The 288,358-nt window shown below is 46.4% G+C and overlaps 1 protein-coding gene and 1 non-coding gene across 5 annotated transcripts; both read left to right on the top strand.

The window, feature by feature from the left end:
• Positions 1–91,001: 91,001 nt before the first annotated feature.
• Positions 91,002–277,338, top strand: LOC146771112 (coiled-coil alpha-helical rod protein 1-like). 4 transcript variants are annotated; one of them, XM_085640341.1, is made up of 18 exons: positions 91,002–91,133; positions 129,889–129,956; positions 130,738–131,008; positions 147,343–147,892; positions 153,824–153,999; positions 187,282–187,417; positions 192,781–192,891; positions 205,985–206,128; positions 206,845–206,955; positions 208,182–208,288; positions 222,732–222,844; positions 223,316–223,394; positions 234,513–234,643; positions 234,756–234,998; positions 247,143–247,244; positions 248,766–248,917; positions 254,891–255,032; positions 276,972–277,338. In XM_085640341.1, exons 2-18 carry the CDS (start codon positions 129,905–129,907, stop codon positions 277,064–277,066), a joined length of 2,715 nt encoding a protein of 904 aa, XP_085496467.1. In that variant the 5' UTR covers positions 91,002–91,133; positions 129,889–129,904; the 3' UTR covers positions 277,067–277,338. The 4 variants fall into 4 exon arrangements, with proteins under 4 accessions (XP_085496467.1, XP_085496466.1, XP_085496468.1 ...); XM_085640340.1 differs by having other exon boundaries at positions 254,891–255,026; positions 276,966–277,213; XM_085640342.1 differs by lacking the exon at positions 206,845–206,955 and having other exon boundaries at positions 254,891–255,026; positions 276,966–277,213.
• Positions 140,164–140,270, top strand: LOC146771113 (U6 spliceosomal RNA). Its single transcript, XR_014975223.1, has one exon. It is a non-coding gene; the product is annotated as a U6 spliceosomal RNA (small nuclear RNA).
• Positions 277,339–288,358: the final 11,020 nt, after the last annotated feature.

Below are 288,358 nucleotides of genomic sequence, written 5' to 3'. Positions count from 1 at the left end.
TTCTGGATTCCTGCGTCCTGGAGTCCAGGGGGTCGGAGTTGAAGCTATCCACGGCAGCTTCAACTCCGACCCCCCCGCACCCACCACTGAGTGCACCACCCCTGCGACTACCACTCGCACCAGTCGCCTGACCGTCTGGTCCAGCGTCAGCGACGAAGACACCATCAAAACCATGAACTCCATCCACTCCGGATCCCCATTGGACCCCTGCCCTCACCACGTCTTCAACAAAGCCAGCGCAACCATCGCGCCCCACCTCCGGAAAACAATCATCTGTTCCTTCGAGACAGCAACCTTCCCAGAAAGCTGGAAGCACGCCGAGATCAACGCCCTTCTGAAGAAGCCCAAGGCGGACCCCAAGGACCTCAAGAACTTCCGGCCCATCTCCCTGCTCCCTTTCCCGGCAAAAGTGACCGAGAAGTTTGTCAAAAAACAGCTGACCTGCTACCTCGAAGTTAACAACATCCTGGACCCTTCCCAATCCGGTTTTCGCAGCAACCACAGCACCGAGACCGCCCTCATCGCCGCCACTGACGACATCCGGACACTGATGGACAAAGGAGAAACAGCCGCCCTCATCCTCCTGGACCTATCAGCAGCCTTTGACACGGTCTGCCACCGCACCCTATCAGCACGCCTCCATGACGCCAGTATCCAAGAGAAGGCCCTGGCCTGGACCACATCCTTCCTCTCCGGCAGAACCCAGAGCGTCCGCCTCCCACCCTTCCGCTCCAAAACCACCGAGATCATCTGCGGCGTCCCACAGGGATCATCCCCTTTCCCGACGCTGTTCAATATCTACATGGCCCCCCTCGCCCACGTCGCACGACAACACAACCTCAACATCATCTCCTACGCCGACGACACCCAGCTGATCATATCCCTCACCGAAGATCCCCACACCACCAAAGCTAACCTCCACAGAGGAATGAAGGCCATAGCCGACTGGATGAAGGACAGCAGACTGAAGCTGAACAAGATGGAGGTCCTCATTCTCGGACCCACCCCATCAGCCTGGGACGACTCTTGGTGGCCCACGTCACTAGGCACAGCCCCGGAACCCACGGACCACGCACGCAACCTGGGGGTCATCCTCGACTCCACTCTCTCCATGACCAGGCAAGTCAACGCCGTCTCCGCGTCCTGCTTCAACACCCTCCGTATGCTCCGCAGGATCTTCAAATGAATCCCCCTCAACACGAGAAAAAACGTTACCCAGGCCCTCCTCACCAACAAACTCGACTACGGGAACGCCCTCTACTCAGGAACTACAAACAAGCTCCTAAGACGACTCCAACGCATCCAGAACGCCTCGGCCCGACTCGTCCTCGACGTCCCCCGCCGCAGCCACATCACACTCCTCCTGAGAGGCCTGCACTGGCTCCCCGTCAACAAAAGGATCGCCTTTAAGCTCCTGATCCACGCACACAAAGCACTGCACAACACCGGACCCACCTACCTCAACAACCGACTCAGCTTCCACACCCCCACCCGAAGCCTCCGCTCAGCCAACCGTGCCCTCGCCACAGTCCCCCGCATCCGAAAAACCACCGGCGGCGGCAGATCCTTCTCCTACCTCGCCGCCAAGACCTGGAACACTCTCCCCACCATCCTACGACAGACCCAGGACCTGCTGGCCTTTAGAAGACTCCTCAAGACCTGGCTCTTCGACCAGTAGCACCACCCTCCCCAGCGCCTTGAGACCCTCTCGGGTATGTAGCGTGCTTTACAAATGCAGTGATTGATTGATTGGAGTCTGCGGACTAGGGTGCGGTGTGAGACTGTGTCAAAGGCAGTGGAGAGGTCCAGGAGGATGAGGGCCACGATCTCTCCTCTGTCGAGGACGGAGAGGATGTCGTCTGTCGTGGCGAGGAGGGCAGTTTCGGTGCTGTGATTTCTCCCGAAGCCTGATTGGGAGGAGTCGAGGATGTTGTTTTTTTCTATGAAGGAGGCAAGTTGACTGTTGACTGCTATTTCAATGACTTTCGCCGGAGATCGGTCTGAAGTTCTTGAGGTGGGTGGGGTCCACCGAGCGTTTTTTCAGGAGGGGGTTGATTTTGGTGTGTTTCCAGTCATCTGGGAAGGAGCGGTTAATGATTCGTCAAAGCTCGGGGGTGATGATGTCTGTGTCTCTGTGGTATATGTGGTGGGGGCGGGGGTCCATGGGGGCCCCGGAGTGGGTTGACTTCATAGTCTTCATGGTGTCTTCAATGCTGAGGGCGGTCTAGCTGTCAAGTGTGGGCTGCGTGGTGTGGGGAAAGGTGGGTGAGGGTTCCCCGTGTAGGTTGTTGTCGTAGATGGTTTTGATTTTCCTTGATGCTTGCTCAGCAACAAAGCCCTCGAGGGCATCAATCATTTGTAGGTCGAGCCTGGGCAGTGCATGCACTGCTCTGCAAGGCATGCTGTATTCGAGTATGAACTTGAAGCCCCGCCCACACTCTGCCCATTTTTGTCATTGGCTTATGTCATTGTCATTCATTATGTTTCGGGCTGTAGGCACCCAGTATCTGATTATGAGTGGGTATTGTAACACCCTGCTATCACACTTGGAATCATGTACGAGCAATATGATTGACAGTATTCAAATCCTGACGTCATGGTAGGGATGAATGTGCAAAATCAATGAGTTTTAAATCATTGTCCACCTATAGGGTCCTGCTGTGGTTTGGACTTGAAATACTTATTATAAACAAGACATTTTCTCATTCTGACCATCAGGATAATAAGGATATGTATTACCTAGAGCTTTTCATGTATGGGCATTGTCAATTTATATAAACATTCCCGATATACCAATTGCGTATTGCGACTACTCTAAGATGGCACCCATGACTAGCCATCCTTATTCTAGTAGTCACTTCAAGATGGCCCCCCCAGACTAAACCGGCCTCGTTGATGCAGTGTACGTGCTGTCGAAAAACTCTTTGTGGATTGAAGGGCGTGCCCGCAGCCTCCTTCCGGGTCGGGAGACGCTGGGATGTGTCTTAATGAACCCGATTCCTGTGCGATCATTGACTGCGTTCTAAATGCGAGTGCCTGCCAGGGAGTTGATCCTACAACAGAAAATGTTAGCAGACCAGAGATAGGGTCTTAAAACTTGTTTTTTAATGATTAGATTATGACAAATGAGGCTTATTGATTTCACCCTTAACGATAGTACCGAGCCAGGCGGTGAATTGACTTTACAATTACAGATGTATGAAGATTGAAAGCTTGATCACATTGATTTTGGGGGATTATAACGGGCATGGGTCTTTTCTTTCTACAGTACCCTGGGATTTGGAAAAAGGGAAAATTTATCCTTTTGATGGTAACGTGCACATATTTACTTTCAGGTGTGCTTTTTTGGTTGCGTTGGTATGTGGGGGGCCATCACCCTCCAGGTCCACTTCCGGTGAGTTGCTGATAGGAGTCCACCTGGCAACCACCTTGTAGCCCGTGCCCTGATAAAATTGCCACAAATTTTTCAGGCAATGAAGCATGTCGGCCGTTCAGGTTAAAATGGTCCAACCATGCCATTATTTTTTAACTGAGTGCGAACACCACTTAAAATGAAAGGATATGGGTGATAGGTGTCTGCAACTCAATTTCAACTCAAGGGGAGTGTAGTTTACCTCCTTTACACTACGGGGCTTAGATGGGAGATAGATATCACTTGCATTGATAGTCCTCGCTCTTTTATTGTTCTTCACATATTAATTGGAGTTAGCTCACATTCTTGTGAGGAAAGTGCAGATGACAAATTGAGCCAACTGGTGGGTACCAACCAGTAGCTACATGGATCTTGCTTATGTGAGGCACTTTCCGAGCCACCTCACTTTTTTTATAAAACATTTCTTTATATCTTGTAATCCCGTCCTGGGACTATAGGCTGGTGGCCTCTCGACTTGACGCGGGGGGTTAATGATTTTTTATTAATCTGAGTAACACACATTGGTGGGCATGACTAGTTTGTCAGCGTCGCCTTGCCAAAGCAGTACGCTGTGATGCTGATTCAAACATTCTTTCAAATGTATATGTTTGAGTGGAGGGCGTCCTGCTTGTATTTCCCTCTTTTGCTCCGAATTTGAGTGTTCATGTGTTGTTACACGATATGTCTTATTTAGTCTGTAAGCACTATTGTCTTTGAGTTTCTCCTACTGCAGGCATGACATGCTTTCCTGCACCATTCAGCGATCCACGCCTGCTTTCACTTTCCAAGCTGCCTGTGACGATGGCAGCTGCTTCTTTGTAGTGAAACAGGTCTTGCATTCACAAGAGTTTGAGCTATTGGCATTGTAAATGACAACGCCTTTTATTTATGTGTTTATTATCAAAAGAGATAATGCATTTTATTTGTCATTTACAGTGCCAATAGCTTAAACTCCCACAAATGTGAGACCTATTGCATTGCAAATGCTTGTTTGGGATTTGCAAGAATCATGAAAGGGTCTCCTCTTTCTGTAAGCGATGAACATCTTAGAAGAACAAATACATGAAGACCTGACTAAGTACATAGAATTGTTTATCATAACCAGCTTAGAGAAAAGACTTACATACATGAATAGGATGCCACTTGATGGAGGAAAAGATGGACACTGGTGGTTTGAGATACGACTAGGCAATCTTGGTAAAGAAACCATTGGTCGAAAAAACAATATAAAAAGCCGAGCCTGGAATAAGGTGGAGGAAGCTTCTCTTAATAAGATGCTATCCTCCTCAGCAGCCTGTATGTCAGATGAAGTGGAGAGCGCTTGTCAAAATTATACGGGCTGGCTGCAGCAGGCCTGTGACAGACTGGCTCCGATTAAAGTACTAAGGCCAAAGAGAGCACAGCCCTCCGCCCCATGGTACTCGCAGGAGCTCAGGATCCAGAAGCTCAACTGTAAGCAGCTTGAACGCGCTTGGAGGAGCAATTATAAAGAAGCCGAGAAAAAAGCGTATAAAATTGGCCTGCAGACCTATAAACAAGAAATTGCGTCAGCCAAACAAAAATACTTTGCCGCTCAAATTTTAGAGTCTAAAAACGCAGCAAAGAACTGTTCAAGACGGTGGCGATGTTGGCATCGCCAAAGCATAGGCCGGTTCAACCGAGCCAACAACTATGTGAAGACCTGGCCGAATTTTTTCTGGCCAAGGTGGAAGTTATTTTCGGGGTTTTTAGTGAGGGAAGTACTGGCTCTATGGACGTGAGCAGGGAAGGCCCGAGGTCAGAGCATGTTTCCGGCCCAACCTTTGACAAATTCCGGACAATCTCTACACTAGATATACAAAAAGGCCTGATGGAAATTAACTCAGGCTCCCCTTTTGACCCCTGCCCCAGCAGGGTGGCTAAACTGGCTTCGGGTCTGATTGCAAAGAGGCTTACAAGCATATTTAATCTTATGTTTGAAACTGGTCTCTTTCCAAGGCTGTGGAAACTAGCATCGATTTTACCATTACTAAAAAAATCCAACCTTCCAACCAATGATCCAAATAGCTTTCGCCCGATCGCCAGACTTCCTCTACCGGCCAAGCTGGTCGAAAAATTCTTGAACAGACAACTCAGTCTCTTCTTGGTAGATACACAGGCGCTTGACCCTACTCAATATGGCTTCAGGCCAGGTCACAGTACGGAGTCCGCCTTGGTTAAAGCCACAGAAGAGATTAGGGAGGCAGTGGATCGGGGAGGTAAGGCGGCACTGATCCTGCTCGATCTGTCCGCAGCGTTTGATACGGTCCACCACTCTATACTTCTTAATCGCTTAAAAACGTGTGGTATCGGTGGTAAAGCTTGGGACCTTATCAGATCCTTTCTAACAGATAGAAAACAAGTGGTAACTCTGGGGGAGTTCCAGTCTAAACCTTTTTCCACACCTTGTGATGTCCCTCAGGGGTCATCACTTAGCCCCACCCTTTTCAACATTTATGTGAGCGCACTGGCACCTGTTATTGGCGCATATGGATTTGGTATCACCTCCTACACAGATGATACTCAAATTGTGGTATCTCTGACTCCAGGGGGGAAGGTTGATACGGAAGGACGTCTGCGGGAGTGCATGCTGGCAGTAGGGAGCTGGATGGCTAAGAGCTGCCTCAAATTGAATTCAGAGAAAACTGAGGTTATTCTGTTCGGAAACACCTCCAATTTCTGGACCCCGGCCTGCTGGCCCGATTCTATGGGTACGCTCCCAGTTCCAGTTGCAAAAGCCAAAAACCTCGGCATAATACTCAATGATAGACTGACGCTAGAGCATCATTTTAAGGAGGTGACATCCAAAACTATGTACACCATCAGGATGCTGAGGAAAGTGCTACCCTTGTTGCCCCAGGATAGCAGACACATGGTGGTCAGGGGGCTGGTTTTGGCAAGACTGGATTACTGCAATGGACTTTATTTAAACGCGCAACACAGAGCATTGAGTAAACTACAGATTCTGCAGAATGCTGCAGTCCGTCTACTTACGGGCTCCTCAAGATTTGCTTCGGCTTCCTTGGGAAGAAAAACCTTGCACTGGCTCCCTGTCAAAAGCCGAATTCGGTTCAAGGCACTGAGCATGACCTTCAAGGCATTGCATGGCCTAGGCCCAGAATTCCTAAAGGACCGACTACACTGGTATGTGCCGGGTAGAAGCCTGCGGTCAAAAGAAGCTAATCTGGCCCATGTTCCGCGCATTAGGAAAGCTCGCTGGGGTGGTAGGAGTTTCATCTATGGGGCCGCGAAGGCTTGGAATGACCTTCCTCTCTATCTCAGGAGCATGGCAGATCTTCTGCCATTTCGAAAGCAACTCAAAACCTGGCTGTTCCTTAATGAATAACCCCGGTCATCCATCTATTAGCTCCCCCAGTTTCAGGACTCTCAGGGTATTCTAGACAGCGCCAGGACACCTCCGGGTAATTGCAGCGCTCTACAAATTTCAAAACCATAACATAACATAACTTTACTTGTAAAATTACACAAAACATGAGAATAATTGAGTGAGTTTAAAACGGTTTTCACAACCAATTCTTTATCTGTTACACCTCTTTAAAAATGTTCTCTCTCCACCCACCTCTTTATTGTAAACACATCCCACATACAAAACCTAGCTTTCTATCATAGGCAATGACGTGCAGATGAATGACTCAGTGATTGCTGGTGAAATGCTGATGTATGCCAGATGTTCAGGATAACCACTGACATTGTAAAGGGTTTCTATTTAGATTGATTTCAGATAAATGTATCTAGTGGATATCGATAAAATCTAACATGGCCAAATGAGAGCCATCCTGTATTGTATGTAATGATGGTGTGTAAAATGTCAATGGAATCTGTACCAACTATCAGCAGTAAGTGCTTCATTTCTATGTCTATTGATATTTCCATTGTGGACTATTCCAAATATGATGGAAAGTGAAATAGCTGAGAACCATCAGTTATTTGGAGACTATTGGCTACTTTATACCGGACAGTCGCGCCTATTCTGAAGTTTCTCATACAGATAATATATTAGCCCTGAAGAAGTCCTAGCAGAGTAGGACAAAACCCGTTGGCTGAAGGATTGTTTTGAAAATAAAAGAAATTATAAATCATAGTTTGGATCAAGTGACCTCTCTTGCATTAATTTGACCAAATGGGACTGATATGGACATTTAAGAATTTTTGCATATTTGACTAGAAGGGTGGTGCGGTTCTGATCTAGCTTTGTAACAATGAAAATGTTGTAAAAATGGTTTTTAACAATTTTGCAAAGGTGAGCGTGAGGCAGTGTACATACAAGTTAGTTGCATCAAGAGCATGCTGATCCCAGGGGTGGCGATGCTATGTGCTGCAACACCATTGCAGCAGTAGTTGGCCATGAGAGGTGGCTGCTTGTGTGCCTTGAGATATGCCCTCTCCATTGACTTAGTATTTAAAAGTATCAGGATACCACTTATGGTCCGCTATTGAGGAGGAAGAATAGCAAAACCCCTGCAAGTAATTGATTGTTGTTCTTGCAGGGAACCCAGAATGTTACCATCAAAAATACTAAAAAGGAAAGAATTGACAAAGGTGATTCCCTGGTATGAAACATGGTACAGATAAATAGGGTTTGCTACAAATAGACCCCCAGAGTGTTCAGTCTCCGGCTCCTTGTTCATTTAGTGAACAGAAGGACCAAGGGCCTGTCCCAGAACTTGCTCTTCTGTAAATCCTTTTGGATACCCTCCTGACTCAAGCCCCTCAACAAGCTGCTCTGATCCAGTTGAAGCAGAAGGAGTTATTGGCATCAACAAGGAAGACCTGGAAAGAGAATCATTAATATTGAGATCCTGGATCACAACAAAGTTGATCCGTAAAGTCGAATACACTGGCGAGACCGACCACAACCAATTTGATCCGTAAAGTCGAATACACTGGAGAGATCGATCACAACCAAGTAGAGTAGCGGATTGTTTTTTTTTTTTTTAAATCCATTTTTGTTTGGTTATTCTGCATTGGAGTGCGCGTAGGCCCTACAAGGATCTGTGTGAAAAGAAGGATAATATTTGCATCCGTGACCATTTTTATACTGACGAACAATACCTGCCAAACATGCAGGTGAAACAATAATACAACCATTATGCAGACAGTTGTTAATCTCAATAATGCAGCACAAGATTCGTCCAATTCTAATAATACAACATGACAGTGCAATAATACGACCAAATGACATAATATTGTGTGATACATGTCCGGGATATGAGGAAGACACTCATGGATCCTCTTCAGGCAGGGGGGGCAGGTCAATACCTCGATAGGTCACCCATCGTGTCCAGATCTTGCGATGTTTCGTAGGGCAGCCCCAGGCCTCAAACACAGCAATCTCGGCCCACATGCAAATATCCAATTCAGTTTTCCATTAGCCTATGGTCGGGGGAGACTACGCCTTCCACCCCTGTGCAATATCCCTTTTGGCAATAGTTAAGGCAAGGAATAGTAGATGCTGTTTATAGCGGTTCCCCCCCCTATGTCATCGGTGGAATGCAATAAAAACAGTTGGGGTTGAGTGGGAGCACCCACGCCAACACCTCACCAAGGCATGATCTAACCCTGTTCCAGAAGGGCTGCAGAGCTGTGCAGCTCCATACCGTGTGTATGAAGGACCCATCCTCTATGCCACTCCGTAGGCACGTTGGGGACTGAATAACCCCCATTCGCCACAGTCGTACACTAGTGTAATATATCCTATGTAAATATTTGAACTGGATGAGCTGGTATCGTGTGGAGACCTCCACGCCCCTCGGGCTGGCAATCGCCTCAGCCCAGTCGTCATCTGTGAGTTCCGGAATATCTGCCTGGCAGGCCAGTCTGGTGTTGTTGAGGGTAGTGGGTGTGTGCATCGTCAGCGTTTGGTATATTTGCCTAATTTTGTGTAAACCAAGGTCCCCCATCAGCAGGCGACCCTCCAAGGGCTGGAACTCGGGGAGAGCCTCTAAATTTATAAAACTGTGACTTATGGAGCCCGAAATCCATCTGTTCTGTAATTGTTGAAATGATTTAAGGGTAGTACCCCGTATTATATCCCCTAGGGTCGAGATCCCCACTAGGTCCCATCCCTGGAACCCGCCCAAGGAGGTCGCCGATTGAAGGTGTGTGCCATGCCACAAGGGGATTTTGTTGAGTGAGTTTTGCCCTCCACCCCATTTGTCTAGTCTTGGCCCTCTATAGCTGTATGACTACTCTGCCAGCCGGCGGCAGTGGTCTAAGCGTGTGTGGCTGTACAGTAAGTGGAGAAGAGGGACTTGTTCCATTGCGGCATGTTCGATAGTGTATGCCGGGTCTGTAGGGGAATTGTACCACCATTCGTTGATTACGAGGAAGTGAGACGCAACGTAATAGGAATAAATATCTGCTGCCGCTATCCCCCCTGTGGACTGTATACACGTACGGAGTGCCACGCGAACTGTCCCACCACCCCAGAGGAAATTATTTTGTAAAGCATTTACCTGCGCAAACCAAGTGCGGGGAAGAGGATAAGGAAAATTTTGGAGGCGGTACAGGATCTGAGGTAAGGAAACCATCTCAAAGATGGCTGTGTGCCCATAGAGGGAGAGGGGGAGAGCGGAGCATATTGTTGTTTCATTCCTAAGGCTAATTAACAATGGGGTAATATTATGCACCCAGGAGATCTTGGGGCAAGGGGAGACATAAATCCCTAAATATTTGAATCCATCTGTTGCCCGAGCGAACTGTGCCGCCCATGACTCGCGACCCTGGTGTCCGCATACTGGAAACAAGACGGACTTGGCATGATTGGCGTGAAGGCCCGAAGTGCTCCCAAATACCCTCAGAATTTCCAATATGCGGGGTCCAGAATACCAAGCGCCCGTCATGAAAAAGAGGACGTCATCCGCATATAAAGCTATACGGTCTGACCGCGATCGGGACCAGTCAAAGCCCCTGAGCACTGGGTCACTGCTGACCCAGGTCGCCAGAGGCTCGACTGCAAGGGCGAACAACAATGGAGAGAGTGGACAGCCTTGACGGGTGCCCCTCTGGATTGGGAAAGAACGTGAACGGTGTCCCGCAATCCGGATTTATGCCGTTAAGTCCGTGTATAACAGGCGTATATACGTCGGGAAGCGGGGTGCGAAATTGATCGCCTCGAGCTGTTGAAAGATAGATCCAGCTCAGCGAATCAAAGGCTTTATCAATATCTGCTAATTACAGAGCAGCGGGCCTACCCAAAGTAGGGGCGGCAGCTATGGCGTTATGGACTCGTCTGATATTGTGCCTGGTGGCCCTCTGGGGCATAAAGCCTGACTGGTAAGGATGAATCAGATCTGTGATACACCCTCGAAGGCGATCTGCTAGGACCTTCCCTAGCAGTTTGGGTTCAAAATTAAAAAGGGAGATGGGGCGATAAGAGGCGGGATCTTCCGGAGGTCGACCCGGCTTGAGAAAGAGTACAATCTCCGCTTGTCGCTAGTCCCTCGGCATACAGGCCAGATCTGCGGCTTCAGTGATAGTCGCCAAGAGATGAGGCCCTAGAAGATGCAAATGGGAACACAGGAATTCCATGGGGAACCCATTGGGACCCGGGGCACGACCAGGGTGTAGTGCATTGAGGGCGGCAGTCAGTTTGTCCAACGTGATCGGGGCCTCCAGATGTTCCCGGGCCGAGTCGGGGAGACGACGAGGCGGAATGTCAACTACAAATTCCGCAATAAGTTCGGGAGAAATCTGTTCCTTCCGGGCGTATAGGGATGTGAAGTATCTTGCAAACTCCCTGGCAACACCTTTAGGTGTCGTGTAGACGGACCCATCCGAACCCCGGATGGTGGGCATCACAGTCAGGGCCCTCTCTGCCTGGCACAGTTTGTGAAGCATTTTACTGGATATTTCACCCCATTGATATATTCGATGCTGTGACGCCTCCCATATTTCCTTGGCCTCATTCAATAGATATTGTCTCAGCTCTTGCTGTGCGAGTAGCAGATTACGGCAGAGGATGCGGCCAGGGTTGGCATCGCGTTCGGAAGATAGGGTCACATGGCGTGCCTCTAGGGCGTCAAGGAGCTCTCGATGTGTACGTTTCTCTGTAGTGCGGTAACTAATTTCAGAGCCGCGAATTGTTGGTTTAAGGGCTTCCCACTACCAGAGGGGGCGGGTGGGCCATTATCTGCCAAATAAGTAGTGATCGCCGTATTGAGCATATCTTGGTATGCGGGATTGCGGAGGTGCCAAGGGAACATTCTCCAGCAGAAAGGGGGCCTATGTGAGCACGTATGAAATTGCATAGTGACCGGGGAATGATAGGATGGTCCGCGGGGTTGATATCGCACCTGCGAAAATCTTTGGAGAAACACCCGAGGGACAAACATTTTTTTTGTATCATTGTATGCGGTGTCAGGTACTCTCTGGGTACAGGTGTACTGGAACAGTCAAATAAAAGTTAAAATTGTGTTCAAGGTGGTCTGTCAATCTATTTTTTGCTTTATTTTTCACCTTACACATGGATTAAAACAGTGTGGCATGTTAGCCCTTTTTTTAATCTAGGCCCAAACATGTCCTATTGTTTTTTAAGTTTATGCCTATGAGGTGTCTGTGTGTATTAATGATTTTTGAGTGCCCGATCGAGTACCCTCATTGACTCTCTTATGTTTAAAAATTGCTTATGAGACCTGTATTGAAAATTCTTTGCTGCATTAGGGTGGGTTGGGGGAGATGTGGTCCTGCTTCACTGTAGAGGGAAGGTCTGGAAACATTGTGAGCCTTTTGTGTAAGTTTACAATTGTTTGGTGTTTACACAGAGATTTATAAGTAGTATCTTTACCAGTGCAGTCTCCACACATAAAAACACTCCTAACTTTTTATGTGTAGACACTCCACATCTTTAACGATACTACTTGCTAATCCCTTTGTGAAAACCAAAAAATGGTAAACTTACACAAAAGTGTAAGTTTACCTTTGTTGATTCAGGTCTTGTGTATGGAGTTCATGGACTAGTGAGGGGGAGAGATGAGGAAAGGTGAGAGCAGTAGGAGAAGCAGAAGAATATTGACATCAAAGAAACAACAATAGCATTTCATTTCATTTGTCACTATCTAGAGATGAGGAGCTACGTGGCCCAGATTTACTACGCCCTTGTATTGCCATTGAGTCACACAAGGATAGGTACGGCAACGCAAGGGCTTCAGTGATATTTACTAAGTCACGTAAAACCACCTGGATTGGCCTTGCGTGGCTCAGTAAATCCAGATTAATCAAGGCAGCGCAAATCCCTACCTTGCTTTACTCTGCATTGGGAAGGCGTTCCATGTGTGGAGTGTGGGCGTTCCATGTGTGGAGTGTGGGCGTTCCATGGGTGGAGTGTGGGCGTTCCATGGGTGGAGTGTGGGCGTTCCATGTGTAGAGTGTGGGCGTTCCATGTGTAGAGTGTTGGCGTTCCATGGGTAGAGTGTGGGAGTTCCATGGGTAGAGTGTGGGAGTTCCATGGGTAGAGTGTGGGAGTTCCATGGGTGAAGTGTGGGTGTTCCATCTGTGGAGTGTGGGCGGTCCATGGGTGAAGTGTGAGCGTCCCATGGGTAGAGTGTGGGCATTCCATGGGTGAAGTGTGGGCACTTTCACACATTCACCCACAGATTTTGGCCCATTCCCAGATTCGCTATGGTTAGTGATCCTAAGAATGCATCACAATGCCACTCCATCCCTACAGAGGCATAATAAGGAGAACTGTGTTTGTTTCCTCTTTCTACATGTGCTGCATTCTAAAGGTGTCCCTTCCTGCCCCAAAACAATCCGGCCTGTAATGCAGAGATCCTTGCACCAATGCATTTGCACCAGGCGGCACTCAGTATGCCAACGCAGAGCGAGAGCAGGAATGCACCATATGCGCTCTGCATTGGATGCAGCGCAGCAGGTTGTGTTACAGCGCTGTGTTGCATCAAATGTTAGTAAATCAGGGCCTATGTGTCTGTAGATCACTGGCACCATCGTGAAATCATCAAGGGGTGAAGGGGCAAATACTCTCACACATTTCAGTATAATAAATAAACACTAGCCAAATTGAGGCACAAGCTTCTGTGTGCCTCGACCAGCATCTAAAAACCACACAGTAAGAAAGAAATCCCTGCAGATACATGGCTGCCTGATGTATCCCATCGAATACTGTGCGGCTCGGACACCAGTATCAGTGGGAGATGGAGACAGCCTTGGAAGACTGAGCAATTCAAGGTATTGAATCTGTATTCAGGTATAAAATGCATCAAACACTTTGAATAGACAAACTGCGCATCCGTTAAATTTATAATTCAGATGTTACGCAGTACAATTTTGTAATCACTAAACACAAACCTTTGTATAGATAACACATTACACTGTTAGAAGTTAATCATTCACTGTTGAGTGAGTGCATCAGCCACATATTCTGATACCATGCTAACAATTTTTATTACTTCAGCTCGATAAAGAAAGAACATTGCACTAGACGTATCCCTAGTGGACGTGTTCATCAACACGTCTATTTAAAGATGTTCTGCATCTCCGTTGAATACCCACAGCACCTGCTTCAGTAACTTCTTGCAAGGATACCACAGCAGCTGCCCATCGAATCTCAGACAGGAAACTGGTTCATGCAAAAGGGTGTGTAAATTCTTCTTTCTTATAGGCTCAGAACCTGGGGCCAGGTTTACTAACCTTTCATGCAACGCAGTTCAGCAAGGCAAATTGCAGTGCTGCGTTGCATGACAGGAAGAGAGCGATAATGTGCCATATCTACAAAGATATGGCACACTTCCACTCTCATAGTGCTGGCAGACTTCAGGCAGCCTAGTCCCAACGCAGGCACCCATGCACCACATGCAAGAGTGCCTGCAGTACAAGCAGAATTGTTTTTGTGCAGAAAGAGAAACCTTCCTGCATAAAAACAATCCCTCAAGGAATTTCCCTCAAGGAATTTCCCTCTTTCTATGTCTGCCTAGAAAGAGGAACTAATGAGAAGAGGAAGACACTTTACTCCTCATTACACCATCCTCTAAAAGGCACTGTGATTTCACACAATCCATGTCTTACAAACCTTTGAAATCCATTGTTGAATGCACAGGAATGCCCATGCTCCAACTATGGAACGCCTCCCAGAATGAAAGGCAATGATGTGTAGCAGAAGCCACTGCGTTGTATTTCATTTCTTTATAAAGCCATGCAAGGCAGCGCAGATTGTCCCCGGAGTGGCTTTGTAAATATCTACAAGTCTTTTGTGCTGTTGCAGCATCACAAAAGTGGCACAACCATGATGCAAAATGATGGTAAATCTGTCCCCTGTTGTATACCAAACAGTATGTTCATAAATGCATTTTAAATTTCTCTGTGGTCCAGCAAACATCCTCCACTAACAAACAACTACTTCTACGTGCTAAAACTGATATCTCAGGCACTTCTTCTCACTCTAGGAGGCGGCTATCACCTGTACTAGTTATAGCTAAGATATTCATTCTCTGACATTGGTACTTGGCTATCCTGCCATGACAACTGATATCTCAGGCATTTCTTCTCAGTGTAAGAGATAGTTATCACCTGCACTAGTTATAGCTAAGATGTGCATACTCAGACATTGGTTCTTGGCTATCCTGCCAACAACAACTGATATCTCAGGCACTTCTTCTTACTCTAGGAGACGGCTATCACCTGCACTAGTTATAGCTAAGATGTGCATACTCAGACATTGGTACTTAGCCATCCTGCCAGTGACAACTGTTATCTCAGGCATTTCTTCTCAGTGTAGGAGATGGCTATCACCTGCACTAGTTAAAGTTAAGGTGTGTACACTCAGACATTGGTTCTTGGCTATCCTGCCAACAACAACTGATATCTCAGGCACTTCTTCTTACTCTAGGAGGCGGCTATCACCTGCACTAGTTATAGCTAAGATATGCATACTCGGATATTGGCAATTGGCTATCCTGCCAGTGACAACTGATATCTCAGGCATTTCTTCTCACTGTACGAAACAGCTATCACCTGCACTACTTAGAGCTAAGATGTGCATGCTCAGGCATTGTTTCTTGGCTATCCTGCCAACAACAACTGATATCTCAGGCATTTCTTCTCAATCTAGGAGACAGTTATCACCTTGTGAGAAGTTGCTCTGGTATATGCTGTTTACTAGTTAAAGTGGACACCTTGCACCAGTACAATTCAACTCTTACGGTAGATAGGTTTAAGACAACCTTTTAAAGAAAGCTATCCTAGTGGTAGCTGTGGAGAGCAGCCTTCAGGCTAAGTCTTTAGAGGAATGTAAAGCAGCTTGTTTTACCTTATAATCTCTTGAATTACTAAATGAAAGGATACCACACAGGTATATATATCAAATATATATGTATTTATTACTAACAACTCTCTGCTAATCTCTTTATAAGATTAGAAGTCAGGAACATATGCATAAATCAACGTTTCACAATAAATTAAGCACAAATATGGCTGCGGCCCTAGGGGCGTACCAGACCATATACTAAAAAAGAGACTTAGAGATAATGACTTCCAAGGGGTCAAGCTTAGGGCCTTCAGGAGCGCTGGGGCCTCACAAAACCACCCAAGGTAGTTAAGTAAAGGACCCACGGGAGACGCATGCATTGTGAGAACACAGCCGCGAATCCCTATTGACTTCAATTGAGCAAGTCCTGATTCGAAATTAAGAGTTTTAGGATACTTCGGGAGAGTCTACAAGCAAGTCACTTACAGGGTAAGTAGTTCTTGAGCCAACACCCACAGGAGCACCGTAGTGCTGGAGTTACCTCACCCAGGGAAGCCGGGTGCATAGGTGTCTTTTGGTGTCGGGTCGCGACGTCATTTTCAATGGGAGCCAATAAAGACTTGCTGCTTGAGAAGACAGGAGAAGTGTCTGGTGGAATCCAAGGCTGGATTCAGAAGAAGGAAGACCTGAAAGCAGAGGGGACAGTGTTCAAAGTCACTTGGCAGTGACCCGGGGCAAGGAAGATCGATGCCCACAGTTGTCGGGTGATTTCAGGTGATCCACAGGTGTCTTGACTCTTCAGCCACGAGGTCCAGAAGGCGTTGACGACAACCAGGAGCTGGATTCGGCGTGTCCCACGAAGTCTGCAGCTTACTGCGGTGTTGGTGACCAGATTAGAGCCAACAAGCTTTGGTAACAGCAAGTCTTGTGGAAAGGATAAAAAGTCAGCGGTGCAGACCAGCAAGGTCTGAGGGACTCACCCAGTGACAGTAAGTCAGGCCAGGCCTGGAGCAACCAGGGGAGCCCTTTGGAACTGTAGAAAAGTCTTCTGGGGACCCACAAGCAAGGGATCGCAAAGACGCCTCAGGAGGATTCACTTAACAGGGGCCCACGGTCACTCGGGATGGGGAGGCCTCTGATCTTCGGAGGGATTCCTGCTGGAGGCTTGGACCACACGTGGTCCAATGCACGGGTTCGTAGAACATAGTGAAGGGGTTGCACTTGAAAATAGTGCACGGTACCCAGGAATTGTGGTTCCTCATCACTCGTGGGGTCCACTTGCCTCCGCATCGCTCGGGACTCACGATGGCCTTGGAGAAGTCAGGAAATCCTCTTCCTGGGTTGCAGGGACTTCGGACTCCAGCGGGAGCAGGAAAGTTTGCGACCGTTGATTGCAAGATTTGGTGCCTGCCATGCAGGGGAGTCACTCCTTGACTCCAAGGGAGATTCTTCCATCTTCCAGAGGTAGTGGAATGTCGAAGGTCCAGGATTCTTCTTCAGATCGTCATCCAGGGATATCTAGTTTGCAATGGCAAGGGTTCCCTAACTTATACTGAAAGGAAGAGAGGGACTAGCTCTATGACCCCACCCACTTCCCTTTGTCCAGTTTCATGCCAGAGCAGGGGCAGGTAACCCTCTGAGCCGGTTTGAACTGGTGTATGCACAGAGGAGCCTACTGCTCCCCCAGTGCAGGACTTCAAAGCACTCTAGGAGTACACCCACCCAGCCCCAATACACTAAACCCTGTCTGGGAAGTGGTCACACCTCCCTGTGACAGGATACCTATTGTTGGGCCTCCTCCACTGCGAGTTTCGGTCATCAGCAGGAGGGAAGCTCAGTGTCTGTGACTGGTGGCATCCATTTTGTGATGCCAGGGCTCTTCAGGATTCTACCGTGTTTCCACAGTAGGTACATGTCTATCCCTCTAGAAGGGTGGGATCATACTCCCACACCAGTTACTGGTGTGGGGGTATGATTCCAAAGCGTTTGACATCAAACACAACATGTTTTGATGCAGCCATCCCAAAGTTAGCATCTACCGCAAGGTTATAATGCATTTAAGAGTATATGGTATTGCCCGCATTCACAAACAGCCCCAGAGAATGGACTTTGGGAGCTGCAGAAGGGGGCCCTGCTCAGTCAGAGGCACCCCCTCACATGGAAACCAAGCACCCTGCCCTCAGGATTGATAGGGCCTGCCTTAGGGGTGACTGATAGGTTTAAATTTGTGTGCAGGTGAGATATAGTGAACCTATATCTCAGTGAGGAGTGCTAGCACCACCTCACCCAGGCTGCAGTAGCAGGCCTGTGGTGTCAGATTTAGTCTGCTTTCCAGGGTTGGCATAATACATGCTTCAGCCCCTGGTAGGCCTGTGAAGTACCTATGCCCTTGGTACCTAAGGTATCATATACTCAGAACTCATAAGGTACCACAGTATCCAATCACTAGTGCACCTAGGGCCTCATGTAGGTAGCCAAATACCGGTCGGTAACGGCCGATTTTCAGTAATTATACCGTTACCGACCGATATTTTGGCTTTTGAGATGTAGGGGGAGAATTTCTGTATTCGGAATTTACCGAATCGGTAAAATTACCGATTCGGTAAAATTACCGATTCGGTAATTTTACCGATTCGGTAATAATTACCAACCAATTACCTACATAGCATTTACCACTTCATAAATACCGAATCGGTATGATTCGGTATTTATGAAGTGGTAAATGCCAGCCCACCTACATAAGGCCCCTAATGTGCACACCATGTCGTTTAAGGGAGTAAGCAGATAGGCTGGGGTCCTGAATAGCAGTATCCCAGCCAGACTAGTCAAAAACCATTACAACACCAGGAAAAAAGTGGGGGCAACCATGTAGTCAGATTCCACCTTCCTACATAACATAATCAAATTATACAATCCTTTAAAGTGAGTTGCTCTACTGCCAATTATCCAAGCCTCCAGAGCCTTGGTAGCACAATCTACAAAGTCCACCCAGTCCTGTGTCTGTGCCTTATGGGTATCTCTGAACTTCAACCTGTACTGCTCAGTGGTTAAGCCAAACCCATCTATTAATGCACTCTTCAGGACTTCATAGTCATCAGCATCCTCTTCTCTAACAGTGAGGAGCTTGTCTCTACCTTTATCTGAAAAGGAGAGCCACAAGATTGCTGCCCACTGCTTTTGGGGGACCTAAGGTACCATATACTAGGGACTCATAAGTCACCACAGTATCCAATCACTAGTGCACCTAATGTGCACACCATGTCGTTTAAGGGAGTAAGCAGATAGGCTGGGGTCCTGAATAGCAGGATCCCAGCCAGACTAGTCAAAAACCATCAGAACACCAGGAACAAAGTGGGGGCAAACAGATTCCACCTTCCTACACACCTGCACTAGTTATACCTAAGATGTGCATACTCAGACATTTGTATTTGGCTATCCTGCCAGTGACAACTGATATCTCAGGCATTTATTCTCACTGTAGGAGATGGCTATCACCTGCACTAGTTATAGTTAAGATATTCATACTCTGACATTGGTACTTAGCTATCCTGCCAGCGGCAACTGATTTCTCAGGCATTTCTTCTCACTGTAGGAGATGGCTATCTCCTGCACTAGTTATGGCTAAGATGTGCATACTCAGACATTTGTACTTGGCTATCCTGCCAATGACAACTGATATCTGAAGCATTTCTTCTCACTGTAGGAGATGGCTATCACCTGCACAAGTTATAGCTAAGATGAGCATACTCAGACATTGGTACTTGGCTATCCTGCCACCGACAACTGATCTCTCAGGCATTTCTTCTCAGTGTAGGAGACGACTATCACCTGCACTTGTTATAGTTAAGATATTCAGTCAGTCACAAAGTCTTTATTACGATTATTCATCTTAAAAGACACATACAATAAAACAATAAAAGGTACGGTGGCCCTAATGGAAATCACAAAATACATAATTTATACACAGCAACAATTCATTAAAATTTAAATAATCATAAAACCATAAAACTCCATCTAAAAGAATAAAATTCACCCATTTACTGTATCCCACCATTCCTTTCACGGATAGCCCAAGACCAGCTTAGGAATTTGGCAACACCTATTATAATGGTTTCATCGTCTCCAATTTTCAGGAGACGTTTGGCGATCATAGCAGAGGTTGTACAAAGGGATCTGCACAGGGGTTTGAGCCACGTACCCCTAGCTAAGTGGTAGGCTGGGCAGACATACAAAAGATGGTTTATGTCTTCAATACAGTCAGGGCAGAATGGACACCTATCTCCCATACCAGTTTTCCATTTACTGGTGAATTTCCTAAGTGGGAGCGTTTCAACCCTGAACTGATGGAACAGCCTACGATCTCGAGGTTTGGTGATCAAATCCCAATATACTTCAAGGGTTGGTTCATCCTTAAAATCCCAAAAGGCTCTAGTCAGAGGGGAGCCCACCAGGGTAGAGTATCTCCTACATTTTACCACACTCCAATATGCTACTCTTATGTCTGTCTTAGATGGGGGGGTAACAATGTCCGGTGATACCCAGAACTCCCTCATTCCCATGTCTACAAGAAGATTTTTGACGTTTTTTAGCCAAGTAATCTTATTTGAGTGGTCCAACCCCCTTACTTCAAGCAATGCCATGGCGAAGTGATGAAGTTCTGGGGTAGACCACAACCTTCTCCAGAAGAGGACCATTCTAAGCTGTACAATGTCCTCAATAGGGTTACACCCTAGATCAAACAATAAAGGGATTCGAGGGGTCGATTGTGGGAGGCCTACAATGGATCTTAAAAATTTATTTTGGGCAAGAACTAGATCTGACAAATTGCAACACCCCCAAATCTCAGCACCATATAAAATGGCAGGGACAATTTTCAAAGAATACAGCTTGATTACCGGGGCCACTGGCTTGGTTAAGGAGAGCCTATGCTCCCTTAAGAGGGCTCCTGCAAGCTGTGAGTGTTTCAGAGCTAGGAGCTTCATCTGTGGGGTCCAGCTCAGCTTTTCACCCAGGGTAATACCTAGGTAGGTAAAGACTTTGGTCTGCTCTAGAGGCTTCCCACCCATTGAGACTTTGGCCGAGACGTCTCCTCTCCCGTGGAGAACCATGAATTTTGTTTTCTCTACGTTTACCTCAAGCTCATGTTCGCTACAAAAGGCCTCAAAGCGGGATAAAGCCCACTGCAGACCCTGCCGTGTTTTAGACAAGATCAGGGTATCATCAGCGAACATGAGCAAGGGCACCCTTTGGCCATCCAGCTTTGGAGCATCGGTGGGATAATCCTCAAAGAACTGAACGACCCCATTTATAAACAATGAGAACAATGTTGGGGCGAGAACGCACCCCTGGCGCACTCCTTTTTCTACCTTGAATTGTTCTGTGACCTCTCCCGGGTTCCCCCAACGAACCTGGGCATAGTTGGAGCTATGAAGCTTGATAATGAAATCAACTAGTTCCTTGGGCATCCCTAACCTCAACAGCACGTCCCAGAGTTTGGATCTTGGGACAAGATCGAATGCGGATTTTAAGTCCACAAATGCTGCGAAGATGAGCCCTTTGCCCAGAAAGACCTCCTTCTAGTAGAGTAGAACGAACTTAAAAACCTGGTCCAATGTTCCCATGTGGGCCCGAAACCCTACTTGGAGATTAGATAGTATGTCTCCTTCAGCCATCCAGATAAGGATTCTCCCAAGAATGACACGAGCAATGATTTTTTGCAACGCGTCGATGAGACTGATTGGCCTGTAGTTGCCCGGTGCAGAACGGTCTCCCTTTTTAAAAATTGGGATTATTTCTGCACCGGAACAGGAATTGGGGAATGGAGTTCCCCCTGCCAATGAGTTCATCAGATTAGTTATATATGGGGCCCAGAGATCGTGATCCTGCCTAAACAGATATTCATACTCTGACATTGGTACCTGGCTGTCCTGCCAATGACAACTGATATCTCACACATTTCTTCTCACTGTAAGAGACGGCTATCACCTGCACTAGTTAAAGTTAAGATGTGCATACTCAGACATTTGAACTTGGCTATCCTGCCAGCGACAACTGATATTTCAGGCATTTCTCCTCAATGTAGGAGATGGCTATCACCTGCACTAGTTAAATTTAAGATGTGTACACTTAGACATTGGTTCTTGGCTATCCTGCCAACAACAACTGATATCTCCTTCATTTCTTCTCACTCTAGGAGATGGCAATCTCCTACACTAGTAATGGCTAAGATGTGCAGACTCAGACATAGGTTCTTGGCTATCCTGCCAACAACAACTGATATCTCAGGCATTTCTTCTCAGTGTAGGAGACGGCTATCACCTGCACTAGTTAAAGGTAAGATCTGCATACTCCGACATTGGTACTTGGCTATCCAGCCACCGACAACTGATGTCTCAGGCTTTTCTTCTCAGTGTAGGAGGCGGATATCCCCTGCACTAGTTAAAGTTAGGATGTGCATCCTCAGACATTGGTTCTTGGCTATCCTGCCAGCGACAACTGATATCTCAGGCATTTCTTCTAAGTGTAGGAGACAGCTATCACCTGCACTAGTTATAGTTAAGATATTCATACTCTGACATTGGTACTTGGCTATCCTACCAATGGCAACTGATATCTCACGCATTTCTTCTCACTGTAGGAGACGGCTGTCACCTGCACTAGTTATAGCTAGAATGTGCATACTCAAATATTGGCACTTGCCTATCCTGCTAGCGACAACTGATATCTCAGGCATTTCTTCTCAGTCTAGGAGATGGCTATCAGCTGCACTAGTTATAGTTAAGATGTGCATACTCAGACATTTGTACTTGGCTATCCTGTCAATGACAACAATACCGATAAAGAACGGGGGTCAAAGGGATAGTTTAAAGACCAGCACGGTCACATGTCACGGTGGCATGTCACATCACTCTGACAGTGGTTCTACATCTATTCTAAAAGGGACAGAATCGTTCTTCCAATAACAACTTTTAGCGTGAGTTGGTTGAGCTTGCACAGCTCCCAGTTTCCGCTGGACGCTTGATCTCTAAACGTAAGGCCTTAATGCCCGCCCTCGTGTGATTCGGTTCCTTACTCATTGGCTGTAGTCACATTTTTGACGCACCAGTGTGTTTGAAGCACACTAGCTAGCACTATACATATACCTTGCTGATGTACCCTTAAGCAAGTAAAAACTTGGAGTTGTCGAGTTGGCTCCTCTGTATGCCTCCGCACTCGAGTAAGAGAATGTCTGTGATAGGTCCTGTGACACACACGCGCTGTAGTTATTTTAGCGTTACAACAAACAATTGATGGACGGAATGCTGACAATGCAGACATTCTCCCCCAGTCAAGAGATCTGGGTTAAATCCATCGTTCTTTTGCCCACTACACCACCCCAGTTTAGACATGGCCATATGCAAATCAGTCTTGACCCTGTGCCTCATGGGAACAGTCCAGCCCGAACTGCCAAGCCATGTCTTCCCTGGACCGGAATCAAGCATCCTAGGACCGGTTTCTGGCTATCAGCCGTCATCAGCCAGGATAGCTTGACTCCAGTGGCGTAGTGAGCACGGGTCCCACGTCTGGGAATACCCATCCCACTTAGGGCAAAAAGCGTTACAACAAACAATTGATGGACGGAATGCTGACAATGCAGACATTCTCCCCCAGTCAAGAGATCTGGGTTAAATCCATCGTTCTTTTGCCCACTACACCACCCCAGTTTAGACATGGCCATATGCAAATCAGTCTTGACCCTGTGCCTCATGGGAACAGTCCAGCCCGAACTGCCAAGCCATGTCTTCCCTGGACCGGAATCAAGCATCCTAGGACCGGTTTCTGGCTATCAGCCGTCATCAGCCAGTTATTTTAGAGCGAGACTGGTTTCAAAGATTCTTTTACCAGCGTTGATACCTTGTTCTATACCAGGTTGTTTTTTATTTTTGTTTTTACAGAGCCCTGCTTCACGCCCTGAGTTGTCACCAGGAGCGTTGACGCACAGTCCCGATCTTTGACGGGTAAGCTGATCAGTGGTATACCTTTTGGTACCCACCGTTGTAAGTCACTTATTCTCCTAAACCCCTATCCCCGCACTACATTGACCTTTGCTTGTTGTATGCCTTTTTTGTATTTCTTACAGGTACTGCATTAACAACCCCTGCAGCCCCACTTCCCAATAACTGAGTGGTTGCATCTGCTGGAGGTATCGTTTTGATTTCATGCAGTTGCATCTTGTCCTCATTTGGCATTGCTTAATGTTGCAGGAGTAGCACATGGTCCTGATGAAAGCCCTGATCACAATTCTGTGATTTATAGTGGCTGAAACATGTTGATCACCTTCGTTTTAATTTTTGACATCCAACGATACTCAATAAACATATTTTTCGCTGGATAGTCAATTTTAACTATTTTTGCACTCACTCTGCACACTGCACGCTAGTTCACCACACTTAGGGCAGCTTGATTCTCTGTTATATTTAGCCTCATTAGGTTATTACGATCCTTAAAACATCCGTGAGCTCCTCCTTCTCTAGTTCTCTCAGGAGTTGTAGCTCGTTAACCACACCAGGTTGTGGTTAACAGGAGGCCCCAGATGATGAAGCATGCCACCACGGTGGGTGATGGGACTCCGTCCTCTTTATGAGGACTTCTGTAGTTGCTATTAGCATCTGATCTTGTGGTTTAGGACAATTAGCTTGACGTTTGTAGACCCACAGATTCTTTGTTATCCTGCCAATGACAACTTATATCTCAGGCATTTCTTTTCACTGTAGGAAATAGTTATCACCTGGGCTACTTAGAACTAAGATATGCATACTCAGACAATTGTACTCGGCTATCCGGCCAACACCAATAGACACCTCAGTCATTCCTTTCACTGAAGGAGGCGGCTATCACCTGCGCTAGTTATAACTAAGATAAGCACATTCAGACATTTGTACTTGGCTATCCTGACAATGACAACTGATATCTCAGTCATTTCTTCTCACTGTAAGAGATGGCTATCACCTGCGCTAGTTATAGCTAAGATGTGCATACTCAGACATTTGTACTTGGCCATCCTGCCAGCGACCACTGATATCTCACGCATTTCTTCTCAATGTAGGAGACGGCTATCACCTGCACTAGTTATAGGTAAGATGTGCATACTCAGATATTTGTACTAGCACTAGTTATATTTAAGATGTGCATACTCAGATATTGGCACTTGGCTATCCTGCCAGCAACAACTGATGTCTCAGGCATTTCTTCTCAGTGTAGGAGACGGGTATCACTTTCTCTAGTGAAAGTTAAGATGTGGCCAACAACAACTGATATCTCAGGCATTTCTTCTCACTCTAGGAGACGGCTCTCACCTGCACTAGTAATAGCTAAGATTTACATACTCAGACATTTGTATTTGGCTATCCTGCCAGCGACAACTGATATCTCAGGCATTTCCTCTCAGTGTAGGAGACGGCTATCACTTGCACTAGTTATGACTAAGATGCGCATACTCAGACATTTGTACCTCGCAATCCTGCAAATGACAACTGATATCTCGGGCATTTCTTCTCACTGTAGGAGGCGGCTATCACCTCTGCTAGTAATAGCTAATATGAGAATACTCAGACATTTGTACTTGGGTATCCTGCCAGCGACAAGTGATATCTCTGGCAATACTTCCCACTGTAGGAGATAACTATCACCTACACTAGTTATAGCTAAGATGTGCATACTCAGAAATTGGCACTTGGCTATCCTGCAAATGACAACTGATATCTCAGGTATTTCTTCTCACTGTAGGAGACGGCTATCACCTGCACTAGTTATGGCTAAGATGTGCATACTCAGATATTGGCACTTGGCTATCTTGCAAACAACAAATGATATCTCAGGCATTTCTTCACACTCTAGGAGACGGCTATCACCTGCACTAGTTATAGTTAAGATGTGCATACTCAGACATTTGTACCTGGCAATCCTGCAAATGACAACTGATATCTCAGGTATTTCTTCTCTCTGTAGGAGGCGGCTATCACCTGTGCTAGTTATAGCTAAGATGAGCATACTCAGACATTTGTACTTGGCTATTCTGAAAATGACTACTGATATCTCAGGCATTTTTTCTCACTATAGGAGATGGCTATCACCTGCACTAGTTATAGGTAAGATGTGCATACTCAGAAATTGGCACTTGGCTATCCTGCAAACAACAAATGATATCTCAGGCATTTCTTCACACTCTAGGAGACGGCTATCACCTGCACTAGTTATAGTTAAGATATGCATACTCAGACATTTGTACCTGGCAATCCTGCAAATGACAACTGATATCTCAGGTATTTCTTCTCTTTGTAGGAGGCGGCTATCACCTGTGCTAGTTATAGCTAAGATGAGCATACTCAGACATTTGTACTTGGCTATTCTGAAAATGACTACTGATATCTCAGGCATTTTTTCTCACTATAGGAGATGGCTATCACCTGCACTAGTTATAGGTAAGATGTGCATACTCAGATATTGGCACTTGGCTATCCTGTCAGCAACAACTGATATCTCAGGAATTTCTTCTCAGTGTAGGAGACTGCTATCACATGCACTAGTTATATTTAAGATGTGCATACTCAGCCATTTGTACTTGGCTATCCTGCCAATGACAACTTATATCTCAGGCATTTCTTCTCACTGTAGGAAATAGTTATCACCTGGGCTACTTAGAGCTAAGATATGCATACTCAGACATTTGTACGTGGCTATCCTGCTAACAACTGATATCTCAGGCAATTCTTTCAGTGAAGGAGGCGGCTATCACCTGTGCTAGTTATAGCTAAGATGAGCATACTCCGACATTTGTACTTGGCTATCCTGCCAACGACAACTGATATCTCAGGCATTTCTTCTCAGTGTAAGAGACGGCTATCATCTGCACTAGTTATATTTAAGATGTGCATACTCAGATATTTGTACTTGGCCATCCTGCCAGCGACAACTGTTATCTCAGGCATTTCTTCTCAGTGTAGGAGATGGCTATCACCTGCACTAGTTATAGCTAAGATGTGCATACTCAGACATTGGTACTTGGCTATCCTGCCACCAACAACTGATGTCTCAGGCATTTCTTCTCACTGTAGGAGATGGCTGTCACCTACATTAGTTATAGCTAAGAGGTGCATACATAGAAATTTGAACTTGGCTATCCTGCCAATGACAACTGATATCTGAAGCATTTCGTCTCACTGTAGGAGATGGCTATCACCTGCACTAGTTATAGCTAAGATGTTCATACTCAGATATTGGCACTTGGCTATCCTGCCAGCGACAACTAATATCTCAGGCATTTCTTCTCAGTGTAAGAGATAGTTATCACATGGGCTTCTTAGAGCTAAGATGTACATACTTAGACATTGGTTCTTGGCTATCCTGCCAACAACTGATATCTCAGGCATTTCTTCTCACTGTAGGAGACGGCTATCTCCTGCACTAGTTATAGTTAAGATGTGCATACTCAGACATTTGTACTTGGCTATCCTGCCAGCGACAACTGATATCTCAGGCATTTCTGCTCACTGTAGGAGACGGCTATCACCTGTATTAGTTATAGCTAAGAGTTGCATACTTAGAAATTGGTACTTAGCTATCCTGCTAATGACAAATGATATCTCACGCATTTCTTCTCACTGTAGGAGACAGCTATCACCTGCACTAGTTATAGCTAAGATGTGCATACTCAGACATTGGTGCTTGGCTATCCTGCCAACAACAACTGATATCTCAGGAATTTCTTCTCACTGTAGGAAATAGTTATCACCTGGGCTACTTAGAGCTAAGATATGCATACTCAGACAATTGTACTTGGCAATCCTGCCAACGCCAACTGACATCTCCGGCGTTTCTTTCCCTGAAGGAGGCGGCTATCACCTGCGTTAGTTATGACTAAGATGAGCACACTCAGACATTTGTATGTGGCAATCCTGCAAATGACAACTGATGTCTCTGGCATTTCTTCTCAGTGTAGGAGATGGCTATCAGCTGGGTCTGGTGGCTATGTGGACTAGTCTATATATGTAGAGAAGGATTCCCCTAATTACTTTTAGGCCCAAGAGGAGGGGAGAAGGTGAATACATAGAAAAAACCTCTTATCTGACCTATCCAATTTTTCAATAGTAATAACATATATGGACAAACCCCAAAACAGTATTACTTTGCAGAAACAACTTTCTTCTTCATTTTTTTATTGTTATATTTTTTACAAAAACATTCATATAATATTTTTTACATATGAGTTGTGCATCATTTTTTAGATATTTTTATAAAAGTATTTCCACATGGAGTTGAGTTCAAACAATCAATTAAATTGAGAAACAAGAGAGTGTGCTCAGCTCTCTAATTTAGAAAAACAAATTAAAGAAACTCACTTTTAGACAAAAACACATTTGAAATGACCCCAGTAGAAAAACACCATCACACTGTCATTCTCACCTATCATACTACTCATACATGCCATCAATCACACCACAAGGAAAAAAACTAAAAACCACATCGCGTATGAGATCCTGCTGAAAACTTTTAGTCCATAGATTTAAAAATCTGAAATCAACAATGAATGTCTTATTCAGTATGTTAGCAGATGGTTCTTCTATGGATCTCCCAGATGTGTAGTCACTGGTCTACGCACATTTCGGACACTAAATACAAGTTACGTGTCTCCTTCTTCAAGACCAATAGTTAAGGAATTTCTTTATCTTCTGTGCGGCAATGAACAGGGGTTCTCTGCAATAATGTAATAATAATTCATATAAGTCTGGGGATGTCAATTAAACATTTTTGACTACACCTTTGTATATTGGGGTTCACGATTGAAAAAAAGACCCGTACAATCAAGAGTTTGTGTGTATGGGTAACATCATCTTATCATCTCCAACGTGAATATTGTCAAAATCTGGAAACAATAAAATATAGTACCCAAGATTTTAGTAACCCGAATGTGCTCTGAAGAAGGTTTACGGTGGACTGATCCAATTTTATAGTAATGTGCTCAGTAACCAATAGAGGCTGGTTTGACAATTGCTGATAGATTCTCAAAATAGAGCAAACAGAGTTAAGGAGAAAGAAAGATAAGAGATATTTTAGAAAAGAAAATATTTTTCCTACATGGAAGGATGCTGTCTCGTTCAAAATAGACTGATCCGTGTGTCAGGCTCGTGTCATCCAATACAAATATTCTTCGAATCTGATTCTGTTTTCAAGAATAGAGATATGGTTTAGTTTTCAATACACAATCTTGTGTTTTTCTAGAAAGATAAGAATTATTATGTCTTACCCTCTATTGAGTTGGCCTATAGAGGGAACAGTGTGTCATGACCAATTGGCCATCCAGTTTGTTCTTTCTTTAAATGGGAATAGCTTCGCTTTCTATGAGAGTATCATAATTCCATCTGTAACAGACAATTTCAACAGTATTTTTATCAGAAATCAAATATGTATAAATCATTGGGTGTTAAGTATTCTAAGTTCTTACCAGGGTTCTTGCCTATATGATTTAGACATATCATTCCACAGAGAGTATCAGGACTAGTGCATCCACTGCAGGGCCCTGTATTCGACCTCATGGTCACAGGTTCAAATCCCCGGCTGGTCCACTCAGCCTTTCATCCATCTGCGGTCGATAAAATGAGTACCATTGGTTTGAGTAACATTAAACATCTGTTATTCAGCACCTTGAGACACACGGGTGATAAGTGCACTTTACAAATACATGTGTTATGTTATGTCAGAGCTGCCAATGAAACTACCTTCACAACTACAAACCATCACACGCCTATAGGTGTGACAATTCAAACTATTCAAGGCCCCAAAGCTATAAGAATTGCTTGTATGGGAGGTATTCTTTGTGGAAAACCAGGGCATGAAAACAAAGTGCTGAACACATTTTTTTCTGAGGTCGACAGTTACTGCTGAGGCACTCCCCGCATCAGAAGGTCAATGGAAGAGACCTTAGTATCGTCATTGGCACCCCTCTGTCCACCCCTAACCAATATACATTTCCCAATAATAAACACACAACACAGACTGTTTGGTTGGGTACAATTGCTGCAGATTTATTTCAGACACCGTTATGTAATAGGTGGGTTATCTTACGGGTGATCCAAGGGCAGGCAACCGACTTGGCCGCCTGCCCGCCTGATGAGCCGGGCGGCACTAGGGCGAACCCCGCCTATGCTGCCCTCCAAGTGATTCTCTTACAGGATCACGTGACCGTTGGTAACTTCTACTCACGCCCCTTTCTGGGGCAGAGCGTCGCATAGCAAACCCCCGGTTGTGCAGGCCCACAACCGCCCGAAGGACTAGCGGGGCACCGACACAGCTTCCAGGACGCTCCCATGAGGCTCCTCAGATTTGGCTCTGGCACCACCTATGGTGCCGCGCAGAGGTACCCTTGGTACCGGCCTGCTTCCAGATCACCCTGTAACTCCGCCACAGCTCTGGAGGTGGCCCCCGTCACCGCCATTGCCCCCCACCACAGCTATAGTCTGCAACCTCTCATCTCTAAGTACCTCGCTTAGGTCTAACAGGAAAAGGTCCATGCCTACTGGTGATAAGTGAACTCCATCGTCCTCGAAGTAACCCTTCACGTTCTCTTTGATCATTTCATGTCTGATGAAGCCAGGCCCCTCTGGTCAGTGAAGTTGCGCATTGCCCCATTGAGTCGCTTTCGTGAATGCTCAACCGCCTCGCCCGATTTGGCCCCTTGCCAGGTTCTGCATGGGATCATCTCTGACCAAAGAACGTCGCACTGGCCTACGTGCTTGCAAATCTCACCTAGGTCGCTTTTCATGGCCTGCAGGAGAAGCCTTCTACCCATGGCAATGAGGTCATTCCCACCCAAGTGAAACACTAAAAGTTTTGGTGGTGCCCCACGCGCCGCCAGTCTCTGTTCCAGTTTGTTCCTGAGCCAGCTCCATCTCATACCAGCGAAACCCATCCACTCAACTGTGCCTGTGGAAAGTGCCGCATCCAATTCCGGTGCGCCGCCCACTGAGCCACCCTGGAGATATATGCATGCCCGATCACCCATACCGGTCGCCCTAGTAAAACAAGAGACACGGTTTCACTCTCTAGTCATTTAATCTTGTCACAACACACAGAATAAGACAATCCACTGCAATACACTGCAAAATAAATGATAAGGTACATCACGGGCGAACGTATCGTTTGTAGCAAACAGACTCCCACCACCCCACCTTTTTCACACTTCCGGGCTCCATGCCTGCCCTGGAAGCAGCCGTGGCCGCCCCAATCCTGAATGAGTGGCTGGAGTATCTCTTATCTGGTTGGGCCAAGCCTGCTCTGGACAAACTAGCCCTAATCATTCTCTCAATCTGATAACTGGTTAGGGGCCCCTGGTCCACGTGCATCAGTAAGTAGCCGGGGGCAGGGGGGAGGCATTCCAAGTATATCCTGACCCAGTGGACTGGACAAAACCGCGGGTCCCCGAGGGGTGTGAGGACCACATCCACCCCCCGCCCAGCCTGGTCAGTCTTGGATCTTCGGAGGCAGAAGGAGAGGGAATCAGAGAGGGATACATCTGCGATGCCTAAGGCATCCCCCGAACTGTCTGTCTTAGACCTAGCCACCAGCTCACTAATGCGGAAGGCACCAAAGAAAGCCAAACAGAAAGCCGCCGCGAAGAGGGTAGCCTCATACTTAGAGTAGGTGACCCCATCCAGTACCCCCAGCATGCCCATGAGGATGTTGAAATCGATGGGGGCCCTATTATCAGGGGCCCTACGCTCGTCCCTGGCCCACCCCTTGAGAGCTGCCCTTATGGCGAAAGATTTGGTTGGGTCCATCCCCCCCGACAGCTTGGCGTCGTGGCTTACTGCCGCCAGGTGCCCGCACACCCATGAGTGGCTACTCCCCTGCTCCCTGGCCCACACCACAAATGCTCGTATACTACCCTCAATTGGTGCAGAAGCGATATCCAAGGTGTGGGACACGGATTTGAAAGTGGCCAACTGTGCACTATAGCGCTTCCTGGTACCTGGAGCCAGTGCTCTCTCCCCCATGGTTCTTAGTCGTTGGTCCACTGCAGGATCCTCCAAAGTTGAGCCGGGAAGGGGGTCATCTGTGCTCTCGCCCGCAGCCAGGCCTCCCTGAAGCGGAGCCACTGAAAGCGAGAAAGAGCATCAGCTGCCACATTCTTTATCCCCTCAATGTGTCTAGCCCTGCATTCCACATTACATCGCAGGCAAGCTCTGACCAGCTCCCTAAGCAGGCAGAGGACCAAGTGACACCTGGCTGTTTGCCCATTGATGGCCTGGACTACCGCCATGTTGTCTGACCAGAATAGGACCTTTCTGTCTGACAGGGTCTTTGGCCAAAGGTGTAACGCAATGACGATGGGGAAGAGTTCCAGTACAGTGATGTTCGCAGTGATGTTGCGCCTGCGCCAGGCATTGGGCCACCCCTGAGCGCACCAGTCCTCGCCCAGGATGGCCCCAAAGCCCTCCCTGCCCGAGGCATCTGTGAATAGGCATAGCTCCTGACTATCCACCCAAGGTTCCCGCCAGATCACCGTCCCGTTAAACTGCGAGAGGAAGTCCCCCCACATGGCGAGGTCATGCTTCAAACCTGACCCCAGGCGGACCCAGTGGTGCTTCTTCCTGACATTTGCTGTGGCCCTGGCTAGCCTACGAGCAAACACCCTCCCAACAGGGATGACCCTAGCTGCAAAATTTAGTTTGCCCAAGAGCCATTGGATGTCACCCAGAGTGGCCTTGTCTTTCCCCAGCAATGCCTGAATGTCCTGGTGCAGCGCCTGTACCTTATCCGCAGGGAGTCTGGACTCACCCTTGACCGTGTCCAACTTGATGCCTAAAAAAGTCAGTACTTGCGCTGGACCCTCAGTCTTGCCAGGGGCTAACGGCACCCCTAGGTGTTTAGCCAAGTCCTGAAAGCACTGCAGGGCTCTCATGCACTCCTGCGTGTCAGCCCCCCCATAAACAGGAAGTCATCAAGGTAGTGTGTCACTCCCTCAACCTTGAACTTGCTCACTAGCACCCATTGAAGGAACGAGCTGAACGCATCGAAGTATGCACAAGAAACTGAGCAGCTCATGTGCATGCACCTATCATAGAAGGCTTCGCCCTGCCACTTGAAGCCGAAGAGGATTTGGCTGTCGGGGTGGACCGGCAGCATTCGGAAAGCCGACTCTATGTCTGACTTAGTCAACCATGCTCCCTTCCCAGCCCTCCTGACCATGTCCACCGCCAGGTCAAGGGAGCAGTAGGAGACAGAACACCTCCCTTCCTCCAACCACGAGTTCACAGAGTCCTCCTCTGGGTATGACAAGTGCTGGATCAGCCTAAAGGACCCAGGCTCTTTCTTGGGCACGAGCCCCAGTGGTGAAATGACAAAGTGCGTGAGGGGGGGGGGGGTAGGTCGAAAGGGCCAACCACCCTCCCCAGGGCCACTTCCTTCTTTATTTTGGCCAAAACGATCTCTGGGTGGTCTCTAGCCGATTTGAGGTTATCCATGTTCCCTGGTCACTAGGGGGCCAAGGTACGGAATTCTAAAACCTTCCACAAAGCCCTCCGCGATGAGAGATCCGTCTTTGGTGTTGGGATACCCACGGATCAGTTGAAGGAGGTTGGCGATACTGATGGGGGAAGGACCCTTTGCCAGAAGGAGAAGTTCCGGTCCACCCCCGGAGAGAACAGGGCGGTCTGTATCGCTGTTAGTAGAAAATTGGGGAAGGGATAGAGGGAGGGGGACCTGGGGAGGGCAGGCATTACTTGTCATGTCTGGCAGGGGGCTGGGCAGGGCTGTCTTGTTTTGAGCAGGAGGCGGCAGGGTGGATGGCACCACACTTGCTGCAGTTGTGTGCGAACCTGCATGCTTTCCCACATGAGCAGGAGCCCCCATTGAATAGCCTACAGGTTCCATTGGACATTGATCTATTGCCCTGCTTACAACCCCCTCCACGACCCCCACGAAAGGACTTTTTAGACTGGCCCTTCCTTGGGCTTGTCACTATTGGAGGTGCTAGGCTTTGCTGTCCCCTCAACTGTGCGCTTCCCCATGTGCATGGCCCAGAGCCTCACCTCTAATTGGTCCCACTCTAGTTCTGGGCACATGGCCATTTTCTTCCTAAAATCGCAATCGTATCGATACCAGCCCATCCCCCCGCTTGTCCTGCCTCCTTAGTGATATTGCTAGCGTATTGGAAAAGGCCCGGCCCTTGGTCTGGAAATCTTTCCATGATCACCGCCGCCAAGATGGTGAAGGCTTGCCCCCAAATGCCAATGTTCTTTTCGGGCCAGGACTGACAGCGCACTTTCTTGTCGTCATCTTTCCCACCCATTTTTCTAGTGTCGACCCCCTCGGCCCCATGCATGAGGAGGGTGAAAATATCAATAAACTCCCTTCCCCATATACCTTCTTTAGCTGCCAAGGGCACTTCCCACCCCAAACAACAGCGTCCGGATAGCAACGGTGCCATGGTAACCAGGAGCTTTGGCACTAATGTGGTGGGTAATACTGCTGGTTTCATGGCCGTGGAGACCTCCGTGGATGTGGCAGGCCCGGTTGCCGCCGTGGGCGGTGTCAGGGTGGGGGAGGGGGTGCCCGACAGCAAGGGGGGCACGCCCGCTGGAAGCTGTCCTCCCAAGGACGAGGGGCTCGCCAGTGCTAGACCCCCCACCTGAGCAGACAGTACACCAGGCAGGCTGCCCGCCCCACCCCAGACTTGCGTGAAAGCCGGGACCGCTGGTGCCACAGCAGGGGGGGGGGTGGCAGCAATCCCAACCACACTGGCCGGGCTGGCCTAAGCTAGGCCCGCTCTAACCTCGGACATGAAGCTCCGCAGAGTGTCTGGGAGCTTACCAAGGTCATCCGATGTAGCGTAAGCCACCGGGGGCAGGCAGCTGGCCGGAGCGGGCACTGGTCCAGGAGCCAGCGCTGGGGGCGCAGGTAAGGGGGCGGGGCCCTGGCTGGGGGCCAAAGACCGGCTCTTCGCAGGCAGCTGTTCGGCCGGGAAGTCTCTGACTGTGGGCCTGCGGATCCTTTTAGACGTGGAGGGGCCAGCCTCCTCGTTGGGCTCGTGTTCTACGGCCGTGGCCTCGATGGCGATCCCAGAGTCCTCGGGATTGTTGGCTTTCAAAAGTTCGGTGGCCCAAGCCAATCCCTTGGTCTTGGCCAGTTCTAGAAAAGCTGCGATCCGTGCATCCTCGGAGATGCCAGTCTGGGTCTCCTCGACTTGGGACCTCACCTCATCGAGAAAAGCGGTGGGGATCCCTGACTATCCATCGGTTCACCTGCGGGTGCCTCCCAATCTGGAAGGATAAGGGAAAAGTGTTTAGCCCAAGAAGTCACACCCGCGACCACCAGTAGCACAGTCGGTGCCCAGGGGACCCACTCCAGATCCCCCGTGGCTCAGTACTTACTTACAAACAGGAGAGCAAGGATGGAGCGTCTGGCCGGGCGGACGGGCTTCGGCGGCGGTACTGTGAGGGAGATGAAGGATAAGTTAGCCGGTACCCCTTTGCCTCCCTGCCACACCCTTGAGACCCACCACGAGCCAGGGCTCAGCGATGACCTCGCTCTGACCCACCCCCCCCCAATCGACGGGGCCAGGCAGAAGAACTTCATGCTCGCAGGCACGATTGGTGTCCCTAGGTCAATCGAGGATCCTCCCCAGTACCCATACCTGCTCCCTTCGTATGTCCCTTTCCGAAACCTGTGTCGAGAGCTCTGCTCGTCTCGCGATGACCTGCTAGTGGGAGACAAAACTAAATGTGAGGTGCCAGGAGACAGGTACTCCCAAAACTATCAACGTGAACCATGCCAACTACCCTGTGGCAAGGGCGGTGGGGAGGGCCAGCCGCACCCTACGCGGCAAGCCAGGGCCCCTAAGGGCCCAATGTTATCTGGCTGCCCTAATTGTTTACCTGAACCTTGGATCCTGACAAGCACTCCGTCGCTATTCCTTTGACCTGGAGTGCCGCAGGAGCTGAAAAACAGGATATGAAAAGGCATGTTAGCTGCAAAAGTCGCCTCTGGACTCTTCCCTGGGTCCTGGGCGATTCACATGGTAAAGCACAAGCGGGTTTGCACAGGGTGGGCGTCGGTACCTCTTGACCCTAGGGCCCCGGCCGGCTGTGCACCCTAGAGGTGTGAGATTATTTACCCACCTTACCGAAGTAAATACTCTTGCCCAGTGCTTAATTTGTGCCGGTGCTTTCCGGTGTTTAGCACCGGCACTTTTTCTTCAGGGCCGGGTCTACACTATGCGTCGGCACATCAATAAGGCATTGTGTTAAAGTAAATATAAAATTACCTCCCTGACTCTCAGCAGACACTGTTGTTCCTCCACGAGTCTCCGGTAAAGAGTTTTGAGGCTGTGAGAGTCAATGATAGAAAGATTCCAGCTATATCCATGTTGTGAATATTATGCCTTTAGTTCCGTGTTGCCGGTGGGCGGGACAGTGAAATTGGGCTGGATTTGGTTCTGCTGGTAGGGGCTGTGCGCGCAGCGTGCGTGCGTAGATCATTTTCAAATTGCCATGCCCTGTCAAACATGCACCAGACAGTTACCATCGGTTCAGCTCAACGTCGATGGCGATTTACACATACAGCTACTACTTTTTTATTTTGAAAATGCGTCCCAGGACACAAGAAATCACCATCGCCTCTAAATAAAGCTCGGCGTTCCTGACGTTCGTTGGAGGACGGGCGGCAGAGAAGTAACAGGACTCTGTCTTTCCCTTCTTGCTCAGAGAAGAAAAATACAGTGTCCACTTCTGCTCTGCCACTTCAGCTGCCCCCCAACTCTTTCCTTCTTCCCTCTTTCTGTCTAGCAGTTCTTCTCTTACTGAAAACCGTGACTTCAAGCTGGGGTTCTCACTCTCTTTCCTCTCCTTTCTTTTATGTCCTCACCTGTGAAATGGATCCAAGAAAGAAAATCATTTTTGCTGGAAATGTCTTATTTTAATTCCAAAGTGCTGCATCTGGAATAAAAGGTTAAAAATATGAAAAATAACTAAATAAAGTAGGCAGAGTGGTAGCAAACTGGCCAGATTGATTTTATTCACACCCAAACACATTAGCGCCACTTTTACAGAGTTTGCTAGTGAAGCGCTATTTTTGTTTTCTTGTCTTTGTTTTCCCTGGGCTTGCAACCAGTGCACCAATCCTGGAGGTACTGCAAAGTGTGGATTGGAAAACAAAATGTGTACTGCGGCTCTGCGGCCAGGGATGTGGTCTTACCATACTGCTAACGTTTTGTAAGGATATCAGCAATGGACGTTAAAATGGGTCCATTCAGGGCCCTATAGTCATGTCCTTAACTTTTCAGGCAAAAGCATTCACGGATTTCTGAATAGTGAGTGTAAAAGCGTTAAGGTAACCATGTTGTTCCTGCTTACATTTCACATGGTTTGCTAAATTTTGCATTCCCTATAAGTGTTTGCTTTTTCCAGGATGTTGTTACATTTTTTGTAGGTCAGATATTGCTCTTGTCTATTGCGTCATTTAAATTGAGCCGCATCCAGGTGTTTATAGCCGGCAGCAATTGGGTTGTAGTTGAAGGCAGTGTGAGTTTTTCTCAGTGGGGGCAGTATGGTGTTCAGTGGGGAAGAGGATGGGGCACAATGGCCAGAGCTGCTGAATGTGGAACTGGGGAACAAGGTTCAGCCTTAATAACCAGTCCACCAGACGACTCTCCTGAGAGCACAGTCCCATGCTAGACCTTAGAAGGCTTCGCAAGACCTTAGAAGCGCTGGTGTCTTAGCACCAGCAGGTGGACCCTAGCACTGGCAAGTCTGGGTTAACCTTCAAGGTTTGTTCACCACAATCCATACTGAAGTTCACCTCCAGTCTTGCGGGCAGGCCTATGAAGCAGCCCAGCCAAGAATAACAGTGACTCGGTCACTGAGGTCACAGGACCCTTGAGAAGGGCCAGCTCTAGGGCAGTGCAACCAGTGTGACCGGACGCTGACTTTGGGTGGAGGCATTATGTTTGCAAGTATATTAAGGTTTTAAAAGTGCTTGCTGCCTCCTTCCTGGCCTCCAGCAATTTTCGGCAACAATAAAAATGTCATGATGACTCTGATGTTTAATGTTCTTCCTAGAGAGAGATCGGAGTTTTGTCTTGTGGAAGTTTTGACTCATGGATAGGTAGCACAGAGCGTTAATGTGCCTGCTGCAAAGAACATGTACCATGCAGATCACAAAGTGCACATAATGTAAATAGGTCAGTGGGCTACTGCTTTTGTCAGAGAAATCCTTTTGTTGCTTGCAGTTTATAAGTTAAAATCCTAACATAGAACAGTGCGCTATTAACTGTCATCTAAGAGCTGGATACAAACTGCAAGATATAAATTAGAGCATTGTGTTTTTCCCCAGTCTTTGGTTATCCTAATGTTGCATAAAGTGTTCTTTTGGACAGAAATCAATTCTGATTATTAAAGAGAACCCCCCCAACCACGGTATTACGTTTTAAATTCTGAGTTTGTGTTTCTCCAGACCAATCACTATTAACCTATATGGCCTACTAGTATGGTTATCATGCGACTCCTACACCATGTAGTCCTTAGTCTTATGTAACATTGTCTATACAGTGATTTACACACATATTGATTGTCTCTGAGTAATGTGTGGGATGTAAAGTGCTCTGACACCCTAAACTGGTATGAGCGGCGCTGTAAATCAAATTAAATGCATTATGGAGACTTGAGGGGCACTTTTAAAGGGTGGTAGTGAGGTTAATCCATGGCAGAGGCGGTCACAATAACAAACATTAATGCACAAGGCACCACCAGTGCTAAGGCCGCCCTGCCCTTGAGGCCAGTCTGCTTCAGCCATAGGTACCTCCATTGGCCTTGTTTCAGAAGTAGAAGCTGCAACTCACCAGGGATTGGCAATGCAGAATTTGCACGCACACCAAATTAAGTTTGCAAACTTCAGTCTCTCTGCTTCATTCACAAGCACTTTACCATGTGCTGCTTGCTGTGGGGCCACTGGAATTAATTATGCAGCAAGCAAAGGAGGACAAAAGTATGACGCAGTGTTGACTAAGTTATGCATTAAAAAAAAGGCTGCAGAGTAATGCAGTATATTTTCTGATATTTGATTATTTTGACGTGTACACATGCTAACAGTCGCTGGAAAGATTTTGCCTTATTAGTACCAGTGTAACATACAAATGCAACAGTGAGAAAGGTGATCAGTCAACCTTTGCAATAAGCCATCCACTCTGCAGCAAACCAAGTCACATTTTTTATTAACTTGTGATACGTTTGAGCTATAAACAATTTATTAGTGTAAATGGTCAGATCATGCAGCAGATCTTGCATTATGAGGCAAATATGGCAGAGCCATAATTATATAGAAAACATTTGCAAACTAGGATATTTTGCCATTCATGTTTGAACTGCTGTTGTGGAAAAAGGGAGAAGTGCTGATGACAGAAACTCCATGGCGCGGCGACAAATGGCTTGTGCTTCCACATTTTCTCGTATTTGGGACATTCTGTGATTAAAAGCATATCCCTCTTTGTGAATGTGTTTTAATGTCAATAACTCATTATAACCTTATATAATCATGGGTAACCATTGGTTGATTAAATTGGGCAGTGAAATGCCAAACAAATACTAAAAATTGGGATGTTTGCGCATTCTGGCCACACCTCTGGCACCGCCCACTGATCCAATCCTTGGGTTATTCCCGCCCTCTGATTCTCCTCCCAGAGTTCCCCTACTTTTTTCCCCCCACTTCGACCACTGGTTAAACCAAACTCCACAGTGCAGAGGCAGTGCCGCGGCTCTCCCCTGCCCTCCCCTCACCCTCCCCTAATAACACGAGCTGTGCTCAAATATCGGCCTCGGCCTCAAAGTGCGGAACAAAAATGAGTCACCTGCTTGTTCCACTTGCGGGCTAGCAGACAGGAAATCACTGCAGTTTGAAAATGATTGAGGGTTACCCTGGGCCTGATTCTTTGTGACTGCCCCTGTGCTTGCTTCTAAGGGTCGGTGTAAAGTATGGTAAACCTGTGAGCACTTCAACATTGGCGATTCGGGGCACCTGGTTTCTGGCCAATGCTGACTTGTCAGGCTAACCTACATTGTCCTTTTTGTTCAGGTGCTCTTATATCGCTGCTGTAAAACTAACACATGTCTAACACTATAGAGTGAATTTTGAGTCCACCCCCTTCAACCACTGTCTTACCTCGACTATCCTCTTTGAGCCATGGGCTTGAGACTTTATAAACCACATCTTGCCTCAATCCTGCTGAGTAAACATCTCTCACCAAATGTTATTGGCTGCCTCATTGTATCCTCCCCGCCTCTGCTCCAGTTCTTGCATTGAGTTGCATAAAGGACTACATTACAACTGTTACCCTCTCTGGCAGCTCCCACTGGAATCTTCCCAAGTATCTCTCTTTAATGTGGTAATGCCTCTTAAATTAAACCCAGATCTACTGCCTTTGCTAATGTTTGTGCTACTTACCCCTTACTGCTCACCTTTCCATCATTGCATTACCTTTGGATATGTACATAATTTACATTTTTGTTAGCCAACGTCAAGGAAGAGTAGATATAACTGAATCTAGAGGAAAATGAGTGTAGACTGACAGGGGAGAAGGTCGCAAGAACAGTGTGTGACCCCTGGTCTTAGGAAGAGTTCCAGCACTTCAGTCAAAGTGCTAGCCATAGGGCATCGAAACCCTCAGGCACTTCCATAGAGTGCACCTGGAGCGGGGTGTATCATAGGTGTTGCCTGCGTTCCATTTACATGACCTCTGGTGCTCATTACAGTAGCCTCCCAGGGCACCAATGTGGCCTTCTTAGCAAAGAGCAAAGCTACCATCTTGCCATACATGGAAAGGAGCTGATCTCTCTAGCAAGACAGTGACGGGAACAGGTGTCGCCACAGTGCAGGATGATCTTGCCACCGTGATGATCTCAATGTGATGTGGGGTAGGTAGGCATGGCTTATCAGATCAAGGAGGGGATGAGTGTCTTTAGTATTAGTAAACTATAGGGCAGGGGAAAGGCACCATTGTAATGTGGAGAGGAGTCAGTAGGTGATGAAGGGTAGTCACTTACTTGGTATGAAGTGTGAAGTGAACTGAGTCAGAGGCCTGGTCTCTCAGTGGAGAGTTTCGTTTGCCAGGTCATGAAGTCCTTCTGCTCTCGTCACAGTGCACCATTCGCCCAGTGACAATGACACCCGCTGCATAGCTGCCTAGGTTTCAGATTCCTATGAGTGCCATTTTCATCATTTCTGTCATTTAAGTGTAATTATGAGTGACATTTCAACGACTATGAATGACACTTTCTGGGGAGCAAAATCTAGCAATGAAGATGAGAGAAACATGTAAATATCAGACATTGCACCCATTTGTGCATTGAGATTGTCTGTCTCTTACGTTTTGAGCTAAATCCTCACCCTTTATTAAAGCATCCGCTACATTATGCTCCCAAACAGGGCGTTGCGCATCCATGATTGTTCAACACGTTTGAGCGACGATTGTAATTTTTAGGACAAGGTTATGCTGAAAATGTACTCTATTTTGCTCCAGAGATAAAATATTTCTCTAGTGTGGCCTGCAACAAAACCGGAGTCCAACATATCTATAATACTTTAGGCCTCCTATTCTTAATCCCTAAATTCATTACATTGAAGTTTCTTTTTCAAATGTGTAAGTTTGGAATCGCCTATCAAAACCTTGCTATGAGGCAGGCTCCCTTGCTGAAATTCAGATCTGGTATTACATCTGACTTTTACCAGTTCAGGATGTGGATGGACTCAATAGAGTAAGTGGGTGGAGCCAGTGGAGGAAGTGGGTGGAGCCGGTTAACATAGGTGTGGCTTCCGACAAACATTTGAGCACCTGCACTTCATATTTTACAAATTAAGCACTGCCCTTGCCTACCTTATACTGAGCAAACAGTGACATTGGACGGCCACCTAATCTTCCGAGTACGAGTCTACGCCTTAGCCATTAGGCCAGACTGCGCGCTTCCCCCAAGCAGTGATGGATGGATGAGCAAGGAAGACGCCCACCCCGTTGTGGCCCCTTCACTGCCGGCATCTTGAGCCCCCCCCCCCCCCTGCTCCCTAGCAATGTGCAATATGTGGCCAGACCATGCTTAATAAGGCAGAGGTTCACATCGATTTGCAGTGTAACCTTCTATGTTCTTGGTCACCCGGAGCTGGAGCTGGGATTTGACATCGGTCTTGGTTTGCATGGCCCCAACATAAAGCAAAAGGGGCTCCGCTCCCTGCCGAATTTCCTGCAAAAGTTGAATGTATTACCAAAATCTACAAGATTTACATAACGTGTATTTGAATGCGCGCTTTCAGCCCCCAAGAGACACCTAGGCGCTGAACACGCAATGGTACTCATTCTATCGATCCACGGGGTATGAAAGCTGAGAGAAACCGCCGGGAACCAAAACCGTGAGGATGGCCTCTCCCTCCGATGGAGGCATTAATACAACAAAGCCACCAAACCCAGATAAAGCGAGACCCGAACCCGCTCCACCATGGGCAAAGTCCACAGCATTGAATATTGCGGGTCGGACACTGTTAATTCTGCCCTTGACGGGCAGGGGGAGGAGCGGATGCCTGCGCGGCTGCGCGTCTCCTCCCCCACATTTAGCCCCGTATCAGATCGCCTTGCACCCCAGGCGGCCCCCGACAATCATGGAACATTCCGCCTTGCGTCAACCGCGCCTACGAGCACAGGGCAGGGGGGGGAGGGGGGCAGGGGGGTGGGAGGTGGGCAAGGGGGGAGGGGGGTATCCGAGCAAGCAAATCCCCCAGCACCCCCCTCCGCCATTGTTATCCGGTGCCTCGAGCACGCAACAACCCAAAGCCGGCGCGCGGACAACGTTTCCACTACGCAACCCGCCACTCCACAAATGCTATAAAGGTATGCGCCCCGTCCCGCGGCAAAGGGCCGCGACAAAAGTGGGGGCGGCGCGACCCCTGACCAGGGTCACCGTAAAGTGGCACCCCCAGGCCAAAAGGATCTGCCGCCCCCCAACCCGCTGGCTTTTTTCTTATCTTAGGGGAGAGTGTGATCACCATTTACTGTGGCGTTAGCGGCTAAAAACGGGCTAAACGCCACGGAGCTCGCGCCCCACCCATGGTAGTCGAAGCCACACTTCCCCGTTCGACCTGGTACTGGCCAGGGACAGGGCCGGGGTGGGGGGAGGTCGGAGCGGGACTCACCGTAGCGGTTCGCCGAGAGCGGACGGCAGGACTTGCGATGCGGCGTGCGAGGTGATCAAGAGGTCGCCTCAGTGTGTCTTGTTTTCGCCTGTCAGATTCCATCTGACAGCGGTGAGTTTTTGGATACCGAGGCGATAGCCTCATTACTCCACATTCATTTTTGAGTTTTTTAGTCGCTGTTTCAGTTGTCTTATTGATGTGACGCTTTGTCACAGTTGAGGTTGGATCACAAGGTCAGCGCTGTGAAAGGCCGCAGGTTGCGGTCAATATGGTTTGCGGAAGTGTCAGCAAGTTTTATCGCAGAGTCTTGTATTCGTCTGCCAAATGTCTTCTGGCGGTGATGAGCTTTTGATGGCTGCCGCGGCGGTTGCCTTCTGACAGTGATGAGTTTTGGGTACCTGCCGGGGCGATTTGCCCTCAGGCAGTGATGGGTTTTTTGGATGCTGTGTTGTTGTTTCAGTTTCACAAGTTTAGCGCTTCGATGGGCCTCGGGTAGCGGTCAAATGGGTTCGTAGAAATGTCTGCAAGTTTCCTGATCAGTGGGTTATCTTTTTGATCCAGTCCTTTGTAGAATGTCCTGTTGAGTTTGCGGAGATGGTCGTCCAACATCTCAACGCCTAGGTCTCTGTGGAGGTCTGCTGTTCTTGTGAAGAGTGGAGCACCTGCTGCAATCCGTAAGCCCTTGTTCTGTAGTCTCTGCAGGTGTTGCGGGCGGCAGCCACTCCAAACTGGTGCAGCGTACGTCACGGTTGGTCGAATTATTGCGGTGATTACTCGCACCTTGCTCTGCAAGGGCATCGACTTGGTCTTCAGGAGTGGGTATAATGCAGTCAGTTTTGTTGCTGCTTTCTGGCAGGTCTTCTCTATGTGGTTTCTCCATGTGAGTTTAGAGTCCAGAGTCACCCCCAGGTAGGAGCTGCTGTTTTCCCATTTGATCTCGTCCCCGTTGGGGAGGATCGCTGGGTGTTTTCTTTTCAGCTTCCTGGTGAATAGTGATGCTGTGGTTTTGCTTGTGTTCAGGGTGATCTGCCAGTCACTGTACCATTCGGAGAGTCTGCTGAGTGATGCCTCAAGGTTCTTGGCCACTTCCTGTTCGCTGAAGGATTGGGAGATGACTGCTGCATCATCGGCGTAAAGAGCCAGATCAGTCTTCTTTAGGTCCGTGGGGATGTCGTTTGTGAATATGTTGAAGAGGAATGGTCCTAGGATTGATCCCTGGGGCACTCCAGCAAGGATTGGGCGTAGCGTTGAGCATTCGTCTCGTACCGCCACGTGAAAGGTCGGTTTTGACAGGTAGCTAGACAGCAGTTTAATCAGATAGCTTGGAAACTTGAGCTTGATAAGTTTGCAAAGCAGTCCCTCATGCCATACTCGGTCGAATGCTTTGGCTACATCCAGAAAGACTATTCCAGTGGACTTGTTGATGTTGAATCCATGGCTGATGATGTCCACAACTCTGAGGAGCTGGTGATTTGTCGAGTGGTCTTTCCGGAACCCAAACTGTTCTTTGGCGAGTAGGTTTTCACTTGTCGCAAAGTCCACAAGGCGGGCAAGGATAACTTTTTCAAAGAGCTTTGATAGGCCAGATAGCAGACTTATAGGGCGGTAATTTGCAGGATCTCGTAGTGGTTTCCCAGCCTTGACTCTTGCTTCTTTCCAGGCATTAGGGAAATACTGGTGCTGCATGCAGGCGTTGAATATCTCAGCAAGGTGATCCACTGCAGCGTCTGGGAGCATCTTGATGGCTTGGTTGACTATTCTGTCCTTTCCAGGTGCCTTGCCGTTTTTTAGTGTCTTTACCAGGGCCGATAACTCGCCTGTGGAGCATTCCTCAATGTTTGCAGCTTCGGTTTCTGGTGTGTGCTCCCGGTGGTGCTTAGCGACCTCTTGCTCAACTTCTGCTGCCAGTTTGCTAGTCTGGTTAGGCCTGAAGGGCTAAATAGCCTCCCCGCAGACAAAGGAGCCCCGGAAGTGATGCCCCACGCGTCACCCCCCGGGCAGGAAGAGGAGGGGACACCGACCGGGGTCCCTGCCCCGAGAGGGTGGGGCGAGGCAGGGAGGGGTGACCGATGCCCAGACGATACTAGGGCGCAGACCGCTCTAGTGGCCCCCTGTGGGTGCCGCGGTCAGCGGAATTTCATTAAGATAAACAAGCATTTACAATGCAATGGTCTCGGCATTGGTAAAGTTAGAGCTATTGGCATTGCTCATGACATTATTTTTGTTTATGTTTTTAAAACATTTAAAGAAACGGCATTGTTATTTACAATGTCAATAGCTTAATCACTCTCCAATGCGAGACCTATTGCATTTGCACCCACACACAGATTAAGCTATTGACATTGTAAATAACAATGCCGTTTCTTTACATGTTTTAAAAACATAATCAAAAATAATGTCATGAGCAATTCCAATAGCTCTAACTTTAACAATGCCGAGACCGTTGCATTGTAAATGCTTGTTATAATGATCCCCACAATGCAGAGAAAAAAACTTGGGTTGGAACAGTTCATCATGCATGCATGGGAAGCTTGGCAGGGCAGAGGGAATTGACTCTGTTCTGTACCAGTGATTTGGGCAGTTTCTGTGTACACAATCCCTGTATTTACAAAACTGTAACATAGTTTTTATGCGTGTCATGTCCTCTGCTATGAACTGTCATTAAGGGTGCAAGGCTGTTGTCCTGGGTTTGCATTTAAAATCTTTAGAATTGCATTCTGGGAGTTGTAGTCTTAGATCAGTTCACTAGATACAAGTGACTGCACAAACTTTGAAACTGTGATTTGTAAAAGAAAAGCCCTGGACTGCAGCAGCACGCCCTTGAATATACCCAGTCGCTCGGTATCCTTAATTTCCACATCTTTCCCGCTGGCCCTATGTCCGGTGTGTGACTTTCAGCCATCCCGCGCTTTTCACTTCAGGCATTACAAAGAAGCATGCGTTGGTGCAGTTGTGTACCAGAACGGAAGTGGCTGATGGACACCATGTGAAGGGGGTGGCGGGGTGGGGACAGTGGTGCTGGAATAATCTTCAGAGCGCCTGTGCTGTCATCAATGTTATGTCAATCTGGGTAAATCATTTAATCTCCCCAAGCCCATTGACGGTGCATGGATACCCTCACGGGTGACAAGCCGCACTATATAAATCCACAAATGAATTATTTATTGAAATTACGAGAAGGCTGAGGTGGGGAGAAGTGAAGGCGTAGCAGAGAGATGGGAGGGTAATTGGGTTAATAAGGAGGAAGCAAGAGGATGGGTAGTGAGAACAAAAGGATAACTGTGATGGGGAGAGAGGAGGGCAAATTGGAAAGACAGAAAAGAGTAAGCAAGAGTGAGAGGAGGGCGAGGAACAGAGAAAAGGGTGAGGAAGAGAGAGATGGGTTAAGTGGAGAGAGAAGAGTGAGGTGGAGAGAGAAGAGTGAGGTGGAGAGAGAAGAGTGAGGTGGAGAGAGAAGAGTGAGGTGGAGAGAGAAGGGTGAAGTCTAGTCAGAGTAAATTGAGGCACAGTGAGAGGTTTGCGAGTTCAGGAAAGCGAGAAAGTAGGACAAGGTGGAAAGAGAGGAGGATGAGGTGAGAGGTAGATTAAAGGGAAGTGTAGAGAAGTGTAGAGAAGTACGGAAACAGGTGGCTAAGATGGAGAGTGAGTTGGATGATGTAAGGAGAGAAGATAGTAGGGTGAGAGGAAGAGCGTGCAGTGAGCAGGAGAGCAAAGTGAAATGAAGAGAAAGAAGGGTGAAGTCGGAAGAGAGGGAGTGACACGGAGAGAAAATAATGTGATCTGGAAACAGCATTAGGGATGAAACCAGTAGGTGTAAACTTCTAGCAATGCTCAATGAAAACTAGTAGTCAGAACCCGGTAATAGGTATGGTATGCAGTTCAAAACCGTACAAGACCACCCAACATGCACACACCAAGCTCAAAGACACCTGGGGGTCTCTGGACAACCCCGCTTATCTTTATGGCCTATCCATTCTTCTTCTTGGCCCACCCAGACCCGAAATCCTGGAGCCAGGCCTGATTTGCAGTTGATAGTGACATGCGGATGGCCCGACTTATCTAAATAGAGGACAAACATCTGCAGTCGGGGCAGTCAATTCTAACAGCAACTTATTTGGACAAGCTATGGGAACACCAAGTTATTTGCATCGACGCAAATAACATCACGAGCCAGTGTAGGAGTCAAAGTGCAAGTGCCGGGAGCGTGGGAACAAGTGCCAAAATTAGATTTCAGAACAGATATCTTTCAGGTAAACCGTAGGGAGCATGAAGGCAAGTGGGGGTACTACTATTACCCAATATCTCAGGATGCTTGTCTTGTGCAGTCAGCACACACACCAGTCTCAATGGAGGCTAATATTTGATGCGGTTTAAACTGTTAACGCCCTTGGGTTGGAGATTCTCACTTGTTACTGAGGAAATGTGGCCTCGAACACACAGGAACACAAATAACTGGGATAAGAGCTCCACGATGTGCCAGCCCTGGGCTGACACCCATCAACTGGGCGCTACTGGCATCCTTTGCAGAGGAGACACACATGCCCAGCATCCCCAGGGCTGCGTCCTTCAAGTAAAAATAAATATGTCACCTACCAGACAGCAGCAAAGTAAGGAGACACGAGGAGCGGCAGGAGGTAAAGAAAAAAGAAGAAATAAAAGCACGACCCAGGGACGGAGAGGAGGGAGCGGTCCCGTTAGAGCAGCGTACAGATGACCGCCCTTCTGAATGCAGTTCTTCCTCCTCTCAAGCAGTTGCCGGCCGCTGCTAGGAAAAGCTGCCGGCACGCCTGTCAATCGTCTCGCAGGACCCCTCCCACCATCTTTACCTTTTGTCCAATAGGAGGCGCAGTAGCGTCGCCGCGTGACTCGCGGGGTGATTTCTGGCCCACGAGTTGATTGGCTGAGGTCAGGTGGGATGTTCAGTGTGGAGGCGGTGGGGGTCGAAACTCGGGAAGGAAACGAAGGGAGGCTGAAAGCTTAACGAGGCGAGTTAGATTTCGAAGTGTAGGCTGCTCTTGTTACCTCGGTGGCCGTGACGTTCCTTAGGAGCTGTAGTACATGATGGAGCACAAAGATTGTTTAAGGGGAAACACTGGAAGAAAAACTGAGCACAAGTGCGACGTAGCCAAGACCAGTGCGAGTCCTAATAAGGGGAAACACTGGAAGAAACACTGAGCACAAGTGCGACGTAGCCAAGACCAGTGCGAGTCCTAAAAAAACACGAGGGCACCGAAAGACACCACCGCCTTTCTCCGAGGCAGAGCAGAAATGCCTCGGAGAAAGGGAGCGTCCTTTTCGGATTCGTGGCGTGTTTTGCTGTTGTCTCCTCCCTGAGACTTTTCGCAAAAAACACGCCCCCCGATCCGAAAAGGACGGGGCATGATTGGAGTGACGGGACCTCTTCTCCAATGGCTGGCCAGCATTTACTAGGCCAGCCAATGGAGAACAGGGGAGAAGAGGGGCGGGTTCAAGCCCCTCTTCTCCCAAGTCATTATCTCTCGCGAGCGAGACTGCGCAAGCGCAGCCATCGCTAGCCGAGACCTAAAAAGTGTGAGGTAGTGCCAACTCGGCCTCAGGGTAAGAAAGCGTCATTTACAGGACGGGCTCTGGAACAATGCTTTCATGAGGCATTAATGAGGGGCTCCTTGGCGGAGGGGGGGGTGCTTGTGCCCCTCAACGAAAGAAGACACGGGTTTCCAGCAATGAATGCTGATATGGCACTACGGGCACAGCATCGGAAATCCTTTTCCAGACTGGCATTATCATTTAAATAGAAACAAGAGAGAGATGCAGAGGGAGAGAACGTGAGTGTGTGTATCATGTCTGTGCCCAAGTGTGTGTTTTGTCCATACAGCTCAGGCTCTCAGGAATGTCCCTGCTCTAGGTAGATGTGGTTTCGTAGGGACCCAGGCCTTCGATGCGCATAGCTGTATACTACTGCTGTTTGTACAGAAACTTTATTAAGAGGGCTTCCAAGGACTGTTTGTGTCGCGAGTTGGGGCTGGAAATGAAATATGATTCCATCTTCGGAAAAATAGCGTGTCAGCTGGCCCCAGCGAGGTTTTTTCTGCCTCATAACACCGGTAGGACATTTTCCCGATTCTGTATAACAGGACTGTCTGGAGCTTGCGGCCTATTTCCCCTGCAAAGAACAGCATGCTGCCCAAGCTCAAGGCAGTGCATGCGGCCATATAGCAGCCACTGTACCAGGGATTTGAGCAGCTCGCTTACGTCCTCTGAGAAGATGAGCCATTGGTGCAGATTGGAGCTTCCGAATCCCCTCTACTTCCACGGACGGAGTGATTTCACAGTCACACGCACACACACACATCACACGCTGGTGGGGCCCATAACACCAACATCCATCCTACCACTCTATCCGTGCCATGTATAAGGGGAAACACTTTTAATACCTAACCAATCTGCATATACCTTGAGGTCAATGGCATCAACTAGTTGCTATAGATTTGGTGAAATAACTTAACACTCTATATAGTCAATAAACATGACAATAAAATAACCACCCGACACAGTAATTCAAACAGAATATTATTTATCTAAAATTGTAAGAAAAGTCAATTAAATGCAAGATCATTTTCTCCATATTTACCTATTCTGGCTAAAAGTCGTTTTCTAAGTCAGAACCGGTCCTCAGCAAAATAGTTAAAATTTTCTAGCCGTCATGTAGAGTCACCGTCCTCTCCGTCAGCATCGGGACCTCTGATCATTGGTTCGGGAAGAAGTGGCGCTAGACCTCTCTAGTCTACTAATATTTATACCAAAATTACATTCCAAATGTTACAAATATATCTTTCAAAACAGTCGAATGGCGGAAATTATGTCGTCTTGGTACATTGGGACACAACGATGAATTTTCTCACGTATTGATAGTCTCAAATTATGAATAGAAATTGGAAGTCCATAACTAATTAGTTACTTCTACGGATGTCTCTTTAGGATAAAATGTATCTCATCCATGGGACCATTATACGTTCATCAGGTCGGATTTTGGATTTGTAGCAATTCTTCACGTTCAGGGGCATCTGGCATTTCTCCCAGATTTGTCGTCATGTTCATGGCTTTTCAGTTCAATGGGAGGACAAGGTCGCAGTCGCTGCAAAGCCTCCTTTCAAATTTTCCATCTACTCGAATGCAGGCTGCGGGTGGTTGCCATTTTATAGCAGGCCACAATGGTCAACTTAAGCAAGGAAAACACAAAAACATAATTACTGCATGGAAATGATTGTACAGTGTTATTCCCCTGCTAATACCCTTATGTGTATGTATTTATCTAGCCATTTGCGACATCAAAAGCCATTAATGCATATTAATTATAAGCGCAAAACACAATAACATCACATAAGCAACATCTATTCTGTCAATTTGCTCACCAACTTAGTTCACTTATTATTTTAGCCATGCAATAGCATTCCCACGTGTAATTCTTCTGTTAATAAGGTTGGTTAGACAAGACTTGACAAATCTTTAGTAATTACTCATTAATCAGTAGTACTTTTAATAATGACATACGAAAATGAAACAGGTATTTGGTTTAAAAGTAAAAACCCTGCTCCATCAATCCCCCCTTTGGTGATATCTTATCACCACAAAAATTAAAACCCAAAAATCAATTTAATTTCCCCTTTTGAAGAAATTCAAAATGTCTTCTTGTTCATTTTTAAACCCTTGTTTCCATATCATCTTCTCTTTTAGTTTCTATATACATGCTTTCCCTCAATTCTTCTAATTCTATTTCTTGTGGATCTCTTTCTGGTTTCTAGAACACCCTAATCTAAGAATTAATAATGCAACAATTACACACGTTAATGGAAATAATATTTTACCAAAAATGGTACTACCTATTTTAGCTACAAAATTCTTAATAGCAATCATCTTATTAGCCATTTTAGTCCAGATACTTTCAGCTTCCAGTGGTACTAATTCTTCATGCAACTCAGTAATATTTTTGATATAGACCTTTAGATCTTTGCTTTCATCAGGAATGTAAGTGCAACAATGTTGAACTTTCAGCATTCCACAGACTCCACCCTCTTTTGCCAATAGAATGTCAAGGGCAAGTCGATTTTGCATCACCATAGCGCGTAAAGCAACCATTTCAGTATTTACCAAAAGAAAGCCTCCAGCGGTGCTTGTTGACAAGCGATCCACCACTGTTGACAGCTTCCGAATGCCATATGCATTCAATGAAATCCCCACAGCTGGTATTAAAGCTCCAAAAACATCTCCTACAATTTCTGTCCATGTTTCTCTTCTATAGCGTGTTAATGGATTAGTATGTTTAGCATTTCCTACTCTATCCATGTGAAAAATCTTTGGAAAGACCAGGCCAACATAACATGTGCCAAACCAATGGTCAGGCAAACGGTAATAAGCCTTGTTCCCACAAATATAATACACTCCCGGAAAAACTGGATCTTCTCCTCCTCTAAATCCCCATCCGGTTGCAATAAAGTATGTATCATGGCACTCACTAGTCCCTATGAAATAATAATCATACTGGGATCTCTTCCTGGTAATGCATAGTTTGCCTTTCTGTGGTGCATCTATAGCCATAGTTGGACTGGCTCCATTTTTCAACTCTTTTTCTTTCTCAATATCCCACACTGTTTCACTCATTTTATGTCCTTCTGCTTTCTTGTGCATGTTCAACCTTCTTCTCTCAACCATGTCTAGAAAAGTTTTCTCTTCTTCTTTCAAACTGCAGGTTAAATTGTTTCTAAAAACATATTCTAATGTTAATTCTCTAGTTTCTAAAAAAATCTCACCTAAAGTGTTAGCTTCTTTAGCAGGATTCAGTTCTTTATTCATAGGCAGTTGCCCAAGAATATTATCTACATTAGACATATTATAATCTAATTTCCCTAATTGATAAAATATACTAATCAACACACTACATGAAATTCCATACTGTCGTGGTCAGGTATAATCGAGTGCCACTAACCTGACAGCCGGATACAGCAGGAACGATGCTAGGTAATCTCCTCCCCTCAGAAGTGACACCTGCGCGCAGCGTATATATATGCGGCACAGATAACACTCCTACCGGGGAAGGGAAAAAAAAGGGACAAAGGAAACAAAAAATAGATTTGTCGCCTGCACTGCGGACGCACTTGGCGGGAAGGATGAGGTCTTGCTTCAGCTCCTCCCTCTAGTCTCTGAAATGAGAGCACAACATACATTCAGCAGGTTCTACAATCCAGCGTTTCCCAACCTCCTCCCACCTCTTTAGACTGTTGCTCACAATGTGTATCCGCAAGGAAGCAGTCGTAGAAACAGGCGAATTCTTAAGATCAATAATGCAGCTCTAGACTTATACAACAGTCTTGAATAAGGAAGTTGCAGGATACTTATCCAATCACGCCAAGTTCGGCAAGTCTGGCACCGACGTTGACTTTCTTCCAGCTGAAATCCAGCGCTATCATAAGCGCACCATGTGAAGAACAGTCCCTCCTGTACCAAGGTTAACAGCACTCTGGCAAGGGGGACGCTGACAACCAGGGACTCTTGCGGGGGAGGAGCGCGACTCCGTGGCAGTGTCGCGTTGGGAGAGTCTCCGGCAGGAAAGTTCAATCCTCCCAGGGCATCGTCACCGGTATGCCAGTAAAGAATAAAGTGTGGGGACACAGGTTGGAGTTCACCCAGCTTCCGTCTGAAGTTAGGGCGGTGGAGGTAGCGGAGTAATGACTGGAGCGGGGAGCATGCGCAGCGCTCTCCTACTGTTCGAAGAGCCTGCTGCGAGTCCCGCAGGGGAGAGAGTGTTTCTCTGCGTCCCGTCGGGTCAAGGGTGCGCGGAGGCCAACCGCCTTCCAGGGACAGTGTGGCGGATCGGCAGGGTTCAGGTATCGCGGTTCTCCCGCGCGGCGGGAGAGTCTCTGTGGTGCGAAGCAGGTGCGGGTGATAGCAGGCTTCCGTGCAGCGGTTCCTTCCTTGTTGGCTCGAGGTAAACAGCGTTACGTGAAGCGAAGCTTCACGGCATAGATTCGGAACTTGAGTGTCAAGCACCGCCTTGCGTGGGGGCGGGGCTTATATACTGACGGCAGTGGTTCCCAGTGCACTGTGGGAGTTGTAGTGTACCGGCCCCTCAGTCATACGCATTCACGCCCTTCCTGCTCTACGGCGCCCCCTCTGCTGGGCCATGACAGTACCCCCTCTCAATGTCCGCCGTCTCGGTGGACCTCCTGGCTTAGAGGGATGTTGGTTATGGAAACGTCTCACTAACCCGGGGCAATGTATGTTTTTCTTGGGTTCCCAGGACCTGTCTTCTTGCCCATAACCCTTCCACTCTATGAGATAGTGGATCTGACCTCGTAGGATCTTGGAATCTAGAATAGCCTGCACCTCATATTCATCCTCCCCGTCTACTTCTATAGCAGGAGGCCTATCGGGAAGTCGTGTGCTGGCACGGCAGGGTTTCAGAAGGGACACATGAATTACGGGGTGGATATGCCATGAGGAGGGCAGAGTGAGTTTCATGGCCACAGGATTGATGATTTTGCTGATAGGGTACGGACCTATGTATTTGGGAGCTAGTCTACTATTACCCTTGAGTCTCAGATGTTTTGTGCTCAACCAGACCTTATCTCCGACAGTGTATGCGGGTTCAAGTGTCCGTTTTTTATCAGCCTGCGATTTATCTCGTATCCGGGCTTCCTCGAGATGTGCCTTAGCTGTGTCCAACACGGTTTTGAGGTGTGCGTGATGTTCTTGAATGGAAGGGAGTCTGGAGATGACGGGATTGACGAAAGGTAACATGTTGGGATGGAAGCCAAAAAGACAAAAGAACGGAGAGCATCCTAAGGAGGAATGGGTGGCATTATTGTAGGCAAACTCCGCTGTCCATAGGAGTGTACTCCATTCCTCTGCGTGTATCAAGGTGAAGCATCTGAGATATTGCTCTAAGGTTTGATTGAGCCTTTCTGTTTTCCCATCCGTTTGGGGGTGATAACTAGAAGATAGTCTGGCGTCTACTTTCAGTATGGCACACAGTTCTTTCCAGAATTTGGAAGTGAATTGGGTCCCTCGGTCCGTGATGATGACAGCAGGTATTCCATGTAGTTTAATCACTTGTTGGAGGAAGACGGAGGCCACTTCTGCTGCCGTGGGTAACTTGGGGAGGGCAATGAAGTGCCCCATCTTGGTGAGATGGTCTACAATCACCAGGATGGTATTGTTGTTACAGCTGGGCGGCATTTCCACTATAAAATCCATGGATATGGTGTGCCAAGGAGCCGGGGGCGTGGGAATAGGTCTCAGAAGACCGCTGGGTCTTTGGTGAGATGCCTTTGCCTGGGTGCACACGGCACAGTCTGCCACATAGGTGGCGGTGTCTTGGTGTAATGTCTCCCACCAGAAATAGCGTGACACCGCTTGTTCTGTTTTTTGTCTTCCGACATGACCGGCTAAAATAGTGTCGTGGTCCCAGTGTAAGGCTTGTTCTCGCAACGACTTACTGGGAACATACAGTTTATCGTCTTGAAATAGTAGACCATCCATGTCTTTTCTCAGATGAGGCCCTTTCTGGACCCAGGCGGCTCTATCCATAGCCATCACCTGTCTTTTTACTTCGGTAAGGAAGAGCTGGGTAGAGAGAGCAGCCGTGGACATCGTCGGGAATGACGCCTTGTGTAAAATGATAGGAGGCTCTTCTACAGTCTCAGGTACTGAAGGACCCTCGAGCACGGGCCTCGACAAGGCATCTGCCTTTCCATTTTGTGGTCCTGGTCGGTATTTAATGAGGAAATCGAAATCCGCGAAAAACAGGGACCATCGTAGCTGTCGAGGGGTCAAAGCCCTAGCACTCTTCAAAAACAATAGGTTTCTGTGATCCGTATAGATTTCAACGGTGTGCTTAGCCCCTAGCAGATAGTGTCTCCACTCCTCACAGGCGCGTTTTATGGCCAACAGCTCCTTATCAGTGGTGCTGTAATTGATTTCACAGCTTGTCAATTTCTTCGAAAAGAAGGCAACAGGGTGAAGTTGCCCGGTGTCCGGATGTCTTTGAGACAGGATTCCTCCTAACGCGTAATAGGACGCGTCTGTTTCCAGTATGAAGGGCAGTTGGGCATCCGGATGTCTCAGAATCGGGGCCCTGGAAAAACATCTTTTTAGGTCTTGGAAGGCTTCTTCTGCTTCAGCTGTCCACTTGAAGGAAGCTCCTTTCTTCAGTAGATAGGTCATGGGTTGGATGCGGGTAGAGAAGTTCTGTATGAACCTTCTATAGAAGTTCGCAAACCCCAAGAAACTCTGTAAGGCCTTAACGCTAGAAGGGGAATTCCACTCTTGGATGGCCTGCGTTTTCTTTGTATCCATGCACACCCCATTGGGCCCAATGACATAACCCAAGAATTCCACCTCCTGAGTGTGAAAGAAGCATTTTTCTAGTTTGGCATACAGTGAGGAATTCTGGAGCCTCTCCAATACCGCTGCTACGTGGCGCTTGTGCTCCTCTAATGAAGTTGAGTAGATGAGGATATCATCAATGTAGACGATACAGGATACATCTAAGAGGCCCCTCAATACCTCATCCATGAAGTATTGGAAGGCGGCAGGGGCATTACAAAGACCAAAGGGCATGACTTGGTACTCATATAGGCCAAACTTTGTTCTGAATGCCGTCTTCCATTCATCCCCCTGCCGCACTCTGACCAGATGATACGCTCCCCTGAGGTCCAGTTTCGTAAAGAATTTGGCTCCTTTTAATTGATCCAGAAGTACCGGAATGAGGGGAAGGGGATACCTGTTCTTCTTGGTAATCCTGTTTAGGGCTCTATAGTCTATACAGGCCCGCAATCCTCCTTCACGCTTCGGAATGAAAAATAAAGGAGATGACGCAGGGGAGGAGGAATGTCTGATAAATCCGTTGGCCAGTAACGAATTCAGATATTGCTGTAGATAGGTGGTTTCCGCTTCCGTCAGAGCGTAAATGCGGCTACACGGGATACTGGCCCCTGGTTCCAAGTCAATGACGCAATCATAGGCCCTGTGCGGAGGTAGTTTGTTGGCTTCTTGCTCATCGAACACGTCTTGATACTTGTGGTATTCTGGGGGTACCTGTGACGTACAGCCTATATTGGGGGAGCTACTTCCGCTAGCCAGGAATGCTGCAGGGTTGTCTTTCTTTGCCGGTCCTTCCTTTTGACAGAGAGTGCAGTGTTCTTTGCAATACGTTGAATTCAGAGATACTGTGCGTGCGGCCCATTGAATGAGAGGGTCATGGAGGGTTAACCAGGGCATCCCTAATATCAAGGTAAACTGAGGGGCGTCGATCAAATCAAATTGAATGTCTTCACGATGGTTCCCACCTATGGTCATCGCGAGAGTTTGTGTGTGATACTCCACTGGTCCAGAGGTTAACTCTGTGCCGTCCACGGCTTTTACCATCTCGGGGATAGACTTTTTTACAGTTCGAAACCCTGTTTCTTTTGCGTATGTCTGATCCATAAAGTTACCGGTTGCACCGGAATCAAGTAAGGCGTGAACTGAGACCACTCCGACCTCCGTAGCTGCTAATTCCACGCATACATTCATGTGAGCTACTGCACTTTGTATAGTATTGGCAAGGGCAGGACAGACCTCTCTCTCTCCGGGCCTCAAACAAGGGGTCTGGTTCTTGTCTGAGCTGGCTAGTTTTCCGACGGTTCAAACAGGGTGTCTGTGGTGTTCACTTTTTGTGGGCTTTTTACGTCTTTGTAAGGGGCCCGGGTTCTGGCCTTGCATTCCTTTATGAAATGCCCGGATTTTCCACAATAAAGGCACAGACGTAGCTTCCGCCGTCTCTCCCTTTCTTCTTGATTTAGAGGGCCACGAATACCACTGATTTGCATGGGTTCTACCCCGTCCATGACCGGGGTAGGAGCGGTGCTAATAGGTCGAGGTCGCGGGGTAGTATAACGGGTTTCCATGCGGGTTTTATCCCCTCGCCGTTCTTGTAAGCGATGATCTAATTGGACTGTGGGATCGATGAGTTCATCACATGAAGTGGGGAGATGCACCACCTGCGCGAGGACATCTTTCAATTCGCATCGTAACCCCTGATAGTATAAGGATGTGCGCTTCTCCTGAGGCCAATCTGTTTCGGAAACCAGTCTATTAAACGAGGTAATGTAAGTCAATAGTTCTTGATTCCCCTGTTTCAGGGTGATTAGTTCTCGGTCTAGGGAGAGGGCATGGGCCTTCCGATCAAACAATTTGCGCATTTCCTCGCAGAAGGAGTCAAAATCTCTCAGAGCCGGGTCATTTCTTTCTATGAGCGGGAAGGACCAGCTGGCCGCGTCTCCTCCTAGATAGGACATTACAAAGGCGGTTTTGGTCTGGTCATCTGGAAATACAGCAGGTTTGCACATGAAATGGAGTTTGCACTGCCCCATGAAATTACCAAATTTCTTAGGGTCCCCAAAGAAACGTTCAGGGGGGGCTAAAGGCAAGTGGGCGGCCTGAATAACCTGGATGGTAGCCGGACCTCCTGCACCCCCGTCTGTCTGTGAGGCATGCCCTGCATGGGAACTGCTAGTGTGAGGCGGAGGTAGGGTCCATTGCCTAATGTACTGCGCTCCTCTCTGCGTGCTGGGACCTGGGCGAGATAGCCCCGCAACCTCCCTTCGCATCGTGCTCATCTCACTACGCAGTTCTAGCGCATCCCCCCGAAACGCATCTACTTCCATCCTGAGGGCGGTCATGGTCTCTAATACTGACGTGAGGACGGTGTTAGTGTCCATCGTTCGGGCTGTATGTATCCGTGGGCTTGACACTCTGTCGTGGTCAGGTATAATCGAGTGCCACTAACCTGACAGCCGGATACAGCAGGAACGATGCTAGGTAATCTCCTCCCCTCAGAAGTGACACCTGCGCGCAGCGTATATATATGCGGCACAGATAACACTCCTACCGGGGAAGGGAAAAAAAAGGGACAAAGGAAACAAAAAATAGATTTGTCGCCTGCACTGCGGACGCACTTGGCGGGAAGGATGAGGTCTTGCTTCAGCTCCTCCCTCTAGTCTCTGAAATGAGAGCACAACATACATTCAGCAGGTTCTACAATCCAGCGTTTCCCAACCTCCTCCCACCTCTTTAGACTGTTGCTCACAATGTGTATCCGCAAGGAAGCAGTCGTAGAAACAGGCGAATTCTTAAGATCAATAATGCAGCTCTAGACTTATACAACAGTCTTGAATAAGGAAGTTGCAGGATACTTATCCAATCACGCCAAGTTCGGCAAGTCTGGCACCGACGTTGACTTTCTTCCAGCTGAAATCCAGCGCTATCATAAGCGCACCATGTGAAGAACAGTCCCTCCTGTACCAAGGTTAACAGCACTCTGGCAAGGGGGACGCTGACAACCAGGGACTCTTGCGGGGGAGGAGCGCGACTCCGTGGCAGTGTCGCGTTGGGAGAGTCTCCGGCAGGAAAGTTCAATCCTCCCTGGGCATCGTCACCGGTATGCCAGTAAAGAATAAAGTGTGGGGACACAGGTTGGAGTTCACCCAGCTTCCGTCTGAAGTTAGGGCGGTGGAGGTAGCGGAGTAATGACTGGAGCGGGGAGCATGCGCAGCGCTCTCCTACTGTTCGAAGAGCCTGCTGCGAGTCCCGCAGGGGAGAGAGTGTTTCTCTGCGTCCCGTCGGGTCAAGGGTGTGCGCGGAGGCCAACCGCCTTCCAGGGACAGTGTGGCGGATCGGCAGGGTTCAGGTATCGCGGTTCTCCCGCGCGGCGGGAGAGTCTCTGTGGTGCGAAGCAGGTGCGGGTGATAGCAGGCTTCCGTGCAGCGGTTCCTTCCTTGTTGGCTCGAGGTAAACAGCGTTACGTGAAGCGAAGCTTCACGGCATAGATTCGGAACTTGAGTGTCAAGCACCGCCTTGCGTGGGGGCGGGGCTTATATACTGACGGCAGTGGTTCCCAGTGCACTGTGGGAGTTGTAGTGTACCGGCCCCTCAGTCATACGCATTCACGCCCTTCCTGCTCTACGGCGCCCCCTCTGCTGGGCCATGACACATACGTAGCCGGAAGGTGATGATAAGTCACTCCCTCCGAAACAGAAGCAGGTAATTGCATACAGACGTAGCAATCCCTTACATCCATTGTCTTTACATATTCGTACAATAATTTTGAAAACACATTGCTAGAAAAATCATTAATAGACCTATCCTTATGTATATATACATTGCTAGTTCTAGTTGGAACTATCTTCTGTGAACTCTTCCCTATGTTAGTCTTGTTCTCAGTATGTCCTTCTAAAGTGTCTATGGTTACTCTAAAAGAGATCAGTAGAGCAAGCACGCTCCAAAGCAGCATTAATAATCCTGTACAGCAGCAGCACATTTTGCACCATCTTTTCATCTTTCTACTTTGATTATTCTCAGTGTTAGCCATCTTGTTAATTTGACCGTGTCTTTTGACTTAGCCTCTTCTACTCCACTACCGAACTTTTAGGGCAGCAAGTACCCAACAGATTATTACAATCTATTAGTTTTAATTTACTTATTTTACTTTCTTCTCCAAATGATTTCTTTGGATTTATTCAATTTGGATTTTCATCACTTTTCACTGTTTCCTCATCATCATCAAACTGTATTAGGTCCTGAACATCCGTCTCTTCTCCAATGTCAGACAAGATAACTCTCAGGATTCCCACTGCTTCTTCTTCTTCAACCACTTTCAGTAAAGCCTCCTCTGGACTTCCTTGACTGTCTGCCTCTTCACCTTGTTCAGGCAGTGCCACATACGTCCATTCTGGTGACTTATACTTCTGGTTTGGTTTTCTGATTCTTTTAGTTCCTTCAGATATCTTTGTTTCCTCTTCTTTCGTTTGGTTTTGACTTGACACTTCGTTCACCTGTTCAGCTTTCGAAGAGTTAACTCGTGTCAGTCGATATCTCAGTCTCTTTATCTTGTTGGGCCAAAGATCTCCTTTAGCATTTCTCTTTTGTTTTCCCACTTTATTGTTTCTCTCTCCAATCCAAGTTCTCTTTCTCAGAACTCGTCCTCCATGTATCTCATTTTCACTTTCATCAGATTCTGTCTCAGTTGCTTCTTGTTCATCAATAGTTTTCTCTTCTTCAACAACTTCCTTTTCTCCAACAGTCTCTTTTTCCACCAATTGAGATTTCCCTACTTCTGTCCCTCCTCGGGTCTCCGACACGCAATCTTCTTGCTGTCTACTTGTCCCTTCACCTAGCTTGTTGTCGATGTTCCCTACACCTCCTCGGGGTTTTTCCGCAATCTGTCCCTCTCTTTCTTTTTCTGTCCCTTCTTCTTCAAGAATTATCTCAGGTGGAACTTGTCAAATTATCTCATTTGATTCAGGTGTCACCTCTGTTGGAATGTTCTTTTCTTTTCTTTCTTTCTTTTTGTGTTCGTCACTGTTAGTTGGAATTTCAGGCACTTCTTCAGAATCTGGACTTGTCTCTGAAGTTTGCAACGTTCTTTTCAGAATTTCTTCTGGTGGGACGAAAGTTTCTCTTGACTCACTTTCCCCCCTTTCAGGATTCTTTTTCCTTTTTACTGCCTCACTGTCTGCATCATCACTGGAATCTGATTCTTCAAAGTATTATTATCCAGTGCCGTCACTTGGGTTTGGAACTCTCAGAGTGTGACTTGCATGTATCCAATTTTTCACTCCAGCACACTTCACAGTAGTCGTTGTGGTCAGAATGACTTGTCTTGGCCTTCCCCACCTTGGAACCAGGCAATTCCTTCTTCTGTGGACTTTTATTCTTACCCAGTCCCCTGGGCTCAGATCATGGGCGGGTTTCTTTTCAAGTGTGGTAGCGTCTTCTCCAACCTGGTGAAACACAGAATGAACTGCGTCAGCCAGGCCTTTACAGTAATCCAAAATCATGTCATCAGTTATAGTCCTCAGCTTGTTGACTGGCACAAACGCATGTCTCATAGCACGTCCCATGATAATTTCATGTGGACTCAAACCTGTTGTTCTGTCTGGAGTAGACCTAATTGTCATCAAGACTAGAGGCAAGACATCAAGCCATTTCATTCCTGTGGCCAGGCACATTTTGCCAATTCTGTTTTTGATGGTACCATTCATTTGTTCAACCACACCAGAAGCCTCTGGTCGGTAAGCACAATGTAGCTTCTGCTGTACACTTAATGCTTTACAGATCAAACCCATGATTTCATTATAAAAGTGTCCTCCTCTGTCTGATTCAATGGTCACTGGGAACCCATACCTTGGGATGAATTCTCTTAACAGTAGCTTGGCCACTGTTATCCCATCATTTCTTCTTGTTGGAAATGCCTCCACCCACCTGGAGAACAAACAGACTACCACCAGGAAATATCTCAATCTGTTGACTTGGGGCATTTCGATGAAATCTATCTGCATTCTTGTGAAGGGTCCTCCCTCCCTGCCTATTGTACCTATGCTCACCACTGTTCTCTTTCCAGGATTGAATTGCTGACATATCAGGCATCTCTGACAGAGACTCTCTGCTATCAGCCTGAATTTTGCATTGTACCAGGTCTGCTTAAAGGCCCTTATCATAGCATCCCTCCCCAGGTGTCCCTGGCCATGATACATCCGTGCCATTGTTGACAACATGCTATTGGGCATGACTGGTCTTCCATCCCTATAGACCCACACGTGGTCTTTTTCCCTTGGTGCACAACCTGCTTTCACCCAATCTTTCATTTCCTCATCTCCTGCCTCATCCTGCAACTGCGTCACTTCCTCCCATGTTCCCACCACATTAGTAAACATTAAGGAACAAGAAGACATTTCTCTTTCTTTACTCCGGTTAATGGAATGATTATTCCTTGCACAATACTGTGCTATGTCATTGGCAAATTTGTTCCCAAGGGTGACGAAATCATCACCTTGACCATGAGCAGCACATTTTACAACTGCTAGTTCTTTAGGCCGCTGTATCGCCTCAAGCAATTTTCCAACCACTTCAGCATTCTTTATAGGAGTTCCACTTGAGGTCAGGAAACCTCTTTGTAGCCATAACTGGCCAAAATCATGGACAACTCCGAAGCCATACTGGCTGTCAGTCATCACAATCACTCTCACATTTCTTCCAATCTTGCAAGCCTTTGTTAGGGCCACTAATTCTGCCACCTGAGCGGATTTAACTCCTTTCAAAGGTGATGCTTCCACAACTCCTGAAACTGTACACACAGCATATGCGGCACTCAGTGTTCCTTCATCCGTTCTCAAACAAGATCCATCCACAAACAACACATGATCACTCTAAGGGAGTGGCAGATCTCTTATGTCTGGTCTTGGTTTTGTACAGTAATCAAGCACATCCAGGCAATCATGATCAACATAATCTCTCACTCCCACACTTTCAGCATCAGGCAACAATGTCGCTGGATTCACATTCACACATCTCTCCAGGCTCACATTTGTTGCACCAAGAATGACTTTCTCATATTTAGTCAGCCGACTATGAGATATGAACTGTGTCCGGCTCCTTGTTAAAAGGATTGCCACATCATGGGGTACGAATACCCGTACAGGATATCCCATTATAATTCCCTCACTTTGTTCCAGACTTCTGCATGTAGCAGCTACTGCTTTCAGGCAACCTGGTAAACCCACAGCTACTGGGTCAAGTGTTGATGAGAAGTATGCAATTGGCCTCCTCGGACGTCCATGTTTCTGGATTAACACTGAAAGTGCACATCCATTTCTCTCACTACAGTACAGCTCAAATTCTTTTTCGTAATCTGGCATTCCTAGGGCAGGAGCTTCACATAGCCTGTTCTTTAACTCTTTAAACGCTGCCATTTCTTCTGGGTTTAATTCCAATGGGTCTTTCAACTCACTTTTTGTCAATTTAATCAGTGGCTTGGCAATCAAGGAAAAGTTACTTATCCACTGACGACAATAACCAACCATTCCCAGGAACATTCTTACTTCTCTTTGTGTCATTGGGGCTCTCATCCTTCTGATGATTTTAATCCTGTCAATGGTCACTTTCCTCAGGCCTTTCTCAATATTATGTCCCAGATACTGGACTTCTCTTTTGCAGAATTGCAATTTGGCTGGAGATACTTTTAATCCTCCATCTGCCAAGTGATTCAGTAAAGCAATGGTGTCTACTTCACAGGCTTCACATGTTTTTGATGCCACAAGCAGGTCATCAATGTATTGGACCAAAACCGAATTTTCAGGCATTGTTAAACTCTCCAGAGATTTCTTCAGCAATTGATTAAATATCGAAGGGCTCTCTGTATACCCCTGTGGAATTCGGCACCATGCCAAAATTCTCTCTCCAAATCTAAATGCAAAAATCGGCTGGCTGTCGTGATGCAACGGGATTGAAAAGAAAGCATGGCACAAATCAATTACTGTGTACCATTCTGCATCATGGGGAATCTGATACAAAATCACTGATGGATTTGGCACAATGGGACAGCATGGCACAACAATCTTGTTGATTTTTCTCAAATCCTGTACTATTCTGAACTTTCCATTGGGTTTCTTCAGTCCCATTATTTTTTTTTTTTATTTTTTTTTTGAAAAACCTTTATTGACATTTCAATCAATAACAAGTATGGGCCTACAACCCCTCGGGGCCGGCCGCTAAGCAGTCAGAGCAACAGAGATCAAATGTTAACACAGGCCGCACCTTGGGGAGCAGAATCCTCATGCTAATATAGTCTGGCCAGTGAACAGCGCAGGTAGGACACCAGGATAAAAAAGGGTTTTCATTTTATAATGAAAAAAGACAGAAGGATCAGGTGCCAAACAATTTCCCAACAGCGATAAAAGGCAGGCAGAATAATAAACGTAAGCAATAAACAGCAATCTATTGGATCAATGGCGCAGACACAGGAAATTCAGGGCGGGGAAGAATATCATGCCCAGCTGCGCCTGCAGTCCCCTGCCCGAAAGCCCAGAGAACACCCCGGAAATTGTGGCACACATGAAAAGGCAACGATTCACAACAAAGGAGGCGTACCACGCTGATCCCAGAAAAGAAAAAGCAAGAAGAATCAGAGAAGAAAAAGGAGGCCATGGAAAAAAGAGATTAAAGACTAAAGAATCCCCTCCCCCAATCCCCCACCCTGCACCTCTGCAGATGAGTACGGCCCCCCCCCCCCCAGCAGTGTGCCTGTCGCCCTGGAACCAGACCCGAAATATAGAAGAAACAGGGAAAAAGGAGTAAGAAAAGAACCCCACCAGACGGGGGGGTAGAGAGAGTATTAATAAACTAGAGGAGGGCCTTCAAAACATGCCCCCGGCTTCTCCCTCCCGCACATTATGCTTCCCCCAAAGCAAACAGTAAGCAACACAAAATCGACCATGTCAAAGAAAGATGGGGAGCATTTTGCACCTACTATACCGACAGTTATACCATGAGAGCACGCAACCCCGAGCCCGCCCGCCTATTAGCCGACCACCCCTGAAAGATCATTCTTATCCTTGGCCACTCTTGGCAAATCCGCCCATGCATACCCCTCGACCCGGCGCCATGTCCAATGCTACACGGTAAAGGAGCGTCCAAAAACGACCAGGAAGCGACGCACCCAAGTGGGGTGGAAGTCTCTGAGTACCAACCCAGTCAGCATTATGGAGGAACGTCTTTCCCCGTGCTGCCCCAGGATCCGCACTGCACACAAGGTCCAAGAAGGCGGAATCAGCCAGAGGAGACAACCGTTGCCTGGGTTTTCCCCAGGTCGCCGGAGGCCGCGCACCGGACAAGGCCACCCCCCCCCCCACTCAGGTCCAATACCTCCGGGACAGATCAGACCCACAGCCAGCCGATCACACGATAGTAGACTGTCCGGAGTTTCCAGCTGGTCACTAGTCACAGGGGTGGCCACGACATTGTCGTCCTGAGTGCAGTGCAGGAAGTCTCTGTGTATCTGAGGGCAGGCAGGCCGCAACTGTCCCAACGCTGATGCCACACCATCAAGCCTACTCCCCAATACCCAAACGCAATGGAGCAAGGTGGAATGAAGGGCACCGAGAGCCTCGAGAAGGTCACAGTACCCCAGCACAGCTCCCTGCGATCGCTCCGCTACGCTCCCCAGAGTCGCACACTCCCGATCCTGCTGTGGCCTGGTGGACAGGATGGTAGACTTCATCGTGACAAGATGGCCGCCGGGTAGGTCCAACCCGTATTGGGACCGGGACACAGGGGCAAGCGCATCAAGGTCCATGTCGCTGGCAAACAGGATTCCGGAGGCAGACAAAAATGTATCCGTTATGTAGTCACAGGCAACAGTCGTCCCCACCACGGACCAGCGCCCGCGAAAATCCGGGAGCAGCCCGCAGAAATCAGGGCGAGTTACGGGCGGCGTTCGGGCAGCTCACCGTCGAAGGCAGAGGCAATCACCGGAGAGTCGTGGAACTGCCACCCCGGGCATGCACTTGTTCAGCTCCGCTTAGTGGTAGGAAGCGACCACGGCGAAATGTAGGCCGATAGTCGCACCGATCCGGCAGTCCGACTCCACCCAGTCACCAAAGGCCGCTGTTGTTAAACTGCCACCCGGCCAAGGTGTCCACTCGAGGTCCCGGCTCCCGGGCCGCACAGGCCGCAAATTGCAAATACCCGTTTCTCCGGCGGTACAGCCGCCAGAAACTTCGGAGTCACTCGATCGGTTGCCGCTCTCATTCACAAACACGGGCGCATAGCGCAGGCTGAGGATCTAATGCAGGATATCCGTGCGGGATACGGAGGTTCACGGAGCCGGGAGTCTACGCTGCCGTCCCGGTCGCCATCTTGGCTCCTCCCCTTCAGTCCCATTATTGGTGAATTACATGGGCTGCTCAATATTTCTCTTAACACCCCCTGCTGGATCATTTTCTCAATTATGGGTGTTATTCCTTCAATTATTTCAGGTGTCAATCTGTATTGTGGGATGTTTGGGTAAACCACTCCATCTTTTACAGTAATTTTTACTGGATCTTCATTTCTCATCAGGCCCACATCTTCTCCAGTAAAATCCCAAACTGCTGCCTTTACTGTCTGTTTTAATTCTGGGGGTAATGCATCCGGATTAAACACAGCATATGTTCCCATAGCCTCACTTTCCCTGTTATCCAGGGTCATTATGTATATGACATCCTCATCTGGTGTCTCAAAGGTTATTCCATCTGGGGTACAGAAAATAGTGCAATTCATCTTGCACAGCAGATCCCTGCCTAGCAAGTTCACAGGACTAGTGTCACACACCACGAATCGATGCATGTCTGAGAATTTCCCTATTCTAACCCTTACTGGTTCAGTAAGATGAGTTTTGATCTGTGTGTTGGACACACCAACTACTTGGATTGCTTCATCCGAGAGAGGAAGATTCTTTATATCAGCTGACCTGACAGTTGATCTCGTAGCTCCTGTGTCAACTAGAAAAGTAACACTTTCACCATTGATTTTTCCATCTACAAAAGGTCCTGCCTGGTCTATTTCTAGAGTTGCGCCAAGTACGCACTCTTCCTCCTCTCTTCGGCACCGTCAGAAGTCTCCCTCAGAATCACTTCCCTCATTTCTTAGCCAATATTGTGACACAGCGCTTGCGCGTTTTGGCTTGTTTACCTGTTCTTCATCGTAGAACCCCGAATCCTGGCTGTACTTCTGGGATCCTCTTCTTTGTGGCAAGGGTGGTTTTGGCACCTAATTCTGCTGCTTAACAGCCTTCTGCTGTTGCTGATGCTGACCACACCCCTCACTCTGCACCTGTGAATTCAATGATGGATTGTCATCATTAGTAGATGGTGGATTCTTACACTCGGATTTCCAGTGCCCTAATTTTCCACTGTTGTGGCAGGGAAACTTTTTCTTTGCTTCCTCAATATTGCCTTTCCCTTTTCCTGGGCCAAATCTGGGTTTATTTCCTGGGTTATTTGCTTGTTCAACCAACTGAGCTTCCTGTCTTTCTGCAACTTTCACCTGTGCCCACATTGCCTTTTCCTTCAGTTTCCTTTGCTTTGCCTCAATCTCATCACTGAAGTATTTTGCATGTCTCAGGATCTCATCAATCTTTTTGCTCTGCCAGTCTACGGTATGCTGCCTTATCATTTCACTGATTTCAGGTCGCAAGCCATACACAAATCTATATAAAAAATGGCTCAGATCCTTGTCACCCAGATGTTCCTCTCCACTGAACTGTTTGAAAGCCAGTATTAGTCTTTCATAGTAAGCATGGACTGATTCCTTCACCTCTTGATGTGTTCGATCTATTTTAACCCAGTCTGTTTCCTTGGTGGTTACCTTATTTTTCAGGAAAGCCATAACCTGCTCATACTTTTTCATGACCTCCGGGTCTGGAGCTCCTGTCTTTGGATCTCTCGGGTATTCTTTAGTGGGCCAGTCTATGACTATCTTACATTCTGACCACAAGTCTGCTAGTACAATTATATCAAACAGACTATTCAGGTCGATCCACAGCACTTTTGACAACTTCACAAATCTGTCAACCTGTCTATACCACTCAACGGGCTTCTCTCTTAGTCGAGGGAAATTATTTGTAAATGACAAAATATCTTGTCTGGTCCATGGGACATGTACGTACCCTCCTCCTGGAATCCCTCTCATGGGATAAGCTGTCACTGCTTTCTCCTTTTCTTTCATAGGGAATGTTGAGTAAGTTCTGTCTGCTGCATCCTCTCGTTTTCTATACCATCTATCTTTCCATCTCTCCACGTCTCCCCATTTTCTCAGCAAAGTAATCATCTCCTTAATCTGCCCTGTCCGGCCTGCATTATTCAGATTCTCAATGTCCTTATCTGTAAAATCCACTCGGTAAGGCTTTTGTAAAGCTTTTACCTTGTCCATGTCGATTCCCATTTCACTGGCTATTCCTTTCAACCTGTCATGTATGTTCTTTGCTCTCCATGTGATACTTTTACACAGAAATAGTATTTCCCCCTCCTGATAATTTTTCAGTGTTTCTGTAGGGATTGTTCCTACAATCAGCTCCTCCATTTCCATACGTAGTCTAGCTACATCAATTCCCTGGGATTCCTTTTCTTTCCTCTGCAAAGCTTTCAGCCAATCATTCAAATCTTCAGCAGTTATCCCCATGGATTTTTCTGTACCCACTGGTTCTGTCACTCTTTGTGGTTCTAAGATCGATCCTCCAATCATTCTGTTCCCTTCCACACAACCGGAATTCAAACCTGAGTTAGTCTGCACATTCAACTCTCCTCCACATATGGTATGTCTCCACTGATTTTCTCCTGATCTCCACTGATTTTCTCCCGTTCTCATTTCTGTCTGCTCTGGAGGAACAATCAATCTGTTGCCTACATATGGAACTGTCAAACCACCTTCACCAACCCTCTGCTAGTCAAACACAGGCATAACCGGACCTATTGTTACAGGCACCGTAACTGCTTCAAGATTCTTCGTCAGTTCTCTGATTTTCTCCGTCAACTCAAATGTGGTCCTTGCTAGTTCCCTGGTCTTTTCATCCTCAATTTCATTCTCCCTTTCTCTCTCTCTCTCTCTGCAAGAGAATTACTACTTTTCAACTCAGGGGTCATGACTTCTGTCTTTATAATCCGCAGGGTGTCTCTCATTGGGGTAACTGATGTTCCTACCTCTGGTTCTCGTCTATACGGGGGAGGTCTTTTGTAGAACATGTCATCTAAGACATCATCATCAGACTCATTCGCCCCATACCTCCTTGTTTCTACATTATGTTCTTTTTCTGTACACTTTTTCCCTTCTGTCTCCTCTGCAGTTCTTACAGGATATAATCCCTCAGTCATACTGGCATCTCGCCATCTTCTCATCCGGTCATGATGAGTTTCGCGATCATACTTTCGCCCGAACATATACCTGTAATTTCCTCCACTCCTCTGCTTTTCTCGCTCATGCACCTCATCTTCCCATTCAGTCAAAGCCTCAAACTGCGTTGGCCTAGGCTGAGGCTCTAGACTCATCATCCTCTCCCGTAAGTTTCTCAGTATGGCCAGATTAAATGAGCCATGCTCCGGGAAAGCTAAAACTCCATCCTCTTTGGTATACTTTACCCAGTTGTCTAACCAAATACAGGTATGATACCCATATTTCGCAACCATGAAGGATGCGTGGGTTCTTATCGGAGGAAGTAACTGTCCTTCCCTAGTCACAATATCCTTATCCTTGTCAAACCAGTTCTTAACCTTACTAAACAAGGATTTCTTTTTCTTTTCCTCAGCGTGGTAATACATTTTCTTATTTTTCCGCAACCCTTTTGTCTTTTCTACAACTGTACGATCTCCTGTCCAATTGCAGCGCGACTCACACTAGCGCACCAATCCTGGAGCGTCTACGTCACTGACTCAGTTCACGAATCCCAGCGCGACTCACACCAACGCACCAATCCTGGAGTGTCTACGTCACCCTGTATGTCTCCCAATCCTTGCGCGGCGTACACTAGCACACCAATCCCCGTGCTTTCACCGTTCTAACCCACTGTACAATCACAGCGCGGTCTTCCTGACGTCAGCAGTCGCTGCAGCAGCTTCTGCTCCTGTCTCTCTCGTCTACCCCTCCTTTACAAAACTACTCGGTAGACTTTGTTTCAACTTCTACGAGTCTGTTAGTTACAACATACAAACATCTCCATTGTCTGCTTCGCTAGCCACAGAACAGCAAAAGACCTTTCCCACGAGAATTCCGCCTTTCCCGAGAGCAGCGCTTACCTCTGCCCTACTACGGAATCGTTACTTCCGTTGATAAAGTAGCACATCCCTCTACTCTACCCTTCTAACAAGCACCAATTAACTGTTTTCTCCGGAATGCTCCTAAGAGTTTCACAATTAACCAGAATGCCTTCTCATTCACACACTTTCACACCAGAAAATGTAGTACATTCACACAGAATTCTGTCTTTCCCGTGAACAGCGAACAGTCTGTCCTACTACAGAATTATATCACACGTTAACAAAGCAGCGCTTTCCTCTGCTCTGCCCTTCTAACGAGCTCAGAGAATACCTATTACCTTTCTAGTGATAAGCGTTATCGGAATGCCATAAGGACCCCTGATAACTAAGACCAGAACTTCGCTATCATATACACTTCTCTCACACAGAAAATACGTTTCTAATGGCAACACACGGCGATGCTATCTCATCGAACTCAGACAATGCGACGCGCAACTTCAATTGTCACACGTTTTCCCCTGTCTTCATACAGGGCCAACAATCCCGCCTCTTCCAAGAGCAGCGCTTCCCTCTGCCCTACTACGGAACTGTCACCGACTTCCTACGTCCCAGAAGCCGTACACACTACATAAAACTCAATACGACTTCAACATACAGTGTTAGTACAAATATCGATATCAATCAATAATCAATGAGCTTATATACACACAAATTCACCAGATCAAGACAATAGTTAACCATCATTCTTCTACCAAGACACTGGTGCAGATCGGAGCTTCCGAATCCCCTCTACTTCCACGGACGGAGTGATTTCACAGTCACACGCACACACACACATCACACGCTGGTGGGGCCCATAACACCAACATCCATCCTACCACTCTATCCGTGCCATGTATAAGGGGAAACACTTTTAATACCTAACCAATCTGCATATACCTTGAGGTCAATGGCATCAACTAGTTGCTATAGATTTGGTGAAATAACTTAACACTCTGTGGAGGTGTGGGAGGAATAGCACGCAGACCAGGTCCTTTTAAGTATGGTTTTATTGTGGAAGTTACACGTCTGAATCTGCTAGGCAGTCTTTCCTCCTTCTTTGTTGGCTCCGTGGTTACAGCGGTGTGCTTGGTCTTCTTTCCACCTACGGGGCGTCTTCTGCAGATACTCCGGGGAGACTCCAGGATCCACAGGGCATATGCAAAAGAAGGAAAAAGGGGACCGTTAGGGACTCAATGTGTGAAGTTCGGAGACCCTAAAACCGGGACCGGGGGTGAGGAAACACCTTCTGTTGTGCTTTAGACTTAGTGCTCTTGTAACGGCCCTTTAGTGCGTGGTGTGAGTAGTTTAGGCGTTTGGTGAAGGGGTAGGGAAGAAGGGGAATTCGACGCTCTAAAGACCCTTTCGCCACCCCATCCAGCCCTTGACCCGCTCCCGTACCTGGGGTAGCCACACCCCTCCAGGAGTGTGGCTCGGCGCTGCGTGGGTACGTTGGCCTCCTGGCTTTACTCCTAGCTCCGTCGTGGAGTCTTCCTTCCGATACTCCGCTGGTACTTCTTCTCCGCTCGCCGTACTCTTTCTCCGCTCCTCGTCTCCTGGAATCCACTCTTTGGTGACATCTCACGCCGCCGTCTGGTCTTCCGCCCCAATATCCAATCCAGTGTGTCCACGTGATGAAGGGGGCGTGGCGACCGCGAACAGGCAGTGCGGTTTAAAGGGATCTGGCTCGTTTTCTGAAAATGCTTCTGCAGCCTCGAAAGCACCCCAATCGTCCTGCGGGGGTGTAAAAGTACAAGGTAGTGGGGGTACAGGCATCCACCAGTCTTGTCGATCCCGCACAACATCCTGAGACGCTATGTCCCTTTTACATACCTCCCCCACTAGACTCTCCCGATGGGGGAGAAGGGGAACACGGGAGAGAAAGTCAGCGTTAGTATGGTCTTTGCCCTTACGGTGTTTGATGGTGAAGGAGTATGATTGTAACGACAGAAACCATCGCAGGACTCTGGGATTCTGTGACTTGGACTTGTTCAACCACTGGAGTGGGGCATGGTCAGTGTACAGTAGGAAACGTCGGCTGTCTAGATAATAGTGCAGTTTGTCTATTGCCCATTTTATAGCCAGACATTCCCTCTCAATGGTTGAATATTTGTCTTCTCGTGGAAACAGTTTCCTACTTATGTACAAGATAAGGTGTTCTATCCCATCCTCCCCTGTTTGCGACAAAACTGCCCCTAGTCCGCTATTGGACGCGTCTGTGGACAGTATAAACTCCTTGCGAAAGTCAGGAGAGACCAATACAGGTTCGGTTACTATGGCGTTCTTCAACTTGACAAACGCATCTAGCATTCTTTTTGTGGGGTTTGCTAGGACGGTTTGTTTTACCTCTTTTCTCAGTACATCGGTCAGGGGACTGGCTGTGTCCGCAAATTGAGGGATGAACCTCCTATAATAGCCAATAAGGCCAAGGAATGCCCTGAGGTCCCGTTTGGTTGAAGGGAAAGGGACATCGTTGATAACTTTCACCTTTTCTTGTTGGGGTGCTATCACCCCATCTCCCAGGATATATCCTAGATACTTCACATGTGAATACCCTGCACATGACTTCTTCGCATTAATGTGCAATCCTGCTCTGCTTAGGGCTGTGAGGATGATATTTAGATGTTCCAAATGCTCGGCCCAAGAGCTACTGAACACCACTATATCGTCTAAATATGCAGAGCTAAAGGTGGTATAGGGTTGCAACACGGTATTCATTAATCTTTGAAAAGTGGCCGGGGCCCCGTGCAGGCCAAACGGTAACACATTAAATTCATATAGTCCCTCATCTGTGATAAAGGCAGTTTTCTTTTTGTCCTGTTCTCTCAATGGCACCTGCCAATATCCCTTGGTTAGGTCGAACGTTGTGATGTACTTTGCCTCCCCTAATTTTTCTATAAGATCATCTACTCTTGGTAATGGATAGGCATCCAGGGAGGAAATGGTGTTTAACGCTCTAATGTCCATACAGAAACGGGTCGTTCCGTCTGGTTTAGGGACTAAGACGATGGGTGATGCCCAAGCGCTCTTGGAGGGTCGAATGACGCCTAGCTGAAGCATGTCTTCTACCTCTTTTTTCACCACACCTTTTCGGGCCGCGGGTATGCGATATGGTCTCTGTTTGACAGTCATTCCCTCCTTTGTGTTGATCCTATGTTCGGCCAGGGTGGTCCTGCCCGGGAGATCGGAGAACACCTCCGAAAAGGGGCTCAGGGCTTGTAGCAGGTCAGACCGCTGGTCGTTGGAAAGTTCCGGATTTATGGGCATCTGTGGTAGAGTGGACTCTGTTCTCAAAGTAGGCCATATTCCGTGCGCATGTTTGGGAGGGGGACCTAGCCATTTTTTTAACAGGTTTATGTGATAACACTGCCTTCGTTTGGGCGTCACTTGTAGCCTGTATGTGGTGTTTCCCAGTATTTCTATCACTTTAAAGGGACCTGTCCATTCACTCTGGAACTTCTTCGTAGAAGATGGTAGAAGAACTAGGGCCCAGTCACCTAGTTTCAGGGTTCTAAGCTTTTTTCCTTTATCATATTGCACCTTTTGAGATGTTTGATGTTTTTCTAAGTTTAGGTGTGCTAGTTCTCGTATTTTACCAATTCGGGAACGCAGTTGGGTTGTGTACTCTAGGAAGGTTTTATGATCCTCAGGGGTTTCATTTTCCCATGCTTCGCTGGTAATTTCTAGCAGCGATCTAGGCTGCCTACCATACAACATTTCAAATGCTGAGCAGCCCAGGCTGCTTTGCACTTGGCCTCGGATTACGTAAAGGGCAAGTGGGAGCAAGCGATCCCAATCCGTACTTTCGAGGGATAGCATTTTCTTCAAGGTGGACTTGAGGGTACGGTTATATCTTTTGACCAAACCGTCAGTTTGTGGGTGGTACACAGATGTGTTTAGGTGATGTAGGTTGAGCGTACCGCACACTTCTTTCATCAGTTTCGACACAAAGGGCGTCCCTTGATCGGTTACAATTTCTCGAGGGAAACCCACCCTGGAGAATAGTTCGATCACTTTCTCCGATATATTTTTGGTTGTTGGAGACTTTAGGGGGAAGGCTTCGGGAAAACATTTTGCGTAGTCTACAATGACTAACGCATAAGCGTGACCTCTAGGTGTCTTAGGCAATGGACCTATAAGGTCCATACCTACCCTTTCAAAAGGTTTTCCAATCACCGGTAATGGCTGCAATGGAACGGCGGGGGGGCGCTGATAGTTCTTTAATTGACATATGTCGCAGGACTGACAGTACCTCTGGATATCTTTATATATACCGGGCCAAAAGAAATGTCTCAAGACATTCTGGGTAGTTTTTTCGGCGCCGGTGTGTCCGGCTGTAAGATGCGTATGGGAATAAAACAAGATCTGTTCTCTGAAGGGCATAGGTACCAATAGTTGGGGGTGTTCGCCCTCCCTCCCTTCTCTGTATAACAAATCGTTTTTGATGACAAAACGAGGGTAGACCTGGCGGGGGAAATCTGTATTAGCCTGTCCGTTTTCCCAGGCGTTAAATAGTGTTGGATCATTGGCATGGGCAAACTTAAAACTCCGGTCTTAGAGCCAGGGTTCCCGGATATTATAGGCGGCACAGGGTGGAGACATTATTGGTTTTTGAGGGTGCAATTGATTTTGAAATATCTCTATAAACTGGGGATTGTCTACCCCTATTATCAGATCTTCAGGCAGGGAGTCCACCACCCCAACCCTTACAGTACAGGGGCTTTAACCGTCTACTTCTAGTGTCAACAATGCGACAGGGTAAGGCCTCACGTCTCCGTGGACACACCTAATCTGTACTAGGGTGTTCGGAAGGGTGCTTTCAGAGGATACCAACCCTTTCTGAGCGACAGACTGTTTGCACCCGGAGTCTAACAGTGCTTTTACCGTTTTGCCATTGACCTTGGTTCTTACATGGAAGGAGGGTCCCATTTCGGCGGAGTAAAGGACCAAAACGGTCCTTTACGGGTAGGTATCCAACTTCCATGGGTTCTTCTGATGGTTTTTTCCGAGGGCACATTCTTGCGACATGGCCCCACTCCCCACACTCAAAACACTGGGGTCCTTTTATCGTTGGCGTTTCGATCCGTAGCGGCATCGTCTTTCTGTGGTCGAGTTGGCCTCTTGTTTTCCTTTCTACTTTTAGTATTTGTCCGGTCTTGGTATGTCTCTCTGTGTCCCACGGGAGGGTCTTTGGTTGTGCCCTCGTATAGGTGCTAGCCATTTCAGTGGCTTGTTCGGGGGTCAGGTGTGTATGCTGCCGCAACCATCTCTGGGTCCCATAGGGAAGAGCCTCCAGGAATTGTTCTAAATAAATGCGGTTCATGATCTCTTCTTTAGTACTGGTTACCGGCTTCAGCCACTTATCAGCTGCCATTTTCAGGCGAAAAAACAGTGTTTTTGGGTTTTCGCCTGCGGTGCCCTTCTCTTTACGAAATCGCACCCGGTAAGCCTCTTCGTCAAGCCCCAGGTGGTCTAGAATAATCGCCTTAACCTCATTATACGGGGTTGTCCCCGTGGCGTTGGCAACCTGGTACGCGGACTGCGCGTCCCCGGAGAGGAGGGGGGCCAAGAAGAAGGGCCATTTGTCCTCGGGCCACCCATAGGCCCTTGCTGCTCGCTCAAAATTAGAGAAAAAGGCGTCAGGATCTTCTCCTCCTACGTACTTTTGTAGCGTCACTCCGGTTGGATGCGGTACATGGGATCGTCGGTCCGGGGCTGCAGGGAACTCCGGTGCTGTTTGGGCCGTATGTAGTCCTTCCATTTGGGCGGTGATCAACTTTTGGAGCACTTCCCTGTCTTGTTGGGCCGTGGCCATTTGCTACCCTACATCCCATTCCAGCTTCTCCTGGCCTTTTATGAGGTGCTGAATGACATTTTCCATCACAGGGGTACTGATGGAAGGGTATCCCACTTCTGACACCAGTTGTGGAGGTGTGGGAGGAATAGCACGCAGACCAGGTTGTTTTACGTATGGTTTTATTGTGGAAGTTACACGTCTGAATCTGCTAGGCAGTCTTTCCTCCTTCTTTGTTGGCTCCGTGGTTACAGCGGTGTGCTTGGTCTTCTTTCCACCTACGGGGCGTCTTCTGCAGATACTCCGGGGAGACTCCAGGATCCACAGGGCATATGCAAAAGAAGGAAAAAGGGGACCGTTAGGGACTCAATGTGTGAAGTTCGGAGACCCTAAAACCGGGACCGGGGTTGAGGAAACACCTTCTGTTGTGCTTTAGACTTAGTGCTCTTGTAACGGCCCTTCAGTGCGTGGTGTGAGTAGTTTAGGCGTTTGGTGAAGGGGTAGGGAAGAAGGGGAATTCGGCGCTCTAAAGACCCTAGCCACCCCATCAAGCCCTTGACCCGCTCCCGTACCTGGGGTAGCCACACCCCTCCAGGAGTGTGGCTCGGCGCTGCGTGGGTACGTTGGCCTCCTGGCTTTACTCCTAGCTCCGTCGTGGAGTCTTCCTTCCGATACTCCGCTGGTACTTCTTCTCAGCTCGCCGTACTCTTTCTCCGCTCCTCGTCTCTTGGAATCCACTCTTTGGTGACATCACACGCCGCTGTCTGGTCTTCCGCCCCAATATCCAATCCAGTGTGTCCACGTGATGAAGGGGGTGTGGCGACCGCGAACAGGCAGTGCGGTTTAAAGGGATCCGGCTCATTTTCTGAAAATGCTTCTGCAGCCTCGAAAGCACCCCAATCGTCCTACGGGGGTGTAAAAGAACAAGGTAGTGGGGGTCCAGGCATCCACCAGTCTTGTCGATCCCGCACAACATCCTGAGATGCTATGTCCCTTTTACACACTCTATATAGTCAATAAACATGACAATAAAATAACCACCCGACACAGTAATTTAAACAGAATATTATTTATCTAAAATTGTAAGAAAAGCCAATTAAATGCAAGATCATTTTCTCCATATTTACCTATTCTGGCTAAAAGTCGTTTTCTAAGTCAGAACCGGTCCTCTCCGTCAGCATCGGGACCTCTGATCATTGGTTCAGGAAGAAGTGGCGCTAGACATCTCTAGTCTACTAATATTTATACCAAAATTACATTCCAAATGTTACAAACATATCTTTCAAAACAGTCGAATGGCGGAAATTATGTCGTCTTGGTACATTGGGATACAACAATGAATTTTCTCACGTATTGATAGTCTCAAATTATGAATAGAAATTAGAAGTCCATAACTAATTCGTTACTTCTACGGATGTCTCTTTAGGATAAAATGTATCTCATCCATGGGACCATTATACGTTCATCAGGTCGGATTTTGGATTTGTAACAATTCTTCACGTTCAGGGGCATCTGGCATTTCTCCCAGATTTGTCGTCATGTTCATGGCTTTTCAGTTCAATGGGAGGACAAGGTCGCAGTCGCTGCAAAGCCTCCTTTCAAATTTTCCATCTACTCGAATGCAGGCTGCGGGTGGTAGCCATTTTATAGCAGGCCACAATGGTCAACTTAAGCAAGGAAAACACAAAAACATAATTACTGCATGGAAATGATTATACAGTGTTATTCCCCTGCTAATACCCTTATGTGTATGTATTTATCTAGCCATTTGCGACATCAAAAGCCATTAATGCATATTAATTATATGCGCAAAACACAATTACATCACATAAGCAACATCTATTCTGTCAATTTGCTCACCAACTTAGTTCAATTATTATTTTAGCCATGCAATAGCATTCCCACGTGTAATTCTTCTGTTAATAAGGTTGGTTAGACAAGACTTGACAAATCTTTAGTAATTACTAATTAATCAGTAGTACTTTTAATAATGACATACGAAAATGAAACAGGTATTTGGTTTAAAAGTAAAAACCCTGCTCCATCGCCATCTCCTCGCGTCAGCAGGGGGATGCTGTTAATTCTCAAGTATATACATTTATTGAAGTTCGGGGGATGTATGCAGTTTATATAAAAACACAAACAAATCGGGCGAGTATAAGCACACCGGAGGAATCCGACCAGGCCCGGCTCCAGGAATTTTTATTTGGGTGGGCCAAGGGTGCATTTGGGTGGGCCACTGCGGGCCTGATTTGTCGCATATATGTTTGGGCAGGCCTGCTTCAGGGCCCTCCTTTTTCTCTTCTTAGTCTTACAAGGCCCAGTAAAACGCACTCTTTTCCAAATCTCTTTCTAAATATTATCACTCTCAAAAAGTGTTTTTTCCATGTAATGTTCCTTTGATGGGAAGAGGAGGTTTCTGAGGTGGGAGTATCAGGCAAGTGGCACTTCTCAGGCTCCCTCTGTGCGAGCCTTCAGGGAGAATCCCTCTTCATTACTACCTCCACCTGACCCCGGACTCTGCAGCGCACTCCCTTACAGGCTCCCTCTGTGCGAGCCTTCAGTGAGAATCCCTCTTCATTATACTACCTCCACCTGACCCCGGACTCTGCAGCGCGCTCCCTTACAGGCTCCCTCTGTGCGAGCCTTCAGGGAGAATCCCTCTTCATTACCACCTCCACCTGACCCCAGGCTCTGCAACACACTCCCTTACAGGCTCCCTCTGTGCGAGCCTTCAGGGAGAATCCCTCTTCATTACCACCTCCACCTGACCCCAGACTCTGCAACGCACTCCCTTACAGGCTTGATTATCCACTACTCCTCTCCAGTGCACCTTATCTGACAGCTGACCTTAGGCCCTAGCCCCATATCAGGCACCATCGGGCTCCACTTTCATTTTTCCCGGTAAAAACATTAGTAAAATCACCTTCAAACTTAAAACATCGAACATAGCAGTAAATATAATTAGCACGCACTTTAAAGTATGTTCCACAGTAGCCCTTATGACCCGACTGCTAATTAAATAAACAAAAACAGAAAGGCCATGACAGGGCTGGCTTTAGCGCTGATGCGAAAGTCTTTTTTGGCGCCACACCAATAACCTCTTTCTCCGTAAATACCTTTACTACCACCTTCCAACAGTGCCCCTCATCCCTCCATGGCCCCACCTATTGAACTCCTCCTCGGATTCCCTCACTGCCACAAGTGCCCCTCATCTCCCCATAGCCCCTCCCCCTCATGACCTCCTCCTCAGACACCCTCACTACAACCCTGGACCAGTGCCCCTCATCTCTCCCTAGCTCCCCCTCCACCCCATGACCTCTTCCTCCGATTCCCTCACTGTCACCCTCCAACAGTGCCCCTCATCGCTCCATAGCCCCTCCCACTAGACCGCCCCAATTTCTTGAGTCTTTAGATTTTTTTCTCCCTTCCCTGGCCACACTACTCAATCTCTCCTTTTCCTCGGCTGTGGTCCCAACCTGCTGGAAACAAGCATGGGTCACCCCTATTATTAAAAAGCCTACTTTAGACCCCACAAAGTTGGAAAACTTTAGACCCATCTCGCTGCTCCCCTGGGTGTCTAAGCTAGCAGAAGCCCACGTGAATAATGTCCTGTCCCACCACATGGTCCAAAACAACATCTTGGACCCATCTCAGAATGGGTTTAGGCCAGGTCATAGTACCGAGTCTGCCCTTTTGTCCACCACCGAACACCTCCGGAATATACTAGATGCCGGTCAGAGTGCTGCGCTGATTCTGCTGGATCTCAGCGCAGCCTTTGATACGGTTTCCCATAACATCTTGCTAAAACGCGTTGAGGCTATAGGGATTAGTGATCTCGCCCTTGACTGGTTCCGCTCATTCTTGAAGGACAGATCCTTTCGGGTCTCAGCTCCTCTGTTTATCTCCCGGTCCCACTCCATCGGCCAAGGAGTCCCCCAGGGCTCTGCACTCAGTCCATCCCTTTTTAACCTCTATGTGCAGCCTCTCTCTGCAGTGGCCAAAGAGTGGGACCTCACGCTGGTGTCGTACGCTGACGACACGCAGCTGGTCATCACTCTCACTGAGGGCCCCTCTATTTCGGCCACGAGATTTAGGGATGGCCTGGCTGCAGTTGCCCAGTGGATGACGGGCAACTGCCTACAGCTGAACGCTGGGAAAACGGAGGTGCTGCTCCTCGGAAAAAACTCCAGTTATTGGAGTGATCACTGGTGGCCTTCCTTGCTGGGCCCCATCCCATCACCGAAAACTCTGGTGAAAAACTTGGGTGTATGGCTGGACTCCTCGCTTAGTTTTCAGACCCACACAAAGAAAGTGGCTGCTACTTGTGTGGGCCTGCTGAGGAGCCTCAACCCAATACTCGGTTTCTTTGATTCCAAAACGCGCCAGCTAATAATCCAATCCATCATTCTCTCCCGGTTGGATTACGCCAGTGTTCTATTTTTAGGCGCCAATAAAGCAGGGATATCACGGCTGCAACGGGTACAGAACTCAGCGGCAAGGGCCGTGGTGGGCCTCCCCCGTAGGTGCTCCGTCAGAGCTACTATCCAAAGATTACACTGGCTTCCTATCGAATCTAGAATTCAATTCAAGACCCTCACTATTGCTTTTAAAATTCTTAAATCAGAATGTCCTGAACTTCTACGCCCGCTCTTAGTACCTTACATCCCTCAACGCAATTTGCGTTCTTTAGGTCAACACCTTGTGACTGTTCCTCGAACGAAACTCTGTCGTGTTGGGGGCCGCTCCTTCAGAGTTCTGGGGGCAAAACTTTGGAACTCCCTGCCACCGAACATTCGCTCCCTGAATAACTTGTCCGCCTTCCGGAAGGCAATTAAAACTCATCTGTTCCCATTGTCTTAGGCCTTCTGTCTCTCCCTCCCCATTTCCCTCAGCAGGTATTTTATGGTTTTTAGCGCCGGGACGCCTCGTTGCTGGGGCAGCTGTTCGCGCTTAATCAAATTCATAACATAACATAACACTACCTTCTCCTCGGATTCCCTCACTGACACCCTCCAACAGTGCCCCTCATCTTTACGTAGCCCCTCTCTCATATGCATTTAATTTGTTGTATAGCGCTACTCATATCAGTGTAGGGTGTCACAGAACTTTACACCACGCACACATTATACAGAGACAATGAATCATACAAGTATGTAAATCAGTCTACAGGGAATGTCGTATTAGCCAATGAGGATTACAAGGTGTAGGAATCACATGTCATCCATACTGGTGGGCAGTATATTTTAGGAGGGTTTGGTCTGGGGAAACATAACCTTAGGATTTATAGAGTATTCCATGGGGGTCAGCTTTACTGAAAAAAATGTATATCTGCCCAAACATACTCATTTTAGCAACTTTAGAATGATGAAAGACTGGAGAAGCTCTAACTAAATCACAAAACAAAAAAAGCGAAGTTCTAACTATGCCATTCATGTTTGTATGTAGCTCTTTGGTGACAGTTCATTGGTCACTGTCCTATGTTAGGATTGTAACTTCTGAACTGCAAGTAACATAAGGATCTCTGTGACAAAGGCAGTAACCCACTGAGCTTCCACATAAAACACAGTTCATCTGCATTTAAAAACTACTAACAGACAAATGATTGCTCTCCAGCAGGATCATTAAGCACCAGCATTATCTGGGCATTTTGTATTGTCTTATTGTTGTCCTGCATCAGCCATGATAATGATAAAAACTGTTTAAATGAAGCGCACACAAAGTATGGGGCATATTAGCAAGGGCTTTATCGCCGCTTTAGCTGCACTTTTTGCCGCTACAGCGGCGATTTTTTATCGCCCTATCAGCAAGCTGTTGCTAACAGGCGTGAGCGACAGCTTTCTGGCGATAGCGGGCGGTTTTCCTATTGCCTTGCATGCCAGCAATGATTATCGCTAATGACATGCAAGGTAGGCGTTCCCAACGAAAAGCGACTGAAAACAGTCGCTACCACAACTTCCCCCTAATAGCAATGCAGGAGAAGCGATAATAAAAGTCGCGCTAAGCGCGATTATCGCTAGTATTTAACACCTGCTAAAAACATGACTTACCTGTTTCTTCAATGGGAGGTGGGTTGTCATGCTAAGTCCACCATGGCGTTAATGCGTGAATATCGCTGGATTCCCAGCGATATTCAGGCATTTCGACGCTATCGCTGGATATTTTATCACAGTGGAGATAAACGTTGCTAATAGCGTGTTATCTCCGCGAAAAAATCCTAAGCTAAGCGCGTTTTGCTATAATTATCGCAAGTTGTTGCTAATGTCCCCCTATGTGTCCTGCTGGGCCTGTGCAGATTTTTAAATGAAAAACAAATAGTAACACATTCTCTTACCTTCTACTCCATTAGTCAAACTTTGTGTCACAGCCTGATGTGATAAGCAGCTGCAGGGGTCAGGAAAGGTGAATAGAAATAAACAAACTTATTTTCTCCTGCGCTGCATAGAAAAAGAAATATCCACGCAGCAGAACAGTAGGCAATGGTTACCCTTGTCAAAGAAAGGATTTGTCTCCTTTCGCCATGTGGAGATGAAGGGGTGAAAAAACAACAAAGCCTCGTTAACATGTAAATGGTCTTTTAAAGACCTGTGAAGTACTAGGGTGCGGCTGCCATAATCTCAAACTGTTGCCCGGGAAGCTGTCTGCGCCCGGGAAGCTGTCTCTCCCCGGGCGCACTCACAAACAGACAGCCCTTTGAGCCCAATACCGTTGCGCGCCTGCCTTCAAGCCCTCGCTGCGAGGCCCAAGACTCCTGTTTGGGTGGGCCAGGCTCATGTTTGGGTGGGTCTGGCCCACCTGGCGCACCCGCTAGAACCGGGCCTGAACCTGACCCAGTTTACCCCAAACCATTCTTACATGCCGAAGCTTACCTGAGATGACGAAATCAATGCAGTTTTCCTGGTTGCATGTGCGCAAAACTCTGGTAAATAAAAATCGAGCAATAGTCTAACCCCTGATGTGTGGCACTTGGCAGGGCTGCCAAAGTGCTCCTGGATACACTGGGGCTGCAACTCACAGAGGCTCAATGCTGAACCAGCGGTTCTCAACTTTTTGACTTCTGTCGACCCCCACTAAATTCTATGTCAGGACCGGAGGCTCCGATTATGCTTCTCATTTTCTTTACTGAAAATTCTCAGCAGCCAATTAGAGAAAAGTAAAAACCAAATACACACTACAATACCCATAAACCTTAGAGGGTATCACATGACAACCATAGAGTAGACCCCTATATAAGGAGTACAAGAGAATACCACATCCTCTTTCTTTGCTGCTCCGCAGCCAGTGAAGTGTTTTTCACCTTTTACTTTGTCTATGCATGCTTTCTGCTTGTATGTGCTCACTTGCTGGATGTACTTGCGTTTTGGCTGTATTTTCGTTGTGCTGCTGTCTACGCTGCTCGCACTGCCGTTTTTTCACTGGGAGCGCTTCCGGCGCTGTGTGTCTGGTCGGCTTTGCGATCACTCGCGCATTGTTTCTTTCGGCTTTCGGTGCTTGCCGCGTTGTTGTTGGCTTCTGTGCCGCTCCGTTTCTAGGGCACGCTTCAATGGGAGCGCTTCTGGCCTCCCGGTTACGGGCGCATTGTGCCCGCAATCCTTATTGTGGAGTGGGAGACAGGGAGTGAGGACGCGCGGGCTCTGCTTGCGCAGTCCTCTTTCTGGCTTGTGTTTCGGCCGTTCCGCGCATCTTTGCATACCGGGTTTTTCCTCAGCCTGTAACTGGTATTTCTGGAGCACAGGAGCAGCACTTTTCATTGCTCTACACCCACAACCTTGCCAGCCTCCCAGCGACGCCCAGGTCTTCAAGAGGGCTTGGGCTGTATAATTGGCATAGGCTCTGCCTAGGCAAGCCCTCCCTCCACATTTAAATATTTACATATTTATACACTTTGGAATTTCTATATTCCTGTGTTGCTCGGCTTGCCTGGGGTTAGCCACTCCCCCTTACTGGTCACGGTCATTACCCTTACAGTAATTTACACCTCTGACAGTGCATATTAGCTCCATTTTCCTCCTGTGGGTATATTTTGTCACTTCTTAGTGCCTACAATGTCTGAATATCATTATGATGAGGCAGACTATTTTGAGGAGGAACCCTCTGGGTCATTGGAGCAGGAGCTCGTCGAAGCTCTAGATGTGGGACTCCAGCACTCCGTTAATAAGGCTATGGTCAGGGCTATTGAACCCTTGAAGCGCCATTTATGTAATTATGCCCTGCAGCAAGGCTGGCTACCTGCCTCAACGTCCCGGTCTTCATCTGGTGTTAAGCGTTCAAAAAACCCACACGCTTCAGATTTTGCGTAGCTCGCAAAAACCTTGGCGTCTGTCCATTCTTATCGTTCTACGTCCAAAGACACTACTTCTAGCTCACCTCCCAGAGATGATGGTAATACCTCCTCTGGTACGACGTCTGAGTCGGAGGCTTCTCCTCCTCCCGCTAAGAAATCACGCAAAGAGCGGTTTGTGGACGCTCCCTCACATCCTACTTTATTGACCTTTGAGCCTTCTACAATTGTCCACCCTAATTCTTCCTAATGGCTCCCCTCTCCTGAAGTTGCGACCTATGTACACTCTCACTTACGTCAACCTTTTGATAAGGATGTTAGAGCGCGTTTGCGTTCGGAATGCCCACGTCCAGATCCAGCAGACAAAGTGGCAGATACTCCGGAAGTGGATCTTTCCATGTTCACATATCTTAAGAAATACACGAAGGATCCAAAGAAAGGTATAGATCGTGCATGGAGGTCCTTCCAGGATAAGTTGCTCGATTTGTCTGGCCCCCTAACAAAAATTTTGGATTTGGGTTACAAATCCAAAGCCTCAGGGCAGATTATCAATCCTGATGATTTAATTGGTTGGGCTCAACGTGCCATATGTTTATTAGGCAATGCAAACTGTGCCATGTCCAGTGAGCGCCGCCGCTCTATTCTTTTAAAACTCGATCCCAAACTGGCAGAGTTGTCTTCTTCTGAGTCCGGCCCTTTGGCGCAGGGTCTCCTCTTTGGCCAACCTTTTTTGAAGGAATTAACTAAGTTTGTCTCAACCTTCAGTGGCCTTGATAAAGCACAGGGTTCCTTAAAGCGGGCTTGTCGTCCGGTTTTTGGCCGGGCCGGATGACATCAGGGGCGGTCGTTCGGCCGAGGTTATCAAAGAGGCACCCAGCGAGGCTATGATTCCCAACGTGGTAAGTAGCAAGAGTCCACTTCTTCCGCCAATTTCTATCCCACATGTGGATCCCGCAACTACATCAAAAAGGGACGCTATGGAGGTAACCAAGGAGGTCAACGTGACGCCGCTTCTTCAGGTGAGCTTAATTCCCTTTTCAGAGGGTCGATTGGGGGGCCGTCTCCGCTATTTTCTCCACAAATGGCAAGAGATCTCGCAGGATGCGTGGATCCTGGATTCGGTGCAGGGTTACAAAATAGAGTTTTTTCATTCACCCTCTCAAACTCTTCCCCCACGACCGATGGTATTTTCCCATCTGGATCAGGTTTTGTTTTCCAGCGAGATCGAGTCCCTTCTTCAGAAAGGGGTATAGTGCGGACGGTTCGTCATCCCCAGGGCTTTGTCAGCAACGTCTTCCTAGTTCAGAAGAAGGGGGGTGGATCCAGGCTTGTCTTAAATCTCAAGGAGTTCAATGGCTGGGTGATATATCGTCACTTCAAGATGGAGAGAATCCATCTTCTTCGCGATCTCCTTCAAGAAGGGGACTGGATGGTCCGACTCGATCTGAAGGACGCTTATCTATCAGTGCCCATTTACGGGCCACATCGTCGCTTTCTTCAATTCCAAAGGCAGGGAATGTGATACAAGTACAAAGTCCTTCCTTTCGGCCTCTCGTCAGCACCTTGGTGCTTCACGAAACTTCTGAGGCCTGTGGTCGAGTTTCTGCGTGCCAGAGGCGTTCGCCTCATCATTTATCTGGACGACATTCTCATCATGGGTCACTGTCCTCGTCTAGTATTACCACATCTTGCCTGGACCATAGATCTATTACAGAATCTGGGATTCCTAGTCAACCCTCAAAAATCTGTATTGATTCCCTCTCAGTCTGTGGAGTTTTGGGGCTTTCTAGTCAATTCACTTACTTGTCAACTTCTCTTACCCAATCAGAAGATAATATCGATCAAGAGAGAGTTGAGGTTGATTTTGAACAAGCAGACTGCGTCCTTGAGGTCTGTAGCCCGGGTCGTCTGGTTGTTAGCTTCCTCTATACAAGCAATCTTCCCGGGTCCCCTTCATTACCGAGCACTTCAACGGCTCAAGATACGCCATCTCCAGAAAGGCCTCAAATAATCCGATCAGATTCCCCTCTCAGAGGAGGTGAGGTGGGAGATGTTGTGGTGGTTGGAACAAATGGAATCATGGAACGGTCGGCCCTATTCGGCACCACTCCGGAAGTAGTGATCGAATCCGATGCCAGTCGGTGGGGTTGGGGAGCCCGATGCGGTCAAGTGTCCACAGGCGGCCGTTGGTCTCCGGCGGAATTGAATCTCCACATCAATTGTCTGGAACTTGTGGCGGTCTGTTTTGCGATTCAATGCCTTACGCCCCATCAGACGAATTGTTGCATTCTTCTCCGCATGGACAATGTGTCGGCGGTTCGTTATGTGAACAAGTTGGGCGGCACCCGGTCCCGCCTTCTAGCGAAGATTGCAAAGGACTTTTGGCATTTTTGCCCTCAGAACAAATTGCCGCACCCCGGCAGGTACTCCGCCACCACAAACAATCAGGTTGCCGATTGGAATTTCAGACATCTCCGGGATTTCAGCGACTGGAGGCTTCACCCTCGGGTGTTCCGGTTATTGACCCAGATGTGGGGCCCTTGTCAGATCGATCTGTTTGCTTCCAGACTCAACAAACAGATTCCAGTGTTCTTCAGCTGGCGTCCGGATCCGGACGCTCTTGCCACGGATGCCTTTCTGCAGGTGTGGCCCCCAACACTTTGCTATGCGTTTCCTCCGTTTGTGATGATCCCGCGAGTCCTGGCCCGAGCCAAATGTTATTAGTCGGAGTTGATTCTGCTCACTCCTCTATGGAGGGCTCAACTGTGGTTCCCGGTTCTTCTGGAAATGTTATGTGCGGTTCCGGTCCTTCTTCCTCAACGGTGGAATCTCTTGTTAGACCCTCTCCACTCTCCGCATCCGTTGATAACCTCAGGTCAACTCAGTCTGGTCGCTTGGCGAATTTCGGGGATCGCTGGAAAGTCCCGGGCCTTTCGAGAGACGCTACCAGATTCATCGGCGAGGCTTGGTCGCCCAACACACACAAGCGTTATGCTACAGCATGGAAACGATGGTGTGATTGGTGCTCTCAACGGGAGGTGGATCCCGTTACAGCAGATGTCTCCTTGGTAGTGAATTTTCTGGCATCCTTTGCCGCTGCAGGCCTTGCTTATCGCACTATCAATAATTTCTGATCGGCCGTCTCGGCGGGACACGTGGCCATTGACGGTAAACCTCTTGGTGAACATCCATTAGTATGTAAATTACTTAGAGGCATCCGGCTGGTAAAACCTCCTTGTCCTAAATATTCTGAGCTTTGGGATGTCTCCGTTGTCTTACGTTTCCTGGACTCCTGGCCCGTTAATCATTGTTATCTCGTAAGCAACTTTCTGCCAAACTTACTATGTTGCTTTGTTTAGTAACCTGCAAACGCGTTTCGGATGTTCGCGCTCTAGATCTCGCGGGTCGCAGATTCTCTCCAGAAGGTGTTACTTTTTTGGTCACCAGGCGCACTAAATGTAACACTGCTTCTGTCACCTATCCTGCATTTCCTGATAATCCAAAATTGTGTGTGGTACAATGTATCCGAGATTATGAGGTGAGTACTGCGGGTCTTCGACATGATATGGGCGGTCAATTATTGATTGCTTTACAGAAACCTTTTCGCCAAGTGACTCCAGCTACACTAGCAAGATGGGTGCGTTGGCTCATGGGCGAAGCTGGTATTGATGTTTCCAGATTTGGTGCTCATTCTGCTCGTAGGGCTATGGCCTCCAAGGCTTTTTCTGTGGGAGCCCCTTTATTAGACATTATGAATGCTGCTGATTGGTCCTCGGACTCTACTTTTAAAATGTTTTATTATAAACCTATTGTGAATGTTGCATCTGTTGTGGTGGCTCAGCTTTGAACAAGCATAATCGGAGCCTCCGGTCCTGACATAGAATTCAAAATTTGTAAACATTCGTGACAAGAATTTTCAATTCTATTAAGGACACGGAGGCGAGGATTATCCCACCCGTATTTCAGTATTGTATTATCTTATTTGCATTGTTTATGTACTGCAATGTATGCTTATATTGTTTTTTCCCTCCCCCTTATGCTTTATCTCTTCCTGGGACTATGGTATTACGGCTTATCTTTCCGTTTCAGGGTCTGATCTCAAGTGAAGTTTGCTGTTTTTCGTCTCTGAAGAGAGTATTCGAGTTTTTCAAGAAGATGCTGTTCGTTGAAGCTGCCTTCAAATTTCTGATTGCTGTTCGTTACCCTGGGATATTTACCTTATGAAGACTGGATTTTTCTTTTCCGCTGTTGCCAGATCTCAGACTGTGTTTTTTCCTGGACTTAACTGTTATTTCACAAAGAAAGAGGATGTGGTATTCTCTTGTACTCCTTATATAGGGGTCTACTCTATGGTTGTCATGTGATACCCTCTAAGGTTTATGGGTATTGTAGTGTGTATTTGGTTTTTACTTTTTTCTAATTGGCTGCTGAGAATTTTCAGTGAAGAAAATGAGAAGCACAATCTTCGCCTCCGTGTCCTTAATAGAATGAGAAATTTCCTAGTTAGCACGAAGGAAAGTTTCAATTCTAATAAGGAGACGGAGGCGAGGATTATGCATTACTTTCCTCACTTTTAATAAACAGCAAGTTAAAAGACACAATATAAAAAACAAAAGACCACAACTCCCATGAAGCTCGGGAGTAACCGTGGCAACCAGTAGTCCAATCATAGCAACGATGCAGTCCATAAACAGTAGCAGTCTCCGTAGTCCTTCCTCTTTCTCTGCTGCAGGAAGTTAAGCCCTGTGGGTCCTATTCCGTCTTGGAGTCGGAACCTAGAATGATATGTACAAGATTTTGAAGGCTGCTACAAAACCATAACATTTAACAAAGTCAACATGCTACGCATGATATCAATACAATTGCAAAATCTTGTCAAAACAATCAGAAATAGATATATTACGAGAATGCCACAGCATGATATAACATCAAACCTTGAAAATCATATGCATACAAAGTACTGAACATCAGCAAGAATCATTGACAATAGAAGTCTCAAAAGGTTACTTCCCTGATACGAAACTCTGAAACACTCTGCTCTTAGAGCCATTACCAGAAAATACCAAGGGTGGGAAGGCATAAGAGAAAACTTGCCCGGGGGGGGATATTCCTCGCCTCCGTCTCCTTATTAGAATTGAAACTTTCCTTCGTGCTAACTAGGAAATTTCTCATTCTACAGCAGGAGCGGAGGCGAGGATTATGCATGTTCAAAGCCTCCTTACCACCAAAGCGGCCGCTTCATGGATTGGTTTAAAGTAGAACTTTTTAAAAGTTGAATCTGAAGACCAATCCGCCGCATTCATAATGTCCTCCAATCTACCCCCTACCTGAATGGCCTTAGAAGCCATTGCTCCCCTGGTAGAGTGTGCGCCAAACTCAGTAGTGTCAATACCAGCCTCAGTCATAATCCACCTGACCCATCTGGCAATGGTCGGGGAAGACACTGCCTTAAACGGTTTCTTAATGGCAATCAGAAGTTGCCGTTCACCCGGAGGCCGTACCTCCAAGGTCATATCCTCATAGGCCTTGAGGCATCTAACCACACACAATTTCGGGGTATCTGGAAAAGCAGGATAAGTTACTGACCTCGTACTCGTCTTGGTTCTCCTCGAGATGGTAAAAGTGACCCCTTCCGGGGTAAAAATCCGTGCTGTGAGATCCAAAGCTCTGACATCTGACGCCCTCTTGCACGAAATAAGGCATAACAACATAGCCAATTTCGCTGAGATCTCCTTTCTAGACAGATACTGATTGTCTTGCCAGGACATCAGTAAACGTAGAACCAGATTGACATCCCAGAGGCCTGCATAACGAGGCTCAGGGGGCCGAGAAATCCTAATGCCCTTCAAGAGTTTACACACCCAGGGATGTTCTCCCACCGGATTGTTATCAATGGGAACATGGCCCGCCAAAATGGCAGATCTGAATGAGTTAATGGTACAATAAGCGAGCCCTTCCTGAAAAAGCTCCGTTAAGAAGTTGATGACATCCGAAACGCTGTAGCCCACAGGATCCAGGTGTTTCGCCATACACCAACGTACCCATCGCCTCCAAGCTGATCTGTACCGTTTGATGGTCGCCGGGGCCCATGCTTGCTGGATGAGGAATTCAGCCAGACGGCTGAAGCCCTCAAGGTGCCCCGCGTCACGCTTATGGGCCTTGCGCGGGAGAGCCATAGGCACACTGCTAGGCCCGGCTTCCCCGTCCCCCAAAATACCTGTGCCCTTGAACACATGGGCGGACAAACGGTCAACGCTTTCCTGCAGAGGGGCAAGCACCTAGGCGATGGCCGAAGAAAGGAGCCTGTCCACCTCTGCAGGTCTGCGCACCTGGGACAGCCGGTCCTCCTCAGAGGACAAAGATGGGGTATATTCATGTTCCCTCTGGACATTCATCACAATAGGAGGTGAGGACACCAATTCAAAACGCCCCAAATAAGTTAAGGGGGGCTCTCCCTTCGCCGGTGCCCAGGAGCCGACACCCCCCTGGTGACTAACACCACACGCGGAGGAGTCAGCCCAGTAAAGTAATCAATAGGGCTACGCCCGTCAGTCTTACCGCTAAAGCGGTGTCAGGCGAGGGGCAGGGATCTAAATGAGAGCGATCGCTCTAAACACCGAGGCAGAAGCCGCTTCACCGGAGCCTCAGACGCAGCGTTGCGCTAGAAGCGCGAAATAGCGCCACCTAGTGGACCCGCTCCGAATCAAGGATAAACGCGCTCGGGCCGAAGCCTACCGCGCGACTCACAGCGAGAGAATAACCCGCTACAATATCCAGTGGGAAAAAAGCAGAAACAACCAAGCCATGAGAGAAATTACACAAAGCCCATCCAGCCAAGACCCAAAACCACAGTTAGGAGAGAAGGGACTTAACTGACGGGCCAGCAGTGAAGAAAGAGGAAGGACTACGGAGACTGCTACTGTTTATGGACTGCATCGTTGCTATAATTGGACTACTGGTTGCCACGGTTACTCCCGAGCTTCATGGGAGTTGTGGTCTTTTGTTTTTTATATTGTGTCTTTTAACTTGCTGTTTATTGAAAGTGAGGAAAGTAATGCATAATCCTCGCCTCCGCTCCTGCTGTAGAATTGACAATTCTTGTCACGAATGTTTGCAAATTTTGAATTATTACTGGAACCTGGGGACCCCCATTTAATCTTTACTGGAATCCAGGGATACGCACTGACTCATTATTGGAAGCGGGGACCCCAGCTAAGCAATTTTGATGATGTGAACCACAAAACAATACATAAAAATTACAGAAACAAACATTCATCAAACAAATCACGAAACACTTTATTTATACTTCCTTAATTATACTGAAAGAAGAAAGTTTTCTATCTTGTTGGTCACTGTACTGCATCCTTCTTACCTCTCTGGGCTGTATTTGTCCTTCCTCAATGTCCGTGGTTACAGTAATGTTAGTCCTTCCTCTGTCTCCATGGATGCATTGAGTCTAAGGTGGATCACCGCGCTCTGTCCTACTTCTATGTCTATATCCTGCTCGTGGCAGCCGTTGCTTGGAGACTGTTCGAAGAGCAGTGAGGGGCTAAACAACCCCGGAGCGCGAGGTCCTGAAGAAGTAGAACCAGGTGACTGTAGTTTGGTGCATGGAGGGCGGGGTGCTGGGGTCTGTCAGCAGATTGTACAGTGGGGTCAGCAGCACCCCAGCACTAAGTGCATCTCGCCCCTCAGAGTGGGCTGGGGGCTCTTGTTGGTGCCGCAAGCTGTCCCATCTTTGTCCCCAGCAGTGTCCATCACCTCGAGGGTCTGCAGTGTCACCTGCTGAGAGTGCCGTGTCTGTCACTGGTCTGCAATGTTTCCTCGGTGAATTACTACCAGTCTGTCACTTTTGCCCGTAGGTCTCTTAGTGGGTCTGCTCTGTCCCACATCAAGAGGTACCCCGTCCCTCACCGAGGTCTGCTCTGTCCCACAGCAGGAGGCAGCCTGTCCCTCATTGAGGTTTGCACTGTCCCACACCAGGAAGCAGCCTGTCCCTCATTGAGGTCTGCTCTGTCCCACAGCAGGAGGCAGCCTGTTCCTAACTGAGGTTTGCACGGTCTCACACCAGGAAGCAGCCTGTCCCTCATTGAGGTTTGCACTGTCCCACACCAGGAAGCAGCCTGTCCCTCATTGAGGTCTGCTCTGTCCCACAGCAGGAGACAGCCTGTTCCTCATTGAGGTTTGCACTGTCTCACACCAGGAAGCAGCCTGTCCCTCATTGAGGTTTGCACGGTCTCACACCAGGAAGCTGCCTGTCCCTCACTGAGGTCTGCTCTGTCCCACAGCAGGAGGCAGCCTGGTCCTCACTGAGGTTTGCACGGTCTCTCTCCAGGAAGCAGCCTGCCCCTCATTGAGGTTTGAACTGTCTCACACCAGGAAGCAGCCTGTCCCTCATTGAGGTTTGCACGGTCTCACACCAGGAAGCTGCCTGTCCCTCACTGAGGTCTGCTCTGTCCCACAGCAGGAGGCAGCCTGGTCCTCACTGAGGTTTGCACGATCTCTCTCCAGGAAGCAGCCTGCCCCTCATTGAGGTTTGCACTGTCTCACACCAGGAGGCTGCTCTGTCCCTCAGTGAGGCTGCTCTGTCCCTCAGTGAGTCTGCTCTGTCCCACAGCAGGAGGCAGCATGCCTCTCGCTGAGTTCTGCACTGTCCCACAGCAGAAAGCAGCCTGTCCCTCACTGAGGCCTGCACTGTCACACACCAGGAAGCAGCCCCTCACCGAGGCCTGCACTGTCCCACACCTGGAAGCAGCTTGTCCCTGAGGTCTGCACTGTTTCATAGCAGAAGGCAACATGCCTCTCACTGAGGTCTGCTCTGTCCCACACCAGGAAGCAGCATGCCCCTCACTGAGGTCTGCACTGTCCCACTTTAGGAATAAGCCTGTCCCTCACTGTGTTTTGCACTGTCGCACACCAGGAATCAACCTGTCCCTCACTGAGGTCTGCACTGTCCCACAGCAGGAGGCAGCATGCCTCTTACTAAGGTCTGCACTGTCCCACAGCAGGAAGCAGCCTGTCCCTCACTGAGGCCTGCACTTTCCCACAGCAGGAGGCAGCATGCCTCTCACTGGGGTCTGCACTGCCGCACAGCAGGAAGCAGATTGCCTCTCACTGAGGTCTGCACTGTCCCACAGCAGGAAGCAGCCTGTCCCTCATTGAGGCCCGCACTGTCCCACACCAGGAAGCAGCATGCCCCTCACTGAGGTCTCCACTGTCCCACTTTAGGAATAAGCCTGTTCCGCACTGAGGTCTGCACTGTCCCTTACCAGGAAGCAGCCCATCCTTCACTGAAGCCTTCACTGTACCACACCAGAAAGCAGCATGCCCCTCACTGAGGTCTGCACTGTCCCTCTTTAGTAATAAGCCTGTTCCTCACTTAGGTCTGCACTGCCCCACACCGGGAAGCAGCCTGTCCCTCACTGATGCCTGCACTGTCCCACACCAAGAAGCAGCCTGTCCCCCACTGAGACCTGCACTATCCCACACCAGGAAAGAGTGTGTCCCTCACTGAGGTCTGCAGTGGTTTTAACAGAGAGCATCATGTCTCTCAATGAGGTCTGCTCCGAGCCGCACCATAAAGCATCATGTCCCTCAATGAGGTTTGCTCTGTCCCACACCAGGAAGCAGCCTGTCCCTCATTGAGGTTTGCACTGTCCCACACCAGGAGGCAGCCTGTCCCTCAGTGAGGCTGCTCTGTCCCTCAGTGAGTCTGCTCTGTCCCACAGCAGGAGGCAGCATGCATCTCGCTGAGTTCTGCACTGTCCCACAGCAGAAAGCAGCCTGTCCCTCACTGAGGCCTGCACTGTCACACACCAGGAAGCAGCCCCTCACCGAGGCCTGCACTGTCCCACACCAGGAAGCAGCTTGTCCCTGAGGTCTGCACTGTCCCATAGCAGAAGGCAGCATGCCTCTCACTGAGGTCTGCACTGCCCCACACCGGGAAGCAGCCTGTCCCTCACTGATGCCTGCACTGTCCCACACCAAGAAGCAGCCTGTCCCTCACTGAGACCTGCACTGTCCCACACCAGGAAAGAGTGTGTCCCTCACTGAGGTCTGCAGTGGTTTTAACAGAGAGCATCATGTCCCTCAATGAGGTTTGCTCTGTCCCACACCAGGAAGCAGCATGTATGCCTATGAGGTTTGCTCTGTCCCACACCAGGAAGCAGCATGTATGCCAATGAGGTTTGCACTGCCATCCACAGCAAGCAGCATTTCTCTCAATGAGGTCTGCACTGTCCAACTCCAGGAATCATCATGGCCCTCATGAAGGTCTGCACTGTCCGACACTAGAAAGCAGCATGTCCTGCACTGAGATCTGCAGTGTTTTTCTACGGAAAGCATCATAACTCTCAGTGAGATCTGCATTGTCCCACACTTGGAGGCAGCTCGTCCCTCACTGCAATCTGCAGTGGTTTTTAGCAGGAGCAGAGTGTTTCTTAATGAGCTCTGCAAAATGTTTTTCACTTGGGGCATTAATGCTCCTCACTTAGAGCAGCATACTGACTTGCCTAATTCACTTCCCCCATCAACCTCAATGAGCCTGAACATCTGAAATTAACTGTGCACTTCCCGAACTTCTGAAATAGCCTTCCATCGCTACCTCTGAACTATATTGCCCATCTGTTCCAACATGGTTTGTGTATTATTACCATGTATGCCTATTGTTTTTATTATTTTTCTTGTGTATTGTTAAAGGTTGCTAAGCTATTCTGTAAAGCGTTCCAATACCCTCGGGTCAATTTCACGCTATATAAATCTAGAAAAATACAATAAATAAAAAATCTTTCGGTCAGTTTTGCACGTCTCCAGGCTCAGAAATGTCCCTCGCTTAGGACAACATGTCCATGTTCCTCGCTGATCGTAGCATGTCCACTAGGATTTATAATATCTCATTGAGAGAAGTATGTGCCTCATTGAGGTCTGCAACGATTTTACTGAGAGCAGCATGTGCTTCACCAGGAGTACGGATTCGCCTGACTCGCAGCAGCATTTATTTTATTTTTTCTAGTTTTAAATAGCGCGAACTTGATCCCAAGGTTATTGGAGCACTTTACACATTATGCATAGCAACATTTATTAACAAAACAGATGGAAAATAATGAAAACAACAGGCATACATGGCAATAATATAAAAACATTGGTGGAAAAGGTGGATGATATGTGCCTGTCCTTTGTGCCTGCCTATTCAGGCCTCGAAAAATCATTAAAATGTTACTAGACCTGCAGGTGTATTAACTTGAATAATCTACTCGACTAACCTGTAATGTACTTGACCTGTAAACCTGTCTACAATTGTGTGATCCTAGCCAAATATTTACGGAGCTGCCTTTTTCATCATTATCACATTTGAGAGCACCTTCAAATATGCGAGTTCAGCATTTCTGCTGTACAAAAAGAACTCTTTTTCGATTTAATAGATTAAACATTTGCTCAATGTATAATACAAATCTGGCCAACACATATAGGGTACACATGACCCCGGATTGTCATCATTGCGGGGTCAGGATTATTTCTCAGTTCGTGTTTAAAAAACTCCCTTTTAATAATTATATTACTAAAGATTGATGTGATAGTGCACTGTCATTTACAGACAGCGCATTTCCCATTAAAATGGCCACTAACATGCGGTTTTACTAATAAAACTATATAGTGCATAAACAATGTTGGGAAATTGGGTTTCAGCAAAAATATTATTTGCACATCACCAAGTAATGTGTTCTAGTTTGTTTTCGTCCTATAGAAATATTATTTTCCACCACACTGAATTACAAAAATGTGCTTTCATAACTACTGAAACATATTTTGAATTGTTTGTGCCGTTCACTTATTAGCTATTTAAATGTTATGTTACAAAAGAGCCTGACATCTTACAACCTTTCCTTTCACACACTTAACACAGCAGGATTGTAAAAGAGTTCACTTTACAAAATCCTCTAACTTTGCAGTCGGAGAAAGAAAAGTAAATGTAAGAAGACAAACTGACTTTTGACCCCTGTCTCTGAATGCAGAGCAGTGACAAGATAAAAACAAGATTTAAAGGCTTCTTTATTGAGCATTCACTTTGTAATTGTATTTATATATAGCGCTTACAACCCCTGACGAGGCATCAAAGCGCCTTTCGGCGAGTAGCATGCTACTCCGGAACCCAAATGGTTTAGTGATGGATTAGTATAGGGAAATACGAGAATGGAAGAATAGAAGAGGGAAGACTCTAGGAAGAGTTAGTTGGGAGATCATCGCGGTAAGATGAGGTTTGGGATGAGTTAAAGGAGAGATGGAGGGAAGAGTCTCTAGGAAGGGAATAGGGAGATCATAGTAGTATATCGAGGTTTGGGAGGGGCCGAAAGAGGGATACATGAAGGAAGAATTTTGAAAGGGTTGTTTGAATGAATGAATGAATGAATGAATATTAGATTTCAAAAGCGCAAACTTAGCCCAGAGGCGGCAAGGTGCTGCAGGAGGGACTGTCATACAGAGAGAAAACAAGAGCTCAAACTGACTTCTCTGTAAAGAGCCAGGTCTTGAGAGCCTTGCGGAAAAGAGAGTGAACGGTTGTCCAGAGAGATCATCAGGAAGGGAGTTCCATAGCTTAGCAGCGGCAATGGAAAAAGCCCTGCCTCCCCATCTAGTCTTCTTAAACCTTGGAACTACCAACCGATTTTTACTAGCTGACCTAAGCTGCTTGGCAGGGACATAGCTCCGGAAATGCCCTTCAATTGAATCCGGGCCTAGGCCATAAAAAGACTTGTGAGTAAGACATAGTGATTTAAACTGAATTCTTCGATTTAAAGGAAGCCAATGCAGCTTGCTCAGGGAGGCTGAGACTGAGTGATGTTTTGGAAGATCCATCACCAGTCTTGCTGCTGCATTCTGCACCAGCTGCAGACGACAAACCAGGCTCTTAATGCCCAAATAGAGGGCATTACAATAGTCCAGTTTGGTCATCACTAAGGCAATCACCGCCTGCTTTCGGGAGGCAAAAGAGAGGAAATGGGAGATTTTCCTGAGAATCCTAATGATCCCAAAACATGTGGAATCCATTCTATTAATCTGCCCCCTCAGAGAGAGAGTTGTCCACTATGACCCCCTAGATTTTTACCATAGGATACAGGGTGAGGACAGCAACCAAGCGTATCTGGCCACCAGTCACTAGACCAGATGTTCTGTTGGTTTCCAAAGATCAGGACCTCTGTTTTTTCCCTATTAAGTTTAAGGTAGTTCTCAGCCATCCAAGAGGAGACTGCCTGCATGCAATTTTTAAAATTCGTAGCAGATTCCCTAATGCTGTGAAATAGACACCATAATTTGCGTGTCGTCAGCATAGGACAGTACCTCCAATCCAAATGATCTTACAACCCTTGCCAGTGGGGCGACATAAATATTAAAAAGGGTCGGGCTCAGAGAGGAGCCTTGTGGGACTCCACATACCAAATGATTAGGAGCTGAGTAGAATTTACAATCGGAGCACGATCGCAGAGGAAGGAAGTAAGTGGCTTGAGGGCCATTCCCCCAGTCCCTATCTCCTTGAGCCGTTGCACCATGCTCAAAGGAGATGGGGTATCAAAGGCTGCGATCAGGTCAAGGAGAACCAACAGCGTGGCGTGTCCTGCATCAACCTGAAGACGAATGTTGTCAAATACCGAGGTTAACAATGTCTCCCCGTACTATGTTCACCTTTAAAGCCATGATGCGATGCGAGCTATCAAGCAGCTGGTACTCCCTTAAGTAGGAACTGAGGTGGGAATTAAAATATGTCTCCAAAATTTTGGCTGGAACTGGTAGCAGGGAGATGGGGCAATTTAATTCTTTAGTTCAGCTGAATCCAGAGAAGGTTTTTTAGAAAAGGTTTAACCACTGAAGTCTTCCAGGGGATGGAGTACTGCCCCTCTGGAATAGCTGTATTAAGTGCTAAGGTAAGGTGGGGGACAATAGCTTCCCTTCCTATGTTCAGGATCTTCAAAGGGCATGACTCCACCGGGAACCCAGAAGTAATCCCCCCTAACAAGAGCTCCGTAAATTCTGAAGACGGGGGGGAGGGGGAGAGATGAGAAGCTTAGGTAACTCCTCCGTCATTGCGTAGTCGTTAGAATAAAGGTGAGAGGGATTTATGAAAACTGATGGGGCCCTCTCAACATTAGCAATTTCCATAGTAGCAAATTGAGGTGTGGGGTAAGCCGAGGAGGGAAGAGTCTAGAAAGGGTTGTTTTGGAGATTATATTAGTAGTAGAATGAGGTTTGGGATGAGTCAGAGAGTGAGGGTATGTATTGAGAGAGGTATAGAGTGAGACAGGGTAGTGCATTGGAGAGAGTCAAAGTTTTTTTTGTGTGTGTGAGTGAACAGAACACCTGGTATTTGTCAGCTCGCCAGAACGGGCTAGTAGACCCTAAAAATAGCTCGCCCTGATGAAATCTGACTCGCCATAGCAAGTGTGCGAGTAGACTTCTCGAGGCCTGCTATTTCTGGGCTCAGCCACGTCCCTCGCGTTAGGGTCTGCCATTTTCATTGCTGCATCAAGAATGTTTGTTTCTATAAAAAAAAATGTTTTTTAAGTTTCTTTCTGAGCTCATTTCTGCCCATCTCAGACAACAGTATGGGCCAGATGTCCAAAGCATTTCTACCAACTCCTTAAATGTGATTGCAACTACATACTGATTCAATATTTGTAAGTGGTGCGTGTGGGCGTCTATCTAAATACTGAAATGGTGTGTCATGTATCACTGTTTTGCTACCCTAATCCCATCTCAATATGTTGAAAAGACACACGAATTGGCCTGGTAACCCATTCGCAAAAGGGACGGGTTCTATTAGGACCCTTTAACCTTTGTGAATTTATGGAAAAACATTTGTTTGATAGTACTCTTAAACAAACATTAAAAAAGTATTTTTTTTTCTTTAATGCAGCACCGTTTCCTTAACGAAAATGGGCTTTTCTTTTAATTAATGGCGATCACAGAGATGGTGGTCTGCAGACCCTAGCAGGCTACCGTCCCTGTGATGACCGCCAACCACCAATAGAAGTGAGTCACAATTTGCTATCTACCTCATAAATATTCATGAAACAGGTCGCTTTGTGATCCACTCCGAACTGGATTTGTACGAACTGACCCATTAGTACTTAGGTTGGTTCGTAAAAATTCTTCACTGAGCACAAAAATACTAGTCGCAAATTGGGACTATTTTTTGAGACTATATATATATATATATATATATATATATATATATATATATACCAATCCCGATAAGTAAATAGGGGCTGTCAAAAAGGGCGGTCCTCGCACAGGGTATCGGTACCCTGAAATATAAAACTCCACAGTTCTTCAAGTTTTCAAAAGAACGCAAGGACACCTTGGAATGCAGTGAATAATACCGACTGCACCAGCAACGCGTTTCAGCTTTCGCCTTGCTCACGCTGTGGCTAACGCAGAAACAGCATCTTTTTTTATTTTCATAACGTGTAATAAACAAAGTAAAAGGACACACTCTTTTAAGGCTCTTACTTGTACATTTCAATGGTGGCCATCTTGTAACATTAAAGATTCAATGAAAAACAATAATAATAAGATTGTTCCTAATCATGGAGGCATCCTTACTTAAATGATAATAATAAAGTAAGGTAGAGAGAACCAAGAAAATAAAGCCCCAGTGGGCTAAAATTATCCACAACCGACTATCGTCTTGAAAATAATTGAGTTGTCCCCAGGATTTGCAAATCACAAAATATCAAAGCATTATTATTACTGCAAACACCCAAGTTATGAGTACAAATGATTGCATGAGTAAAATACCAGCAAGATTCCATTGAAATCACGCCCAAGTGGGCAAAATTGTACTTGGCAACCCAATTAGAACGTTGTGTTCCCTTGTACTTGCTTCAACATGATTAGCCTGATCTGAAATACCTCATCTGAAAATGTACAAAAGAGAGAAATAATTTATATAATAACAAAACATGAGTTGTATAAAAATATTAAAAAGCAGAAAAATGCAGCTTTCATCAAAGTCCCATTATTCAAATCATACTATATACATCACAATGCTATCAGTTACAGAGGAGAAACTTGATGTTCAGTACTTAATTATTGCCGTAAATGTACCACCAGTTCCTCACTTGAGTTCAGTCCCAAAGGAGACATAGTCTCTAAGTCAATGATATATCTTGACTCCAATTGGCGTAATGTTAACTGTCTGTTGCCTCCCCTTACACCAATGGGAACTGCATCAATTACTGCCATTTTCAATAGTTCCTCCCTTTGAGAATGATATTCAAAGAAGTGCCTGGCTACCGGATACTGTCTATTGTTGTGTCTAATAGCTCTGACATGTTCCAACACTCGTTTCTTGGCACAATGAATAGTGCTCCCAATATAGATCTTGTTACAGGGACAGATAAGTGCATAAATGCAATATGTAGTATTACAGGTCAGATATTTCTTGATTTTAAATTCTCTGTCACTCTTGATAAGAGCAAGTGTCTTACAATCAGAACTATTTTTACATGCTTTGCATTTTTTACAGCACCAAAAGCCAGGACACTTAGTACATAATTTTACATCCTTACTAGTAACATAATTAGAACATATTTCATCCCGAAGTGATTTACTTTTCTGGAATGTAATTTGGGGGCAACTACTTAGATGTTTCAGAAGATTATTGTCAGTTAATAACACGTGCCAGTTCTTTTTTAATATTTGGCGAACATTCTGGGCTTGACCTGAATAGGTGGTGATAAATCTTATTGTTTCAGAAGTTGGTTCAGATTTGTTTGGATGTAGTAGCTCAGTCCGTGTAACCAATTCTACCCGTTTGCATGCCTCTGAGATGGTTTGGGTATTGTAGCCTCTCTCTTTGAAGCGGCAGATCATAGTAGCCTTTTCTTCTTCAAACAGGCTGAGTGAGCTACAATTACGTTTTGCCCATAATAATTCACCATACGGGATGCTATATATTAGCTTCCGTGGGTGGGCGCTTGCAGCATTAAGAATACTATTTCCTGCAGTTGTTTTGCGGAAAAGTTTGGTTTCAATGGAATTGTTAACGATCTCAACTTTTACATCCAAAAATTTGATCTCTGTTGTACTTATGTTTTCTGTTAAGACAATGTTGAACTGGTTGTCATTCAGCTTATCAATAAATTTTTTAGCTGACTCAATATTGCCCCTCCATATGATGAAAATATCATCAATATATCTAAGCCACAGGGCACAGCATTCAAAATTAGGGATAGATGACACAACCTGCTCCTCCCACCAGCCCATCACCAGATTGGCATAACTGGGGGCGAAGCAGGTTCCCATAGCTGTGCCCTGGGCCTGGCGGTAAACCACATCATCAAACATAAAAAAGTTGTTGTTTAGACAGAACTTAATCATGGCCACAATCATTTCTGAGTGGGACCATAAGGAGATGGAACGGGTCTTAAGATAGTGCCTGATTGCTTGTAGACCAAAGTCATGATTAATGCAAGTATATAGATTGCATACATCCAGGGTCACCAAGATGAAGTCAGGTTCCCAATGAATGCCATCTATAATGGTTAGGAAATGTGTAGTATCCCTAAGATAGGCTGGTAAACTGACCACAAAAGGTCTTAAATAGTGGTCAATAAAGCGCAAAGTATTTTCTAATAGGGAACCAATCGAGGAGACAATAGGTCTTCCTGGAGGATTTACTGGATCCTTATGTAGTTTTGGCAGTAAGTAAAGGATGGGAATACGGGGGAATTGGCATCTCAAGTAGTTATACTCTTCCCATTCTAATAAGCCACGTTCCCTCCAATCTACGAGCAGGTTACCATATTCCACATTTGAATTTGATATCGCATTTTTATCTGAAACATTGTAACAGATCTCATTGGTTAACTGTCTGTAACCTTCTTGTAAATATGCATGTTTATCCAATACCACAACATTACCTCCTTTATCGGACTGCCTTATAGTTATGGTCTTATCCTGTTTTAAATCTTCTAATGCCTTGATTTGTTGTTGACTCAAGTTTTTTTGATAATGAGGGAGCTTACTGTATCGTATTTTCTTTAAATCAGCTAACACCCCTCTTTCAAAAACATCAATGGCATCGCATTCAATCTGTGGTAAGAAAACTGACTTTGGTTTAAATCCACTTCCTGGATTATCATTTATGTCAATTTCCAATTCCTGAGCAATATTGGATATATCAACATGCATATTTTGTTCCTGTTGAGAAGTCAAAATATTTAACAGTTCAACATCAGCTACATTCAAGCTACTGAAACCAACCCTCTCGGTATCCGGTCCTCTGGACACACATTTCGTATCAAACCATTTTTTTAGTTTAAGTTTACGAGAGAAATAGAACAAATCTATTCTAGTTTGAGCAAAATTCAAATTCAAAGTAGGACAGAAAGACAAACCTAGTCCCAGAAGGCGGCTCTCTTCCATCGATAATGTCCGTGATGAAAGATTCACTACAGTCATTTTGTCACTTGTTTGCCCCTTGTTATCATTCCCACTGGGGTTGCTGCGTCTTGTCTTCCTGCGTTGTTTGGCCTTCTTGTTCCTCTTGTTCTTCCTCTGCCTCCTCGTCCTCTCCCTCTCGGTACATTTTGTTCGTGAATCTGTTCTGTCCTTCCTTGGTTCATCATTTGAAACTGTACTAAAAAATTCGGCTTCTTCTGTTGAACTTGATTCAGAACTGCCACTGGTGCATCTGATAGACTGCCGTCAGAGATGTCACTTTCTGTGAAATCCCTACTGGTACTTGGTGCATTTGGAATCTGGGATATTCCCTTCTTTGTCAAATAAATGATCATATTTCTTATGAAAGGTGAGGGTCCGACCTGCTTGATAGTCCTTATAATCCCTCAGAAATTTACGCTGTTTTTTTGCTGTAATCTCTTCTTCCAATTTATCCATTTTGATTGAAAGATTTTTCATGAAGGTATCAATTGAAATATTTTTTTATTTTCATAACGTGTAATAAACAAAGTAAAAGGACACACTCTTTTAAGGCTCTTACTTGTACATTTCAATGGTGGCCATCTTGTAACATTAAAGATTCAATGAAATCTACCTTACTTTATTATTATCATTTAAGTAAGGATGCCTCCATGATTAGGAACAATCTTATTCACGAACAAAATGTACCGAGAGGGAGAGGACGAGGAGGCAGAGGAAGAACAAGAGGAACAAGAAGGCCAAACAACGCAGGAAGACAAGACGCAGCAACCCCAGTGGGAATGATAACAAGGGGCAAACAAGTGACAAAATGACTGTAGTGAATCTTTCATCACGGACATTATCGATGGAAGAGAGCCGCCTTCTGGGACTAGGTTTGTCTTTCTGTCCTACTTTGAATTTGAATTTTGCTCAAACTAGAATAGATTTGTTCTATTTCTCTCGTAAACTTAAACTATAAAAATGGTTTGATACGAAATGTGTGTCCAGAGGACCGGATACCGAGAGGGTTGGTTTCAGTAGCTTGAATGTAGCTGATGTTGAACTGTTAAATATTTTGACTTCTCAACAGGAACAAAATATGCATGTTGATATATCCAATATTGCTCAGGAATTGGAAATTGACATAAATGATAATCCAGGAAGTGGATTTAAACCAAAGTCAGTTTTCTTACCACAGATTGAATGCGATGCCATTGATGTTTTTGAAAGAGGGGTGTTAGCTGATTTAAAGAAAATACGATACAGTAAGCTCCCTCATTATCAAAAAAACTTGAGTCAACAACAAATCAAGGCATTAGAAGATTTAAAACAGGATAAGACCATAACTATAAGGCAGTCCGATAAAGGAGGTAATGTTGTGGTATTGGATAAACATGCATATTTACAAGAAGGTTACAGACAGTTAACCAATGAGATCTGTTACAATGTTTCAGATAAAAATGCGATATCAAATTCAAATGTGGAATATGGTAACCTGCTCGTAGATTGGAGGGAACGTGGCTTATTAGAATGGGAAGAGTATAACTACTTGAGATGCCAATTCCCCCGTATTCCCATCCTTTACTTACTGCCAAAACTACATAAGGATCCAGTAAATCCTCCAGGAAGACCTATTGTCTCCTCGATTGGTTCCCTATTAGAAAATACTTTGCGCTTTATTGACCACTATTTAAGACCTTTTGTGGTCAGTTTACCAGCCTATCTTAGGGATACTACACATTTCCTAACCATTATAGATGGCATTCATTGGGAACCTGACTTCATCTTGGTGACCCTGGATGTATGCAATCTATATACTTGCATTAATCATGACTTTGGTCTACAAGCAATCAGGCACTATCTGAAGACCCGTTCCATCTCCTTATGGTCCCACTCAGAAATGATTGTGGCCATGATTAAGTTCTGTCTAAACAACAACTTTTTTATGTTTGATGATGTGGTTTACCGCCAGGCCCAGGGCACAGCTATGGGAACCTGCTTCGCCCCCACTTATGCCAATCTGGTGATGGGCTGGTGGGAGGAGCAGGTTGTGTCATCTATCCCTAATTTTGAATGCTGTGCCCTGTGGCTTAGATATATTGATGATATTTTCATCATATGGAGGGGCAATATTGAGTCAGCTAAAAAATTTATTGATAAGCTGAATGACAACCAGTTCAACATTGTCTTAACAGAAAACATAAGTACAACAGAGATCAAATTTTTGGATGTAAAAGTTGAGATCGTTAACAATTCCATTGAAACCAAACTTTTCCGCAAAACAACTGCAGGAAATAGTATTCTTAATGCTGCAAGCGCCCACCCACGGAAGCTAATATATAGCATCCCGTATGGTGAATTATTATGGGCAAAACGTAATTGTAGCTCACTCAGCCTGTTTTTAATATTTTTATACAACTCCTGTTTTGTTATTATATAAATTATTTCTCTCTTTTGTACATTTTCAGATGAGGTATTTCAGATCAGGCTAATCATGTTGAAGCAAGTACAAGGGAACACAACGTTCTAATTGGGTTGCCAAGTACAATTTTGCCCACTTGGGCGTGATTTCAATGGAATCTTGCTGGTATTTTACTCATGCAATCATTTGTACTCATAACTTGGGTGTTTGCAGTAATAATAATGCTTTGATATTTTGTGATTTGCAAATCCTGTGGACAACTCAATTATTTTCAAGACGATAGTCGGTTGTGGATAATTTTAGCCCACTGGGGCTTTATTTTCTTGGTTCTCTCTACCTTACTTTATTATTATCATTTAAGTAAGGATGCCTCCATGATTAGGAACAATCTTATTATTATTGTTTTTCATTGAATCTTTAATGTTACAAGATGGCCACCATTGAAATGTACAAGTAAGAGCCTTAAAAGAGTGTGTCCTTTTACTTTGTTTATTACACGTTATGAAAATAAAAAAAGATGCTGTTTCTGCGTTAGCCACAGCGTGAGCAAGGCGAAAGCTGAAACGCGTTGCTGGTGCAGTCGGTATTATTCACTGCATTTCAAGGTGTCCTTGCGTTCTTTTGAAAACTTGAAGAACTGTGGAGTTATATATATATATATATATATATATATATATATACTATTTTTTTTTAAGTACATCAAGCGCCATGTCCCTTACTGAGAGCTGCATGGTCCTCCCTCAAAGCAGCATGATGCACACTAATACTGGCATGTGTTTTGTTGAGTGCACAATAACCCTCACTACAGTCGGAAAATCCTAGACAGATGTTTGGATTAGCATTCCTCTTTGAGACCACTGTCGCAGTTTAAGTTAAACGGCCTTAAATAGCAAATGCTTTCACAAGAGACAAAGCACAAACAGAATCCAGCTCAGAACAGTGACTGTAGTGCATTGTTTCTTCTTTTGTAGCATGGTTTGCAGCCCCAAGTCGACAAACCCACACCAAAGACTGTAATACTAGCACAATTGATACTCTTGATTTAAAGTGTAAACTAAAGGAATTCAGAAGAATGGTACCCAAAACGATGTCAAAATCGATGCCTCGTGATATCTGTAAAATCATTCAAATGGAAGCACTTCAACTTACATCCACTCTCATGCATCTGCGAAGAGAGGTTGTTAAATTTAGTTGGGTCGTTCCTGTCTATCTTGAAAAACTACTGGTTCCTTTTCTGAACCCAGCAAGAATTTGAGATTTAAGGGCCTGATCTGCTATTATTCTATTCGCAAAAAATTGCACTCTATTTATTTGCGAAAGGAATAGAATTTTGCAAACAGACCCATCTACTAATAGGTCAGTTTGCAAAATACCAAATCGCAGGGGGCCGTATAGTGACGTGCCGAATTATCTGCAATCACAGGTATGGGGTCCTGCACAGGGCAAAAGGCTACCCTCTGTTCAATTGCATTCCAAAGCAAAAAAACGTTTTTTTTTTTTTTAATTTTATGTTTTTTAGAGGCAACCTGTGTTCTCTAAAGGATCAGCGAGGCTTTAGTAAGGGCTTTAAACTAAGAATACATGCTCGTGCATGTGCTTTTCTTTTTTAAGTCCCACTATTGGCCTTTGCATACGTCTTTCTTAGAAAGACAGCACGCAATTGGTCAAAGGCGGGTGCATGTCCCGCCTTTTTCTTGCTTGGCCTAGGGTGCTCTGGAGCGAGCAGCAGTGTGTTTGTGTGCCATCTGTTTGTAATTATCAGCGACGGCGCGCAGTGTGCCACATGGAGGGCAGGCTGCATTTTAGTCTCAGGTTACTTGTCCTTCACAGCAGGCGCCCGCTTTTATAAACGTAGTGGCAGACTTCTCCTGATTAGCAACAAGGCCGGGCGCATTTTTAATTTTTTTTTTAGCAAACTAAATAATGTGGTTACGTAAATTATAAGCTACTCTGCATGGTGCTTATTTCACTTCATTGTATCCAAACAATTTATTTGCCATAACACTTATTTTCACAATATTATCCGTTCTGGCTGGAAAGGACCTTATGGTGGTGAAGCGCTTTGTCCTGGTTACTATTTATTCCCTGTCGTTAGTGGTGCTTCTCTTTTTACCTACTGACCAGCTGTGGCTTTCAGCCAGGCCCGTTTAGGGGCTGACGTTGTTTGCAGGCTCACTGCTAACACTCGGTTGTTTACGCCCCGTTTTTTATTTACTTTAGATTTGATACTTAGGCTGCATATAGCTCTTTTAGTGCACTTAAGGGTTGTCCCTCATACTGCACACTGCTTTCCCAGAAACCCCAAAAATCAACATTAGGAAAGGATACTAAACATCTTGGCATTTAATTTGAAACAATTAAAAACCTGCACTCATTGCAACATACACTCCAAACAATAGCACTTAGTGCCACATAATTACACACTACTGAATGCACCATACACTCCACACAATACCACTCGGTGCCACATGATTATATGCTAGATAATTACACTGCACTCAATGCAACATCCACTCCAAATATTTGCACTCAGTGCCACATAATTACACACCACACAATTACTCTCTACTGAATACAACATACACTCCCCATAATACCACTCCGTGCCACATAATTACACGCCACATAATTATACTCTACTCAATGCAACATAAATACACTCCACATATTACCACTCAGTGCCATATAATTGCACACCACATACTTACACTCTACTCAATGCAACATAAAATACTCATTTAATAGCTCACAGTGCCACATAATTATATGCTACATAATTACACTGCACTCACTGCAACATACACTCCAAATACCACTCAGTGCCACATAATTACACGCCACACTATCACACTCTACTGAATACCACATACACTCCCCATAATACCACTCAGTGCCACATAATTACACTCTACTCAATGCAACATAAATACACTCCACATAATACCACTCAGTGCCATATAATTACAGGCCACATACTTACTTTCTACTCAATGCAACATAAATGCACTTCACATAATACCACCCAGTGCCACATAATTATATGCTACATAATTACACTGCACTCAATGCAACATACACTCCAAATACCACTCAGTGCCACATAATTACACACCACATAATTACACTCTGCTGAATGTAACATACACTCCACACAATAGTACTCAGTGCCACATAATTATATGCTGCATACTTACACTGCACTCAATGCAACATACACTCCAAATACCACTCAGTGCCACATAATTACACACCACATAATTGCACTCTACTGAATGCAACATACACTCCACACAATACCACTCAGTGCTACATAATTATATGCTACATAATTACACTGCACTCAATGCAACATACACTCCAAATACCACTCAGTGCCACATAATTACACACCACATAATTACACTCTGCTGAATGCAACATACACTCCACACAATTCCACTCAGTGCTACATAATTATATGCTACATAATTACACTGCACTCAATGCAACATTCACTCCAAATAATAGCACTTAGTGCCACATAATTACACGCTACATAATTGCACTCTACTGAGTGTAACATACTCTCCACACAATAGTACTCAGTGCCACATAATTATATGCTGCATACTTACACTGCACTCAATGCAACATACACTCCAAATACCACTCAGTGCCACATAATTACACACCACATAATTGCACTCTACTGAATGCAACATACACTCCACACAATACCACTCAGTGCCACATAATTATATGCTACATAATTACACTGCACTCAATGCACCATACACTCCAAATAATAGCACTTAGTGCCACATAATTACACACCACATAATTACTCTACTGAATGCAACATACACTCCCCATAATAACACTCATTGCCACATAATTACATGGTACATAATTACACTGCGCTCAGTGCAACATACAGTCCAAATAATACCACTCAGTGCCACATAATTACACACCACACAATTACACTCTACTGAATACAACATACACTCCCCATACCACTCAGTGCCACATAATTACACGCCACATAATTGCACTCTACTCAATGCAACATAAATACACTCCACATACCACTCAGTACCATATAATTACACACCACATACTTGCACTCTACTCAATGCAACATAAATGCACTCACTTAATAGCACACAGTGCCACATAATTATATGCTACATAATTACACTGCACTCACTGCCACATACACTTCAAATACCACTCAGTGCCACATAATTACACGCCACATAATTACACTACTGAATGCAACATATACTCTACACAATACCACTCAGTGCCACATAATGATATGATACATAATTATACTGCACTCAATGCAACATAAAGACACTCCACTTAATATCACTCACTGCCACATAATTATATGCTTCATAATTACACTGCACTCAATGCAACATACACTCCAAATACCACTCAGTGCCACATAAGTACACACCACATAATTACACTCTTCTGAATGCAACATACACTCCACACAATACCATTCAGTGCCATATGATTATATGCTATATAATTACACTGCACTTAACGCAACATACACTCCAAATAATACCTCTGTGCCACATAATTACACGTCACATAATTACACTCTACTCAATGCGACATAAATACACTCCGCATAATACCACTCAGTGCCATATAATCACACGCCACATACTTACACTCTACTCAATGCAACATAAATACACGCCACTTAATACCACACAGTGCCACATAATTATATGCTACATAATTACACTGCAATCTATGCAACACACTCTCCAAATAATAGCACTTAGTGGCACATAGTTACACACCACATAATTACACTCTATTGAATGCAACATACATTCCACATAATCCCACTCAGTGCCACATAATTACACACCACATAATTACTCTACTGAATGCAACGTACACTCCACATAATACCACTCAGTGCCGCATAATTATGCTACTTAATTACACTGCACTCGATGCAACATACACTCCAAATAATAGCACTTAGTGGCACATAATTACACGCCACATAATTACACTCTATTGCATGCAACATACACTCCAAATAATACCACTCAGTGCCACATAATTACTCTACTGAATACAACATACACTCCGCATAATGCCACTCTGTGCCACATAATTACACGGCACATAATTACACTCTACTCAATGCAACATAAATACACTCCACATAATACCACACAGTGCCACATAATTATATGCTACATAATTACACTGCATTCAATGCAACATACACTCCAAATAATACCACTCGGTGCCATACAATTACACACCACATAATTACACTACTGAATGCAACATACACAATAAACACAATACCACTCAGTGCCACATAAATATATGCTACATAATTACTCTGCACTCAATGCAACATACACTCCGAATACCACTCGGTGCCACATTACACACCACATAATTACACTCTACTGAATGAAACACACACTCCACACAATACCACTCAGTGCCACATAATCATATGCTACATAATTACACTGCATTCAATGCAACATACACTCCAAATAATACCACTCGGTTCCACACAATTCACGCCACATAATTACACTCTACTGAATGCAGCCTACACTCCACGCAACACCACTCACTGCCTCATAATTATATGCTTCATAATTACACTGCACTCAATGCAACATACACTCCAAATACCACTCAGTGCCACACAATTACTCTACTGAATGCAACATACACTCCGCACAATACCACTGAGTGCCACATAATTATACGCTACATAATTCTACTGCACTCAATGCAACTTCCACTCCACATAATTACACACCACACAATTACACTCTATTGAAAACAACATATACTCCCCATACCACTCAGTGCCACATAATTACACTCCACATAATTACTCTACTCAATGCAACATAAATACACTCCACATATTACCACTCAGTGCCATATAATTGCACACCACATACTTGCACTCTACTCAATGCAACATAAATACACTCAATAGCACACAGTGCCACATAATTATATGCTACATAATTACACTGCACTCACTGCAACATACACTCCAAATACCACTCAGTGCCACATAATTACATGCCACACTATCACACTCTACTGAACACAACATACACTCCCCATAATACCACTCAGTGCCACATAATTACACTCTTATTAATGCAACATAAATACACTCCACATAATACCACTCAGTGCCATATAATTACAGGCCACATACTTACTCTCTACTCAATGCAACATAAATGCACTTAACATAATACCACCTAGTGCCACATAATTATATGCTACATAATTACACTGCACTCAATGCAACATACACTCCAAATACCACTCATTGCCACATAATTACACACCACATAATTACTCTGCTGAATGCAACATACACTCCACACAATTCCACTCAGTGCTACATAATTATATGCTACATAATTACACTGCACTCAATGCAACATTCACTCCAATTAATAGCACTTAGTGCCACATAATTACACGCTACATAATTACACTCCACTGAATGCTACATAATTACACGGCACATACTTTCACTCTACTCAATGCAACATAAATACACTCCACATACCACACAGTACCACATATTTATATACTACATAATTACACTGCAGTTAACGCAACATACACTCCAAATAATACCACTCAGTGCCACATAAATACATGCCACACAATTACTCTACTAAATACAACATACACTTCCCATAATAACACTCATTGCCACATATTTACACTCTACTCAATGCAAAAAATATACCCCACATATCACTCAGTACCACATTATTACAAGTCACATAATTACACTCTACTCAATGCATCATAAATACACTCCACAAAATACCACTTACTGCGACATAGTTACACACCACATAATTACACTCTACTCTATGCAACATAAATACACTCCACATACCACTCAGTACCACATAATTACACACTACATAATTACTCTCTACTCAGTGCAACATAAATACACTCCACATAATACCACTCAGTGCCATATAATTGCACGCCACAGAATTGCACTGTACTCCATGCAGCATAAATACACTCCACATAAATGCACTGTATACCACATACCACCAATCAACATAAGTGCACTCCACAACATGACACAATTTCTCTGAGCATAATTTCACTGAACACCAGAGTTCCATGCCACACAAATCAACTCCACACATTTCCAATACACACCGCATAATTGCACACCAAACAACATATTTCAACTCCACAATCCACAACGTACCTCCAATCCACACCATATAGTGTCACCACCTGAGCACCAAACATCATTCACCACCACCATTTTGCATCAGCGCGCCACCTAAGCATCACGTCAGTCTGCCCTTGGAATCTGGCATCGGTTGATTCTCCCCTGATTCTCCCCTAGTGTCCGTCCGCTGCTCGTGTTCTAATTAAATTACTGTTTTCCAACCTCCATGTCCCTGTTATTTATGTCCCGCTTCCCCATAACAAAAAAATGTATAACAGACAAGCATGAGAACAGGCAGGAAGAAGTTGCTAGCAGTGCAAGTAGAAAAAAAGTAGAAGACATTTTTTATGTTAAAATCTTTTTTTAATCAGGTTTTTCAGTTGTATATAATTTTGTCTTCGTTTGTATAAAGGTAACAAAAATGCTTAACACTTTTTATTATAACTTTTCAACATAATGCACGGCAGCCACAATGCTCTACAACATAGCCAAAAGTTCTGGCTAAACACATAAGGTCCCAAAGGTGAGTCCTATTGGCTATGCCAATGCTTGTTTTTTAAAGTGTTGTTTTAGAACACTTCAGGTGGAGCAGGCAGTGGTGCCCTTGATCACTGCTTTCTCCTTCTGAGTCTGCCAACACCATTCCCAAATGGGAAGAGGTGTGATTGAGAACCCTCCCCTTTGAAAATCAGTTATCACCCCAACTTAGAGGTTGGTAACTCATCAGTGGTAGTGACCTCACTTGCAGTCTTAAACCATTGACCTCATCAGAAGGAGGCACACCTTCAAGTCTTGTTCTAGTTCATTCCCTCTCTTATTATATCTCCTCTTTTATCATAAATTGACAACATTCCATAGTTTTTCTCTTTATCTGAAATGTGTTTTTTATTCGGATCACAGCAACTCTGTTGGACATGATTTTCCTCAGGTTCCAGACCCAGAAATCATTTTTTTATTGAAACTAAGTCCATACGTACATCCAACATGTGTTGTGAGGAAAACACCCTCTTCCTCAGGGTGTAAACTCCCAGAGTCCCTCAAGGTCTTAACTCTGCTCATTGCAAGATAGGAACCAGAGCCTCATCCAGGCAGCACTGACTGCAGCATCCACATTGACTTGGAAAGAGGACGCTCAACAGTGGAGCCCCACCTGAGATGAAAGAGTTGATTTCTTTAAACTGCTCATGGTCTGCAAAGGGAGGGTCTGGAACATGAGGAAATTATAACTAAGAGACTTGATGTGATCGGAATAACAAAGATTTCTAATCAAGAGAAAATGAAGGAATGTTGAGAATTTATAATAAACAAGCGGAGATAATAAGGCAGGAAAGAACTAGGATATGTTTCTAAGGTGTGCCTCCTTCTGGTCAAATTGAATTAGTACTAAATCAGTAGGCACTGGTTTGGAGGGGAAGACGTTGGCCTACTGATCCGTAAACCTCAACTCTATGTTTCTATGTAAGCCATTGATATTATTACTTTCTGAATCAGAAATAGGAGGTGCTCCCTACTTTCACACCACCTTCTATAGACTAGATAGAATTGATAGGCCAGGTGGTGGTATTGCCTGCATACATCGGAACAGCTTCTCTGTGAACCACTCCAACTCCCCGGTTCTCCCTTCCTGTGAATACCTATGTTTAGACATCTCTAATAATAACACGCCAATATGCACACTACCTTCCTTTTACCATCCACCAGGAAACCACCTCGCCTTCATTGAACACGTAATGGATATCCTAGCCACAAATGTCTGACAACAGAACGTTCAGATATTCCTGGGGGACTTTAACCTCCACTGGAATGACCCTGACGACCCAGAGGTCAATAGCCTCAAAGCTTTACTATCCAACCTTAATTTGTCCCAAATCTGTGACAGCCCCGCCCATAAAAAAGGGTCAACCCTCGATCTAGTCATTTGCAAAGCGGACTCCACCCAGCTCGAGTCGATCCTCCCCTGTGATTGGTCTGACCACCACATCATCATTTTCCATATCAATGTAGCAGTTAAACTTATCCAGTATTGGGGTATTGCCGACGAGGTGGGAGTCTCGCGGTACAATAAATGTGTATATATAATAGTCATAAAAACATTATACAATAGCCTACTATGGATTGTAAAGTCACTACATTAGCCTATCTTAGTCCTTTTGTAAAAAGAATCACATTTGGAACACAGCCAATCAGGCTGCAGCACCCTCTTAGAACCCTCCACAGAGAGGCAAACCCTCAGATTTTCTACCGCACCTCTTGTGACAGGGAGTCTCCCTGAGCTCTGCTCAGTTTTTCTTCACCTTTGGCTGAACTTTGTGAGTAACTAGGTCTGATTCTTCAAAGAAAAGCTTGTTTTTGCCTTGTTCTTTATGTAGGAAGAACAGACTACATTTTGAGGATCCCCACAAGGAATGTATTTATTGTCTTTACCCAGCACACAAGGTTAAAGACTGCAGGATTTGTAGAACCTTCCCTGCCAAGACTTTGAAGGACAGAGAAGGAAAATTGCTGGTTTGGCTGGGGAATTTGAAGGCTACATCTGATGTCGTTTCAGGAGATGATGGCAGTGTTAGTCCTCAGGCGTCCACCCCTCTGGCCAAAAAGAGGGATAGATCTGATGATCCCCCTGAGCGACAGAGTAAGACCTTGAAGAAGCCTCACACTGAGACTGGTCACTCTTCTTCTAGAAAAGAGAAGCTTTCATTCTCTTCAGAGGTGAAATCTGGTGAAAAAATTACGATTTCCGTGAAAACTGCCTCAAAACAACAGAAAACTAATTCTGAGTCTGTCAGGATCCTGTTGACGTCGAGAAAAGCACCGTCGTCGATGAAATCTCCTCAGATGGTGAGTGATTCCTCGTTGTCGACGAAGAACATCCCGTTGTCGATGATCGCTTCGTCGACGACGGCACCGGCGACGATTAGATCATCGCCATCGACGATGCCAATCTCTTCGACGCCTACCTCGTCATCGAGGGGACATATGCTGTCGACGCTTTCGATGTCGATGATGGTTCAGCTCCCGGCGACGGGTCCACCGTCGGCGATGATACTACTCCTGTCGACGAGTCCACCATGGACGATGGCAGCGGCATCGACGACGACAACATCGTCGACAATGGTTTTTCAATCGACGGTTACAATGTCGACGGTAGCATCTGTTATGGCTATCTCGGCTGATACTGGCTCACCGTCTATGTACATCTCGTCGACACTAAAGCGTAAAAGGCCTAAATCTTTACAGATTACGCCAGTTTCTACATCAAAATTATCGTCGTCATTCCCATCTTCAAGAAACTTATTACCAGGACGTTTCTCATATTTCACCCTTGCCTCCTAGTCACTATCTGGAGGAGTCAGATGATGATGATGGACTTTTTAGCCCAGCACGTAACCCTTCTCAACTCTGGATCAAATATCAGGATGATGACGATGAGGAAGAGTACTATGAGCCTTGTGAGTCTCTGCGAGGTCCTCCAGAGACTTCATTTCAGCAGGAACCTATGGTGCAAATGCCTATGGCCTTGATGCAGGATCTAACTGCTATGTTGAGGGATTATCATACACGTTTTCCACCAGCAGCGCTTGTTCCAACACAACCTGCTGCTATTGCAGTTCCTTCTGCCCCTATCAATGTTCCTCAGGAGGTTGTACCTGCGCAACATTTAGTCCAAGATGATGATGGCGATACTGTGGCTGAAGATGGGAATTACCAAACTCTCCCACAACTGTGGATAAATGGGATGAATTCCTACGCCATCCTCACCAGTTCCTCAGGCAGTAGATTCCCCTCCTGAAGATATTGGAGGTTTTCACACAATTAAGGAGAGGGCAGCAAAACGGTTTCATCTTCCTGTATCTGTGAAGCAAACAGATTGTTTCCTTTACGAGTTTAAGGACCAGAGTAGGAAGTCCGTACGTTCTATCCTTATAATAGATCATATCCGGCAAGAAGGGACTAAAATAATAAACTCAATTTTCAGTGCCTGCGATTCTCCCTAGAATCGAAAAAAAAGTACAAAGCACTGGATAATGCTCCTGCTTGCCTGTCCGGACATCCTAGATCAGATTCCGTTATTTCACAGGCGGCTCAGCGTAAGTCTCGGAATCCAACCATTCCTGTGACAACAACGCCGGATAAGGATGGGAGGCGCCTTGATAACATTTTGAAGGAGAAAGGGCTGCATCAGAAATTATTTATATTTCTATGGACCTAGCCTCCTTGGGCTTTCGTCAACTTGCCGGAGCAGCAGTCCTTAGATGTCAGGGATGGTTGAAATCTACTACCTTTCGCCCTAAGGTCCAAATGAAGATTTTGGACATGCCATTTGATGGTGATATGTTATTCAGGAAACATATAGATGAGGCTTTGCAAGACATCAAAAAAGATACTGACACTGCTAGGGCCCTTGGCACCTTACAATATCGGAAGACTCCTTTTCGGGGAGCTAGAGGCAGAGGATCGTATTCCTTTTGTGGTGGCTATCAAAGATACCAAAACCAAGGCAATCAGAGAAGATATAATTATCAACAGCAGCAACAACAGCAGTCCCACAGAAACCCTCCAGCTGCCGCTTGTAGACAGCAGAATAGAAGACGTCAACCTCAAGGCAGGGATTCTGCTAGAAAGCAGTGACGACTTCTTAGCACCTTCAGCAGATCTGCCACAACTTATTTACAGGATTCCGAATGTATCCCTGCATCTCAGCATTTGGAAAAGATTAACCACAGAAAAGTGGGTCTTGTATATTCTCAAATTTGGTCATACCCTGGAATTTGTCAGTACCCCCCCTCCTCATCCATCTTTAAAGAAACATCCTCCACATCTTGCTCTTCTCAGGAAGGAAGCAAAAACCATGCTCTCGAAAGGAGCGATAGAAAGAGTGCCTCGCTCTCAGGTGGGGAAAGGGTTTTATTCCCGCTTTTTTCTAATAAAGAAAGTCAGGGGAATGGAGACCTATCCTGGATTTAAGAAACTGAACAAATCTCTTCAAAATAAATCCTTTCGCATGGTCGCGCTTCTAGAAATCCTTCAGCTTCTGGACCATACAGATTTCATGACAACTTTGGATCTCCAGGATGCATACTTCCACATCCCTATTCACCCCAAGCATCGGAATTTCTTTTGTTTCACTGTGGCAGGTCCCCATTTCCAAATCAAAGTCCTCCCCTTCGGCCTACGCTCAGCCCCGAGAGTCTTTATGAAGTTCCTAGCCCCGGTGGCAGGTCACCTCAGACTTCAAGGCATATCATTATTCCCTTATCTGGCCGATTGGCTAATAAAGGCTCCTTCCTTTCGGCAGGCTTTTCGAGCAATGTCCACATGCCTACAGCTATTTCAATCCCTGGGGCTGTCCCTGAACCTTCAAAAATCAGTTCTTTGTCCTTCTCAAAGAATTCAATTTCTAGGGGCAGTGTTGGATAATATCTAGGACAAGGCATTCTTGTCCAAAGAAATGCAATGGCGTCTCATTTCTCTGGCAACAGAACTCCTAAGAAGAAGGTTCACTTCTGTGAGAATCATCAAATCATTCCTGGGAATACTATCATCAACAATTCTGTTAGTACCTCACACCCGTCTAAGGATGAGGCCGATCCAAGAGGAACTAGACAGTCAGTGGCTGCAGATCTCGGGGTCGTTCGACGACCTAGTGAAAATAACTCCAGTTAAGCGAAAAGCGCTGTTCTAGTGGCTGCGCTCCAAGAATGTCTCATTCGGGCTCACTTTTCTTCCTTCCGTGCCGGAGTTTATCCTCGCTACAGATGCCTCCCTAGAAGGGTGGGGTGCACACCTTCAAGATCTTTGCATAAGAGGAAGGTGGTCCGCTGCTATGGCGAAAATGCATATCAATTTCTTGGAGCTTCGAGCCAAATCCCTGGCTTTGCAGTACTATCTCCCAAGGCTTCAAGGGTCAACAGTTATTATCAGAACCGACAACACCACTTGCATGCACTACTTAAGTAGCAAGGAGGTACCCGCTCACGCATTCTGTCTCAAGAAGCTCAAAGCATTTGGGAATGGCTGCTGTCTCACAATATAACGATCAAGGTGGAGCATCTGCCGGGGATTCACAACACTTTAGCGGACACTCTGAGCAGGACCTCGAAGTCCTGTCACGAATGGGAGTTGGATCTATCAGTCGTGGAACACATATTTCGGATGTGGGGCAAACCAAATCTGGATCTCTTTGCCTCCAAGAACAATCGGAAGTTCCCATTCTTTGCCAGTTGGGAACCGGAGAAGGGCTCGTGGGGGAACACTTTCATGATGAGATGGACAGGGATCTTTGCTTACGCATTTCCCTCCTTTCCGTTGATCCCAAGACGTCTACGCAAGCTGATGATGGAACCATGTAGCATGATTCTCATTGCTCCGCGGTGGCCGCATCAGCATTGGTTTACGGAGCTTCTCCTACTGTCCAAACGCAGACCATACCGCCTACCTGCAGTTCATACCCTGTTATCAATGAGCAAGGGCCAGATTCTTCATCCTCGTCCAGTCCAATTGCATCTTCATGCATGGTTTCTGGATTCACAGAATTCAAGGAGATAGATCTACCTCAGGATTGTAGAGATATTCTTGCTAGGGCAATAGCTCCTTCTACCTTGAAGATTTATGCTTTGAAATGGAAACAATTCTGTGCCTGGTGCGCTGACAGAGATATACATCCTGTACAATGTTCTCCAGATAAAGTTCTGCCTTACCTCCTTTCGTTATCTAAGTCTGGTCTTATGTTTACTTCTGTCAAGTTACATTTAGCAGCCATCTCGACCTACAGATGTTCTGCAGGAGCTGCATCTCTTTGCTCTAATCGCTTGATCAAACAATTTCTAAAAGGGCTGTTCAGACCTTTTCTACCCGTCAAAGCCCCTCCTCCAGAATGGAGGCTTAATCTGGTGTTACAACAACTCATGAAGCATCCTTTTGAGCCTGTTCACAAGGCTGACCTCAAATACCTCTCTTGGAAAACGGCACTTTTAGTGGCACTCACCTCTGCTCGGAGATTCAGCGAATCCAGGCCTTCACCAATCAAACACCCTTATTAGAAATTCACCAATGACTATGTCCTCCTCAGAACTAAGCCAACGTTTATTCCAAAGGTTCCTGCTACATTCCATCTTAATGAGCCTGTTATATTGCGTTCTTTCTTTCCCCATCCGTCTTCCTCTGCTGAAAGACTTTGCATACCTTGGATGTTAAAAGATGTCTGAAATGTTATATTTCACGTACTGTGTCCATCAGAAAGTCGGATCAATTGTTTATTTCTTATGGTGGCCAAAAGCCAGGAACAGCAGTTACGAAATCCACTATTGCAAGGTGGATTGCATCTACTATCCAATTCTGCCATAATAAAGGTGGACATACTTTATCCGCGAAACCCAAGGCTCATTCCACAAGGGCAGTGTCCTCATCTACTGCTCTTTTTGCCGGAGTGCCTATAGAGAGGATTTGCCGTGCTGCAACCTGGAAAACTGTGCATACTTGTACACGGCATTACTGTCTGTATCTGGCGACAGACTGAATCAGCTGTGGGTCAAGCAGTGTTGCGAAACCTTTTAAAATAAGGTAAGCCTCTGTAAGGAGGTGATTATGTCATTACATGTTCACATATACATGGGGTATTGTTTATTCTGTTTTCATACTATGCATCGTATATATTTATGTTTATATTTATGCATATGTTATAATGCTTCCCCTTATTTGGGTTAGAATGTTTTATTGCATTGCTGTATTGGTATTACGAGGTATCTGTTGTTTTTCTTATGATACCCACCATCCACTATACTACAACAGGATTTTTTACTGCTAACTATTCTGATTCTAAGTATGTGAATCTATGAAAGATACCCCAATACTGGATAAGAAACGAGTTACTTACCTATAACTTTAGTTATCCAGTTTTGGTATCTTTCATAGATTCACATGCGACCCACCTTCCTCCCCGGAGAGGCTTACCTTATTACCTGTACATATTATTGTCACTTGTGGTACGAAAATCTGAGGGTTTGCCTCTCTATGGAGGGTTCTAAGAGGATGCTGCAGCCTGATCGGCTGTGTTCCAAATGTGGTTATTTTTACAAAAGGTCTAAGAGAGGCTAATGTAGTTACTTTACTGTCCATAGTAGCCTATTGTATAATGTTTTTATGACTATTATGTATATATTTATTGTACCACGAGACTCCCACCTCGTCGGCGGGGATGATTCTAAGCATGTGAATCTATGAAAGATACCAATACTGGATAACTAAAGTTACAGGTAAGTAACTTGTTTTCTTCTCTCTGTCAACCCACGAGAACGAAAATGTGGAAGAGGAACCTAAAAGACATCAGTCCTGTTTCACTCGCAACCGCTAGTCCTATCTTCGTGCCCCCTCAGGAAGGATCAGACAATGTACATGATCTGACTAATCATTACTTCTACTCTATGAACATGGTATTAGATAATCTAGTTCCCCTACAATTGAAAAGTGTCACCACAAAAGACTCAAAACCCTGGTATGATGTTAGGCTAAACGAAGACAGAAGATCACTAAGAGCAATCGAACGACAATGAAGAGTGGCCCCATCCTTTAACCACCTCAAATTACTAAGAAGCACGAGAAACTCCTATTACAGAAAGATTAGACCATCAAAAGCTGACTTCTTCAGTAAACAATTAGAACAAGCCAAGAATCGTCCCAAAAGGCTATTCGAACTAATTAAATCTCAATCTAAGGGTGTCTCCCACTCCCCCCAAGCTAATCCAGAAACACTGCCCAATTGCAAGGAATTTGCTTCCTTTTTCACAATGAAGACAGAAGACATACAAACAGACCTCCTTAACGATCTATCATCCCACACCGACCCACACTTGTTCTCCTCACTGACCCCGCCTGTGACCCCACTTAGTTGTTCCGCAAAGTTCGGCCTCAAAAACAACGCCGCCTGGGCCTCCTTCAACTTCTACAGCGAAGAAACTATCCTAAAAACGCTCACGGCCCTGAACCCCTCCAATCACTTCACAGACCCTCTCCCAGCAACCCACTTACAAGACTTCGTTCCAATGTTGGTGCCTCTATGGACTAGGATTATAAATGCCTCTCTTTTGCAAGGAACCATCCAAGACATCCTCAAAGCTGGTCAGGTATCCCCCATCCTGGGAGAAGCCATTGGCGGACTCATCAGACCTGAATAACTATCGCCCAATATCCAACATTCCTACCCTGGCTAAACTATTAGAAAGATGTGTTCACATGCAGTTTAGCAACCACATAAATCACTTCAACCTGCTCGATCAATTGCAGTCAGGTTTCTGTACAGGGCACAGTACCTAATCAGCCATGACCCACATAATAGATGACGCATTAAAAATACTGGACCAAAACAAAGCCTGTTTACTAATCCTGCTTGACCTACCCTCAGCCTTCGACACCGTCAAACACGACAACCTACTAGACCTCTTGAAACATAGAATGGGACTATCTGGATAGTTTCTAAACTGGTTCACCTCCTTCCTTCAAAACAGAACACAAGGGTTCAAGATCAATTAATCTTTTTCTAAGCCCACCCCAGTCACTTTAGGAGTACCCCAGAGATCTCCCCTCTCCCCAACACTCTTCCATCCGTTTATGGAACCACTTACCAAGCTTCTCAACTCCTCAAACGTCCACTATCACATGTACGCAGATGACGCACAACTGTACATTAAGATCCACTCACCTGACTTAGTGAAAACATAATATGCTGACACAAGTACAGTCAGTGTCTTACTCAATACAAGCCTTGAGGAAGTGCAGAGCAGACCGCTCACAACAAAACCCCGTTGAAGACATTTTAATTCTTTTGGAGCGTTGAATTCAACGCTCCAAAAGACGCAGACCTGGCTGGCTAGAAACCACTTAAAACTAAACACCCTCAAAACCGAATTCCTCTTAATCGCTCTCCCCCAGCCAAACAACCATCATCGACGAGTGGATGAAGCACCTAACAGCACTCGACGGTCAACCTATCATTATCGACTCTGCGAAATTGCTGGGAATAATTCTGGATAATAAGCTAAACATGCAGAATCACATCAGCGCTGCGACTAAAGGAGCAAATTTTCAGATGAACACCCTGAGAAGACTGTAACCCTTCAAACCCGCAAATGACTTCAAACAGGCAGTTCAGGCTCTAGTAATCCCCAGAGTGTAGTATGGGAGTGTCGCTCTCTGTGGCCTTCCCGGATCGACGACGGCACCGCTAAGAGCTTCAATCAACGCAGCCGCTAGACTCCTCACAGGCTCCAAAAGAAACTGCCACATTTCCCCTGACCTTCGTGCCCTCAACTGGCTACCTTTTGAGGCGAGACTCCACTTGATTGATTGATAGGCTTTATTTCGATACATAAAATATCTTAAAAGCAGTTCAACAGTTAAAGAAAACAGCAAATAAAACACTTTCCCAGAAAAAGAAAATAAAAACAATGACTTAATAAATACAATTAATACAGTTAAAATCAGGATTAAATTGATACGGAAAGCCTTTTTGCACGAATCAACCAAGTCCACTTTAGGAATTTAGACACACCACAAACCACCAAAGTGGATGTGTCAGACAATAAAATGCGTAGGGCCACAGTGTGATAGCGAGTTCCCAACTGTCTACAAAGTGGTGTGAGCCAGCGCCTCCTGGGAGAGCAATAGTCAGGGCATTCAAAAAGAATATGTGCCACCGTCTCGACCCGCGTGGAACAGCGGGCACAAAAGGGGGAGGGCTGGGGGGACAATTTCCACCGGGATATCAGGTCACCTACAGGTAAAATCCCTACTCTAAATTTTAAATATAAAGCCCTATCAAAAGGAATGGAAATCATGTCGAGATAGGGTTCGTAAGCTACCACGTCTTTAATCCTCAAAAAGGCTACAGTTGACTTACATAGGCGTGGATCGACAGTGAGTTTAAACGAAACCCAATCCCAATACAATTTCTTTAAAATGGCTTTAGGAGGGGCAGATCGAGTAACCCAAGCTTCACCTAAGCCCAGCTCCCCCAAAAGATGTTTAACGTCCCTCAACCATTTAATACTATGCCAGCACCCCATTGACATCACCTCGGACAGTCCCTCCGCATAGGAGGCTAATTCGGGCACCCTCCACAAGCGGGCCCACAGGAGCAGGGGACGAAGTCGAGCTTGGTCCGCAATGGATCTGCAGCCCAGATCCAGCAAGACTGGAACTGTGGGTGTGCTCAAAGGGAGAGCCATCAGATCTTTCAAAAATTCGCTCTCCGATTTAGCAAGTACATCAAGATTGCCTGTACCCCACAACTCCGCTCCATACAAAGCAGCACTAACCCCTCTAGCTTTATAAATCTCCACAACTGGGGCAATAAATTGTTTTGTTGAAGAACGATGTTCCCTAAGTAACACACCACCCACCCTTTTGTGGGTAAGGAGCATCTTGTGGATGTGCGGAGTCCAACTCATAGAGTCGCTAAGGCGGATTCCCAGGTAGTCAAACTCTGATACCCTCTCCAGGTGAGCAGAGTTCAAGACCGGAAGGCGCCCCAGTTTCCCAGGTGGATTCATGATCAAATATTTGGTCTTGTCAACATTGATCACCAATCCCCTAAGGGAACAAAACTCCTGGAAGCGGTTAAGAAGTTTTGGGAGGCCCTGGGGGGTCTTTGCAATAAGGAGGGTATCATCTGCAAAGAGTAGTGTGAGGATCCGAGTGCCCACCAGGGAGGGTGCATCAGCAGGTTCTTGTAGCAGATACTCAACCACACCATTCACATAGAGAGAGAATAGGGTGGGAGCTAACACACATCCCTGGCGGACGCCCCTACTCACTGGAATTCTGTCAGTTTTCTCCCCATTCTTACCCCACCGCACCTGCGCATAATTGCCTGTGTGTAGTTTTATCAGGAGTGATAGGCTATAAGAAGGCACCCCCAGACCCTGCAAGACCCTCCACAGTTCCTCTCTAGGTACCAGGTCAAAGGCAGTTTTGAGGTCGATAAAGGCCAGATAAAGACTGCCCTTGCCCAGCACCACCACCTTCCAATACAGGAGCGCCAGTCAGAAGACTTGCTCAATGGTCCCGGTTCCAGAGCGAAAACCAGCCTGGAAATCTGACAGAATCTTATTATCATCCACCCATTGGAGGATCCTCCCCAGAATCACCTTCCCTGCCACCTTTTGGGATGAATCAATAAGGCTTATGGGCCTATAGTTAGCGGTGTTGTCCCGACATCCCTTCTTGAATATCGGGACAACCTCCGCCCCTTTCCAGGATTCTGGTACAGATGCTCCCCCCATGATAGCATTCAATAGAGTGGAAACCAACTTCCCCCATTGCTTGGGATTGGCACGTAACAAGTCACCGGGTATCCCGTCAGGCCCGGCAGCTTTTAGGGGGACCAGGGACTTGATTACAAGCTCCACTTCTCTGTCAGTAAAGGGATCAGCCTCGGTGTCCACTGCCTCGACCACCAGAGCAAAGGAGTCATTAAGGACCCCCTCGGCAGGGGTATAAAGGGACAAGAAGTGGCTAAACCAATTCTGAGCTGTGATATTACATGTCAGCAATGTGTCAACAGGCCTATCCCTGGATCTTACCAAACTCCAAAATCCCCCAGCATTCCTGTCCAACCTTGCAGCCAAGAGGTCCTCCCAGAACTTCTCCTCCCCCTCTATTTTTGCTACTTTTAAAGTCTGGGAGTAATCTTTCCTTGCGAGCCTAATTGCAACCTGGGATTTAGCTTTAACAGCCTCTACCAGCGCTTTTTTCTTGACTCTGCATTTTTTTGTAAACCAACCCTGCGTTTTGGACAGCAACTTCCTATTGTTAGCACGAGGAGCCATGCTAGGGAGAATAAATAGGTTGCTCAGCGCCCTAGTTAAGTCGCAGAAGGTCAGCGTGGTCTCCTCAGGCGAACGGGTCGGCGACTCCAATTTGCACTGTGCTGCAGCCAGGAGTGCCCCTATATCTGCCACTTTCTCTTCGGACATGATAAGCTTAGCCCACTTCAGCCGTCTACCACAATTGGATGGGAAAACTTTGTGGGGGTTTGGAACTATATAAGATGGTAATCCCCCCTTATCAGTTAACCACTGTTGAAAGAGGGCGAATGAGAGGAGATTATGATCACTCTCAGTTGTCGGTATGATCTCCATATCCTTCAGGATGCTCCATAGACTTGCGTCAAGAAGAATATAATCTATTCTAGACGTATGATTTGTCCTATTATAGGTATGAGCACCCACTAGGTCACACTTGGACCTCCCATTAACAGCCCTAAGGTCAAATTCCATGTTGAGGGAATTAACCTGTACCGCCACTTGGGTCCACCTCTTGATGGGAGGCTGCGCTAGGGCAGGAATCCCCCTCCTGGAGTCCTCCTCACCACTTCCCAATGTATCGTCCAGGCCCAAAGGCTCGAACGTACAATTCAGGTCTCCTGCCACCAAGATGCGAGATTTATTGGGGCGCTGCCTGAGCAGACCTTCTAATAGGGATATTGTGGCCGATAGTATACCACCCTTCGTGCCTCTGGCGTAGATGTTGAAGATGTCCAGGAGGAGGCCACCCCGTGCACCCTTTATAGTAATATTAAGGAGATCGGGAGAGTTGGTGGGGTGCTGAACCACCTGACAATCGAGAGCGACATCAACCCAAATGAGGAGACCGCCCGAAAGGCGTCCCTTCCCTGAAACAGGGGGGACAGCGGGAACAAAATATGTCGAATATCCTACCTTGTGGCAGGGCTCCCTGCACCATGTTTCTTGAAAAATGCAAATGGAGTAGCCCTCCACAAGCGCATTCCAGTCTGGTAGTCCCAGCTTCCTTGAGATACCCGCGACGTTCCAGCTAAACATCTTCAAGTCTGGATCCGCCACAACCGACTCCCTGCGGGGCTCGGTGTTTAGTGTCCCCTCCATCAGATCAATAATACTTGATCTACTGCCCCCACTTAGTCTTCCTGCAAGCGAGTTAATGTCCTGAGGTAGGGTAGTGGCTTTGTCTAACTGAGAGGGAAGAAAGGCATTGCTTTTACCCGACTCGTTTGGCACAGGAACATCACCTGGGCTTTGGTCCCTGAAGGCCACCCTATGGCAAGTGTCGGTTCAATATCCCGACGGCCCCCCATAAGACCCGGGCCAGACTGCCGGTTGGAATAATTGAGGGATGACAGGATTCTCAGGATAAATAGGGTTATTGCTCCAACCCCCGCCAGAATGTAAACCATTATTATTTGCTGCAGTCCTAGGGTAAAAATAGGTTAAATCTACTACACCAATGCTTGCCCCCCCAATTACATACTCTTGATTGCAAATAGTTTGAGCAACCCTTTTGTCTTTGAAGTTTACCACCACACAGTCTCCTTCTAGGTGCTTACGACCATATCCTACCCACCCTACCCTTCTCACTCCAAGGATCAACCCATCTAGACCCCTAGGAAGAGGTCTATTGGTCTTTAACCAGTGCATGGATTTACTTTTTAAAGCCTGGTGGGATTCATAATGATCATCCTTCAAAGTGGGTACGTTGGTAAGTATGGCGACATACGGGTGGCACTCGGGGGGGCAAATTCACCGGTGGAAAAGTTGGAGCCGCTATAGGGGAAGATTCTTGTGGCTGGGTTTCTCTGGGGAGGTTAATACAAGTTCTGGTCGAGTGGGCTTGATCGGGACCATTGCCTTTGGCAGTCCCATTCGAGGTTCCCTTATATTTAGGTGGTCCCTTCCTGCCCGGCAGCTCAGCCCGGATAGGCTTCTTTACCGAGACTTTAAGAGGCTTAGGTACACTCGGTTGTGCTAGGCCTGAATGACTAGTACTACCTGAGGTATCCGCAGCCTGTGCAGCAGGTGCATTAGCCACAGCCAACATATTTACAGTGTTTGCTGTATTAGAGGCAGTTGGTGTATCCTGTGTGGATGCAGGGAACAACCGGGTGCCACTATCCCCTCCCTGTCCATCCTCCCTAATTTTAGAGTGCAGTTTGATAAGGGTTTTCAGAGAGAAGAAATTATCCAAGGTTGCCTGTTCAAATCTATCCAACCTCTCTCCCAACCCTTTTACTCTCTCCATAATCTGGGACAATAATGTTGTCATCAGATCTTAAAATTGTGTAATTGTTACAGAGACATTAGATGGGACTAAATGACAGTCTGATGTTGGATCTACACATGCTTCCTCAATCATATGACCTGAATGATCTCCCCCCTTTTCCATCCCGGGCTTTTTCGTGCCCAACCCCTCACCCGTTTTAGTTCCTGTTCCCCTTGCACCATACTTCCTTGGTCTCTTATAAAGTTTTGGGAAGCTGCCTTTACGTGGGCTAGCAATCCTTTTCCTTTTAGTACAAGTTACATTCTTGGATACCGTTAGTGGTAAGACAGGTGGCTGAGGGATATGAACTTGGGTAGTAGGAATGATAGGGCGAGTTGTTAGGACAGGGAATTCACTGGAACATGGGTCAGAACTACTGCTGTCAACGGGAGGGGGAATAGATATGGCTGCCAAGCTCTCCAAACTATCTATACTGGCCCTCAGAGATGCAACCCGTAAAAGCTCCAGTGGAGGGGATGTAATTGAGAGGGGATCTGAACTACATACAGGCGAGGTAACAAGGGCCAGGGAACCCAATGAGGACCGTTTCGACAGAGGAAGTTCTTGGGAGAGACGCCGCTCTGTCATTACAATCTCCTTCTCTATGACAGCAGCTACCTGTGTGATAAACTGGTCCATAGTGCCTATAATACAGCTGGCTCCACCCTCACCTCCTCTCCTGAGGCTCTTCCCTGAGCGGGTGGACATTAACCCAGGCTATAGTGGTAACCAGATATTAATAATAATATAAAAAAAACCCTATGCGTCTAAAGATACCAGTGATGTTGTCAGGGGGGTGGCCCGACCCGGCCCTGGACAGCCCCGGACTGCCACAGACTGCCCGCCCTTTGCCCGGGCTTCGCTCCGCGTTCGCGGACGTGAGTGTGATTAAGTACGTATACGCTGGGGGCGTGGCTTGCAGGGAGAGCGGGCCAGGTGTCAGCTATTGGCCAGGCAGGGACTCCTGGGAGATGGGGTCCCTGCAGTAACGCTTGCAGCCCTGCTGTACTGCCACAAACCTCCCCAGCTGCCGTACGAACTACAGGTACTCCGCTGATTTGTCCCATGAAGCGGGACCCGCGAAGCGGGTCCGGCGAACAGTGAAGGCAGATACAACAATTAGGTCCAGGTACAATATTCCTTGGGATGAGGGTCCACTTGCCCAGGGTCCGAGTAAGAACACACAGAGTCCCACCAGCACCGGGAAAAGAAGGTGTTCTTAAATGCAGCCGGTGCGCTGGGGGCGTGGCTTGCAGGGAGAGCGGGCCAGGTGTCAGCTATTGGCCAGGCAGGGACTCCTGGGAGATGGAGTCCCTGCAGTAACGCTCGCAGCCCTGCTGTACTGCCACAAACATCCCCAGCTGCCGTACGAACTACAGGTACTCCGCTGATTTGTCCCGTGAAGCGGGACCCGCGAAGCGGGTCCGGCAAACAGTGAAGGCAGATACAACAATTAGGTCCAGGTACAAGATTCCTTGGGATGAGGGTCCACTTGCCCAGGGTCCGAGTAAGAACACACAGACTCCACTTGAAAATCGCCTGTATGACACACAAGGCATTGCATCACAAAACCCCGAGATACCTAGCGGAGAAATTGGTGCTCTCTGGTGGCAAGAGAACAACCAGGAGTGCCTATAATCTTCTACTGAAACCACAACGATTTACCTAGATGAAAACATACAACCGATCCTTCTCAGAAATGTGTCCCAGGAATTGGAATGCCTTCCCCCCTAAACGAGACAGAACCCGTCCGCTGCATCTTTAAAAAAAGAAGTGAAATTGATTCTCTTGGCCAAATTCACTTGACCTATTTATACAGCTGTGTATATATTTACTAGTCTGTAATAGTTACCACTTCTGTATTAACATAACCTATAGTACTTTTTTTTTTTTGTATACGTCTGTCCCCTATATTTGCCCCGTGAAGCGCTCTAATACCCGTAAGGGTCTTGTTCGCGCTATACAAAAGCTTCAAATAAATCAATCAAATAAATATATATGAAATGGAAAGGACCAGAAAAGTCATTTTACAAACCAGAGAATTTTAAGACTCGTTAAGAGCTTCTGTATATAAAGAAAAGTCATTTCGTGATTGCAAAGCCTGTGATTGTACCTCTTTGTTGTGGACCCATATAAAACTCTTGAGGCTGTTGTAGCAGCAGTACTCTCTGTGCCTCCTCCATTCAGGAGTCTCTCTGGCCTAGTGTCTGGAAGGGAGGCTAAATTCAAAATATTCTGCAGCTGTTAAACTGACCCTGCTCCTAATTCTAGAACATCTTGCTGTTTGGTCATGTATTCATGATCATTCAGGCAGCAGCTCTCAGTAACAGATCTCTAGGAGTTGAAGAACGATTGACGGTGACCCAAGATTAGTGCTGTAAAAATATTCAAAGGGAAGCAGAAGCCGTGCAGCTGTGCATCCTTTAGTTGATGTGGCTTTGTGGTACCCCTCTTATTTGATCGTGCCAGGTATTTTCTCATCCCCTACTATTGAAAATTACGTTTATAAACAATAAAAAATGCAAAAAGAAGGGTCTTTGGTTCAAATAATGGGCCTTTGTCGCAGTTTTGTATTTTGTGTCGCTTTTTGGTATATTGTGGTTTAAAGAATGAAAAGGGTTTCAACAGGGTTTCGTTGCGAGCGGTCTGCTCTGCGCTTCCTCGAGGTTGCATTGAGTAAGACACTGACTGAACTCATGGCGGCATATTATGTTTTCACTAAGTAAAGTCCTGTATTTCCTACAGGTCAGTAGATGCAGGTAAGCAAGGAGGCGTGGAAGATGGAGAACAGAGGCGAGAACTGCGAGGGCTGAAAGAAAACTCCACGTGTTAATGTTGTGGTCTCCTTTGGAATGCGTGGGGTTCAGATGAGATGCCAGATCCGGGGGATCTGTGCCCAGGGGTTCCAGTGCGGTGTGCAGATGATGTATGCAGCACTCACTCACTCTCAAGCTGGTCATTCCTTTAATCAGTGTAGGCTCTACCTTGCTTCAGAGATGTGATTCCATCTCTCCCAGTTCTAAGAGCAACCCATCTCAAACGTTTAATTAAAAGAAAATGGTCGTTAGTCACAAGAGCGCGGGGATGAGGTGAATAACTCGTCACAGACTGAGATGGGACACATATACTATTGGTTACAATCCGACACTCCTGCTCGCAAGTGTGGAATACAAGCATCCAAACGCTGTTGTTTTCTATGTCTTCTAAGGCCAAACCAGACCACGATGGACGAGAGCAGGAAAACTGAGGAGAAACTGGAACCTCCAAAGCCAGCAGGTAACGCTTCTCAGTTCAAAATCTGCAGCTGAAATGTTCTGTTAACAGTTATTTCTATAGCACTAATATACCGAAGTTTCATGGCCTTCAGAGGTGTGAGGTTGAACGATTAGGTCAAACCCATGGTACATAATAAGGTAAGCCGTCATTTCCACGTGTGATGCTATCCTGCAGTCTGATAGACTAGAGTGAAACCCCTTTCTGCATAGTGAGACTTCACTCAGTGAGAGAGTGCATATATATGGCAGATGAGATGAACCCCTGTTTTAATGGGTATTTAAAGTCAGCAGGTTTTTGGTGGATCTGGTATCTTTGAAGAGGGAGATTCAATGTATGATTAATTTTTCTGAGTAAAAGGGTGTCTCGGGGAGAGCCCGTGCCTCAAGGGAGGCTTAGAGGGTGTCATTTGAAGGATCTGGGCTAAGGGAGGTCTCTTGTGTGTCTAATTAATGCCTTGAGATGTTGGCTTTTTACGCTTCCAAGGGGGTGTTACTGGGAAAATGGTTGTTTTAAGGGAGCATATAGGGTTGCATTCACTGGATCGGGTTCAAGAAACGTCTCTTTTGTGGGTCCGATATGTGGCAGGGGGTGTGGCTTTTGACCTTTCTGGAAGTAGGTTTGTGGTGGGGATGTTATCTTAAGGGTGGTCAGAGGTTGACTTTAAATTATTCTGTGCAGGTGTTGAGTGGAATTCTTGCTGGATAGATAATCTGTAGACTGTAGCCTCACTCTTGCTCTTTGGTCTACCTCACTTGTGTCTGTTTCTCTTTTGCTATTCTAGGTCAGCCGAGGTTGATGACCCCATCACACTTCGAGAACAGGCTGCCCCCAGTCCCAATGTCCCTCGCGCCAGGGACAGCTGTTCGGCCCCTGGTACAGATGCCCTTCCCTGCTGCCGCCATTGGCCCCAACCCTTGGGCCTCCATGGGTACGTCCAGCAGAGACTTGCAGGAGAGTCTGAACGTGAAGGAGGTGCACAGAAGGACTGATGGGAGAGGGGGAGCACGCGGCCGTGGGTGTGCGGATCCTGAGGAGACGGATGCCAGAGCCAGGTACAGCACCTGACCTGAGAGAGGCCGGACGTCTAATCCTTTCACTACACCCCTCACACACTGCGGACTCCACGGACAAGCACAGCCTTTCCCACAGTGAGAGCTACTCACGCGTCTCATCATTCCCCTCAGTTCTGGCCCACAGCATGCCTTCTTCGCCATGCTGCAACACGCACACATCTCTATCTCTCGCCTCTCTGTCGGTCTCTCTCATCTCTCTGTCGGTCTCTCTTGCTCATTTGTTTATTTCCTGTCGTATTTCCTCCTATTCCTCCTTCTTTCATTCACTCCTGATTTCCTTCACTCCCTTCTTGGAATGTATAGGTGAGCGAGTTAACATGTAAATACAACTGAGCGCCAAGGCACCAATAGGAGGCCGACTCTCTGAAGTACTACAGACCAGCATGTCCGGAAGCAAACCATCTACTGAGTATGCAGAGTACTCGACACTGCCACAACGCACGTGCCACATGCATTGTACATGGATTCTTAGGCTCAGAGTACTCATTCTCTATAACTGAAGCCAGCAGCTTCCTCCCCTCTTCACTGGGGGCGCCACTGAGCTTTGCATCGGCAGCTCTGGTACCAGTCCTCACTGGTCACTCTTCAGCATGGCTTGTGTCTCTCGCTGGTTGTAACCTCCACCCCTCTCTCACAGATGGTCTGAAGGTCTCCGGTCTGCGAGTGACACAAGGGATAGATACCCTGACAGGTCTTCTTGAGTCCGGTTACTGAGCAGAATCAGATAACCTCGGCGACAGTTGTACTGCAGTTTGAAACCAGGGACCAGATGTACTAAACCACTGGCCACAAAGTGGAAACAAACGTTTTGTGAGCAGTCTTTAATTTTTCAATGCCACCGCTGCACCTATAGATCTCTTCTCCGAATCTGCGGACACAGGAGACTGCAGAACGCTCTGCCTAGTGAATGTTACTTTCGCTCTTTGCGACCCCTGTGATTGGCGACAAAGACGGAAGGGCAGACCATCACCCCTTTGATTGTATTCCCAAGTGAGAAGCCTTGCTTTTTAATTCAGCCCATATTCTTTAAAGGGAACTAGTGCTGCTTGAATCAGCAGAAGTTTCCGCTGTGGGAAAACAACGTGCAGGCTGTCAGCATGATTCACACAGGGGAAGGGGCTGCTATGGCAGCCAGCGGGAGGCATCTGTGCCCTGGGGCGGGACTTCACCTGAGGTGCACTGAGAAGGATGTCAAGCACCCTGGTATTCTGTGCTGCTGGTGGATAAATATACACGAACACGTGCCCTTCAACCTGTGAGTTAAATTAAAACGTCTGTGTCCTGTAGAGCATCTGCTATAATGATTGTGAACCGGTGCAGTTATGCCTGGCAGTGTCCCCCCTCCCTCTTGATAGGGGTGAACCGGTGCAGTTATGCCCGCAGTGTCCCCCCCTCGCCCTTGACAGGAGTGAACCGGTGCAGTTATGCCTGGCAGTGTCCCCCCTCGCCCTTGACAGGGGTGAACCGGTGCAGTTATGCCTGGCAGTGTCCCCCCTCCCTCTTGATAGGGGTGAACCGGTGCAGTTATGCCCGCAGTGTCCCCCCTCGCCCTTGACAGGGGTGAACCGGTGCAGTTATGCCCGCAGTGTCCCCCCTCCCTCTTGATAGGGGTGAACCGGTGCAGTTATGCCCGCAGTGTCCCCCCTCCCCTTGACAGGGGTGAACCGGTGCAGTTATGCCTGGCAGTGTCCCCCCTCCCTCTTGATAGGGGTGAACCGGTGCAGTTATGCCCGCAGTGTCCCCCTCTCGCCCTTGACAGGGGTGAACCGGTGCAGTTATGCCCGCAGTGTCCCCCCTCCCTCTTGATAGGGGTGAACCGGTGCAGTTATGCCCGCAGTGTCCCCCCTCCCCTTGACAGGGGTGAACCGGTGCAGTTATGCCTGGCAGTGTCCCCCCTCCCTCTTGATAGGGGTGAACCGGTGCAGTTATGCCCGCAGTGTCCCCCCTCGCCCTTGATAGGAGTGAACCGGTGCAGTTATGCCCGCAGTGTCCCCCCTCGCCCTTGACAGGGGTGAACCGGTGCAGTTATGCCTGGCAGTGTCCCCCCTCCCTCTTGATAGGGGTGAACCGGTGCAGTTATGCCCGCAGTGTCCCCCTCTCGCCCTTGACAGGAGTGAACCGGTGCAGTTATGCCCGCAGTGTCCCCCCTCGCCCTTGACAGGGGTGAACCGGTGCAGTTATGCCTGGCAGTGTCCCCCCTCCCTCTTGATAGGGGTGAACCGGTGCAGTTATGCCCGCAGTGTCCCCCCTCCCCTTGACAGGGGTGAACCGGTGCAGTTATGCCCGCAGTGTCCCCCCTCGCCCTTGACAGGGGTGAACCGGTGCAGTTATGCCTGGCAGTGTCCCCCCTCCCCCTTGATAGGTGTGAACCGGTGCAGTTATGCCTGGCAGTGTCCCCCCTCCCCCTTGACAGGGGTGAATTGATCCAACGGGTTACTAACCTCAGGTACTCAAATATATACTCACCTGGGCCCATAAACACACACTCCTTCACGTAGGCTAGTAGATACCGCTGGGGGTCAATTTGTTATACTAATACCTGTAAGATGAATTCATCTTAACCATTTCTTACCAAACCTTTCCGACCGAATGTACTTTCCTCTGGTCAATGGATCTTTTAATTAACTGTATAGGTAACATATACGTAGAATAAACCTTCTTTAAATAACCACAGACTCAGGAGAGTTTTTAAATGTTTATCTAGTTAATTCATGTGAGCCAAGAACCAAAATACAGTTAGAACACCGTTTTCTCCAAGGAGAGAAAGGGAATAAAATGTAAATAGAATAATCTTTAAACAAAGTTATTACGATGACATAACCTGAATAGAGAGAAAACAGAGAGAGCAGCACAATGACATACTACACAGAATTATAGTTACCTAGAATGGTGTGAAAACCAACCCCATGGCCAAGGAATTGGAAAGGGTCCCCTGGGACAGATCAGGTGACAAAGGCTCAGGACAGGATTTAGGGACAGGATAGATGACCTCTTCTAGATACGATGCCTGCGTCGCAACCCTCTCTGACACTATCTTCCTCCTCGATTCTTCCGCAATCTTCTTCTATTATGTGCCTCCTCGATTCTTCCATGATGTTCTTCTAATTAATTGGCTCAAAGTTCTAAGTCTGTAAATGGATCTTCTTTAGTATTCTTTAAATTCTCGGACAGCATCTCGGTCTCTCAGTGTTCTCCGTCTCGCTGTGTGTGTCTAACTAACTAAACTACCTCAATTATACCTTTCTAATGGCATGTACCACCCCTAAATGTTTCGAATTTATGAAATTTCTAACTCTGATTGGACAGGAAAAGGGGAGATGATCATCACACCATGCTAAGTTTAATATTTTTCTTTAAGCTCATTGTTCTGTGTTCCTGCCCCTTAATTTACTTTCCCATGCTTTATTTCCCACCCGATTTCACATTTTTATTGATCAAAATGATACAATTTAATAACTTCATTCATCAGTCAGGAAGATGATTCTGTTCCCAGGACAAATAGAGGTCGTGGCCTTGGATGAGTTTCAAATTCAATCGTCATGGTCCCTGCCGGGTTACAATTACGCATGTGCGAAGGACACGTGGGGTATGGACATCTGACATTCTTTGAGGCCCAAAATACGAACTAATAAAGAAGTCAGAAAGAGACATATTAAATTCAAATTAAAACAATTTCACTGTATACCACCTATCTCTACTCTAACCGCCTTTACTTACATAAATCTTTCGCATTAGCATTTTATCAAATTTTGCAGGGTCTAGTTTCAGCATAAGCATGCGCATTAACATATGAGTTCCGAGCGCCATTTTGAAAGCGATTGTGTAGCTGCAAAGATTTCCCTCCAAAGAATAGGTACGTCATTACTACGTAGATGTAGTTGATGCATGCGCAGTAAAGATTCCCGCGTTAGCAGGCATTTTTAGTCACTCTCGAGTTACTTGTTAGTACGACACATAGGCAAGCTTCCCCTAAGCTTAAATGTACGAATTTTTGATGGATTATTATTATTTACAAACACAATTATTACGAGTTATCTGAGAAGATTGCATTCGAGCAAGTCTCTTTTATACGAGTCCTTGCTCTATCACCCTCTCCCCCTTAACAGGGGTGAACCGGTGCAGTGCAGTTTCTCCCCTCCCCCTTGGCAGCGGTGAACTGGTGCAGTTATGCCCGCAGTGTCCTCCGCCTTGACAGGGGTGAACCGGTGCAGTTATGCCTGGCAGTGTCCTCCCCCCCCCCCCCCTCCCCTTGACAGGGGTGAACCGGTGCAGTTATGCCCGCAGTGTCCTCCGCCTTGACTGGGGTGAACCGGTGCAGTTATGCCTGCAGTGTCCTCCCTCCCCCTTGACAGGGGTGAACCGGTGCAGTTATGCCTGCAGTGTCCTCCCTCCCCCTTGACAGGGGTGAACCGGTGCAGTTATGCCTGCAGTTTTTCCCCCTCCCCTTGACAGAGGTGAACCGGTGAAGTTATGCCTCGCAGTGTCCCCCCCTCCCCCCTTGACAGGGGAGAACCGACGCAGTTATGCCTGGCAGTGTCCCCCCCTCTCCCTTGACAGCGGTGAACCGGTGCAGTTATACCCGCTGTGTCCCCCCTCCCCTTGACAGGGGTAAACCGGTGCAGTTATGCCTGGCAGTGCCCCCCCTTCCCCTTGACAGCGGTGAACCGGTGCATTTATGCCCGCAGTGTCCCCCCTCCCCCTTGACGGGTGAACCGGTGCAGTTATGCCTGCAGTGTCCCTCCCCCCCACTCCCCCACCCTTGACAGGTAGGCCCTCCTGGAGTTATCAGGGTAACAAGCTTGTGTGGATGCGCCTGCTCTCTGGGTGCTTCTTCACCTGCCAGAGTATAAGTAGCATTTGAGCCCTCTTCCCTCTCTCAAACCACTCTGTAGCTCTCTCCTGATAAAGGACAAAAACCTAGAAAGATGTGTCCAGAGATACAAGCACTGGCTGCGCCAAGAATGGCGGTCAGATTTCACCTTGCGAGTCTCTGTATTTACCCTCTGCAGCTATCCTGATGCATGTTGGCGTCTGAGCGAACTGGTGCTACAGCGCGCCAACTCCTTTTCACTTCTTACTCCATCTTCAGGGGCCTTTGATTCCACACCACAGAACAAGAGTGGATCGAACATTGTGCAGTACAATGCAGTTTGCCAAATATTGAACGCCTGGATGGAAGTTTTCATAACGCACAACAATGCCAGCAATTCTTCACTTTGCTGCTAAGACTTAATCATTTATAAGAGGAAGGGAAGGCTCCTGCACACTTTGTTCTGAGGGCCTGCTACATCACTTGTGGCTCTTTATTCTACGCCAGACTCCAGTGCTTGATTTGTAAACAAATGCAGGGGCTCGAAAATTGACCCCTCCGTCGGAGCTGCCAAAATACCAACGCTGCTTATCATTAATTCTAACACCCCTTCTTCCAGTTTCTTTATCTCAGTCTTACCTTTTTCACCGCTGCTTTCCCCGTTGTCACAGTTTTGCTGTCCTTTTCCCTTTATTTCCTTTCCGAAGCCCCACCTTAGCTTCGGATCTAGAGGTGGCCTCAGCCCTCTAGCTGGACTCGCTCCATCACATAGTCCTGCCCAGTTGTTCCTCAGCCCCGCCGGGGCTTCGGATCTGGAGTAGGACTCAGCCCTCTGTTTGGACTCTCTCCATCAGGTGATCATGCCCAGGTGTACCTCTGGACTCGCTCCATCACGTGGTCCTGCCCAGGTTTTCCTCGGCCTCGCCGGGGCTTCGGATCTGGAGTAGGCCTCATCCCTCTGGGTGGGCGCACAACATCACATGGTCCTGCCCAGGTGTTGTTCAGTCCTGCCGGGTTTTCAGATCTGGAGTAAGCCTCAGTCCACTGGCTGGGCTCGCTCCATCATGTGGTCCTGCCCAGGTGTTATTTGGTTCCACCGGGGCTTCGAATCTGGAGTAGGCCTCCGCCCTCTGGCTTGGCTCGCTCCATCACGTGGTCCCGCCCAGGTGTTCTTTGGTCCCACCAGGGCTTTGGATCTAGCGGAGGCCTCAGTCCTCTGGCTAGACTCGCTCCATCACGCTATCCAGTCCAGGTGTTCTTCAGTCCCTCCGGGGCTTCGGATCTGGAGTAGGCCTCAGCCCTCTGGCTGGGCTCGCTCCATCACATGGTCCTCCCAGGTGTTCTTCAGTCCTGCTGGGTTTTCAGATCTGGAGTAGGCCTCCGCATTCTGGCTGGGCTTGCTTCATCGTGTGATCGTGTCCAGATGTTCCTCAGTCCCGCCGGGGCTTTGGATCTGGAGTAGGCCTCCGCCCTCTGGCTGGGCTTGCTCCATAACGTATTCCTGCCCAGGTGTTCTTTGGTCCCGCGGGAGCATTGGATCTGGAGTAGGCCTCAGTCCTCTGGCTGGACTCGCTCCATCACGAGATCCTGCCTAGGTGTTCTTCGCTCCCGCTGGGGCTTCAGATCTGGAGTACGCCTCAGTCCTCTGGCTGGACTCGCTCCTTCACATGGTCCTCCCAGGTGTTCCTCGGGCCTGCCGGGGCTTCAGATCTGGATTAGCACTCAGCCCTCTGGCTGGACTCTCTCCATCACATGATCCTGCCCAAGTGTTCCTCGGCCCCGCCAGGGCTTCGGATCTGGAGTAGGCCTCAGCCCTCTGGCTGGGCTCGCTCCATCACACTGTCCTGCCCAGGTGTTCTTCGGTCCCGCCGGGGCTTCGGATCTGGAGTAGGCCTCAGTCCTCTGACTGGACTCGCTCCATCATGTGGTCCTGTCCAGGTGTTCCTCTGGACTTGCTCCCTCATGCGATCCTGCCCAGGTGTTCCTCGGGCCTGCCGGGGCTTCCAATCTGGAGTAGGCCTCAGTCCTCCGGCTGGACTCGCACCCTCATGGGCTGTTGCTAGTTTACATTCTGGTACAAAAGGGGGTGGTGATGGACGGAGCATCAGAACCAATCAAACACTCACACCCAGTCAACAGATCTGGGTTTGATCCATCACCGTTCTTTAGCCCACTCTGCCACCCCAGTTCAGACATGGCCATAGTTTACATTCCTGCGCCCTCTCTCTCATTGGGAACCTGGACCAAATATCATAAACATGGTAGTTACGGGGCTCTCGGCGCCTGTCCTCCCCAGTTAGTTAAAAACTACAGAAAGCTGCTCAGACAACCCTCCTTAAGAAGGCCAGCCCTGCCTGTCTACTTATTAAAACCCTAAAATCTCTAGTTGAATCAAGCACTGACACCTGCACTAGCAGTGCTCGAACCTTACCTTCCTGCTGCTTCCAGCGCTGCGAAGCAGACACACAACACATCAGACTGCGGTACCTTCACAGCTGTCTGCCCCGGAGCCTCGGGTTACACTGTGAGGGCAGGCACCTCATGTGCAGAGACTGCGGGGTTCACACACAGAAGATTGCTTCCTCAGTGGTTTTCCACCCCACGAAGAGGCTGGGAGCTGCTTGGTCAGACCTGACTGCAATGGTTGCTTCGTCTACAAGCAGCAGCAGAGGCCTAGCCCCGGTTCTGCATTGTGCACCAGATGCTTGTTTATTCAGACGCACATTACCTCCTCGTTAGTCTTCCTCGCCACATGACTAACACAGTGAGCTTGAGCTCCACAACAGAACCCTCCAAAGCAAAAAGTCAGCATCCCATGCCTCCCATCCCTTCCCAATATGGCCGCCCCATTACACCTATGACCCCTATAAGAGGCGGGCCGGCCCAACCCATCAGCCTGGTTTTTTTGTTCTGCACTCTCTCCAGAGCGCATCAGGTGAGTGGTGCCTGCTGTAGCAGGTGCGTGGGTCCAGGGTTGGAGGTCCTGCTCTAGCGGACCCTAGGGGCATGGACCTTGTTTTGATTCCCCTACTTGTTACCCCCGGTGTGTGTGGCGGTTGCTGTGCTTGTTCCGGTGAGGCTCTGCCTTAGCGAGCCGTGGGTTTTCAGGTAAGGGGGGGGGGGTTTGCGTGGGGGCCGGTCTTTCTGGTTCCCTTGTATGTGGCATTCCCTTCGCCGCCCGCCTTTCGTATCTGCGGGCGACAGCTGTACGGAGCTTTGACTTCCGAGAGTTGCGGGCGGGTGCTTTACATTTCTCAGACCCTGTTGACGACTCCTGCCCGAGCCGCGTATTCGCCTGCCCGCCTGCCCCTCGTGGCGTTGGGGGTGGCGGCGGCTCTGCGGGGCTCGGTCCGACTGTGGGCCTCTGTGCGGCTCTGGCGCGAGGAGTTATGCGCCGGGCGGCCTTGGGAGACGCATGCTTACCTGCGTCCAGGTACACTCTTCCGGCATGGGAGCGCTCCGGGGTCGGGGGCGTTGCTGGCTGCGCGCTGTTGATCCTCGCGGCTGTGGGCCGGCTCGTTGTCCCGGGGACGGGGCTTCGTTGGGGGCGTGTCCCGCCGGGTGTTTCTCCCGCCTTCCTTGCCTTTTTGGGCGCCGAGGGTTTTCTTTCGTATTGTCTCGCTATTCCTGGTGTGTCTTAGCTTGCTCCGTGCGGTCTGGGCGTACTGGATGGTGGGGATGTCCGTGATGGTGATGTCCTGCCCTCCCAGGCTCCTCCTGACGCGATTGCCCTGCAGTCCTTTCTGGACTTGATTCAGCCCGCTGTTTTGGCGGCTTTTGCGCGGCGCTCGTTGCCAGGTCCCTCCTCCCCACTCCGTCCTCGCTTGCATCCCTCCTTGGTCTTGGTCACGGGTCACGGGTTCAGTTCCCGGCGGGTCCGCTCGGTCCTTTCTTCTGTCTAGGGTCGATGAAATGAGTACCTTTGAGTTGGGTATCACCTAAACATCTGTTATTCAGCGCCAGCATTCCTGTAGTGGTGAACGTGCGCTTTCCGAATACGCAGGTTCTGTGAGGCCTCGGTGCCTCTGGTGTCCTACTCGGTCACTGCACATGCGTAATGTTCTGTGTTGTCGTGCGTTTGCTGCCTTTCTTGCGCTGTGCCTCTGGTTTTGGGGCTCTCGCAGGCCAGGGGTTCGATTCCCGCACTCGCTGTCTGAGTGTCATATGTTGGCTACTCTTTCTGGCTCTTCTTTTGTGGTGGTGTTTGATGTACGCTGTCCGCTCCTGCTGCTCTGAGACGCCGGTCGTCTCACTTTTTTGTGTTCCTTCTGTGGCTGGTGAAGGGGCAGGGTATGACTGAACACCCATGCCGGGGCTGTGAAAAGTGCTCGCTTCGGCAGCAGATATACTATATTTGGATCGATACAGGGAAGATTTGCATGGCCCCTGCTCTAGGATGACACGCAAGTTCGTGAAGCGTTCCATGTATGCAGTTGTTTTGTCCTGCTTCTGGGGCTTCTCGGATTCCATGAACCAGGACCTTTGGCTCTTTGGTTGGTTTTGTGCCTCTGGTTATCGAGGCTATCTCAGGACTTGGGTTCGAGTCCTGCATATCGCTGTCACAGTTTCATGGGTTGGCAGTATTTCGATTCTCTGCTTTGAGGCTTTGCTTCACTTTTCCGGTATGCGTGTTCTGTCCTGGTGGTTGGGGGTGCTGGCTGAGTGCTTGCCTCTTCCTCTTCCGGTTCTGTTTTTCCCTCTCTTGGCTACTGTGCCATGCGGGACTTGTCGCCCCGTTGGGTGCGTTGTTGTGTGCCGTTGGCCTGGTGGCTTGGTGTTCTGTTGCGTCCGCTTCGGGCGCCTCTGTTTCTCCTCTGGATCTGTCTCTGTCGCTGTGGCTATGTGGGGGTGGGATGCGCCGCCCGCCTTCCCTTCGGGTGCGGGCGGTGGAGGTTGTAGGCGATTTGTCTTTTTGCTTCGCTGTCGTCCTTCCTGCACGCTGGCGATGTGTTGCATTCCCTCTCTTCCCACTTCTACTGCTCTGCCCCGGTTGGTTCAGGGATCCCGGGTGGGGGCCCTGCTATGTCGGGTTCTTTTGCTGGTTCCTCCTCCTTCTGGCCGTTGCGGTCCTGCCCTGCTATAGCGGGCTCTGGGGTTTGGGTTTTGGCGTTTGGCTGCCCCTCTCTGTGGGGGCGGCTGTGGGCTTCTGGGTTTTTCCGGCTGTTGCGCCTAGGTGCGTGTGGGTTTCTCGGCCCCCTCTGTCTGTTTGGGGCACGGGGCTCGGTTGGCTTTCGGCTTGCCGGTGGTATCCGCTCTGTACCCTCGGTTCTTTCGTACCTTTCCGCCCTGGTTTCGCATGGCCTGGTCTGCTTTCTGCGGTTGTGCAGGGTCGGGCCTGGTTTGTTCCCGGTTGGGGGCCTGCCTGGGTCTTCCGGGTGCTGTGGGTTTTGGGGTCCTTTTTGGACTCTCCCTGTCGTGTTCGGGTCTGCGGCTGTGCCGCTCCCTCCTCTTCATGCTCCCTGTCTCGGCGGTTGGTTCTTGCCCCCCTTTTTCTGTTGGACCAGGTGCTATGGCTCAGTGGTTTGTCTTGTGCCTGTGGTTGTTTGGGTTCTCGCAGGACAGGGGTTCGTGGCACGCACATGCTGTCTATGTGTCATGAGTTGGCACACTGTCGTTCTCTTATGAGGTTGTCTGACTTGGTGCCGGGAGCTGTAGCTCCATGGTAAGTCTTGTGCCTCTGGTTATCAAGGCTCTCACGGGACATGGGTTCAAGTCCCGCAAACGCTGTCAATGTGTCATAAGTTGGCAACATTTCAAACTCTTCTTTAATGGGGCCTTCCTCGTATGGTGTTTTGGGTACTCACTTCGGCGGCTGGTGTACTCCGCCTGGTACGTTTCGGTGCCTTTCACGTGTCCCCTGCACTCGGTTTCCACGCGTTTTCGTGTGACGTTCCTTGCAGTCTTGTTGCCTGGCTGTTTTTTTCTCCTTTCGGTTGGTCTCGGTGCCTCTGGTCCTTCCTTGGTTCGGTTTGCCCGGCCTCTTCCCGCTTCTATCCTGGTACGGCTGGGAGGTTTTGGTGCTGCTATGGACTACTGCGTCTCCTGCAGGGGCCTGGGTTCGGTTTCTTAGTCGCAGAAGCTGTTCCTGTTGAGTCCCCTCTGCCGTTCATCCGTTTGTGGTTGTTGCATTGTAGGCCGTTTTGTTGGTTGACGATGCACTTATGCTGTTCTGCTCTCCGATTCCCGTATTGGTTGTCGTGAGCTTTTTTGTTCTGGGCTGGGTCTGTGGTTTTCACTCTGGGTGATTTTCCAGTCTGGCTTCTGTTTGCCGTTCCTTGGTTGCTCTGGGGTTTTCCCCTGCCTTGCTGACCCTGCCTTGTGCTCCCGGGTGTTTGCTGGGTTCGCCCCTGTTTGTGGCTGCCTGTGTGACGGTGTTCTTCTGGGTCCCTTTGGTGCTGTTTGCTCCCTTTGGGTCTCCGGTTTTGGCTCTTCGGCCTTCTCATTCCTTCTTCTGCCGGAGTTTCTGGATCGCCCTGCCCTTCTGCCCTTCTCGCCTTTGGTGGGTGCTCGTTTCGGCGGCTCGCTTGGTCCCTGTGTGGGGCGGGCTCGGTCCGTGGCGCGGCCTTTCCCTGCCTTCTGTGCGTGGGTGGTCTTGTGGGTTCTCCGCTTTCTGCGGTGGCCTGGTTGAGTTCCCTTGGTGGCCAGGTCTCTTCGGTGTCGTTTCTGTCACCTTCCTGGGTCTGTTTTGTTCCCTTGTTCCTGCCTGGGTTCTCTCCTTGGGGTCGCAGTCCCTTCCGGGGGGTCCTTTGTGTGACTGGGGTTTGTTTACCCTTCTGTTTCTCTTCGGCGCCCCTTTTCCTTTCTTGCGGCACTTGCCAGTTTGCTTGCGTCTGGTTCCGCTGCCCCGTTCCTCTTGTGGTTTCGGCTCTCTCGCGGGTGGTGTTCTCCCTTGCGGGTTTGCTGTGTTTGTCGATCGGCTTCTTCCTTTCTGCTGTGCCTTTTTTGTTGGGTCGCTGTGGTGGGGTTGCCCTCTGTTCGTTCGGTTTCCCTTTTTTTTAAGGGGTTTTTTTTTTTTGTTACCCTCTTTCGGGATGTCCATTGGCCGGCTTGATCTCTGGGCTCTGTTTTCTGTGGCCTTTGGCTCCGTGCGGTCTGGTCCGGAGCTTTTCTCTGTCCCATTTGGGCCTTTGCTTTCGGCATGGTTCCTGCCGGCGCTTCATGTCTCTGGGGTCCGGGTTTTTGTCCTTCCCGGTGTCTTTCGGTCCCGGGCTGGTTCTTCCTGCTCGTGGTTGCCTCTCCCCTGGGTGGTCCTGCCGCTCGTTCTGGCCTGTTGGGTTTGGCCCTCGTTCGTGGGCGTTCCCTTCTGGTCTGTTGGTTTCTTGTGAGTTTCCATGAAGCCGTTTGGCTTTGGTATGTGCTCACTGTGTTAGTCATGTGGCGAGGAAGACTAACGAGGAGGTAATGCCCCGATTACTTACCGGTAATCTTCATTACTCCAAGTATAGTCTTCCTCGCCACATGAGTTCCCATCCCTCCCTCCCTGTCTGGCTATCGGCTTCATGTTGTGCTTGGTAGTTTCAGGCTGATGGGTTGGGCCGGCCCGCCTCTTATAGGGGTCATTGGTGTAATGGGGCGTCCATATTGGGAAGGGATGGGAGGCATGGGATGCTGACTTTTTGCTTTCGAGGGTTCTGTTGTGGAGCTGAAGCTCACTGTGTTAGTCATGTGGCGAGGAAGACTATACTCGGAGTAATGAAGATTACCGGTAAGTAATCGGGGCATTTACGTTTCTGTGGCATAAGTTAATGCTGCCTGCCCATCTCCTGTACCAGTGAACCACGTATCCACCGCATCTCATACTGCACGCTTGCAGCCGGTTGTGGACATGAAGGCTTGGGTGGGAATTGTTAAGAAAAGGAAGCGTTTGCTATTCAAACGTGAGACAGTCCTAACTTAGGAGAACTGGCAGAAACGGAGGAAGGTGCAGCTGAATATATATCCGTGACCATAAGTCACAAAAAGAACACAGTGCACAAAGCACAGAACTTAAAATAGCCTGGAGACTGACACAGCAACCGAAGGACAGCTTGTAATATTTAATTTATTTTACCTCTTTTCTTTGGGAATGCCGTTATCTTGCTAATAAATTACAGTTTGAGTTGGCTGGGTGAAGGCGGGGCAGCTTGTAATTCTGGGTCGCCAGCATCTCCCCAAGGTATCAGAAACATTAGGAACAGTCGCGGCTGGCATGACGGGCGGGTGGGAGGGGGGTGGAAATGGGGTCGTCGCGGGGTATGGGGGGAGGCGGGAGGGGTTTAATTAAACAAAAATTAAAGAAACATATTATATAAAACTTACTGAGTACGACTCCCGCTCCCGCCGTCCACCATTTTCCAATTTTGACCTGCAGCGTCATCATGGAAGGCAGCCTCTCTCGCTCCCCTCCGCCAATCACAACGCTGAGGCGCAGGGGAGCGCGCCCCACCCAGGCCATTTTCTCTATCCTACATAGAGAAAATGGGAGAGTGTGCGGTCCTGCTCGAGAGCAGGGGGGGGGAGTGGCTTGCCCACTGTTGTGGGTATTGACAGTTTGGTCAGCCCCAGGGCTGACCAAACAGTCAGTACCCACAACGGTGAGCAAGCCACTCCCCCCGCCCTCGAGCAGGACCGCCCACCCCCAATCAGGCACTTCTGCTTTCTCGCCGTGCGAGAAGGCAGAAACATAAAATGGTAGTTATTACCATTTATGTTTCTGCCTTCTCGCACGGCGAGAAAGCAGTGGGGCGACGCCCCAACACCCCAATGGGGGAGCCGCCACTGAGGAATAATAGCGGGGGGCAGCTCCAGAAAGAGGGTCATTAATATGGTCATGTTATGGAAAGTGTGTTTGCCCAGCAGGGGCAGACTCCTTCTCCCTCCCTCCATTACATCAGCTTGCCGTGACTAAGGTGTTTACATTAAAAAGAGTAGGACAACCCCATGCATAGCTGAGCGCGATCCAAGCGTGAGATTGGGGTTAGCCAAAGGGATCTCTTTCTGGACCCCACTTTTTTGTCTTACATTACTTCATGTCCAGGGAGTGGCTTACAGATCCTCTACCTTTTCCAGCTTTCGAGGCTTCCTCCATGGTTTGAGTTGTGCGGTTGACACAGCCAGGCCTGGTGGCTGTGCCGCTGCACAGGTTTTATATCCCATACCCAGCCGATTCTGCCTCTGCCCCAGAGTGAGCAGAGAGGTGCATTCTCCAGCCCTGTAGAGGCTCTCCTTCTCCCACTGTACTAGTCATTGCCATCAAGCAGCAGCTGCTCCTCCGATCCTTGTGTTCTGCACCTTTCTTAAGCCCTCTCACGTCTCCTGTGATGTACCCTAATTTCCTGGATTTGTTGGCACCTCCTGCTTTTTTTTCTCCCTCGCTGTAACTTGTAAACTCCTGTTTGAAGCTGGACTCTAGATCTTTAATGAGGGAGGAAAGCACAATGGGAGCGTCAGTTGGTTGAGATCTGTTTGTGCCCTGGGAATCACCTCCATGCTTCTCAAAGATGGCCAGGATGGCGGAAGGAATCTCAGAGGGCCATACATTGACCACGGATAAGGGTCTGGCCAGGCTATCCCTTTCTTTGTGCTGTGTGTTATCTTCATTTCAGAACCAGAAGAACACTGGCAAGAGCGTGCCCCATTTCTCATCCTGCTTCAGGATTTCCCTTCTCAAGCTGTATACACGTTCTTGGCCATCTGTCCTATGAGACAACCTTTTTATCCCTCACCTTACAATTGATGTACCTCTTTAAGTTAATCAGGGACTGAACTCTTTCACCACCAAGTGGGAACTTGACCCATGTTCTTCAGCCAATCTCCCAGCGCCTCTCCTGAGTTGGCTTTCCTTCCCTTCACATTCTGCTTTTTCTCCTGTTTTTTGTGCCTTCTCTTTGCTTTTCCCTCCTTCACACTGCTTTCTCCTTGCTTTTTACCCTGTTTTTCTGAGCCTTCTCCTTCCTTTTCCCCGGTTTTCTGAGTGCCTTCTCGATGCTTTCCCCTCGTTTTCACTTCTTTCGCCTTTCTTTTTCCCTTATCGCTGCTCCCGCATGCCGACCGTTACTTCCTGCCTAACCCCAACGCCTCTCCCGCCTCCCAGGATCTACTCAATGGACCCCTTTGAGCAGGTTTCAGGCCCAGGTCCCTCCATGCTGCTGCATCACTCTTGCTCTTGTCTTCTCCTTGCTTCCCCCCCCCCCATTTACTGAGTGACTTCTCCTTGCTTTCCCCAGGTTCTCACTGCTTTCTCCTGCTCCCCCTCCCCCCCCTGTTTTTGTGTGTTACTTCTTGCTTTTTCCCCCATTTTTTGCGTGCCTTTTCCGCGTGCCTTCTCCTTGCTTTTTTCTTGTTTTTACTACTTTCTCCCTGCTTTTTGCCTGGATTTTGTGTGCCTTCTCCTTGCTTTTTACTCGTTTTCACTGCTTTCTCCATGCTTTCCCCCCTGTTTTTTGTGTGCCTTCTCCTCGTTTTTCCCTTGTTTTCCCTTCTTCCTTCTTGCTTTTTCCACTGTTTTTGTGTGCCTTCTCCTTGCTTTTCCCTCATTTTTGCTGCTTTCTCCTTGCTTTTTCCACAGTTTTTTGTCTTCTTGCTTTTTCCACAGTTTTTTGTCTTCTTGCTTTTTCCACAGTTTTTTTGTGTCTTCTTGCTTTTCCCCCTGTTTTTGTGCCTTCTCCTTGCTCATCCCTCATTTTCACTGCTTTCTCCTTGCTTTTCCCCTTCTTTTTTTGTGTGCCTATTCCTTGCCTTTCCCCCATTTTTTGTTTGCCTTCTCCTTGATTTTCCTCCCGTTTTTTGTGCCTTCTCCTTGATTTTCCCCCTGTTTTTTGTGTGCCTTCTTCTTGTTTTGCCCCTGTTTTTTGTGCAACCTCACCACACAACTCCAGATTACACGTCACTTCTGTAATTCCGAATGGCCCTCAATACGTGGTTGTTCAAATGAGCCTTCAGGACATGAGAGAGCCGTGATACCCTGTCGGGTGATTAGCCGTGCTTTACAAATTCATCTTGATTGATTGGTTTTTGCCCATAGGCCATCCTCATGGCTTTAGCCATACAAGAAGCAGGACTGATGACAACCTTTGGCCATGGAATGACCATTGGTTGTTGTGAGTCTTATTAGCACACATGGCCCTGATGTTCACTGGAGGTCATCAAATGGTGCAGATATGGGCAACAATTTTCTGAGGCACCACAGGACATATAGATTTCTTAAACCCATTCACAGCTCAACCAATGCACCCCAATCAACACCTGCTGCACTTACTGTTATTCCGTACTAGGGCCTAGCACAGCTCTACCAATACACCAATGCCATGACCCACTGCACTTCCTACAATTCTAGTACTGGGACCCTTACACAACCCTGCCAATATCACATTTTCGTGACCAACTACCTCCCTTGCTGTGTCATTACAGGAGGAAGGAGATTGGGTTGTGCCGGCCCAAAATAAATTGTTCAACCTGGTCAGCTGCACTCTGTTATTCTAGTGCTTCCATGCACAATACTGTTTGTTTGTGTGCTGTGCTCTAGGTCCCTGGACAGTGGCCGTGAAGAAGATCGTGCATCACACAGGCATGCCGTGGATATCTCCAAGCAGGCGGAGATCATCTCACAGCAGATCCGTGATATCCACCGCCTGGAGGCTGAATGCACTGGGCTTCAGGCTTTGTCCAGCCTGCAGGAAGCACGGCTGCAGGAGCGGGAAGAGGTCCTTGGCCGGCTGCAGGAGGAGCTGAAGGGAGTTCGGGTGCAACTGGCCAGCGTTGAAATTCAGAAGATGCTGGAGGCTGATAAGGCAGCCATGGCCCACCAGGCTGAGTTAGTGCGACTGCAGCTGCAGGCGAAAATTGAACTAGAGCAACTGGAGCGCAAGCTAAGCCAGGAGCGAGACCATGTGCGGGCAGAGAATGAAAGACTGCGTGCTGAGTTAGAGTCAGCTATGGAGCTACACCAGCGAGAAGTGTCAGCCCTGAGATTGGAGCTGCGCGAGACAGCTGAAGGAAGAGAAAGAGACCGAAGAAGGCATGACGAGAGATTACAAGAGCTGGTTCAGGATGCCGAACAGAAACTTCAGTCCCAGGTAAGGAAACCAGGAGAGATTTCTGTGCTCCTTCAGAGGCAAAACCAACTACTCGTATGCACTCTTCTGGCCTAAACATCCCAATAATGTGCTCTCACTGTTAGCCTTAGCCAGTATTGTACTTCTTTCGGCCTAAGTTCTTTCAGTATTGTGTTCTAGGACCTACGTAATCCATTAATGTGTCCTTAAAGGTCTGGGTCTGCTCAGTGATATGCTTCATGTGGCCAGGGGGCATACATTAATGTTCATCATAGCCCCTACATCAACCCTCTCAAGTGCTCCTCATGGTTTACCTTTGTCATTAATGCACTTCCCAAGTCTTTGGTCAACCCATTACTTTGCTCCCTTGGACCTTCCCAGGTTCAAAGTTTGTCATAAATGATCTATTCAGTATCTGCTTCTCCCAATAAAGTAAAGTAACAAAAAGATTAGAAAATTAGACTACAAAAATAGATTATAGACTGTTAGTGTTGGGGTTAGGGATGAGGGATGGGGGTAGGGATAGGTTTCTGTCCTAACGTAAGGGATGGTGTGAGGGATGATGTAGGGGAATGTCTACAGGTCAGGAGTTAGAATAAGCATTAGGAGAGGGCTAAGAGTACTGGGCTGTGTTAGCATTGGATTAAGGGAAGGTGTTTTAGTTCAGATTGGAGTAAGAATTTCTATTGGGGTTTGGGTCAAGTGTGCGGGTTTGTGTTATAGTTAGGATAAATAAATGAAAGGATTATATGATGACTAAAGAGATGATGCAAAAGGCAGGTGCAGTAGGAAAGTGCCACAGGAGGCGTTCAGTAGGTACCCCTTTGTAAAACGGAAAACACATTGTGTAGGTACGAAGTTAGGCTCTGGAAATAAATGTTAGAGGTAGGTTAATGGTATGTCTTTGTGTAGATTAACAATTCAGGGATGTGGTAAAATATTCTTCTTATCTCACTTGACTTTTTTGAAATCTTATTTTGTTGTATTATAGTTTTTTTTACATATAAATTCAAATAGCTTGCAGAGTCCTAGCCTATCACTGCATCCCCATGACCTAAGTCTACAAAAAATTTGCTATCCGAGACCATTTCTGTTTCCGCATTTGCAAAAGTCTATCACATCTCGCTAATTTATTCCCCTGCTCCTAACACTGCATTTTATTGTTCTCTGAGTCCTACCTCCTACCACGTATCACGTACTGACCTATCATCACCCTCTGATTCCATTCTTGCGTCCCTTGGTGCCGGTATCCTGGTGGTCATGATGCACCTTAAATGCAGTCTATGATAAAACCACCCTCCCTCATTGCCTTTATCTCCATTCCAACGCTCCGGCATCTGTAGAAGTGTGCACATCTGGAGTCTATTTAGTGGTGCTCTCATCAGGAGTCCACTGGGTATCCATGGGGTCTTCTTTGCTACCTTTTCATTGATATATCACTCTGTTTTTCCTCTGCTCCTCCCTGTGTGTCAGGGCTCTGCCAGTTACGGGCAGTATTTTCCCTTTTCTCTTATTTCAAGGCAGAGACTGAGAACGCCTAGACAGCAATGCTGGCCTTGTACGCTCTCATATACACTTGCAGTGCCATTCTTAGAATTTCACGCAAAGAGACTGAGCACTAAGAGAGTTGCAGGTCGACAAGGGTGCAATGTTTTCTACAGCATAGCAACAGCCTGCATAGTCCAGCAGCATGCTGGTGTGCTTGCAGCCTCCAAAGCAGCAGAGCATAGACATCTGTCATCTCGTCCACCAGGCACTATAGTTTTCCCTTTCACCAGAAAACAATGTGTATTGTGGTCCTTTTTTAGAGATGTTCACAGCTCAGAATGTGTGATGGGGATAATTCATGCACGACATGGGTTCCAAACAAGCAGCAGCAATTCAGACTTCAGGAGTTTTGTGTCCAAGACCTGCATGTGGCCTAGTCAACTTGTAGGCTTTAATAAAACACTTTCCTAGTATCCTGATGTGCAGTCATGCCTTTCTGGAGCGACAAAACTGGAGCACCCCATCTGCCCTCACACACAACACCCATAGATGCCTGTGCTGGTTGTACTTTGAACATAGACGTTACCAACCATGACACAACTATGGCTTGAAACAAAGCTGCAGCACTTTGGTGTGAGGAAATTGGGTGTATTATATCATATGGTGTGGTTGTGAAACCTCACCATGTAATACACTTACCAACCCCTTGAGGGCCCTTGGGTTTCGTCTGTGAAACCCTCAGCTCAACCCTGGGTAGCTGTGGCACTGAGCAGCAAGGGCTACACAGAGGAACTAGTGTAAAGCATTTAAACAGCACCAACACAATTGAAGAAGAAATCGACACAACACTCAAATCTGACACCAATTCATAACAATAGACTGTATTTTCATAAGACTTTAGACACTAGAACGAAAATGATCCATTGTAGGGTTCCAGAGTTATGGATTTTACAAGAAATATTAAATCACAGGATTTTCACTCCACTGGGAACAAGTCTTAGCAAATTCAAGGAAATGGACACGTCAAACGTTTTTAATAGAAAACCGGTAATGGTCAATGCAGTCACGTAGAAGTACTTTGGGCGGCAAGCAAGGTCCTCAAGAACAGTTATCGCCACAGAAAATGCAGCCTTCCAGCAGTTCCAGGCACTTTATCCGCATTGGAATTTATTCCTTTGCAATGGTCCTGATGCAAGGGATGAAGGATGCTGAAGTTGCTCCAAGGATGCTGTGGATGCAACGTGGTTGACGGGGGGTCTTCTTGGAGATTCACCTCGGTCCACAAAGATGGTGCAGGGATTTGCAGAATCGACATCCCACAAGGTCCTCTCCGGCCTAAGTCCAGTCATCACTGGACTGCCAGTCACCTGGTGTCGCAGTCACAGGCCAATCCTTCCTGGGTCAATGACTGCCTTCTGAGGTCCCTAGGGGCTCTCCCAACAGCACTGCCGGGCTCTGCAAACTCTGTACATCGGGTATTGGTCCTTGGTGCTGCACAGTGGCAACGGTAGTTGCAGCTTGAAGAGTTTGGGCCACCAACTTGCCCCAGCAGGGTTCTACAGCTGGCGTGTCCCTGTGCTGTGAACAGAAGGCCAGTTAGCTGGCTCTCTGAGTCTTTTGGCTTGACTGGGCCCTGAAGACAGTTTCTCCGTGAGCAGGAAACAGCTGACCCAGTCCCTCTCTTTGCTAGCCACCTGTTGCAGTCTTCGATGATTCAGTCTCTCTTTACTGGTCGCTCTTTTCAGCAGGGCAGTCTTTCTTCGATCCTTCTTCCAAGTCAGTCGAGATCTCAAATCTGGGTGCCACTCTTATGCTCAGAAAATGTCCTTGGGGCAGGATGCGGTTGGTAGCCTATGGGCTACCAGGTTCTCTCCCACCTTTTGACCACTTCCTGACTATCTGATGGCTATACGCCCCTGGGGAAACCGGTTTGGCAACTGTTTTGCCCTCTCTGCTCCCCGTGCCAACCTGTCTGCCAATGGGGCAGCATTCCTCCCTAGTGACACATATGCCCCTCAAAGGCGGCTTCTCCTTTGAAGCCTGTCTTTTGGGGCTAACACCTAAGTGGCTTCCTGCAGGATGGAGGTAACACTTCTCTGGGCTGCAATCCCTCATTGTACTCCTTCCGGAGAGTTGTTGGCACATCTCTTCAGAAGGGCAGAAGGCTGTCTTGTGGAACAGGCTCCATATGTGCCTTGGAAGGCACACGAGTTTTAAAGGCAGCAAGGTGGCAGGCTTGTAAATGTGGCACATTGCAACCACTTACATTAATTTAGACTTGAGATACAAGTTGGGCCTAATGTAACTAGTTGTTTGATAAAACTAAATCCGAAAATGTCCTCTGGGGGAAAGAAAGAATCCCGTGCTATTTCAGCTATCAGTTAGCATACATTCACCACTTGCTACTCGGTCACTCATACGCGTATCTGTATTGGCACACAAATTCCTCACGTGATGAAAATTTTTTTTTTTCCACTTCAAATTATTATATTAATCTTTACACAAAGTATTTTATCAGACATCAATAATTAAAAATTAAAAGACCTTTGTTGCTACATTCGGTCACAATAAAAACATATATGTAAAAATGCAAAATTAAAAAACACAATATGACATAATCCTATCTATCACTGTCTACCAAGGTACTCTTCAGGGAGAAATACAATAGACAAAAATATCTGTCATTGATTACCACACTCTAACCCGACAGTTAGACCAACTTGTGAGGTGTTTCAATGTGAAGCATCAAAGTCTACTGTCCATCGGTATATGGGAAAAATTGTGGTTTTTTTGGAGGGCGTCGACGCGTTTCGAAGGACTATTCAGATTAGGCCTTCTTTTCCAAGACCAAACATTATTTTTCAACTCCCGTATTGAAAAATCTATAAACATATACATATATTTAAAAGAACATTTAAACAAGGGTTATATTTCATCAAAGATGTTTCTATGTTTTATGCATCACGATTCAAATATGCCATCTCTTGTTATCCAACACTAGAATGGTCAATAATGCTAATCCAAACAATTATTCATATCTATTTGCCTGATATAGTAGACCAATTTATTCGATACTTTAGGTACTTTAATGTCATATTGAAATAGAAAAAGGGGAAAACTTTTTTTGGTATGTGCCAATACACGACCTCATTCACTCTGGTGTTATTCACACCCTGAACAATGCACATTCATATGATCAAACCTCACAATCTCACTCAAGTGCACCCGAATACTCCAACTATTGTGATAAAGTTCAAGGTTCAAAAATTATTTTTAATCTAAGAGCAGAGAGGATATATCGTCCTTCCCCTTACCTCTTCCCGTATTTATGATGTGGGGAACCGACTAATTGTTTCTGATTGTTGGCCACCTTAATTCTTTTGGAAACGTGATCCCAGGTTGCTGTGATAAATCCTATGGAGACCAGATATCCTTAGTCTACCCATAATGATTAAATCTCTAATTACGTTGTTATGTTTCATTAGTATGATATCTACCTGGTTCTTTTATTTTGAATTCCTATTCGTTCTCTCTGTAGTTGTTTGATGCCTTGGAGTGCCCTCTTTGGTCGCTCCGTTCAGGCGTTAGCAGAGCTGAGAGGTCGGCTTGTAACCCTGTACTCGCCAATTGGGCAACCAAGTCACAGTAAAAATAGGGGTTTCGTGTGTTCACTGTCAGGACATGTAAAGTATGTGTCCTGCCTGTGTCAGATGTTGCACCCTGCCTTAGGCCTGTCTGATGGGTGACTTACACAGATGTGCAGAGAAAGTAGTGGCTTTGCCATTGTTTTCAATTGTAAAATAGGGCTAGCAGTGCAGGACTGGTCTGGAGTGGCGGACTGGGGGACTAGTTTTGCTTGGGGGATGATCTCCAGGGTGGCACAACCAGTGCTGCAGTCTGGGGTACCCCTCTAACTTACATGCCCTAGGTACCAGGGTGCCATTTACTAGGGAATGACAGGTAAGTTAGCCATTTCTAATTGGGTGCAGCCAATTCAACATACACTTTAGGGTCCGGGCACAGGCACCCAGGTCTGGTTAGCAGGCCTCCATGCACTCTCAGAGGTGAAAAACCAGCAGCATTAGTTGAAAACCTTTGGGGTGGCCATACAAAAAGAGGCATTTCCTTACATTTGGGTTTACACTAGTGGTAGCAATGCACTTTCCAAATGCAAAATGCACCACAATACAATGGAGCAAGTGGTTCCAGAGGGAGGATGTAGGGAAAACAAATTTGCAAATCTCCACCACACAGTCTTGTAACAGGCTAGGGATCCCATGAGATCAGTGACAGTAACGAGGAATTCAAATAATCCTCTCTGAAAGCCATCCAAACAACCATTGTCATAAGCTGCTTGGTAAAATGCTGCTGGCATCTCACACTGCTGACTTTGGTAACTTGATAATGATTTCTCCAGGTGGATGCTTCCAAAGAATTCCCTCCATGTGCTGCTCCTTTTTACAGCTTTCCGCAACCGCTGTGGCCCAGTGCTGCGAGGCGGACTCTCTGCGGCAGACTGCGCAAGCACTGCAAGCAGACCTTCAGCAGGAGCGTGAGCAGGGCAGACAGGAGGTCATGAAACTTCAGGAGCAGCTGCTCACATCCAGGCAACAAAAGGACAACCTGGCTGAGGAACTGAGGTAGAAGTGAACATCTTGACCCTCTGGTGTTGCCCGGGCATTTAAGCATAGGTGACCGCAAGAAGTGGTTTGTAGTTCCAGTAATTCATGTTCCACCAAGCAGCCATCATTGAGAACTGAAATGTTCTCCACGATGAAACAAAAATAGTTTGCTTTTTAAACGAGTTGGAGAGTGTTGCTTTGTCTGCAAGTGTATGGGCTGCCAAAATATGTATTCATTGTGTATCATGAATGTCTGATATGTATTGGTTGAACTGAGAGAATTAAGCATGTGCTACAACAATGTCTTAGGTGCTTTGTTGACCAGTATCAAAATGACTGACTCATCCTCTTGGTTGGTAGGAGAGTGGATACCATTTCCAAACTCAGACCTCCAAATGTCTGCCATCTTGTTTTTGTTCTTATGGATCACACCCTCATGAAGTTAACCATTACATTACCTCTTTAAAGCAAGCCCAAAAACAAGGACGTACACGTATAATGTTAGTAAATGTTATGTTACGTTAAAAGTATTTGTATAGCGCACATACACCAAGTGGTTTCTTGGCGCTAATTGTAAAAGGTATCCTCCTGCTCGTTGATTCATTCATAAGCCTGGTGGAACAGCCAGGTTTTTAGCAGTCTCCTAAATTGGGGGTAAATTGTCGAGAATCTGATGTTAAAGGGGAGAGAGTTCCAAAAGTGAGGGGCGAGGACAGCAAATCTTGATCCACCTAATCTATTGTGTGTAAAGAAAGGAGTAGCCAAGAGATTAAGATGCGATGACCTAAGGTCCCAGGTAAGAACATATCTATGGACCAGGGTGGAGTCTCCGGGCATGTGTTGTGGAGAGATTTAAAGATGAGACACCCTATCTTAAATGAACAGCATTCTGCTACAAGGAGCCAGTGTAGCTTCTACATTAGGGGGGGTAACGTGATGCCATTTCTGCTGATGATAGATTAATCTAGCTGCCTAGTTTTGCTCCAGCTGCAGTCTTCTTATTAAATATGCCGGGAGGCCGAAGTAAAGTGAATTAGCATAGTAAATATGGAAGATGACCAAGGCTAGAACGACCTGGGTAAGAGCTTCAGGAGTAAGGAATCTACTAATCTTCCTGATCGTCCGGATCTGAAAAGAAACGGGTCAAGACCACCGTCCCAATCTGAGACTTCATAGTCAGGTTGCTGTAAATTGTGACACCAAGGCTTTTAGCTGATCTTGAGGGTGGGGTTCCCAACTCAGCAGGGCAAAAATTCGAATTCCAGGTATTTAGGGGGCCCCCCGACTCTTATCAGTTCTGTTTTATCCGAGTTCAATTTTAAGTGATTGCTATTCATCCAATTACATATGTGTAGCATGATTGTCTGAAAATTAGTGATGGAGGTAGCAGACTTGTCGATGGTGAGATCAGTTGCAGATCATCAGCGTAGTTGAAAGTGCACACATTTCTTTCACCTAAGGATTGAATTATTGGGAAGAGGAACAAATTGAACAGGTGCGGGGACAGGGAGGATCCCTGTGACACACCACATGTCAATTTGACTTGAGGAGCCGTGAATTGCGAAAGACGGACAGATTGAGAGCGGTCATCTAGAAAGGACGTGAGCCTTTTATGGGCCCAACCTGGATCCCTGAGTCCTTGACTCGGTCCACCAGAAGTTCATGGTCGACCGTGTCGAAAGCCGCAGCGAGATCAAGGAGCACCAGAGCCTGAGTGGTGCCCTTGTCTGCTTCTTTCCTCATTCCATCTAATACGGTCAGGATTGCTTCCTCCGTTGAGTGAGAGGGCCGAAAGCCCGCTTGATGGGAGTCAAGGAATTGAGACTGTTCAATAAAAGAGCAGAGACAGTTGGCAACATATGCTTCCAATACCTTGGCTAAAAAGGGGAGCAATGAGATAGGGCGATAGTTTGTAGGGACCAGTGGGTCTGTACCTATTTTCTTGATAATTGGAACTATTTCTGCCTCTCTGGCTCTGGGAGCCAAGCCCAGGATAAGTGAATTATTCAATAGAGAAAGAGCGGTGTCAGGACAAGTGAGAAAAGTGTAGTAACGGAGGTCCACGCAGGTAGGTTGGCAAGAGGGCGTAAGCAAATGTAATTGGGAAAGATCCCAATAAGACACACCCTGTCTGAGGGTATCCGTGTATGTGAAAGTGGGACTGAGACCCATGACCTACTCCCTGTTGTGATAGTGAGTAGCAAATGTAAATGGGACAGAAACCCATGCAATGATGCCCTGTGTATGGGTGAAAAACGTATGTAGCCCGTGTAGGCACGTGTATGAGCGAATGGGGCAAGAACCCATTACCATCCCTGTGTAGGGAAGAATAAAGTGTAAAATTGTACACATGTGAAATGAAGAATAAAACCCTGAAGGTGTGTACTCAGAGTCCATGTACGAGAAATGATGAGCGGAATAGGCCCCAAAAAGAAACACCCTGAGAGTAAATTGGAGAGACACAACGTTATGCCACCTCCCAGAAGATATAACGAAATGTAATGTGAAGCAATGGGAATGGTAAGTGACCAAACCCCACAAACCTAAGCATCCACATAAATGAGCAAAATGTTCTCATATAACAATCCCATGAGAGAAGGATAGAAATAAATGTGCAAGAGAATCGTCAAGTGTAAGCAATACGAAATGGTGTATACGTAATGGAAATAAAAATGACCGTTCACTGTTCAGCAGACAGCAGTGCACCATTCCTGGAAAGACCGGTAAAGTGAGGCACAATGTGCCTGCTTTACACCAGCCCATGTCCTGTTGAAGCCAGAAGAACCGCATAGGTAAAGCTGAGCACAACCCAGTTCCCACTGAAGTGTTAGAGCGACGTTACATATATGCGATCCATAAAGTTTCTTCCGTGATTATCCTCAATGGACCCATGAAGCTCATTGTTGTAAACATACCGCACAACTTGTGGTGGAGGAAATTCCAAATGACACTCATCAACCAGCACAGAGAAACGTCGGATATGTTCCTCCGTAGCATTTGACAACTTTACAGAGCTGGCGGCACGCATCCGGACGCTGAGCCGGGTGGATCACGGCGCGCTAGAGCGCCAAACAGTATCACTAAGAAAATTATGACGTGTAGCAGCACAGGAGGGCTCGCTTGTTGAGATGTCCCACGCGGCTCTACCAAGGAGGTAAGAAGCACGCGCAATGTAAAATGGCTCAAAAACGGAAATAACGGCCGAATTGCTGGCCGAGCGTTAAATTCTGAAGAGAGCGGCAAATGTAGGGGAACACACTGTGGAAATGTGGATTTTCCTGATCAGTTATGTCCCCTATCTTGGACCCCAACGGATCTATATGCATGTTACAAGTACATGTATGTTCCCTCCAGTTCCAGTTTCCCAGACGCAAACATATGTGTGTCTACCGTCGACATGTTCTCTGTCAGATCCGCCATCGATGGGCTGGATATTCGATTCCTAGGTATGAAAGGCCACCGACTTTATATGGCTAAGTCACTACATTTTTACAGTTTAGGCAAGTAGGCCCAATTCTGTCCTCAAAGCCTTTCCCTGCTCTCTGTCTCTGACAGCTTCAGCTTGAGCTCGCATCTGTATCCATGAACTTTGTCCTACTCCCTGTGCAGCTAACGGTGCCTGCCTCGGCCAGTTTTCGCATGCCTGCCAAGAAGCTGTATTTCACCTTCGAATTATCTATTTTGCTCTCCAGCCGATGCATTCCTGTCTAGTGATTTAGGTAAACATTTCCTTTAGCTCACAAGCAAAGGACTCAGCCTGTCCGTCCTCCTGCAAGTGATTCATAGCCCTGCTGCCATGGAAAGTTTTCTGCCCCTTGCATCTCATATAGACACTTAGACGCTTGTACACGCACACACAGTCAGTATAGAATAGATTTTGTCCGAAAGTCCTTCCTTGTGGATAACATAGTTCTTTAAACATAGGATGTTAGATATGATTTGGGATTAGGTTGACTTGACCCCCCAGACTTCTCGTCTCCACATGTAGAGCTAAATGTCAAGTCCCCTTCACCCCCTAGTTGCACGTCAATTACACGTCATGCTGCTGCGCGCGCATCTATGCCAAGTATTATCTTATAGATCCACCTATGTCTGATAATCCTAACCAATCATGTTTCTTTTATTCCTTATTACGCCTAGTTTCAATTACGTACCTATTTTGTCACTTTTCTTATCAAATGTTACGCCTTCTACATTCGTTTCATTGTAATGCACTTATTATAAAAATACATGTCTGTCAATAAAATATTGTACTTCACTTCCTGAACCCTCGTGGTGACGGAACCTGAAGGCCGCGACTCGAGTCGGCCATTTTGAATGGAATAAAGCCCATTTAGAAAACCTCTTATACCACGGATTCTGCCTCTTGTTATTTTGAGCTATTTACTTTATTTTAAGATTCCGTATGAAATTCAGTCCGGTATTTTTATTTACCACATAATGGCGCCCGAACAGGGACACTTTCTCATCTCACGCGCCGGCGGTGCGTTGCAGGCCCGGTCTCCTGCCACAGCTGGACGGACCATAAACGCGTACCAGCAGGATTTCCTGTAAGCTCCCTCCGGTCAAGCGGGGGCGACTGAGGCTGCGATCAACCCAGACGAGGCGGTGAGAAGTGCGAAGTATCCCGACCAGAGCCTAGCTGAGAGAGCAAGATCCGAGGTATACAGAGGCCCACCAGGTTTTCCGAAATCCCGATGTCCAGAGGGTCCGATGTCCGCAGTCGTCGAGTCCTGTCCATTCTCTGAGGCCTTCCGTTTCAAGGAGCTACTCGGTGAGTACCATCGCCGGGGAGGCGTGTTGACGCGCACATAGGTTGTGCCGGTCAAGACGGATTTGGGTACACAAATCCGGTCTGCACTGTTTAGCAGTGTATATGTACTGTTTAGCAGTATATCAAGTATTCCGAAGTATTCAGTTATTGTCAAGAATTCAGCGTGGTGATTAGTTAAGCAGACTGTCATCATTGTCGATCATTGTTATAATGTTTAATGTTTAATGTTTAAAGTATTCAGAAAATGTCTTGCATATTGTGGTATGAATGATTGTCCATTGTTCACCGTTCATTATTGTGTTTTTTTTGTATTAAGAAAATTCAAGAGTAAGTATCAGATCAGTTGTCAATATGCCGCTCTTCTCGAAGTTAAGACAGATTACTACCAGAAAAGGGGTGCTTGAAGAAGCAGTTCCTATTCCTCCTAGAGACACTCCAGGACATTTCATGTACCATAAGCATGGCTTAGATGCCATATTGTTTCTTGATCTATGGGTAGATTATACCAAGGGATTACCGGAAAGTCAAAGGTGGCCCGTAGCGGGAACCTGGGATGCAGAGTGCATCATGAAAGTGGAGGAAGAGTTATGGAAAAGAAAGGTCAGACAGTCACAGAAAGACGCTGTTGAGTTATGGCGTAAAGAATCTCATAGACGAACAGAAAAAGCACGTAGACAAGAAGAGAGGAGTAAAGAAAGTTCAAATAAAGTTGAAGAAAATCTATTAATTAAGGAAGGTATCCGAGTGAAATCAGAACAAGTAAATAGACAAAGAAATGCTCTTATGAATGGTATGTATCCCCTTCTAGCCGAAGGACTACCTAAGGCTGATCCAGAGATGCCAAAAGACTTGCCACCCCCATTATTTCCAATTAAGGTACATCAAAAAGGGCATCCCAGAACCGCAGAAGACGTTTTTCTTTCCTCATATCTAGATGATGCAGCTCCCGAGTATGCTAACGCCACACCACATAGACCGTCCGGCGGAGGGGTTCAACGTCAGGATCAGGTATCTGTCCCCGTGCAACAGCAAGTCCCGACGCAAACTTCGGCAAGCACATCTGTTTCCGCATCTGTCTCCGCAGTCGACTCTACAGGGGTATCGACACCCATAGTTGCTGTGTCACGTTCGACGAACCCATTCACACCCGACGCCCCAGATGGGGCCACGGGAGGTGCTAGCAGTACCTTTACACCACCTAGAATAAATAAACTTGTTTTTCAAGAGTCAGCACATTCACGTACACCTAAGTTTGTAAGTGAACGTACGCTTAAGGAACTCCTTGTAAATTGTAGATATGATCCGGTGGTTGGTAAAGAGGACGAAATGGTCCTGGCATCATTACGTATCAGGCGAGCCGCAGAGTATTTAGCGAGGTTACCAGGGATGATTACGCATCTAGATAACATATATCATTTTGTTCAAACAGGACGAGATCCAGGATGTATTAGCAGAGCTATGGAATTCCAGAAAGTAGAGATACAGGGGGAACTGTTACGTTTCCTCATAAACTGTGTAATCAGAAATCAAGATCGTCCGGGGGTAGACCCGAATGCAATGCTTACTCTTACAAGATGGAGTCAGAATATATCAGAAGGGAGACACGATAAGCAAAATTGTATAATAGCCATGTGCCGAAAAATCCGTAAAGAAATAGAACGTATTCATGAAGAGAGATTGGGAACAGACGAGTTTGAGCAAGATGAAGTGTCCGAATCAGGGAATTCCGCAAGACAGTCAGAGAACATAGCCTATGTAGGCAGAGGAAGATCCTGTGAAAATACTAGATGTTTTTCTGATCCCATACACTCTGTATGCCCAAATAATAACAGAACGTTTCCGACGCCTGTAATAAATCTGAAGTCTCCTGAACATTCATTTCAAGCCGCAGATAAAATACTACGAGAACGAAGGGGTTACCACCTCCTCGATTCCATGGATGAGCAAGAATTAGCCAGATCAGCTGTTCACTGGATCGTTAGTCCTGAAAAATACGGTGATGAGACCGTAGCACACACGTTTCTCAATCTCAGTACAGATGAACAACGTTTAGCTGGAATCTATATGATTCAGCAACTCCTCATATTATATAAGAGCCAACATGCTGACCCTGGTCCTTTACCTGATATATTAACGGAACTACTCACGAACAGATGGAGAGGTTCTAGTAACAAGCTAATTAAAGAGATATTAGTGTCACGTAAACAGTATGTCCTTTTTGTAAGTCCGGATTCTCTCTCGCTGCCCCACAGAGAAAGAACGCCGTACTATATGGATAGACAAAATCCTTTACGAGAAGTGCACCCAATAAAAGGCGAAGACAATGAGTTTCACCGTGTATTTGTTTACACACCCATATCAAAAATGGAATTATTAGAAATGAAGAAAGTAGTACCTAGTCACGACAAGGACCCAGCGGGTTTCCACCGAGAAATTAAAGACATGTTACTAATGGGAGAGTACACCTTTCCTGATATTATGACGATATTAAAGGTGCTTTTGCCTGCTGGCATTTATGAAAAACTGAAAGAAAAAGAGTGGGAAGTGGGAGATCAAAAGATAGACTGGACAGCATTGGCAGAGGAAGAAAGGGGCCGAACTGCAGGTTCAGGGCTCGGGGATAAAGTTAAACTGTTACCAGGTTTACTAGTACAGGTACTGCCACGTTTATTAACTACAAAAAAGGAAGATTGGGGTGCAATCACCGCCTGCAAACAAAAGCAAGATGAAGACACAAGCGATTATTATGCTCGATTTGAAAAATGTTTTGGTATAAATAGTGGTATAAAAGCAAGTAGTGACTCATATCCACATCTATTTGTGACGAAATTAGTGGAAAATGCATTGCCCCCAGTGAAGAATAGAATATTGAAATTCGAGAGTACCTGGCAAAGTAACACTCCGTCGCAAATGCTACAAATGTTACAGTATCATCACAATAGAATTAGGGATGAACAAGAACACGAGCATAGACGCATGAAGGATACAAAAATGAAAATGCTAGTTTCTCAGACAGTACCAGCAGATGGTCACAAAAAGGGTGTGACACATTCTGGTGATTCTGCAGTTCCTGTAAAAGGAACCTGCAATTACTGTAAACAACTAGGCCATTATGTACACGATTGTCCAGTCCTGAAACGTAATATAGCTACAGGTATTGCAAAGGAGAGACCACGATTAGTTAGACAAGATCAGAATGAGCAAGGAGCTATGCAGCATGGACAGTCCATGCCAGCCTCACAGCAACCCATACAGTTTGTGCCAGCTGCACCACCGTTGCCTGCTACTGCCACACAAACCACAACACGACAAATGTATCAGACTGCACAGTATGAATACCCTGAGTATCAGCGCTACGCATGAACCAGCCTAGAGAGGGAAGTTGACTTACCGCTTATCGAGATTCCTGTAGATCAAGAAGGACCTTATGTACATAGTGAATTATTAGGTCAAGATAGAAAATTCTTACTCGATACAGGGGCAAGTCGAACAACTATAAAACGAAGTGAAGTTCCGGGGGCACCCCTCTCAGGCTCTCAAAATGTTTCCCTTGGTTTTTCAGGAAAACCTATTGTTAATGAAGTATCACAGCCTCTACCACTTACGATAGGACCTTTGACACGAACTACAGATTTATTGCTTACTAAATCATGCCCAGAAAATCTGTTAGGAATTAAAACTCTGAAAGCATTAGGAGCCATAATATGTTGTTCTCCGGAAGGAGTAAGGTTGTTTTTACGTGATTTTAAAGGTCACTATGTGTCTAGAGACATGGATCCCCGACTACAGACGTTACCAGTACATCTATGGGCACAAGGCCCTACGGATGTTGGTTGCATGAATATTACACCATACCGAGTTACACTCAAAGCAGGAGTGGTACTACCACGAATGCGACAATACAAGTTACCGCATGATGCTGTAGTGGCTTTGCTGAAAATCATTGATGAGCTGATTGCCCAGGGAGTAGTTGTAGAAACAGACTCCAATGTATGTAATTCACCGATAATTCCGATTCTTAAACGAACTGACCCTACTGCTCCACCAGTGTACCGATTGGTTATTGATTTGCGTGAACTAAACAAGTGTATTGTACCACAATTCCCTGTGGTCCCTGATATATCATCATTGTTGACAGCAATTGATTCCGAAGCAACATTCTTTACTGTAATCGATCTCAAGAATGCTTTTTTCAGCGTCCCAATAGATCCGGAAAGCCAATACTTGTTCGGATTCAGTTTAAATGGGCGCAGTTTTAAATTCTCACGCGCTCCCCAAGGATTCACAGAAAGCCCCAGCATCTACAGCCAAGCACTGAAACGAGAACTCGACAGTATCCACATGCCAGTCAATACTGCACTGCTTCAATATGTCGATGATCTGCTGATCACCGCGAGAAGCGAGCCAGAATGTGAAAAAGCTTCTCTGACAGTTTTACATTTCCTAGCCGACAAGGGGCACAAGGTGTCCCCTTCTAAGCTGCAATTCTGTGTTCAGCGAGTTATTTATCTTGGTCACTCGCTGTCCAAGGAGGGAAGGCAGCTTACACCAGATCGCATCCAGTTAATTGCTAATATGTCAATACCCCAGACACAAAAGGAGGTGCGAGCTTTCATAGGCCTCACTTCATATTGTAGGCAGTGGATCCCTCAGTACGCATTTCTAGCAAAACCACTCATTCAGTTAACCACACAGGAGGCAGCCACATCGACTGTTCTCCCTTGGACTCAGGAACATACACAAGCTTTTGAAAGCCTAAAGGAAGCTTTATGTCAAGCACCTGTTTTAGCAACACCATGTTATAGCAAACATTTTACACTCTTTGTTACAGAACGCGAAGGTACTGCCTTGTCAGTACTCACTCAGGATCAAGCAGGATCACGCAAGCCATGTGCTTATTTTTCCAGTACATTAGATCCCGTAGCTCAGGCTTTGCCTGCATGCCTGAAATCAGTGGCAGCGACAGCCTTAGCTATCAGACAAAGCGATGCCATAGTATTAGGACACCCATTGACAGTACAAGTACCACATGCAGTAGAGGTTCTTGTGAACCGAACACAAACACAACACTTGACCATAGCAAGGCTTACCGGTTATGAACTGACATTGTTTCAACCACACATAGAGATCCGACGGTGTAATACATTGAATCCTGCTACACTATTACCTGTAATTGGAACAGACCCACTAGCTCATGATTGTGTTGAAATCATTGAAATAAAGACGAAACCTAGACAAGACTTGACAGACGTTCCATTGTTAGATCCAGACCTGACGTTGTATGTAGACGGATCGTGCATGAGAACAAGTACAGGAGATTTAGTGGCCGCGTATGCAGTCACAACAGACACTGAAGTTATTGAGACACATTGTATAGATACTCTGTCAGCCCAAGCAGCAGAACTTATTGCGCTAACGCAAGCCTGTATTCAAGCCACAAATAAGAAAGTTAATGTATACACTGACTCACGTTATGCATTCGGAGTTGTACACGACTTCGGCGTGCTGTGGCGAGAGAGAGGTTATTTAACCTCCCATGGTGCCCACATTCAGCACGGACCCCTCATTCATGCCTTGTTAGACGCAATACATCTACCCACTGCTATATCGATTATGAAATGTAAAGCACACACGAAGGTTACTGATACCATTTCTCAAGGCAATGACTTAGCTGACAGAACAGCTAAACAGACTGCTCAGAATCGCACATTAGACATGACAAAGCTAATAGTTCAGACACCAACACAGTGTATGACAATTAAGGATCCCGCACTTGACGTAATTGACATACAGACACATGCCACAGCAGAAGAAATAAAGAAGTGGACTGAACTAGGAGGGATCCAGACAGATCAAGGATGGATGACGAAGGAGAAATCTGTATGGTTTCTCCCTGATTCCATGGTTCAAGCCATTATAGCTACAGTTCACAGTCCAGCACATTTAGGAGAGAAGGCTATGCTAGACAGCATTCAGCACATTTGGTTCAATAAACATTTACGAGCAGCAGCTAAACAAAAAGTTCGTACCTGTATGATATGTTGTCAGTTTAATCCAGGAAAGAGTGTTCCCGTAGAGCAGGGTGGATTTCAGCCTCCTGACCATCCTTTTGAAGTCCTCCAGATGGATTATATTCAGATGGAACGTTGTCGAGGATTCAAATATGTCCTCGTAGTTGTCTGCGCTCTCTCCCGTTGGACAGAGGCGTATCCCGTATCAGATTACACTGCCCCGACTACTGCCAAGCAGCTAGTTCGAGAATTCTTCCCACGGTACGGTTTACCACGTGTTGTATATTCAGATAACGGTCAGCCTTTCTCATCCGAATTAATGAAACATGTCTCACTTTTGTTGGGATATCAGTGGAAATTCCACTGTGTCCGACACCCCGAGGCAGCAGGTCTCGTGGAACGACATAATCAACTTTTAAAAATCAGATTGTCTAAAATATGTCAGGAAAAAGGTGTGGACTGGATAGTAGCCTTACCAGTTGCGCTATTCTACATGAGAATGGTAGCACACTCTCGAACAGGGCTATCCCCTTATGAAGTGATCTTTGGTAGACCACCGAATATGTGGGGGACGCCTATACCCCGTAAAATAACTGATGTTGACTGTAATATGCTGACAGATTACCTGGCTTCCTTGATGTCTGCACTACAATCTTGTCGTTCACAGGTAGTCGCAGCTTTTCCCGACAACACCGAGGTGAAACCTCATGATGTAATTCCCGGTGATTATGTTCTCATCAGAAATTTTGATCGGAAAACCCAACTGGAGCCAAGGTGGAGGCTTCCTAAGTTGGTCCTGTTGACGACCAGAACAGCTGTGAAGATCGAAGGAAGAAAAGGATGGGTGCATTCCAGCCATATAAAAAAATTTTATGGACTTCCTCCTGACACAAACAGTACTTCCCGTGTGTCTTCCCCCATTGACTCAAAGCTACCTTTGGCTGAGGCCAGTAGCACCGAACTCTATAAGCAGAAACTCAGGTCCAGATCCAAGCTGTCGGACGATTTGATTGTTTAAGTCCTCTCCAAGGTGAAGCGGTTGAATCTGTCCCGACATGTGTCCCTTAGGTCTGAATCATGTAGAGTCCAGAATCATAATGAAACGACATGCTTATTGTAAATTACTGCGTAACCACTGTATTGTGACTTTATTAATTTTGTTTTCCTTGAGTTTTTTAATAGTTACTGCAAGTATATTGTTGCATATGTATTATCCTGTTTCTAAACGTGTTTTCAATATAACTGATGAACATTCTTTTAGTGACCTACCGCCACATGAGTTGTCCTATAGACTTGCGCTGCGCAATAACACATTCATTAGTATGTTACATCATTCCCATCAGACTAGTAATGCCACCAATTGTTGGGTGTGTGGCCGACTCCCTCCCTATCAGAATAACAAAGGAGTTCTGCCTTTCTTTCCACATCCATTTACACACAATGGCTCCTGTGGAGCATGGTTTAGTTTATTAAATTCCATAGACCCAGACACAGCCGTTTATCAACAACATTGGATATGGGGAAATCTGAATCTAGTTTTATTCAAAGTCTGTCATCCTAATAAGGAGGGTCGCCCCAGTAGAACAGGAACTGATTTAGAAAATGAAGTGTATAAATTAGGTAATTTTACGCCTAATCTTATGATTCTGAATGTCAAATCCGAAGTTGAACTAATTCTGCCCACTATGTCAGTCTTTCCAGTTAAGGGTGAATTATGTGTGAGAAAAGTTGGTTCCATACATATGGGCCATAGTAAATGTGTTACTACAATAGAATATAGTGATCAAGGTAAATCTTCATTTAGAGCTTCTCGCCATTCTTACTTTATATGTGGCCAGACGGCATATATGCTTCTGCCTCTGGATTGGGATGGTACCTGTTACATAGCATTCCTTTTGCCACCTGTTTTCCTAGCTCCCCCTGATTATTATCGAAATGTTCATTTAGTACGCAATAGAAAGCGAAGAGATCTCCCAGTTGTCGATTATACTGAGACGGCATGGGACAAGTATGTAGATTTCAATAAAGGTATCTTTCCCTATATAGGTACAATATCAAATAGTAAGCTGATACGCAGACTCACCAAGACTCTTGAAGCTGTAGTAAACGAGACTATAGCCGCCCTAGGCAATCTGACAGAGGAACAATCAGCGATGAGAATTGTTGTTCTCCAGAATCGTCTTGTCCTTGACGTCATCCTGGCCGATAGGGGCGGAGCTTGCAGGGTCATCGGATCCAGCTGCTGCATATTCATACCAGAAAATTCGCCATCTGTATATAAAGCTATAACACGCCTTCATAAGATTGTAAGCCAGATACACGAAAATCCAGGCACTTGGACGTGGTCCGGGTGGTTTTGGAGTGTGATATCAGCCTGGGGATGGAGAGTTCTATCCTTCCTAGGTATTGGCCTTCTTATGCTCTTCAGTTGTTGTTTATGTCTGCAATGTGGACCAGCGATTTGTGGTCTGTGTGCCACATCATGCATTCCATATCAAAATTCTCGTTCAAAATGCCGGAAGAAGAAGGAAGAAGAAATGATGCTCCATGAGCAAATCGATGGAATGATGAAGATTGATATCTTTTGAAGGGCAAGTAGGGGACAAGGAGGGAATGTGGAAATGTGGATTTTCCTGATCAGTTATGTCCCCTATCTTGGACCCCAACGGATCTATATGCATGTTACAAGTACATGTATGTTCCCTCCAGTTCCAGTTTCCCAGACGCAAACATATGTGTGTCTACCGTCGACATGTTCTCTGTCAGATCCGCCATCGATGGGCTGGATATTCGATTCCTAGGTATGAAAGGCCACCGACTTTATATGGCTAAGTCACTACATTTTTACAGTTTAGGCAAGTAGGCCCAATTCTGTCCTCAAAGCCTTTCCCTGCTCTCTGTCTCTGACAGCTTCAGCTTGAGCTCGCATCTGTATCCATGAACTTTGTCCTACTCCCTGTGCAGCTAACGGTGCCTGCCTCGGCCAGTTTTCGCATGCCTGCCAAGAAGCTGTATTTCACCTTCGAATTATCTATTTTGCTCTCCAGCCGATGCATTCCTGTCTAGTGATTTAGGTAAACATTTCCTTTAGCTCACAAGCAAAGGACTCAGCCTGTCCGTCCTCCTGCAAGTGATTCATAGCCCTGCTGCCATGGAAAGTTTTCTGCCCCTTGCATCTCATATAGACACTTAGACGCTTGTACACGCACACACAGTCAGTATAGAATAGATTTTGTCCGAAAGTCCTTCCTTGTGGATAACATAGTTCTTTAAACATAGGATGTTAGATATGATTTGGGATTAGGTTGACTTGACCCCCCAGACTTCTCGTCTCCACATGTAGAGCTAAATGTCAAGTCCCCTTCACCCCCTAGTTGCACGTCAATTACACGTCATGCTGCTGCGCGCGCATCTATGCCAAGTATTATCTTATAGATCCACCTATGTCTGATAATCCTAACCAATCATGTTTCTTTTATTCCTTATTACGCCTAGTTTCAATTACGTACCTATTTTGTCACTTTTCTTATCAAATGTTACGCCTTCTACATTCGTTTCATTGTAATGCACTTATTATAAAAATACATGTCTGTCAATAAAATATTGTACTTCACTTCCTGAACCCTCGTGGTGACGGAACCTGAAGGCCGCGACTCGAGTCGGCCATTTTGAATGGAATAAAGCCCATTTAGAAAACCTCTTATACCACGGATTCTGCCTCTTGTTATTTTGAGCTATTTACTTTATTTTAAGATTCCGTATGAAATTCAGTCCGGTATTTTTATTTACCAGAAGCCAGAAGAACCGCATAGGTAAAGCTGAGCACAACCCAGTTCCCACTGAAGTGTTAGAGCGACGTTACATATATGCGATCCATAAAGTTTCTTCCGTGATTATCCTCAATGGACCCATGAAGCTCATTGTTGTAAACATACCGCACAACTTGTGGTGGAGGAAATTTCAAATGACACTCATCAACCAGCACAGAGAAACGTCGGATATGTTCCTCCGTAGCATTTGACAACTTTACAGAGCTGGCGGCACGCATCCGGACGCTGAGCCGGGTGGATCACGGCGCGCTAGAGCGCCAAACAGTATCACTAAGAAAATTATGACGTGTAGCAGCACAGGAGGGCTCGCTTGTTGAGATGTCCCACGCGGCTCTACCAAGGAGGTAAGAAGCACGCGCAATGTAAAATGGCTCAAAAACGGAAATAACGGCCGAATTGCTGGCCGAGCGTTAAATTCTGAAGAGAGCGGCAAATGTAGGGGAACACACCACGGTGGCATTGTGAAGGCTAGTGGCAAAAGAGGAATAAGTGGAATGTAACCAAAAGACTCAAATTAACGTGCAGAGCAGGCCGAGAGTCAGCAGCGCGTTGACGCCTAGGAACTCTACTTCAGACAACGACAAGTTGAAAAAACTGTCAATTACTTCATATGTGAGATCAATAAGTATGCTACAGCTGTGCTTCTCCCAAACACCAGAACACTGTAGACAAAGGTTGTTGCCAGCATCAATGTCAATTACCTCCCACATGAGCCTTTATAAAGATTACAACAGCTGGGCGTCTCCCAAGCACCGCAACACTCTAGGCGAAAGTTTTTGCCAGCATAAAACACACCCATGAAGACTGGAAACATAAACGCTGTGTTACTTGCCGTGAAAGGTTGTGGAATAAACCATTTTTCCCTACTTTGTAGACAGGACTGTACTCCCATGCTCCTAGACATTTCCGAAAGACCATGGAGTTAAATTGATTTACAATATGTAGATAGGCCAGTATGATGACAGAAGCAGTCCTTTTTAACTTCATAGTCACAAACAAATAAGCCAAAAGAACACAGTCTTGTCTAGGGCTGTCAAATGGTGATGACACTGGTGGGGGCTGGAAGGTGTAGTTCTTCATCTTAACCTGTTTCTTGTTGTCTTCATTTCTTTTCTGTGTAGGACTTGTGTAGTAATTGACTACTCCGACGCAGGTGATTCTGAATGTGATTTATTCAGACACAGCTACACCGCAGACAGGAGCACGGTGAAAGCTTCCTCCTCCACCAACAGCTCCGTAAACGATTTAAAATGAACACAAACAATGGGTTACTAAGCAACCATAGTATTCTATGACACGGTAAATAGATAGACAGAGTAGAGAGATATAACATATCCTCTTTCCTCCCAACAAAAAACAAAAGAAAATAATCAAAACAAAAAAACTAGAATAACAAAACTACCACTTGATAAAAAAATATATATATATGTAATCACCTTTACAACACAGTAACTATAAAGAACATATGTTCACATTCTCAATTACGATACCTGTAAGGTACATTTCTCGATCTATTGCTTCTTCTTAGAGAACCCTCCAAGATTTTTGCGTCTTGAGCAAGGTGAGAGGTTGAAGGTGAACATGGTAAACCCACAACCTCCTTTACCTTTACAATTTTGCTAACATTTCACCATTTTCCTCCATCAACTTGCACAGCATTCCTTCCCACCTTAGTAACCTGTACAGGAGGACCAAACTTAGATTCACCTTTGTTTACATGAAAAGGAGTTCTAATGCGGACAAAATCACCTACAAAGATATGCACAGATTTGACACCATTTTTGTTATCAAACCATATTTTTTGTTTATGTTGGGAATTGGAAACATTTTCATGTACCAATGTCATAAGACTGTCAACACCAGGAACAGAATTAAGTAATCTATTCATCCATGCAGGTTTGAAACTTGTATTGGCTCTCCTACCTCTCAGAAGTTGAAACGGAGAGATTTTGGTTGTGGAGTGTGGGGTAGTTCTATAGAATCACAACATACTGTCAATTGAGCTAAGGACATCGGCGTTTCGAGATCTAGCCACTTAATGCAATCACCCACCACCCTGTTCATGCGCTCAACGAGACCATTAGATTGAGGGTGATAGAGCAAACTTTTTACATGCTTAATATGACATGAGCGCAAGAAACCTTCAAATTCCGAACTAATAAATTGTGTCCCATTGTCTGAAACAACTGTATCAGGAAAGCCTTCCCTCATGAAAATCTCCTTCAGGAAAGAGATCACAGAACGAGATGAAGAGTCCTGGACAATTTTAAGTTCTGGCCATTTAGAAGAATAATCAATCATGACAAAAATAAAACGACACCCCCCTGGCAGTATTTCTAGTGGTCCCATAATGTCCAGACCAACCTTAGACCACGGTTCAGATGGACATTCTATGGGGAGAAGAGGAGGAGTTGTCACCTTCAAACCCTTGTCAGCTGTACGACAAATCACACAGCAGTCGATAAGTTGATTGATGTCACTATCCATAGCTGGCCACCAGAAGGACTGACGAACCCTTCACTTAGTAAGCGTAGTACCCAGATGACCCTCATGTGCTTTAGAAATAATACTCCTTCTGAGGCTGTGAGGGGCAATAAGCTTGTCACCACACAAAAGTACTCCATCCTCCACTGAAATTTCAGACTCGACTTTCCAAAAAGGTTGTAAAGGTTGTGGGAGCACACGTTCTTTTGGCCACCCTGATTTAAATAATTCACACACACGTTGCAAAACTTGATCCTCACTGAGGGCTTTCACCCATTCATCAACTGAGTCAAAACCATGCTCATGAAGATCCATAGAGTCTACAAAACAATCTTCAGAGTCATCATCCCCAACCTCGCATTTAGAATCTTCCAACTTGCAATTGTCAAGTGGAAAACGCGACAAGTAATCAGCTCTAAGGTTTCTACTCCCAGAGATGTGCTGTACATCAAACTGATATTGAATTAAGCAAAGGTTGGTCGCACACTGCTCGTCACACCAGCAAGTTGCCCCAAAGGACTGTAGTAGATGTAGTGGCGACGGCGGGTACGCCTATGCCACGATGTATAAAGAACAGTATGTGTTGCGTTAGCCATCCCTGGACACGTGTTTCGAGGTAGTTGCCTCTCGTCAGCAGGGAGCAGGTCAGTGTAAAGGGGTGCCGCGTGGACTGCCAAAATGTAATTAAAACAGGTCAAGTACCTCTCATGGCGCGCAGGTGCAGATCCAAGGCTCGTCAGCCCGTTGGCTCAAGGGAGCCGTAATGAATTAAGCAAAGGTTGGTCGCACACTGCTCGTCACACCAGCAAGTTGCCCCAAAGGACTGTAGTAGATGTAGTGGCGACGGCGGGTACGCCTATGCCACGATGTATAAAGAACAGTATGTGTTGCGTTAGCCATCCCTGGACACGTGTTTCGAGGTAGTTGCCTCTCGTCAGCAGGGAGCAGGTCAGTGTAAAGGGGTGCCGCGTGGACTGCCAAAATGTAATTAAAACAGGTCAAGTACCTCTCATGGCGCGCAGGTGCAGATCCAAGGCTCGTCAGCCCGTTGGCTCAAGGGAGCCGTAATGAATTAAGCAAAGGTTGGTCGCACACTGCTCGTCACACCAGCAAGTTGCCCCAAAGGACTGTAGTAGATGTAGTGGCGACGGCGGGTACGCCTATGCCACGATGTATAAAGAACAGTATGTGTTGCGTTAGCCATCCCTGGACACGTGTTTCGAGGTAGTTGCCTCTCGTCAGCAGGGAGCAGGTCAGTGTAAAGGGGTGCCGCGTGGACTGCCAAAATGTAATTAAAACAGGTCAAGTACCTCTCATGGCGCGCAGGTGCAGATCCAAGGCTCGTCAGCCCGTTGGCTCAAGGGAGCCGTAATGAATTAAGCAAAGGTTGGTCGCACACTGCTCGTCACACCAGCAAGTTGCCCCAAAGGACTGTAGTAGATGTAGTGGCGACGGCGGGTACGCCTATGCCACGATGTATAAAGAACAGTATGTGTTGCGTTAGCCATCCCTGGACACGTGTTTCGAGGTAGTTGCCTCTCGTCAGCAGGGAGCAGGTCAGTGTAAAGGGGTGCCGCGTGGACTGCCAAAATGTAATTAAAACAGGTCAAGTACCTCTCATGGCGCGCAGGTGCAGATCCAAGGCTCGTCAGCCCGTTGGCTCAAGGGAGCCGTAATGAATTAAGCAAAGGTTGGTCGCACACTGCTCGTCACACCAGCAAGTTGCCCCAAAGGACTGTAGTAGATGTAGTGGCGACGGCGGGTACGCCTATGCCACGATGTATAAAGAACAGTATGTGTTGCGTTAGCCATCCCTGGACACGTGTTTCGAGGTAGTTGCCTCTCGTCAGCAGGGAGCAGGTCAGTGTAAAGGGGTGCCGCGTGGACTGCCAAAATGTAATTAAAACAGGTCAAGTACCTCTCATGGCGCGCAGGTGCAGATCCAAGGCTCGTCAGCCCGTTGGCTCAAGGGAGCCGTAATGAATTAAGCAAAGGTTGGTCGCACACTGCTCGTCACACCAGCAAGTTGCCCCAAAGGACTGTAGTAGATGTAGTGGCGACGGCGGGTACGCCTATGCCACGATGTATAAAGAACAGTATGTGTTGCGTTAGCCATCCCTGGACACGTGTTTCGAGGTAGTTGCCTCTCGTCAGCAGGGAGCAGGTCAGTGTAAAGGGGTGCCGCGTGGACTGCCAAAATGTAATTAAAACAGGTCAAGTACCTCTCATGGCGCGCAGGTGCAGATCCAAGGCTCGTCAGCCCGTTGGCTCAAGGGAGCCGTAATGAATTAAGCAAAGGTTGGTCGCACACTGCTCGTCACACCAGCAAGTTGCCCCAAAGGACTGTAGTAGATGTAGTGGCGACGGCGGGTACGCCTATGCCACGATGTATAAAGAACAGTATGTGTTGCGTTAGCCATCCCTGGACACGTGTTTCGAGGTAGTTGCCTCTCGTCAGCAGGGAGCAGGTCAGTGTAAAGGGGTGCCGCGTGGACTGCCAAAATGTAATTAAAACAGGTCAAGTACCTCTCATGGCGCGCAGGTGCAGATCCAAGGCTCGTCAGCCCGTTGGCTCAAGGGAGCCGTAATGAATTAAGCAAAGGTTGGTCGCACACTGCTCGTCACACCAGCAAGTTGCCCCAAAGGACTGTAGTAGATGTAGTGGCGACGGCGGGTACGCCTATGCCACGATGTATAAAGAACAGTATGTGTTGCGTTAGCCATCCCTGGACACGTGTTTCGAGGTAGTTGCCTCTCGTCAGCAGGGAGCAGGTCAGTGTAAAGGGGTGCCGCGTGGACTGCCAAAATGTAATTAAAACAGGTCAAGTACCTCTCATGGCGCGCAGGTGCAGATCCAAGGCTCGTCAGCCCGTTGGCTCAAGGGAGCCGTAATGAATTAAGCAAAGGTTGGTCGCACACTGCTCGTCACACCAGCAAGTTGCCCCAAAGGACTGTAGTAGATGTAGTGGCGACGGCGGGTACGCCTATGCCACGATGTATAAAGAACAGTATGTGTTGCGTTAGCCATCCCTGGACACGTGTTTCGAGGTAGTTGCCTCTCGTCAGCAGGGAGCAGGTCAGTGTAAAGGGGTGCCGCGTGGACTGCCAAAATGTAATTAAAACAGGTCAAGTACCTCTCATGGCGCGCAGGTGCAGATCCAAGGCTCGTCAGCCCGTTGGCTCAAGGGAGCCGTAATGAATTAAGCAAAGGTTGGTCGCACACTGCTCGTCACACCAGCAAGTTGCCCCAAAGGACTGTAGTAGATGTAGTGGCGACGGCGGGTACGCCTATGCCACGATGTATAAAGAACAGTATGTGTTGCGTTAGCCATCCCTGGACACGTGTTTCGAGGTAGTTGCCTCTCGTCAGCAGGGAGCAGGTCAGTGTAAAGGGGTGCCGCGTGGACTGCCAAAATGTAATTAAAACAGGTCAAGTACCTCTCATGGCGCGCAGGTGCAGATCCAAGGCTCGTCAGCCCGTTGGCTCAAGGGAGCCGTAATGAATTAAGCAAAGGTTGGTCGCACACTGCTCGTCACACCAGCAAGTTGCCCCAAAGGACTGTAGTAGATGTAGTGGCGACGGCGGGTACGCCTATGCCACGATGTATAAAGAACAGTATGTGTTGCGTTAGCCATCCCTGGACACGTGTTTCGAGGTAGTTGCCTCTCGTCAGCAGGGAGCAGGTCAGTGTAAAGGGGTGCCGCGTGGACTGCCAAAATGTAATTAAAACAGGTCAAGTACCTCTCATGGCGCGCAGGTGCAGATCCAAGGCTCGTCAGCCCGTTGGCTCAAGGGAGCCGTAATGAATTAAGCAAAGGTTGGTCGCACACTGCTCGTCACACCAGCAAGTTGCCCCAAAGGACTGTAGTAGATGTAGTGGCGACGGCGGGTACGCCTATGCCACGATGTATAAAGAACAGTATGTGTTGCGTTAGCCATCCCTGGACACGTGTTTCGAGGTAGTTGCCTCTCGTCAGCAGGGAGCAGGTCAGTGTAAAGGGGTGCCGCGTGGACTGCCAAAATGTAATTAAAACAGGTCAAGTACCTCTCATGGCGCGCAGGTGCAGATCCAAGGCTCGTCAGCCCGTTGGCTCAAGGGAGCCGTAATGAATTAAGCAAAGGTTGGTCGCACACTGCTCGTCACACCAGCAAGTTGCCCCAAAGGACTGTAGTAGATGTAGTGGCGACGGCGGGTACGCCTATGCCACGATGTATAAAGAACAGTATGTGTTGCGTTAGCCATCCCTGGACACGTGTTTCGAGGTAGTTGCCTCTCGTCAGCAGGGAGCAGGTCAGTGTAAAGGGGTGCCGCGTGGACTGCCAAAATGTAATTAAAACAGGTCAAGTACCTCTCATGGCGCGCAGGTGCAGATCCAAGGCTCGTCAGCCCGTTGGCTCAAGGGAGTCGTAATGAATTAAGCAAAGGTTGGTCGCACACTGCTCGTCACACCAGCAAGTTGCCCCAAAGGACTGTAGTAGATGTAGTGGCGACGGCGGGTACGCCTATGCCACGATGTATAAAGAACAGTATGTGTTGCGTTAGCCATCCCTGGACACGTGTTTCGAGGTAGTTGCCTCTCGTCAGCAGGGAGCAGGTCAGTGTAAAGGGGTGCCGCGTGGACTGCCAAAATGTAATTAAAACAGGTCAAGTACCTCTCATGGCGCGCAGGTGCAGATCCAAGGCTCGTCAGCCCGTTGGCTCAAGGGAGCCGTAATGAATTAAGCAAAGGTTGGTCGCACACTGCTCGTCACACCAGCAAGTTGCCCCAAAGGACTGTAGTAGATGTAGTGGCGACGGCGGGTACGCCTATGCCACGATGTATAAAGAACAGTATGTGTTGCGTTAGCCATCCCTGGACACGTGTTTCGAGGTAGTTGCCTCTCGTCAGCAGGGAGCAGGTCAGTGTAAAGGGGTGCCGCGTGGACTGCCAAAATGTAATTAAAACAGGTCAAGTACCTCTCATGGCGCGCAGGTGCAGATCCAAGGCTCGTCAGCCCGTTGGCTCAAGGGAGCCGTAATGAATTAAGCAAAGGTTGGTCGCACACTGCTCGTCACACCAGCAAGTTGCCCCAAAGGACTGTAGTAGATGTAGTGGCGACGGCGGGTACGCCTATGCCACGATGTATAAAGAACAGTATGTGTTGCGTTAGCCATCCCTGGACACGTGTTTCGAGGTAGTTGCCTCTCGTCAGCAGGGAGCAGGTCAGTGTAAAGGGGTGCCGCGTGGACTGCCAAAATGTAATTAAAACAGGTCAAGTACCTCTCATGGCGCGCAGGTGCAGATCCAAGGCTCGTCAGCCCGTTGGCTCAAGGGAGCCGTAATGAATTAAGCAAAGGTTGGTCGCACACTGCTCGTCACACCAGCAAGTTGCCCCAAAGGACTGTAGTAGATGTAGTGGCGACGGCGGGTACGCCTATGCCACGATGTATAAAGAACAGTATGTGTTGCGTTAGCCATCCCTGGACACGTGTTTCGAGGTAGTTGCCTCTCGTCAGCAGGGAGCAGGTCAGTGTAAAGGGGTGCCGCGTGGACTGCCAAAATGTAATTAAAACAGGTCAAGTACCTCTCATGGCGCGCAGGTGCAGATCCAAGGCTCGTCAGCCCGTTGGCACCTGCGCGCTACGAGAGGTACTAGACCTGATAACGATTTTAGCAGCTTACACAGCAACCCCACACATTTTCCTACTCCCTGCTGACGAGAGGCAACTACCTCGAAACACGTGTCCAGGGATGGCACACGCCACGCATACTTGCATTCACACTCGAGCATAGGTGTATCCGCCGACGCTGACCTTCAGGGACCATTTTCATTGGGGGAACACGCCTGGTAGGTGTAGCAGTGTGCGACCAATCTGGTTTAACATCAAACTGATATTGCATAAGGCGAGAAACCCTGCGAAGTATTCATGGAGAACATGATTTCCCAGTACACAAACTTAATATACTGACCAGGGGTTTGTGATCAGTTTTTAAAGTAAAACGTTTTCCCCAAACATATGGTCGGAACTTTTCAACAGCCCACAAACATGAAAGTAGTTCCTTCTCAATTACAGAGTATTGTAACTCTGCATCTCTCAAAACTCTGGACGCAAACTCAACAGTATTTTCCCCCAAAAGAGAATCTTGGGTTAAAACAGCTCCCAACCCAACTTGACTTGCATCAACTATGATACATGAAGCGAAGGTAGGATCATAAGGTTTAAGTGCCCCACTCTTAACAAGTGACGATTTCACGTATTGTAAAGCTGATTCACACTCATCCGTCCATGCAAAAATCACTCCCTTGCATAATAATGAACTAATGGGACGAACTATTGTAGCATAGTTCGGGACAAACTTGGAATAATATTCCAGCAAACCCAGAAGTGATTTTACTCCTGCCTTGTCAGAAGGTGTTGGGGCACAAGTGATTGCATCAAGTAAACCTTGCCTAGGCCTGATTCCATCACTGGAAATCAAATGACCTAGATATTCAATTTCATCACAAAGAAATTTGCATTTCTCTGATTTTACTACCACACCCTGATTCTTTAACACATCAAAAACTTCTTTGAGTAGTGAATTGTGTGAAGGAATATCTTTTGAGTGAATTAAAATATCATCCTGAAAGACCAGGACTCCGCTGATCCCACTTAACATGTTTTGCATCACCCTCTGAAACACTGATGCCGCAGAGGCAAGCCCAAACGGCATTCTTTTAAACTGAAATGTGCCAAGAGGTGAAATGAATGCTGTAAGATGACGAGAGGAAGGGTCTAATTCGATCTGATGATAGGCACTTGCCAGATCTAATTTTGAAAAATATCTAGACCCCTTGACACTTGATAGGAGATCAGAGATTTTGGGCAACGGGTGGGAATCGACCCAGATCTCCTTATTGAGAGACCTCAAATCCACACAGACGCGAAGTTTTCCACACCTTTTCCGGGCAACTACCAAAGGAGAAAGCCAAAGCGAGGACTCCGTTGTCTCAATGATCCCCTGCTCGCATAACATTTTAAGTTCTTTGTCCAAATAATCCCTCAAACTGAAAGGAACACCTCTCAATTTGTGTTTGACTGGAAGAGCACCTTCTTTTACTATGATTTTATGTCGAAAGCCCTTAATTGTACCTAAACTTTCCCCAAAGACAAAAGGGTATCGTTCCTTCCAACTGCCCAATTGTTGATCTTCTGTAATTACCAAGACTTGTTCACTAGTACCTGGTCAGAGTACCATTCCGAACAATCCTTGATGGTACCAACCAAGAATGTTAAGGCCCTTAACAGCAACATAAATCTTACCAGAAATGTTCCTGTCTTTGAAAACAAGCTCGTCTTAAAAAAACCCCAAAAGGTCAATTTTTCGTCCCTCATATGAGACTGGGGAGCGATCAGGAGGTTGTAGTTGTTTGTCACCCCATGTATCATAAAACAACTTTTGAGTAATCACTGTAATTCTAGTCCCAGAATCAACTAAGAGATTGAGAGCTTTACCACCCACTATAATCTCTACAATAGGATCCACACATTCAGATTAATCATTAACGTAAGACACCATATCATGAAGGTCAGTAACCACTGAAATGATTTCAGGATCAGAATCCTGATCAGATTCAACAATACAGGCAACAGATTTGAGTGGTTTTTTCCTTTTCATGCAAACTTTAGCAAAATGTCCTATTTTTTTGCAATAATTGCACGTAACATTTGCTCCTGGACACTTTGCACCTTTTTGATGAGGAGGGTTTCCACAATGGTAACACATATTCCTTGTAAACTGAGCTTGATAAACACTGTTGCCTCCACTAATGTCTTTGCGTGAGCTGATCTTTGTCAATGAAGATTTTGACGCATTTTGTTTGTCTTTACCCTGGCTAGTAATAACATTAACGGATTCTGTAAAATTGTCCTCCAGTTCTTTTAAAGAGGTAACCGAAGTCTCAATGCTTTTAGCAATTTTTATAGTTTCATCAAGAGTGGGATTTGCTAGAGATAGCAGTTTCTGACGAATCTGTTTATCTTTACAGTGGCATACAAACTGATCACGGATCAATGGTCAGTGAAATTTTCGAACTGACATAAAGAAGCAAAATTACGTAACACTGAAATGTACGAATCCACGTTTTCACTTTCACTCTGTTTGCGTTTGAAGAATTTGTGTCGTAACACCATTAGACTGGGTTTTTTATCAAATCTTAACTTAAGTTTTGCAACAGTATCTTGAAACGCAACTACAATTTCTTCAGGAGGATAAATAATTTCCGGAAGGTGTTTGAAAATAGAACGTCCTTCAAAACCAAGGGCATGCAGAAGGAGATATTTTTTCCTTTCACTTGAAAACCTGGATGCACCAATGGCACCCAGGTAGGTTTGAAACGCATCAAACCACACCTCCCACCTGACAGGAGGTTCTCCGGAGATTCTAAAAACGAAAGAGGTGGAGCTACGGATTGCATAATGTTGACCAAAAGAGGTTATGTCTTTACCTAGACTTTAACATGTAAATTGAAAAAAAACTTAGAGTACACAATTTAACACTAATGCATGAATATACATGAAAATGATAAGAACATAACCATGTGTAGACACAAGAAAACTTATTTTCATAAGGTGTGAACATCAACTTCCAAACATAAAAAAATATTTGTTGAAATCTCTCCTTATTAACTAAGTGTACACATAAATTGAAGCAAATAAATGTGAAATTAACATAAATACATGTTTTGCAATGTGTGAACAGGCTCCTTTAACACACTAATGTATGCAACATCAAGACGTGCTGATCGTCGATCAGCAGAACAAGTAAGTTCCTCTTTTTATTTATTTCTGCCTTTGCTTTTCAAGTGAGGACGAAAGACGTGCTGATCGTGTGATGACAGCACTTTTAATGCATTCACATCGTTGATCGGCTGAGATCGTTATATTTTTGAAGGGTTAAGACGTGCCAATTGTCGTGATTGGCTGGATTGTTGTATTTGGCCTGACGGGATGAATAAACGTTGATCACGTTGATGATGACGCGATGTCCTGCAAACGAACGTTGTGGATTCGCGGCCTAGGTCAGGCAAATCAGGCAGATCTGGGCCTGTAACCGTCCGTGCGCAACTGCGGTGATCGGCCAGTGCTAGGTTAACTGCGCAAGTCCGGGGAAGAGACGTTGCAGTCTTTGAACAAGCGAGAGTTTCCTTCGTGCACTGGTAGGAATGTTAATTTCTAAACATCCTTTACATCTTTAACACTTCTTGTTACTTAAAACTTGATTATATCAGCCTCTTTGCGCGATTCAGTATGTGAAGACTTTGCGGTGAAAGTCTAACGTGGTAATCCTTTCTAAATAAATAAATAGTCTTACTGCAATCCTTCTTAACAAAGAGCTTGTCACTCAGCTTTGCGCGCGTAGTCCGAAATGTGACTGTGTAGCACTCGATCTTCGCCACAATAATTGTAGTAATTGACTACTCCGCAGGTGATTCTGAATGTGATTTATTCAGACACTGCTACACAGCAGACAGGAGCACGGTGAAAGCTTCCTCCTCCACCAACAGCTCCGCAAACGATTTAAAATGAACACAAACAATGGGTTACTAAGCAACCATAGTATTCTATGACACGGTAAATAGATAGACAGAGTAGAGAGATATAACAACTTGTTTCTTCGTTGTTGTCGTCTTTCTTGTTATATGTAAAACACCCTTGTATCTTGATATCTTTTCTTCTTGTCTGAGAGGAACGTCTTTCGCTCATGTAGACGTCTTTGTTGTTCTGTGTAGAACAACCTTGTATCTTCTTCGCAGATTTTCCTTTCTTGTGGATACCTCCTCTTTTGAAAATTGTGGTTATTGCCACTAGTTTCTCTAGGTTGCGCCATCTCCAGGTCCTTTTTGGTTCGCCAGTTTCCTGAGATCTGCTTGTAACACCTAGGTCCGTCACCAGCTCGCCACCAAATAAATGTAGTATCGGAGGTCCACGCAGGTAGGTTGTAATTAAAGATGATTTATTCAAGCAGGTAACATGTTGAATTGTTCCAGTACAACAGGTAGTTGAGTTGTGAAGGGGAGCCCCACCAGGAGCAGCATGCCTGCTTCTCAGCCCATGCTCAACTGTCCCTTCACCTCTCAGGCACCCAACATTCCGAGGCACATCATGACTCCAACATTCTGTTGAGCACACAGCACAAAGACTGGCTGAGCAGGAGGTGTAAATCACATAAGAATAAAAAGGGCAGAATACTACAAAAAGCTTCCCTCAAAATGTGCGGGGGCAGCTATCGGCAGGAGTTCCAGATCTAACTTTGGTCAACAGATCCAGAAAGACTTCTCTGCTAATGATGGGAAACTGATGCAGAGAGTGAGAGTTTCTGAGGGCAGCTGGCTGGGCACCAGGAGTGGAATTACCGGGTATACTGGATTTAATGGTGATGATTGTATCAATAAAAAAGGTGTTCAGGGAGTTACACAGTGACTGGGTAAGAGCTAATTTGACCATGACTCTGTCCAGATTGGATAGATCAGCAACAATTGCGAATATGTTTCTGGATTTGTTTGTTGATTTCAAGATTTTATTAGGGAAATAGGTGGCCTTGGTTTGAAGGATAGAGTTTTTCTATTGTTTGAGTTGAGTTTGGTAAATATCTTTTTTTATCTGAAGAGTAATTCCATCTCCAGATACTTTCAGTACGGCGTATCTCTGAGCATTGTGTTGTCTGGCCGTTTTGACTTTCCCGAGAGGGGCATGGATATCACTGGTGGCCGCTATCCATGATTTAATATTTTCTTCATGTTGGTTGACCAGAGACTGTGTAGTAGGCACCGTGGTTGCCAGGAGTTTACAGAAGGCGTTAATATTGGTACGATTTCAATTCAATCCATTAAGTATGCCAGTTCTGATGAACTTGGGACACCCATCTGTAATGCCAAACTTAGATCTCCCCTGGACCAACGTATGTACCGTCACTTTCCCAGGGAGAGAATATCAGTTCCAAACTTATGGAATATAACATATACACAGCACTTCCTAAGGTGGGCAAACTTTCAACACTCCCCCCAAAGGCAAGGCAAGAAAACAATATACCAAGGTACTTTGCGCATCACTTGCCAGGAGTAGAACAACTTCCTATAACACAATTACCAGCTAGAATGGAATACACCCATCCTTCGACAACAGAATACTTGGCCAAGAAGAGTCCACACCTCCTGCTACAAGGAAAAGACGAATTCAAACATATGGAATATATAAATTTATTAACACAATACTTCAATCACGGGCAGGCCGAATTTATAATGATCATGGCAGACTCTCACATATCAAATAACCGATTGAAATACACAATCAAAGCAAATATATATGTAGAAATATATATATGTATGGATATAAGAATCAGAAAATAAGAAGGAAAGGAGAGAATCAGTAAAGAATCAAGAGACAGTTAGTAGCAGAGACACCTCACCTAATGCTCCATCATTTCACCCCACTTCGCTCAAGGGGAGTCCATTGCTTGAACCGGGCGAAAGCTCAGAGGTGACACCAGCCTCTACTCTTCTGTGACAGCACGTCTGCTCCACGGCGTGAACTTCCACCAGGCCAGTGTAGGCTCCCATTTTTAATACAAATTCAAACACAGCGAAGCTTCTAGCAAGCCTCACCCCCCCTCGTTCTCATGAGCCCGTACCAGCCTGCTCCAAGGCAACAGCAACGGTTGATCAGACCCTTGCTATGGCTACGAGTCAGACCATGTACATTCCTCTGATAAGAACCATTTCTCTCTAGTCAGTAAAGTGTGAAAACAGGAAAAAGAGCAGAACATGCCCTCTTCACAGCAAATGGCTTCAGCATGAAAATGGAGTTAGTTAAGTCATGCACACAGAAAGGCCCAAAGCAAGATGGAATCAGAAAAGCAAGGATGACATGAAACCATGTCAAAGGCAATAGTCAGCACTGCCATAAAGAAAGGTAAAGTCAGAAATCAGAATGACATTAGACCACGTCAAAGCCAATAGGTCAAAGTCATAATTCACCTAACCCAAATAACATTATACGCTTAATCCCTCAGTATACAACATTGAGCACATGTGTGCACGATCACCCACAACACTGCACCTCAACATCCCATACCTTCTATTCTTGGAAAGACTATTCCACTAAAAGACAGAAGAAAAGCAGGCATATGCAAACCCATCCTACATTAAGGCTAAGGTAACATAACACACTTAAGTCAGTACAAAATGGTGGTGGTTGAGGGTCATCATAGGGTGTCAGACCACAAAAGTGGATCATTCACTACACCATCTCATCATTAGCCCAGTAGTTGAAATAACTGATTAGAAGAATTTTAGCTTGATTGATTACTAAGTGGGTGTTGGAAAACGAGGCAGCATCTGTGAGGCCTGCACAAATAACATGACTACATTTGTCCTTCACTGGGAACCAAACACCCAATTGTAGCGCCTGACTCTCAGAGAGTAGCGTTGCAGAGCAGTCTGAGGCTTACTCAAGGGAGGTGGTGTGGGCTAATTATCGCCATTTGCAGGTGCACAAAAATAACACTCAATAATTGATTGTCCAGTCTGTACTTTGCTTTATAAAAGTAAGAGTACATTTATTAAACACACACACTACTCAATACTATGCACCAATTTACAAATATACATAAGCTGTTGGAATTACTTTGTGACATTGCATAACATCTCCACCCCTCCCGCAAAGGGGGAGTGGGGTCTAGTACCACCACTCCCATGTATGCACATCAACTTGCCCCCAATGCAGATAGTTGAACATAACCTGGAGCAAGGGCCCTGCGCACTGGCACCATCCCAGTGGCGACCCACCCCATTACCTCAACAAGCATTAAAAAGGGGTAAACCTGCCTTGGTGACACATGACCCTGACTGAGCATCTCCTGCTGACCATAAAGTATGCACCTCTATATCTTAAGGGCTAACAGTCTGGGGTCTTCACCTAAGCGCAGCAGCAAGAATCCATGTTTACGCACACTTTAGAATGACAGTACTCATCACCTTGGTTGATCATTTGAATGCATTGCAATTACAGCCCCTAAAGGCATCACAGATGAAATCACAGGATTGCGCATATACAGCCAGACACCCTAGCAGGACTGTCTGGCAACATAGCCCCACTTGGCTTATGACATCTCCTTACACATGTGACTTACAGTCCCTTCAAAAGAAGTACTCCTGGCAACTTTACTTCTCCAGCAGTGCGCCTCTTCACTTTAAAAGGAATCTCAGGTAAAAGCATGGGATTACGTAAATACAGCCAGACCCCCTAGCAGGAAGGTCCAGCAACATAGCTCCATTTAGCTTAACATCACCTTACACAGGTACTTCACTTTACACATGTGACTTTCAGTCCACCTAAAAAGAAATAACCAATAGTAAATGCATTTCGGTGCAATTACACCACTTCACCTCCAGGGGATGCCCTTCTCCAGACATCCCAACTTAGCCCTTCACTCCATGATGCACTTCATAATACTCCCTCAGCTGTAGAACATACGTTCCAGCCTAGAAGGTGTTAAAGGCTGGCTGAGCCCTTGAGGGGTTATTCTTTCAGATGCCCCGTGAAACTTATGGGTGGACTGTTCTTCTTTATGCTGGGGGAGAGTGCGGTGCTCCTGCAGCCCCCCTGCACCCCTTTTCACACATGAGGGTGACCTCCTCCTCTAGGGGCCACCAGGCACCAAAATGGCAGATTTCTTCGTGCTGGGGGGGGGGGGGGAAAGACTGCGCTCCTCCAGCAACTCCCCCAGCACCTTTTCACAAGTGAGGGTGACCCCCCTCCTCTGGGGGCCACAAAGCACCAAAACGGCAGATTTCCAAATGCCTGTCTAGGCATTATGTGGCGCTTCATGCTTCTCTTTACCAGCCCCAGCCACTGGGAACACTCTCCTCCGCTCTCTGGGTCTCTGATTCAGCAGGGTGCATTCTTCACTGGCTCCCTGCGCCAGCCTTTCGCCTGGCTCTCCTCCGTGGCCTCTCTTCTCCCTGCGCAGAGGCCACTGCTCCTGCGCACCGGTCCTGGGCTCTTCTTCTGGTGCTGTTAGGGTCCTGGGGGCAGTCAGGGGGTCTCTCCTTCCAACTGCCCATTGCGCCAGGCTCCAGCACCTTCAGCCTCAGCAGACCACACCCCAGAGAGACTTCTCTTCCTGTGCAAGCACTTTTTAAAAGTTGAGTAGGGGGCTGGCAGGAAGTCTCTGTTGGTCCTATCAAACAGCGACCCATCACGTCCCTGCCCCTGCTCCCTCCTTGTCCAGCCTCTGAGCTTGTTCAAAATGGCGTCGTCCAGGGTTTCTGGCCACATGTCTCTGAAGCCCCTTTCGCCCACGCTGGCTTCCCTCCTTGGTGCAGCCTGGTGCCTGGCACCCATGACAGCTGGTAATTGATGAACCTGTAGCCCCTCCCATCTTCTCTTCGTGGAGAGGAGGCCCTAGCTTGTGGAAGAAAGGTTATCAATCCATCCAGCTCAGGTCAGCCCTCGGCCTGGGTCTGGTCCTGGCTGGCTCAGAGAAATATGACAGTTCTGGATGACCCAAAAGCAGTACAAATATGACTTTGGACTCTGCAGAATACTTATTTTCACATTCGCTACATTGGACATAAGTGCGTGTCTGGAATCTGTCGGCCTAACGGAAGTTAACTAGCCATGGGCCCCACATCCCCATAGGGGAATAATGAAATGAAAACACAGTAAAACACACTGACTTTCCCTGGCATGTTTCTTTTCAGTGTATAAAGCCTATTCCATGTCACCACCCAATATTGCATAAGTCCTGCCACACCATTCACTTTGTAGCTGCTCCTGGACTGCGCATGCTAGGAATCTCCCCTGCGCAGCCCGTACACGTGTGCACACGCATGTACACATGTGTCTGCATGTAACCAGCCTGGTGTCCCTTACTCCAGCTGCTGCGCAGTGGCCTGGTCCAGCCAGGAGAACACCAGTGAAATCCCCATGCAGTCTCTTACATCCTGAGTTCACTGTAGGTGAGTCCCAACATATGAGGCTCCCCCACAGTAAAAGCTCCACAATTAGGTGCTCAAAAAGCAAAAAATCTGGGCGGCCCATAGTGTCAGAACCACCTTCTAACAGTGGGGTATTTGTTCACCCAATAGCTGGGATAAGTGAGGCATATTATAGGGGGGGTCTATAAATTAGCACACAGATCAAAAGGTAAGAGCGGAGTCCTATTTAATAATTATGCTTTTAACTGAAGTGATTTCTAGAGCAGTTAGGGTAGTAAACTTTAGCTTTTGACTAATTATAGCAGCAACCCCTCCCCTGTTTTCCCTGGTGCCCTATTCGCCTGGAGAATGTACTAGTTACTAGGGAGTGCGACAAGGAAGTCTAGATTAGACTCCTGAGAGAGACATGTTTTGGTTAAAAAGAGTAGATCTGGTTTGGCCGAGTCCAATAAATGAAATATTTCCAGTTGATGTTTCGCCAAGGATCGCGTGTTCAGATCTGTCGCTGTGAGTTTGGTCGTCCTATGGCTGTTCTGCCTATGGAAGGTATCTTCAGTCCTATGATTGTCTTGTCTGTGAAAGCTATCTACAACGGGACGCAGCTGGTTGCGTTCAGGAAGATGATCGCTAAATTTCATGATCTCCAAAGTAACCAGTCTAGAACAAGTTGTGGGTTTAAGTATATGGTCGTTAGAATACAAATGTTTTAATTCGGACATGGAATAAATTAAAATATGTGACCCGAAACCTGGACATAGAATAAGTTAAAATATGTGACCTGAAAACAGATCTGGTGTTTCTTGTTCTTTTCTAGCATTCAATTCTGTTTCAGCTGCACACTTGGGCACCAACACAACAAACACAATGTTTATGAGCTGCTACAGTGGCCTCTGACACTCTGCTGTCAGAAGTGTACTACACTTTCAGAACGCCTACAGACTATGTAAATGGTTCCTGTTTAGGTTCATGGTACTTAAATTAGCTCCTAGATATCATAAAAATCTGGCATGTCTCCGACCATCTTGGACCAGCATTTGGCAAACAATCTTGATGTAAAGTGACTTCATTTATCATTACAGTTTTTGTGAGTAAAGTATATAGGAAACTTTCTGCCCAGTTGGTTTCCTGTTTCCTCTGCTGTTCTTGGCATGACAAAGGCTTGTTTTTTTGTACACTTGGTCTTGAAGACTTTGCTTTAATCTTTCCTACCTCTTGTTTGTCATCATGCCCAAAACGTAGCAAGGTCACTACAGAGCTGGACACCCAGAACGCCCTAGTACAGCAGCTAAGGACATACATTGGGGAGGTTGTGCCGGACAACAAGAAGGCAGAGGAGTGGAGGCGGGAGAGAGAGACCTTTGTGGGCACAGTGCAGGTAAGGAGCAGTATGACTTACGCTGCAGGTAAGAAGCAGTGGGACTTACACTGCAGGTTAGGACAGTGGGACTTACACTGCAGGTTAGGACAGTGGGACTTACAGTGCAGCTAAGGAGCAGTTATACTTACAGTGCAGCTAAAGAACAGTTATACTTACAGTGCAGGTAAGGAGCAGTTATATTTACACTGCAGGTAAGGAGCAGTGGGACTTACAGTGCAGCTAAGGAGCAGTTATACTTGCAGTACAGGTAAGGACCAGTTATAATTACACTGCAGGTAAGGATCAGTGGGACTTACAGTGCAGCTAAGAAGCAGTGGGACTTACAGTGCAGCTAAGGAGCAGTGGGACTTCTAGTGAAGGTGAGGAGCAGTGGGACTTCTAGTGCAGCTAACGAGCAGTGGGACTTACACTGCAAGTAAGGAGCAGTTCTACTTAAACTGCAGGTAAGGAGCAGTGGGACTTACAGGGCACGTAAGGAGCAGTTATACTTACAGTGCAGGTAAGGAGCAGTGGGACCTATAGTACATGTAAGTAGCAGTGGCACTTTGGTGGAAGATCTTCCAGGGGTGGTTCATAGGCTTGGAACCTGATAACTATATATTTTACACATCAATCAATCAATCATTTGTAGAGCGCACTACTCACCCGTGAGGGTCTCAAGGCGCTAGAGGGGGTGGGGGATGACGCACCTACTGGTCGAACAGCCAGGTCTTGAGGAGTCTCCTGAAGGTCGCCAGGTCCTGGGTCTGTCGCAGGTGGATGGGCAGTGTGTTCTATGTCTTGGCGGCGAGGTGGGAAAATGACCTGCCGCCGGTGGTCGTTCAGCGGATGCGTGGGGCGGTGGCGAGGGTGAGGTCAGCGGAGCGAAGCTGGCGGTTCGGAGTGTAGAAGGTGAGTCGTTCGTTGAGGTAGGCTAGTCCGGCGTTGTGGAGAGCTTTGTGCGCGTGGGTGAGGAGCTTGAAGGTGATCCTCTTGTTGATCGGGAGCCAGTGCAGGTCTCGCAGGTGGGCGGTGATGTGGCTGTGGCGGGGGACTCAGAGGATGAGGCGTGCGGAGGCGTTTGTATGTGTTGGGAGTCGTTTCTGGAGTTTGGCCGTGGTTCCTGCGTAGAGGGCGTTGCCGTAGTCCAGCCTGCTGCTGACAAGGGTTGGGTGACCATCCTTCTGGTTTCGGTGGGGATCCATTTGTAGATCTTGTGGGGCATGCGGAGAGTGTTGAAGCAGCAGGAGGAGGAAACAGCGTTGACTTGCTGGGTCATAGAGAGCGTTGAGTCCAGGATGAACCCCAGGTTGCGTGCGTGGTTGGTGGGTGTAGGGGAAGCTCCCAACATGGTCGGCCACCAGGAGTCGTCTCATGCACAGGGGGAGCAGCCGAGGATGAGGACCTCCGTTTTGTCAGAGTTCAGTTTCAGACAGCTGGTCTTCATCCATTCTGCGACGGTCTTCATTCCCTCGTGAAGGTTGGATTTGGCAGTGGCCGGGTCCTTGGTGAGGGAGAGGATCAGCTGGGTGTCATATGAGATGATGTTTTGGTGGTGCGCTCAGACGATGTCGGGGAGCGGTGCCATGTGGATGTTGAAGAGGGTCGGGCTGAGGGATGATGCCTGGGGTACGCCGCAGGTGATCATGGTGGCTTCGGATCTGAAAGGGGGAGGCGGACTCTCTAGGTTCTGCTGGTGAGGAAGGAGGTGATCCAGTTCAGGGTTTTGTCACGGATCCCTGCGTCCTGGATGCATGTGCGCAGGGTGTGGTGGCAGACGGTGTCGAAGGCGGCCGAAAGGGTCTTGATGTCGTCGGTGGCGGCGATGAGGGCGGTTTCGGTTCTGTGGTTGCTGCGGAAACCGGATTGGGAGGGGTCCAGGATGTTGTTCTCCTCCAGGAAGTGGGTCAGTTGTTGGTTTGCGGTCTTCTGAATGACTTTCGCCGGGAACGGGAGCAGGGAGATGGGGCGAAAGTTCTTGAGGTCCTTAGGGTCCGCCTTGGGCTTTTTGAGTAGGGCGTTGATTTCTGCGTGTTTCTAGTTCTCCGGGAAGGTGGCGGTTTCAAAGGAGCGGTTGATGATCTTTCGGAGTTGGGGTGTGATGATGGCTCTTGCTTTGTTGAAGATGTGGTGGGGTCAGGGGTCGAAGGGTGAGCCGGAGTGGATGGTTTTCATGATTTTGATGGTGTCTTTGTCGTTGACGTTGTTCCAGGAGAGCAGGAGGTCGGTGTGTTTGGAGGGCGTTGAGTCAGGGATGTCGGCATATGTCGTCGGTGTCTGGGTGTCGAAGCTGTCGTGGATGTCTGCGATCTTGCGATGGAAGAAGGTGGCCAGGGAGTCGCAGAGTTCTTGCGACGGCGGGATGTTCTTGGAGCTGGAGTTGGGGGAGGTGAGCTCTTTCACAATGCTGAAGAGCTCTTTGCTGTTGTGTGCGTTGTTGTCGATGCGTTCCTTGAAGAAGGTCCTTTTTGCTGATCGGATGAGTTGGTTGTGCTTGCGTCTGGCGTCCTTGAGGGCTGCGTGGTTGTCTGTCTGGTCTTGGCGCCACTGCTACTCGAGTCTTCGGCAGGTTTGCTTGGAAGTCTGGAGGTCGGCGTTGAACCAGATGGCTCTGGTGTAGGTGCGCCTGTTTGAGGGATTCCTGAGCAGGGCGAGGGTGTTGGTGCAGTTGTCGATCCATTGTCTGAAGTTGTGGGCTGCTGTGTTGGTGTCCGTGGGCTCAGATGGAGGGTCTGAGGTGAGGGTGGTGATGAGCTGGTCTTCTGTGACTTTGTTCCAGTTGCAATGTGAGATTCGATGCGGTTGGCTGTGCTTGGTGTGTTTCTCGAAGGAGAAGTGGATGCAGTGGTGGTCGGTCCAGTGGAGTTTGGTGGTGTGGCTGAAGGTGACGTGTTTGCTGCCGGAGAAGATGGGGTCGAGCATGTGTCTGGTGGAGTGGGTGGGAGTTGTGACGAGCTGTTTGAGTCCGAGGTTGGTGAGGTTGTCTATAAGGATTGTGGAGTTGCTGTCGTTGGCGTTTTTGAGGTGGAAGTTCAGGTCTCCGAGGAGGATGTAGTCTGTGGAGGCGAAGGCGTGAGTGCTGATGAGGTCGGCGATGGAGTCGCTGAACTGTGGTCGGGGCCCGGGGGTCTGTAGACAAGGGATCCTCTTAGGGTGGTGGTTTGATCGACATGGATCTGGAAGTGTAGGTGTTTGGCCGTGCTGAGGGAGTCTTCGGTGTTGGTCGAGATTCTGATGGTGTTCCTTAGGACGATGGCGATTCCTCCTCCCGGTTTGTTGTTGTTTCGGTCCCTGCGGGTGATCTTGTAGCTGTCTGGGATGGCTATGGCTATGGCTATGTCAGGCGCAGAGGAGGCGTTCATCCAGGTCTCTGTCAGGAAGGCGACGTCCGGGAAGGTAGAATCGAGAAGGTCCCAGAGTTCTATGGCGTGCTTGTGGACTGAGCGGGTGTTGAGAAGTATGCATCTGAGATTGGTGTGGCCTGCTTTGTTGGGATGGGCAAGATGCGCTGGGGTGCGCTGGCTGGTGTAGCTGCAGTTTCGGCAGGTGAAGGGTCCGTGGGTGAGCTTCGGCGTGGCCTGGAAGCAGATGGAGATTCGGTCGGTGTTGAGTGCGTGGAGGGAGTTGGCGTCTTATCGCGTCGGGTGTCTAGGCGTTCGCGGGGGACAGGGGATCTGGCGCTGGGCGCGGTTCAGCTGCGGACGGGCGCAGATGGGCTTGCCTTAGGTGCGCCAGCGGCACAACCGCGCAGCGGTCTCCACTAAGTAGGGGTGGGGGAGGGAGGAGGAGCAGTTAGGGAGGTGGGCGGAGCGTGGGCGGGAAGCCGAGGGCAAAAGGACGAGGGACACAGAGATGAGGCAGCGGGGGCCAAAACAAAAAACCAACAGGACTGAAAAACAAAACGAAAAATAACCAGACAAGGCAAAATATAGTGACACGATCAGATAGAATAAAGCAGGAAAAACCAGTACCGGCACCAGCAAGGTGCAGACTCGAACCCTGCCTGGGAGGACCGCAGGCAGAGGACAGCATGGAGTAGCTGCGGGGAGGGAGCTGATCCCTGCCCGAGAGTCAGGGGTCAAGCCCAACACATCTGGCCAAGATAGAACACAGATATTTCTGCGAGTCACAGTCATAGGGAGGGTTTGTTGAATGACTGCAGTCGAATAAAACATCCGCCTACAGGGGATGGTAGTGATATGGTTTTGGAATATGTTGTATAGTGCAGGTGTTTGAACACCAAAAACAATGCAGTGACCTGCAGAAGGGTGGAGTGTTTGTGGCCCATGAATTCTAGAGGGGTTGCATTGTCCTCATTCGGTGTGGTGTTAGGGATTGTCATTGAGCACAGAGTGCGTTCGTAGTAGAGCCCCATTAGGGTGTTGCAGGAAGTTGGGTATGGTGTTTAAACCTAGACGGTGTCTGTGCTCGCTTAAGAAAGGAACTTGTGTGGTGCATGTTTTGAAGGGAATATAGTGTTTACAACGCTATCTCCACAAGGCAGTACTATTACAACGCGGTTGTTACAATGACCGCCTTGTTACCACGCATACCATTACATCACAAGTCATTACTACGACTTGCTGTGGGGGGCGCACTGGTGTTGGATTTAGAATCCAACACCTTCCCTGCTGTTGTACAAACTGGAGTAAGAATAGTAAATAATACTATTCCTAAGTCCAGAGCGCCCCCCTACAGCAAGTCGTAGTAATGACTTGCGATGTAATGGTATGCGTTCTAACAACGTGGTCATTGTAACGACCGCGTTGTAATTGCATGCAATGTATTCGCATGCGTTGTAAGGGTATGTATTCGTTTTGAAGGCATAAGACTAAGCACAGGGCCTCCTATTGGGCGGAGTGTTTTGATCGCTTACTATGATGCAGTGCTCCCATTGGCCAGTGTGTTGATCATGGTGTTTGATCCCAGAATGCCATTGTAATAACTTCCTTTTGGGGTGGGGGCGGGCTGATTACAGAGATAAATGCAGAAACTATGGCATTGATATATTAATAGACTATTGTGTGGTCCTGTATTGAGTGTTAATTTGTTTTTGACTTTCAATGAGGAAGAGCAGTCTATTGGCCTGCCGCTGGGTGAGCAAACACATTTCTTGACATCCAGTTTGAGTTTGGAGGGTGTTGGTTACAGTGTTTAAAAGGTGGGTGCGGAGTGAGAGAAATGTTTACTGTATAATAACTGAGAAATATGTTGCGTGGGTCTCCTTTTAAAGAAAGCTGCTGGCCTCTGCTCTCCTCTGGGTGGGAGTTTCAGTTCGAAGTGTAAATATTGCTCAAAGATTCACAGATAGTTTGTGCTTTTTGTGTTGCCATGATGTTTGGAGTAATACTTTACTTGTCCCCGCTGATGTCTTCTTCCAGCACCTGGAAAATGAGCGCGCTGCCCTAAGGACCACTACAGAGCTTTTGAATGTCCGTCTGTCCGCATTGACTGATATCCTGTCCATCCAAGAGCTGGAGCTTGGCAAGAAGGTACCATTACACTTATAGGGTTCTGTTTGCAGCATTGTGGGCAGCGTCTTGGAGAGCTATTCAAATCCCACAAAGATCACAGCAGCAGAACCCAACATTCCCTGGGCGTTTGGCCTAGTACACCCTCGCCTCTTTGAAGGATTGTACAGTTAAATATGATAAACCCTGATCAAAGGCCAAATCTCTTTATTCTGTTGCAGTTAGGCGGCAAGTTTCTTGTTTAGTTCATGGTGACAGGATAACTCAATTGGGCTGAGGTGTGTTGCGTCAGCCAATTTGATTTTTAAATTTCTCTAAAGTGGTATTAAACATAAAGTAAACCTAACTGGTTATATTTGTCTAGCTAATATTTCCAATCTGGACAAATATTGAATTTTGTTCTGTTCTTCTGATCATCAAAGTAACATTCAGACTACCAAGCTGCTCAATTCTTGTCCCACTTGTGATAAGACAGCTGAAGTGTACTTTCCAACGTTGCTTTTTTCCCATCCCCACTGTAACAGACTATTCCCACTGCTCTTGAAATCTTAGATGACTGATTTGCCCCCCTTGCTGCTACTGTGGAAGGTTTTCTGGCATTCACACTTGAAATCCTTTCGCAAATTCTCTTTTTTAACGTGTGACGCAACCTAACCGATTGTGTATAGCAAGGGTCTTTGAGGACCGGTGACTTCCCAGATGTCTGGGACATTTGCTGATCCTTAATATCTATTTTCCAGTTATATTTTCAGTAGTTAAAGGCACATGTTGATGTGAGAAATTGGAGAGAGCACAGCTGGTTGTTGTGATACCTCCCACCCATCATCCAGTTCATGTGGAGCATCAGGAGATGTAAAGACAGGAAAAGGAGAGGCGTGTGGTCCCTGCTTCAGGGGTTGGCTGTGGCACGAAGAGTGATATGAAAGTGCTTTACCTTCTCAAAGTCTCTCTGTGTTCAACACAAGAACAGTCTATGGAACAGTGAGACAGCGGAGATATATGTGCAAAATATGCTGCATCCTGTTTTCTGGGAAAGCCAGTATTTTATCAGTCCTTTCAACAAGAATTATTTGTGGTGCACCGAGTTATAGTTATGTCATTATATACATGATGGGCATTAAATAGCTCCCAGTGAACTCTATATTGAGTCTTGGCGGTATGCGATGCAATGGGTGTTTAAATACCAGTGTTGGGTTGTAATTATTTACCTTGAGAAATGAAAACTGATTTAGCCGTACTGATATTCAAACTAATGCTATCAAGTTACATGAACATATTGCAATAGGCACAATCGCCATGGAGCTATGTTACTGGGGCTGGAACATGTGACCTACAAATTACACCCAGTACTCTACAAGAATCAATCAGCCCTCTCAGCTATGTTATGATTAATATATGGCAAGACTTGAGTGAGTCATGTGCCTAAAATGTGACCACTTTACACCTATCCTGCCTAAGTTACGCTTGCTTCTCATTGAAGCAAGATAAATGTTCAAATTGGTATGTTTTGTTTACAAAGTTATCCACCTAAACTCCCTGCTCTACCTTACTTCCACACTCAAACAGTCGGTGGTAAAAGAGTAGTACAAATTAGCCTACTCAAGCCATCTGTCATCAAATCTATTCAGCATCAATCCTTCTCAGGTGCTGCTTCACTTTTGTGGAGCTCACTAGCACCAGGCTTAAGAGTAAACGCACCCGGGTAAGAGTAAATGCGTCCGGGTAAGTGTAAACACGTACGCGCCCGGGTAAGTGTAAACGCGCCCGGGTAAGTGTAAACGCGCCCGGGTAAGAGAAAATGCACCCGGGTAAGAGTAAAGGCACCCGGGTAAGAGTAAACACACCCTGGTAAGAGTAAACGCAAACGCACCCTGGTAAGAGTAAACGCAAACGCACCCTAGTAAGAGTAACCGCACCCGGGTAAGTGTAAACGCGCCCGGGTAAGCGTAAACGCGTACGCGCCCGGGTAAGTGTAAACGCGCCCGGGTAAGTGTAAACGCACCCGGGTAAGTGTAAACGCGCCCCGGCAAGAGTAAACGCGTCCGGGTAAGTGTAAACGCGTACGCGCCCGGGTAAGTGTAAACGCGCCCGGGTAAGTGTAAACACGTCCGGGTAAGAGAAAATGCACCCGGGTAAGAGTAAAGGCACCCGGGTAAGAGTAAACACACCCTGGTAAGAGTAAACGCAAACACACCCTGGTAAGAGTAAACGCAAACGCACCCTGGTAAGAGTAAACGCAAACGCACCCTAGTAAGAGTAACCGCACCCGGGTAAGAGTAAACGCGTCCCGGTAAGTGTAAATGCGTACGCGCCCGGGTAAGTGTAAACGCGCCCGGGTAAGTGTAAACGCGCCTGGGTAAGTGTAAACGCGTTCGGGTTCGGGTAAGTGTAAAGGCACCCGGGTAAGAGTAAACACACCCTGGTAAGAGTAAACGCAAACGCACCCTAGTAAGAGTAACCGCACCCGGGTAAGAGTAAACGCACCCGGGTAAGTGTAAACGCGCCTGGGTAAGTGTAAACACGTTCGGGTAAGTGTAAAGGCACCCGGGTAAGAGTAAACACACCCTGGTAAGAGTAAACGCAAACGCTCCCTGGTAAGAGTAAATGCAAACGCACCCTAGTAAGAGTAACCGCACCCGGGTAAGAGTAAACGCATCCGGGTAAGTGTAAACGCGTATGCGCCCGGGTAAGTGTAAACGCGTCCGGGTAAGTGTAAACACGTCCGGGTAAGTGTAAACGCGTCCGGGTAAGAGAAAATGCACCCGGGTAAGAGTAAAGGCACCCGGGTAAGAGTAAACGCACCCTGGTAAGAGTAAACGCAAACGCACCCTGGTAAGAGTAAACGCAAACGCACCCTAGTAAGAGTAACCGCACCCGGGTAAGAGTAAACTCACCCTTGTGTTCTTCCACAAACACCCGAAAATGAATCTCTTGAATTTTATTTGTCAGACTAAGATAATCTACTATTTGTTCCTGCCTGTCCTGAGCCGCACCTTCCTCCCAATACTGCTGCTGTAAAGTGGATACTTGCCTTACTGCTATGGTATTACTATTTTTGTTTTAAGTGTGCTCATTGTACACTGTGCTGAGGTATCGTAAGAGCATTGGAAGCTCAAAGAAGCCGGATAAAGGAAGGGCTTTCTTACCAGCAGAGTTACTTGGCCAGCAACTCAAGCTCATACGGTTTCTCAGTGGTTTAATGTTCCTTCCAAATCCTGTGGCAAAGCCACCTTTTCATTCTACTTTGGCTGTTAAAATATGTCCATCCAGGAGGGAGATAGAGGATATTATGGAGCAGCCTTAGCACAACCTCCCTGGGACTGCTAACTTTTACCTGCAAGGGCTGTATGACTGACATCATTGAAGGCTTCACCTTACTAAATGGGACTTTTTTTGAACGGGTGTCGGATCCCGTCTAGGGTCTGGACAGATTGGCCACAACTGGGGTAACAGGTTGTTTGCAACTGGTGTCCTGAGCTTGTCCTTCAATGGCTCTGCAAACTGAGCAACTAAAACCATTTCTGCACTTGACTGGCAGGGTAATCAGGGCAGCAAACAAAGGCTTCTCATAGACGTAATGTGAGGGCCAAGATCTCAGAACTCAACAGTCAAACAATATACACATGGACATAATGTCCAGCCCAGTGCTTACCTTTCTGAACAAGAAAGTACTTTTAATCTCATAGCAGAACTAAATATTACACAGTCCAATTAATGCATCATGCAGGGTTGTCATAAGTTAATTTTACCATGAGGTGTTACACTTCCCCTTCATTACCCGGTAACTGTCTTCCCTTCCGATATGGTAAAATCCCGCTATTATTACTATTAATACGCCTACTATACCAATTCATAGGCAACTATTAGGCTCAGATGCAGATCATTCAAAATCTTTCACAAGTTAGGTGTTCAGCTTAACTCTGTGTCCTTAGCGGCTTTTGTAACAAAATCTCAAGTGGGTGCAGCAGATTTGCCAGCGTGTCTGTCTGCCTTGTCCCTAGGTACAGTTGTGCCCCAAGGTTACTTGTTGATTATCGCTACCATCCAGGCTGATAGGGTGGCTTTTGCACCCTCATGGTTCTTCATCTGCTCTCAGTTCAATGTTGGGTTTTCTAGCCTCCAGCTACAGGAACGCAGGCAGCCCCATTCCACTGTCTGAGAAAGCTGTCCTCACCCTCCATCTTGTGCAATGCTACAACCAAGGACACCCAAAATGGATCCCTCTGGCCTCAGAACTCACTCACAGAGGCCCAGAGTATAGCTCTGTATCACAAACTCACTGTATATGCCCTGCACATACACAAAGAATGTCCGCACTAGGTACTGGATTTCACCTTACAGTGGAACACACTACAAACTACTGTACACTGTAGACACTACTTTACGTGATACACCCAGGACAAGTAGAGTACTCCATAGCCTACTTTGAGGGCCTGCTTGGTGCTCCATTTCAAGTCACAAGACCAGTCCTGGACCTCTCGTGGTCAGGAACAGGCCGAGGTTTCTGCACACATGCTAGATGAAGTACGGATACCAGTTTCAAATGCATTTAGTCAGTCGAGCCAGGGAGACTCCATGCAGTGAATATTCCTGCCCCAAAAATAACATACTGAGTTATTGAGAAAAAGGATGCATACCCTCACCTACATAAGGTGGCATGCTTCATCATAGGCTGTGCTCCTTCTCCAGCAATAACTGTTGCTCAGCAGGCTCATCCGAGCTCTTCGTTTGAACTGTTTTTTGGTAATATGAGAAGGCTCATGATCAGTTAAAATTGTATTGCCATTAGGAGTTGTACTTAGTTTTAAAGATATCAGGACACCTACCTTATCTCTTAAACAAATCAACATGCCTATGTTTTGCAAAAGCACTATAGGGCTTTTGTTAGGGCCAATAAGACCATTCTATGTGGCTTGCCTCAACCTCTCTAACCCTCAGTTGTGTGGTGTAGGGGGTAATGCAAATGTAACCTGTCAGCAAGAGTAATTGGTTACATAGGACGTTGTCCTGTAAATTCAACACCTGATGACTCCTAGTCCTTAAAGATATGTTACTATCTTACTAGAAAAAGAGTTGAAACTCCTGGTGCCCCATGATATAACTACTACCCTCACTCAACACCATTCATGTGTTCACTGTAATCCAAATAAGTCAGGTGGGCCATGTATGTTTTCTATTGCACTCAAGCTTAAATCTGTTCTAGAATCAGGACTCCATTTGAGCTTGGATTTTAAGTTTATCTCCGCTTAATTTTTATCCCAGCACATCCCTCCACTAGACAAAAAGTATGTAGGTGGGTTCCTGGCCGTTCCCCCTTTGGATGTTAGAAAATACTCCTAAAAGGACCTCTGAGAGGTCAATAATTTAAGGAGTCAATCTGGTATCTACACCACTAATGTCTGACTTTTCAAACTGGCTCCAGTGGGATCACTGACAGAATATCGTAACAAAAATTATCAAGTGGACAGAATATTGTGTCAAAAATATCGAGAACCAAAATAATACAAACTGCAAATAAGTAAGTATAGATTCACTATTCTTAACACCACATCTACGTACCTTGAAGATATATCTCTACATATATATATATATATATATATATATATATATATATAGATATATATATAGATATATATATAGATATATCTATCTATATAGAGATATATAGAGATATATAGATATATAGATATATAGATATATAATATATATTCACTGAAAAAACCATAGGTTTCTGGGCTGTTAGCTGGACATTTCACTCGCACAAAACCATTGAAATTCCTCTGATAGTTAGTTGTACTCACTATAACTCGCGCGCCCGCAATCCACTGCTGATGATGTCACATATTACATCATTCATGACATGGTCAGTGACATCACTGATGACATCACTGAATACATCTCAAATGACATTACTGATGACATCACTGATGACATTATCCAGTGAAAGTGGTTTGGTTCGTTAGTTAAATATGTATGATATATATAGCAATCTGCATTGAAGAATGATTGGATATATAAATATAAATATCTGCATGGAGGATTTAGTAGCAGTGTGATTGACTGTTTACCTGACTATTTTATAGTGTCTCACTAAATATATTGGATAGTGACTAAACTGTGTGAATATCTGTATCACTTTGTCAGTTGTTGTGTAAACTGCTGTGTCAGTTGGTTACTAGCTATGTGAAAGTCTATATTAGTTGTTTATTAGTTAACTGAGTATTTGTATGGGAGAGTGAATGTGTGTGTGGTTCGGTATGGGGTGTGTGACTGCCGAAAGATGTGTGAATAGTTGATTCAGTAGGTATATGAGGTTAAGACTACATGTTATAACAGTTGTTTGGGTGAGTGAATATCTTTATGGGTGTGCTGATGAGCAAATATATCTCTTAATGGTACATGTCCAACAAACTAGAAAAAAAAGGCAGTGTATGTGACAGTTGTTGTATATAAGTAAAGTATACATAAGACTCAGTGATTGTATGAGTGACTGTATGGATAACTGTATACTTGTAATAGTGATTTTATAACACACCAAGAATGAGTTACTATCTATATGAATAAATGAAGTGGTGTTTGTATAAGTGTGTAGCTGAGTAAATGTAAGTAGGAATCGTTGTTTGCATAAATGAGTAGGATGACTGCATAAGTGAATAGGATGTGTGCTGGTGTGTAATGTCGATATAGGTGTATAAGTATATTTGATAGTGTTCTATTGATCATTGACAGCATGTATGAGTGAATCTATAGGTAAGTGATTAGATGTGTGTGTAGATCTAGGAATCAATGAGTGGGTTTTTAGAAACTTGTATTGGTGTGTCAATGGATTCAAATATGGTACTCTGTATTTTAAAGTGAGTGATGAAAGGTTATACTAGTGTATGATGAGGTGTATCTGATTGTCAAGTGGATGATGTCATCAGTGATGTCATTTGAGATGTTATCAGTGATGTCACTGACCATGTCATGAATGATGTAATATGTGACATCATCAGCAGTGGATTGCGGGCGCGCGAGTTATAGTGAGTACAACTAACTATAACGGAGGAATTTCAATGGTTTTGTGCGAGTGAAATGTCCAGCTAACTATAACAGCCCTGAAACCTATGGTTTTTTCAGTGAATTTCTAAGATTTTTTAAATGCTAATTCCTAACTATAACATGTCTGAAACCTATGGTTTTTTCAGTGAATTTCGAAGGTTTTTTAAATGTAATAATAGTTATATGTATTTTTTATACTGATTTTTACAGTTTTTTAACTGTTTATTGTTACATATTTTATTTTTTAAATTACAATATATATTTTTAATATATAAATGGAACTAAAAATGTTTTTTTAAATATTGAAACTGAAATATTGTTTTTTTTGTTGAATGTATAAGTGCAGAACTATAAGTGTGCTGGTTAGTTAGGATGCTGCATGCATAGTGGATAGGGGTTTGAGGCAGTTCATGTGCTAATGCCTGGCTCGCTGCATGAGTACTTGGATACTGACTGAATGATTAGAATACTGCAAGGAGAGTGCCTGGGTGAATTTATAAGTGTTAGAATTACTTTTCAGGATCAGTACTGGGCTAAAAGATGCAGCACTGAGGTCTCTCCTGATAACAGGTGAGTAAATCAGAATTTGTAGTGCGGCTGATTTTAGATGAATATTTTAAAGTTCCAAAACTGCACACTTAGAAAAATTTCTAAGTGAAACCAGTCAATGTTAGCCTATGGAAGGAAATTCAAGTTACTGGTAAGTACGGTTAGAATTACTTTTCAGGATCAGTACTGGGCTCAAAGATGCAGCACTGAGGTATCTCCATGTTCACGGAAGTACTAATAAACAGGAACAGGGGTGGGAGCACACCGCTACACCTCCCAGCAAGGTTCGCCCCTGGCATTGTGGTAAATGCAGTTTCCGTTACTTGCTTGCTTCAAGAGTGTTCGAGTGTTTCGCCACAGTTGGCGCTGATAGTGCTGATCTCTAGACACGTGTTTCTGGTTCTTTAACCGTCATCAGTAGAGATTAGTCTTTCAAATGTGGGGTTTGCTGAGTAGGCTGCCAACGTCTTTCTCAGGTCAGGTACCTCTCACATCTGTCTGATGACTGCAGCAAATGAGGTGGTCTCTTCCACAGCAGTTGAAGTCCTGAATGTCCAGTTGCTATCTGTTGAGATGAAAACGAATGTCCTCCCTGAAGTTTTGCACCCTGGTTAGACCTCGTCCAAGCCCTTGCTGCCATTCAACGAAGGCCTGACTGGCATTCTCATGGGCACCTGTACTAAACCAAGTTCCTGCCCAGGTATAAATAGACAGGTAGCACAACGCCACTGACCTGCTCCAAGTGACCTTGTGTTTTTGCTGCAACATCCTGAGAGCCAGATCTCCCTGCTTCCACTAGCAGGATTAACCCAAACTCATTCCCTATGACTTCCCTGAATGGAGAGTTGAGGAGAGTTAAGGCATACGGGAAACATGTGTATTCCTCACTCAGAATCACCCTTCAATCAGACAAAGCCAGCTACTTGCGGGTAGGTACTCCATTGCATTATGGAATGTGGTTGCAGAGATTTTGCCAGCAGACCTGGAAGAATTCTGCGCCAACATGTCTCAAACTAATGAGGCTTAGACACAACTGACTGTTTAGGCAGAACTAGCATGGTGCTCCAGTGCCACGTATTGATGAGTTCCACCGAATTCTCAGGTGTCATCCTGGCATCCCTCATGGATATGCCTTATCACGGGTCTCACTTATTTGGCAAAAAGGCCAATTCTGCCCAGGAGCTTTTTAAAGAAAAGAGAGCCACAGCACGCTTCCTATGTCTCGCCACACGCAATGGAATATCCCTAACAGCTGTGCTGCTTTTAAGGCATCACCAGGGGCTTAACATATAGGCAACACGAAGCCCTTTGACCCAAACAGAAGGCACCCCACTTGTTTCTGAAACGGTGTAGGGGGTCCAGCAGACAGCATCCAGGCCCAAGGGGACAGCGAACCTCCCAGTCCCCTGTCTGTCTGACTGCAGTCTCTAAGCCACTTTAGTTTGCCCATAGCCAAACATGACAGCCCTGTGGAAGGCAAAATCAGTCATTTTCTCCATTGGGGCAGGCGTCTGCATCTGGCAAGTGGGTCCTTCAAAGCGGTTGATAGTTGAATGAGGCAGCTGCCATTTCTTCCCAACCCACTGCATCTTCCACCCACATCAGAGCAGCTTTCAGAGGAGCAATTGTCCATCTTGCTGCAGGAAATTCAGGCTCTTTCGGCAAAAGGAGCCATAGAGAGAAATTGGAACTGGATGCTACTTCCGCTATTTCCTAGTGCCCAAAAAGGGTCCTTCATTGTATTGTAGATGTTTGACTTCTCAATTTCTTCCTGTGGAAGGACACATTCAAGAAGCTTACACTGGCCCATGTTCTATTCGCCCTGGATCCAGGAGACTGGATGGACCTACAGAATGCCTATTTCCATGTTGCCCTTCCTGCAGGTCCACAAGTGCTGCTTGTGGTTCAAGGTGGGCCACAGGTATTTTCAGTTTGCTGTGCTAACTTTTAGCCTCACCAGTACCCTTTGGGTGTTCACAAAAGTGATGGCTGTGGTCGTTGCATGTCTTCGAAAGTCAGGTGTACTGGTCTTCCCTTACCTCGAGGACTGGCCATTGAATGTGGGCTTGCCACAGTGAGTCTTGGACCACCTCCAGACAACGGCAAACCTCTTGCTATCATTGGGGTTCACTATCATCGCATCAAAGTCACACCAGACTCCTTTGCAGAGGCTCCCTTCCATCAAAGTCATCTTGCATATGGTACATTATCGGGCATTCCTCCGGTTTAATGAGTCTAGTGAATTAGGGCAATGAGCCTGATGTTTTAACTTTGTCTTGGCCTGATAGAGGGTGGCTCTGAGACTTTTTGGACTATTGGCCTCCTTTATCCTGCTCGTTGACCATGCTAGGTGGCCTATGCCGTCTCTGCAATGGAATCTGAGGTCTCAGTTCCGGAGGTGGGGAATGATGTGGGTCCATTTGGGGGGTCGAAGATGAGTCTGGCTGCTGCGTTCTGTATCATCTGGCTCGTTCACCACCGTGTGGGCGATTTAAACATTAGGGCAGACAAGTCGAAGAGCTACGATGCTTCTTCGACTTCTTGATGTGCTTCCACTTACCTGACCCTGAGTGCAAAGACTTAGACGAGGAGTGATGATGGCTCCACTATCGGTCCCTCGACCTCCCACACGACCGGGATCTCGGATGACGCGGAGCCGACTGCCGGGCCTCGAGTAGCTTTCGGAACCGCTCCCGCAAAGACTTCGGGGCCATGGTGCGGTAGTCGGAGCACGACTTGGGGTCATAGTCGCACTCCAGGGAGTAGAGGCACACGCGGTGTGGGTCCGTCACCGACTTCAGTCAGGTACAGGAACTGCAGGCCTTGAAGCCAGGCTTCCCTCGTGCACCAGGAGTCGATGTTAGACTCAAAAACAAAGTCGACAAAAGTCACAAAAAAGTCAGTCAAAAAGTGACTGGAGGTACCGCTCTCTCCGGATCTCCGCTTGCTGGCGCGGAAAAAGAAAGGACTGATGTAAGAGCACGACGGCGGCGTCTAAGTACCTACCGCGACATCATACCGGCAACCACGACGCCAACGACAAACGCGGAGCCGACCGACGCCATCTTTCGACAAGCAGGGGTACTACTGACAAAATCTTCCGGATCCAGTCTGACGCCTGGGGATAATTCTAAGGTAAGGAATCTATAACTAACCTATGTTTCTTACAGATATATCGTTACCAAAGGTAAGTAACTTGTTCATCATCTGGCCGTTCACCACCATGTGGGCTGTTTAAACATCAGGGAGGAAAAACTCCGTTTACAATGCATAGCTGAGGTGGCACCGGACATCTTCCAGCAATGGGGAGAACCATGACTCAAACTCTTGACTGCTGCTGAGAATGCCTAATGTCAACTCTTTTTCTCACTGGAATTCCCAAGAAAGCGCTCTTGCGGAGAAGCATTCCACCTAGAGTGGAGCACAGGACTTCTGTATGCCTTCTTGCTGCTACATCTGCTGTCTAAAATTCTGAAGAAGATCCGGAATGGCCGCAGTTGATAGCATTCAGTCTCCCTCTCGAAGTAGCGGATGTCTTCTTAGCAGCCAGACGCCCTTCAAAGTCTGCATATGCTGGAGGAATTTTATGGTTTGATGTAGCACCCGTTGCAGGCTAAACTATCTGATGTATTCTTGTTTATTTTGTATTTGCCCCATCAATGACTTGCAAGTGGGCACTATTAAAGGTTATTTGTTGTCCTTATCTGCTTTTTTGCATTTACCAAGCCATCTAGCCGTGTTTAAATAACCTGTTGTGATGCGATTTCTATAAGGATTAATCCACATGTTTCTACCGAAGCCCTTTGTGATGTCACAGTTGGACTTTAATTTTGGTCCTTACTTTACTTATGGGACCCCGTTTCAGCCGTTACATAGCTGTTCTCTACGTCTCCAAACCCTGAAGATGGTGTTTCTGTCGCGATAACTTCAGCTCATAACGTGAATGAGCTCCAAACTTCTTCAGTCCAGTTGTATTACACTACTTTCTTTCTGGACAAACTGGTGCTGAGGGCTAGGCTAGAGACAGTCCACCACACTTCCAATGTTCTTTACACCTCCTCACCCCCTCGAAAGGAGGAGAGACTACAATGTCTTGACCCCAGAAGTGTGCTCAGCTTTTACATCGATCATACCGAAGACCATGGGGTAGACAATCCGCTCTTTGTGAAGTTCTCTGGGGCAAAGAAAAGCAAGGCAGCGCAGAAAAAGGCTTTGTCTCCCGTCCGATAGCCCTCTGCATTAGGATCTGATACACGCTGAACAATAAACAACCTCCTGAATGATTTAGGTTGCGTTCCATCAGGCCCAAAACTGCTACCAATGCGCTGGCACACAGAAGGCTTGTGTCGAATATTTGTCAGGCCGCACCTTGGGCAGTGCACACATTTACCAAGCATTACTGCCTGGATGCCTGGCTAGGCAGGCCCTACAAAAGGGTGTTTTGGTCGTTCAGTCCTGCATGAGCTTTTAGTCTGATCTATTCCATAGATCCACCACCGGGGGAGGTACTGCTTTGGTATCTATTGTAAAAGTGAGGACTCTGCGGCGAGTAGTATCCAGTAGAATACCAAGTTATTTACCTTTGATAAGGATCCATCTGGTGGATACTCTTATCTAACCGCAGATTCCTTGCCGCCCTCCCACCTCCCAAGTCTTTGGAATGGGCTCTTTTACATCTAAAAAAGGTCTGACGTCCGAGGTCTGCGCATTAGCGTATACAATTTGTTTTTGTGCACCCCATCCAAGGGCATAGATAGTGTTAATAAAGAAACTGACGTTGGCGCATTTGGGTGGCACTTCTATGCAACTCCAGCCATTACTTCTAGGGTGGAAAGGGTCGACGCAGAGCTGCATAACGGCACTAGGGCTATGCTGAACATTTTTCTGGATCAAGTCTGTCACCTGCGGATAATCTAAAGGTGAGGAACCCATGATTAGATCCACCTGACAGAGTTACTAAAGGTAAGTAACTTGTTCTTTCAGGCCCTCTAAGGGACTGATCCTCCCTTCTGTTGGTCTTCCTTTTAGGACCCTCCAAATCTCCCCCAGAGATTTCCCCTTGCAGTCTGTATCTGCCTGGAGCACAGTGCTCCAAGCCTGGCACAAGACAGCTGGCGGTCAGTGGTTGTCATGTCTAGCACCTAAATGTAGAAATGTCTTCCCCTCTTTGCCAGTCTTCTCTTCAGATTTGTCCAAATCCTGAAGCTGCTAAAATCCCTCATTTTCAGTTTTTCTTGGCAGGGTCGGTTATCCGCCGGGGTCAGTTATCTGTATTTCAATCAAATTTACAATTTTCAAGCTGGCAATGAACTGGGTGGCAATTTACAGTTATATAATGTGGAAGATTGTGGTAAATTGTGTTCTCGCATACATGCATATTTTGTGTGTGGAAAAGGATGGTTTAGATGTTAGTGAATTTTTCACATATGCCAGGTTGAAGTCCATATTATGCTCAGAACAAAAGTGGTCATAGTTCAATGGTAACCATTTTCAACTGACTGCCCTCATTCCCCTCTGTTTCAAGGTCCGATCAGACGTTCTAGATACGGAATCCCCAGCGGCTGCAGCCCTCCTGACCTGCTGGAGGAAGAAAGTCTTTGCTTTGATGGTGCAACTGAAGTCACAGGAGCTTAACCAGGAGAACGACGCACGGCACATCGGTAGCAAGGTGCGAAGGGGTCTGCCTGGGTGGTGGTGAAGGAAGGCTGTACTCTGGGGAGTATGGAGATGGGTAGCAAGGTCTTCTGCTGTGAGAATGGTCTGTTTCAAAGAGTTAATCTAGGTATACACAGTTTGTCAAGTGTAGCACAAGATGGCATAAGAATTACAGAGCTTGTAACCTCTAGGACCTGAGGCCTCCAGAATCGGTACTAGGATACAGAGCCTGTCACTCTTGGACATTTGTCGTATTTGGAATAGCACAACAAAAGCCTTGTCATCTCTGAGACTGGACAGTTCAAGAATGGGAGCGGGGACACAGAACGTGCCCTCTTTCTCATTTGATGTCTTCGGGATTAGCAAAGACATCGGTCACCTCTGGAACCGTAGAGGGATAAGGAGCCCGTCAATTCTAAGAGTAGATGTTACCAGGATTAGCTCGGAGATACAAATCTTTCACCTCCTGGGCTTGGGTTTTGACTTTGCACCTCTATGTATGCCTTGTAGTCTCGACAGGTATAGCCTGCAACATCTATGGATGGGTGGTATCAGCCTGTCACCACTATGTTTGGATGCCTTTGGATCTGGCAGAGAGAGAACCTGTCACATCCTAAACGGGTAGCTTGGGAACTGGCACAGCACTACAGAACCTGTTGTGGTTTGGACTGGATGAATCTCTCGCACGAGACAGCCGTGATCTCCTCACTCTGTTTTCTTGTGCATCAGATCTCGGAGCTGGAGGAGGAGCTTCAAGCGAGTATTCAGAAGCAAGCTGTGCTCATCCACAGCCTGCAGGACAAGACAGCCCAGCTAGAGATGGAGAAGGTCAGCAACAGGGTAAGCTCTTGCACCACTGCCACGTATGCTGTACCCACTCTGAGTGCAAGGGAAGCTTGCACTACTGCTGCCTGTGCTGGACCCACTCTGAGTGCAAGGGAAGCTTGCACTACTGCTGCCTGTGCTGGACCTGCAGCGAGCCTCAGGGAACCTTACATTGCTGTTCACCATGTTGTATCGTGCTGTACCTGTTGTGCTTGTGAGGAAGCATGCACTACTGTTGTGTATTCTGTATAACCCTGGGCGGACAAATACGCAACGCTCGTGAAGTTTGCGTAGTTTGTGCTACTTCGCGCTACGCAGATTGCACGTAGCACAGTGCAAAATTGCGTAGCGTAGCAGGCATTTTTTGCTTGCTTACGGTCCTCAACGTCAAGTTGGCGACCGCAAGCGAGCAAAATGACATCCCGGCGCGACTTTTTCTTCGTTCGCGATCAGCAACATCAAGTTGCCGATTGCGAGAGTGGAAAATAAACCTCCCGGCGAGATTCTCAACGCGAGGAGGTCAGTTTTCTCATTGCGAGTGGTCTCGTATGCTCGCGACCGCTCGCGATGAGAAACTACCATTCCACGTTGAGAAAGCTGCCGCTCGAGTAAAAATCTACTCGAGCGGCAAAAAACGACCGCTTGCACTGTGCAAGCTGCCGTTTACAATGATTGCACAGTGCGGACAAGCATCCGGCACTGTGCAATCATCGCGAACAGCATACAACGCAGTTCGCGTAGTGCTACGCGTATCTCGCGAAGTGCACTTCACGTAGCTACGCGTAGCGCTACTACACGAACTACGCCCAGGGTTAATTCTGTACCCCTTTCATATAAAGTTTTAAATTGCCTTTCTATGAAAGTTGGCTTAGTTTTAACAAGTTTTAAAGTTTTGCTGTTTTCCCTTTCATTGTGTTGCATGTGATATTTTGTTTGCCCCTCGGCTCGTTTATATTCTGCCTGTGCTTTGCCTGTTTTCTTTGTATGAGGGAAAGGTGAACTGTGGCAGTGCCGTACCTGCTCTGTGTGAGTGGAGCTTGCACGCCTGTTGCCTCGGCCTGTTCTCGTGTGTGAGGGACATATTCATTTCTGCTCCTTGTGCTGTATCTGGTTTGTATGTAAGGAATGCTTGAATTACTGTTGCAACTATGTATCTCCTGTGTGCCTGGGAAACAGACAAATAGAAATTGATCCCTACCTCGGTCACTCACATGGGTAAAACTTTTATTTCTCCTACACAGACTCTGCAGGAGGAGCTCACTCGAACCCGGGTTGGGGTTTCGCGAGTCCTGCAAAGAGCAGAGCGAACAGAGGAGGCACTGCAGCACCTGGAGAAAATTGTGGGCGGGTAAGAAAGTCACTGTTTGTAAACCAAAGTTAGGGAACAAGCGAAGATTATCCTCACTTTGTAGAAGAAAGAAAGGAGCCTGCTTACTCGTGTAGTAAGGTGCACTCATCTCACTGCGGGTGGGAGATGGGGCCTGCAGACAGTGTGGCAGATTCCACCAGTGTCCTAGGGGCGTAGCTTGATTCCACAGATTAAACTTCAGAATTCTTCAGACTGTTTAGTAGCACAGAAGGTGAAATGGAGTTGTCTTAAACGATTCACAACTTGGGACTGGTGTACAAAGGTAGGCTCATAAACCTTTTGATGTTTTTTAGACCAATTGGTTTGTGACCCTCTGCTTCCTATTGGGGTGTGATAAATGTGTGCAGGAGACATTTTGGGATCTCCTGTGAACTGCTGTTAATGCAGGCGTTTAAGGCCTGCAAGGGCCCACAGACCTTTGTCCCTGCATTAACATTCCCTGCGTTCTGATTTCTTAGTAAAGCCGCCCCTCTGCTGCTGACGGGGCAGCTTTAAAAATAATACTTTGGCATACATGGGATGGCATTCAGAAGTGTGGACCTTTAGACTGCTGTCTTCTCCCTTGATGCAAGCCATCACCTTTTACAAAGTGGGTGCTGTCCCATGGGACAGCCTTCCGCCTTGCAAATGGATTAGCACCCCATGTTGACTTCCTGTGTCTTGTCGATGGTTTGGTTTGTGACTGCACTTGTGGTTGTAGAGCATTGCTACATATCATTTTGCTGTGAATGAGATGAGAGAGTCCTTTTCATGACTCCTTGCCATTCAGAATGAATCACAGAAGGCAGCATCTCAGGCAGAAAGGCCTTTCTGACTGTCAGATTTCCTTTGGTACATTGCTACTTGTAAGTTTGATTGCCTAGAGGGAAGTCAAGCCTCACTGGGCTCAGTATTCGTGTTCCTTGCCCCTCGTACATGACTGAACGGCAGAGTTAGAAAATTACAAGCACCATCAAACAACCTTAAGCTAGGTCCCTGGTTTTGTGAAGCATCATGTAACCAAGGGTTTTCCTCCTGCTAGTACTCTGCTTGAGGTTCAGATTATATGGGGCGCTGGGCATTGATGACAGGGGTTAGTGTAGTCTCCCCATTCCACATTGTGTGTAGAGGATAACTAGCAGTCTGAATTCTATACCATGCCTGGTTGTCAGAATGCAGTACATCGAAAATCAGCGATGAGTAAAAGTTCTGACATGCGGTGAGAGACTTTAACAAGGAAATGTACACAGCAACATCTCCTTGCTACGGCATTTGACATGGAGATTAGTTTTCTCTGGGCAAATCTAGATTGGATAGTATATGGTGAGCAAACGTTGTGCCTACGTCTCACCGAACATTCTTCCTTTGTTATCTGAGATGTTTTCATATCATCCCATAAATATTAGACAGAACAATAATCCTTATTTTCCCCAATGCGCTTTTGTGACCAATAGTTTTGTGGGCCTTATTTGGATAACTAAGAGGCCTTGAGATATAGTCTGACACCTCTCTAGACTGGATGAGGGCTTCCACCCACCAATGCCTTGTAGCTCTCAGCACTGTTATCGTGCTCCCAGTTTTTTGAGGCTCAGGCATGTGTGCTGACACACAGATCTTTGTAGACTTTTTATGAAGGCTACACCCCTACATGTAGTAACCTCAAGTAAAGAAGGAATCAGCATACACATTGTTTTCTTCATCTGTTTTCCGGAGTCTGACGTTTAGGTCTGTGAGTGCAACATGAAAAAAGAACCTTCTCTTGAGTGTTTTTCTCCGCCATGCCTCAAACACTAACCCCGGAGACAGTTGTTCAGTTCAGATATATGTATTCCAACTATAGGATTATTGTTTACAGTCTTGTGTATTGAAGCCCAGACACGTGTCTGATTTGTGTCAGTATGTCTATAAGGTTCACTGCCATGGGGCCTTCTTTTTGGTCTCCGACTGCTTAGTAAAAGGCACAAGCCCAGCACAATCGAGGTTTTGTTAGTGGGCTATTACATTGTCGGCACTGGCTTGACTAAGAACCTGAATATCTAATGGTGGGTTGGACTATTTCTCTTTCCATTTGTCAAAGAAACTTAGGCTGCAGCGGGACAAATGTGCTGCTTTCTAAATTTGTAAAAAGCCATTAGAAAAGAGGTCTCTAACCTTTTCTGTAGTGAGAGCTACTTCTGATGAGTGAAAATCAAAGTGAGATACTCAAGGGTAAGCAACTTACGTATTGTTACAAGACACCCCATGCACAGCTTAATTGCCTTTAAGCCAGGTTTTCTTCACTTTACATTTCTCCCATTTGGGAAAAAAATACAATTCTTTTACTTATAAATATGGCACAGTGTCTACTGGCCACTGGGAGCAAAATGCCTGCTGCTTGGAAATGCAACACTATGAAATGGGAGAAAAATAAAATGAAGAGTTAATCATAAAGGTACATTTTCATTTTCTCCTATTTAAAAGCATTCAGAAACATCATTTTGTCCTCATGCTCCAATACTGAGTCGACAAGGGCTTTTATGTAAGAGTTGAATAGTTCAGTTCTGCACCTCTATGATCCAGCGTGGCCCATAAATCTGACCGAGCCCTGCTCTTTATCAGGCTCTGCTGTCTGCAGCCTGGTGATAATAATGGAAAGTAAACACCCCCTTCCATTAATGTTGAAAGAAAATGTGACGCTGCGCTAATTTTAAAATGAACGCAAGGCTGCAGGCTACTTTGAAGATGGGTGCAGCTACTGGTAGCTCGCGATTGACTGGTTGGAGACACCTGCTTTAGAATGTTGATTCAGTACTGTAGTGTTAAAACAACCTTTGCTTCTTGATATTTGTTTAAAGGCCCGTCCCATGAGTAGCACGGTTGTCTTTTTTTTCACACGTGTTCATGCCATTAATTACGTTTCTTCTGTTTCCACTACTAGTGATTTTTCTGCCATTTTTCTAAAGGGATGACCTTGCTATCCATATTCCTGGATGTTAATGAACATGCCTCTGGAAATGAAAAGTCACTTGCCTGGAACACCTGGGGTTGTATTGCCGGAGTGCCCCAGGGCACAACGTACGTTTGCGCCCACTTTGCATGCCCCTGGGGCGCTTTGGTATTACAGAAAGGGCCGCAGATGCTTGTACTCCCCCTTCTGTAATACCGATCGTGCCAGTGCACATAAAGCGACAGCGCTATCATCAGAGGGCATTCCCTCCTTTGCATGGGCCTTGGCCCCATGCAAATGAAGGAATCCCTTTGCCTCTGTGCCCACGCCGTATTACAGAAGCGGGCGCAGAGGAAAAGAAACTGTAAAGAGGCACACTAACAGTGTGTCCCCTAAAAGGTGGCACACTGTCAGTGTGTCCCATGATAGCAGCCCTCTGGAGAGGCGAAAGGGGGTCCCATGAACCCCCCTAGACATCCCCTAGCAGGCATGTTCAGTCACTCACTGCATCCGCCTGCAAGGGGGATCTCTAATCCCTCTTCAAAGTGCCGGCGGGTTGCGGCCTGAACAGTGAAACACGGAGCGGCTTCTAAGCAGCCATCTGTTTTTCACCTGAAGGCGCTGCCCCCAGGGCAGCATGAGTTCGCGGCTGCCCTAGAGACAGCGCATTCACTATAATGAGGTGCATTTTAGTGGTTAGCGCTGGGCGCACCTTTTGAATGGTGCGCCTGCTCCAACCAGGAGAATGCACCACATACCGTAATACAGCCCCTGTTGTCCAACATGAGCATCTTCTTTAAATTAATAAACAACCTTTGTATCTTCTCTGTTTTCATCAGATTGGAAGTAAGTGTCTGGGTTACATCTTAGTTTCACTTCAGGCTCATAAGTATGAATTTCCTGTTGCCCAACTCACTAACATATTGTATGGGGTCACGGACAATGAGTTTTCGTGTTTATTTGGAAAACAAGGCCCAACACACTCTGTATAAACCCCTTACCTGCCAGTTTACAGTATGGATTCATGACTAAGGATTGTCTGACACAAATGCAGGATTCGTATCCATATGTATAAGTTGTTCACACTTGTATATATGATTTATTAATGCAAACACTTACTAGTGGGGTGCGTGATCGCAGGAACTGCTGAGAGCCAGAGAATTACCGGTGGTTTTACTATAAAAATGTATGTAAATGGACAGAAAGTCTAACATATTAAGGCCACTTATAATGCTTCCCCACTGCTCTCTGATTATATGAAAATACACACAAGACCTGAAAGCAAAAATTGGTGGTTGTTTACTTTCTAAATAAAATGTATACACAAATATGCAACTTGGGTGAAAAACGCTTTACTGAACTATTATGCAGTTTTAGATGCCATTTCTTTGACGTTTCAGTTGGTAAAATGGTTTGATGCAGGACTATATTAAAAAAAAAAATAATAACAATGGAGATTCCGCTTAAAATCAGAGATTAATAATGGAGAATCAGCATCAAACAAAATAATAATAATAATGTATAATCTGAGTAAAACAAAAGATTTAATAATGAAGAATCCGTGTAAAACCAAATATTAATAATGGAGTATTATCTTAAAAAAAAAAAGATTAATCACAGAGAATCAGCTTAAAACCAAATATTAATAATGGAAAACCAGCTAAAAAGCAAAGATTAATAACGGGGAATCATTGTAAAATTAAAGATTTAATAATGAAGTTCGGGTCTGCAGGAGGCATACAGGGGTCGCTGAACATTTACCCTAGAGAGATTGCAAATGTACTTATACAGAGGTTTCGCTTGATTCATGAGCAATGTAAAGATGTACACCTTGTATGCAAAGTGGCCTTGAGCCTTCATTGGAGTTTATCGAACATTGTAAATGCAGAATCATTTTCTGTTTATACTTCTGTCGAAAATTACAATTATGGATTTGTACAAATATGCTGAGCAAGTGTTGAAAGAAAAAGAAATATTGAAGTTTGGGGAGAGGATGTAGAGTTGCGGCTAGAGCAGTCAACCCCGAAGCTGGGGAGCCAGGTTCAAGCCTGGCAGGGACGCTCAACAAATTCCGGGCAAATCACTTCATCTCCCGGCACCTAACAAAAATGAATGTGTCCATCTGTAACGAAACTGGTGCTCATGTAAAGCGCTCTGATACCTGTTATCTTTGGGTCGAGTTTGTGCTATATAAAACTCTAAAAACAATTCTAACACTTTTTTTTTTCTAAAGTCTCAGCGTAAAACCAAATAATGGAGAATCAGCGTAAACCCAAAGATTAATAATGGAGAATCAGCGTAAAACCAAGCATTAGTGATGGAGAATCAGCATAAAACCAATATAGGCAAAATGAAAATACATCAGGGGCCCAATCTCTAGGGGCCCAAAAGTGCACCCGCAGTATGTCCTTGTATTGGTGCCAATTTGCTACATTCAAGGACTCACCAGATTTTACAGGAGCAGGCTTAGAAACTGTGCTTCTAAAAAGAACTGTAAATTCGATTCTAACATCAACAAAGATATGTTTGCTGATGTGAAAATCTGCTGAGAGATTACTATTTCATTTCACTACACCGCCTTTTTTTTTCTAGACTACCTTTTGTTCCCAACCCTGAAAAAGATTTTACTTTGGTCTTTGTCAGGAGTACATTTGCCACCATTTCCAGTGTGGGCAGTGATGTGAGAAGCGTTGGTGGATAAATAACCTTAAACATACAAGTCTTAGGCTGTGCCCAGGTTTAACAGGCAGTGCAGTCCTGGAATGATCACTTCCCATCAAATTCCAGCCTGTGGGAGTAGAATTGTGAGAAGCTGGCAGAACCAGAGCTGTATTACAATCCTAACTGTGATAGAATAGGAGCCCTGGCATAATCGGAGAGGCTGTTATCAGAGCTCTAATATTTATCACCTCATTTCACATCACCAAGAGGGACAAGTAGATTTGTCTTTACAGGACCACTAGATTGAGGAGGCATTCACTCCAGTGGACAGGTAGATATTTTATAAAATGCCACACCCCTATTTCAGTAGACCAGCACAATGAACCGAGGAGCCTCTGCCATTTTGCTGCATTGTAGGTCTAAGGATGACCTTGACTGCCATAAGTCAACAGTTCAGCTTTTGATCTGAGAGGCTGCATTGCAATACAAAACTGTTGTTACGTCCGGTTTGGATGAATACAGGAAGTGACATATCAGCGATTCGGAGTGAGCGAGCCAGGCACTCCGTGAGGCTGTGGTGTGATGCGGCCCCGTCTTCCCGGCACTGTGAACCTGGGCTGTGCGGTGAGGTAGGTTTTGGCACCAGGGTAGAGAGTGGTGACTGGAGCAGAACATGGCGGGGGGCCGGACGGCTCTCCAGCAGCCCCACCGGTGCGGATTCACGACGTGTGGAGATGCAGAGTCGGCGCGAAAGTGGGTGAGATGTCGCAGCCTGCTACGGCCTCGGCTCCAGATCCCACTCTGCTCTAGTAGAGGAGTTTACTATGGAATCAGCAATGGAGTAGCGAGGGTGTGCGGCCCTCATGTGTGGTCCGTGACCTCTGCTGCTCAGCAGTCTGGCAGTGGTTAGCTAAGAGCAGTTTGGAGGCATCAGCGCTTTAGCGGCATGGAGCGGAGTTGCACTGAGAAGAGCTGATGTGAGTGAGTCCCCCCTCCGGTGGCGTGTCCCGATATCTGTTGGTAACAGTGAGTGGGGCTCTCATCTGTTTTTTCTTCCTTTTCCGTTTGACTTTCTCCTGTTTTAACAACAGAGTCTCTTATGCACCCAGTTTAATTTGCTTGCCCGCTCCCACCGCCCCTCTCTTGTCCGCACGAAAAAAATCTCTGTGCTAACAGTGGATTATATTATATATCTTATATATAGGCTTTCCTGTTTTCAGTTTCTATTTTTGGTAAATTCTGGTGGGGTTTTTTCAGTGTTTTCAAGTGATTTCAGTACTTTAAAAAAACAGTGATTACACATTTTAGCGCCATTAAAAATAGAAAGTGTTTTTCAGGTGTTTTTGGAGCGTTTTGCTTTTATTATTGCTTGCTTTCTGCACTGATGCATGGTATATAGACAGTTATACGCAGCGGCGTCACTAGGGTTGGTGTCACCCAGTGCGGTAACAACTCTTGGTGTCACCCCCTCACGACTTACGCCATGGACCTCCTCCGAGTCTGCCAGTGTGAGAGAGTTTGGAGCTTTTATTGCTCTCATAAATCAGAAGGCGGGCTCCCGCGCTGAGCACCTTTCAATAAACGGCTGATCTGGAAGGGACGGTCCCGCATAATTATTAGTAGCTTTTCATATCGCGGCCTACTCGGCGGTGACACTTCTCTCTGTTCCCAGCAAAGGGCCGCCTCTGCACAGGCCCGCGCCGCCCGGAGTCCCGCCACTAAACTATCTTTAGGCACTAGTGACGCCTTGTAATTAATACCAGCGCAGCATAAGCTCACCGGTTCACACACGCGAGTACTTCATGCTACTCACACCAGCATCGGGTTGCAGAACGAGACATGGCTGTCACACAGCTTTACGTAATCAAAATTCATCGAAAAAGCAATTTGATAGCAAGGTAGGTCCACCTTGAAACAATTAAAAAAAAATTATGGCCTTCGCTCCTTGGTCACCTCCCTCTACTTAGTGTGATCTTGTGATACAAACATAAGTGCCAACACCCTTGAATGGCTACTTCTCACACATCTGAGGCATTCTAGGAGTGTTTCCACTCCATCAGGCGGGAAGCACCGAACAGCCACGTCCTCCTCAGGCATGAGTCTTAAAGAGATACTCACACCGTACATTTTGCTGTTGTCTGGTTCACTTGATGTAATGGGGACATTGGGTCAGGATTTTGCAGACACCCTTCTCCTGATACCGAAATATCAACAACTGGTGTTCAAATGAGAATTGCAAGTGAGTACAACATTAGTAATAACCGTACCCCGTAATCTCAGATGCTCCAAAATATTAACTTGCACCTGCCTGGCAACAGGTTTCAAGTGAAAGTGTCTCACACAGTTACCACTATGAAGAACTGCAACCCGATTACACTACTCCCTTTTGATCCTTCCATATCGCTATCAGACTATCATAGCGGCAACCTGCGCTTGAAATTGCAGTTATGCACTGCTGAAATCGATGAAGTGTGACAAAAAAGTGTACTGTGTCCCGCGAGGTCTCCAGTCACCAGGAATGGCGCTGCCTTTGTTTTAATTGCTGGGCCCGTTCCCCCTGTCAGCTTCTGCCAGCAAAATCCATTATCTGGCGAGAGCATGATGAGAGGACTGAGGGGGGCCTCTGTGAGGAATGACGCGAGTGCAGCCCAACAAGTTCAGAGCATCACAACAACTGAGCAACAAAGTGAAATTCTAAATTCAACCTGTGGTACACATTTGTAATCAAAATTATACCAAGAGGCAGACACATTTTGAAACGGAACTTCACCCAAACTCTGGAATATAAAACACTTTCCTATGACACAAAGGAAACCGCCAAGAGGTAATGCGCTGCTCACAGAGCGGTAACATAAACAACACTGTATAAGGCTGCCTGCCTGACCAAAGAATTAAGTACTTACTTGTGTGTCAAATTCACTTCAAGTCCTGTGTGCAGGTTGAGACAGACGCTGTACAGCCGGTCGAACCGACGACACAGCTCAGACTCGAATCCGACCCCAGCCCCGGCCCTGCGCTGCTTCTCCGACCTCATTTCCTCGTGAGGTCACATCCGACACACTCCCCACGGCGCCACAGAGTCTGTCAGCTACCTGGCAGTGGTTACTTTAACGCGGCAACGACGACTCTGCTGGGAGGCAGGCCCGGCGCCCGGGTCTCTCCAGGCAGAGCTGCACAGTGCGGAAGATTTAAAAATTGTTATATTGTAGCAGAGAGCTGCGCACGGCACTATGACTCAGAGCACCAGCACAATCTTGTTAGTCTGAGCCTGGCAAGTGAAGCTGCGGCCTGGTCCGCACGGGCACACACAGCCTGGTGTCAGAGGTTCTGTCAGCACTGTCAGGCAGAGTGCCCGGTCAGTGGCTAAATAAAATGCGACGCGTGACAATGCATTTAAGTGCGGTGATGCGAGAACACTGAACACCACACTTAAATGCATTAGCGTCAGGCCTGATGTGATGCGCGATACTTGGCAGGCCTGTCACGGTGTCACCCCATGTGATGGTGTCACCCGGTGCGGTCCGCACCCCCCTAGTGACGCCACTGGTTATACGTACAGTGTGAAAAGGCCCTCTCAACATTGGCACTTGAGACCGGCAACGCCAAAACAGCCAGTAGACAATTTGCTAACTCTTGCCTCTGACATAGTGTTCCATGCCAATGCTGATGCACCTGAAGACTGCGATTCTCGGGGACAAGTTCTGCATGATTTGAACTGGGCGCATATGCCCCCAGTTATTGAAGTGGGCAAAAATGAAGCAGCACCTTTGAAAGTCCGGATAAAATTCCCCTTTACGGAAGGGATCTAAAACTTTTGCAGAGTACCATAATGGGACTTCATTGACTTCAAATGCCATGGTTGGTGAAGGGACATTACTATGCATCATTGTGAGGCATTTCTCATACATTGTAAAATAAAATGTCCTGAATTGCTCCTCAGCATTTCTTTGCTTACTAAGTGGCAAGCACTTTAACATGGAATATGTTGCAGTGCCAAGTCACTAAAAGTGTTTCCCAGCCTACTCTCAAAGAGATGTTTCACATCTACACCAATTATGCACCAGAATGGACTAAAAAGTCAATAGCATTCTTCATTAACTCTCAAGATTGTAAAGATGGTTTCAGCATACCAAATAGCAAGTGGCAAGGATCTCTTACAGGGAAGCACTTCAGCTCAGGTATCGCTTTTGACAGGTCATCATACAACTTTTTCACATACGTAGCTGAATCACTGCAAATACAAATAATATCACTCCAATCTTTTTTGAACTTGGTAAGAACTTTTTGCAGCGGCATTCCAAGTGACACTGCGCTCCATGTTTCCCAAAAGTCTGGTGTCCTGTTTTCACCACTATCCCAGATGGTTGGTGACAGCACACTTCACCTATACCTGTCACTACACCTCGCATTGAATATTTAAAGCCTGTGGTGTTTGGCAATTCACCTACTATCAATACTGACTCGCTAGAAAAGGGGGCTGATGTATCAAGGGGTTTTACCCATTCTGTGTGAGTAAATGTGATAGCACATATTGGGACAGATTTTTGGGACATTGTATTGGCCCCTTCAAAAATAAATAAAAATATCTCTTTCACTCTCCTTTTCCTTGCTTTTGACTAGCTTTTAGTTTGTGGTTTTGTTGGTGTTTTTTCAGCAAAAACAGTGATTCAGCACTCCAACGAGTCAAAAAATATAATTTGCAAATACAAGCAAAGTAAGAAGAAGCACATGAATTCAGCAGGTTCTTATTACTTGGTTTCTTTATTGAAACAATCTTTTTAAAAACGACTGTAGCCAACGCGTTTCGACCCAGAAGGTCTTCTTCAGGGCAATGACAATAATAGTAGTATTTCTTAATTCATTTCTTTACTTTTTCTGTAACCTTTACGATTTTTGCAACGCGGAGGGAGCGGTCCTTAAAAATACCAAATATACATGGGCTGAAATATCCATGTGCGCACTGGAATAATTTATTTGAAATAGTCCATTAAGAGTTTACTGTACAAGCTATACTTACTTTGTTGATGTACTTGAAGAATATGAGGTCCAATGGGTACTCCCTTTTAGAGTGAGGGACCAAGTAGAATTTCAGAAAAATCTAGAATTGTTCCTCTTTGATTTTTGGAAATAGAAAGTTGGAAGAGGTGTGGAATATTCCAGAGGGTGTTTTGCCAGGTAATATTAGATCAGCCAGGCGGGGTCTTTCCCTTCTGGACTGCCTGAGAAATAACTAACTAACTTTTTGCTTTAAATGGTCGGTTTCTGAAGGACTCACCAGCCTCTGTTACCTTTCGTTCCTTTCGGTGTCAATCATCATTAATCGATTATATAGTGGTAGCATGACAAATGTTTGGTGCCTGCTCCCATTTTGAGGTATTAAGGATGAATTTAAAGTTCAATGTTTTTCGATTTAGAGCTTAAGTTGTTTGAGAGCTGTTATTCAAGAAACGTTAGCATTGTCTACAGTAAAACTAATGTGCACACTTTTTGGTCTCAAAATAATATGATAAATCTGGTTGCTTATGTTAAAATGGCTACTTCAGCCAGTTATTTTCACAGAGAACCCTATTGCTTGGTTTGAAGAGCAGCTGTCTGTGTTTCGATCATGTGGGAGAAAATAAAGTACTGCCAGTGTTAAATCCTCTGTAGCTATCTCCTGGGAGGTAAAGAAGGTAAACTGTGATATATAAATTCACTAGTAAGAAAACAATTTAAGCAGTCGTCACTACTGAGGCAAAAGGAAATCAATCGATTGAAGCGGTGTGAGAACTAGATTGAAGGTGTCTGAACAGAGGAGGCAGGAGGACCGGAAATGGACTGCGTTGAAAGAAGCCGCTTTCTCTGGTGACTTGTGTAAATACTGGTTATTGATCACAGAATACTGTGACACTAGAATTAAGGCTGAGACCATTCTGATTTCCGATGCAAAATGGTCCCATTAAGTCTCGCAGTTCTATGTCATCAATTCCAGATGTGGTATGTTGTTGGAGTTGAGTGATGAGCCTCCTCGTTCGGGCGAATATGGCCCGCCCTCTTGTGAGAGGATATAGGTTTTTATTAAAGGCGCAAGATTCTCTGGCGCAATGGGTCCATATGAACGTCCAATATCTGTTATCAAACAAGAGGTCTCTGCATGGGCCTGGCTGCTGTGTCCAGTGTTCCAATATTGTTACCAGTATGGGGTTATTCCGTTGTCATGCAAAGGTGGTGTGGTTGTGCCTCTATATTTACAATGGTCTGAAAACCTCTCCCTCTAGTTTCATGCAGACTGCGTTGTTGGGCGCGATCGGCAAATTGTTTCTAAAGAGTATTCTCCTTCACCTCCAGGACTGGGCGTTTGGTAATAATCTTGTTCCTGCCGAGCAAGCTGTTTTTTGTAAGAACTGCGGAACCTTGGATATTAGTTTGGCCCTCCAAACATTGATAGATAAGTATTCAGTGGGCACGGAAATGGCCTTATATTCTGCTTTTATTGGTTTCTCCACAGCGTTCAATAGGGTTGACCGTGGGACGCTGTGGAGGAAATTGGTGGCATTGGGGGTCCCCGCACATTTGCTCAGGTTGATAGTTGCTTTTTACTCCTCAACTTGGTCTCAAGTTTTGATGGGATGGAATCGGGGTCTCTCGAGCAGGTCTGAAGCAGGGGTGTTTACTTGCGCCCCTTCTTTTCTCCATCTACATACATGATCTACCTTGCAAAGGGGGATTTGGCTAAATTAGGTTTAATGAGTATTGGCTGTTTGCTCTGTGCTGATGATGTTGTTATGATGGATTTAACTCAGATAGGGCTACAGAGGTGTCTCTCTGAGTTGGGGAAATTATGCTGATGGGCATTTTTTAAAAATAAATATCCTGAAGAGTGAAGTCGTGTTTTTTTGGTCGGGGTGCAGAGTTAGGATGGGTATGAATTGGTTCCTGGGAAATGACAACATGGAAGCGGTAAAGGTGTATCCATGGCTGGGTGGAATTGTTTCCAATAACTGCCTAAATAAGGATCACATTAGTCAGTGTAGAAGTAAGGCTTCAGCTCAAGCTTCTGCCACATGCAGATTATGTAGGTGTTGTGGGCAAAGGCATTTCGCCCATGTATTGGCGGTCTATTAGTTTAAGATTCCGCCTTCATTGAGCTATGCCTGTGAGGTAATGGAAGAACGGCATTGGTCTTTTTTTGAGAAAGTCGAAGGGCAAATTTGGCGACAAATTTTTTGTTTGATTTCTTTTGCCGTTCCATCAGCTCTCCTACTTACATCTAGGCTCCTCTCCACATAAGTGTTTGCTATGGCTGCTGTATTAAGGTGGGGGAACAATCTACTGAATGGTGAATCCGAGTCCATCTGAGCTGCATTGAAACATGAAATATTTTATTGTTTGAGCGGAAGAAGTGCCCTCTTTTTAAACTATATGAAAGCTCTGGATTTCTTTTTTTTAATTGGTCAGAATGGGATGGTTCCCCTCCTGAAGCTCACCTTAAAAAACGTAATCAAAAAATCAATCTAAGAATTAAGCTAGAAAAGGGATATTGTGTTGTGTGCTCAGCGTGCCCGAAATAAAATGATATTGGAGCGAAGCATATGTAAATATGTAAAATAAAAAAACTACAGTATGTACTGTGAAACCTCCTCTATGGTACGCGCAGAACTGTTTTGTTATTATGCTTGAATCTACTTTTGTTACAAATCATTACTGGATCCTGGGAAGGGCTAACAAAGGAGGAGAGTCTTTGTGATCTCTGTGGGAATTGGGCGCTATTTGTATGGCCTCCTCTTCATTCATTGCGGCGCCAATTGCTAAAACCCTTGTTTTTAAAGAGCAATATAACCACGGCAGTGGAGGCCTGGAAATGTTTATCTGCACCACCATCAGAAATCGCTTTTAAACAATTTTTGAATATTTTCTAGATTTGTCTGAATTTTCGTAAATTTCATAGTCATTGCACTGGTTCATGAATTTGAGGAATTGGTACTCTAGGTTTCAAATACTTTTGCACAGTATGAAATTGATTTATTGTACTAAGTACTGTAGTAGCGTTGCACTTTAAAACATTTTGCTTCACTCATTTGTTGTATTTATTAGGCCTGGCTTGTATTGCGTTATATTATTTTAATTAATTGATTGCGTATTTGCTCTTTTTTGTGTCGGGGGCCTTACAGCTTAGTTGTAAGTTGATTATTTTTTATCATGTATTTCGGAGCACCATGTACTGTATATTGTATGAATTATTATGTTTTTTACTTTTTTACTGTATTTTATGTGGACCTCTTTGAGTTCCAAATCATCACATTAAAAATCTTGAATCTTGTTGTTATGGGTAAGTAACATTTCCTCACTTAGACTCTACAGAGAGTATGAGAGCCTCGAAGTACAAGATCCGAAAAGTCATAGTCCGGACAAAGATTTATGAACTGGTGGCTACCATCACTTTAGAACATTTTGGAAGCACCACTTGAGACTGTGCAGCACTTTGGGCATTTTGTGATGCCTTTCAGCTCCCGGAGAACTATCTTTAGGACAGGAAAATAAACTGTTACCCACAAAGGCTGGGGGTGTGGGGTGAGGAGGTGAGGAGAGCGAGAGAGAGAGAGAGCGAGAGAGAGAGAGAGAGAGAGAGAGACCTGCACAGACACACTGAGTCACCTTCCTTGGTAAAAAAAACAAATCTACAGAGGTCTCAAAGGAGCACGCTATCCATGGCTTTGGCAGAATCAGGAGAGACTGCTGTTGTAGAGACTTCTAAGCCCACTCTGTGAAATGTTTGGAAGGCAAATAATCAAAGCTGTAGGGGGATTTCTAAATTGTCCTGTTGGACTCCACAGTCCTTGTCAGGAAGCTACTGATTTTACTTTTGTCTTTTTACAGCTTCCACCAGGTGTTTGAAACCCAGGAGTCTGGGCTGAAGGCTGCTGTTACTCGCCTCGGGAGTTTGGGCCAGCGCATGTGTTTCGCAGCAAAGAGAGTGGACACAATCCAAGGTTGGTTATGGCTTTCCTTCTAATTGCGTTCATTGTGGAGTTTAAGGCCCTGCAAGTATGCCCACCATCTACATTACTTCCCTGCTTTTCCATGCAGGCGGTGGGCTGGTTTGGGACCATATGGATAGGACAGGAGTCTCTCAACCACAATACCTGTGGAAAAGGTGTACTCCTGCCAGCTCCTGGGGTTCTGCCCTCGTACTACGTAACATAATGCACCTTCTGTGTTGTATCTGCTAAGTCTTTAGCTATCTCTAGCCATTTCCCTCTAACGTGCTCCAGGCCTCCATCTCAGGGGACTCTTGCAACCTCCTTCCATCATGGCCTTTACTTGTAATAGCCTTCCCATGCTTCACTTCATTTGTTGGGAAGGCCTAGCGCTGACGAAAGAAGGTGCAATGAGCCCCAAAGGCGTATCACGACTTCTTCAATGCCGTGATTGAGTTTACATGTATTTGTTTACTTCTGCAGGGATGGTGGCCAGGAAGATGGCCATTGCTGGGCTGCAGTTGGAGGAACGGAACAGAGCCCACGAAGTTGGTAGAGAGAGGTGAGGATTGTGCCCAGGGTCTTGGATGGTGTGAGCAAAAATAGTTCAGGCCTGCTGGCATAACAGTCATGTTGGTCTCGATGAGTTGGAGGGCAATGTTTTCATCCATGTAGTGTGGCTGAAAGGCTGATGATTTCCAGGACGTTCATGACCATTACAAGCTAGGTCAGTCTTCCTCAGAAAGAGACTTGGTTATTATCAATATAGGCGTCGTAACAATTAGATATATATTTGATGACACTCCTGTTCCACACATCCCTTGCTCTGCCAAGACAAGCAGCAAATACAGATCATACTAAACTCTGATTTGAAATAAAACCGGTGTTCGCTCACCGTCATCAATTTCAATATTTGCACATCGTTTGACCTCTGATACTTCTAATATTTAGATCTAAGTAGGCCCTACAGAAACTTTGAGTCACAAGCATTAAACTGTGAATGTTTTGCCGTCCAAGACACTTGGTGCTGAAGCCATTTGACATCCGAGTTGCAGAACATGATTATAATAGAGGGCTCTTACAAAGAGGGAGGTCCCTGAGATTTGTATGAAGGCAAAGCTGCCTAAAATGACTCCTCACGTGTAGGAATTTACTCCAATCACAAATCGGAAGGTTATGTGATAACCTCCACCATTCCTCTACCAATGTCAATGTGTGCAGTAACCCTCTAATGGTAAGTGTAAAATAAAATGTACTGCAAAACATAGCTTATGTAATGTGCTGCCTTATTAACGCTAGCTCTCCCCCAAGCATGCTCATGACTACTGCTGTGGGTAACCAGAAGAAGAACCAGTCAATCCTGAGCCAATAGCTACCATCCCTTTAAATCTGAGTAAAAACTAGATATGATGGTGTTACCTCAGAACCCAGAGGAAGCGGTTAGGAGAGAGCGAGAGAGAGAATCACTGGTCCGGTTGCAGAAGATGGTGCAGCTTTATGAACCCAGGAACCACGGAGTTGAATTAGTCAAACGTACCACTATCAAATAATACAAGCCCACAGTGAGCATAACAATAGAAGGTCAGCAACATAAGGCATACGTGTCTCAGTAATTCATTCATTCGATACCTAACACACCTCCTTGATGAACACCATAATGTACCCTGGGAAGATCAGGTCCCAACCTTTATGCCGGTGAAGGAGGAGGAGAGACTGAAATGAAGTACAGTGGGAACAAGAAACAGACAAACAAGTAGTGACGCTAAAAGGATATGTGCTGGAACCACAAGGAAGAAAATAGCAAAGAAGAAAGAACTAGGAAACTCCATGCAAACGCAAGGAGTTGGCAGGCATAGACCTAAAGGACATGCTCACTGTTAGGCTGTCACTGGGTATGATGACTTCACAAAGTAAGTGTAAAACTAGTTGTGAGTGCTCACCCATAGTTTATGGCCTCCAAGATGCTGTGTCCCCATTCGCCATACGCGCCAAATCCAATCTTCATTGTGTGCTGAGTTTTCTCCATACTATGGCTAGCCAGTTTAACAGATTCTAAAAAGTACAGACCATTTGACGTGTCCCCCGTATAGAGAATGGAAAAAGCAAACACACCATGTACTAATGCCAAAAACTCCCTTGCCTTCCAGTTTTTGATACGATTACCTTCAAAATCCTCTGTCCTCTTTAAATCCATAAGTAGCTCATCTCTCTCTAACCTACAAAAAAGATACAAAATGATGATCCAACCAGACTTTTGCTTTCTACCAACCTCATCCACGCTCCCAAATCCACTGGCAAATCGAGAGGTGAATAGATACTTCTCCAGTATTTAGGGTGTCTTTCAAAGATTCACATGCCTGAATTATTCCCCGTCGTCGGAGTGGAATCCTACAGTACATAAAAAAACAATAATTATGCATATAATAACCAAAAAACCTTGGTAACACAAAACCAGGAAGTAAAGTAGCCTAAGCTACAAGAAAAACCTTCCACACTTATGACTATCAAAGTCATTATGTACAGTCCAAACTGCAGCCAATCAGGTGACAGCACCCACCAGAATGTTCTCCTCAGAGGCTCAGGCTCTCAGATTTTCTACAGCACATCGTGTGAAGGGAGTCTCCCTGAGCTCTGCTCAGTACTTCACAGTTTTTTCTTTTTTTTTTGCTTATCTTCAAAATGTCATCTTCTAAGAGGTCTCTCTTTAGGCCTTGTGAATCTTGTGGGAAGCTCCGGCTATTTTCTCAAGACCCCCACAAGAAGTGCATTTACTGCCTCTATCCAGATCATGAGGTGAGGGATTGTAAGATCTACAGGACCATCCTTCAGAAGACCCTCAGAGATAGAGAAGGGCGCCTAGTTCTGTTGCTACAGAAGATCAAGGACAAGGATAACCCTTTATCTGAGGTGGGAAGTGTAGCCTCTGGTTCATCTATGTCCTCTAGAAAGAGGGTGGCTGAGGAAGACTTGTCATCTCCTGGGGCTAAGGTGTCGAGAAAAGTACAGCCTGCTAAGGGCTCTAGCTTGCCTTCTGCTTCCTCTTCAAAAAAGGCTTCTCCACCTTCAAAATCTAAGCTTGTTACGCCCCCGAGAAAGACTGGAAAGTATCTAGCATCAAAAAGACTTCCTGACAAAGATTTACCTCATCAGAAAGCTCCGGCGTCGTCGACGGCTCCTTGTCGACGCTACTTCTACGTCGACGGTTACCTTCTCGTCGCCGAGACCCAAGATGATCATGACATCGGCTTCTTCTCCATCGACGCTGGTCTCTGTTGCTCTTCGACCCATCTCGTCGACGGAGACTTCATCTCGCGTCCGCGCTCCGTCGAAGGTAAGGGTTAAGAAGATCTCGTCGACGACTGCTGTGTCGACGGCCACCTCGTCGTCCACGGCCACCTCGTCGTCGAAGACTACCTCATCGTCAACGACTGCCTGGTCGATGAAGACTGACTCGTCGTCAACGAAGATTGCCTCGTCGTCAACGAAGATTGCTTCATCGACGGCAAACACCTCGTCGACGAAGACTGCCTCGTCGACGAAAACAGCTGCCTCGTCGACGCTCACTTTTCTGACGCCAGCTCCATCGACGACGATCTCGTCGACGGCACACTCGTCGACGCCTCTTTTGTCTTCCTGCACGGATTTGCAAGTTTGGTCTGCAACATCGGCTGCTGCCTCCTCCGCCCTGCCTACAACGGCGGCTTCTTTACTACAACGTCGTGGCTCCTCATTGGAAGCTCTTTCCCCATTCAAGTTGCCTGAGCAATTATTAGATTCTGAGGAGGAGGAAGAAGAAGAAGAATCAGGAGAGGATGACAGATTCCGCACTGCTAGGAGTCCGTCGGAATTGTTTATAAAATACCAAGATGACCAGGAGGAAGAACCTTGTCCTGAGCCTGAAGCCCCAGCTCCTGTCACGGTTCCCACAGCACAAATGCCTTTAGAATTGCTTAATAATTTGCAATATATGTTGCAGGACTATTATCGTCGTTTTCCTCCATCTGAATCGGCGGAGTCTCTTCCATCCTGTAACTTCTTTACGATCTTCTAGACCACCTTCTCCAGTACCATCTTGTCATTCCCATGATGCTAATACAACAGATGATGACAGGGAAGAGGGAGAAGTGGATGATCAGTCTGTTCTTTCGGAGTGGGACGAATACCAAATTCAAACTCCATCACTGTCCGCTCCAGCTCCCGTGGACTCTCCTCCTGTAGACATCGGAGGTTTTCATCTTCTTATGGAGAGGGCAACGAAGAAGTTTCTCATACCGATGGAGACAAAGAAAGATGATTGCTTTCTTTATGATTTTAAAGACCAACCACGAAAGCAGATAAGGGCAATTCCCATCATAGATTTCATCTGGAAGGAAGGGTTGAAGATCATGGCAGCACCAAATTCTCTTCCTGCAGTCTTGCCTCGGTTAGACAAAAAATATAAGGTGCCAAGTGATTCACCTGCATGCCTCATCGGCCAGTCGAAAGCTGACTCTGTCATCGCCCAAGCGGCGCAGAGACGGACCAGGAACCCCTCTCCGCCTAGAACAGCTCCACCAGACAGGGATGGAAGACGGTTGGATTCGATTGGAAAGAAGGCTTCCACTATGCCTGCAACGACTGTCCGTGCAGCAAATTCCCTAGCCATATTAGGGAGATATGATAGGCAGATGTGGTCAGACATCTCCCCCTACATTAACATAGCCGTAGATGTTGCATCCACAGGATTCAGACAGTTAGCGGGTGCAGCAGTCCTGAGGAGACAAGGTTGGCTGAAATCGACATCTTTTCACCAAGAGGTCCAAACCAAAATTATTGGCATGCCGTTTGATGGGGAGTCACTATTCGGTCAACATGTTGATGAGGTCCTTCAGGCTATTAAAAAAAGACATGGAGACAGCGAGGTCTCTTGGTAGCTTTCAATTTCGTAAGTCGTCCTTTTGTGGTGCCAAAGGACGTGGATCCTTCTCCAATAGGGGAGGTTACAATCAGCTACGATCTTATTAAACCTCACAAAGTAATCAAAGGTTTCAACCCTACAGACAGCAATCATACGGACAGCGAGGTAACTCCTACTCGCAATCAAGAAGGAAGCCATCCTATCGTGGACGGGATTCAAATAAAAAACAATGAGATCCGCCACCTGCCACCATCTCTGCCGTTGCCCCAGTCAAAATTGGAGGAAGAATATCCCACTTCTACTCGAACTGGTCCACAATTACAACAGACAAGTGGGTTTTGGATATAGTGGCCAGAGGCCATGCTCTGGAGTTCATAAAGATTCCCCCAAACTCCCCTCCCAAAGGACCACCTCCTGCTCATCTCAAGGACCTTTTTTCCCAAATAAATCTCATGATTCGAAAAGGAGCAATCGAAAAGGTCCCTCCTTTACAAAGAGGAACAGGATTTTATTCGAGATTTTTCCTGATTCTGAAAAAGTTGGGAGCATGGCGCCCCATTCTCGACCTTCGCGCCCTCAACAAATATCTGAAAAAGTTATCCTTCAAGAAATCCTCCAATTGCTTTCGGCGGGGATCGCATGGCCACCCTCGATCACCAAGACGCTTATTTTCATGTACCAATCCTACCCAGACACAGAAAAGTTTTACGGTTCAGGGTGGCTGGCAGAGACTTTCAATTCAGAGTCCTTCCGTTTGGTCTTCGATCAGCACCCCGTGTATTTACAAAGGTCCTAGCACAGGTGACCGCACATCTTCATCTACAAGGCATTCAAATTTTCCCTTACTTGGACGACTGCCTTATCAAAGCGAATTCTTTTCAAACCACAAACGCACATGTTCAGAAGTGTCTGTTACTATTCCAATCTCTGGGACTCTCCATAAATTTCGAAAAGTCTCATCTGACTCCATCATAGAGAAAGACTTTTTTGGGAGCCACACTGGACACTCGGCTGGCTCAGGCTTTCGTCTCAAAAGAAAGACAACTCAAGATCTGCAATCTCGCTCGCTTATTGCTGTCAAAAGAGTGCGTTTCAGTCCGTGTGTACAAGTCTTTCCTAGGGATGATTTCTTCTTGCATCTCTCTGATACCCAACTGCTGTTACAGAATGAGGCCATTGCAAGAGGAACTCAGCCTTCAATGGTTACAGGTTTCAGGGTCTTTCGAGGACATAGTTCACATCACTCCTCGGATGCGAGAAGCCTTTCAGTGGTGGAGCCAAATAAAGAACATAAGGGAAGGATGTGCATTTCTGGTCGAAATTCCAGATTTCACTATAACCACAGATGCTTCCCTCGAGGGATGGGGGGCGCACCTTCAAGGGATGACGGTCAACGGCAGATGGACTTTCCAGCAAAAGAAGTGGCATATCAACCTTCTGGAGTTACGAGCCATTTTCTTAGCTCTGAAGTCATTTCGACCCATCATTCGAGGAGCCTCAGTACTAATTCGAACGGACAATACTACAAGTATGCATTACTTGAACAAGCAGGGAGGGACGAAGTCAGCCCTACTATCTCTACAAGCTCAAGAGATTTGGGGCTGGGCGATTCGTCACAAGATCAGCCTTTCAGCCATTCATGTTCCAGGGGTCGCCAATGTTCTAGCAGATTCCCTCAGCAGGTCCACAACATCCAACCACGAGTGAGAGCTACATCAACCAACCTTAAACAGAGTTTTTCGAGAGTGGGGGCGCCCAGATTTAGACCTGTTTGCGACCAGCCAGAACCGCAAATGCCCATCCTTTGCAAGTTGGGTTCCCCACAAAGACTCATGCCGAAATGCATTTTCGATGAACTGGTCGCAGATATATGCCTACGCCTTTCTACCGATTCCGTTGGTTCCACGAGTTCTCCGCAAGATCAAGAAACAACCTTGCCGCATGATCCTCATTGCTCCCAGGTGGCCTCGCCAATACTGGTTCACCGAACTTCTACTCCTCTCGGAGTGCGAACCCATTCAGTTTCGGCCAATACCGAACCTTCTATCCATCCAGTACGGCCGGATCTGTCACCCGGACCCAGCATCGTTGAGATTAGCGGCATGGCTCCTCAACATCTTGAATTCGCACACCTAAATATTCCTGCGGACTGTCAGGAAGTTTTAGCTAATGCTCGAGCACCTGCTACTATTAAAACTTACAAACTAAAATGGAAGAGATTTTGCATGTGGTGTCAATCTGTCAATATACACCCAATTCATGCAAAACCAGAACAACTTTTACCGTTCTTTCTTCATTTGGCGAGATCGGGCCTCTCCCATTCTACATTGAAAGTGTTCTTGGCGGCGATTTCAAGGTTTCGGCAGGATGGTTCTAATTCCCTTTATTCAAATAGTCATTCAGCAATTCTTCAAGGGGTTGTTTCGGATGTTTCCCCCTATTCGACATCCACCTCCATCCTGGCACCTTAATGTAGTGCTTACACAACTTATGCGGCACCCCTTCGAATCTATTCATAAAGTGGACTTAAAGTTCCTTCCTTGGAAGGTTTCTTTGCTATTGGCTCTGACATCAACAAGAAGAGTCAGTGACCTTCAAGCGTTCACTATTAATCCACCTTTTCTGCAATTTACATTGAAATATGTAGTTCTACGCACTAATCCCAGCTTCATGCCAAAAGTTCCTCCGGACTTCCATCTTAATGAACCTATCAGTTTAAAGACATTTTTCCCAAATTCGCTCACAGTTGCGGAAAGGGCCTTGCATTCCCTTGACATCAGAAGATGTCTCAAGTTCTATTTACAACGGACAGCAACAATACGTAAATCAGACCAACTGTTTGTGGCATATGGTAGGTTACGTCAAGGACATTCTGTCTCCAAACCAACCATAGCTCGTTGGATTTCTGCTGCAATTTGTTTATTATAATAAACAACAGGAGCATCAACCCGTAAACCTAGTTGGTGACTGAGATGCCGCTTTCCTGACCTTCGATTCATTAGACTGTCAGGCTCCGGGTGATTTATTCGCCACCTGAAAACACAAGCCGGTAATCCGTGCTGTTTTGAAACATTGCTTCCTCCTGACTCATGACGCTGGACCCAGGGGAATCGAGATCCCCCTTGCCCTTCGCTTTAATCATTAGCCGGTAATCTCTGCAGTTTTGAATTATTCCTGCCTTCTGATTTACGACGCTGGAACCTTGTGAATTGAGAACCCCTTGTCCGACGCCCTATTCATTAGAAATTCGTCACCAGTACACTTCGTCCTCCACGATTACGAGTTTCACTCTCGTTTTTGCTCCAACTCAATTGATGGCCCTATGGTTCTTCAAAATGAATATGTAATCATTTTTATTGTATAAAAAAAGTGAATTTAGAACCCTGGTGTTTAATTTTTCAACTATTCACTCTCACTTCACCTCGCGACGTCTCCTGCTGTTCTCACCTTGTCACTTGCGTCGCCGTCATCGTGTCACGTACACTTTTAAGCACCAAGTACAAATTTGGGTTGTCCTTATGTTTATTGATTTTGTGTACAGTGCTGTTACAACTGTTCCATTACTCTGCATAATTTAGTTTTTGCATGTCCCTTTGTATTTACTTTGTTTAATACAATATGTCTGATTGATTGATTGATTTCTAAACTCTCTAACTCAGAGTCTTCCTTTCCTCTACTGTAATGTCTTGCACATGCAATTTGTTTATGCCATGAACAAGCGGGAAGATCTTTGCAGGCAACCCCAAGAGCGCACTCTACAAGAGCAATTTCTTCATCCACCGCTCTTTTTGCTGGTGTGCCTCTTCATCAGATCTGTAGAGCGGCATCCTGGTCCAACAGACACTCTTTTACCAAGCACTACTGTTTGGAAGCCTCAAGCGATGCAGATGCGTCAGTGGGACAAGCTGTTCTCCGCAATCTTTTCAAATAATGTGAGCCTCTGTTCTCCCTCCTCCACTATGCTCTTTCCTATAAGACGCTTATTCCACACTGTTTTCTATATCTTGAAATTGTTCTGCATATATTGAGCGCAGATGTATTTATATATGATTATACATTTTGGTGATGTGTAGTTACTATGGTACATAAGGAGCGTCTTATGACCATTATGATCTGTACTGTTATCTACTCTGATTCAGGCATGTGAATCTATGAAAGACACCCTAAATACTGGAGAAGAACAATAGTTACTTACCTGTAATCTGTGGTTCTCCAGTATTGGTGTCTTTCATAGATTCACATGCAACCCGCCCACCTCCCCTTATAGGCTATTGGGCTGTTATACTTTGGTTCACTCCTGTGCGACAAAAATCTGAGAGCCTGAGCCTCTGAGGAGAACATTCTGGTGGGTGCTGTCGCCTGATTGGCTGCAGTTTGGATTGTACATAATGACTTTGATAGTCATAAGTGTGGAAGGTTTTTCTTGTAGCTTAGGCTACATTTTTTGTCCTGGTTTTGTGTTACCAAGGTTTTTTGGTTATTACATGCATAATTATTGCTTTTTTATGTACCGTGGGACTCCCACTCCGACGACAGGGAATGATTCAGGCATGTGAATCTATGAAAGACACCAATACTGGAGAACCACAGATTACAGGTAAGTAACCATTGTTCTTTTTAGTTGCAGGGCTCCCCTTGTGGCACAGCCTCCCCCTTTACATGCAGAACTAAAAAAGCATTCTATACAGTAAATAAAAAATCTGCAGATGATTGACTCTATATAATCCTCTGCCATGAGATTCTTTCTGATATCCATAAAGAGTAGAACATCTCCATGTGTGGGATCCCTGGAACACTGTTTTTCCAGCTTTCAACGTCCAGGATTTACCTTCCCCAGAACCTCATCTCTCCTGTAGAGGATTCCTCTCGACACCCTAGAAGTCAAGAAGGTTACTGTACTTCAGCAGAATTATAGCTTTCAATAATGCCACCTCCTGTGATTCTGACACTTGTAGTGCCTATTACTGTACCAGCTTCTCTTCCTCCTTCTCCACGTCAACCTGATAAGGACAAGTCCTTATCTGTCCAAAGTGGATGAACCTGCAAAGAAAAAGAAGAAAAGGAAATGCCATTTTTGCTACTCGAGGAGAAGAGCCTTACGGGTCCTGCAGTGCTCCTCATGGAAGAGACACATCATTCCCAGCCGGTGGAAGCAGATTTTGAGTCAGATCTCCAGGATCTCCACCTTGCTGTTTCTCCAGGGGGTGATGTGGTTTCTTTCCTGTAGGTCAATAATAGAGTGGCAAGAAAACTTAACACTAAGGCACTAGCGCCTGTTTATGAGACGTCAGTCATTTTTGAGACACTACTGCTGCTTGGGGAGTTGTTGCAGCCCACCTCCCGTACCTTCCAGACTCCGGCTTCCATAAAACCTGTGGATAGACACAGAGAGAAGAAGTATAGAACTTTAGTTTTGATTCTCTCGTATTATCGGCTGCTAGAACAGGCTAGCATGCCACTTACTCTTCTTCCTGTGTCACCTAAAAAGGGAAAGTACAAGGATGGCACAGTGGGTAAGAAAATCTGCATAACTTCTGCTGCAGCTTGGAGTGGGTGGATCCACAGCTCTGCTACGCTGATACAACAGAGAGCCATGGAATCCCCCGCAGCACTTTGTTGATCTAGAACTGTCAGAGCATATACAGGCATTTAAAGTGGATGAGTTTCCAAGCTCCCTAAGGTTGAAGAACTCAACCCCTCCTGAAAGAAGCAGCAGTGTCTCAGACGACCTCAGCAACTGTTGCTCTGCTTCTGGTCTGTCTTTCTTCGCTAATTTCATTGTTTGTTGTCTACAATCCCTTATGAAGAATCTGTGCTTGCAACACATCCATTTTACAATGGCAGCTTGTGCTGTGGGCCTTTTTCACCTGCCGCACAAGCTGCCATTATAAAGTGGATGTTTCCTATCGCCCGTAGTGCAGTTGCATCCTAGTACTGAGGTCAGAACCGTCGACCTAAGGTCGTGCGGTTCCAGACCTCTACGGTCCTCCAGACATCATAATGAGCCCCTGAGTCTCCTAAGGCTCTATCTCAGCCCCTATGTTATTCAGTCTGTACATGGACCCACTTGGTGAACTACTGGGTGATTCAGTAATAGCCTACGCTGATGGTTATCTGAATCAGATGCCCTGCTGCTCATGATAAATATATAAGTGTGGTCGAACCATGGTCATGACCGGCTAATACCGAGAGCATCCTCTCTCCTCCAGCAATCTTTGACTTCCTCATTCAGTCCTGTCGGACTACCATGAAAACACTTGACATTGCTCCCAAAAGCGTTGATAGCACCACGTCTATGACTTTGTAATGGACGAGAAATTTCCTTTACAACTACATTTAAAAATCTGGCTGTCTTTCTGAAAGAAGTTTTTGTTTTTTAGGGGCATCAATAGCCCATTCTGGTAATTCTCTTCCAATCCTACCTACTTTTGTGATGTACCTCACCACGACTGTTGCCCTGTTCAGGGCAAAAGTGGACAACTAAACGTAAATAATAAACACTCACAGGGTTGCTTTTCAGATTGAGACCAGACCACTACATGGCAGAAGTATGTACATCATATAGAATATACTTCTGTAGCAGATTTGTGCTAAACACTATTATCATTGGAAGGTAACATTTGTAATCTTATAATCAATATGAGATGTTATCTACTACCACGTGACAGACTGCCTCTGAAGCACATACTCATCTGTAACCTCTTGAGTAAACCAAATGCTGCCCCTACTTGGTACATGTGTAATGCCTCCGCTTTGCTTCTTTTTCTCTTCTTGACGCTGCAGTGGGCAGCCTTCTTACTCAGAGCTCCAGGACGAGGTGACCCTGCTCCATGTGGAGAGAGACCGGTTGTCTGCTGAACTCAAGCTCACTGCTCAAATGATTACAAAGAAGGTCGGCGAGGCTCGAGATAAAGGTGAGTACTGCTTCTCTGGCATTCTCTGGTTTGGTGGTACTCAGGCCCTCCTACCTCTCTGGGACTAGGTGGTGATTCTTCTTTTATGCTTCCTTGTTTTGATTCTTGGCAGCCGACCAGGAGCTGCGTGACCAGCAAGTGAAGATGAGACTGCTCCAGGAGGCCTTGGAAGAGAGGGTTGCATCAGAGCAGGAGTTAACACAGAGGCTAATATTGATCCAAGAGCAGAAGGAGGAGGCAGTGCAGGATCTTCAGCAGAGACTCAGTGAGGTTGAGGCAGAGCTGCAAGAGACCTGTGGGAGCCTAGAAGAGCAGAGACAGCATCTATCAGGGCTGAAGGATGAGTATCAACAAGGTAAGCTTGCGGGAGCATCAGCACACTTCTACTTTGTTTCCATTATTTCTAGATTCTTTTCCCAGTGGAAAAGGGCCCAAGTAATGGAACAATCAGGAGGCCTGCGGGAGATGCAGCACTAGCATCCTTGCAGTCATGGAACCCAAGGTGGAATCACCAGAATCCAAAGAGGCGCAGTACTCATGTATTCACAGTGTCCAGGGTGGAGAAGCTCCAGTATCCACGGAGGCGCAGTACTCAATCAGTCACAATGCCCAGGGTGGAGAAGCTCCAGTATCCAAAGAGGCACAGTACTCAAGCAGTCACAATGCCCTGGGAGGAGAAGCTCCAGTATCCAAAGAGGCGCAGTACTCAAGCAGTCACAATGCCCAGGGTGGAGAAGCTACATTATCCAAGAGTCCCAGTACTCAAGCAGTCATGATGCCCAGGGTGGAGAAGCTCCAGTATCCAAAGAGGCGCAGTACTCAAGCAGTCACAATGCCCATGGTGGAGAAGCTCCAGTATCCAAGGAGGCGCAGTTCTCAAGCAGTCACAATGCTCAGGGTGGAGAAGCTCCAGTATCCAAGGAGGCGCAGTACTCAAGCAGTCTTAATGCCCAGGGTGGAGAAGCTCCAGTATCCAAAGAGCCCCAGTACTCAAGCAGTCACAATGCTCAGGGTGGAGAAGCTCCAGAATCCAAGGAGGCGCAGTACTCAAGCAGTCACAATGCTCAGGGTAGAGAAGCTCCAGTATCCAAAGAGTCCCAGTACTCAAGCAGTCACAATGCCCAGGGTGGAGAAGCTCCAGTATCCTAAGAGGTGCAGTACTCAAACAGTAACAATGCCCTGGGTGGAGAAGCTCCAGTATCCAATGAAGTGCAGTATTCAAGCCGTCACAATGCTCAGGGTGGAGAAGCTCCAGTATCCAAAGAGTCCCAGTACTCAAGCAGTCACAATGCCCAGGGTGGAGAAGCTCCAGTATCCAAAGAGGTGCAGTACTCAAACAGTCACAATGCCCAGGGTGGAGAATCTCCAGTATCCAAAGAGGCACAGTACTCAAGCAGTCACGATGCCCAATGTGGATCAGCCTCTGTGATTAGTGATAGTATCTGGGGTGCAATTGCCCCAAGATACAAACTGTGATGGTACACTGGTTGGAACTGCCCCAGTTTGCTAACAGCTATGGCTTCTGGTGCAGAACAGCCCCAGTAGACAGTCACAGTACCTGGAGTGAAACTGCTCCACTATTGGTACTTCAACATTGTTATCCTAGCAGACATGATACAGAATGAAATTCTCACATTCGAACAAGCAGTCCTGAAGGAAGTTTCCAGAGGTGCAACATCTACCCCTTCCACAATCTTTCAGCCTTAGAGCTCGCGGCTGTGAATTCTTTGGCCAATGATCACAAGAGCACCATTAAACAAGCAGATAAGGGAGGGGCTACCGTGATCATGTCCACTTTGGACTACGATAATGAATGTAATCGTCAACTGACAAACCACCATTATTACACCCCAATCGCCAGTGACCCTACTGGCTGTTTGACCACACTAATCACTGCAATGATCTCCACAGCTGAAACACAGGGTTGGATCAGTCAGAATGAGGCCGATTTTTTTTTTTTTTTTATCAAGCTGCAACCCAGAACGCCTTGTTATTATATCCTACCCAATATTCACCAGGGCCTTGATCCTCCACCTGGATGACCCATTGTATCAGGAATTGATTCCCTCCTAGAGCCCCTGTCACGTTTCTGTGACCACTTTTTACAACCTGTGGTACAGAAAACACCATCATTTCTACAGGATACTTGGGATGTACTGTGTCTCATTGAAAACATCCACACCACAAATGAGATTGACTTGTTAGTCACGTTGGATGTCGAGGCACTCTACACAAACCTCCCCCAAACAGCCTCACTAGAGGTAGTAGAAGCTGCCCTTTTAGCTGAGGACTGGGATTCCCCTACCCCAATAAACTTCATTATGGAGTGTGCCACACTATCCTTAACGGAAAACTTTTTTCAATTAAAAAAAACAACTATACCACCAAACCCAGAGGACTTTTTTGGGGAGTACGTTTGCCCCAAGTCTGACAAGGCTGGTTTTGAAAAAAGGATGATCTTCGATGACTCGAATCCCTACAACACAAACATATTACTCTGGCGTAGATACATTGATGATATCTTGATATTCTGGAATGGTGAAACGACATTATGTGAGGATTTCTGTAGGTGGATCAATACTCTTAATCCCTTCCTCCATTTCACCAACACCATTTCCCACAAGAGTATTCCCTTCCTAGATTTCATGATCACACTGACTGAAGGACAATTAAGTACCACATTCTACAGAAAACCCACAGACTGCAACAACCTCCTCCTATTCAGCACCCACCATCCTAAAGCCCGCTGCAGCCAGGTTGACTGACTCCGGAATCTGGAGATCACGGTTTGATCCCCGGTGCCAGCGGCAGGTTAGCCCAGCACCATGTGACTCTGGGGAATAGCTTGCTTAATCTTCCCGACGGCCTCCAGCGCCTAGAGACCCTTACGGGCGATTGTTCGCACTTTACAAATGTGGATTATTATAAAGCTCTGAGAGATAATCTCCCTTATGGACAATTTTTACAGCTGCGCCGTAACTGCAGTACCTTAACGGACTACAATATTAAGGCTGACCAACTTGCATGCAACCTGAACTCTCGGGAATACCCCACACACAGTATAAAACTGGCAAAGAAATGGGCCAGAAACAATAACAGAGGCGCTGTTGGAACAGAATTCGAGACAAACAGACGCATTGACATGTGTCACCACATACACACCAGATTCTAATCTAATCCTTAAAATCATTAAAATAAACACTGGGGCATTCTACAAACTGGTGAATTGACATTACCCCCACCTTGTTTTGCTTTTAAACACATGTGGAACTTGAAGGACATACTCGTACAAACCAGACCACCACATTCTACCTGCTGTGACCAAAGATCCCTATGGGATCTCCCCCCAGTGACAGGACACTACCCATGTAGAGCGTGCACGGTATGTGCGGTTACTGAGATTACCAAAGAAATTACATTTTCCGACACGTTCAAATTGGTGCAGAAAAAACACACCAACTGCAACATAAGCAACTGTATATACACCCTCACCTGCCCTGTTTATTTATTTGCAGAGTTTTATATAGCGCTGGCTAGAGCCAGAGGTATCAGAGTGCTTTACATGAGGATTATCGAGTTACAAAATTCCACCAGTTACAGGAGCATGAGTTACTAGAGCATAGATTAAACAAATACACATATCCAATGGGGTATAGGAGGAAGAGGGGAAAAGAAAAAAATGGGAATGAATGAAGATCGGGTCAGGAAAGACAGGCAAGGAGGAAAGTAATTCAGGGGAACCAAAAAGGCAAATTGAAAGTCAAACAAGCCGGCTGAATCGTCGGAAGGCGGGGAGGAAGGAGACACTGCAGAGAGACGAAGGGAAGTCTGCCCAGTGTCTGGCTGGGTAGGTGACAGCCAAGGGGGAAATCCACAGCCCATCTCCTCTATAGCTACCTGGGTAGCTCCACCGGGCATCGGTCAAATGGCTAGATCTCCGCGGTCGGTAGTATGTTCACAAATTCATCAGAAGTTGCTGAGGCTGGTTTCAAATTCAATCAGGGGAGTTGGAGAATCAAACGAACGCAGTCCTTGGAGCCCCAGGTGTATATCAAGGTTCAAGAAGGGGAACTTCGTCGGAGGGAGGGGGAGGAAGGAGATACAGCGGGTAGACGAGGAGAACAGTGCCCAATGTCTGACTGGGTAGGTGACGGCCAAGGGGGTGAGCCAGAGCCGATCTCCTCTATAGCTGTCTGGGCAGCTCCACCGGGCATCGGACATATTGCTCGGTCTCCGCGGTCAGGATTATAATCACGGTTACTCTGACGATTTCGAGTTTAAACAAGGGAGTTGGAGAGATGAGAACCGCAGTCAAATCAAACCCCATGTATAAATAAGGGTCCAATAAGGGGGTAGCTTCCAGGGAAATTAAAGCCAAAAAGGCAATCCCTAGTTGGGGAGATTCCCGGCCGGCGCTGATCATCTGTCGGCCATCTTGAAGACATTCGGTATGAGATACATTGCGGGACAAGCTAGTACACGGCTGAATAGTATTGGCAGATTGATTCCCCAGCTTGGTGCCATAAGGAAGGGTTGAAATGAAGGTTTGCGTCGCAGCAACCACAGACGGCTATATTGCTGATTGATTTGCTGATAGCTACATCAGGGGCGCCATCTTGGGGCCAGGCCCCGCTCTGGGCAAGATCGTCGTGCTCATGGAATCAGATTTGTGCAAAAAAAGCGTTCCTTACAGTAAGCGGATACAGTCTTACTTAAGATATTGGTTCGTGTTGCTGATCTTTACAGCACAGCTCCGCACTGAAAGATATAGCGCTTCCCGTACACTTCAGCCGCCATCTTAAGGTCAGGCCACTTAAATTGACGATTGCCGCAAGGTTAGGAAACACTGGTCATAGCAACAAAAGTAATTATGCCTTGTCAGAAAAAAAGGTCAGTAAAATCGTTATGAAGCGGGTGCTCAGGAGGGCAATCTGGTTGTTATTCAGTACCATCTGAAAGAGACACGTTAGTGATCGATTCCTTACCTTAGAATAATCCCCAGCCGTCAGACTGGATCCGGAAAGTTTTGCTAGCAGTACCCCTGCGCATCAGTAGGCGGCGTTGTGCGGCTCCGCGTCCGTCGCTGGCGTCGTAAGCGCCGAGATGACGTCACATAGACTACTTAGGTGCCACCCATGCGCGCTGACGTCAGTTCTTTATTTTTCCGCACCAGCAAGCGCAGATCCGGTTAGAGCACGTACCTTAGTCACTTTTTGCCTACCCTTTTTGAGACTTTTTGTCTCCTTTTCTCCTTGGTGCACGTAGGGATGCCTGGATTTAACTCTTGTGGGTTCTGCCGTCGTAATATGTCAGTGGCTGACTCCCACGATGTTTGCCTCTACTGCTTGGAGACCGACCATGACTTCCAGTCCGGCCGGGACTGTCGGGCCATGGCCCGAAGGCCTTGAGGGAGCGGCGCTGGAAGTTGCTGGAGGCCCGGCACTCGTCCCAGCGCCGTTCTAGGTTCAGGGACTGTTCCTGGGAACGCTCGCGGGGCCGCAGTCGTCGCTCCTCGGACTCCCAAGTCTTCGGATTCGGGTAAGCGACGACATAAAAAGAAGTTGAATAAGCGAGTTCGCTCTCCGACGTCCTCCCGTCGGTCCTCGGATGCGGACAAGGGGGACAGGGGTTCTGGCCCCTGTGGCTCCTCTGGAGCCTGGGAGTCCCGCGGCCTACCCGCCTTACCCGGGTCCGTCGATAATTCCCGAACGGGTGCAAGAATTTCTTGCTACCAAGGACCGCCTTTTTAGGCCTTGGGCTCCCGCTGACGCGCCTTTGGGCCCCGCGGTCCCATGTCAGGATCCTGTTGGGCCGCCGGCGGATCCATCTTCGGTGCCACAGGATCCTGCGCCATTGGCTCCGGCCCCAGTGCCGCACGGTCCAGCGCTGCCGGCTCCGGCCCCAGTGCCACCCTCGGCTCCACCTCCAGCACCGCAGTGGGTGTCGTTTGTCCCGTCTTTGCCCCGGTTCCAGGACCATTCTGTTCCTACCTGGGATCCGCATTGGGACGTGGCGCCGGCTCGGCCCCGCCTGGCGCCGTTTCCGACGCCGTATGTTCCTTCTCCAGCTCTGTCGCCGCGGTCTGTTCCCCATGCAACAGAGGTGGAGGACACCTGGGAGGGGTCCGAGGACCCTCTTGCCCATCAGTGTGACTCCGAGCAGGACTGGGTGGACGACTTGGAGGACGCCGGCGACCTCGACGTCTCTTCTGACCCGGGGTTTGCCTCTCCCCCGCCTACCATGGAGGAGGGCACCTCCTACACGATGGTGCTCCGTCGGGCAGCTGAGGTCCTCAACCTCGATCTTCCTATGGTGGCCCTCAAAACTAATCTCCTCATTGAGGTGCTCCAGACGGCGTCCACTTCGTCGGAGCCCCTGCTCCCCTTTAACGGCGCCCTCACGGACGTCTTGTGGGGCACTTGGTCGCGGCCAGCCACAGGGGCCCCTGTGGATAAGAATGTCGCCAGGCATCATCGCCCGGCACCTGGTGAACCGGCGTTTCGGACCACTCATCCTAAGCCTGAGAGCCTGGTCATCCTAGCCTCGACGTCACAGTGCCTTTCCCACAGCTCCGCCGGGTAAGGACTCTAAGAAGCTGGAGCAGTTCGGTAAGTGGTTGTTCTCTTCGGCCAGCTTGGGGCTGTGGTCAGTGAACACCGCCTGCTTATTGGGCCGCTATTCCCATGCGGTGTGGGATACAGTTGCACAGGTGTTGCCTCAGTGTCCTGTGGAGATCCACGCTGTGCTGTCCCAAGCTGTTGCTGAGGGTAAAGATGCGGCTACGTTCACCATTCGGTGTGGTTTGGACACCACGGATTCTCTGGGTAGGGCGATTTCTTCGACTGTGGCGCTGCGTCGCCATACCTGGTCGCGTACTCAGCATGGCGATCGATCCGACTGCCTCTTCGGGAGGATCTTCTGTCGCAGCAGCAGGGGACGTTCTCCACCCGAACCTGTACAGCCTCCACCTCCATGCTTCCAGATCAGCCTTCTCTTTTTACGTCTCCGGTTGTTAACCGTTTCATAAAAGGCATTACGCACACGCTTCCTCCTGTGCCGTTCATAATGCCTCAATGGGACTTAAACTTTGTCTTGACACATCTGATGTGCGCTCCCTTCGAGCCCCTTCATACCTGTCCTTTGCGTCTTCTCACTCTCAAGACGACCTTCCTGGTAGCTATCACCTCTGCCAGAAGAGAGAGTGAGCTCCAGGCTCTTTCTTCCAAACCTCCTTTCCTTTCTGTTCATCCGGACAAGGTGGTTTTAAGGACCCGTCCTTCTTTCTTGCCAAAGGTTGTCTCGCCCTTCCACATCGGGCAGACCATGACTTTGCCCATCTTCTTTCCGCCTCCTTCAAAGGAGGAGGAGAGGCTTCACTGTCTGGACCCAAAACGTCCGCTTGCGTTCTATTTGAAGCGTACACCGCAGTTCCGGGTGGATGACCAGCTCTTTGTTGGCTACGCGGGCGCCAAAAAAAGGTCGGGCCGTGCACAAATGAACCTTCTCGCGGTGGGTCGTTCTGTGCATCAAAGCGTGTTACTCCTTGGCTAAGAAGGAGCCTCCTGTGGGGCTGCGTGCCCATTCTACCAGGCAACTGCAGTCACTACTGCCTTGGGAAGCGGCGTTTCCTTGCAGGACATTTGTCAGGCAGCTACGTGGGCCTCGCTGTAAACATTTACCAAGCATTACTGCCTTGACAGTCAAGTCCGGAGAGACGGCTTCTTTGTCCGTTCTGTTCTCCGTGACTTTCTGGTGTAATCTGTTCGCAGACCCACCACCGCGGTTGATATTGCTGGGGTATCTATTCTAAGGTAATGAATCTATCACTAACCTGTCTCTTTCAGATGCACAAGTTACTACTTATGTAACGATATATCTGTAAGAGACATTAGTTAGTGATAGATTCCTTACTGCCCCACCCATCCTCCCCGTTCTGCAGACTGATTTCCAGGGTTAAGGTCATCCCTTTCAGGGCCCTAGTTTCTTGGCACCAGTGGTCAGTTTATTGCGTGGCTCTGCGTTCCTGGCGCGGAAAGTCGTGTACAGAACTGACGTCAGCGCGCATGGGTGGCGCCTAAGTAGTCTCCGTGACGTCATCTCGGCGCTTACGACGCCAGCGACGGACGTGGAGCCGCATGACGCCGCCTACTGACGCATAGGGGTACTGCTAGCAAAACTTTCCAGATCCAGTCTGACGGCTGGGGATTATTCTAAGGTAAGGAATCTATCACTAACTAATGTCTCTTACAGATATATCGTTACACAAGTAGTAACTTGTGCTTCAGTGCTGGTTTTATTGATGTCTCTCGTAATCCGCCATTTTGAATCGCCGTGTTCCTTCGTCCGACAAGGATGCGGCGGTGATTCTGGCAGTATTGGCAAAGTGTCCCCCGGCTTGGTGCAGCAGGAAGGGTTGAAATGAGCTCAACATCGCAGCAAACTCAAATGGCTATATTTCCGAATTATTTTGCCGATATTAGACCATGGTTGCCATCGTACGGCCAGGCTCAACTGTGAGGAAGATCGCCGTGCTGGTGGAAATGATTGTGTGCAGAAACTTTCTTTATAGACAGCGGACACAGACTTACTTTTAAAACTTGCAAGAGTTGCCAATCTTTTGGAGTGCATCTCAGTAGGGAAAGGTAAAGCTCTTTCCGTACATTTCAGCCGCCATCTTAGGGTCAGGCCGCTTTAGTGACAGATCATTGCAAGGAAAAAATCATTGAACATGGCAACAAAGGTTATTGTACCTTGTCGGAAGATGAGTCTGTTGAAATCCCTATGAGGCGGGTGCTCAGGAGGGTCCACACGCTGTCTCTGCTCTTGCCACCACCTGTGCTGCCGTCGCGGGGCTCTGCAGTGCGGGGATCGCGCAAGAGGGGCGGCTATGGTGCAATCTTGCTTCTGAGGCAGTGCAATGCCTCGGACCGCGCCACACCAAGTCGTCAAAAAGGTCAGAGCGCCGCAATGAAACTCCGCGCCAGGCTACCTTCTGCCTCATGCCACCTTCATAAAGCGGCACATAATGTTTTTTGGGGGCTCCTCCGATCAGAGAAAACACCATACGGCAGATTCAAGCTCCAGAGCTGTGGCGGATCAAGTTCCATCCGCCATCTTCCACATGCCCTGGCCTGTAATTTACAAGACATAGAAATGAGTACCAGGATGGTTAAAACACGCATCATGGTACACCGCTGCAGCATTCGTTATCACAAACTCAATACTAAGATGTGCACACACTTCAAACAGAAGGGACATACACCAGACAACTTACGATGTACAATAATTGAAGCACATCCCCAGATGAGCAAAAATGCCCTCTTCAGGAGAGCAAAATTAGATTTTTCGACTCTCCACTGACAAACAGGTTCTCAATGAGGACACCCCTTCGAGCGAACTGAACAGATAGACCTAATTTCTGCTTTGTGGATAAAATAGGCCTCAATGTAGTATCTCAGAACTAGGAGATCCTTCCACATATATTGACACAGATGTCTACAGTTCTGCATATATCTGTATGGAATAACCCTATTACATAATTGCCGTACTGCCCTTTTGCCTGCTCAACCTTAAGACACTGTTGTACGAGGTTACCTTACCCCAGGAAACTGTGTGTCGTACTTTGGCCACATTGCAACCATAGTGAGATGGCCCTTGACCATATACTTCCATCTGGCATTTATATACAACATCCCTGTCTCTTTGATATCCAGGGTGCATGACATACTTACGTTATGCAACGCTCCATTTCACTGTACCATCCCATGCTACTTGATTTGTCATTTTCCTTTTGGCAGCACATCACTTACACACTACCTCTCCACCATGGCCTGATTTACATTGATATCCTGATATACACCTTCTGTGGCCAACTCACTCCCTGTCCACCGTGACCATGAGGGTGGTCTGGTTTGCATTAAAAAACGGCAGCCACACGATCACTAATACCTTTGTGGTGTACACGTTGTTTCTGCCTGTTTAGTCTTGTTTTTATTAAACTCTAGAAAATGCCATTACATCCCCCCCATACCCGCTCACATTTGGCGTCCACTATGTTTTCATACATTCGTGAACCTATTGTGGCCCACGTGCTGTTTCAGCCTTGAATACAATCTTGTCATTTCCATCACACACTCCGCCCCTATGCCGGCTGCTATTGGTACTCTTGTCAGTAACTTAGTCTCTAGCGGTTAAGTACCGTTCCAATATGGCGCCCATTTTTGGCATTCTTTGACTGGAGACCCAGACACCTCACTTTTATGCACCACCACCACCACGCCCTGACCGGTTGTGCCCCCCACTCGGGCTGCTGCTCTGATTATCTCTGCTAGTGCGAGTATTTAACCTGGCCCCACAAGGTTTCCCACACTCAACCGAGCTGGTGGAGTGAGGGTAGGTTTACCTGCTACTGAGCCGCTGCTCAACTGTAAGTACTTCATCCTTGTGGTTACTATGGGGTGTACCCTTGGACCCCCCTTCCCCCTCCCGGTTTTGTTGGCAGTACTTCTGATGTGACAGTTAGATTATTCTATCTGATGCAACTTCTTTTTTACACACTAGGACCTTAAACATTCTTAACGTTTCCTCTATCAGCAATCGTTGCAACTGGTGAGCCACCCCAGATGGGTGAGTTACAACAGTTTTCCTACATACCATGGTGGTTGACAAGCTACCCCGCCTGTCTTTGCCCTTAGATGTGTCACCTGCATGCCCCTTATTTATTCCTTTTCACTGCGCCTATCACTTTTGATCTTTCACTAACAGCTTGACTACAATTCTAATGCATGCTGTCTTTTCAGAGGATTTTTAATGGTGTATACCAGTATGTTTTCTAGGTCGGTATTACTACAAGGTACCTCACGGTCAGGTTGCGTGAGTGTTCCGTTTACTGGATACTAATAAGGAAACCAACCACTGTGTAGAGAGTTATTTTATTCTTGGTCCTGAAGAACTGCTATTTGATCTTTTTGACAACCTAGGCAAGAAACTTGTTGACCTCTATGCTGTAGCCACCGCTGAACATTACATCAGTGGTGTGCCATTCTAAATTTTAACTAGGACAAGTGGACTTGCTGATTAAAATTAATTCTGAGTACCAATGAATCCTATTTTATAATCCCTCCCCACAAACTTTACACTCATCTACACCTCGAGGCCCTATACCTTTGGGAATAGATCTCCGACAAAGAGCCCCTCATAGGGTGCCCGTCAGGCAGTGCCTGACAAGGAGCATGCTCTATGATGAAGCATGACACCCAGCCAGGTGTGTGATGTCCCTAGTTCCTAAATTGGGAGACACCCTCTCCTCCTTTTGGACATTTATCTGCACCGACCAGTCCTCTATTCTCTTTAATATCTCCAAGGAACTGCATACTTTTGTTCAAATACTTATACCCTAGGGGCATGTATGCACCCCCAGTTCCCTTATGTTTGATATACCTTATCAGACTACCACCTATATTTCTCTATTCCCTCTCTTCTGTTCTTGTTCCTTCACCTCCTTCACACTTTCCTCTAACTCTGCTCCTCCTCCCCTTTGATATTTTCAACTCTCCCACTTCTCTTTTATTTGCTGCCTTTCTCATGTCCGCCTTCTCTCTTCTTCTCCCCCTTCCTTCCCCCTTTTCTGTCTTTTCCTTCTATATCAATAATCTCCGGTCATCTCCTCTTAAGCCATTGTGGGTGAATGTGCCGTTGCCCACGTCTACAGCAGCACTGTACCGTATTGTGTGAATGTGTTGCTGCCTCTTGAGTCTGAGGAAGCATCATAGATGGAGCGGCTCGTACTGCAGCTTGTGCACCTCACTTGGGTCAGCTGAGTCTTACGGCTTTGATGCTTTACATTGTCCACAGGTGGGTGAACTGCTCTTCATAGACATGCGTTGGCCGAGCTGCTCCTCACAGTCCTCACTTGGGCAAGCTGCTCCTCACAGTCCTCACCTGGGCGAGCTGCTCCTCACAGTCCTCACTTGGGCGAGCTGCTCCTCACAGTCCTCACTTGGGCGTGCTGCTCCTCACAGTCCTCACTTGGGCGTGCTGCTCCTCACTTGGGCGAGCTCCTCCTCGCAGGCCTCACTTGGGCGAGCTGCTCCTCATGATGCTTAGCTGAGCAAGCTGTACCTTTGTGAGGCCTCTTGGCAGAGCTGCCATCTTGCACCTTGTTGCATCACCAACTTCTCCTGCATCTTTCTACGGCATCACTTGGGTCTTCTGTGATCTTTGACGCACAGCTATACCTCTGGTAACTGATCTCGTGAACAAGACCTGGTGCTCACCTTACTTGACATATTGTGCTTCTCTAGTATAGGGGCGGCCTGGGTTCATGTTTTCCGAGTGGCAAATTGTACAGGTGTTCGCTTCCCTCCACATCAAGCATACATATTTTAATTGTTGTTTTTTAGGGGATGAGCTTCGCCCCATTGTTCAGTCAGAGGTGAAATAGTGCAGCATTTAAGTCCTTAAAAGACCCAAACTATTGTATTATTATATTCTCCCCCAGCACTCCAGGAGAAGGTGTCCGAAGCTGAAGCCGGCATGATGCAACAGCTCTCAGAGATGGAGAAGAGAGTCCAGGAGGCCAGGCGGGAGCACACAAAAGCAGGTGAGATCCCAGGAGGCCATGTTTGGATCCAGTAGAGCAGGTCCTTACTTGTACTGTATGAGGCAGCAGTGGTGACTTCCCTGTTACACAGGAAAAAACTGAAAAGGTCCCTTTTCGCCCGAGGATTGAATCAATGTAGATAATTTCTTTTACAAACTGGCAAAACCATAGGTCCACATTTGGTTATTAGGAGTTGGGATTACAAAGCTGAACACATTTATATAAAGAATAAAAAGTAACAAACCTCAAAGTTGCAAAATTATGTGATACTCTCAATCATAAGCCAGTAAACGCATAAAGATAAAAATATGTGCATTTAAATATTTTATTCTTCATTGAACAATTAAGAAAACATAATTTTCAAACACAGGGTATATTTAAAAATACATCATTTTAAAGTGCTAGTGCAGATAATGTAAATCTCTAATATAACGTATCTCATGAACACATTCAAATACACATAGACACTGTAATCATCAATAGGGCCCTGTTTTGTTAGAAAAATGTATGATTAAAAACCAGCTTCAAGGTTAATCGAAACTGTGGAAAAAATGTTGATGCGGCGTTACGGTGAAAGATCAACTATTCGTCACCTTCTTCAGGACAATCATTAAACAATTTAAAATCATCACTCAAATTGGCGCAATACGGAAAAATATGTTACGTCCCCTAAATCGGGGAGTAACATTTCATGGAACAATGTGGAACTGCTTCTATCCAAAGGATTGGTAATTGCGGATTAGATTTTAGAATAATGAGTCTCCAAAAATAGTTTGAACGTTTACTAGTGGACCCTGGGCGGCAAATACTCATGCTTATGGGCGTCCCTTATATAATGGAAAGATCTGTATTGTCTGCGTAGCCATTAATAAACTGAACTTCAACTCATATCCAATTGTCTCAATTGATTGGATACCATCATAGATAAAAGGCAGAGCTTGTTATTGCGACTGTCTGTATCGCAGCCCACTGGTTCAGGATCCTGAAACAGTGAGCTGCGATTCGGACGGCACATATACCCTGTCCCTTTTCCTTGTAGAAGTGTAACTCCTTCGTGAGTTTGTGATTCTCTGTTACACAACCTCAGTGCAATGGCTTTTCCCACTCCTTGTTCCCGTACTCACTCTGCTGCAGAACAGAAGCGGTACCTCACTGGTCGAGATCGGGTGCATTCAGGATGGTATGGCCGTAGGCTGCTGTACCTCACTGATAATACCCGAAACATGTCTGGGGTTACTCGTGTTCCCCTTCAGAGAGGATGTGGCCAGCATTTCAGGCTGGAGCAGTCACTTCATCTGTCCGTCCTGTGCTCTTGTGTTCCACATGTTTCATTCCCACTTGGATTCACGGTGCTGGTGGGTCATTTACGTTTATCCTTGTACATGCCATTCTCACTCTCTTGATTTGGGATTGCAAGAACACCTATAACTAGGTACCCCACAGCAACTTATAATAAGTGCATCTGTCTCTATTAACTACTAAGATTATGTCCTAAAATCTGGATGTTTTTCCCCTTTGCAGTGGTTGCTCTGAGACAGGCTGAGCGGCAAACTGTCCGGGACAAGGAGCGGAGCCAGGACATGATGAGGCTGCAGGAGGAGAAGCATAAGCATGAAACACAGCGGCTGAGCCAGCAGCTTCGAGAGCTGGAGAGGGATCGGAATCTCATGATGGTACAACCTCGGTTATAGCTGCCACCTTCTGATCTTGATCTATCAGCGCCAGATAGTCTTAGCAACGTAGACTTAAAACACTGTCCTGGTCAGATCTTCATCTCTGAAACCTCAAGACCCAACACCCAGGCTCAAATCCTTTTATTTATTGTACTTGTTTTAATATGAACCCAGCATGAAGGTCAGTGGAGCATTCTACATAGCATGCGTGGGTTACAGAATAACGAACACAGATTTACAAGTTAAAAAAAGGTTTTTGGCCTTAACCACTGAGTTAGTTACATGAGCAGTAGGCTAGGGTGATCGGCCAGCAGAAGAGTAGAATAAGGCATGATTTTGAGAGCTATGAAAAACTAATAGCTTGGAGAAAGGAGGGAGACGACTCCAAAGAGTAATCATTCTATTGAGGATGTACTCAACTCTGTGCAGTCCAGGATCCAGCAGGTCTGCTGATTCAAGACACAACTTAGTTCCATCAGTGACAATCGCACAAGATTGAAAACACTTTCCTTTCTAAAGGACATTACAGGAAAGCACTAAGAGGGTGAGGAGACGACAAGTACATACATCAACACCACACTGTATGTTTTTCTCAGTGTGGAGTTCTTGCATACAACCTAGCCATACCCACGATTCTCCTGGCCAGCAAGCGGGGAATGGTGTCGGGCTGTACATATCTCAGATCTTCAAAGTTCAGGCGTGAGACATCAGGATTTTTATCTAGCCTTCCTGTTTTGACTGATGAACTGTGCCCCTTCTTTGCATTAAGAATGTCCTGCGTGGACTCTTGCAATGGCTGGTAACCAGAGTGGACCTTCAAGTCATAGGAGTAGAAGTTCCCTCATGACACCCTGCATGGCTCGTCAATGCCACAGTCTTGTAAGATTACAGTTCAAGAAGATTTGTTCCTTGATGCCTTCACTGGCACCTCCTTTGTTCGTAGCTTTAGTTTGGGCTCTCAAGCTATATTGCCTACGGTTACCTCATTCAAACAGTTTATCACCTACATGTGTATCACTATTGAAGACCAAACACTGCATGTAGTGCTGTACCTCAGGCATATACAGGGCCACTGAAATTATGCAGCAGAGGACAACCACATTTACTAAATTATTCGGCAAGAAAAGCCAAATTTTCCAGTGTAATGTGGCACATAGTATTCATTATTTTGCCATTTGTACACATTGTAATACTGTCTGGGAAAGGAGTTCACATATGTAGTACCAAGTTAACACCCAAATACAGTTATAAGCAACTAAAAGAAGACCAGTCAACCGTTTCAAAGGGCTTTCTCGTGCATCGGAATGCATGTCGTTATGTTTTTTATTAAAATCTACAGATTATACATCAAATGATGAGTTATGTGGGAAATCTATATTTATTCCCAAAGAGCTGCAGTCGCAGAATCCCTTAATTCTTGTAGCCCTAGTTCTAGAATACTTGTCATCAGCCAGAGCAGGAAAGCCCAGTAGACATATGTTCGTAGCTGTCGCCTCCTTTTCATGGTGCTTCACCTTTGATTCCACATAAACGATTATCCAGACGCCGATTCCTCAGACCTCTGAAACTACAGGACAACTTCTGTCTTTCAGCTGAAGAAACCTACTGTTTAAGGGTGTCAACGCCACGTTTGGCAACTGACACTTGAGCCTTGAGTTCTTACAGCGCCCCTTCCATGGTCGGCACTTTATTCTCTGCATTCCTTGAGGGGACCTCAATGTCTCTCATGGTAGGCATTATCAGAAATACTCCCTCTCTAAAGTGCTCTCCCACATATACAGCCAGGTCCTGATCTCATTCACAGGATTCTCTACGGGTTGAGGGTTTTGGGACAAAAATACCACTCTTACTCCATTTAAAGAGCCCGACTTGTCATTTGTTTTCACTTGTAAGTAGTGTCTCTGCTGTTGAAAGCCTCTACATTTCCCCAGCGTGAGATATACCTGTAAACTGCAGGAGAATCTGACTGCCTGGAAGTTACCCCCTCACCCTGACCCCTCCCCCCCCCCCTCCATTCATCCCATGGGGCTGCCCTCCCACCACACCTCTGTGACACCAGAATCTGTTTCCACTGGGGAAGGCTCACAGTTGATCAACACTCACTAGCTTGTCCATGGTTGGCTGGAGTTTGATTGTCCAGACTCACTAATGCCCCTCCCAACTTGCTGCCATCTTGTCAGCGGTGTGGACGTGGTACGTTCTCGTGAGCTGCAGCTTCCTCTGTCTCTTACAGAACAGGGTGCCGGGGGATCACTAGATGCAGCCAGCTCGGAGCCCTGCAAGCTCCATCCTGTTCATTGCTCCTTCAAGCATTAGGTGGTTGAAAGGTCAGACCTGGCGGAGAGCAAGGAGCAGGTAGTAGTTATGTTACAGTGGTTTTCTAGAGTGCTTAGATACTTGCTAGTCTCTTGGCCCTGTAGTCTGAACAACTATTGATAAAAAATGTAAGCCTTACATTGTGTCCTGAAGTGTATAAGAGGAGATGATTCCAGAGTGAGGAAGCTTGGTTACAAAATTAGCGGCAACCCAATACCCTATTGTAAAATCTTGTGAGCAGAAGAGTATTAGATGCACACAGCTCTCTGGCCCATACATAGTAGTGTGACAGATGATTCTACCCTGGATTAGTAAAGGAGGATGTCCAGAGAGTGGATGGGGAACAGTATACTGTAGTTCATATTGGACTTCGATGAGTGGCTAGTGGAAAGAACGAAGCCTAGGAGCAGCAAGGCCAGAGTGTCTGGATCGACAAACTAGGCATGTCGCTGTAGTTAAGATGCCTTAGATAGAGCGGCCCTCGGTGAAGCACGCAGCTGAAATCCACTCTAGATCGTACCATCCCAAGCAGAGACAGTGTATAAACAGCAGAGATAAGGCTAAGAGAAGGTCTGCCTCAGACACCTCGGCGGGTAGAAGCAGGTTGATGAAAGTGACTAGAGGCCTTAAGGGAAAGAAGATTTCCAGTAGAAGCTTTATACCCATTTACACAAAGCAAGAGACAGGTGGACTCAGGTGGGAGACTGGGGAGGAGGCAGCGATGTTAATTGAGGTATTAGAGAAGAGGGTTTCATTTTATTCCTGGGAGAGAACAGTATGGTCAGAATCAAATAAGAAACCTTTTGTCCTAGATAATTGATAAGTAGCAGGAGCATTGTGTTTGTGCTGAATATGGTATGATCACAACCAGAATGAGAAGATTTTCAGCAAAGTTTGTTTTGTTTGAAGGTTTTTATGCTCTGACAAATGATAAAAAGTTACTTAAACTTCATATGAGCCATGGTTGTGGTGGCGAACTGATCGTGTGGCCGTAAGCCACTGGTATCTTCAAGAACAGAGCATAAGGGAGGGATGTTGCCTCCGTTAGTGTGTGAGAGGATGAGTGGTTAGAACAGTAGCATATGGTCCTTCATATGAGGCTTAGTTGATACCAAGTTGTCTGGGTTTTTGTCTTCGCCTGCTCTCTGAATGTATGGCAGAGTCTGATGTAGAAGCTTAAGAACTGGGCATTGGTAGAGATGGAGTGGCCAAAGCCAGCCAGCTGTGTTTTTATCACAGTCTCACTCTTCTAAGATTTGAGCTTCCCACCGATTGAAGATAAACTTAGATTTGACTTGATTATGTTTGAAATATACCGTTGCCATGCAGGATCAGGTAAAGGTCACGTCTAAGGTGGTGTATAGTGAATGCCATCGCCACATTAAGATACAACTATGCCAGCAATGAGTTTACACCTGAACTCCCAGGTAGAGGTTCAACACTAAAACAATGGTCAACTCCTGTTCAACAATTAATGGAGATGATCTGGGAGGGTCATAGGGATATATTGTTGCCTGCTGCCTATGAACGATACAAACCAATTGCGTAGTGTTTGAGTGATGTCCATGCAGGAGGAAAGGATGTTGAGTGTGGGATTTGGTGATCAGTCTTATTGAAGGCCAAGAGGCTGGGATCGCCCTGGTCCATGGTGCTTCAGGGTGTCGCTCACATCATGGGTTCCGTCAGTTTTTGTGCTGCACTGGGACAGACGAGGCATGGTTTAGTAGCTGAGCTGCCGACTTTGGAACCTGGTTTGCAATAGAAGCCTCAATAGCTAAATGAAAAAATGAAAATCATGTGATTTTGAAAATAATTCTTAATATCAATGGAATATGATGTGAAACATGTTCTGGGGGAGGGCACAGAGCAGGAAGGTGGTATTAGAACTTAACTGTGGTGGTTGGGGTTGATTGCCTTTGGTGTCCTGGAGTTCATTCTCTTATGGAAATGGTTTTGGCAGACTCCCGAGTAGGAAACTGTGAACTCCAATTAAGTCTAAAAGAAGCACTTGGGTTTGTGAAACTCAATGCAGTTGAAAAGGGTAAACGAAATTGACAACAAATTACATTACTTTATAGGAGATTAATTTACTCTACTGTAAGTGATTCGCCGTGCCTTGACACCCTGCAGTTCGGGCGTTGTTTATCATATGTAAACCTTAATTTCACTTATAACCTTTTATTATACCTCCATTTTCAGACTTTAGCGATTATGATTTATAGTTACTTGGTAGGCCTCACCAAGATAGCCTCGGTTGCGCGTGTATGTGGTTTAGGTTTGTGTCCTATAAAGAGTCCGTCACCCAATTCCTTACTTATATGATGACATTTTGGTTTTGAATAGTTGCATTATATTTCTTACGATCTACTGCATAGTACTGACCCAGTTGCTAGAAGGTTGACAACCTCATTTTTATTGTGGTTTCTGTGTCAATATGTTGTGGGCTATACAAATATATATCAAGAGGAAATGTACTTTACTTTTCGTTTGCCACTTTAAAATGTTGGCTACGAGATATTGCCCGTTCTTGAGATGTGATTAGTCCGCTATTGCTCTTTCTATATTAACTGTCTCAAGATAGCGCCCATTAAGATAACAATAGAGACGAGAGTTGTGAGGTCACGGCTAGTCCTTATTCTATTGCTGTGTACATAAGCTGTTCTAAGATGGCGCCCATCCACAATGCCACAAACGAGCACGCAAGTGGACAGGTCGTGCACTACGCTCCCGCCCGCTAAGCCCATGTTTGATTTAAACTTGCATTAAGCAAGGATCAGGACCCATAATGTTACTAATGCCCAATACCAGTATTTTTTTGAGAGGACTCAAATTGATTTATATTCAACTTCATAGAGTGTTTGGCTGATACGCATGCATCAACAGTATTATTCCAGTGGGTATATGATTTTCATCAATATGATTTTTACGATGGATGGATACCTTGTATGATCAAGGTGCTGTAACGCGCAAACAATTTGATAATTTTATCTTTATTTGGATTATTGTTAACGATGGACGCATTTCGGTTTTCTTATATTTCTATTCTTCAGTTTTAGTGGTGAGATTGACTTTAGACCAGGAGTGCTTGGAGTCTTCATGGGATAGACTGACATGTTGTTGGTTGTTTTGATTATTTGATTCTCAGGTGTGTCATACCAATATATCCAAGGGTTTAGGGGTTAATTCTAGAACTTCAGATGAGTCTCCTAATCTAAGTGCGTTATAATATGGTGTCTATAATTGTACAGTATCACAGATTGTGGACTTTTGTATGATCACTTCTTCCTTTCATTCTGTCACAGCCTTTGCTTATTGTCTTCCTTTGTTATCCTGATTTATGGGTGCCAACAACTCTGGTGTGTCACATTAGGAAATGCATTTCGGGTTATCACAATAAGGGATTTGACTCCTGGTCTCACATTGCTGGTTACTATAATATTGTGTATTTACAGCATGGACTTACCACTGATTTTGATATACAGCACTGCCAGTTCCTCTTTCTTGCAGACTTAGTAATTTTTCTAAATGTTAGCAACTGGTGAAGGTTGCCTTATGATGTTTTAATAATGATTACTATGTAATGCCCTCATGTCTGTTTCTGTTCACTTTAATCCTTTGATCCCGATCTCTGTTACAGTCTAACTTCTTTTCTCACAGGCCACACTCAGACAAAAAGGGCTTCTGAGGCAGCACAAGCAGAGCAGGTTCCCTGCCCTTCAGACCTCTGAGGCCGTGGGCGAGGAAGAGACAGAGCAACTACCAACAGCACTTGCACCCAAGGGCACACCGCTCTCTAAAGGCAAGTACTCTCGTGTATCACTTCTAAACCCAAGTGATGCAGTTGGCACCCCAGGTGAACATCTCGCCATCTAGAACTACCTAAAACAATCAAGCAAAACAATACCTAGGACAATCCCTAAATGACTATACATATTTATCTAAACAATACCTAAAACAATCAAGTAAAAGAGAGAGCTGGAGCACAAAGACTAGTCCGCAGTGTTGTATCAGGTGTATGTTTGTGGAGCGCAGAGAGCAGTGTTGTATCATGGTATGTTCTCTCATAGGGCATTTCCATGTATAGTCATAAGCACTTGAATAGCCCTGCCCACTTGCGGGGACCCTGGACCACTTCTTTAGATATATCTTCTTAAGTGGATATTTTTCGCCTTTATTCAGGAAGGCCTGCAAAGACACTTAAGAGCTAGAAAGACAATTATGCAGCCTAAATACATAGACTACCCTGGCCGCATCCTCATAAAGAATTGAAAAAAGGTAGCCAGTATACTAAATTTGTGTCGTTTTTGTAGCATTAAACACACAGAATAATCTCCTTCACAAAGCCCCTTTTTTTCATGATAGAGCTGGAAGGAAAGGACAGAATAGCCCCATAGGCTGCCATTATATGTCTTTGAAAATAGAAGCTGTGCCTTTAAGATCCCAGAGACCATCACTATCCCATCATGCACAGCTAGTGGCAGTTACTTCAGTTCTTTTTCCGGCTCCTGCTTTCAGGACCCTGGAGCATTGAGCTCTACCGATTTTGTGTTTTCTTCAAAATTCACTTCTGAATTTAGCAAATAACCACTTCACTCGACGTCTTTGGTCTTCCTTTTCGTGTTTGTCTTTTTCTGACAGAAACTTTGCAGTTGTTCACTCAAAAATACCATCTCTTTTTGATAAGTGCCCAGACAGTGGTAGGACGAAGGCCAAGACTGATCCTCACAGTGTGTGCATAATTTGTCTTCCTGCTGCTCATGTTCCTGATGCTTGTTCCATGTATAAAACCTTCTCTAAGCGTACTCGGCGTGACAGAAAGAAAATCCGGCTTGAGGGAGCAGAAGAGAGAAGAAAACAGGAGGCTTCAGCCTCTGGGGGGCTCTCCAGCAGAAGAAGGGCTAAAAAATGGTCCCGGACGAGGACGTCGAGAGGAGGCACAGCTCCGACCTGTTCACCATCTACCCAGGGCTCTTGGGTTCAAACGACGTCGACGTTCCACGTCGCGAAAAAGATCATTGACGTCGATTTCGAAGCCGATGACGATACCACTTTGGTCTGCTTCAGGAAGTCCACCGCTGACGATGACACCTCGTAGGTCACCGTCGAGTACCTTTTCACACCGGCAAAGTCGCTCGACGTCGAGACGGCCCCAAGTCATCACTGTATATCACCGACACACTCCCACCGTCGATCGACGCAGAGAGGGTGGCGCTCAGTGTCGAAGCGAGATTCTCCTTCTAGGCTACATGTAAGGTCGCTGTCGACGAGTAGATCGACGTCTAGAGGGAGTCAAAGAACCTCCTCAAGAACTTTGTCACCATCTTCAAGACTTCAGAAGGTACGTAGGAAAAGACGTATCTACACGTCAGATTCAGATTATTCCTGAACCTATTGACCATCTAGGCTCGTTTATTCTCCAGCATCTCATCAGCAGTCTCCACCACCTCTTCCAAATTTGGAACCAAGATCTCCGCCTCCTCCTCCTCCTCCTCCTCCACCACCACGTCCTCCACCATCTTCGCCACAAAGACAGAGGTCTAGATCCCACACAAGCCATTGTTCTTGTAGTCATAGATCCTCTACTCATTCACGTCATCGCCATCATTTTTTTTTTTTTTTTTGCAGAGTTTTATATAGCGCGAACTTGACCCGAATCCAATCAGGTATCAGAGTGCTTTACATAGCACCAGTTACGTTACATTAGGACACACATTAATTCTTTGTTAGGCACGGGGAGATGAAGTGATTTGCCCAGAATCACAGGATGTTCAGCGTCATTACCGAGGCTCGAACCCAGGTCCGAGGTCGAGTGCCCTAGCCGTTAGGCCAACTCCTCTCCCCATCATAGACGGAAGTCTCATTCCAGACATACCAGAGACACTTCCTCGTCAAGCACTGGCAGACATTAACCTACACTGACGGATTCACCTCCCCCACGGATCTCGCCAGTTGATTACATTTCAACTTCTCAAGAGGTTTTAGTGAGGGGTGCTTTCAAATTGAACATTCCACTCTCTACTCTTACACCTTCCATCATATTTGAGACTCTGCAACAAAAACAGGTGTCATGCCCTTTGCTTCCTCTGGTGCCAGGACTGTTAGAACCAGCGATGGAGCTTTGCTTGACACCCTTAACTGTGAAGTCAGCTCTTTCCAGGCTGCATAATAAATACCGGCCTCCGGAGCAGGATCCTGCTTTCCATAGGATGGGCCCAACTCCAAGTTCTATTATTGTGGTGGCTGCGAAGAAGCAACATGCCACAGCTCCAACTTCAACAGTACCACCAGATAAAGAAAGCCACAAAATGGATTCGGTGGGGAGGAAAGTTTGCAACACAGCAGCGACTGTCATGAAAGTTGCTTGTGCCACACCCTTGTTAGGGAGATATGACAGGGCAGTGTGGGAATCGCTTCCGCAGTTTGCGGACTACCTCACTAGAGACAAGAGAGAGGATTTTAATGAAATACTGGCAGAGGGCTTGATGGTCTCTAATCAAATTATAGGTGCAGCAGCAGACACATCCATTCTTGCTGCACGTGAGTATTGCCATGGCGTGGCATTACAGCGGCATTCATGGCTACGCCTTACGTCACTCAAGCCTGAATCGCAACAACGCATTCTGAATCTCCCGTTTTCAGGTACGACTCTTTTTGGCACTCACTCAGACGAGGAGATGGCCAGGATGAAAGCCGAAATGACACTAAAAGCAGTAGGCCTGGAGAGTCCTAAGAAGCAGCGCAAATCTTTCCGTCCTTTTCAACGGCGTTGCTCTACACAGAGGGTTCAAACCCCTCGATGGTATCGGGGCTGCCAGGCAGGTACGCAACCATAGTACCAACGTTCCTACCAGCAGTATCAGAAAAAACAAACAAGAAGAAGATTAGGCGAGCAGCCTGCTCAAGGAGGCAAGATGCCAGCTGGTGCAAAACTCTGAATCCTGTCTTCCCCCTGTTCCATTACCTGCTCCGGTAGGGGGATGCATCAAACATAACGCAAGACAATTGGGTGCTGAATATTGATCGCAATGGATACTCACTCAGGTTAATCAACTCTCCACCGTCAATACCTCAGAAACAATCCAGGTTCTAATTACAACTGGAAGCGGACATTCTCTTACAGAAACAGGCGTTGTAACCCGTTCCTCCGTTACAACGAGGCAGGGCCTATACTCCAGATTCTTTCTTGTCAAAAAGAAAGACAAGAACGAGTATAGACCCATTCTTGACCTAAGGATGGCCAACAAGTGGATTCAGAGAGAGAGAGAGGTTCAGAATGCTAGCATTACACCAAATCTAGCCTCAGTTACATCAAGGAGATTGGTTATGCGCAATCGATCTTCAAGATGCTAACTTTCACATTCCCATCATAGAGAAGCATCGCAAACTCTTGAGGTTCACTGTGGGAAAACCACTACCAATACAGTGTGCTCCCATTCGGCCTGATGTCAGTGCCCAGGACTTTCTCCAAATGCAAGGCGGTGGTGGCCGCGCATTTGAGGAAACACAAAGTGCTCGTCTACCCCTATCTAGAGGATTGGCTCATCAAGGCATCCACGGCTCAGGAACCTCAGCTGCATTTCAGTTGGACTGACTATCTCCTTCGGTTGGGTCTTCATATCAGCCAGGCAAAATCCACTTCGGTTCCCGTGCAGTTCCTGCAATATCTGGGAGCTTCCATCGATACTCGCATGGCAAACGTTTGTCCTTTGGAGGCGAGACGCTTATCGATACTTCGGAAGGCTCAGGCTCTCATGGCACTGTCTCGCCCGACTGTGAGAAAGGTATCCTCACTACTGGGTTCGATGGCATTCTGTATATTCCTCACTCCGAATGCACGTCTCCACATGAGACCTCTGCAGGAATACCTGGAAGATCAATGGGATCAGCGAAAAGGCGACTGGGAAGACCAGATCCAATTGTCTCAACACGCCCTCTGGTGCATCAAATGGTGGTGCAATCTCACCAATCTCCTACGAGGGATCCTGTTTCACAAGGAGATGCCTGTTCAAACTATAGTCACGTATGCTTCTCTCCTGGTAAGGGGAGCCCATAAAGGTCAACTTCAAATCCAGGGCAAATGGTCACACAAGGAATCTACTTAGCACATCAATCTGCTAGAGCTAAGAGCAGTTCACATGGCGTTGAAAGCCTTTCGTCCATCACTCAGCTCCAACTCCCTGCTTGTACAGACGGACAATACAATAACAATGTACTACCTCAACAAGCAGGGAGGCTCGAGGTCCAGACCTTAGTCTAGGGAAGCCCAGACGATCTGGAAGTGGCTTCTGGCCAGAAACTTGACCTTAACAGCAACTCACCCCCCAGGTGGTCAAAATGCTCAGGCTGACTCTCTAAGCAGACTCCTCCAGGAAAACCATAAGTTGGGAGGGTATGCCCAGACGTGGTCCCTTGCTCACTTTGCCACTGGATTCAAGCTAGGCTGGCTGGAGAGGGGTGTTACCACGAAACCGTTCCCAGGATGCTTGTTTCCAGTTCAGGGAAGACCTGGCTTGGCAGTTCGGGCTGGACTGTTCCCATGAGGCACAGGGTCAAGACTGATTTGCATATAGCTGGGTCTAAACTGAGGTGGCGAAGTGAGCTAAAGAACGATGATGGATTCAACCCAGATCTGTGACTGGGGTGAGTGTCTGAAAGTTTAAGCACTCCGTCCATCATCTCCTTGTGATTGCTTTGTACTCCGGAGGTCAACTCGTTCACCACCGCAGAAAACAGCAAATGCCAAAACTTTGGGTCAAGGTACTGTCGTAAATAAAATATTACGCTCTCATAATTTCATAATATCAATAAGATCATGCATAAAGCAAGAGGCTGAGTCTGTGGTATCAGGTTCAAAAGGGCTTTATTCCAATAACTCGAGTCATAGGGAGAATAATACCATCACCACAAGGGATCAGGAAGGGTCTCAAAAGTATTCTCAGAATATTCTCAAACTTTATTCACAGAGTACAGTATATATACATTTGATATTATACGTAAGCAGAAGAGCAAGAGAGAATGAGATAAGAGCATGTGGGCGTGTAAGTAGGCGTGAAGGTGGGCGTCCATGTGGGCGTCCACTTGATGATAATAGGTAATTTGTCATAGGTGGGTGGATACCTGGAGGGGGTTGCGTGATCAGCTGGAATTGTACTGGAACTTTGCCTTACTTGTGCTCAACTCGAGCATGACGTGGGGAAGGGTTGCTGTGCAACCGGGGAGTCTGGAAGTGAGGCCTTCAGTGGGTGAGGCCTTCGGTGTCAGGACGACCAGCACATCTTGTTTTATCTGATATCCGATGTCTGGAGCAGGGACTGATTTGTGACATAGGTTGCCCATCACCAAGAGCCGATGTGGCATCTATTTCTTCATTTACTTCATTTACTGCAGAGGCCTTACATGGGGGCTATGGGCTTTTTACTGATGTGAGCTTTGCAATCTCACAAAGAGAGACAGAAAGGCTGGGCTTTCTCCTTTGCAGATGGGTTATGTTTATCCCTCCTTCTCCAGGCAGGAATGCGGCTCTGTAGGAGTAAGCAGATAACCGTGCTCAATACTGTCTCGGCACCTTTGACAGGGCCCCTTTGGCTGAGGCCCAAGTGTGCAAGGCCAAGGATACGCAGCTGCAGCTTTCTGAGCGTTCTGAGGCCTGAAAAACCTCTTTTCGGCTCTGGCTGAGCCATAAACATGGGTTTTCATGTAAATGCAGGAAAACATGATGCAAAACGTGTAGGCCTCAGTACAGATTTGTCGTTTCTCTCATGGGAGACTGGATGATGGCAGGCCACGTTATAGCATAAGCATCATGATAGAAAAGCCATGGAGGGGAAATGCATAGGTTACATGCATGTGCACATAAGCGTTGGGGGGACACATGGGGACACATAGGCCTCATCATTTTTATTTTCCTCATTCCCTCCTTGTCCCCTAGTGGACCCCTTATGTCACATCTATTTTCATGAGACAGTCGATCTGTTCTTGCAGCATTATTTTTCCATTTTCAATGCTCTGTAAATGGGGATGTGGAACACATGCAGTAGCACACAGGCCGCAAATGGCCGGGCCACACTGCAGACATAGGCAACAACTGAATATCATTAGTAGTATTAACCCACAGACGGTCAACACTTTCCATCCCCATGCCGATATTAATCCCCAGAGCCAACTGGACCAAGTCCACGTGCCTGGGTCTTGATGTATGTTTTGGGCAATCTTGTGGAGCCTTGTTATTGCTTTGTATACAGACGGTGCGTTATTAGCAATAAAAGAAATGATATGTAGTACGTCCCACCCCACTCTAAGGGCAGCTGCACATAGGCTGTCTGTCCACAAATAAAGTAGGTGTGTCGTGATGCTCTGAAATAAGACTTTCCTTTGTCTTTGAATACTATTATAGTATCACACTCACTGTGCCCCAAATGTACTGAGCCTTCTTTTCTGACACACAAGTTCCCTTTTACTGGCAGGACTGTAATTGAGGATGGACCTAAATTGTGTATGGGCTTGACATTCAACACTATAAAGACGAGGGTCGCATTTCTTTGCAGATACTCTTCATTTTCTAGATCTGTACCTTTTCTTTGGGGAAGACCTTCTTCATCTGGGAAACATGCTTCATTCATGACTTTATTCAAGTTACCCCATACCCAGTCGCCCCTACACTCCTTGTCTTGACATTCTTTGGCTTCACCGTTGATGGATGTCATTAAGGCAAACCATGCTCCGCAAGAACCATTATGGGAGAAAGGAAAAGGGAAAAGAGGCAACACTCCCTTCACCTTCTGATACGGGGGAAGTCGGCCACAGACCCAGCAGTCTGTAGCATTGCTAGTCTGATGTGAATGGTGCAGCATCTGAATAAAGGTATTGTTGCGTAAGGCAAGTCGATATGATAGCTCATGGGATGGCAGATCACTAAATGTGTGCTTTATGGTATCATTAGTGGAGGAGTGTAAGAGTGAAGCAATAGGAGGAAAAATAGCATGTAGTATTAAGCTGATACATATTATCGTGATGCACAGAAGAGATAGAAAAATCAAAGTCACTATACATCTACCACGTAATATTTTACAGTATATGCTTTTTATCTTGCTCTTTTTATCAATGTTATTGTCCAAGATCTTATGCAAGCCAGAATACATGTTCAACCGCTTCACCACCTAGTGGACTTAATTGATCAAACGGGTTCTGACTTATTAGATCTAAGTTTAGCTTGAAGAAGTTAGTGTCCTTTTTGAAAGAATCGTTATTCCCGAAGTAACGTTTACAATGATGAAGATGAACCCATCCTTTCCGTCCTTTGACTTTAACGACTTCGGCGCCTTCCACCTCGGCTCAAGAGGGCTCGATCTATCAAAGTTCCTTATTAGCGATGGAGTGTCCCTTGACCTGGGTGTTGTCAGGGAAGGCGGCAGCAACCTGCGAACGACAAGAGAGTAGTGCAGACATCAAGGAAGCCAGGTAATCTGTCAGCATGTTACTATCAACATCAGTAATCTTTTTAGGCATTGGAGTGCCCCACATATTCGGTGGTCTACCAAAAACCACTTCATAGGGAGATAAGCCTGTTCTAGAATGGACTACCATTCGCATGTAAAAGAGGGCAACCGGCAGGGCTACCATCCAATCTACACCTTTGTCTGCTAGTTTTATCTTTAAGGTCTGATTGCGTCTTTCTACAAAGCCTGCTGCTTCAGGATGTCGCACACAATGGAACTTCCAGGTATACCCTAACAGAAGGGACACCTGCTTCATGAGTACTAGGACATATTTGTAACCTCTACATCTGTTCATTTGGATATAATCCATTTGGAGCACTTCAAAAGGGTGGTCAGGTGGATGGAATCCACCTTGTTCCATCGGAATGCCTTTACCTGGATTGAATTGGCAACAGATCATACATGTTCTGACCTTTTGTTTCGCTGCTGCACGCAGGTGCTTGTTGAACCATATATTCTGTAAGCTGTCTAGCATTGCTTTCTCTCCTAAGTGTGCAGGACTATGTGCGGTATTTATGATCACTTGTACCATCGAATCAGGAAGGAACCATGTTGTTTTGCCCTTAGTCATCCAACCCTGATCAGTCAGTACCCCTCCTTGTTCCGACCATTTCTTTAATTCGTCTAGAGTAGCATGTGTCTGTATGTCTTGTACATCCCTGGAAGGATCCCTGACTGTCATGGCTTTGGACATTGATGGTATCTGTAACTTTAGTATGTGCTTTGCATTTCAGGATAGCTATGGCTGTTGGTAAATGTATCGCTTCCAGAAGGGCTTGAATAAGGAGGCCATGCTGTATCTTGGCCCCGTGAGAGGTCAAGAAACCTCTTTCTCTCCACAGAATCGGTGTAAATGTTTACTCTCAGGTGCTTAGCTCTTATGCACGCTTGTGTCAGGGCGATGAGCTCTGCTGCTTGTGCTGACAGCATGTCTATTCTTTTAGTCTCCATGATTTCAGTAGCAGTGGTCACTGCATATGCTGCCACTAATTCTCCCGCCCCCGTCCTCATGCATGAGCCGTCAACCTAGAGTGTTAGGTCAGGGTCTGGGAGTGCACAGAATAGAACAAACGAAGGCTTGAGTTTTGTTTCTCAGCTGCCCTGTCTTATCAGAGAAGCTAAAAATAGCCCCTCAGCGCGGCTTGAGCCTGGGCTGCCAGCCATCTTTTTTTTTTTATCTACTCCTGGCCCTCAAGGCTCTCCGGCTGCAGGCATTACACAGATGCTATGTCAGAGAAGCTTTCTAAGCAGTGCCTGTATCCTGCTCCTTTTCCGGCCCCCCCACCTTACTTGCTTCAAGGTCAGAATCTGTCTCCGATTTCTGTATCACATTCTGCTCTATTCAGCCCCCACCGTCTCCTCACTCTGAAGCTGTCAAAGACAAAAAGTCCTCTCAATTCCATAAAAACTGCAATAATTCGCCCTATTGAAAGATCGTTTTTATATACAATTAGTAACCAGGGGGTCGTAATCTTACCGTCTGGACCCAGCACATTGGCTCACTGGACCACCAAGAACACAAACCTGTATTCTTGAACAATTTGCAAATTCGAAATACCCACAATTTTTTTTCTCAAGCTAAACTCTTAACGGATCACTAATTATTTTTCGTTAACACTTTGTACATTAGGGGTGTCATCAAATCACAGGTGTTGCTCTTTCTCTAGCTACACCCCTCTCAATTTCCTTTTGACAACGTAATCAAATGTTGGACCATGTAAACACCAGCCATGCGCTGTTCTTTTGGTGGGAGGCTCAAGAACATTTGAGCTACTATATCATTATTATATGTATCATTTTGGGACACCCACAGGGTCGCTGACCGTGCTAATTCATTTTCGGTCGGGGTGAGGGGCTGGTTGTTACCTATCCATCTACTCCTGGAGCTGGGCCTGTTTGGGGGTGCAGGGAAAGATCCGTCTAGGTATGCTGGTGGGGATTCCTCCAGGTAGGTGGTAATAAACGCTTCGGATGCTGTTGGTCTTATTTTTCGGGGTACTTGCGGTGGCACTCTAACGGGTCTATCTACCGGGGCCACTCTTGCTAGTTCCTCTGAAAGGACGGGACAAATACCAGCAACGACCGTATTTCTTTCTCTTTCAGCCTGTTCTCTTTTACCCGCTCCCCTTTCTCCTGTAACATCTTTTCTTTGGCTTTTTCAGACTCCTGTCTACTTCTCTCTGCTCTGTGGAACACTTACTCTGTTCTTCCATGTGACTCCTTGCGCCAAAACTCAATGGCATCCTTCTGAGCAGGTCTACATTTTCTCTTCCATATCTCTTCCTCTACCTTCATGACGCATTCCGCATTCCACGTTCCCGTGATAGGCCATCTATATTTTGTCTCTAAATCCTTCGTGTAATCTACCCATAGTTCTAAAAATAACACGGCATCTAAACCATGCTTACAGTACATGAAATGTCCAGGTGTGTCCCTAGGCGGAATGTTAACTGGTTCCTCTAGTACACCCTTTCTGGTACATATCTTACGCAGTTTTGAAAATAACGGCATGTTGGAATGTAACCGAAAACAAAAATCACAATGACCCAAAAAACAAAAATTACTGAGCCCAAGACACAAAAATCACAATGAAACCAACTTACTTAAAACCTGACACATTCAAACCTAACTGAACCTGACTAAGACAATAACATTCATACAGTTAAATCGGTGCACCTGAAAACTTGGACTTTAATTCTGTAATTCTTTAATTCTTGAAGCATGCTCTTGAACATACCGGTCTCACAAGTGAGACACGTCTTTACCGTGTTCATTAAATGAACCCGTCTGTATTGCAACCCCCATGAGAAACTCACCGGGAAGCGGAACTTGAACTTGAACTTGAAGGCCTCGGACACTTGACGCTGCGCAGGGAATGGCGTATCTTGGGTGGATCTCTAGAAACCTCGGACACAGCTCTCTCGCAGGTGGGCTCTGGGTTAGGACGATCCGCGATCCTCACCGCCTCGTATGGATGCCTGGTCACAGTCCGACTCCTTCGTTGGCCTGAGGGAGTTGGCGGGAATACCCGCGACGTGCGCACTTGAAGTCCGTCACGGCTGTGGAAGGGGGCAAAACTGGACCTTCATCTCCGGCGTGTGGGGAAAGAGATTGAACTGTTCGGGCGCCATTATGTCGTAAATAAAATATTACGCTCTCATAATTTCATAATATCAATAAGATCATGCATAAAGCAAGAGGCTGAGTCTGTGGTATCGGGTTCAAAAGGGCTTTATTCCAATAACTCGAGTCATAGGGAGAATAATACCATCACCACAAGGGATCAGGAAGGGTCTCAAAAGTATTCTCAGAATATTCTCAAACTTTATTCACAGAGTACAGTATATATACATTAGATATTATACGTAAGCAGAAGAGCAAGAGAGAATGAGATAAGAGCATGTGGGCGTGTAAGTAGGCGTGAAGGTGGGCGTCCATGTGGGCGTCCACTTGATGATAATAGGTAATTTGTCATAGGTGGGTGGATACCTGGAGGGGGGATGCGTGATCAGCTGGAATTGTACTGGAACTTTGCCTTACTTGTGCTCAACTCGAGCATGACGTGTAACTGACGTGGGGAAGGGTTGCTGTGCAACCGGGGAGTCTGGAAGTGAGGCCTTCAGTGGGTGAGGCCTTCGGTGTCAGGACGACCAGCACATCTTGTTTTATCTGATATCCGATGTCTGGAGCAGGGACTGATTTGTGACATAGGTTGCCCATCACCAAGAGCCGATGTGGCATCTTTTTCTTCATTTACTTCATTTACTGCAGAGGCCTTACATGGGGGCTATGGGCTTTTTACTGACGTGAGCTTTGCAATCTCACAAAGAGAGACAGAAAGGCTAGGCTTTCTCCTTTGCAGATGGGTTATGTTTATCCCTCCTTCTCCAGGCAGGAATGCGGCTCTGTAGGAGTAAGCAGATAACCGTGCTCAATACTGTCTCGGCACCTTTGACAGGGCCCCTTTGGCTGAGGCCCAAGTGTGCAAGGCCAAGGATACGCAGCTGCAGCTTTCTGAGCGTTCTGAGGCCTGAAAAACCTCTTTTCGGCTCTGGCTGAGCCATAAACATGGGTTTTTATGTAAATGCAGGAAAACATGATGCAAAACGTGTAGGCCTCAGTACAGATTTGTCGTTTCTCTCATGGGAGACTGGATGATGGCAGGCCACGTTATAGCATAAGCATCATGATAGAAAAGCCATGGAGGGGAAATGCATAGGTTACATGCATGTGCACATAAGCGTTGGGGGGGCACATGGGGACACATAGGCCTCATAATTTTTATTTTCCGGGAACGTTGGGGAATGCCGTATGGATCAACTGGTCATGCAGACTTCTCTACGCCTTTCCTCCAGTTCCCCAAATCCCGACAGTCCTAATCAAGCTGGCATAGTCACGGACCACAATGATTCTCATAGCTCCAGAGTGGCCACGTCAATCGTGGTTCATGGACCTCCTTCACCGGTCTATCCATACACATTTCAGGCTTCCTTGCCAATCAGAGCTACTAACGAAGTTCAGAGGCCAGATGGTGCACCCCAAGCTCTCCTCTTTGAATTTGGCAGCATGGCTACTGAGATTGTACAATTTGGACACGTGAACTTACCCCAAAGCTGCATGGACATCCTCAAAGAAGCTAGGCGGCCATCTATGCGGTCCTCTTATGCTCATAAATGTAAGAGATTCTGTATTTGGTGCTAATCAAAGCATGAGTATCCTACCTCTTGCCAGAAAGATGTCATCCTTCCATATTTGCTTCATCTGGCATAATCTGGCCTTCAATTTTCTTCCATTAAGGTTCACTTGGCAGCCCTTACTGCCTACAGGAAATGCCCTTCACAAACTTCCTTTTTCAGAATTCCTGTCATTAAAGATTTCCTGGAGCATTTGAAGAAAGTTTTTCCTCCCATTAAGAGTCCTTCTCCTCCCTGGGAGCTTAATGTGGTACTTTCTCGTCTTATGTAAGAACCTTTTAAGCCTATACAAAAAATCTTCTCTTCAGCATCTGTCTTGGTAAACGGCTTACTTGTGGCAGTTACTTCTGTCCGCAGAGTTAGCGAAATCCAGTCACTATGCTGTAAAGAGCCATACACACTTTTTCACGCATCTAAAATGCTTATAAGGACTCATCCGAAGTTCCTCCCTAAGGTGGTTTCAGATTTTCATGTTAACCAGACTATTTCCTTTCCTACCTTTTTCCAGAATCCATCTACTCCAGCGGAGAGATCTCTTCATTCCCTAGTTGTTAGACGGGTTTTAAAATTCTATTTAGCTAAGACTAAGGAGCTACGGAGATCTTACCAGTTATTTGTAAACTATGGTTCCTTCCGTACTGGTCTGGCGACTTCTAAGCAGTCCATCTCTAGATGGATTGTTTCCTGCATCCTTCTCTGTTATCAAAAAGCTAATAAATCCTTAGCTAGTAAGCCTAAAGCTCACTCAACTAGAGGGAAAGCAGCTACTGCGGCCTTACTTTGTAATATTCCCATTGCAGCGATTTGCGAGGCTGCTACCTGGAAATCAGTTCATACTAAACACTACTGCCTAGATTCAGATGCCAAGGCAGATGCTCAAGTAGGGCAGGCTTCCCTCCGGAACCTGTTTGCTTAAATCTACATATCTCTTTCTCTGTCTCTTCCACTGCGTTTTACAGGGATGGACTTGCTAATCTATTCAAGTGCTTATCACTATACACAGAAATCCCCTACGAGAGAAGGAACTGTTTCTTACCTGTAACTCCTGTTCTCTCGTAGGGGTATTTCCATGATGTCATAAGCAACCCTCCCTCTTCCCCGGTGGAATAGACACAGGGATCCATAACATAGAGTATACATGCTCTTCTCATCTCCCTCAAAAAGAACTGAAGTAACTGTCATTAGCTGTGCATGATGGGATACTGGTGGTCTCTGGGATCTCAAAGGCACAGCTTCTATTTTCAAAGACATATAATGGCAGCCTATTGAGCTATTATGTCCTTTCCTTTCATCTGTCATGAAAAAAGGGGTTTTGTGAAGGAGATTATTCTGTGTGTTTAATACTATAAACCTACACAAATTTAGTATACTGGCTACCTTTTTTCAATTCTTTCAGGATGCGGCCAATGTAGCTTATGTATTTAGACTGCATTATTGTCTTTCGATCTCTTAAGGGTCTTTGTAGGCCTTCTTGAAGAAAGGCGAAAAATATCTACTTAAGAAGATTTATCGAGGAAAGTGACTGGACTGGAGGGGTTTGCGGGATGGAGAGCCTTGGGTAACTATCATCTGGGTGACATATGGAGAGGTACAGCGTCACTATCATTTGAGGACTTACAAATCGAATTCAGGCTTGCACCTTCCCAGGCATTTCCCCATATGCGGCTTATACATGCACTCCATCAACAAATTAAGGCTGGAGGGGCTATTCCGGACTACTCACCCCTGGAGGATCGCTTATTGGCGGACCCCATACCGGACAGGGCAACCTCGACAATATACAAAAAATTCATTCACAATGCGCAGGACCCCTGATACTCCTGCGGACAGTGTGGGAGGCTGATGTGGGTACTCTTGAGAAGGAGGAGTGGACTGATGCATTTCAGGAGCCCAGAGAAATAGCGATCAGGACTAGATTTAGGCTGATACAATTCAGAATCCTACATCGCACGTACTATCCTCGTACACTTTTGCACGAATGGGGCAAGGTCCAATCAGCGGACTGCATGAGGGGATGCCAGGCAGAGGGGCCATTCTTCCATATACTTTGGGACTGCTCAGTGATCACGAGTTATTGGCAAGGAGTGGCGGCAACAATGTCCAGGGTAATGGGAGTAAAGGTACTGGTGGAGGCCAAGGGTCTCCTACTGATGATTAAGGGTGAGGAAGACGGGCCTAAGCACACGAGAATTTGGCTTGCCCTTGCAGCCGGGGTGAGCAAACGAAACATAGCATGCAAATGGGGGTTCTGTGTATCCGCCACTGTAGACGAATGGGAGGCAGATCTTGATTGGTGCTACCAAGCTGAAAAAGTGATATATGATAGCAGGAGATGCAAGAAAAAATTTGATAAAATATGGTCTCCTGGGATACGTATAGAAACCTAGAAGGGATCATAGATGTACCTTCAGCATAGAGGCAATTCCGAGTACGGACTGTCTTGTCAAAGAGGTGATATCCTGCCGCATGACCTGAGACACACGATCCTGGGCATTATTGACGGGCTGGATGGGTCCAGGAATGACAAATTGTTTTTTACTAAAGCAATGGTGGTGGCTAAAAGGGACATAGCGGCCTTTTGGAAAAGCCTTGAACCCCCATGTATAAGGCGCTGGCAGACCGGGGTCGACTGGTGTGCTACGTAAGAAAAAACTCTGTATGAAGCACGTGGGTGTCCTAAGAATTATCGGAGTATCTGGGGGAAGTGGTTGAGGGGAATGGTTTAGTCTCAAGGGGAATGTCCTAACACATGCCGTTCTACCATTCATATTCGTGGAATGGGTCGCACAGACCATTGTTTGTACTCCTGGTCTTCGTGGTGTCGTAATGTATGGCTGGTGTCTTTTTGTCAAATCAACAAAAATGTGTTTATCATAAAAAAAAGAGGTGATATCCTGACGAAATTGGGATGTGATCTAAATGTGGCGCTGTCTTTGAACAATGCTTTGGACAACAATGAATTGAAATGGTTAATTCTGTGTACATGTTGTAGGAAGGTGGAATCTGGCTGCATGGTTACCCTCACTTTTTGCCTAGTGTTTTGCTGGTTTTCGACTTAGTTTGACTGGGATCCTGCTAATCAGGACCCCACTCAAACTATCTGCTTTCTCCCTAAATTGGCTGTTCATGTACTTTAGGTACACTTCAGATTGGATTCTGGGGTACCCTTATAATGCCCTAGTATATGGTATATTATATACCCAGGGCATAGGTACCACAGAGCCCTCTCAGGGGCTGCAGCATGTATTATGCCACCTCTGAGAGACCTTTCAAAATGACACAACAGGTCTGCTACAGCAGCCTGTGTAAGGTGGTGTATGCACTCCTTACTTAGATATAGGTTCACTATATCTATCCATATCACTGCACATATAAACCTATCAGTCACACCTATGGCAGGCCTTATCAATACTGAAGGCAGGGTGCTGGGTTTTATGTGAGAGGGTGCCCATGCATGAGCAGAGCCCCTCTGCAGCTTTCGGAACCTCTATTCCGTGGTTATTTGTGATGCAGCCTACCATATACGCTCAAGTGCATTATAATCTCGCAGTAAATGCTAACTTTAAAACAGCTGCATGGAAACATGTCGTGATTGGTGTCAAACACCTTGGAATCATACCTCCACACCAGTAACTGGTGTGGGAGGTATGATTTCACCCTACTAGAAGGAGAAATATGACAGCACCGGTACACCCGGTACCAGCTTTGCAAGCTCTGGCATCACAAAATTGGTGCTGCCAGCCACAGACACGAGTCTGCCCTCTTGCTGCTGGACGGCAGGGGACGGCTGGACAATAGGTTTCCTGTCACAGTGTGGTGTGACCACCTCCCAGACAGGTTTTAGTGTATTGGGGCAGGGTGGGTGCACTCCGAGAGTGCTTTGATGTCTGCACTGGGAGCACATTTTGTGTCCCTGTGCATAGTCCAGCTCAAACCGATTGCAGGGGCTATCAGCCCCTGCTCTGGTGCGAAACTGGACAAAGGACATGGGTGTAGCCACCCTTCTGTCCTGACCCTCCCATAGGTGGGTCCCTAGAGTTTGTCCCACCCCTTCTTTGGGTATAAAGTAGGAACCCCTGGCTACAGGACTTTAGATTTACCTAGACGAAACTCTGCTACAGAATTCCAGAACTTCAACTATCTACTCGAAGTTGGATGACCGAAGAATCTCCCTTGGAGTAAAGGAATTACTCCCCTGCAAGGCAGGCACCAAAGATGCATATGTCCGGTTTGCAACTACGCAGCTCCTGAAGGACTCCGAAGATTTTGCAACACAGGAGGTGGGTTTCCTAGATTCCCCGAGGCCGATCCGTGCTCTCAGCAAACCTGAGATCCAAAGCCCACATTTGCAGCAGCATATGCTTTTTCGCGATCCCTGAGGCTGTGCTTTAACCTACTTGTAGTCCAGACCCGAGCAGTGATTCCACCGAAGATTACTGGCCTACACTCCACGAGTGTCCCGTGGGCTGGTATTTAGTGATTCCTCTCGAGGTCCTTTCGCAATCCCTTGTCCGTCGATTTGTGGGTCCCTGAGAAGGGTACTTTAACTTTCAGTGGGCTTACCCGGTTGCTCCAGACGTGCCCTGACTCTCCATCGCTTGGGGAGTCCACAGGACCTTGCTGGTCCACACCGAAGCCTTTTTACTCTCACTGCGTGGGTTGCCGTTGCCAAGGCTTGTTGGTCTCCAATCCGTATACCGACCCCCCAGCACTCGACATCCTTCGTGGGACAGCTCGCCTGCGGACTTTGGTCATCGTCGACGTCTCCTGGTGCCCATGGCAGTGGAGTCAAGCTTCACCTCTTCTCACCTGAAACACCCGACATTGGTGGGCATTGTTCTACCGTGCCCCTAGTCCCCCTGAAGTGACCCAGACTCTGTCCTCTCTGTTTTGAGGTTCTTCACATCTCCAATTCAGGCTTGGATCACACCGGACACATTTCCTCTTCACAGCAGCAGCACTCTGCAGCATCTCGCCATAGAAAATGACGAAGATTCCTGACACCATTTGACACCTATGCACCCGGCTTCCCTGGGTTATGTAAAACGAGTACTCCGGTGCTCACATGGGTGCTGGCCTTAGAACCTTCTAAGTTTGAAAGGGTTTGCTCAAAGTCCTCTCCTAAGTGTCCTTGATCTTTAAAATTCCAACCGCGACTTTCCCATAGGATTGTACGGAGCTCGTGGCTGTGTTCTCACACTACATGCGTCCTCCGTGGGTCCCCTCTGTCACAACCTTGGGTGGTTCCTTGGGGTCCCAGCGATTCTACGTGCTCTAGGCAATGTGTCTAGTCAAGTAGTGGTTCTTATACCACTTTCTTAATATATGGTTTGGTCCCCCCCTGGGGCCCATTGTATATTGTGCTATTTACTGTCGTTCTAGTGATTTAATATTGTGTATCTTGTTCTTTAATCTCATAAAGAGATTAGAGAGTGTTTAGAAATAAATACATATATTTTATATATACCTTGTGTGGTTCTCCTTTCATTTGGTCATTCAAGAGGTCATAATCTGGTAAACCAAGCTGCTTTACATTCCTTCGAGCCTTAGCCTGAAGGCTGCTCTCTATAAGCTACCACTAGGATCGCTTTCAGTAAAGGTTGTCTTTAACCTAATCATCAATAAGGGTTGTTTGGACTGGTACAAGGTGCCCACTATAACTAGTGGACAGCATATACCAGGCCAACTTCTCACACATGTAATGCATTATATGAGATTTTGTGAGCCTGTTTAATTAATTAAAAAAACATTTTTAAAAAAAGATTTATCTAAAGAAGTGCTCTGGGGTCCCCGCACATGGGCGGAACTTTTCAAGTGCTTATGTCTTATCATGGAAATACCCCTACGAGAGAACAGGAGTTACAGGTAAACCATTCCTTCTGGGGGTGCGGAGAGCAGTCGGCAGTGCTTCATCACAGATATATTCTTGAAAGACAGTGAAGTCTGGAGTGTTCTCACATGGATAGATTTAAGGAGCACAGAGAGCAGTGTGCAGTGTTGTATCAGGGATATGTTTATTGAGTACAAAGAGCGGTGTCCTACCAAGAACATGTTGGATGGAGAGCAGTGTTGTATCAGATATGTTCATGAAGAGCATTGTACAGCGTTGTATCTAATATGTTCATGGAGGCCGGAGAGCAGTGTGCAGCGTTATATCAGATATGTTCATGGAAGCCGGAGAGCAGTGTGCAGCGTTGTATCAGATATGTTCATGGAGGCCGGAGAGCAGTGTGCAGCGCTGTATCAGATATATTCATGGAGGACTGAGAGCACTGTACAGCTTTGTATCAGATATGTTAATGGAAGCCGGAGAGCAGTGTGCAGCGTTGTATCAGATATGTTCATGGAGGCCGGAGAGCAGTGTGCAGCGTTGTATCAGATATGTTAATGAAGGGCAGAGAGCAGTGTGCAGTGTCATGCCCATGATATGTGGAGTGCTTCTGTTGGGCGATAGCTAGTGGTCATCCACAAACCTCAGCAGCTGCTTTTACGGGAGCCTGAATTGCATTGGGAGTGACACCAGAAATCAAAACTTTGGGTACAAGACAATCTGTTGTGTCCGTTTTATTCATTATTTCCAGGTGCTCTTGTTTCTCTAGAAACGGTAGGTTTTGGAACGAGTCTTTCATAATTTTAGACACTATTGTTGCTCCAGAAGTGTTAGGGTTTGTAACCAAGCTTATTTTTGTTCATTTAGTCAGTGTGCACTCATTGCTCTTGAAGGGATAGATTCTGAAGCTAAGCTTACATTTATGCTTAGAGGCACTCTTGTGCTAGAGAGGATAGGTTTTGGAGTAAAGATTTTATTTATTCGAGGTGCTCTTGTTTCTCTAGAAGGGTTAGGTTTTGGGGTAAGGCTTACATTCATTCATTCGAGGCTTTCGTGTTTCTCTAGAAAGGGTGGATTTTAGGGTAAGGCTTAAATTCATTCATTCATTCATCTGAGGAGCTCTTGTTTCTCTAGAAGGGGTAGTAGGTTTATGGTGAGGCTTAGATTAATTCATTCATTCATTTGAGGCGCTCTTGTTTCTCTAGAAGGGATTGGTTTTTGGGTAAGGCTTACGTTCATTCATTCACCCGAGGCGTTCTTGTCTATCTAGAAGAGAGAGGCTTTAGGGTGAGGCTTACATTCTTTCATCTGAGGAGCTCTTGTTTCTCTACAAGGGATTGGTTTTTGGGTAAGGCTTACGTTCATTCATTCACCCGAGGCGTTCTTGTCTCTCTAGAAGAGAGAGGCTTTAGGGTGAGGCTTACATTCTTTCATCTGAGGAGCTCTTGTTTCTCTACAAGGGATTGGTTTTTGGGTAAGGCTTACGTTCATTCATTCACCCGAGGCGTTCTTGTCTCTCTAGAAGAGAGAGGCTTTAGGGTGAGGCTTACATTCTTTCATCTGAGGAGCTCTTGTTTCTCTAGAAGGGATAGGTTTTTAGGGTGAGGCTTACGTTCATTCATCTGTGGCGCTCTTCTTTTTCTAGAAAGGGTGGGTTTTGAAGTGAGGCTTACATTCATTCATTTATCTGAGGTCCTCTCGTTGCTCTAGCAGGTGCAAGGGTAGGTTTTAGACTGAGTCTTACACTTTCATTCATTGGCTTGTTTTGTGGTTCCCTTACTAAAATAGGTGTCCCTTGATCTGAATGTTGCAAACAACCGCCTGCCAAATGTGCATTAAACACACTTCCCTTTGGTAAAATCCTGAACTATTAACAGTCTACAAAGACTTGATCTCATAATCCGGTCTATTCAATATGTTTCTAATCTTAACTCTGCCACGTGGCTCTTTCTCCCGTGTTCAGTATGGGGCTGGCGACTGTTGAAGTAGCTATCCCTGGGTCCCTTCTGTATGCCAAGTGACAACCTTTACAGAACTATCCCCAAGCCCTAATGTTTCAACATAATGAAGTGAAGACTTCACTGCTCATAACCTCTGGGAACTGCGATGAAGAATCCTTGAGAAATGTGTCAAGTCACTCCAAGAGTTATGTGTTTGATCCAGAAAAAAATACCTCATTGTGGTAGAATTCAGTCAATCAAACAATCAGTATTTGTAAATCGCAACACTGTCGACGCTGGGGGTATCTGGGCGCTGAGGGTGCCATGTCTCCGTCAAAACGTCAGGTATTGAGTTTCTTTCTGAAGTCCGTCAAGGAGGGGAGGTTATTGAAGGTCTTTGCAGCGATTTAGGAGAAGCAGTGGCCTCTGCTGCGGCAGTGTTGGACGTGGGGGGGGTCTGTGCAAGGGCTAGAGAAGCGACAGTGTCTTGAGGGCTAATGGAATACATGACAGTGGTTGATGTAGGACGGTCCTTGGTCGTGGAGGGCCTTGTAGGCGTGTGTGAGGATCTTGAACTGGCATCTTTTCTGGATTGGGAGCCAGTGGAGCTGTCTGAGGTGTAGAATGATGTGGGTCTGTTTAGGGAGGTCCAGGATGACTCTGGCTGCCGCGTTCTGTATGGAATGGGTGGGGATTCTGGCATAGAGAGCGTTGCCGTAGTCAAAGTGGCTGGTGACAATGGCCTTCGGGACAGTCTTTCTGGTTTTGATTGGCATCTGAAAATCCTGCAGAGCATGCAAAGGGTGTAGAAGCAGGAGGAGGCGACGGCGTTGACTTATCGTTTCATGGTCAGTTGTCTATCAAGGATGAGCCTGAGGTTGTGAGCATGGTCAGTCGGTGTGGGTGCAGGTCTGAGTTCTGCAGGCCACCAGCTGTGGTCTCAGTGGAATGCAAAGCTTTGCTAAATAAAAAGTATTGATTACGCTGTATTAGGGTTATAGTAAATGGAGGTTTGGTCTATGCTTTATTGATTTGGGTGACTGTCATCAAATGTATTCTCTAATTAATTTGCTGGTCCTCTGCTTGGAGGAGGCTTCTCAGTTTTAGACTGTTAATCAGCCACTGCAGGCGTAGAGAGGGATTTGTAGTCATTAGTACAGCATACACACAAAGTGGTCATCACAGACTGCAAAAGGCCTAGAAGGTGCAAGGATACCTTACAATACTGTTAACACAACAGTGTAAGTTCAGTGTAACTCAACAGATCAGTCCAAAAGGCGCGTACCAATCAAACATAGACACGTAATATGACTCACATATTACATGTCTATGTTTGATTGGTAAGGGCCTTTTGGACTATGCTGCTCCCTTTTATTCTCAACCCATTGGTGTCCCATTTTGTCTAATATCTGAGTCATGGGGTAAGATAGGTCACTGATTCTGGTGCAGGAAGCAATTAGTAGGGTCTTCTTGGAACAGTGATCCTAGGTTTGTGCGCGTTAGTTATATATAATGAAAAGGCAAAGCTCAAACAGTCAAATTTGCTCCTTTGTCTTGCAGAGCACCCTCATTTCTTTTAAAACTGGTGCTCTTCCATACAGTTATTAAAACAACCTGCTGGTTGGCGCATGCCAAGCAGAGACGAGATGCACTGTTGTAATTGTGGTGGTAGAAGGGTTTGTTGTAAGATGTGTAGATGCCAAGATACAATTGAAGTGGGGCTTCTCTGTTGGTCTAAGGACTTTGAAGACTCATCACCTGCTCTGTTTTCACCTCCAGAATCCCTGTCCGCCATGTTGAACAATCTGCAGACACTGAGCGCAGCTATCATCAATGAGGAAGAGGAGGCACCGTCTGAGGATGAACAGGACTAGAGATGCTATTGTTGACCGCATGATCCTGTTGTCATTTAGAGAAGAGATCACCGTCCATCCTGAGAGGGAAGCTTTGGACAGGGACTGGACAATCGCCCTACCTCTCTCTGTGGTATAGACGGTGGATGTTGGTCATCTGCATCACTTCCATCTGGTTGCTTAAAGCTCCCCTTTTGTTTGCAGAACTCATGCTTCAAGGTTGGACTTAATTTATGCACTAATTGAAAAACATTTTTTTTTATACATTCTATTAAAGTGCCTTATGAATTTTGGACAGTTGTCGTCTTGCCCATTATAAGTACTTAACTCCTCAAAACGAACAGCTCTTCGTAAGTCTCTAACTTCTCTTGCAGAATGAATTGCCCCAGTGGAAGTGACCTTCAATGTTGGGTGGTACGTACTGATGCTTGGACTCAGAGTAGACCTGACACGTGCTTTCTAATAGGACCACAGATGAGATAAATGTTCCTTTTTAGTATCCTACAGCAAACTCATTACAGGAGAATCTTGAAAGAGAGAACCTAGTTTGAGAGGGCAGAGGCTTGTTTATAAGTTTCTTATTTCAACCCATACCCCTTCGTGGTAGGGGCTGATCTGACTTTCTATTGAATCTTCATGTGATTATTTTAATAGGAAAGCTCCTGGCCGCCAGCAAGCACCTAAGATGGGCGAAATAACAAAGACTAACACAGCCAGGATGGGACACAAACATCATGTGTTGTAGTGTCCTGGAACATCTGACACTTTAGGAAGTAGTGTGTGCTAAGTACAGCTTTGTCCAACCAAACCATCAAGGGCTAATCACACAGCACTTCCACTTTGCGTGATGGCCTGAGGCGCATATATATATTTTTTCATTCTCCTATAAGAAAAACACATCTACTGGAGAAACGTCATAGTATCTCTCCCAGTCCACCTTCACTTGACTTCATGTATTTGATTTAACTTAGAACAAAACTACTATATAAAGCAGCGAAGCTCCGGCTAAATCTGCTACCTCTCTGTCTCGAAGGCATACTCAAATGCTTCCTTGCATGGAGGACCTCTTCAGTTAGTCAGATCTTTTCAGCAGCAGTCCAGAGAATGTAGCGAAGCAGAAATGCATGCCTCCGCTGAAACTCTAAGCGCCTCCTGGTGCTGGATTCTTTTTGGACAGCTCGAGCACTAAGCTGAAAGCGAGAAACCAGGCACCCGTTCCTTCAGGCATGGGCTTGCTCGAGATGTTTCCAATGCAGCTTTCTTGTATCTTGGTACCTGCTATCCGGTGCCCGAGGCTGTGGTGGCTGTCACCCCAGTGCTAGCTGTTGTACATATTCTCCAAGGCACCACTGGTCACAATGCCAGATCCACTATGCCCGCAGCCTGCTGTGCACCAGCCCAACATTGGTCTTTGCTTGTGTTTTATTCTTTTGGATTGAGTCCTTTGACATTTGAGCTGATCCAGCTTTCACGTCAACTCAGCATAAGAAATAGAGGGTAACTGGCTCAAAACTGACGCAGACATTATCCATGCCAGTATCAACTAACCCAATGATGAGAGGATATTTTCTTCTCCATCATAATAAACATACTTAGAGTGCCATCCATTAAGACCTTACCCCACCCAGATTCCTTGGCTGTAGAGTAAGAGAATCTATGACTTAGGGCTGCCTAAGTTTCCTCACCAAAAGGATTGCCTCTTATGGGTTCCCAAGTCCTCAAGCAGGTACAGGATCCTCAGAAGAATCAATCTTCTGAGTCTGCGAGTTCATAGTTTGAGCAATATATCCAAAGCTTCAAAAGAAGACGCTGTCTGTGGGAGCCTTCCCAACTGAGTCTGTTTTGGGGATGTCCGCCTCCCTAAAGGGGAAGGCTTGTCCCCTCACATGGACATGGAGGCTGAAGATCTAAGAGCCTGGTGGCCTTTTCCTATCATTTACCAAGGCCAGGGCGATCATGGCGTCCTGCAGTTTACAGCTCTGTCTTTAATGTCATTCTACTGCCTTTCTGTGGTCAAAAGGCGTCTATGAAAGTAAATGTTCCGCCTAATATTGTCAGAGAGGCTGTTCGGTGACCCTGATACCCATGGAGTTCATAGACCACGAATAGCAGACTCCATGTCTTAGACGTCCTAGTTCAGGTGACATGGACTGGGCCTGACGCGCTGTTTGATGGGAACCACCTTTTGGTGCTTCGGTGATAAGATGAAGCAGCGGTACAAAACTGCTACCTTAATGGCAAATCACAAAACTCCACCTGATCACAGTTGTCCTTCTTAACAGCCAAGAGGCTTTTCGCCCTTTCAAAGCAAGGCCAAATTACCACCCAAGTTTCTCACTTCCCCAACACTAGAGTTCAGGAGAAAAGCCATGCTGGGCTGAAGTACACCCACATGTGGTCGCCCACATAGCAGACTGGACTCATGCGGGTTGCAAACAAATACTACTTTACTTTTCTTGTCTCCAGTGACACACAACGTTTTGGAGAATATCGAGTAGTTTAAACCAAAATAAATAATCTCTGATTTTGTAAGTAATGGCACATTTCACAAAAAACGTTTTGACAATGTTCATAAAAAAGAACACTTCGTACCAAAACACCTCTGGTGTGAAAACTCCAACTAAAGAAAAAATTGAAAGGTTTTAGGAATCCATAATTTCTTAATTTAATAATGGAAAGATGGAATAGCAAAAAAGTTATCATAATGTGTATCTGTAAAGAACACCTTCACCTAAAGAGACATCCTGGCACTGTTTGATGGATGTTTGTTTCCCAACTTAGTGGTACTCAGTTTAATGATCTTGTACGAATGAAAGGTCCTGTGGCAAATCCTCAAGTGGATGCATTAGTCAGCAGCCAAAAGACACAGGTGTTGGGACAAGAATGACCCCCGACAGTGTTCAGTCGTGCTCCCTGGCCCACTTGTGTAAAGCTCTGCAGCTACGAGCTAAACCCAGATTCATGCGCTAACAACCCAGCACGTGTGCCTATGTGTGTGTGTGTGTATGTGTATATATATATATGTGTGTGTGTGTGTGTGTGTGTGTGTGTGTGTGTGTGTAGTTTATATGATGCATACAGCATGAGTTTCTGAATGAATCGGAGAGGGACGCCTGGGGTTTCTATGTTGGAAACCCTGACATGTCCATGCGCACAAGATGGAGGCGAGGTTACTTTCTTAGTGGAAGTGTATTGCTGACATTCTTGAGACTGGAGGGAGGGGACCCAGACACACAAGTGGGGAAAGAGGAGACAGGCTTCCCCTTAGTAATTCTCTATGCTCATTTTTCTGCGAAGAACTGCTGACATGTCTTCCTGGGGAATATAGGTTACAACAACTCATATCACTATAACACATGCATTACCAAGCAAGCACTACACAGGATACACTTACAACGCATTCCCATCCATACATATTATTTTTGCCACAGCCACCTATACCACAGATTATTATTTTGCATACTGCTATCCTTCCCTGTAGCCTAAAAACTCCTTACTACCCCATAACGCGACACTTAACTGAACTCTAACAACTTAACGCTACTTTCCCTGAATTCTAAAACTCCTATCCAGTGCGTTGTATTACGTAGAATGCATTTGTTGCAACTTACCTCATTGAAGATGTTGACGCAAATGCGTTTGAAACTCTTTTCCATGGTAATGAATTCGTTCTAAGTGTAAAACCTTCCTGAGTTCCTCCATTTGGTGCAGGGTGAAACTAAAGTCTCTGTTCAGAATGTAAAGAGTCCTTTAGAGTCTAACCTTTTTGGGTCGAGCATCAGCGCGCAAGATCTGCAAGACCTCCAGTAATCACTCTACGGAGTGTAATCTCTAGCATTCTGGAATGCTTCTCGCAATTGGTTAATTTGTGTGTAGTTTTTTGTTTCCTCTCTCCTTACTCCTTAGCGCTCCGTTACATAATTTCCGGTTTTTCGTGAGGAGCACAGGCCAATTACAGTTCCCTTACACTAGTAAGTGTTATTTGTTTTTTGGGGACTACTTGTTTATTTAATTTAATGCTAGTATGTGAAATGAGGAATTTAATATTCATGAATTTCAGTCTTCTGACAACAGAGTATTTTTTTTTTTTTTGTAGAGCAGAGCAGAGGACATGACAACATTATAGTAAAGTTGATCGTCAGAAATAAAAAAAAAATCGACAATTTACACTGATATACATTCTTATTCAATTGTCATCTGAAACCCATGGAGAATACATAGACATACCAATTACTCTAAATACTTTAAAAGACACAACGGGCAGTCCGGAAATCCCATATAATCATTAAAAACTACCTCATCATTTAGCTGTCAGACCCAGAAAATAATTTTCTCCTAAAGTGCTAAGGTGCTTTCAATTCAAACTGCCTCTAGTTTACACTGTTTACATTACAGTGCAATGAGTTGAGGAAATCTAAATTGATATTGTTGTTTTCCAAAAACAAGAAAAGCTTCCAGACAGTTATAACATTTTTTTTTTTAAATTTGTTTTTTTGGGGGGAAAACGACATTAAGGTACAATTGCACCTTCCCTCAGATATAGGACCATAAAGTGAAATGGGCATAATTACCAACGGTGTTAACATTATTACACCCTCAAGATTGCCCAAAAATATTAACCTTAATCGCTTATTCTCATGATCATCACATGCTATCGCACCAACAATGAAAGAATCTGTTAATATATGTTAAAAACCTTCTGCCTGTGCTAAAAATAAAGTGCAGTCGTACTTTCCCTTCAATATAAGGACATAAAGTGCAATGTGCTAAAGTGCTAAATTTGTGTCCCAATTATCAAAGAACCTCCAAACCGCTGTAAACTTTTTTGTTGCCCCGACCCGCTTAGCATAAGCTTCTTCAAACCTCCTTATCCTTTGTATTTTGTTCAGCCATTTAGGATATGATGGTACCTCTTCAGATCTCCAATTTTGGAGAATTAAAGAACGAGCTACAATAGAGCAGATTGCAATATACGCCTCTTCTACTTTGGTCAGATCTGACCTTACTTTAGAAAAACCGAAAAGTGCTACTTCAGCCGCAGGGTCGCGCTTCTTTTTAATTACCTGGCATATTCCTGAGAAAATCTTACGCCAAAAAACTTCAAGCTTTGGACACGTATAGAATATATGTAACCAGTGTCCCTCACCTTGGGACTGGCATCGAAAACATTTATTGTCCACTTCCGCATGACGTTTATTTAACGTTTTCGGGGTGTAATAGGCCAGCCACCGCGACAAGAAGGCCATTCTTTTAAAATTGGCTGCTCTCAAGGCCTTGCTTCCTACCTTGGATATTGACAGCCATTCCTGGGGAGAGAAGGAGCAGTTGGTTTCCCAAGTTACTTTTCCCAGAAATTCCTCAACCAGGGGGGGGAGCCTTGCGTTTTATCAACAGAGAGTACCAATTTCCTAGCCCCTTTAGTTTTGCTGTATATAAAGCGTTACCCTGATTTGTTGGCACACCACTTGACAATAGATTATATTTTTTTATAACATTTGCGATCTGCAAGTACTCCAAAAACCCGGCCTGTTTCGATTGCCAAATCTACTTTGAAACTCATACCAGGAGATCACTGTCTTAGAAATTAAGAAATGGCCCAGGTCTCAAAGCCACTGTCCTTCCATCTTTTAAGCCGGCTGGAATGAATTTGCAGACCAAAAGTTTTACATTCCTCTAGCTTCAAAAAAATAAACCCTGAGGAGTCTGCTTGTTTAAAAAAAAGACTGCAATCTTTCGGAGTAGTCATGAATTGTCTTATAACGGGACTTTTTAGGTAGTTTGGATGTTTTTAAAAAAAGATTGGGATTTGTGTGCCGGACTCACGAATCATCCTTTCAAGAAAAAATATGTCTAGCCGACCATTAGGTTCCAGTAGACGTGCTGTAAGGTCTAAAATAGCTGCCTCATAATAAGTTTGGATATTTGGTATGGCTAAACCCCTTGATTTATTTCCAGCTGTAATATGGGCAATTTAACCCTGGAGGCCTTCTTATTCCACACGAATTCCCTGAACATTGAGTCTATTTCTTTACAATATTTGGAATTAACTTTCAAGGGTACGTTTATAAAAAGAAATATTAATAGGGGGAAGGATAGACTTTTTTAAAAGTGCTACATGGCCAATCTGATTTAAAGGTAGAAGGGTCCTCTTATCCAGTAGGGTTTTAATTTTATTCCGCATGGCTAAATAATTCAGACTAAATAATTGTTCTACTTGATTGGAAACGTAGATACCCAGATATCTGACTGGTTCTTCTTTCAGTGCCTTGATTTTTAGATTAGAGGGGAAAAAGTTGCAATCAGCGTTTAATATTACAATCTCAGTTTTATTTTGGTTTATTTTGTATCCCCTTATTTGTTCAAATTTACTAAATTCTTCCAAAACGTGTTCCAAATTCTGTTTGTCAGGGCATAAATACATAATTATGTTACCCACCAAAAGTTTCAATTTGGCCATCCCTTCAATTGGAGCTCTAATCTGGGGGTTTCCGAGGATTCTTATAGCCAAGGGTTCGATAAAAAAAAGTGAACAGTATAGGCGACATCGGACAGCCTTGTCTACTTTCACGATTTATATCCACTACCCCTATTGAGTCCCCGTTTACTATAACCCGGGCTTGGGCACCTTGATAAATATTTCTCAACATGCTTCAAATTTGGACAGGGATGCCGAATTTTCCAAAATCATAAAGAAGTGCATCCCAATTGACCAAGTCGAACGCCTTTTCGGCGTCGACCATCGTAATAAGGGTTGGAATTTTATTAATAGTCGCGTAGTCAAGAGCCTGAATTAAAAACCCGGTATTGGTGGACATAGACCTTCCTGCAACAAATCCGGTCTGATCACAGTGGATTAGTGCCTGTGCGATGGAGGTAAAACGTTGTGCCCAGACTTTCATTAATATTTTAAACTCTGCATTAAGAAGACTGATTGGCCTGTATGAATTGATATCCTTACCGTTTTTCCCCTTTTTAACAAAGCTTACCAGTATATACTCCTTGAAACTTGGAGGAACACTGCCTCCCTGTTTGATATTATTAAACAGTTTCTCCAAGAAGGGGGTCAGATCCTTGGGAAAGGTTTTATAAAATTCAATTGGGAGCCCGTCGGCTCCACAGGCTTTTGCCCCTGCAATAGACTTTACCACGTTTATAGTTTCTTGTTTAGAAATGTCAAGCTGGAGCTGTTCCGCTAATGGCCCTGAAAGAGTGGGAAGATTTACCTCCTCAAAGTAATTGCTAATTTAATCCACTCCTGCTTCATATCTGGTAGTGTATAGCTGCGAGTAGTGCTCTAAGAAAACTTGGGCTATGCCTTCTTTAATTAGAGAGGCTCTGGTTTTGGGGTCAATAATTTCAGAAATCATGGCTGCTTCCTGTTTAGTTTTGGTTGTTCCTGCAAACATTTTACCCACCATTTGACTCTCCTCATACACTCGCTGTTGATGTGTTCTGGAGCTGGCTATCTCTTCAATTGTAAAAAAAACTCCTTCAATTCATACTTTGCACTTTCTAGCTGAACTCTGGCGTCCCCCGTCCCAACGGGCTGAGTATTTCTTATTTTCGTTGCATTTTCTACTGCCGCCAGAGTTTAATGATTTTTTTCTCTCCTTTGTTTAGCTTGAGCAGCTGCGAGTGCAATCATCTGCCCACGAAAGGCGGCCTTAAATCCACCCCAAATCAAAAAGATTTCTGTCGTATTATCATTTATCTTGAAGAATTCTGCTATCCACTCTTTTGTATCGGCCACCCATTGAAGGTCCTGCAGGAGGAGACGATCCATCTGCCACCTGGATCTCAACCTCCTGCATTCCAAAATCTCCACTTCAAGTTTAATAAGGGAGTGGTCAGGGAATGGATTTATCCCTATTTCAATGCTTGTATATCCCAAGGATTGCGATATTAAAAAGAAATCAATTCGGGATGCTGTATGAAATTGATTAGAGTAGCAGGAAAAAAACAGCTTGGTTGGATTGGCGTCGCGCCAGGGGTCTATCAAAATATGTTCCTGTCTTAGTACTTCTACCACTTTTTTAGTTTTGGGTTTCAGCTCTTTTTTATTCGAAGTATCTTTCTTTATATCTTGAATAAAATTAAAATCTCCACCCAAGATTATCTTTCCCGATGCCCCTCTAAGTATCTCACTAATTTTGAGTAGGGCTGTAGTGTCATCTACAATTGGACCATAATAGTTAATAAAGTTTAATATCGTGCCTCAACCCAGATCCTGATGCTCGACCTAAACATTTAAGCTGCTTACAGTTTCCATACAGATAGCTTCAGTATTTGGACCCATGGTAGGCGGGCACCAAAAGAACTCTACCAGCCCCAGGCTGTAGAAACTGTGAGTAAACAACAAATATTATGATTTTGTATAGCCCTTCACATCTCACTTTTGCAGTTTCAAAATGCCGTAAACCACATATCTTTAATACTAGTGAATGACATGCACGAAGACGACTGTATGTTTGCACGTGGGCCTGTCTGTGTACTTGTAAAATAAGCTGGTTTGCCAAACCTCGTTAAAATGTGAACGAGCATCACATGAAAAGATTATAAAACGAATGAACAATTGAACATTGCTCTAATTATCTGGAACTCTTCAAAGCAGCTGTCAAAAGAGCTACGTGAAACAGCAAAGCTTCACATCCGGTTATGACCACTCTTAGACACGATGACCTTTGGCCCTTTAGTCAGCACTTTTAGATTTACACATTTTGTTTAAAGAAATGTTATGTTACTGCATTACTGTACATTTAAAGGTGTTTGAAAGAAAGAACAGAAGTGTGTAAGATTAGGGCACCCCAATAAAGTAGGGAGGGTTAAATGTGGGTTGCGGGCCGGAGGAGACCACATTTCGGGGGGGTTCTTGGGGTGGGGGAGTGGAGAGGGTGGTCCGTGGAATAGTAAAAGCAGTAGCAAAATGAGCAGCAGCAGGGACATTTTGGAAAGATTGTTAGGACTGTGAGATTTTTGATGTTTTTGGTTCCTTTTGTAGATACACCGCCACAGGTGCCAAAGCAGGTGCCAGGAGGCGCCTATAAAAGTTCCTGCAGGCTCCTGCAGCGCGGGACGTGCGCGGGCGTGCCCGGGCCAAAGGCGGGCCCGTCTTCACCCGTCAGCGACAGACAGGTGGGGCAGGGCCAGCTGCAGGCTCCTGCAGCGCGGGACGTGCGCGGGCATGCCCGGGCCATAGGCGGGCCCGTCTGCACCCGTCAGCGACAGACAGGTGGGGCAGGGCCAGCCCCCTTGGTAGCAACATAAGAGGTCTGTACCGACTATACAATAGGGTATACGCTGCAATAGGGTAAGAACTATGCTCATTCGCTTGTTTTTAAGAAACTCTGCGAGCCGTAAGGTATTTTATTCTTTAATTAACCCACAGGTCTAATTGTGAACCAGAACTGTGAATTGTAAGTCCGGACTGAAGTCGCACCTTTACCGAACCTTTTTGAAATAAATACGTTGGATGGTAGAACACCGTCTCTATCGTCACAAAGATTCATGCGTTTTTGTGACTTTGATTAGTATAAATCAGCTGAACGTTGCTCTGTTCTATAGGCCTTAGGATAACAAGGGACGTTGCGAATAATACCTACCAGCTGAATAGCCAGAACACTTCTTCACTGTTACAACTGCCCTGAGGATACTGTAAAAGCGTGATAGATTCCCCGCTACTAGAGTAAAAAATCCAGTCGACAAGTTTGAGCGGCTTGCTGACAGGAAAATGGGAAAAAGGAAGGCAATAGAATCAGGAACAGGTTGGAAGAAGATGGCTAAAATGAGCAAAACAGCAACCTCTGCAGCTGATAACTGTACTATAGCAGCTATTGACGAGTTGATCGAGGAGGTTGAAACTACGCTAGCAAATGGGGAGGAAGTGGCACCTAAAGACCGTAAGAAAATCTCTACATATGTTAGCAAGCAAAGTAAAGCATCGCCTATTACACAAATCCCAAAGCAAAAAAGTCCTTTAGTAACTGTGCATTGTGCCCCAGAGCCCCCTTAACCATGCAAGGTATTTCCACCCAAACCGATTCCCCTAGACGAGTCACTACAGACCTGGAGGAGCCCAGCACTCCAACTAGGGACTTTATAAACTTAGAATGTTCCAACAGATACATAATACTAGCAGACGACCATGAAGAAAAAATTGAGAACGAACTAGAGAAGATTGAGAGTGCACCAAGGGTTGTAGCAGGCTCAAGAGAAGCAGGGACCCAAACAGAACCAGAGGTCACTAATGAGGTATTGAGGGATCTTTGTCAAAAGCAGGACTCTACACAAAAGGAGATAGCAGGGCTCAAGAGAATGCTCTCAGACTTGTTAAAAAGTCTGCCTCTAGCTTATAAAGAAAATAATAAATTGACAAACTGCTTTTCACACTCTGGTGAAAAAACTGATTTGACCAACAGGACAAGCAAGCGATCAATCTATCCATCTGGTGTACCTACCAAATATACAGCAAAAGACCCATTAGACCAAAATAGACACCTAATTAGGACAGCCTCTCACTCACCAATACCAAATGCACACAGGATGAACCAACTGTCCCATGCAACTCCATGAATAACGAGAGATGCACTATAGCCCCCTAGGGGCATCAAAATGCACACAGGTTGAAACCATCCAGCCACTATGAGCCAGGTCCAAACTCAAAAAACGCACGAGAAAGGGGGGGGGGGTTCACTCTTACTCACAGAACACCCATCAATCAAACAAAACAAGCATTGGCATAGGTCCTCATCCAGCGACTTAATGACATTGGGGTGGTAGGAACTGCTTTGTCATGGCTCACGTCATTCCTAAACAACCGTACCTTCCAGGTCTGGGAGAGTAACATCCGCTCCACGGCGATTCCCCTCCAGTGCGGAGTACCGCGGGGCTCCTTCCTTAGCCCAACTTTATTTAATATCTACATGTCCCCGCTGGAGGAGGTGGTCGCCCCGTTTGGTGTAAAAATCATTAGCTACGCCGACGACACCCAATTGGTCGTCTCACTATCCCAACCTGACCAAGGACCGTCCAATCTTCACACCTGCCTTTCTGAAATCTTCATCTGGATGAGTGAATCAGCCCTAAAACTCAATGGGTCCAAGACGGAGGTCATTATCCTTGGGCATTAAGGGTCCACCCTTCCCCTGAACATCTGGCCCACATGCCTGGGAGAGCCCCCCTCTCCCAAAGAGGAGATCAAGAGTCTAGGGATCTGGATGGAAAAGGACCTGTCCTTTAAAACTCAAGCTAAAAAAACTGCGGGTATTTGCTTCGGCCTTCTCAGATCAGTCCGTAAAATTCTGCCCCTTCTCCCGC

This window comes from Triturus cristatus, unplaced genomic scaffold, assembly GCF_964204655.1.
Source record: "Triturus cristatus unplaced genomic scaffold, aTriCri1.1 SCAFFOLD_189, whole genome shotgun sequence".
Classification (NCBI taxonomy): domain Eukaryota; kingdom Metazoa; phylum Chordata; class Amphibia; order Caudata; family Salamandridae; genus Triturus; species Triturus cristatus.
This window is presented reverse-complemented; position numbering and strand designations above follow the sequence as displayed.

Coding starts and splice junctions, on each gene's coding strand:
- LOC146771112 (XM_085640341.1), top strand. CDS start 129,905: ATGGACGAGAGCAGGAAAACTGAGGAGAAACTGGAACCTCCAAAGCCA. Junction 206,129..206,844: donor CACGGCACATCGGTAGCAAG/GTGCGAAGGGGT, acceptor CTTGTGCATCAG/ATCTCGGAGCTGGAGGAGGA. Junction 206,956..208,181: donor TGGAGAAGGTCAGCAACAGG/GTAAGCTCTTGC, acceptor TCTCCTACACAG/ACTCTGCAGGAGGAGCTCAC.